The sequence below is a fragment of the Erithacus rubecula genome (assembly GCF_903797595.1).
Source record: "Erithacus rubecula genome assembly, chromosome: 14".
Classification (NCBI taxonomy): domain Eukaryota; kingdom Metazoa; phylum Chordata; class Aves; order Passeriformes; family Muscicapidae; genus Erithacus; species Erithacus rubecula.
Genome location: NC_136666.1, coordinates 5,231,964 through 5,520,321, shown reverse-complemented (window position 1 = coordinate 5,520,321; position 288,358 = coordinate 5,231,964). Strand labels below are relative to the sequence as shown.

Genomic DNA, 288,358 nt, shown 5'->3' with positions numbered 1-288,358 from the left:
AAAAAAAAAAAAAAAAAAAAAAAAAAAAAAAAAAAAAAAAAAAAAAAAAAAAAAAAGAAGAAAAAGGTAGAATTCTCTGCTAAACTTAAGATTTATACACAGAGTCAAAGCCAACAATCCCAGGGTAGTTCTGTGTACAAGAGTTCATGACCAAAATGGTGCATAACCTGCTACTGCTCATCACTGAGAGACTCCAGCCAGGTTATTCAAGGCTTCCTATGATAAGATTAATAACAGGGGACATACTGAGCCTGGAGCAAAACAGCATTTAGGTCAGGACAGGATAACTTCCAGTCCATCACAATGGCTTCACAATCTCTGAAAAACCTAAAGGAGATGCAGAGAGGTTCCAAATAACTCAAACCTGGCAACAGTTCCTCAACACAGCACATATATTCAAGTATTTAGGAATTCAAGAGGGCATTTTCACTATAGAACTCAGAGAAAATTACTTCACATCTAGTAGCTGCAAGAGAAACACTGTGCACTGATGATCCAAAGGTACCTTTTGGTCACAGAATTTATCAGTAACACAGAGAGGGGATGTTTAGTGTAGATCATGGAGTGGGGGAAACATTCTGGCATTAAAGAAACAGCAGGTTTTGGACAAGCACATCACATTCACTCCAGTTCTTGCTCTGGGAGGCATGAAGGCCATTGACCTGCCTGTCAGAGCAAGCTATGCCTGAAGTTTCTGAACAAAGTGAATTATTCTTAATGTATATCATGCTATACAATACAATAAAAAAAAAAAAATAAGGTAATAGTAGAACAGAAGTATTAGAGATACTTCTGTATGAGTAACTTTTTCCAAAGATCAGCAATCTCACTAAGCAGTTCAGGTCTTGATACCCATTCACAGTATTTGCTTCTGTAACCTCCTATGACAGCAAGTTCCTGTTCTGAGTGAGGAAACATTTCTTTTTTGCTGTCCCATATTCATTGTCATTGATTTCATTGACTGACCCTTTAAATCAGTCAGTGCAAAGATATAAAGGACATTTCATAGGGTTCCAGAGTGACCTAACTGGACATAAAACAGCCTCCTGTGACAAGCTGCTGAGGTCTGAAGGAGAAGATATTTCCAATTCCAGATAGGTATTGAGGGTGAACTGAGACAATCCCAGGTCCTTGTTTCAGACCAGTGTGACTGAGCATCACCTCATCATCAGCTCCTTTCCCACTGCAGCCCTTTGGTATCAGTAATTTCCTGGGGTAAGATGAAGCAGGGAGTTGATCACTTGAACATTTACCTTGATCCAGAAGGCTGTTGATGGTGCACACTCCTGAAAACCTGTGGGGAGGAAACTCCAACACTCCAAAGTCTCACCATGCCTGCAGTGAGGAGCTGGAGAATATCAAGTGAAGGGTGGCACTGCCATCGGAGTGGAGGTGTAGGGACAGCTGCTTTTTAAGCACAAGCACATGCTGCTCTAGGGATTTTCACAGCTCCTCCAGCATATGGAGCATGTGCTGCTCTCTCTGAGCTGTGACTGCTGACAGGAGCTGATGTTTTCACAGGTTGCTTTCTTCCTGGAACGAGGTCAAGACTTGAAGGGCTGCCAGGAAATAAGGAGTGTCCTGTCTTTCATGCATAACTCTTAAGACTGTTCTTAAATATCATGACATGCCTTACAGTTCAAGAGAGCTTGTGATTGCATGTGCAAAGGTGATTTCAGTATGTGACTCTGCCATATGGGCAGTGAGCAGACACTGTGAGATGATAACAACTTCAACATTTCATTGAAACTCCTAATTTTCTGCACAGGATCCTCCTTGTAATCAGATGAATGTTTCAGTCTCTTCAGACAGATGTGGATGGGCTAGGTACATCTGAATGCACACCACCTGAATTTGGCATGACTGTAGGTGTCTCACCTGGGAGATCATTACCTAGTGGTGGAAAGACACAGGCTTCTCCAAAGAGTGATTCACAACATGATATAAAAAACAAGTTCAGGTTTCTCCACTGGTTATATAGGAAACAAAGAGGAACTGGCCTTATGACCTAATCACTTACAGGCAATGTCAAAAGACTCAGTTTCACAGTTTTATAGTAGTGATTTGTATTTGTTTATAAGAGTGATTTCCTGCACAGAAAAGAAACAGGAAGGTGTAGAACTGTTCACATAACATTCAGAGATTGCAATGGATTTTCATTGGCTACATACACTCAGTGCTGTACAACAAAGTGAGGCCAAGAAAGCAGGTTTTATCACCTTGTCAAAAGTTTGCAAGAAAATTCTCTGTGTCAGGCAAAAGTGCACACTTAAAACTTATGTTGTAGCAACACTGAAGTCTGGAGACATGAAAGAAATAAATAGAAAGTGAGTTCAAGAACACACCAAGCTAGATGGCTTCTTTTATGTCATCTGTCTAGGTTGTCAAGGTTCTACAAAATCTCAATATGAAAACTCTTGAAGAAAGAAAAGACACAGCTAGGCAATCCTGATGCAGATGACAAAGTAGCTCAGTACTTCTGAAAGCAGCATTATCCATCACCTCTGGTTCAGTACATCAAAAGCCACAGACTGTCTCTAGAATTATAATCTTGCATATTAGAAACACTGGAATACGTATCTTGACCTTCAAAAAATGCTCTAGAAAATAAAATACTAGAGAACTATTTGTGATGGTTAGTCACAGTCCCTGCAGCATCTCTCTTTCCATCTCTCCTTGGCTTATGATTACCTAAACAATGGCATGACCAAAACCTGACAGTCACAATACCAGGCAGATATTTCCATAAATACCTCAGCACCTCAGTGTTGTTTTCATGGTTTAAAGGGACTTTAGAAGACCAAGAATTTGGTCCTGGCTGGCCATAGTATATTTTATTTATATTTAAATAGCAAAATTACTCTTCTTTTGCCATACACTTTTCATGTTTACAACTTCTGTGTTTTTTCACTTGCAACTTGAAGAGATATACATACTGAATTTATTTTAAATTATTTCCTAGTAACCCTTGAATCCACACTACCTAATACAGAGACTAAATTCTCCACTTCAGCACAAACAAGCCTTGAAGTTCTCATTTCTCTGTGACTTATCTCTCATCTGTTTTTAAAACCTGACCAGATCCTTCTTTTTGTCTCACAAAAATTCACACCAAAAGAAGTAACATCATCACAACCTGTCAACACTTAGAGGCTAAACAAAGAAAGAAACAGATCAAGAGAACAGAGATGAAAAGCTTTGGTGACCCTCATCCCAAATTAATATTCCCAAAACGTGTTTGGAGAGAGGGAGAAGGGCCCATTGTTTGAGCTACCACATCAGCCAATGTGATTATTTAACTAACTATCTCCATCCCCAGACATATCAAATGGAATGCAATGCCAGCTGAAAGTATTATGTAGCCTTCAGTGATGTGAAACATCTAAGCTCCAAGGCACACAGCTTGGCTGGAGACTCCAGCTGGCACTGGTAGTTTTATTGTACTGTGAAAAACATTAAAGTCCTCAGATGCCCTGCTGATCATGGGATCTGAGAAACTTTCCCTTAGCTGCCTGACATGTGCTCACACTGCAATTAACACACTCCTCCCTCCCTTCTCCCTGCCTGCAGATGTGCACACACACACACACACACACTTGTGCACACACATTCCCAACATTATTCTGTCCAGGACTTGTGTTGAGAGTCTCTGCTCTGTTGTGGCTGGGAGGAGGAGCCAGGCTTTTCTCCAAGTGCTAAAAAATCTGGTACCTCAACTTTCACTTGGAGGTGGCTGCAGCACATGTAGAGACTATTAAGGGTTGTGTTTTGCTTCCTAACTTTTCACACTTTTTCCTCCCTTTATGACATGTTTATTAGCCTTGAAGGGCAAGGAGGGATAACAGAGGAAACCAAAGCCTCCGTTCAGCTCTGACTCAACTATTGTACACCTCAGGCTCATTTAAGGGCAGGTTGCACTTGGCATGATGGCTTGGTAGGGGGAGCAACTGGAACCATTAATCCCTGTTCACATCTGATTTTCGGCAAAATCTAAGCCAGTGGGCCCAGAGTAGTTAAATGTGCAGCTTGGGCAATTAAAAAAAAAAAAAAAAGGTTACACATGAATATTACTTGCTCTGAAAACAAACCTGCAAGGGGTTTTGGAGACTAGTGCCTTGAGGATTAGAGCTTATTTGTGGAGCTTTAACAGGAAACTGCTAATTATGACACCTGCACAACTTTCCTTGAATTAGACCCTGGGGATGCACTGCCTTGCCTATAGATGTTAGCCAAAGCCTCAGGCTCTTAATCCACAGCCGTCACCTAAAGTGAGAACAGAACAGCCAGCCACAGGGCATTTGCAATCTTAGTTAAAAAAGGCTATTGCACCATTTTAACTGGATTTTTCCTACCAAGACAAACTACTTGAGTGCTGAACACTGCTCCAAGGAGTTTTACCCTTTAGGCCCTTGTGAAATCAGCAGGCTGATCCACTAAAATGGCTTCCACTCAAAGTGAATGTGTTACTGAGCACTACAGAATTGTTGGGAAAACTGATTCAAACTACAGCAGTCAAAGAAAATAGTAGAATGGATATGACTGTAAAACAAGGGAATTTTACACTGACTCTTTATTCCTCTTTAAAATGGGCATGTGTTTGTCAAGCCTTGACTTGGTCCTCTTGGTGAGATGCATACTAATTTCCAGACTTTGGCAAATACAATTAGAGAAGTAATTTCTAGAGCTACTCTGGTCACTCAGTCCACCCTCTTCAATTCACTTCCTAAAGGCAAAAGCCAGAATTTGTTCAAGAAAGACCACTGATATGCCCTCATCCTGGTAGCTGTAGCAGCCATTCATGAAGCCTCTCGCAAGGCAGGCTCTCATTTTACTGACAGAAAGATGCCCAGGGTAATAACAGATCCCCTGGTCTTACACAGCATTGCTAAAATGGAGACTGTGAGATTGTCTCCAAAAGTAACCTGTCAGTGCCATGCTCAGACAGCAAAGTCCAAGCCAGAACCAAACTTCTCCTCTCTCCTGACACTCCCCTGTAACATCACAGTGTGGCTTGCTCTCTGACTTGTGGATTTGCTGCAAGTGTGCTCTGACCTTACTCAAAGAGCAATATCCAAACACAATGACAAAGCACCACAACATTTTTACTTCTTGGGGCAGCCAGGGCTGACAACCAGGTTGGCAGGACAAGGTTAAGCAATGCATTCACAGAAGAAAGCACTCTTGGGCTTATTTCCTTCCCTCTACCAACGTTTTTCAAGTGTCTCAGCTCCTTTTTGTCTCAAACTGTTTAAAACATGGGAGCATTCCAAGTAATAATAAACTCCTTGTCTTTAATTTATAACTCCTAGAATTGACAGAAGCCCAAAACACTTTTTTAAGCCTGAAAAGGTGGCAGAGACGCATATTGTGTTCTCAGCACAAGAACTTGTGTGGCTGCAAGGAGAGAGAGCTGCCAATGCGCTTGCAGAAATAGCAGCAGTATTTTATTTATCCCTGCAAAGCTTGGCCAGTCTATTTGCATGAAGGAGCAGATTTACCATGAGGGAGGGAAGTGCTGCCTCCATCCCTCCAAACATTGCTCAGTGTGGAGCCCATCCCAGCCCTGGGCTGTGAGTCCTGCCCTGCCAGTGCCTGTCCAGCTCGTGGCCAGCACCTCCTGCAGGAGCACTGGGATGGATTTTACCTCAGATGCTGTGAACCCTCCTGCTTGAGCCTGCATCTCCTCTCCTCTCCTCCCCAGCTTTCCTATTGCAAAACCTGGCAACCAAACCCCAGGCAATCCCATTGTACCCTCTTGCTCCTCCAAAGTGTGCAGCCAAGGGGCTGCTGCACATCTGTGTTGTTACAGAGGCACAGGGAGCCAGGGGAAATGCAGACACCCAACCCTCCATCTGCAGCCCAAAGTAACAATGTTGGAGGGCAGGAAAGGGAGAGGGAATGTGGTGCACACAGCAATACAAAAAGTAGGTTTTGTGCCAGGCTCATCAGTGTGGCAGGGTAATAAGGTCAATGTGAAAACAACTGGAAGGCACATTCCCCAGTAAACATGTGCTGAGTGAAAACGGCCCGACCTTATGTTGTAGAATCCAAACCCATTGAGTCAATTGCCAGAAAACATGACATGACCTTTCAGATTCAGTGAGCATCAGTTCCAAGAGCAGGCTGCCGTGCTCTTTTCCATTTCACTGCTGCCCCCGGAGGGCTTCAAGTCACCTGAAATAATAGCTTGGGCTCAAAATCTGCACTCTTTTAATGAAAAAAAAAAATACACATGGCATCAAGTCTGACCCTGGTGGCAGATTTTTTATATGCTTAGCTCAATTTCTTTAAACTAAACAATTGTGCTTTGTTTTGCTTACTTTTTTTTTTTTTAATCTTCCCAGAACTCAGGTTTTCTCACAGATGACCCAATTTTGGCAACAGAGGAAACCTCTTGGTTTTGTGAATGAGGAAAATAATTAATAGCTAATGAACTGCTCATTCCAACCCACAGCCTTCCCTGCCCAAACAAGTAAAGAAAAAAACTGTTTCAGTTGGAACATATTCTCTTCACTTTCTAGCCTGAGAAACACATAAAGATGTATTTTCGCCCACAAACCTCCAGAATCTTATTTTAATCTTCAGAACTCAAGCTGCCCATGAGAGGAGTAAAGCTGTACAATGTTCCAAGCACCAGCAAGATGAGAGCTTGTGATATTAAGTGTAATCCAAACTGTACTTTCCCTCCCACTGAATTATTTTCCCTGCTAAATCCTGATTAAAATTTTTCCCCCTTTTACTGTCTTCCTAACAGACTGATGAGGCTGAGATCTGACATAAATTAAGCTTTTAGGTGAAATATTTATTTTGGGGGAAAAACAAGAGGGTTTTTTTTATACTATTCAGATTTTTCCTCTTCTCTGTCAAAAACAAACAAACAAAAAAAAAAAAAGGCAGAAAGGAGAGGCAGGGATCGGAACAGTCTGGAAATTGTATTTATTTTAACTTGAGTTGTGCCAACCTGCAGTATACAAATACTCAGTCAAAACTGCCTCCCATCTGTGTTTATTGTGGGGGAATAGCAACATCCAATGGCCAGTTCAATGCAGGTTAATTGCAGGCATGTATTGAATTCCCTGGAGAGCCAAGTACACAGTTAGCTCCCCTGGTGTAATCTCTTTCTGTTCCATGAAGGAAATCAAAAAGAGAAAGAACAACAATGCCAACCCACAGAAGAGCTTGATGCCTCCCTGCACAGAGGGGGGGAATCTGCAGGGAACAATAAGAGTCTATTAAATTCTTTCACTGGCACCAGAGAAGTAAAATGAACATAAATTAATCAGCTACAAAAGATGGGACAAGTGTTGGTGCAACTCTATTGAAGTCGGTGGAGTTGTGGAAAGGATAAATTTAACTCAGGATCTTGCACTGTCTGTATGCTTGAAAGTGGCTTGTTGAAAAAAACAGGCATTCTTAGAAAAGAAAAAAGGAGTAGGAGAAGCTCCCTGTGAAATGCCATCCTTCAGTATCCCTGAACACTCATTTTCACCATAGACATATTGACATTTACCATTTCATTCCCTTGCATTTATAAAGCCATTTAGCCAGGTTTTTCAAAGGCATTGACACACTGTGGGCCTCAAAGTTTTAAGCTTAAAAGACCCAGACTGACAACAGCTGCATTGAAAATTAGTGCCCTGCAGAGGTGCAGGTTGGACAGGGCCAGGTGTACATTGGAACGAGAAGAGAGGCAGCCTCTGGTCTATGTGAAACAGAGAAAACACACCAGATCTGGAAAAAGAGCAGGGAAAAGGGATCTGCAGCTTTGTTACAGTCACGCCCTGGGAAATCCACTGCAAAAAGGCACAAAAATTTCAGGGTCGTAAGGTCAACCTTGGTCACCTTCTCACAGCTGATGTTCTATTCTATGCACTGCATGTGGCCTAAGAAAAGCCATATAATGCTTAACATAAAAAAAAAAAAAAAAAAAAAAAAATACAGAGAGGGAAAATTCTGTTTGTGGTGTACCCAAAAGACAGAAACTCTGGTTGGTGCTAGAAGGGGAGCACTGTCCCCAGGGCTTGGCAGTGAATGTCCTTTTATGTGCACACTCAACACAGTGGGGATTCAAATCAGGTTTGGAGCTCTAAAACCAGGAGTGAAGAGAAAGGGAAGGAGACACTCAAGGTGTGCCAAGGCTTCCCCAGAGCTAGGTCCAGCCCTGGAAGGCAGTAGGCTGCTTCCACATGGAGCAGGGAGAGCCAGCCAGGCCAGAGAGAGCTCCAGGGAGAGCCTGGAGGAGATAAGGACAGTGCATGAGAACAACAGTCCAGCTGCAGAGTAAATTGCTATCACAGAGAGCCACATTAATTTTCCTGACCTCCCCTTTTGCTCTGGGAGAGAAAATCCATTTTAGCCTTAAAATACCTCCTTCCCACCTCCCTGGAGAGCTCTGTGGCTGGCACAGTGACCTGACACCAGTGTGACCCCCTGTCCCACTGAAGGAAAAGCTGCTCCCCACCCACACATTGCACCAGCTCCAGAGGGGCTTCATGGGGCAGCTCCCAAACTGCCCCCAAACTCCTCGTGTGTGCTCAGAATTTCAGTCTCTGAACTGTCAGCCTTGGGGTTTAATGCGTTTTCTCCTTCCTCTCCACATTGCCAGTGGCGATGTCCTTCTCTCACATCCAAATTCTTGGGGGCATTTTCAGCTCTTCCTCCCTCTTCTCCCAGATGTCAAAGCTGCCATTAAATCCTCCTGGCCAATTTACAATGCTGAAGCCTTTCAGCCAAGGCTTACTCATCTCACTCCTGTCTCACTGAAGCTTTCTCCCCTCCAGGCTTCTGCCCTCACACCCTTCAGTCCATTTATCCAGAGTCACCTACCTTCTCTGCCATCCTCAGATCCTTCTGCTTCCCAGCCAATGTTCATCACATCAAAGCTTATTGTTTTCACATTCAGCACCTTGCACAACTTCTTTTGACTCTTTCCATTCCCTCTCTTTTCCCTTTCATCCTAGCCCTCCTCAGCTCTCCCAGGAGACAATTTGTTCATCACTTTCTTCCAATCTCATACCAGAGTTTCTTGTATATGCAGAAACCTGATCAGGCTACAGTTCTCTACCAGGTCAGATCCATATCTCCTATGTCTATAAATTTAGTTTTTTCTCACTTTACAACATCATAATAAACACTACCACCATGAAAAATAAAATTAATGCCACACTTTCCTGTTTCCTCTAGTTACATCCCAGTCTCCTGCTCAAACTGGCCTCAGGTGACAAGTTGTTATTCTCACACCTTTTGGGCCTAACAGGGTTATACAAGTGCTAACAATTGAGCACCATCTCCCTAAAATCTCTTTCTTATATTTCACCTAAAAATATTCAAGATGCCTGTTTCAAAACAAAACCTTAAACCATTTTCCCATATTACAGCACTTAAAATGAAATATCTGTAAGCACAGTGGGGTTGGATCCTTAAAAAGCAATAGCTGATAAGATTTTGTTGACATCCATGAAGGGTTTATTAAAGTGTGTTGAGCAATATCAGCTGGAAAGTTGGCCCCACAACCAAACAGTTGAATAGATTTAACTCACTAATTCTGAGTTCAATTCCAAAGGCATCACTGCAGCCCTGGGATTTCACACTGCCAAATCTCTTTCAGAAACTCAAGAGTAAGAACATGTTTCTCTTCACTCTGAATTCTCAGTTGGTCTCTAGGCAGAGGCTCCGCATGGGCTGTTGCTCAAACTGCTGAGCCAGGGAGCTGAGCCTTTCAGCCTGGAGCTGACACCTATGGCCATGACCCACGGTGCCCTCATTTACCTCTTGAATTACAGCAGAGCACAGTGACACATTTCCTGTCTCGCTCCTTGGGTAGTCTCTCACACGAGGCTTCAGACTGCAGAGTTCATCATTAAACGCAGATTTCTCACCCCCAGCAAGTTCCAGAGGCCCAGAGAAAGATGCCACAAGCATGAGTTCCTACAGTGGTTCAATTACAGTGTGCAAGGGACATTTAAACAAGCTTCCCTGGGATAAATGAGAGAAAAGAGCCAGCACACTCAGCATGAGGAAAATAAAAAGCAATCTTCAGCTGGTGCCAGCCATGCATATTTTGAAAACCATCCCTTCAGCCATTACCAACAAAAAGTCAGCAAAAACTTATTTTAGAATCTGAAAAGACAGAAATTTAAAGCATTTGGCGGCACAATCTGTTACTTAGGGACAAGCTCATTAAAAATGCAGCACTATTTACTGAAGGCAAAATGCAGACATGCACTTTTGCATGTAAAACAAGCACTTATGGAGTGATAGGAACACCTTTCCTCCCGATTGCAATGGGAAGGAGAGCTGGTTAATTGTTCTGATGGATGGCCCTCTGAAAGAAGGTAATAATTGGAGAAGCCAGCCCCAAACCTCACACAAACCCATGAGGCCAATGAGAAAGAGATGGGATTCAACAAGAAAAGATGTACAGGGAGTTTAGAGGAGGAGCTATGGAATGGGCCCTGTCTGCAGGCACACTGAGGAATGGTAAGGGTGAGCTCAGTCAGGGAGCAGATCTGAGCAGCACAACTCCATGGCTTTGGGAGGAGATGAATTGAGAAGGGAGGAGAGGAATCAGGAAACTGAGTTGCAAAGGCAAATGTCAAAAAATGCAGAAATAGGAGCAGGGGAAAACAGAAATCAAGAGAAGTGACATGGTGGGAAGATGAGACTGAGGGAAGAACTCTGATTGTCACTCCAAATCAGAGGGGAAGGACCCAGAGTGGAGGAGGTTTATTATTCTCCTTTTCCCTGACCAGCAGCTGCAGACTGCAGCTAATGCTTGTTGAGGAACCTTATCTGCTTGAGCCAGAGACTGAGCACAGCATGGATTTAAAATGCCATGAATCTCGGGCTTAAATCAAGCAGTTACTCCTCATCCTGACTGATCAGGAGCAAGCCCTCAGGAGCAAGAGGTGCTATAAGACAATGAAGCATTTCCTTAAAACACGAAGACCCTAAGCATAAACAAACCATTCAAGCTCACAGCTACAAATTCCCTTGCTACATGAGGCTATCAGCCATTCCTATGATATATTCCTGATATATTCCTCAAGACAACATATTAGACATATTGTGTATGCTCTCTAAAACATCTGAAAGTAAACACAATTATCACTGAAATAATCATTACCAGGCTGATGTGCTCTGAACCTTTCTAGATCTCTTATATGGTGATTTTAATCTCTGGTCTTCAGAGGCCTGGGTATACATGGTTCCCTTGGAAATACCTCAATGTAATTTAACTAAAAAAAAAAAAAAAAAAAAAGCAAGAGAGTTGTCAAAAGGCTTAAACCCAAGAGCTCCTGTCCAAGAAGAAGAAAAGGGCAGATTGGCAAATTGAAAAGGGTTAAAACTTTAAGAGACTTCCAAAGTGAGTAGACCAGCCTGCTACAACTCCATGGCAACCGTGTATTTTCACATATGGAAAAGAAGGAACAGTGGAAGACAGCTTCCCAATCAAACAATATCTTTTCCTGGTCAAAGAATTTATTGTGGCATAGCTCCACAACCCCACATGATTCAAAAGACTAAACATCATTCCAAACTATTCTGGCTTCACCAAAAAATCTCCAGAAAAAGGAGATTTTCAACCCCAAGACCTAACTCTCTTGGCTACTTAACACTGCTCCAAGCATCCAATCTGGCAGGCAGAGAAGCATCTTCTCTATTGGATAACTGGAGACACAGCTAAGATCAATTCATTCAAAATAGCCTGATAATAAAGCAGAGGTTTATAAAGAAGACAGTCTTTTCCAAAACAATCTCTTGTTCTGCTACATTAATTTTTCCCACTCTAGCAAATATGAGGGAACATTAGGGGAAAATTTATAGAGGAAGCAGGAAAATGTTCCTTCTATACCAACATTTGTTGCAATAATTAATTAGAACAAATATTTTAAAAGACAATACAAAATGCCCTTATTTCTGTGGTTTTGTGTCTTACCCTCCACTTCCTGTTCTGCTCCCCTTATATAAAAAATAAAAAGAAAATAAAGAAAATTTTTTTTTTTAAACACAGACTGCATAGAAAATGAATGGAAAAGAAATAAAAGAATCAGTATTCCTGGTGAGTAATTTGGCTAGAGGAAAAAGACAGATACAGATCAGATTCTTTTGATATGTTAAAAGCATCCCAAAATGCCTACGCTTTGGATGCTTTTACACAAATTATCTTTCATCATAAAAGTACAAAATACATATAATGGACAGCTCATCTCTCTCCAATGAATATGTAGCCACTAGCTGATAAGATAATAGACTAAACACTGACCTGTCACAGACTTGACAATCATAAAAGTAGAGTTTAAAAAGTTGGTTCTCACGTCTCAGGCATTTAATGGGGAGGCACTAAGATCTGCTTCCAATTTCAAACTCTTTTCATACTGTTCTGCCTTAATAAGCACAGGCATAACCCTCAGACTGGTTGCATTTGAAGAAAGACACTGTTTGTACAAATAATTCTCCTACAACCTCAGTTGCCCGGAACTCCTTCCCACTTAACCTTAGAATGACTTCAGTGTCACACAGTTGCTCTGAAACAGATTGAAAATCTCTTCATTGAGGGCAGCAGCCCAGTTTGGTTTATATTCTGGTCTTGAGAGGCAGGTGAGGCATCAGCTGATGGATAAGCTCCTAATAAACAATAAATATTATCTTTACAATGTGCAAAGCAGCTGAACAGTTGAGAACAGAGCCTCAGAACTGGAAACTCTTTATTGGTGGCTTCTCCATCTCACCTTGGCACCCAGGCCCCCTCTCCACTGTGCCATGAGTGCCAAGCTGTTTTCCTACATCTCCTTCCTCTGCCTTTTCCAAGGCAGCACAGACAATGTATTTTTGGCCCTAGTAATTAACCTAACACCCACCTTTGTTCCTGCACATGCACTGCATGTATCTGCTCCTTTTCCCTCCTACCCTGCAGAAGAGCCTGTGTCTGACAGCCTTCCTTCCCTTTTCTCAGCATCTCCCTTTGGAATCTCACAGAGTTCATCTGTGGATAGAAAATCCTCCACAATGCAGCAGCTGAATTCATTTGAACTGGGCAGGACACATTACAGATTTTTATGTAGCTCCATGTCCTGCAAGATGCCCCATTAATATTTCCTGGTTATTGGTAAATACTGCATTTCAAATCAACAGCCAGCCTTCAAACAAACATCCCATGGTGCTCAGACTCAGAACTGATGGGTTCTAACAACAGTCCTACAACAATTCCACTGTGAGATCTTTGGAAAGTCACTGACCCTCACTGCCTTGTTTTAAATCCTGTCAAATAGGAAGATTAGCTTTAAAAATTGTAACGGATTAATGCCATTCTAGCAGCAGCCTTATACAGGTACCAGAATCTCTCTCAATTAAATTAATAGAAGTTCAGCTGTTCTAAAGAATTTAGGGGCTTATTTTGACTATAGAAGACAGAAGTACAGGAAAGTTTAAGTACACTTGGGCACATCCTAGGGGAACAGACCTGCATCTCTCAAGGTTTCTCTTTTCCTCCCCAGTTCACATCAATACTGCTTGTGTAGCACCTAACACTCATTTAAACCAATATTTATTGATTTATTTAGGCACTTTTACAGTCACAGAAGAGCTTTTCATTCTCCTTTAGTGCTATGTAGATGTAGTCACAGAACTCAGAGCAACAGCTTTTAGATGACAAAAATGCAAATGCTTGAAAGCATTCAGGGCAAAAGCACACAGGCATTACAGGTGTAAAGTGGTGAGTTCCTCCCTGAGGAACAGGTTCATCTATATGGCAGGTGGCTCACTTTTGTTTATCCTGAATGTAGATTTTCTTATTTTCCCTCACTTAGAGCAGGCCCAGGGCATCAACTTTTTTCATTCTGCAAAGTCACTTGAGCATTCATGGTTTTTCCCTTTAGGAGGCTGTGACAAGAAAGGGGCTTTATATTTTTCTATTTATTATACTCGAGTTATCACAGTGTAACTTCAAATCTATCCCATTTGATTCAAGAAAAACAGCATGTGATTTATTTAGGCAGTGTTAGGGACAAACACTCTGGGAGTGCAAAACCAATGCTTTAATTGTTTTGTGGCAAGTAATCAGAAAGCTCAATATGCCTGAAATCACCTTTCAGCAGTCATAAGAACCTGGTCAAGCTCAGGCTGACTGGGAGCCAGGTGAGAGCTTAGCCCATCACACCACTGGCTTGTTAAGACACTTTCACAAAGGCTTTTTGATTTCACTTGCACCAGCAGCCTCACGCTGAAAGGTTACACTCACAATCAAAGAGAATCTATGAGCTCAATGCACCATGAGCCATTTCTAAGTCACAGAAGGAAAAAGACAAAGATTTTCCCCCAGAAGCAGTGGGGTATCGTTCAGCACAGAATTGGAACCTGAATACAGCATTAATAAGAGTATCAGATACATTGATCTATAGTTGGGGGGTTTGTGCAGCTCTGTGAAGCCCAAACCCAAGAGGAATGAAAAGGCAGACAAAGGGATGAAGCTGTGGTCTTTCTGCAGCTGAATATACAGAGGTATATTCACCCTTGGGAACCAGTTTTTTGGAAGAACAGAGGATTTGCTCAATGTTGTGCCAGAAATTATGCTGAGGCAGGAGCTGGCTCTGTATTTCCAGGACTGTACCTGGTGTTGCTTGCTCCTATCACACAGCTCTAGCAGGGGCCAGTTCCCTGCTGTTTTCCATTTCAGGGGCATGATTCCAGCAAAACAATCTCTCTGCCTTAACTCAGTATCTACACATGAATTAATGCAACCCATAGATTTCTACAACTGGAAATTATGAAAGTCCAGCCTAGAAATGCAGCACCTTTCTTTATAATGGTGCTAGGCAGGCTGGACAGTCCCACCAGTGACTGCTAATCCTAAAGTGGTTTAAGAGGATGGAGGCAGCTACTCTGGAATTCACTCCCTCCCTTTTTCTGCCAGACCATCAATTGCATATCCTCCTGTAAGCACTGAACTGCTAATCTTTCCCATTCATCCGTGTGGGCAGGGATGCAGATGTGGAACCTGTGTGTTTTATCACAGGGTTCATTATGGTGGCTTTTGCACTGCTGTACTGTCACAGTAGCAGGCTGACACTTTATGCTTCAGACTGCACAATTCAGCTATTGCCAAAAATCAAGCATCCAAATTATAACACTGCCCTGAAAAGAGAGGGAATTAAACAATGTGATAGATTGAATGCCAGGAATGCCCAAGAAGGGACAATTTTCCATGGACGCTTGAAATTCAGACTAAGCAGTGGTTACTTAGAGAAAGACCAGAGAAACACATCAGGCCTAGAGTGATGCTTCTTCCACATTCCAGCTTCTGGCAATCTGCCATTTGGGGATTTCCTGAGCCAGAGGTTGCATCTGCATCAGCGTGTTTAATAGCCCCTGCTGGACCTATTTTCCATGAATTTGTCTAATTGCTTCTTGAATCTATATCTGTCAGCAGTAAATTCCACAACTGAATTATGCACTGTGTGAAAAAGCAGTTCTGTTTGTTCTGGTCTAAAGTAGCTGCCTTAAGATTCCCTTCATTGCCTCTTTAGTCTTACATTGTAACAGGGGATAGTAATTTCCAGTTCATTTTTCCCATTCCATTTATGACTTTACACACACCTGTACTAACTGTCTCTCTTCCCAACCTAACTGCCCTATTTTATTTAATCACTTCCAGGAAATCCATTTTAGAACTTTACACATCCTTGTTGCCCTCCTCTGTATCTTCTCTTTTTCTATCACATCCTTTTTGAGAGAGGATGATCAGGACTGTGTGCTTGTTCAGGACATGGCTGATAATAATTTTGCAAGCTTTATAAGGCCATTAATTATTTCGTTGTTGACTTAGAGAAAATAGTCACACTGGCCACATATCTGCAGGGTTAATCCCAGAACTGCATTCTACAAATGATGGGTAGGTAATACAAATGACAGAAACCATGCAGGCAATAGTAAACATTTCTGTTTTAGTAAAGTGCTAAAGTGCTCAGCAATTCATGGGAAAAATCCATTATGAGCAATTAATAATTGCTCTAAAACTCCATTTCTGACTCAGGAAATCTTGAACCCTTGCTAACTTCTGCAGGGGGAATGCACCAGGGATTAGTGCAGAGCTTTATCCTCCTCAGAAGCTCTGCAGTTGGCCACTGCTGCCAACAGATAAAGGAACAGACACATTTTTGGTTCTATTTACCACAATGTCTGTCTACATATTACAATTTCAGCTACCTTGACTGCAGTTTCATCCCAAAGAGCAAACCCAGGCATGGGGGCAGCTGCTCTCTGAGCACATTTCATTCTAACCAGGCACAAAAAGATCCAGGCTTTTGTGTAAATACATTTCTTGTTTGCTATGGAATTGCACTTATTGCACCCAAATGTCCTCAACCATGCCTTTCATACCTAGCATTGTCTGTCCCTCCCCACTCCTTATCTCCAGCACCCACAGGCTCTCTATCTGTACTTTGGAGAGTACTTGCAAACAGAACCTGAATTAATTTTTAGAACAGATTAGCTGAAGTGCATTGAATATCTGTGTGGACATACTCATTCAGAATTAAAGTAGGCCTAATTCAATTTAACTTACTCCACTTCCAAAGTGAATTAAGTAAATGTAATTGAAGCTACTTAAATTCTGATTAAGAGTCTTGACATCTGCTGCAAGTGAAGCTATATTATCCACAGGGAGTAAATTCACCACTATAAGTGTGGAAACACAACCAACTGCATAGCAGGAAATCTTGAGAAAAAGGAAATTGTTAGTCCCCAAATTGCAATAATCACCACAGTGTATTTATACTAAATGCCTATTTAATTTGGGAGGCAACATTCATACATGACAAGAGGGAAATAGACTTACCTGTTTAGAAGAACATTCCTATAGATTTTTTTGGTATTTTTTAAATTTTTGTAACAGAATTGTAATTGTGTCAGAATCCCAGAGAAGTTGGTTAAGGATAAAAAGAAATGAAACTGCATCACAAGAAGTGTAACTGCAATCAATTCTGCTTTGCTAACTCAGTGTAGTACAAGTATCCATCTTCATGTGGGGAAATAGAAGAAAATGGCTGAGAAAATTATCTCAGTTTGTAGGATACATCACAGAAAATTCCTGTGTGCCCTGCTGGGCTTGGTTTCTCACTCTCAATTTGCTGCTTAATGTGTTTGTTCTCACCTGATGGCAGAATACCAGAATCTCAACTTCTTGCTGCCTTAATGCTGTACTTGTTTCAGGCCATGACAATGGATAACTCTGCAGCTATTGACAGTGAGACAGAGGCCTGTGGGCGTCCTGTCTCTTCATGATCTGTTTTGTCTATAAATCAGAAGTATTTGGGGGGAAAAAAGTTTGTTACACTTCGTGAACATTCAGTTCATCCCATTCCATTATTATGCAACTTTTTGTATACAGCAGCACTTATTAATAACTGAACTTGAATCTAAAAAGCGGTTTTCCAGCTTATTCTTTACTTCCCTGCTGACAAATGCAGCAAAAATAGAGTTGCTGGGGTTATTGGCCCAACTTGGGCTTAGAAGGATTAGGAAGTGACTGAATAAAGAGTGCAGCAAAACATTGCTTGAAACCAAAGCAAGGCAGCATGACCAAAGGAAGAGGCACCTTCTAGACTTACTCAGCCTAGCAGCTGTCCCCATGCTCTCTCCATGTTTTTCCAGGTATCTGAAGTCCTTTGTTGTCCAAGCCTCAAATGCTGAACATAGACTGGAGGGACACACATGATTCTAGCGAGAAATAAGAAATAAAGTTGTGACCCTTCCCATGAGAAAAGTTTAAACACATTTTCTGGGCTACCCTCAAACCCAGTAATGAAGAACTAAAGTTCTCATTCTGCTATAAATATATATGCATTTTTCCTAACTTTATCTTCTAAAACTTTACAAGGTTTGACACTTGTTCCTTCCTGAACACCTCATCCCAACAGCTGCATTGCCAGTGGAAATTTCTCCAGTCTCTAATATTAACACTGTACATGCTGAGAATGTGGGCTTTGGCCAAGAAATTTCCCTCCTTTCACTTAATTCTGTTGGATTTCAGTCAGGTAGAATTATATTGTAGAATCAAGAGTAATTTCAGGGATTTTTAAATAAATTTTCAGTAGATGTCTGAAGCCTCCTCATCTCTACACCAGCTCTCCTTGTCTATCCAATAGTAGGAGAGCCAAGATGCCTCTGCCTGGATACTTCACTCCTCCACAAATTCTCCACATGGTTCAGCTGATTTCCAGGTCATACTGTAACCTTCAAACTTGTTGACTTGTTTCAACTACCTTTCATTAACAATTAAAATAGTTGTTCTATTTTAAAAAGTACTGCTTGAAATAGAAACACACAAAAAGTTTACTACAATGGTGGAGGAGAATAACTGATGCCCAAATCCAAAACATTTTGTGCTGAAAATTCCCTTAACAAAGTCCATTTTAATACCAAGTGAGAAGAGGGGAAAAGTGCTACAAAATATTTCTGAGAGATTTATTCCTCTAAGAAAATGTTTATTGACAAAGACAGGAGAGAAGAAAAACCAAGAAGAAAAAAACCACACAAAGAAACCCCAAAGCCCAGAGAGAAGTGGGGGAGAATATTTGAAGGCCATAAGTGATACAAGACCTTCCTACCTCATCTCCAGATCATTTCAGAGCAAGGCTAATAATACAATTTTAATGACACCCGTGTAGGAATCCATTTTTCTACCTGGAATTTCTTGCCTGACAAAATGATCAAGGCCTCGGCCTCAGGTAATTCATAGAGGAATAATATGTGAGAAAAATATAATTTTAATGTCTTCTACCAGAAACCATGACCAGCTCTGCCCTCTATACTGGCATTATTAGTTCACTGCTTTCACATAATGGGGAAGTAGCTTTGCTGTGTGGTCGTAAATGAAGTAGAGTGGAGGAGTTTAGTTCAAAAGTGCCAGAAAAAAGAATTCCAAGAACTCTACTGAGAAGCTTACTGGAAAAGTGGGGCTGAAGATCTAAATGCAGGAGGTGGATGATTCAGTAATGAATGGAAGGCTCATTTTGACAGCTTGGGCTGCCATCCAAGCTAATTTGTTTCCAAGCCTTCAGTTTGCCAACTGAAGTGGCTGAGGAATAATAGGCCCCCAAAAATATTTCTAAGGAAACACAATGCCCATTATCACTAAAGGAGAAAGAAACTGCACATTTCAAAGAGCAAAAAGAAATTTGAGATCTGCCAACTTTGGCCAGTTCCAAATGACACAGGAAGGAGTAGTTATAATGTACTGAAAGGAAAGAAGTAGAGTATTGTTAAATAAAATAAATTCAAAGTAAAACTCATCATAAAAAATAGACACAATAAATAGAAGGACGTTTCTTTCATAGGGAGATGGTTTTATGGCTGAGCCCATGCAAGCAGCCTATGATAAAGAAAGAGGCATAGGAAAAATTGAAAAAAAATTGGTAAAGAGAACTAGTATGTAATAACATGAAAAATAATGAACCAGTATCTGAATGTTTGACCCAACTCACCAGCAAGGCCACAGCTCAGGGTGTGCTGGTTTGACTCCTCCAGCCAGGAAATGGAAGAGCCACATTCTGTCCGTGGATCAGGCATGAGATGCAGAGACCAGACCTGCTGAACAGGAGCTGCCTGTCCTGCAGCACAGCTCAAACACAGCCACAGCCCCTCTGCATTCACATCCTCTTCCTTCAGGCTTACCAAGATTACAGCTCCCCTAGAAAACACAATAGGGAGATTTGAGAAATACCATCAAAAAATTGAACAAATTTTCCAGATTAGAAGAACCAAGTGATCCCCACTAGAAAAAGGAGTTAGGTTAATGTGCAGGTAAGCAGCATGTGAGATTTTTAAGTGCTCAGAAACTACTGCATGGCTACAAGAAATACCTATAGGGGTTGTATACTCTTTCAACATAGAATTTTCTGAAGAGGCTAGATGTGGCCAAGTGTAAATAAAAGGTGGGGGGGTTGTTTTGCTTTATGCAAACACATTAAAAAAGTTATTTGTAAAATTATTTCCTTAGGGTTTTTTTCTACCTAAGGGGAAAAAAATCCCATTTTCTGTTCTAAAATCTCTTCACCAAAATACCGAAGTTACCTGTTAGCCTTCAGCTTATATTCTCCTAACATTCAGCAGCTGCCAAACTCACCTTTCTCACATGATACATATTTGATGCTACAAACAGCCTCTTTTTGCCAAAAAGTAACATTTCAGTGAGAGACTTGCCAACCTTTTGAACTACAGCACCTCTGTGCTGCCCCAGCAGCACATGCCTACAGATACAGCTTTTTCAGCCTCCAAACATCTTCCTGATTTGAAACCTTTTCTTTTTCTCCTGCATTTTTAAAGGAATGTAGAAAGAATGTAACTACTGTAATTTTCCTGCACTAGACAGATTTCTAAGTCTCAAGTGGTTTTGGATGCACGTTTCATGGTATTGAGGACCTTTCCTAACAAGTATTCACTACCTGCATTCCCTGAGAAGAGAATCTAGCACTGAAGGTTATTTTTTCTATTTCTACCACAATTGTACTACAAAGCTACTTAATTAAATGGGCACTCAAAGCTAATGTGCTCCCTCAGGGTAGATCTAAATTGCAAGGGGAAGGTGTGACTGCCATTTCAGTGGGTGTATCAGGCCCAGCTTCCACCCCAGGAGCATCAGTAGCCACAAAGCCACACCTGAGCAGGTTCCTCTGCAGACTGAATCACTGCACACATTGACACAGCTCTATCATCTCTGTGGTTTTACAGAGATGTCTAAAAATAGCTATGGCAGCATCAGGGCCAGCACTGGACTCATGAAATATTTGAGAAGATAAGACATGCAATCTCTTTCCCTTCCAACCACACGGTGAATTTCTACCTAAATTAATTTCAGAGCCCTTGTAATTGTACTTACTGCTTATCTCCAAAGCCAACAGTGTTTCCATGTGCTCATTTCCAGCAAAGATACACTTTTAATAAGTATGCACTGCCATACCTTGAATTCTTTTCATGTCAGTTGTTTTCATGGGTGGTCACCTCTCCACAGTAGAGCCCAAGGACTTACTCAATATCTTGCAAATTGATTCTTCCTCATGAGAGGGCACTGGCTGGATGCCACTGAAACAGAAATAACCAAGTTTCCAGAGGTAAGGTTGTTTGTGTTTACTCAACAAGCTGCGTCTCCACAACATTCTGATGTTTGAAATCCAGGTATTTTAAGAAATTAACCTTTCAACAGAATTCTGACAAAGGAGGATGTTTTGCTGATAGATGAACAGTATCTTGCCACACTTAAAAAGATTAGTATTCATGACTTTTGACATAATTACTGATTTCCTCAACAGATTTAAAGTCTAAGTTTATCTTCATGTTAATCCAATTTCATGCCTAGAACAGAGCAAGCACAACAGAATGTCTTTCGTAACCTTCTGATATCATTAATTATTGCTACATTGGGAGTTACAGCATGGAACAAACAGGTTTTTAAATGGAAATCATTTGTCTCTCAGCAGGGAGACTCAACAGTTTTATTTCCTTCAACACCAAGCTGCATTCAAGTAATCTTGTTTCATGGTGATCCTCCCTCGACAACCTGCAAGTCAATGGTGAAATCCCATCTATTTTGTTCCTGGATTGGTCAAATATGCTGCCCATAAGGGGAGGTGTCTATTTCCTCTCCTAATTGTGGAGGAAGGGTTTGCTATATGTTAAGGCCATGCTTTCCCTAAGCTGTGGGCATTTGGTCAGGTTTCCTGGTGATTTTCCACAAAAGGAAATCCCCTAACTCATTAAAAAAAAAATAGATTAATTGACCGGTTCAGCAACAAGCTGCCCCAGGACCCAATAAACTTTACAAAGGGTACATTCCAATTATGACTGGGCTCAGCATGAACCTGATAAGTAAGCCAGCAGAATCATTCTCCAGCATTAAGAATTTTTTTTTTCTTTTTCCTCCATTAATTTAACTCTTTATTGGCACTTGTGGATTGACTAACTTCTTATTTTCCCTTTCCTTGTAAATGTTAACCCTGCTGATGAACTCCCAGCAATGTGATCTGCCAGGGTCAATAAACCAACCCCTGGTGTCCAGTCACTTTCCTGGCACTGTTGTGGCCTTGTAGGAAGGGTCAGAGACAGCACTGCCCTCTCCCACAGTATGCCTGGTGTTATAAAATGAATCCAGCTCCCTGACCAGGACAGGGGAGAGGGAAAGACATTTTCTCACAGCAGAAACATCTACTGCAAAAATTGGAAGCACCTGCTAGCAGAGCACAGCTACAAGTCTTTTGGTAACATAACTGCAGCAACAGGAGAAGGAAATGCAAGGCAGATATCAAGCTAGGAAAATGAAAAATGAAAAGTTACTGGCTACAAAAAATTAGTTCTTTTATATTGTCGTGTGTTAGTCCATTATGGCATTAGACAACACAGACACATGAGAAAGGGCACCTAAAACTTGAGTACTCCCAACCCTTTTGTGCTCAGCCCTGTCCTAAGGCACTGTCCAGAAAAGCCTGATCATGGTAACACTCACCTTCAGATGAGAGAAAGCCTGGCTAGCCAAAAAGAAGAGCTCCTAATTTTAGATTTTTGGAGGGTTCCCCACCCAAAGCACCAAACTGTGTGTGGATACAGAAATCCACACACAAAACTCCACCTCCCCTCTGCCTGTGAGGAGTGCTGTGGGAGCTCAGACTGAGCACAGGGCTGTCCTTGGGTACCAAATTTATCATTTGACCATTCTGGCAGCATCTGGATGTGGTTCAAACAATCATTAGGCATCTCCTCCAGAGACAGGCTACAAGGATCAGGTGGAAGTGCCCCATGAACTGCATTTGCTCTCCTGAACCCCCAACCTGATTCGGGTGGAAGACAGCCTTTACTCACAGAGGCTTCTTTAAGAAATATTCGGTGATTAGCTCACTATTCATTTTATACACCTGCCTGGTAACTACTGATGCTTTTAACACATAAAAATGCGCAGAAATTTGTACAGAAGACATTTAAACTGTTTGGACCTGCATCTACTTCTGCTCAGATTTTGAATATCATTTTCATACATTTATTATGCCTAGCCTGCACTGTATTTCTTAGAAGAACAAGAATAACTGTAATTATTGTTGTCAATCAAAGTTTCTCTGAAGTCCTCAGCTTTACTGTTTCAATAACTCATTTTAACCGGTGGCAAATGTCTCCAGCAAGCACTAGAGCCTAATTTGCAGTCTGGTTCCCTTGTCATTTTCTGAGTCATCTTGGTGGAATGCTGTGAGGCAAGAGATTAGTTTTAGGACTTTTTTTCATCTTCCTTTTCTTTACATCTGAGGGCTGTTAAGAAGTTTGGTTTCAATAGCTCAGACATATCCAAGGCATACTACAGGTACCGAAGGTGCAATGAAATATAAAGTTGATTCTACTTCACTACAAAGAAAACACCTGATAAACTGTTCCAAAGTCAGCCTTAGCACATGCAGGTGCAGATGTTATTGGTTTCACTGAAATTACAGTTGCTTACAACTGGTGTTGGATTTAGCTCCTTACAAGAAAACTCCTCAGCATCACATAGAGATTAACTGTGATTGCACAGCCATTGGTGTAAATCTGGAGTAATTCTACCAGTGATACACAGACCTCGAGGCAAACATCAAAATAGCTAAGATGCCAAAAGTAAACAGTATACAATGCTGATGGAGTTGTAGGGAACTGACAGTTTCCTCCTCAAATCCTTAATCAGGTGTCACTGAGAGGTGCTAATATAATTAGGGATGAGATATGGATTAATAGGAAGAAAATATCATAACCTCCCTCTTACAATAAAATGGTTCATAGACTATACTTACCCACAAACTGCACCATTCTTCTGGTAGCATGACATTTGCTAAAGCAAAAGCCTGTTGATAATTCTCTGTAGTCCTATATAGCACTCAGCCATGGCTGCTCTTCAAAAGGCCATATTTATCCCCTGGGAAATATAGCTGTATTAATATGACATTTTGTCACAAATTAATCTTAAACAGGGGTAATATTTTTGACAGTGAGTTGAAACTGGAACTAAAAGGCAGTTCAGGTGGTTAAAGCAGCAATATCCTGTCGCAGACTTATATTCCCTGAGACAATACTGTTATGGTGTAAGTACCAATGCACTGGGATGTACTAAGGGGGAAAACTGTGCAAGTCTTCCTTCATTTTAACAACATACAGGAAGGATCATTGGCCTTCTACTCGTTATTACAGCTGGCAGTAGAGTAATGCCCACTGATCCCAAGGACCGGAGCCTGTGGTGCCAGGTGCAGCACAGAATAACAAACCTTGTGCTCAGAAAAAGCTGCCAAGACAGATAATTAGCACCTCATCTCCCATCACGATGGGCTGCACCTTTAGAAGTAGACAGACAATTTTTAAAAGATTATTTTTTTTAAAAACCCAATTTCTCATTAAAGCGATTAAAAGTGGCCTGGTCTGGTTTTTAATTGAAGTCCCATGGCACAAGTCAGTTGTGACGAAAGGGATTCTCTGTGATGTGCTCTCTTCCCTGCTGTGGAAGTTCCCAGGCTTTGTACAGTTCATCAGTGCCAGGCTAATTAGCACACTGTAATCCTGCCACTTACACCCACTTCCCAACTCATTTGCACATAGCTCCCACTATTACAGAAATCAGGGTAAATTCATACTACTGATTTCCACAGGAGATGACCCTATTATACAAAGGATGCTGGAAACCTCTTTTTATTCCATTCCCCCAAACTCCATGGTGCTCATGGTCACTGAAGATGGCTGGTGATTTGATGTACCCAAAACTACCTTACAGGCACTTCAGGGAATATCTCAGCTGTTCCTCACCAATTGTATGTCATTGGCCCTTAAGGGGATCATTTTCATTAAGACTAATGTCTCCTCCCTGGCTCTTTAACTTAATTCCCTCCTCTACCTGAAGGCTGCAGCCACAGGCCATCCAGAAATATTTGTGTTACGTGACAGACTGGAATACCCACAATTGTTTAATATCAGTCTTGGAGATGTGATGTGAAGCCTGCTGTCCACTAACAGTTATTAAAGCTCCAATGACACTTTTTGCAATAGCAGAGGGTATTATTAACTCCAGGATCCTGGCCATGCTCCAATTTGGATAATTACATTCTAGCACACTAAATTTCCCCCTGCAGTTTCAGATGGGGAACTTCTGTTCTTCGCTTCCTCCTGTAACAAACAGAGCAAAGTGTCGCTGGCACCGAAATGCCACCATGTCCCAGCCAGGGAACAGGACTCAGCCCATGGGCTCACACTCTGCAAAATGCTCTGGGACTTGTTAGTAAGGAGGTGCACAAAGCATGACCTAGAAAACCATAAAACCACAGCTCTGACCTTGGTGGCTCGGCAGGTTGATCAAGCTCTCACATTGCTGGATTTTATTTCTGGCAGTGCAATCCACATAAAAGGCCTGAGTATCTTCCAGTGCTGCACCCAAAGTCCTCAGGATGGACCAAGATGTTTTGCTACTGTATGTTTTATCAACTGCTCGAGTAATTGTAATTAAGATCTAAAATTAAGGTTGTTCTATGCCTAAAAATCACTTCAGTGTACTCAGTATCCAAGAGTTTTTGGGTAACAATTGGATCTTCTGTAAAGAGATAGTAAATACAAGCAGCCATAACTTCTGCATTAGGGAACACCAGAAGGATTGAAATAAGGGCAAGATTTCTTGAACAGGAAACAATGTGTGTTTATCCAGCTGAGCTGCTTGCTCCTTCTAGGTACTATGAAATTACGAGGAAAATGCATCTCTAGTGAGGCAATGAGGGTCCATGGGGTACCTGTGCCATGACCTAGAGAGAGAGAGAACAGAAAGAGACACCATGGGGGAGGGAAACACTTCCTGCAACTTTGTTGGGAGAGGCAACTTACAACATATTTAGTTTAAAAAGCTCGTTTGATTGATTTTCGTATGAAAAACATTCTCAGAAATGCAAGTCTGGATTCAGAAATTAGGATGGCTGAAGGGACCAAATCACTGAAATATTAAAGAAACCTTGAAAATACTATTTCTGTGTTCATCTGAGAGCAAACAGACAGAATTCTCTTCTCCGAATTTCTCCAGTTTAGCATAAGAAAGATGATACGCTGTAGATTCTGTTGCTCCAGGCAACTGATGAGGAACATCTTTGATGTGCTTTGATTAATGCTGCCTTCTTTGATTCAATGATATTTGGTTCCAGCTCCACTTTAAAAATAAAAAAACCCTACTACCAGAGGGAAAATTATTAAGGACATTTGCTTGGAAAACACTTGGGTTTATGTTACAAGTTCTTATTCAAGATCAGAAAGTTTTCTTGCCTGTATTGTTCTGTCTCCTTTGAGCTGGTCACCTCTACTGCAAACCTGGACACCAGGTACCCTCTCCTGGGGTTGCTTTTTCCATCTTTTAGGAAAAGAGAAAAACAGGAATGAAAGATACTTCTGGGGATTCTGTCACTCTCTCTGCTTCCAAACTACCTAATTGTTTCTAGCAGAGACCTGTCTTTGTGATGGAGATTTCACATTCTCCTGGAAAGATCTATTTTGAGATTTGACTATCCTACCCACTCACACCTTCAGACAAAGAGATGCTGTCAGAAAACATCAGGACTCCAGAGAAATATAGCCATTTCTGTAGTAAACTGGGGAAGTTTATATAAAAATATAGAAAGCAAATCACTTCAGTGCTGTTTGATTAGAAAATGAAAATGGATTATGTATCCAGCCTAGGTGGAAAGGGATTCACTTAGAGCAGCTGGAATCTGCCAGGTTCCCTGACTATTCCACAGCTTTTGAACTTTACCATTGATAATTTTGCATCCAGCAGTTCTGGATTAATCAGGGCAGACCACTATACCCAGCCAGCTTGGTCTGACATCCAGTTAATAGAAGAAGGAGAAGAGCCAGGAACCAGAGGGAGGAAAAGAGGGACCACCATCGTGTTTCATTCATTGGGCAGACATCCTCAAACTCTCAGCCCAAGAAAACTCCCACCTGTTTCTGAACAAGCTGTTCAAAAGCAGCATTTTGCTGAATGGATCAGTACAGCTCAGTACTAAAGGCTCTTCTAGAATGAGCCAATGGCATTTTTAAACTGCTCTGAGTTAATATTAGTCTACACTGCAATGTGTACGCTGATAGTGGTTTAAGTTAAGATTTTTTTTTTTTTTAAGGAAATATGAATTCCCGTATGCCCTACTTTGGTAGCTTAAAGATTGTAGGAGGTCAAAAAAAAAATAGGTCAGTGAAAATAACATTGCAACAAGAAATTAATTGCAAAGAACGTTTAATATGACAGGGGACTACATAAAATCCTATTATATTTCTTCACTATCCTACTCAGTAGTCTGTACTATTGCTATACTCAAAGGCCAGGGCAGTCTCCCAGGGTAAATTGCTACATTAGTTTGACATTTCTGGCTCCAATTAACCTTATATTTGAGCTATTTTCTGAGGGTTTTTTTAAAAAAATCTGTGATAAGGTTATGTTTTTCTATTAGAGTTTCAATTGCTTAATGGCCTGTTCCTGGTGCCAATCCCTCTTTAAACACACCCTAGGTAAGTAAAATTAGGCCATAGTTTGACAATACATTGCTCTTGGCAGCAGAACCAGCCTAAGGTACTCCAAGCTCTCCTTCCTTGCCCCTGTCCACACACTGCACCACCATCCAGGAACCAACCTGGCTTCAAGAGCTTCCCAAAAGCCCTGTCTCATCCAGGGATTGTGAAGAAATCAGAACACAGAGGATCTCTGAATTCACAAGAGTGGTTCCAGATCCTGGGCTCTTTTCCTTGAAATTTTAGGTGCAACTGCACCACACTTGTGGCATGGTACCAAATCACCATGCAGGAGAAAAACTGCCATATTCCACTCATCCCATGGGCACCATGCAGGAAAACCTCAGGAAGAATTTCTTTAAGGAAAGGGTTGTTAAGCACTGGAACAGACTGCCCAGGGCAGTGCTGGAGTTCCCATCTCTGGAGGTGTTCAGGGGACACCTGGATGTGGCACTCTGCTCTGGGCTGGGTGACAGGGTGAGGATCAGCCACAGGCTGGATTCAATGGTCTTGGAGGTCTTTTCCAACCTCAGGAATCCTGTGAATGGGATAAATTGGATTAGAGAGGTCTTCTATGTGCAAAGCAACCTAGAGAAAGAAGAAACTAGATCTACCTCCCAGTCAACATATTATATCAAAGTATTATATCAAAATAACTACATATCATATCAAAATAACACAGAAACAATGCAATGAATTGTCTCCACAGGGACAGAGCAGGACTGAGGCCCTGCTGGCACCCCAAACACAGAGAAGCAGCACCTTCACTCCCACGCTCCTTGCAGCTCTTACTGGCCCTTTGAACAGGTAATTCCAAATCAGAAAACACTGCCAAGAACATGCAAAAATTTGTTGAGAACCAATGAACCCTTCCCACAGCTGCAGATCCAGCCAGATCAGTATCTTCCAGGGACAAGTCAAAGAGAACCCAGAAGAAATTCAAGAAAGCTTTTTCTGTGGCCTTTTGCCCAAATAATGTGCAGTGAAAGACACCAGTAGTGAAAGCAGCTTCCTCGTGTTCCACAGATACAAACATATATTTATTATTTGAGCTGCACCAAAAAGTAATTCTTGGAAGTAAGTCTTGGCCTGTAATTTGCTGGCAAGCAGCTTGCTCCAAGTATGAAATTTTCAAAACATGAAATTCAAGCTCTATGACCTACAGTCTGGCAGACAAGTCAATTTTAATGCTTTAATCATGATCCTGCTATAAATGCTTACATTTATGAATGCAAATTCATTAGCTACAAGTACTTGCCAAAAAAAATATGTATTTTTGAAACATTCCCAATGTCAAGTCTGCTTATTTTAATATTTCCGGAATAGAATTACTTGGGAAGTGAAAACATCTTAAATTTTATTTTTATTTTCATATCAATGTATTTCAAATGGAAAGAATAATAGCTAGATTTTGCAGCTCCATCCAGCTCCAGCATTAGGTGAGGGGTAATAATACTGCACAAAGCATCATAGAAACAACTACAGAAGTGGGAGAGCTGAGATATGGTTGGCAAGGAAACCACAACTGACAATAGCCTGGATTTTCACATGCAGAACCTCCAGCTCTGTGATGTTAATTATGTACAGCACAGCTCTGCTGCTGAACTCACCCCATTGCCTGCCACATGAGCCAAACTAAGCAAATACTTCATCACCTCACTGAATTTCTCTGATAGACCCAGTGGAAGTAAATGATAGAATTTTCCTTTACTTCAGTGCATAAAGACCAACACCTTGGGCCTTATTTTATTTATTTCAATCCATTCCTAACATCATTTGCATCCAAACTCAATGGTACGGTAAAATCCACATGATGCAATTCAGTACTCTACCTAAAAAAACAGAAAGATTTTTGGACACACAGAGTGAGCAAATAATCATGGCTAAGATTTTCAAGGCTGATACTTAAGTGAGGCAACTTAGTAAGTCATGGTATAATCTTTAATAGCACAGCAGCTCTGGAAATCATGTAACCAAAATGAGGACACTTATTTAGTTGTGTAAAAAAAGTTCAAGTTAGTGTACTTACAATCCAAAAAGTCCCAATGCTAAAATGATGATTCTGAACTCTAAAAGTCAATACAGAAAACATGGTCAATATTTTGTTAAAATAGGGCACTTACAGAAATTAATAAACCAGATGAAAGCTGCTATTGGAACATAAATCACAAGTGTGACTCACAGCCTATATGGAGCTGTGCAGGCATAGATCAAACTTTAGGCAAAATTCAGCTGTAATTGCCCAGGGCAATTGGCTGTTGCTCTCTTCCTTCATCTCAGGACCTCAGAGTCAAAGAATCACAGAATATTCTGAGTTGGAAAGGACCCACAAGGATCGAGGAGATCATTTATTCAGTGAACAGCCCCTGTGGGGATCAAACCCACAACCTTGGCATTATCAGCACCACGCTCCAACCAAGTGAGCTCATCTCAGAGCTCAACCCCAAAATAAATAAGTTCCAGTTTGGAGCAGCCCTTCCAGGATGTAACCCTACACTACATATTGATGGTGCATTTTGAACCCAGAGGTCTGAGACACAAATCCTGCTGCCAAACCTAAAGCCAGGAGAGGCTGTGACCCCCGTGCCAGCCTGTGTGCTCTGTTGCTAATCCCAATTCCTGCCAAGGTATGAGGAGTTTGCAGGGCTGAGAAGCCCCAAGACTGACCCAGAGCTCCCCTGTCCCCTCCCTGCCCCAAATCAGCAGAGACAACAATTATGTAATCCTGGCCAATTTGCATTGGAAATGCTGCGCGAGCATCGCTTCATCCGCCGGGAGATTCCCAGCAAATCATTTATTTATTGTGTTGTCTAAAAATTACCTTTAGAAATAGAAATGCTAATTTGACTGGGAAAAGATTGCATCCATGCAGAGATTCGGGCTGGGGGATGTTTTCTATGTTCATTAACACAAAATAAACTGCTCTGGTTTTCAAGAGGGAAGGATCAATGACTGTCTTTTACATCATTAAATATCTGAAATTTTCATATTATCTTCCCTGCACAACATTCCAAATTCAGGAAACACCTCTCTGAGTATTAATTGTGCAGAATAATATGGCTGACTGTCTGTATGATCTCTCCATCCTTTGATGTTTAAATTGATCCTGGTATTCTGGAGACAGCTTCTGCAGAACCGATTTCCTTGTCTTTATTTTAGCTAGGTTCATTCAAAGGGCAAAATATCTAAGCATTCAGCTTTTGACCCTACTAGCAAATATTTAATGTATGAATTAAACTGGACAGGGCTTTGCCAGAAGCTCTCTTCATGTTTTATTTCTGAAGCTATTTTTACCAACATTTAATCGCTTACATGTAAGCAGATAAAGACATCTCTGACAAACTGTGTTTATTGAGCTAAATGCCATCAAGGAAAGCCCTTTTATTTTTTTATAATGGGTTCAGTGCACTTTGTATCTCTGGCTTTATTCTGAAACACACTGTTACCATCCTGGAGGATGATACAGTGCCTAATATACTCCTAAATAAATGCACAAGTGGATGGACACAGGAGGCAGCTTGACAAAGAGACGGATGGATAAACTTGAAACCATCTTTAATAGGCTCCCAGGAAATAAAAGAGTGGTTACAATCTCCAGTTACTCTCCTGCCCTTTCTGTACATATTTACAAGGGACCATTCTGTAACAACCATCAGCAAGCAAACAACAGCCAGACACCTGATTAAAGGTCAAACCAGCAGTGACAAAACACAAATTAGAAGGGAAAACCCTGATTTTCACATCCCCTTCCCTATCAACCAAGAGGCATTAGAGACCAGACTGCTGGGTGTCAGCAAAATTTAAAGAAAAAGAAAGGGCGGGGGGGGGGGGAGGAATTGGGGTAGCAAAATAAACAAAAAATTTTGGATATTAATGATGACCCTTGGATGACCAGTAAGGGCAGGAAAGTAGTGAGGAGGGAAGCATTTTAAGAACAAATAGCCAAGAGGTGGAGAGGGCAACAGCAGAACTGGAGAATGACAAAACCAGGCCACTGCCAGGTGGAAAGGGCTTTGGGAGGGAACATGACCAAGTAATTAGCAGGTGGAAGGGGAAGTGAAGGGTCAGAATCAATCTGTCAGGGGCAGCAGGGAGGTATTACCACTGCAAAGGGCTCTCATCTGACCAGCACTGGGGGTCCACAGCCTCCTGGCAGGAAATTGCAGCCAAACCTTTTCCTCAAGCCTGCAATGGCTGCAGCACATTCCAGAACATCCCAAACTTGCACTGCACACTCACCATTGTGCTGCTCCAGCTCATCTTTGAGGAGAAACAATTTCACTTAGCTCCCAGGTAAACCACAAACAATCTGCTGTGACAACCAAAAATGCTTTGTTTATCTAAACAGGGTGACAGACATGGCCAAACTAATTCCAGTCTAGAAACTGTTTTAATGGGAGTAATGAAGCACAATGGTCCCCTCACTTCCCAGCCATCTTGGACCCCAACTTGTTTCTGTTGAATTGTTTTTATCAGGACTTTTCATGGCAAAAGGAGCAGCACAATACAAACAGCAAATCTGAGCTAGACCCATAGGGAAGGCTTTTCCCCCAAATTGATGGGGGTAATTTATACACTCTTCTGATTTCAAGAGCACAACTAGGTCTCTGTCTTTCTAACTACACATCCTTTGATATTCAAATCCATCCTCAAGGACTGGACAGAGGACTGCAGAACTGATTTCCTTGCCTCTTTATTTTGTAAGGTTCATTCAAGGGTCAAAAATCCAAGTATTCATCTTTTGACCACAGACAGGAAAACTGTCTGTAGTAAGAAGATGGAACATCAAGAGCTGAGCCAAATTTCCCCACCACACACCCCACAAACCAGACTGTTGACAAACCCCCATTTACTGCCAGGGAGAGAACAATGCTGTAGCAGGTGAAGCCCTCCACCACTGCCCAGTCACCCTTTGGTGCCCCTGCAGAGGCCAATAATTGTGCTGATTTTTGTCACGGGGCAGTGATCTGTAATTTAAGAGGAGACATTCATCATTCAGGAGTCACAGTCGAACAAGCTGCTCAATGATGACCTGAGGGCACTCCCAGCCATGAAACCAGACTCAAACAGCAAGTGAGGACATAAATGCTCATGTTTAGGGATGAGTTTTTACTCATCCTGTTTCTCTCACTATTTCTATTATTTAATAAATGGGTTCAGACCTCATGTGATACCGTTCAAGAGTCCATCAAGAACTACATAGTTCCAGCAATCAAAAGAAAAAGGATATTCTGTTAACAGTCCACACCAGTGATCCACCCACATTCATCATAAATGCAAAAAAAATCAAGTGCCCAAAATTCTGAAGACCAAATACACTGCTTTATTGCACCTAGGTGCATTAATCAACTGCTCTCCTGCTTCTTTAAAAGCCTGCTCACAAATACTGTTATTTCAACATCCACTGCAAAGTATGTTCAGGAGGGAAAAAAAACAGGGAAGGGGAAAGTGAAATCTTTTCCCCAAGACCCTCTAAATCCATTTCTCAGGCAGGACTCAGGAAGAATGTTGAGATTTTTCAAGGTGAAGGCCTTGAAATCAATAAAATTTGAAGAAAATATCATGGCCAGCACACCATACAAGGCATATTTGTGAGTAGATGATCAGGCATCTTTATGACTGTCTAGTTACCGTGCCCATCTAATTACCTTTTGGAAAAATTCTATCCATCATCCCCTGACATCCTTCTGTGAGAGCAGCCCACTGCCTGCTCCCTTTTCCCAGTCACAGCAGAGTGCCAGGAACAGCAGCAACAATGACATCTCCTCCTGTCCTCCCAGGAACTCAGCACAGAAATACAGCTGCTGGGATTCTTCTGCACACCCTTGGCAGCTCTCCTGCCAGGATCTAGCTGTAAGACAGACTGGATCCAGAGATGGTTCTGTAAGGTGAAAAACAAACAAATAAACAAACCCATAGCAAAAATCCCCATCAATCTGATGTGGCAGCTAATTGAGAAAAAAGTCCTTTCATCTCATACAGCTGCATGCAACTTGCAGCATCATGCAATAAACAGCTTTAGCTAAAATATACAACAGGACATCAGAACTCCTAGGATTTTGTTCCTGCTACTGATCCTTGATTCACTTCACTCATCTGTGCCTTGGTATCCCTTGTCTAAATGAGGATGACAGCACTTTCTCATGCCTTGGTGGGTTTTGTGAGGTTTTACCCTTATTAACATTTACAAAGCAGATTGGGACCATTGAATGGAAGGGCTGGATGGAATTTTCAAAGCTTTATTACTTGAGAAAAAAATATTGGGGGGAAAAAATATCCCTATTAGGAGCAGAAGACTCTTTCCCCCTTCTCAGTGTGGCAGCATTCCACTCTGTGTTCCCCGACTCCAAACAATCCTGCTCTGCAGCCACCTCTTTTCATCACCATTACAAAAGGTGAGCAATATTTATTGGTTCAAGCAGGGCCAAGGGCTGACATTAAGCAAATTTCAAGGGTTATTTGAAGTTAATTGAGTTTAATCATGTAATGATTTTATAATTAGTCATAGTTCCCAGTCTTGTACTGAAAAAGTCACACTTAAGAATTATTTAAAGGAAAATTAAAGCCAATTTAGAACAAGAAGGAGGAAGCTGCACCAATGACTGGTGGGGCTGGGTGAGGGGTCAGAAAGTGCTGGCTAAATGCATTTAAACTGCTTTTGTGCCCTGAACCTCTGCCTGTCAGTGCAGGGAATTGTCCCAGCTGGGAATGTGCACCAAGGACAGCAGCAAGTTCCCAATGCTGGTCATGCAGACTCGATGGCATTTCTCACTGGCAAAGAGCTGGGTGGATCCAGCCCCAGGGCAAAGGAAACTACAGTTTTTCCACCCCATTGCATCCAGGTCCACCAAGGTAATTCAAAAGCAGAGACCAGGAAATTGTGTTTATACACCCTTTAGATAGGACATGCTAGTGACAAACTATACTCCTCAGGGGAAGGTAAGTCTTTTCACCCTGCACAGAAACATAATTATTATTAAAATTATTCTTCTCATCACCCACTGATAATTCTTCCACAACTCTCTTGCTTTTTTTTACCAAATTACAGAACTGATGTGTTCCCAGCCACTTGAAAATGATGAGCCACGAAGAAGACTAGCTGGGACAATTTTTTTCTTTCAAATACTCAAATTGTGTGGAAAATTCAGCCAAGGAGAAATAAACAGATGAACAAAAAATCAGAGCAAAAGTAAAGTAGAACACTCTCCAACTACAATGTATTAAAACTTAATTGATTTTTCACTCCACATATAAGATTTTCAAGTGCACTTTGCTAACTTTGTTTGCATATTCTAAATACATACATATATAGATACACACACACACACACACACACACACACACACATATATATATATTCTAGTTTCAAATGACTGGTTCTGGTTTTACCAGGGAGGGTGAGAGGATCGAGACACACGATTTGGTGCCAATTCTTTCAGAGCAAATCATGGAATCACAGAATGGTTTGGGCTGGAAGGGTCCTTAAAGATAACCTAGTTCCAACCCTCTGCCATGGGCAGGGCTGCCACTCACTACACCAGGTTGCCCAGGGCCACATCCAACCCAGCCTTGAACACTTAAAGGGATGGAACCTCCAAATTCACCTCCCAGGATGATTTTTAAAAGCTGATGCCATAATTCCAAAACACAGTGTTTGAAATGAGCCTCACAAAGGCCCCTTTTCATTTTAAACACCATCTTATCATGGTATTCTTACCCTTTCCCTACAGCCATAAATAATACTAGTGTATTACTTAATGATGACTTATTTATTATTTAAATGATTTATGTAGAGCCTGTAACCTTAACAACTATAATGATAACGATTCAAAAACCAGAAGCAACATGAAAAGGAGATGCTTAAATAATTAAAAGCCTCCCTCCTTTCCCGAAACAGAGCTGAGGAGCTGTGTGGTTTTCTCTCTTTAGGCTTCTAGGTCTCCTGCATGTGAAGAGCAGAGTGCCATTGGCTAAATGCTGGCTTAGCAAAGGAAAAGCAATAAATCAGGATACCCAGGGCTGCTGTAACTCTTGTCCAACCCTTCTCATCCACACTCCTCAGAGGAAGGAAAGTACCACAGGACCCATTTTCCAGAGGGTGAAGCTGAGGACAAGGAGGTGACACAGATGGTCCACGGTCACCCAGAAGTTCATGTGCAAAGCTGGCCATAAATCTCCTCCTCCATCTGCTGGACCAGACCTCATCCACCAAGTCACATTGTTTTCATACTCCCTCTTCTTAATTTCTTTTTTCTGTCATGATTCTCCTTTTTTTCAGCATTTATCATGTTTCTTTTCTCTCCTCCAATGTTTCTCTTCTCAACTCCAAGAGGTCCCCCTCTCCTGGTAGTCTTTCCCTCCAGGTTTACCCCATTCTGGAATTCACTTTTTACCTATCTTTTCCAAATGACTTTTATCCTCTGCAAGTAGGCAAATACTTGGCAACTCACAGCCCAAGTGGGTAATTGAGCACAGTTGTAAGTGGATTATCATGGAAATGACTGATTATGCCCAATGCAGAAAGCTCAAGGCAGCAACAGGGTGCTTTGCAATTTAAACATTGTAAAGAGAAGGAAAATATTTTCAGGTTTCATTTTAAAACTTTCTAAATGCAAAAATGGAAGCTGATTCCCCAATGGCAAGGCATAAATACACATTGTAAACTCAAATCACCAAATGTTTGCCTAGTTCTATTAAGGGGAACAGATGAATTATCAGAATCAGATTTAACAGAGCAGCTGGAGCAATAAAAAATAAAATAAAATTTTAAAACATATTCTGGACTACTCTCCAAACAAGCCAAAAAGACAGAAGTTCCTTGACATCAATCTTGGGGTGCAATGAAAACATTACCAAAGTAGACAGCAAGCAATCTCCAAGAGAAAACCCCAAATAATTATTGAGACCTCAAAATTTACACCCATGTTGGGGGGGATTCACAAAAATAGCATTATGAACTCATAGTCTTGACTGGAAATTCCTAAAGCCAAACCAAGCAGCTCTCTGGTCTGGGGATCCTCTCTCTCAATTTGACATTAAGCAAACTCTTTAGCAAAGGGTTGTATTTTTTGTTTGTTTGGGGATTTTTTTGTTGTTTTGTTTTGTCTTTTTTTTTTTTTTTTTAATTGAGAGTAGAGAACAAAAAATGCTTATGGATATTTTAAAGGGGTTTTTTGTGTTGTTTTTTTTTTAAAGGAAAAAAAAGACGAATTCAATATCCAGCTCTATCATGGACATTGTGTGACCTTGGCAAAATCATTCAGGTCTGCACATCCACATTAGGCAGCTAATCCACCTAGACAATGCAGAGAGACAGAGACAGGCACCAAAAGAGTGGGGATGCAGACCACCTAAATAATAAATAAACATATTTTTTTCTTCTACTCTTCATCTGCTCTATTGAGTATTGCTCGTTCGATGCTGCATTATCTTTATGGCATAGACTCTTCTCCCACCCCCAAGGATTCCCATTTCATAAACCATCCTGGAAAATTGCATTAATACAAATAAAAGTAAGAATCTGAATTCAAAATTGTTGTATTTATCTCATCAGAGCTGCTTACATTTAAAAGATGTAACTGTCACAGTGAACAGCTCACAAGCAATCTGCAAACCAAAAAGGCAAATAAATGTTTTGTTAAAAGTTATTTGAGGAACGATTCTAAAAACCACAATCAACACAAGAAAACCACATTCTGCTCAGTGACCCATTGAGAACATACAGAGATATGAAGTTTGAATGAAAAAAAAAAATTCACAACTTAATCTGCCAAGCTACCTTCTTTATTGTCAGAAACAGCAAATAAAGGCAAGCATTTGTGAATAAGGACTATTCATGGCTGGAAGCAGGTACATGAGATATGGTGGCCTGAGAAAGCAGACTCAGGCTGCTGGAGACAGACAGTCGCAACAATTTCCAGTGTCAAAGAAAAATCTGGCACCTTGTTAAATATTAATAAGCTGTCAGGGTCAAAATGTTTAGGTCCTCCCGACTCAATCACTTTCATTTCTACTTCTCAGAAGCCATTCAATTGGAAATACCCTTTCCTGTCTTGCCCCTCCTCATCCTGCCTTCTCACCAAGAGCCATGCAGAACCAGATGAAAATGGACAGCAAATGAGTTGGCAGCCAAATGAGGTTTTTGTCTGCCCTGCCTTTGCTGCCATGAATTCCGTTATTGTCAGTGAGGCACAGAAAACTTAAACACAAGAAAAAGAACAATGTGAAGAGTTGGTTTAGCAAACCTCTGCTGCATTTTCTGCAGGTTAGTGTTATTGATTACTGACACCTAAGGGTCTGACATATAATCAATAGACCCCGTGACCCACATATGTGACATGGCCTGTGGGGGCTTTAGAAACAAGAATGAACATGGCAGCTCCATCCAAAGCTTTTCATATAATATTTATTTATTTATTTGCTGGCAAAGCTGTTTCCACTCAAATTACTGTCATGGTGAAAACTGGTGTCAGAGGGGTTTGTTCATATTTTTCTCTGGAACCTGAAGACTTGGAGCAAAAAAAAAAAAAAAAACCAACAAACCTTTAGTGAAACAAAAATCTAACTCCACGCCAACAATCTTAAGAACTGAACCTGCCCTTCCCTCATGAATTTAGTCCTCATAGTGAGAACTAGTCATCTGAAGGAGAAATATCTCCTAGAATAGGAGAAAGAGGCAGAAGGTGTCTCACTAGCTTACCTTTATTTTTCTGCAAGGTGCCAGGGATGCACAGAGCAGCATAGAAAGCACCAGCTTGCCTTCAGAAATTTGGGCTGGAGGGGCTTCTTCCTGCTGCACAGTCCTCAAAAGTAGGTGGTGAGAAAAGCTTTTGCACTGCAGTTTGCAGACCACAGTCTTTTCCAGGTGGAACTTTTTGTTTCATTGAGTCTTCTCCCAGCAGAAAATGGTCACTCAGGAACACTGCTGGGCCTCAAGGAGCCAGATGTGCTCACTTCCTTGATTGCAGTGCTGTTTTTAGCTGGGATTTTACACTCTCAGAGCTTTCCTTCTCACAGTTTGCTTTGCTCTTTCTGAATGTCTGCTGTCTCCACTAAGCATTGTTCACTTTTATTTGAGGAGTCTCAGTGCTGAATTCCTATCCACGTATTATTCAAATGAAGGCAACTATCTGAAATTCTTCATCTGAATTTTCAGGTATCACTGAAGATTTTTCCTCCAATTTCTCCACAGGATTTTATGAATTGCCAATTGCATCTCTAATTTTTCTATTTTGTTTGGCTTTTTAGCCATTAAATTGCTAATGCAGTATTTTAAAACCAATCCATACACACAGGCCACATGGAGGCTGCTTATGAAGAACCTGAGATAAATGCAGGCATGAGCCCAATGAACAGCTGGGACGACTCTACAGAGAGTTAGGAGATGGTGGCTGGAAGAAGGGAAACCAAGGAGAGTTAAGCATGATCAAGTGGTGTGAATCAGGCTCTGGGTGTGCATTCTCACCCACAAAAACTGATGCTGTCACACAGCAGGGTTGACAGTGAGGCTGAGGAGCAGCAGGTAAAGTCCTGCCCTAGCCTGATGTTCCTAGAGTGCTCTGCTGTACAAGGGTGATTCTTTGCTGCTTTGGAGACTTCAGTATCCAAACAGAATAACTGAGACTCCTCCACCAGCAGTGCCTTCTTACAGCAGCTACACAGCTTGCTTTCAAGCCAGGCCTCAGGACTCACTTGGTGGAGCTGAGGCCACAGAAGGCATCCTGCTGCTCTCTTCCCTGCAGACTTTTTGCCTTGCTTCTGTCACATTGATGCCTTCTTGGCATATCTTCAAGGAAAATACATTTCTGACCCAGAGCTATGTGGAATTTCAATGCTTCTCCCACATCACAAAGAACCAGACTGCTGGAACTAAGGAGTTCCCACCAATAGCAAATAACCAGGACAGAAGTTAAGACCTCAACAATCCTTTCTTACATTAAATGCCCTACAATAGCATCTAGTCTTGAAGTATCAGTCAGCAAAAGTCAATTGAGAGGCTGTTGACAAGTTCCTCCACAGGCCTGTTCTCTGTGCCAGCTTCTGTGCAATGCTGGAAAGATTTCAAGTTCTAATAAACTCTTTGTCAACATGAGCAAAGTTTTTATTAGGCCAGTGAAGTATGGATTTTGCAATGCATGCAGGGTACCACATTGTTGTTGAGGGGAAAATGCAGATTTAGACAGAGGTGGAAATTAAGAGAGTGGGGAACACACAACCCACACTCACCTGATGGCTTTATAGCCACTTGGTATTTCAACTGGCCATTGCTGAGCCTGGCAATTCCACCCTTTCCACTCAAACAATTTCCTGCCCTCCCTTAATAAAAACGTCAATTCCTGATGCTGGGCAGCTTTACCTCAGTGTTGTGCTTCACATCAAATACAGCTGGCTGAATTTAAGGGAGGGTGGCACAGAGCATTCTGGTCTGTAAAGGTTTCTGACTCCTTCAGGATAGAACACACTACACATTTTAAACACAAACACACACACTACACAAGTCAACTACTGACATTTTTCTGTAGTTTTCAATCTCTTGCAAGACACTGTTATTTTATGGAGAGCTGAAAAATACCCCTGAGTTGCAGACAAATAATAATACCCATTCAGTTGCACACTAGAAACCCTACGAAGATTTTCTCTTTCCAACAGACCCAGCAATATCCTGCAGGAGAGATGACCTGCTGCTATCATTTTAGAGGTGCAATCTCTTTTTTTTTTTTATCCTTCCTGCTGCAGAAAATTCTTCATCAGCTCCTGATAAACACTATTTCTGTTCTAGCCTGTTGTGCTGCATGGGGAAAAGCAGTGCTGGGTGCAGGAACTTCCTGGTATTTATTTTACGCCTCCGGGAGTTTTCCAGCAGCCAGCAATAATATAAAAGATCACCACGGGCTGTGATATGACCAATTAGAGCAGACAGCAGTTATTTATAGGCAAGTCAGCAGCACTGAGGCTTTAACACCAGCCAGCACACCCCTCTGCTTCCCATCACTCTGTGTGAGCACCAGCATTCTGCAACACCCTGCATGGGGAAGAGTTTTAAGGCAATTACCTTGGTACTTCCCAGGACTCTGGAGAAACATGGCATATGCCCACGGGACAGAGAAGGAGTAGCACTTTACACACACCACACCTTGGAGCTGTCACAGCAAATTTCATTTTCATAAATCCCTGACCCCAGATGTCTCCCACATTCCGAAATCCTTGTCCGCCTACTCAGCAGCACAGCACATTAGGGCACAGCACAGCCAGTGTAAGACCCTGTAACACACACATGCCCCAGTCCTGGCTGTTTGCTAAATTCTCCTCCTCTCCAGGTCCTGCTATAAGGTCTGGCCATGTATTACAGCTGAAAGGAAAACAACCTGTGAACTACAAACCTCTTTGACCTTCCCCAATTATGATACAGAATAAATGAGTTGATTCAGCTTTCATTCCCTTGATCCAAAAGCAAAAAATTCACTGAAAAGGTGCACAATTCATCAAAGAGAAGGATGAATCACACACACACACACAAAAAAAGAATAAAATAAAAAATAAATTAAAAAAAAAAAACAACCTAAAAGGTTGAAAATTTACCAAAAACCTAGACAAATGACAGTAGCCAAGTGGGAGGTGTTACTTTCAGGGGTCAGATGCTGCCTTGTTGAATCCCTGCCACAGGACAGACAGTGCTGATGGCCCCTAACATGCAAATACCCATTCTCAGAGCTGAAAAGCAGGATCAGGACTAGTTGGGTCCTGCAATTGGTAACTCAGGCACTTGACTCCAGTCACTAAAGAAATTTGGGTTCAAAATGGAATTTTGAATTATGTCCCTTCTGGAATACTTAATGCAGTCTGTAAGTGCAAACGTGCTCTTGGAAGCTGAGGGGAAAAGTTCATGGCCCCTTTCTGAGGTGAGCATTTCTCACAGAGCAGCTGCAGAATGAAATGCAATATTGCCATCTACTGCCCTGCTGTGCATCCAGCCCCACTCTGGCTGACACAGCCAGCTGGAGATGAGATCAATGTTTCAGGACAAGGAATCTTTTAATCATAATGAAAATGTGATCTTGACTGATCCGAGGTCACATTACATTAATACAGTCTTCAAAGCTTTTTTAATAATACAATTAACGATTTCTGCCATACCATTAAGAGAATTAAAGACCAAAAAGCTTAAGGGGTATTGACCTATTCAGTTTCAGTTTTTAAAATAACCTCAAAGCAACATGGACTTTTTTCCTTTTTTCACTCCCTCCTTTAAACTCCCACATACATAATTCTTGGATGCATTTTTCTATTTGTGTTCATGGATATCACACTTTTAGTAAAGATTTGGCTAAGCCAATAGAGGGGATCTCCATTCTGATGAGTTAACCCCTTTCATCTTGTGAACCAACAGGTCAGCCTGGGACTGCCTGCACTGCAGTAAGAAGAAAAACAACAACATTAATTAGGAAGGTCAAAAACTACAGTTTGATGCAGAAAGAGACTGAGTTACACAAAGGCACTGTAATTCCTCACCCCCTTTTCTCCAAGCCAACAATCTCATTCTCTTCCTTAACCTACCATCCCACTAAAGCTCTCACCCAGGCATTTGCAAATGACTTGGAAGCTTTAAAGGAATTTAATAAATACAATTAAAACACACCCTAGCTAATTTTCTCTCCCAATCAGTTCACTCCTCTGCACCAGAAGCCACAGATTCAACTGGCATTTCTCAACAAGTGGTGCCATTAGATGGCCACTCACTGTAGCCTGAGCATCCCTAGGTTCAAACTGCTCCCTTGGCAGCAGTGCATGGTGTGGGATGCTGGCTCCCAGGAATATCCACTGCCAGGATATGGTGGGGCTCAAACTACCCAGAGGCTGTGGTCAAGCAGCCAGGACTGATGTGTCCTGGAATGGCTGCTGAACAAGCAAGGTCAGCATCAGAACGCAGTGACACTGTGACTTTTACCCTGGATGAATTCCAGCACTCAGCAAAAGCCTTTAGCCAAACTGGCACTATATCGTGTGCCCCTGTATCTGGGTTCTTTTCTGTGCTTCTTGGTTTTCTTTCTTTTTTTCAGGCTTTATATAAAAAAGCTGTCAGTCCATGCTTAATTTTTAGGACAAGTGAATCCCGGGTAAGTAATTTTGAATCGATTGCAGACTCTGGCAGAGCTCTGTGAGGGAGAGCAGCCTGCTCTAAGGATCTGTGTAACTCCTGCTCTAAGGATCTGTGTAACTCCTGAGCAGGATACAAGAGGGGAGAGCAGAACTGTGCTTTAGCAGCAAAAACTGTAGACAAAACCAGGGGGCTGTGAAAAATCTGTAACTCAGCCCATGCCACCACCATATGAGCTCATTGTGCTGGGCAGGGGTTCAATCATGGGATTTGGCAGAGAGGATTCTTTCTGATCAGAGTTACACCAATCCACTGCCATAAGTCCAGGGAATAATCCAGCATCAAAGCTGCCAGGCTTGTATTTCCCTGCATTTCCAGGTCCTGAGCAATAGCATGCTGTCTGCCTCCTAGATCTCTAATACCAATGACCTTTTCCCTTGACTAGGACAGGCAATATTGGTTGTCCTGACCCTGCTATGTTGAGAGGTGAACTATCCATGTATGTGTTACCTCTCCTTCAGATCCCATTGCTGGGATCATCTCTGCCACTGTAATTACACTGCATCAAAGAGACTGACTGGTCTGAGACTAAGCCACTGCAAGGCTGCAACCAGGCAAAAATACAGAGGCAAATCAAAAATCAAGCACTTCTATTGCTGGGAACTGATGTCAGCTCTGTCTTTGGTAAAAATCTGCCTTCCCCTTCCTCTGTAGGCCCACAGCACCACTTCGTGAGCTTAGGCCTGTAAGTCAAAAGCCAGGCAAGGACAGAGCACAGCATGGAATATCCATCTGTGGAAGCAAAGGCTCTCTGAAGCTCTCAGTCTCGGTTACCTCAATGACTAGAAAGACATAAGGTCCCTCCCTCCCATGCCCAGCATGGCAGAGCAACGTGCTTTGCAATCTATTTGACAACTCATGAGGATATTACCTATCGAAGTGCTCGTGTCTTTGATGCCTTAACTGTTCAGGCAGGACATGCTAAATATCATCTTGCAGAAACTTCTGATGTCTACAGGGAGCAAGACCCCTTCTTGACCTTTTCTCTTGCTATTTTGCTGGTTTTGTTCTGTGCTTCTCAGAGCTGCTCCTCCATCCCAGATGCACAAAAGGGGTCAAACTAGCAGAGGTGGCTTGTGCCAAAGGCTTTGGCTTCTACCAAGAGACACTTTAAAAGGAAGATATTTGTGCTTGTGACATAGAGCAAAGAGGGACAATGTGTCTTTCACTCCAATTGATTTACCCATCAACCTTCTACGCAAACAAGGATAAAAGCAGCATTTCAGTCTGTATTACAGCAGATGGGCTCTGCATGCAGCACAAGAGAAATAGCTTTAAAAAAGATTGAACCAGCCCCAAGATCTGGAGAGGGTGGGGGAATCAGAAGGCTCTTTTATATCCTGAGACTTGAAGACAGCATTTACCAAAAGGCATCTTGGTTAAGATACTTATCAAAGAACTTGGATGAGAGGGGACATGCCAGGCAAGGAGAAACTCAGAAAATTAGTCAGTTCAACAAATCCTTTTAGGAAGGGTTTTTGTGTTCTCCCTCTGCACTCCTTGCAGAAAGCTGGGACAGGATTACTGGCTCCAGGTAGGAGGATTGAAGGTATGCTGCACATCTGTATCTTTTAAAAGCAGCATGAAATTAAAGCCATTAAGCCAAGGCCACTGTGCTGACCAGAGGGCACACACTGCTCTGAAGTGTTTCTCCTCTCATGGTCACTGACCTTTAACATACCACAGTCCAGAGAGGCTGAGCTATTAATTTACAAATCCAGTGTTGGTGAATGAATGCCGACATCCCCAAATGCTCTCATCATGGTGAATGCAACTTCTGATCTCCTCCCTGAGAAGGCAAAAAGCAAAAAGAGAAAAAGTTCAACTGCATCTAAGTGTCAGGTGGCTGGGAGAAAAGAATTCTTCCATATGGAGTTTATTGATTTTCCAAAAACGGAGCCTTCAGTCTAAATTAAAACCAAAAAGATTTCTTAAAAAAACACCACCAAAAGAAAAAAAGACCAACAACCTTCAACATAGAAAAAGTCAATAAAGCCTAATACAAACAGAGGAGATTAAACTGAGACTTCACCATCAACCTGGACTGCAAGAGGGAACAAACAGCAAAGCAGGCTAATTACAAAGTCTTAATTTTGTTTCCAATGTACTTTAATTTTATGGCATGCTCATCTGCAACAAGAAATACATAAAGGAAGGCCTAAGACAGTAACAAACAATGAACTACAGCTGGATGCATTCTTTGTTTATACAGTTGAGCAATAAAGCTGACAAAGCAGAAATTCAATTTGGACACATTACTTTCCTCTTTTTCTGCAACATCGTTAATGTGCAAATGTTAAGAAGTGTCCAGGTAGAGGAAGTTCACACTGTTCCCTTCCTCCTTCATCCACAGGAAAGGACACTAAAATGTCGATCTGAACATCCTTGATTCTTTTCTACTTTGGCACCTCTTGTTTGGTAGACTTTAGGATGGCTCACTTTTCAGAATCAAGTCATACAAGTCAAAAGTGGTAATTAAGTGGTAATTTCTATTCCCAAACATCTAAAAATTTTGCACAACATAACCAGAATCATCTGCTTGGAAACAATGAGATACAACATGGAAAGTCACACCCAGGGTTCCCGATGAAACAAGAGTACAAAGGAGGAAAATCTGGGTGCAATTTGCATTTTGGGCTAATCAGACCTCACCTTGACTGCACAAACATTTGGAAAAAAATCATCCTGGAGCCCACTGGAGACAAACTCCAAGACAAATGAGCCTGAATGACAAAGACAAGACAAGCTTTGCCACATCCCCACCCTCTTCCCGAGGAAGCCAAGCCAAGCCGGGATGCCTTTAAACCCCAGGCAAGGTCTGCAGCCCCGAGAGATGACGACAAAGTTACGCTGTGCAATGGTGCCATCTCGTGGCACTGAGACAGGGGACGCTGCAATGCTGCACTTGCACTGCAGACACCACAAACCTGCCATCTAAACAGACTGGTTTAAGTTTTACAGGGCACGGTCATCCAAGAGCACAAGAGAATTTGATGATTTACAACCACAGGTCACGGCAGCCCTGCACTGCTCAGCGTGACCCGGGACCAGGACGGGGGCTCTGATGATGTTTCAGCTTCTAAAAGGAATTTGAAAAATTGAAAATCTATCTGAAAGGACAAGAGGAATGCAGCAAGGTCAGCAAAAGCTGCCTCACAGAGGCAGATCCAAAAACCAGTCCTGTTCACTGATGTCATGATGGACCACAAGGTCTCCATCCCCACATCTGAAAGCATCTTGACAGTACAGAGCCACAGCTCAGTGTTAAACAGAAAACAAAAATCCATCACAGGAGGCTAAAGCAAAATTAATTCAGACTAAAGAAACTGGATGAACTTGCAAAGGCAAAACTTTAGAACAACTTGCCAACAAACATTGGGCAGTGGGAAATCTGCCACATCTGAAAATCAAAACTGCCATATCAAAACAATCCCTCTTAAAAAATGGCTTGCTTCAACCAAAACCAATGATTTTTTGACACAGCAACCATGCACGAAATTGTCTGGCTTACATTATGTGAAACATGACAGATTAACGTAATGAAATTTCTAGCCTTAAAATCCATATGTTTACTTGTCTTGAGAGCAAATGAAATCCTTTTTTCAGTTGGCACACACCCACCAGATGACTGCTAACATTAATTTTGATGTTTAACATCTTATTTTCAGGCCAGAGTTCAGTGTCTCTGCTTGTAAGAAGCATAGATACAAACTCCCCCTCAGCAGATCTGCCACCCCTCTCACCTCTTTGTCTCCTGAGCAGAACCATCACCGTGTCTCATCATGACCAAAGAGGAGATTTAGAAAGAGATTAAATCTGAGCTTTTGAAAACTTCCCTCCAAAAACTGGAATGTTCTTTCAAGCTTTTGCCAACTTTTTCAGCACCCTGAAACCATCCTATCCCTAAGTAAATGCAGATTTGTTTTAAATAAAAGATCTTCCACTGAGAGAAAAAAATGTGTTTGTGCTGTTAGGTGTGTTTTTTCGACTCTGTTCTATTAAGACAGTGAAAATATTGGATTTGTTTTCACTTCAGACCCTCTTAGGATTCTTCTGATCTCATACACCAGTGCTTCAGACTGCTAAGAATGAGTGCAGGTCCAAGCTTCTGCATTAATCAGATACCCTTAAAGCACTAATACAACCAAAAAAAAGAAAACAAAATCAATATTTAGACTAATTGTCCTGAAAATCAGCATTTCTGAAATAACATGGAACGAGCCTCTGCCCTCTTGGAAGCTGTAGCCCTGGAGTTTAGTACAGCTAACTAAGATCTCAGAATTCCTGTTTCTAATTGTCAAAAGTTTTGATGAGAAGAATGATCTCTGTGATTAGATAGAGAACCAAGCATCTGCCACAACCTCAGCAAATGCACCTTTACTTACTTCAGCTGTCACCATGAGAATTTTTGATACTTAGAATAGAAAGAGATAACTTAGAAAACAAAAACCTAAACAAAATCAAGGAAGGAGATTCATACACAGAGCAAAGAAGTAACTTTTCTGTGAGAACAGTCAGCAGTGGTGGTTAATGTAGCTGTGGATCTCTGGCTAATAGGTAAAACAGAAATTCATTTTGGGGACTTTGAAAAATTTATCCTCTAACTAAAAGTGTCTCCAGATATAGAATAAATTTAATCTAATTAGTCATCTGCTCATTCCAGACAGTACCTTATATTTCTCCTTTATCCTCATGTAAATTCATTTAGAGTTTCCTGGGGCCTTCTTAGATAAAATTTTGTTGAAATACTTAATTCAGATTAAAATTCTTAATGTTCTTCACTGGAACAACCCCAGTTTTCCTTACCCTGCCCTTATAATATAATGTGTAAACTGGACATGAGTTCAGTTTGCCACGCTCCTGCAAGTTCAGCTCAGCTTTCATGAGCAGAGACATAATAATTTTCTATTTTATTTCAAAGCAACTGGCATTGCAACTCTTCACAAATCTACTTTTTTTAAGTATGTATTTAACCATACCTTTAACAAGAATACAAGCTGTTCCACAGGAGGACATGGAGTTTCTAGCAGTCTTCTCAGCATGCTCTTGGTGACTTTTCAACAACCTTAAGATTAACTGACTTTAAAGTTAGTCCTAAATGCACTTTCTTTGCAACAAGAGAACCATAGCAACGTGATTAAGGCTGGCACACGATCCAGTGTTTTAATTCTCTTAGCAAAAACTTGTGAGTTCCAATTATAGCATTTCTTTTATTTTTTATTTTTTTAAGAGATGCTTAGGAAGGTCTGATTTCACTGTGTCTCAGGCATATGGTTTACAGAGCAGCTCAACAGGGAAGGAGTTACTTGGATACATGAATAAATGCTACATTAAATCACAACCTTAAACAAAACCAGGGTGATGGGGCTATGTGCTAGCAATTATGCTGCACAGGGAAAAAATACACATCTCTACAGTGCACATACAATGCTTGCCTACAGAACTGTCTCCCTGGAAATGCTCGATTAGTTTCTGGAGAGAAACAACTACCTCTCCTTGTTCCAAGGAAGCCACTTAAGAATTACAGGCGGCTGGATCTGTTCAGGATTATCAGGAACCTCCTGCTGTTCACCTCTTTGCAAAACCTTCTCTCTGCCACTGGACTAAAGATCTGATCCTTGGGAGTTTCACCTGTAATTCATTAACACAACATTCAGGCTTTTGAAATTCCCCACTTAAAAAAAAAAAAAAAAAAAAAAAAAAAAAAAAAAAATAAAAATAAAAAAATTAATATTCTAACACAGAACCAGCCTGTGGTAAAAGAGAACAATTTCTTTACCAAGCCCCAGCATGATAATCTAGTGAAGGATGTTATATTTCCAAGTTAATTGAAGGCAAAACATACAGAAAGAGAATACAGAAAATAAAATATGCAATAAGGAATCTCATGAAGTTCTACACCCTGAGCTTGCACACAGAATTATCACAGTGCCTGAACTGAAAGGCACTTTAATGCCTGTAGCTTGTTCACACTCTCTCTCTGCACCAAACTTTTTCTGCATGAATGGCCTTTGTGTGCCATCCTGTCCACCACAGGGTTTAAGGCAGATTTTTCTGCTAGAAAAGCTCAAATGAAAGCAATTCAAGATCAATTGTTCACTCTGAAAGGAAGGTTACAACTGTCATTCTGATACCAACGTGTGTTGTGGTATCTCTCTTCCATAATGCAGGATGTGGTTTCCATAGAAATATCTTCTTACATCAGTACCTACAAGCCCTCCAATTATTCCCCTTTGGACACCTCATGCAATCCAATAAAATCTTTTCAGAGCAGGGAAATAACCAGGCTCAGCTACTACTTAATTACTTGGTGAGAAGAAAAAGAAAAGGACACTCAGTAAGCAAAAGCTTTATTTAAAACAAAACATAAAATGAAGAACGTGTGCTGCAAAAAAATTTCATCATACCTGAAGAAATTTCTCCGCTGTTACAAATTAAGAACAGTCAATTATAATTTTTAAGATGATACTGAATTTTTCTGATTTCTGAAATAGCAATTATGGTGCAGTCTTAAATTGTTTGGTGGCCTTGTCTACAACTAAGTCCCCAGGACCTGCTCTTTTCCTGAGTCCTTTATGTTGCTGAGCATCACCTGCACCTTGTTTCAAGTCCTCCTCTTCAGGACCTTGTGAGTTTAGAGTCTCTGCTGCTGCTGTGTCATCTTTTTTCTCCGTGGCATTTCCTGCCACTTGCCCAACCCCAGGAAAGCAGTCAATACCCTGAAATTAGAGCCAAGACAGAAGGAACAGCAAATTATACACAAACAAAATTAACAGTGACTTGATCCCAGTATCAAACACCTCTGTCAGCCATGGCTGCCATAAACGTGCAAGGCAAACTCTGCTGCATGTTTTGTATAGAACAGCTTCATTCCTGCTGCTCTGCCTGCCTTCCCAGAAGTGCCAGCAGAAGGAAAACTGGGAGCACAGGGAGCCTTGGTCTGGCTGGGTGGGCTCTGGAGCTGTGGCCACAGAGTACAGCAAGAGTGTGCACTGCAGGGACCAGAGCCACCACAGCTACCCCAGCACCCAGGGCTGAAGGAAACAAACTGATTTAATTGTGTGGCAACCAAAATGTGCTGGGGAAACAACCCTTGCAGCTCTCTGTTTTGCTTCCACTCATCTCTCTTTTTTCTTTATTACTTGAAAAAGTTTCATTTCTCAGATACATGGCTCAGGCTTCATTTAAACCTCACTGCCTGTTTTAGGCCTCAGTGCCACTAAAAGCTAAACGTGACTAGATCTGCAGCTCAGCAGTGAGATAAAATAATTCGGACCATAAAGAGTTTGGTTTATTCATTCTAAAGGTACACTTAAGCTCCTGCACAGAAAATACCACCAGTGGGGTTCAGAAAGCTATTCCATGTGCAAACCTTGGAATTCACTGTACACCTGCTTGGTTACAGCTCCCTTGTCTCAGTAAGGATGCAACTAAAGCTTTTAGTGAAAACTATTCTGCTTTCTTTAGCTTCTCAAACTATTACAGCTAAATAAATTAGCTAAAAATATCATTTATATGTGTGCACATATATGTGTATATAATATAGCTGTGACTACCTACCTAGATATATGAATCAGTAGTAAAACATATCTGTGGAAATCTCTCATATTTAAACCTCTCTACTTCACTAAAAAGAAAAACAAAGTCATAATATGGCATATTAGTCACTATACCTTATTCATCTGGTCCACATCCGATTGTCTGGGTTTACTGGTTGAAGTCTTTTCCATACAAGAGCCCACTTCAGCCTCTAGAGAGATTGGTGGAATATTTTGCCCCAGAAAAAGATTAAAAAGAAAAAAAAATTATCGTATTTCCATGGCTACTTCTAGGGTTTTTTTTAAAAAAAGAAAGCCAACCAGAAAAAGCCACCTGATTGTTACCTTCAATCCATCTTGCCATGTTTTTGTTAATTAACCAAATCAGGATGCTCCAAAACACTACCACAAAAACCTAAGGGGAACAACTATAGTAGAAACAAAATCTCTGCTAAATAGATTTTTTTTTTTTTTGCTAAAACAAAAGCTCTGCTAAATAGATAATCTGTTCACCTCTTACACCTGGAAAATACATATATCCCTTTCTCCTTTTACTCCAGCCAATCCTGATGAAGGATTATATGCAATCACTTGAAATTTATTTTGATTCTCCTCAGCCTGCTTGATTTTGCATTAGCTTCACATTTACATGCTTTATGTATATTACTAAACTACTTCAAAACTAATCAGTTCACTGCGTGGTAGATTTAGCAACCACGACCAAACCATGTGAAATGATTTCTGTTCCTCCAATCAGCTCCAAAAAGAGAAACGTCACCATGTTCCTGTTGCTGAGACTATTTGCTGAAACTAAATCTCCTACATTTTTCAAACAATATGAATTAATTCAGAATGAATGACTGCAGCTATGTGTGACAACATGCTAAAAAGCCTGATTTTTATAGATATATGTGCATGTGCAGACAGAAATGTGTGTGTGTATACATACCTATGTGTCTGTGCACACACAAATTGAAGTAACAGTTGCAGCAGAGGGCTGCAGTTTATATGAACTGCCACTAGATGCAGCCACACAACCTTGCAAAATTGGAAACTCTGACCTCAGGATTACAGAAACCTGTTTTGGAATATCTATGACTGTAGAATCCTTACAAGAACGTTAATGATATTCAATCCTGTGTACTGGTGTGGGAAAAAAATACATAATATGAGCAAAATATTCAATTTTTCTTCTCAGTTATTTTGTTCCAAAACACGGCATTGCAAATGTCAACAGGAATTTAAGAAATCAGAGCAGAATAAGACTTTTCTATTTCACAGTTGTTGCCATAGATCCTGATTGGAGCTGACAATATTGAATTACATTGTGTTTTGCTTTCTGCATAACAGAGAAAGTAGGAATGAAGCCCTTGTTCCCACGAGATGCCCTAAAGACAGAATAATGGAATCACAGAATAGTTTGGATTGGAAGAGACCTTCAAAGGTCATCTAATCCAATCCCTAGCAACCAGCAGAGACATCTGCTACAGGACCAGGGTGCTCCAAGCCCAGTCCAACCTTAGACACTTCCAGGGATAGGGCTGCTATAGCCTCTATGGGCAGCCTGTACCAGGGCCTCAACACCCTCACAGTCAAAATTTTTTTTCTTATATCTAGCCTAAATCTATCCTCTTTTAGTTTAAAATCATTATCCCTTGTCCTTTTGCAACAGGTCCAGTTAAAATCTTTATCCCCATCTTCCTTACTGTCCCCCTTTAGGTAGTGGGAAGCTGCAGTCAAAGCAGTTTCCCAGGCTCTTGTGTATTTTTTACCAACAGCCATTCTAGTGGAATGATATTTCACCATTCTTTGGGTCATTCATCTGTTTGTTTTTCTAGAAGATGGCAAAAAGAAGAAAGAAAAAAGAAAGCCTCCTCTCCCTCAGGATCTGCTGAGTTTTGATCTGATCAGAGTTCTGCTCAGTTGCCATTAATAAACTTCACTTAGCAAGATTAAAGGAAAGAGCAACACCAGGTTTTGCTGGTTTAAAGCATGAGGAACACAGATATAATGGCTTCAGAGGAACCCAGCCTAGGGCTAAAGTCTGACTTAACTCTCCTGTGGGTGCTGCAGACAAGATGAAACGTGGTGTCTCAACTGAAGGTTCCTGAGCCAAAACAGAGCAGGATGGATGTGGGAAGGCATGGGAGCAATTTGCTCTGGAGCACTCCTTGCTGCACTTCCAGAAAGAGAATGTGTGCCCTTCTTTTGGAACCCAGTGCTTATCACAACTTGTATGCATGCAGCAGAGGGGCCTGTCTGGGTCCTCCAAGCAGGTGAACAGATTACATCAACAACATCCCCATATGAATTGTCAAAAGGTTTCCCTACTCTGTTACTTTTGTGAAGCGGCAGAAAATGCTCCCAGCAAAAAGGACATACCCTGTAGGGGAGTACTTGGAATCTTCCAAAAGCCATAATGAAAACCTTTGTGTTTCCATCCAAGAATGGTATTGGCAGCAATCGAAGGTAATTAAACACACTGCCCACTGGCCATACAAATTTCTTTTTTGTAACAATTTCAGAGAAACAAACCCCTGTCTATAACCCAGACAATGTGTTGTGCAACAGGCATTTTTTTGGGCTTACTTCTACCCTGCTCTAAGTGCACTGCAACAGGAGTTACAGCCACTTTATGCCAAGGCTGTCTTTGTTCAGGATCTCTCAGATGCTCTGTGGTGCCATTTCATTACCTCATAATTTCTAAGAATTGTCCTGTTTACTGTGGAAAGATGAGGGCACTGGACTGCACACCCAGTAGTTTCTCCATGTGCAAACAACAGAGACATCACCTCTCCGTGATCACTACCTAACCCTCAATTACATTTCTTATCTTTATAGAACTATAACACAGACAGGCTCACACTGCTTGTTATAACTCACTTCCTGAAGGGGATGACTCCATCTGAATTTTTAACCAGATATTCACTCGCTGGCTCCAATCTCCTGGTGCTTCCACTTCCCACAGTCGCTTCTGCTCCTCAGGATGAGCCTGCAGGAATTTCTGGCAAACTGAAGGGAGAAACCAAGGGGTGAAGTATGAATAAGTGAAAAGTACATTGGAAGAGGGAACGTGCTCTATCCCAGAAATTCTCTCAGACCTATTTCTTCAGAAATCTTTCTTCTCCCTTCTCATCTTTCTCCTCTTTGTTTTAGCTGGGACTTTTAGTCAAAGTCTACATGGAATGGCCTAAACAGTCACAAGTGAACCCTGCCATCTGCTTCAGTCTAGATTATTTCCTTGTGAGTGCAGAAAGAAAGGACTTAAAATGATTTGCTGAGCACCTTCTATTGGCACTGAAGCACAGAACCATGTCCAGATACTCAGTAGGTTTCAGACTAACAGCAGTGTGGGGATTTTTACAGTCACTATGAAAGGAAAGGTGTTCCTCTATCTTCCAGCTTTAACCATCCAGAATGCTACTTTAATTTCTATTTATAAAAAAACGCTCTGCTTCAGTTTGGTTTTGGGCCAAAATCACCCTCCTTTTCACTACTGCCACCCTATGCCCAATTGTTAGGTTAATTTTTTTTTTTTTTTAATGTGGAAAAAAAAATTGGAAGAACCAAGAGAAAAATTACAGGATACCTGTGACAGATGTATAATCACCTTCAAAAACCATATTGCCAGAGATTCCTATTACTGTGAGTACATACTGACCATCCAAAAATTTGGATAAACAATCAAATTTAGGTCTGCTTATGTTATCAAACTGAAATATGTTCTATTTAGTGTATCCTTAGGATGTGTGCAGTGCCAAGAGGAGGCACATGATGTAGAACAAACAGTTCAAAACATTAAGAGTTTTTTTAAACTTCCCATAACCACCATCCTATCAGTCACATCAATTGCACTAAGATAACAATCTGTAAACAACAAAATTACTGTCACACTCTGTCCACTGTAGATCATCCTACTACAGAATGGATAATTTATCTTCAACATTCAGTTGAGTTTAACAATGGGATGTCAAAACAAAAACCCTAATTCTGGTATGTAAACATTTGCCTTACAGTAATGAGCAGATTGCAGACATTAATTTTATCCAAGGATATCCAGACTAAATTAATCATTTCAATAAAAGCTACTAAAACTAAAATACATACTAGAATTCAGGTATCTGCTACACAACTTTTTCTTTCTTTTTAGGCCTCTACAGCAGCTTAAATACCATGTCCATGTTAAATAAACTGTCCACAGCTTCAGAAATTTCAGTACTGAAATTTAAAGGTTGCATTCATTTCTCAAAGTATGAAAATGTGGTTCCAATGAAATTAAAAACAGACAGTGACTTCAATACACTCAAAATTTAACTAACAGTATTGGTATTTTTATAAAAGAAAACCTAATTAAAACATGATGCAAGTCAAATTTATTCACTAATAGCTCTAAACTTAATTGAGAAAAAAGCACAGTCTTCCAATATATCGCTAGTGTTAACACATAAGAAATGCAGCTTTTTCATTCAAGGTTTCTAAAGCCCTGAGGTCTGCCAAAGGAAAAATGGATATTATTGGGAGAAGAGAAGGAATGCTGTCAATACTATTCTCTCTTGAATTTAGAAGTAGCAGCACCTGCTCAGGTGCTTTTGAATACATTCAAGAGTACATAATAACCAAGAGAAAGAACAGATGAGGCCAAAATTTTGCTGACATTTACTAGGAGATATTTGAAAAGCTGTAAGTCAATAAAAACATCTCCCCAAAAATGATGGTGAAGACTGCACCACACAGACAGCAACCTCAGAAAAAAGTACTTTTCTAAAGAAGACATTTTATAAATAATGTGAGCACAGATTTTTTCTGTGAATTGTACTAGCAAAACCAGAGTTTTGACCTGAAGACAGAGAAGATATATTACTATTTTGTGATCTTTTAAAAGTGACAAATGTTCAAAGACAGTGGATACAAAACAAGTATTGATGTAACTGGATGACTGAGTAAATCCTGGGTATTTGGCTTATTGTAAGTAATTTCTTAAAAATGCAAGATCTACCAGAGCATTATGTGCACAGTGTGGGCTTGACAAGATCTTATGAGTCTTCTCCTTAACACAAATAAAATGTTTAAGTCCCTGTCTAGGGCAATGACATAGTTCTAAAAGAGAACAGTTCTAGGAACACAAAATGTCAAAAAGGCACCATGAGTTTTGTGCTTCTTGTTGTCTTACATAAATATTGGCCTGCCTTTCCAGAGGAAATTCCAGATGGCTCTGGAAAAGGAAGCAGTTGCAGGCTAACAGTTCAGTTCAGACAAGGGCACTGAACTCTTACACAGTGAAGACAATCTTACTGAGACCATATTGAAAGTTATACATTATACATAACCCTTACCTAACGTGTCCACATCAAAGGATTTACCTTGATACATGGCAGCAGAAATAGGGCAGCTGATCCCCAAGGCATCCTCAGCCAGGAAAGACTGACAGAAATCATGCAACATTTTCATCCCTAGGCCACCTCTTCTGTACTTTCTCTGGACGAATATAGTATCCAAAACGGGCAGCAGGTAACACTGACTGGTTGTGCCATCACACAGGCTCCCTGAAAACAGACAGGGAAAAACACATCCATCTGCAAACAAAACTGGAATTGCTGCACTAAGTGCTGTGTGATTTCAGCCACACACACTGCCCTGGTACTTCTCCACAGGCTGTGAGGATGATCCCAGTTAAAGTCTATTTGCATAGGCAGTAAAACACTTTTCAGGAGGATGATTTGTGTCATGAAATGAAGAGGACCTGCCTAACATGTGGCTGAAATGTCCCACCAGAGTCTTTTCCAGACTCTGATTCTTCAGAATCACACTATCTTGGTACACAGGCAATGTACGTAAATGGTCTAAACACAAAGAAACCAATATTCTGAATGTAATGTCAGTATAACTCCTTTAAACAAACAACTGAGTGATGCATTTTAAGAAAGCACTGTAAGAGCTCCTTTGTAAGTCACTCCATTTCTACTGAGTGATAATTTATCACACATGTAGGTGCTTCTATTCCATCATTTGAAGTACCTCTATCATTGGGATTTCACTCAAGGACAGTCAGTCCTTGCTAACAAACACATTAAGTCAGTTAACTGAAATCACGGGGTCGTGACATAACGCTCTACATGTGGACAAAATACAGACTCAAGCATAAGCCTCCAAACTATTAAAACTAGTTCTCAGTGATAACTGTCCAAAAAAAACCCAAAACACAGAACCAAGGGATTTATTTTGCAATCACAAATGGTAAACTCAAACTGGAGTCAAGAGAGAATTAAGAACAGACATTCAGCATTTAAAATTTTGATGTTCACCCTAGCCAACCTGAGGTCCTACTGCTGCACTTCCATTCAGTGCAAAATACCATAAAATAGAACTTCAAACTACTTTTCAGCATAAGCACTCAGTACTGAAGTGAATTACCAACATCAGTTCAACAACCACCTACATTTAGGAGAAGGTCCCCACAGAAAAACCTTGCTGATTTATCGTAATTTTTAGAAAATACTTATGAAGATTTTATGCTGCTTTTGAGTATAAGGCAGGTAAAATACAAATGGATATCCAGACCTTTATAATAGAAAATGGTTACATTTTCATATTTTGTTGTTTAAGTCTCATCAAGACCTTCTTGGTTTATCTTTCTTACTACTTCCTACTGGTCCTGACTCAGTCTAGTTCCCAGTGTCTTGAGACATGAAACTTTCATCACTTCTCTAAGACCAATTTCACAGTTTTATCAACGTCCTGTTGAATGTTTGTTCCTAAATTTCAATAAAAGACTTTCATTTTACAGGTCCATTTTTCTTTTGTCACATTCCCACAGCTGTCTTAAACTGGGGTCTATTTCTGCTCCTTCAGTTGGTGTCCAGCACTTTTCACCAATACTGGACAGCCCTGAGTTTTATTCCTCTCTTTTCTAGGATGCCAATTCAGCACAGCATACATGACAATGTTTAATTCTAGACCCCAATTTGTCAAACTCATCATTTAGCAAGAATCCACATCTCACAGACAGAGCCATACAACAAGAGCATGTAGCTACATAACCATCCATTCACATCTTGATTAAGTTGGTTCACTCCTGCTTAATCAAAGTGCATGTTTAACTTTAAACACATGTTCCAACACATTGTTGTAAAAGGGTGGGTTGTGGTGGTGTTTATAACCTTTCAATACTTGTAACACATGATGGGTAGTTACTCTTTTTGTCATAAGCCAAAAAATTGAGTATATCCCCAGTCCCATTGTTAGCTGCCAACCCAACAGAGATGTCAAATTCCAGCAGAATTGCACCATATGTTCTAAGGGACAAAATTTTCCTCATGAAGTCTTTAAGAATTTCTGCATGTTGCAAGTGTTCTTTTAAGTTTATTATTATCTCATATAGTCTGTCTCCTATAAATCCTGGTGAGAATGCTGTGCAGCAATCCCAGGAGCTGAGTGATTTATGTCTGAGCTCCTAATTTTGTGTTGAGAAGATGACAAAAAATTGTCATGTCTAAAGGCACTGTAAATAAAGGAACCATGAAGCCATTCTTCACCTTGTCCCTGGGAAACACATTAGGAGAATCACAGCCCACAGGCATTTGGAATAAAATAAACAAACAAACCAACCTTTGGAACAAAGGCCACTTTGTCCCTGTTTCTCATCAAATAGCACAAGGTTACTGTAAGCTAATGGTGGCCCAGAGGTGGCCACTGAGCTCTCACACATTTGGTTGAGAGGTTTGTTTCACTGTTGGAGCACACAAAGTTTTGAGGTGAAGGAGGAGACAGGGAAAATAAGGGCACTGGTGATGGAGAGGGAAGCATTCATACAGTCTGCCCTTTGAAAGCCTTTGATCTGCTTGGTTAGGTCACGAGTGCCAAATGACCAACTTAGGAGCCAGCAAAATGGCAAACAGATATTACAAGGGCAGGAAAGCAGACAGCCATTAGCATTCCCAAAGAGCCACAAACCAGAAAAAAAAAAAACAATCCGGTCCCCACATCCAACAGACCCAAACAAAACAAGGTTGTGCACACTGACTATTTCCCTGCTGAACAACTTGGCTTGGCACACACATGTTTGGACAGGCCTGGAGCAGACTGAGCACTTGTGTAAAGGGTGGGGAATATTTCTGCAGAGCAGAACCCAAGGTCAACCTATTGTGTGAGTTTGTATGTGAGAAGGCGAACAAAGGTTCTGGCTTCAATAAAATTAAATGAATTCATGTCTGGACTGGTACGTAGTCATTTCATTTTCATTACAGCCAGAACCTTCAATCCGCCTCAGAAATGCACATTAAAAATATTATTGCTAGCAAACAGAGGGAGACAAAAGCAACTACTCAAGAAGATTTCAGCTAATTATCTGTCAGGTTAACTCCAATGCCAAATTATTTTTTTTTTTTTCTGAAAGAAATTTATGTAATCGATGAAAAAATAAATTCCTGTTATCTTCTTAAGGATCTCTTTCTACAGAATAGCACCTGGGCCACAAGTATCAAAAGTATTTCCAAAGGCTTGTATGAAGAGCTCAAGAAGCCATTTTCAAAGACCATCTCTAAGGCTCTGTTGTAGGAAAAAAGCAGAGATTGGGCCAGGGGTGCTTTTTTGCCTATGCCATGTCTGCTTAAGAGTTTTTGCAGTCAGGTGTTCCCAAATTGTGACTAGTGGAGCATTTCTAAAAAATGAATGAGAAGCCAACAATGCATTTACTCCTGATACACCTGTATGTTTTACAGCCTCCACAGAGGACTCAAGTTAAGGCTGGTTTGATTCACATCACTCCACACTTTTACTACTAAGATTTGTCAGGAGGGAAGGGACAAGCTTTGACAATCTGAGTTTTTTGTTTTTCACACCACAGACAGCTTGGTCTGCAGCTGGGCAGCTCATATGTGTTACAGAGACAGTAATATGTAACAGTAGGAGAAAAAAATGGTCTCTAAAAAAAGAGATTTTGTTCTGGTTTGTTCTTAAAAGCACTAAGACACTCCTGGTTCACTGCATCTTCCAACTTCCTTATTGATTTATTTGCATCATGAATCTTCTACATTCTCCTGGCATGTATGTGAAGGTGGTAAAGTGCATTTTCAGTAATTACTAGTCCTCAGTAAATAAGGAAGGAAAAACTTTCAGGGAACTACATGGTCTCACTGCACAAGAAACAAGTGTCAGTAACAGTGGTAATTAATCCTACATCACTACAGAGAACACATTCTTTCTGAGGTTTTCACACACAGAACAAAATAAATACTTTAAACAATACAAAACAGATCCCAAACCCCAAGCATCTCTAAGAAGGCTTTCTGCAAAATATTTCATTTTCAGGTTGCTGCCTGCAGAGAAAGGTACAGGAAGAGGGAACTGTTATTTCTTATTGTACCTTTAAGTAGCTCCATTTAGTGAGGTCTAACTGCTCAGCTGTCTGATATGGAAGCCGCTGACATAGATAAAATTGGAGACATTTATCTTGGCACGTGACAAAGTGTCTTATCAGCCTCATTAGTGGCTTAGTACATCTCATCAATCTTTAGTATACCCAGTGGTAAATGCTGCATGGCTGTCATTGGACAGGAATAGGCACATTCCAGAGAGGCCAAGTTGATGATCTGTGTAGTCATGAATAAATTTTGCTTTAATAAAGGTGTCTAATGCTCACGAAAAGTGATAGCCTTGAAGAATGAGACTTATGTTTATCTATACAACAGGTGCAGGGTGACCAGTGAAAGAAGTGGCCAAATTGTCTCAAAACCTTGACTTGCAGTTACTGCATCTGAGCAAGGCGGGTGCTCGAGACCATCTGTCCCTCCTTAACCAGACTATTAAAAGAGATCCAGTTAAGGATGGTCATAAGATGGATGGAGGCATGGAACTTGACCAAAATTACTGAGTTCACTTTGTACAGGCCACCTAGGAACTGGCAAATGGAAATGACATTACAATATTGCCAAGACAGTTAATTGGAATCACTGAAGTCCATTGAAAATTTAGTTTGCATAACAACACATTAAATCTGTAGCAAAGATAGAACAGACTCTCTGTTCCTTGGTCACCACTTCTGTGATTCACCCAGAAGACTTATGTTTGAAAGAGCCATGCTCCACAGACCTTTTCTGGCTTATTTGCCTCCACTGAAGCATGCTTTTTGTCATGCTGCAGATAATGGAAAATTCACAGATGAGAAATACAGTTAAATACAACATCAATATGAGAATCTCGATTACCCAGGGAAGAAAATCAAACTGGAAAGAATGGTCAGGTAATTGCAGACAATGGAAATAAAGGGAATCAGAATCACATGGTGGGCACAAAGGAAAACGTCCTAGGAAAATTTCCTAGGACCAGAAGCTGCAACAGAGGTCCAGCACAATATAAAGTCCTGTAGTTAAAGCTGCCTCTGCTAAATGTTCTGACCAGGACAGCAAAAGGAAAAAAGAACTTATGCTATGATTTTAAAAAATAAATTATGAAAATATGTAAAACAACCATGTGAAATACAGCTTCTAAGCAAAGATATTTATCTTAGTCTGTTTTGGGACTAATAAATCCAGGGCTCTTCTTAAAAGTAGAGTGAATAGAATCAGCCACAGCATGGCTGGTATGAAATTGAAATCACAGAACTTCAGAAAGAGGAATTAAATTCTAAATGCGTACATCAAATAGCAAAAAGCAGCAAAAACAATCAGTTTCAAGCTTCCCGAAAAGGCTTTGGCAAAAGACTGCAGTAATTTGTGACACAGGCCAAAAGCTAACAAATATAGCTGCCCAGAGAAAAAAACACTGGCAAGAAAAGGCAGATGCTGACAAAGCTGGACTTGAAGGATTTGTATTTTATGTGGACCTGGTTTAAAACCAAACTGTGACTCTCAACTTACTCAGAAACAGTTTCAACTTGGCTAATACTCCACCCATAACAGACTACTGTGCACATTTATTTTACTGAAGCATGAATCATTACAGCCCCTACAAGTGTTTCTTTCCAAAAGCATTGCTCAGGAATATTTATGGACTTAAAGGAAAATGCACTTGTGTTTGCCATTACAAACCAGCTCATCAGCACAATCAGAGATGCACACAAGGCTCCTTGATCATAGGCTGAGTCCTGATTCCTCAGTGATGGTGCAGCAGCACCAGCACGGTACTGTACAAGCCACACCTTTGTGTGTATCAGGATTTTTCCATTCCAAGGAGCAGAACATCTTATTGTTGCTGGCCTTTGGGACTGCAGCAGAGAAGGCACCTTCAGAGTGTCCTCTGGAATCCAAAACAACCCATCTTTCAAGCTGCTTCTTTTTCTCCCATTTTGGATGGATGGCTATCGAATCCTGACTTGGACAATATTTTTCTTCCAAAGATCCCACCCTCTCTGTTTAAGCTGCTGGTATCAAGGTGATTCCCATGAATCTTAAACACAGACTGGTAAACAGCTCCCATGTCAGGGTACAGGCTCGACTGCATACCTGGAGTTATTCCAATTAAGCCTCTTCCACTGGTTAACAGCAATTATTTGCATTAATAAAGACTCTGTGTTTAATAAAAGACCTTCTCTAAAGCTAATCAAGTATCCCTAAAGAATTAAAATACATTTTGTTTCTTTTCTATGTCACTTAATCAATTAATTATGAAATCAATTAATCATCATCCTTTAAACTAAGAGTACCACAACTGCACAAAGTACTCCAGGACTGATCTAGTGCACACACCTTCCTCTACACAAAACAGACACTGCTCCTCACACATCCAAGGATCCTTCTTCTTGCCACCACCAACTCCCAGTATGTTTTTCTGCTGAGAACTGCACTCCTTTTACAGGTATCATTCTTTCCAGGATGCAATCCTCCTTCCTGTGGATAGGCCCTACATTCTTTGTTCCTAGATGTTCCTCCTACTTGGCTGCATTAAAGCACATTTTATTGCAGTAAGCCAGTACCTCAGATCACAATAGGGTTTGGAACTATCACGTTTAAATGAATGTAACATGGATGGCTTCCAAATTCTGGGAAGGTTTGCTCCCCCGATTAATTCTAAGGGAGATTTCATATAAAAATGTAAATGAGAGCCAGGATTATTTCTACTGAAAGATAAACAAAAGGATTACATTTCCAGCTATTAGGAACCAGTGGAAATGTGTCTCTAAAATGACCTTACCTTTCATCTTGACCGAGTAAAAGGCAGCAGCCTCGCCGCTTCTCCAGAGTATCTTGGCACGCTCGGTGGCACAGTGAGGTAGAAAGAATGCATCATTAGCTGAACTCCCTTCCAGCATTCCAAAAATAATGCAGTTCAGAACAAAGAGGACAATCCTTTCTCCAAATGTCTGGACCTTAGAGAACAAATAAAAACAGACCAAAGAAAAATGAGGCAGAGAATAGTATTTTGCATCGCATAAAAGGTTTCAAAATCAAAAGAGGCTGGGAGGGAGGAGGTCAGGAAACATGTACACTTAATTTGGGGAAAATACCTCCTGAGTTGGTTCAGCTAAAATAACAAAAATAGTTTTTCCTAATGTTTCACCCTCTATCCAGAGGGCATAGAACAGTTTAGTAACTATTTATAAAGCCTGACATATCTCTTTTTGCCACAGAGAGGAATTGTAAAGCAGCAGAAGTATCTTGATTGCAGGCACAGTGAACTAGTCACAGATTTGGAACCAGGATCAAGGCAATCTAATCCTACTGAAAAATGGAAGAAAGATTGGATTCATTCTGTGGCCTGGTCACCTCTCCCCTATTAACTGTGTTGCCACAGCATCAAAGAATTTCATGGGCCAGGACCTTACTGAGATAGACACTATACAAAACAGAGAATAGTCTGTTCCAACCAGCTATAATCTAGGTGTAACATAAACAATTATTCTGTGCTGGGCTCCTTAGGAGACAACTGACAGGAGAGGGAGATGGAGGAATATAAAGGAGTAAGATTATATTGACCATCAAGGTAAAAACTGGTGCCAACAGCTTCACACAAATGTTGAAAATGCTGAAAAAGAAGTGAGAATTTCCACAAATCATGGCAATTTCTCTTTTAGCAATGAGCTAGAGGGGGTAAGATTTCTATTTTCATACATTATTTTCATTCTCTGTTGATAGAGAGATGCTTGAAAGCCTGTAGCGCTGTGTTCCTGAAGGTCTGTCTTGCAAGGATTGGTATCTCAAAATCCCTCCAGTTGAGTTATCTATAAAAAGCCTACTTAATTCTGCAAATAATTAAACTCTATGTGTCACACAAAAAGATGATAAAGGAATGGAATCATTAAGGACCAAAGATACTGAGGGCTGGGTAGGAAACAAAACTGACTTAATAACCCCACACCAACACCAAGCTCATATGCTTCAGGCATCTGACTTTTTTTGTTGCAAACAGACTACAGGCTACCCAAATCTTTCAAACTATGAAAAAGCAGTTCTATCTTACCAAAATAATTTATTTGGAAGAAAAATTATGGATATAGAAATTACTAAATAGCAACCACTTCATAAAATGAACCCAATATTAGTATTATCCAAATAAAAAAAAAACCTTAAATACATAAAAACCTTAGATACATAAGACATTGTTCCAAAGGGTAGTAACACCTCCCACCAGTCGGTTAATGTGAGAAATTATTGCTAATGTAGGAATTCAATTTATGATCATTCCTTTAGTAGGCAGTGAGGGTAAACTAAAAACCAAAAGAAAAAAATTCCACAGATGAATCATGAGCTGCATGCACAGAATTGTTTAGAGAGGGCTAATGTGCATGTCACTGTGTCCTGGAGACATGAAACACTTGGTGAGCCACAGAGCCCAGATCCCACAGGTTCAGAGCAGGAGCTGTAGGAAACCAGAGACAATTCTACATAATTGTTCTGGCTGGGAATCTCCAGGGTAAAAGCAACTGTTCAAAATAGCATCCTCACCCAAACAAGCCCATCTCTAGCAGGATCAGCCGTCTTCACAACATCTTCCACAGGCCACCAACGCTGGCTCAAATAAACTGCCAAAACTACAGAAACAAAAAACAGGGGAACACGTTACCTGCAAATGCAAAGTAGGTTCTGAATTTTTCCACAGGCAGCCTCAGATCTACTTCTCCCTCCAGCTGACTCCAGTCTGCTCTGCTATGAGACAGCAGAACAACAATTGTATTTCCATTTCACCTCCACGTCCCTTGATATCCAATTTTCAGTACTGCACGAGGCATCAAGTGAAGGTAATTTTTCTCAGGAATTGATGTGACTTTGGTGTGACAGCCTGCATTCCATATGAATAAAGCACTTCCTGCTTAATACTAAGTTCAGTAGCAGAGTAGGTTTGAGTGGCATTTGGGACAGTGGAGCTACCTGGATAAAGGTTACAGTTTTCAAGTTTCTTTCAAACTTTCCCCTGCCCACACACACATATTTGCATATATTTGAGTGCACATATTTGCACTCATGCAAGTCAAACACAAAAATTCTCATATCTGCTTTATCAAACAGCTTTTCAGCTCTCCCTGTGATTGAATTTCTATCTGTGGGAACTTTTAGACTACAGACTCCTAAATCCCTGCACGGACAGATCTTCCCTGAGGTTGAAATGCACACAGAGAGGTTTCTATCAACAAAAGACAGACATAGACACACATAATAAGATACACTTTTGCTTCAGGGCAAAGTGTATCAGCAACCCACGTAAGTCAAGTCCTCATGTAGGTGTGATGCAAAACTTGCACCCCACTTCTTCCCATCCCTCCTCAATTTTTCACATATGCAGGAACAAGTATTTAAACCCTACTCCTACATGTTCATCTACAGAATTCATTGCCTGCCAATAGATTTACAAGTAAAAGACTTGAAGCAGCAACAGTGACACTGAAATTACTTCCAAGCCTTGTTCAGAAAGAAAAGTTTTGACATGGGGTCATTTCAAAGGATAGAGAATAAATTTTAAGGCTTTAGATGAGGTTTTGGAATAAACACAGAAATATGATCACTTATGACCACAAGCATGTCAAACAGCAAATATTTCAACAAAAAGAACCTTCAATATCTGTACACTGGTGGCATTCACCTAAAGTACATGGCCACAACTTCAGGATTGCTCAAGAACACCAGTATCTTTAATATCTTCAAATAAGCCACCTACTATGTCCATTTTTATATAGAAATATAGAATATAATATATGAAAAATGTTGCAAAGAACAGCACAGAGTTCACATGTCTTGAGTCCTAAAAGAGTACTCCAACAATTGGCTCTAACCTACCCAGTTAGGGAAAAATATAAGAAAGTTCAAAAACATCTGTAAGTTAGAAACAAATTCACATACAAAGAAACGAAATTACTTCAAGGATAGGATTCATTATTTACCTGTTTTAGCCTCAGGTTATACAAATGTCACTGATACACACAAGTTAATTTTCCCTTTTGCTTCAGACTTTATCACTCCTGATAGCTTTAAGGCTGGAGATTCCTCTTAGCTAACTTATATTTCCAATAAATTATTAAAGCATGTGCCAGAAAGCATTACACTTGGTGTGCTGGGTTAACAAGGAAGAAGTATTGCACGCAAGGGCAGATGCCTGTTTATGGCAGCAGACTCAATTCATTAAATATTATGCACTTACTTGCATAGGATTTTCATACTCTTTCTGTGATGGATTCAATCTGTTCCCTCAAACCCTTCCCTCTGCTTTCAAATGCAGCAGCCACTGCTCCATTACACATCCATGAAACATGCAGCTACAAAGGGAGCTGAGTCACACAAAGGGGACATAATGGGCCAAATGCTGACTTTAATAAGAGCTGCAAAGAGGTTTGGCACACAGTTCAGACATACAAGACACATAGTAAAGGTCAGAAAAGTTTTTAAAAGCTTTGAGGAAAACAGAAAGATGCATAACCAAGTTGGAAGGAGTTGCTTTTATAGAACATTTACTGTGCTATTCAATAATTTAAATGTGTGGAAGGGAACACTAGTTGACATAGCAACTGTCACATCACATTACTTGAGCAACTTTATCTATATGGATGCCTTCCTTGAAGGAAAAAACATTTCTCCAGATTTCACACAAACATATGTACTTTGCTTTTTGTTATCATTTTTCAAGTCAACATCTGGTCTGCAGTTAAATCCATCCATGCTTCCCCATACTCTCATTTTCATTTTATAATCAACTTTGAAGAACACTGTTTCAAATGCAAACATGATTTGTGAGACCACATGTTCCCTCTCTCTCTCTCCCTCCCCAGTCTTGCTGTTCTTTCCAAGACATTCAGTTAAGTTCACCTGATCACAAGAGATGCAGTTATTGCCAACACACATCACCTGAACCCTGTGAATCATGATGTGTGTGATTATAATGACCTTGCAACTGCAAGACCTGATGTGCTGGATCTTGCAGTTGCAAGACCAGGTAAAATGCATTTCAGGTCAATTAATGGGGTTACACATGCTCAGGTGGGTGGCTTGCCCTGTAAGCAACAGCTTGCTAAACCTCTGCACTTTCATCACCTGCACTCAGACAAACAGTGTTGCAAGAAGCTGACAGGCAGTGGAGCACAGGATTCCACAGCACAGGGTGTTTGGAATCCAGGACTGAGCTGAATTAGGCACCAAGCATAATGCAATTGTGATTATGAAATGTCTACTTTTGCTGGGCAAACATGGATCCCTTCCCAACTCAGGCCTGGATTATATTTTTACTTCCTAGGCTATGCTGGCCAAATGTTCCCACACTGGTGTGCAACTATTTAAATGAAATGTGCACATCAGGATTCTACACACAGAGCAAAGAAGAAAAAATAAAGCAACATCCAGCTTGGCCTTTCTTTTTTTCCCTGCCTTATTTGAATTGCTGAAGCACATCCCTCAGTTACAAACTAAATACAGGTGATGTTACATATGAGAGATGTAATTAGAGTTTGTTTAATAAATATCTAAGATAAAGTAGTGGTACTTTCTGTAAAATCCTCTTTACCTAAATTCTGTCACTATTTCAGATTACTGACACACTTAAAGAGGCTGCTTTTGTAAGACTTCCACTCTGGAAATACTCTGAGACTGGAGGAAACTGAGAATTTCTGCTGCATTCTCCAGCATTGACACTGAACTAGCTGGGTCCCACAGTTACCTGTCTTTAAAATGGAATAAAAGCATTTCCCATTTTTTTCTAGGAATTTCATCAAAACAAATACATTAAAGCTTGGGAGGCAGGCAGATTCCTGCTGGAATAGCAGCCATTCAAGCATCTCAGATAGATCTTTCCTGCAACCAGTTACATTTTATTCTACAATTCAAGCTTCACTCAGTGATTTGTTGCAAATGTCTTGTGATAAATGTTCCAAGGCATCTCACAGTTATTGTGAATTATTACATGCAGCATACAGAAAATGCCACAATAAGATATGTTTATTTAGTGTTATAAAGATGTTAATCACCCATGTTATGCTCTGTAAGCCCTAACAATGCAATTTACATTCTCATAAAAATATCTGTACAGATATACTAACAGAACACACCACTCAGCCTATCAAAAATAAATTAAAAATGCTTCCAACCAAGACCAAGTCCAACAGAAAAGCTGCCATACCTATTTTCTCTTTGAAATATGCAGATCATTTCAAACCACAGGCTACACATCACTTCTGGACAGCCCATCTTATCAAGATGATCAGAAATAAATCTCAGTGGTGGAATCCACACCTCTTTAAAACAAATTTTCAAGAACTAAATACCATCAAACTGAAACACAGTATGTGGGGACAAACAGAACACTTGTTTCTAAGAGTGCTCCTGCTATGGAAGAAAACTAAAATGCAGATGAAGTGGACAGGTGGAGGAAGAGAAGAGATCAACTACAGCAAGACTGTTTCTCTCTTCCATCTGGATGAAACTTGTTTCACAAGAAAAGCATAAGGCTCAAGTAAAGAAAAGAAAATTACGTAACTTGTTAAATGTTTTTATTTTCTGCCCTTAAAACAAATGTCCTTAAAGTAACAAAGACTAAGTTGAAATACATTGCCTTTCTCTGAAGGAATTGGTCTTGAATTCATCTGTTCACTGGTCAGAACAAAAGGTCATGTAGGTGAGCAAATCCAGGTGGAGTTGACCCATTAGCACAGTCTTCCACCCTAAGAGTAAATTTCAAATCTGCTGAGCTGTAGGTAAATTTTAAGACAAAATACTTCAAACATATATGCCCACATGTATAGGTATGCACACACATCCCAGCAGGCTTTAAAGAACTAACGAAAAATTATTAAAACTCGCCTAAAGAAAAAACAAATCACATCAGTCAAATTTGTGCAGGAAGATCGGCCACATGTTTATAGTATATAAAATCCAGAAACAAAGAAATTCCATAAAATTATTTAAATCACATTTTTGGAAGGAAATATCAAAATCCAGGTGATGTAGGCCTTATTTAAATAACCAGACTTAGAGATCTCTCTGTTCCTCTGACTCTGGACTGGTAACTTGAGCTGAAATTTTGCAAGGGGGGGGGTCACAGCAGTCAGTCAGGCTGTTGTTTATAATATAATAAGGTGTTTATTCTGCTAGGTTTAAGCTTTTAATGAAGATAGCTATCATGTAATTTAGGCTCCAATTGGACTTGTTTGACTTGTTCCTGTGAGAAATCATTTTTCCTTGTGTGCTTGTATCTCATTAATACTTATTGTTCCTAATACTATGAGATCATTTAACTGAAGAGCTGTGCTAAATGCACTTTCACCTGCATTCATTTAATAATTCTTTATTTCTGCACTGTAGTTACAGATCCCAATTCCTCTTGTGCAGCCTAAATTAAATCAATGCTGCTTTTAGCTACGTTCCTTTGAACATGAGTCAGGCAAGCACAACTGCACTCTGAGCAAGTCTGGCCTCTGGTGCAGATGCTTCTCCCCTTTATCACACCAGCGAGCATCTCTCTTCAGGAAAACATTAGTGGAATATATAAATTAGTGTCAAAAGAGTAATTCTACATCAATAGTTCTAGAGAAGCCAGAAAGTCTTTTGACTCCACTTGGAACTTGGAAAGGTCTCCTACCTTCTCCTGTGGATCACAGCCCATTAGCAAAGGTCCAACTGAAATCCAGTGCAGAATGAGCTGGAAAACTGCAGAGTTCACCTCTAACCACAGGTGATTTTAATCTGCTTTTTGTTCTTCTGAAGAAATTTCCTGGTTACAGAGTAGGACTGAACAATGAACACTTACACTAACAGAACCTGTTCTAGAAGTGCAAGATCATTACCTGCCACACTTAGAAATGAACAGAGAATTTTGCTTTGCCTTGCAGTATTATTAAGAATATTGGCTACTAAAAACTTTCAGGCATAATTTATAGCTTATCCTTTAAAAAAATGTACACCTTTAATGACAGATGTTATTAGTTTGCTGTCACATTTGGAAGCTGGAAGTTTAAGAGGTTTCATGTGTTCTGTATTTCCTAAGTGACACAGTGAGTCAATGCAAAAGTTCATGTCCTCATGGCAGATATTCTAAAAATTCCACAGCCCATTGCTTCACAACAACACCAACACTCCCCACTTAAGCTACACACCAGATAGCCTTCAAACACCAGCATTGGAAATAAAAGGCAATTAAACCCAGGACTGAAAAAATATCATAAAGTTAAAAATAAAAAAAAAAAAGAATATGAGAAGAATCAGTAAGAAGCAATACAATTTCATACCTGTCTTTTACTGTTTAAGGATTTCAGGATTCTATCCAAACCATAATGTGTTAAATTTCACATCATTCTGAATTAGAAAAATATTATCCTGTTGAATAAAGTCAGAAAGAATAACAGGTTTACCCAGGTGATTTTTCAGCTACCAGCAAAGATTTTATGCATAGAATTTAAAAGCTCTGATTGTCAATTCTTCCAGCTAATCAGCAGCCCACTGACACAAATCCTTGACAGATAAACTGAAACCACTTCATATTCAAAACAAAACCCAGAATATTTAAATACATAAACAAGTAGACCGTCTTAAAGGTAAAGAAATTACAACTACTTAAATTTCAAAATATTTTGACCAATTCTAACCTGTCTCTTTATCCTTTGGATCAGTTAACAGCAACAGTTTGCAAGTAGGATTATTTCGGTAGAGAGGGACAAAATGCACACAGGAATCTTCAAGTTTAACCTAAAAAAACAAACAAACCCTGTAGCTCTTTGTACTGCAAAGCTTGCAAGTACTTCATGTATCAGATGCACTTATGGCATGTTTTATTGACATGTTTTGCTGGCACTCACAGTACAAGCACAACACCCTCTTAACTTCAAGGCACTGAAATACACATAATATTCTAATATTATCCATAAGGAAAGTTAATTTAAAAGAAATCAAGCACTGAAGTTAGTGAAGACCTTATTGCTGACTTGCCCTGGTTAGTACACAACCTGGCTTTGAACACTGTCACATGCAGACAAATGGTGTTATGAAAGACCAGACACATCAAATGAAAACAAACACAACTTGCACTTCTTACAGCATCCTCCAGCTGAGTACTTGTGGTGTTTTGCAAACAATGAATTAAGCCTCAGGGTACAGGGAGTATCAAAGCATTAGGGCAGTGCCTGGGCAGTTTATCTTCGAGGCACAGTGAGGGGAGATAATTGGCACAAGGTGGTTAAGTTGAAGGCAAAGCTAAAATCAAAATGCAGCTCTCAAGATTTTGCTCTTAGACTAAACTTCTAAATGATGTGACACATAAACACAAAATTACTGTGCTCAAACAGCTCTATATGCATAGAAATGACGATTTCCATATGAATATTGCAAATGCTGTCATGTAAGTTTAGGTACAGGCAAAGAGCGTGCATGACTTAGCACAGTATGTACTGTACTTTCCAAAATCTGGTCCATTGTGTATGTGTGGGTGTGCCTCTCTCTCTAATTGCACCCATTTGTCAGTTTGCTATGAAACTCAAATCAGTCACGTGTTACATTTAATATTTCTTGGTACATGGAAGAAATATGAATATGGATTATTCAGGATAACAACTCTAAGCTGAAACCAGTGTTCAGTAGTTGACAAGTGCCAGAATACGGGAAGCATCTATGCAAACACTGGACTCCAGGAAAAAAAATAACTTGAAAACTGCTTGAAATCTGTATTCATGAGCTTGCCTAAATCTGGAGATTCAGTTGCTCTTTGCATGCTTCAAACATAACAGCATCGATGTCATTATGGCACCTGGGTGCATTTCCATAATGAAAAGGCCAGGACTACTTCCAGTACTGCCACAATTGTTATTTTGTTTGATAAAGTAATGTGCACTTTCACAGGTGTTAACAAGAGCAGCACAAGCCAAACATAGCTTTGAGTGTGGCTGCTCTCCCATCCTCACTCACACTAATCCCTGCTATTTGTGTGCTGGATGCTTGACCAAGTCATACCAAAAAGAAGTTCTGTGACCCCAGCAAGTGGGCTGACAGCCACTTAACTCCTGCTAAGCAATTATTCACTGTTGCCAGTCCTGCCACTTGAAACCTGTTTTAATTCATATGCAGAAGGGGCAAAAAATGCTTGGTAATGCAGCCATTATTCAAACATCAAACCCCTTATCCTCCAGATTGTGGGTCTATAATAAAGATTGTTAATTAGGATGTTCACTGGGAACAGGAGTTTCACCTTATTACATTTAAATTATTTTAAATTCCAAAATTTGAGCTGTTTATTATAGACTATGACAAAAAAGACAGCAAGAGCACTACCATTACTTATGCCCCTGACTGCATATTAGATTAGACCAGAATTACATGAATGCAAAGAGAAATGTGTTGCTATGAGACTCAAATCAGTCATGTGATACATTTAAGGGCTGGTGACAAGCCACAAAATGAAGACAGTTGTGAATCAAAAACCAGAAGTCCACCTTTAACTGATCTCAGTGTGTGTAGCTATTGCAGGCAAACACAGAGCACTGCCTGGGATTTTAACCTCCCCTCCCTTCTACTGGAACAGCAAATGAATATCTGAAAGTACAAGCAGGCATGGATGATAAGGACTCAGAAGCCCTGAACTGGGGGATCTTTGCATGTTCAGTGTGTTTGTATTTAGCCCTACAGGCTCCACTAGAGGGCATTAGAAGAGTATTTAAACCCTCTTACATTCCTGGCTCAAAGCTGAAGCTGATCCCACCTGGAACAGCATTTTCTGGAAATTACTGCATATTATTTTCCTAAATTGCAGAAAAGCTACTGTATTCCAAATAGTCATTTTAACTAATCCAATTTCTGCTTTGATAGTACAATAACAGGTATCTCAGCACACCTTTTATGATCTACAAAATGCCAGAATTAAAGATTTCATAGGTTGACTACAGTAAAAATGTTTAATAGGCCTATTCAGTCATCTCTATTCCACTCAGGTGTCTTAGGAACACCATTTCTTTGGGAGAATCCACACTCAAAATTACCAACATAAGTATTGAAAAGAATAGAAACAAAAGATAGAGTGTATCACAATGCCTGTGTAAACTGCACAGTAGAGGCAGAATACAGAGCAGCACCATGGTATAAATGTCTGTAACATTTGCTTTTGATTCAGTCCTGTAAGGAGGCAAGTCAAGATGCAAAGTTCACCAAAGTACTTCAAACCCTCTTGCACACTCAGAGGGTTTTAGACTTGGAGTTTAAGCTTGTCTCTCATTTAGAGCATGCAAATGATTTGAAATAATGCTGGATTGATGATTTTAAGAGATCTGCAATCCAGTCACACCAGTTCACCCCTATTAGCAGATCATGAGCACAACCAAAAAACTAATCTGCAGGTATCTAACTTGCAGCATGAGAAACATCAGCCTACTACCTCTCCTCCTCCAGGGATGGAAAAAACATCAGGAGTGGATGACTTCTTCAGGAGTTTTTCATAGTATGTTTCAGCATCTGCTTGCAGAACCTCTGGATCTCCTGCTATTGCATCAACCAAGTAAAGTTGACCTGTGATTAAAATAGAACACAAGATAGTTTTACATTTTATATTAAATAAAAAACCCAAGCCTTAAAACCTCAGTTTCCCCAGCAGCTGCTTGGTGTGGCTGGGCCCTTAATGATCTCATTAGAGCCTTTTGTATAATCCTAACCTAAATAGTAAGGATGGTAAAAACCTGTCTGTATGTTATTTATCTATATGTTATTTACCTCTTGACATGCAATTTTACAAAGCAGAACCGTGACAGCATCAAATCACACTTGTCTTCTTTGAATTCAACAAGCACAGCCTCAAATTTCTATAGGTGTAAGTAAATTGCTTTAATGCTGGAAGAGCAAAAAAAATTCTTCAAAACACAGCCTGAGTTTAGCACTGTCCAAAAACATAACATGCCCCTTTTTGGGTGAGTCTATGATCTTTTGTTTTGTTAACTTTTTCCTTCTTTTTTTTTTGACTAACATCAGTTGGGCACTTCCACAACAATGAAATAATGTAAAAAAAATACCTACACAAGACTTTCCAAAATAGTAACATCATCTTTTATGCAACATAACTTTGAACTCATGTGACTCAGTGCTGACAGGTATTTGTTAATGGTATGCAAACAAAAATTACATATATCTGATGCCTGTAACCTAAATGTCACGTCCAACTTCCTGAAGAAGCACTAACCTTCTTCTGATAAATTAAACCAAACTTTCTGGTGGTTCATCATCAGCCCAAGAAAAACAAAACATGACAAGAAATGTGCTAGCAACCCAAATGGTGTCCAGCCACTCTTCCATCACAGGAATGAAATAGCTTCAATTTCAGGGGTTTTCAATCAATAGACTACACCTGCAACTCTTGTAAGCCCCAAAGTGAAGACCAAATCTTCTACCACACAGCTGTAGCTGGTATCTCAGTTCTGAATCCTCCCTTTCTAATGATGGCTTGGTCTTACATGGCAGCTCCCTTGGTAAGTTAAAGGTGAAATAACTACACTGATAGTAAACTAAATGGTGGAGACAAGGAAGAGTCTTAAAAGGACCAGTGCAAGACCTGGCTATACCAAGATTAACAAACCAGGAATCATATAGGTACTATATTGAAAATAATACCTTTCCATATAAAAGTAAGAGCATGGGATTTGTAGTACCAGGTCACACTATTCACCCGTGGTCCCACTACTCTCCCTCCAGCACTGATCAGTATCTGATTCCTCAGCAAAAGGATAAGAAAATTAAAATGCTTAAAATGCTTTAAACACTATTTTCCTGCCCTTTGCAGGCAACCAGCTTCCATCCCGAGGCTTGGCAGCAAAGCTGTGTACTCAGAATGCAGAAGAGAAGCTGTTCTGTAAATGGGTTTCATAGCATATTTGTATGTGACAAAATGGGAGAGAAAAAGAGCATTGCAGCATTGGCAAGTCAAGTCATTATAAAATCACAGGCAGAACTTAAACACCATCAAGCAAAGAAGTTATATCAGGAGAGAAATTAAAGATTATTATTCCAAACTTTGGTTATTCACAAAAGCAAATTTACTAGTAAATTAATCCTTTACAAAAGAGCAGCATGTAAAACTTGAGTTTAGCACAAAGAAAAATATTTGCCATGCTAATAAATATTGTTCATGAGGTGCTGCTTACAAGGCTCCCTCCTGCCAGGGTGCAGCCAATGCAACTTAACAGCACAGTCATGTTTTCTCCTCACTGAACAAAGCAACCAACTTTCTGCTATAAATATGCTTGTACTCTAAGGTAAAAAGGACCATTTGAAGGACAAAATAAGGTCATAGATTAAATAATGAGGCTTTAGAGGAAACTTTTGATCAACTTTCCATCAATACAGCTTTGCACAGAAGTAATCTTTCCCTTTAAAAATGCTTTTAGATTTCCAGTGAACTTGTCTTTCTTGTACAATATAGTGAAAAGGCCCAAGTGAGTTAAGGAGCATATGTTCCAATAAAAGCAGCAGCAAAAAAATGTATTGTGAAAAAAAAAATGTTGAGGGGGGAGAGAGAGTGAGGTTCTTTTAGGAATACCATGGAACAGAAGTGTCACTTTAGATACTCTGGAATCAAGAAGTCAGTGGTGCTAAGACTGGCCTTTGTGAAAATCCCCTCAAAATGTGCACACATGCACACAGCACTTACACTGCTCAGATGCCATGGGCAGGGAAAAAAACACTTGTCTGAACTGCTTTTTATGTCAACTAATGTGTTTCCCAGTTTTTCCCAGTATAAAGTGACAAAATAACATTTGTCCAGCTGTGTATGTTCCTTTTACACTTCTTTTGTCTACAGGCACAAGAAGAAAACCTCAAAGTCTATCCATAACTATTCTTACTAGGCATACAACTAAAATTGTAATTATTGCTGGCCTACAGGATGTTATATACACTGCTAAATCAAATGCAAAACAATCTTAACTTTGCTTTAGAATAAAAACAGTGCTGTTCTCACGGTGCACAGTCCAAGACCCAATCAGCATCTTGGGAGATCAAAATATCGATGTTCCAAGGACAGCCTTTGGACCTAATTGGAATGACAGGATTTTATTTGAATTTGATTTTACCTAGCAGCAACAAAAGAGCACATGATGGCAGCCAGTCTGCCAGGACCCTGCCAGCAGCTCCTGCAAGGGGCTCTCTGCACAAAGGGTTACCAGAGTCACAAAAGGGGCCTCCTGCTGCAGCCATAGAGAAGGCACCATAAACCAAGAGAATAAATTTAGAACGGGAGCCTCCTGCACCAGAGGGATTCCTGACATTGGGGCTGACATCCTGAACAGCCAAAGCTGCTAAACAAGGCCAAGGCATCCTCAAGTGGATGGTGCAGCAGCAGGGACAGGGAGGGGGTGACAGGCAGGTACCAGCCTGTCTTCCACAGGACACCGGCTTTCAGGGGAAAGGACATGAAAGCTTTGTAGTTCCACAGGGAAAAAATATCTAGAGACAAATAACTGAGGAATCCAACAAGCACATTTCCATTTCAGGCATGCAGAATAGATTTTAAAGCAAGAACTAGCAGCGCATCTGCTTCTCTCTTTTGTTTCCATGGAGCAGTCTGGGCCACATTCTCAAGCGAGGATGTGCAAGTACATCTCATCTCACTCTGGTGATCTGTCATCAATTTGCACTAAGAATCTGATTTTTTGAAGTGAAAAGCTACAGCTACAACCAGCTATAAATATCAGCAGACTCCTAAAGTCATCTTTAGGAGATTCTACCCTCCAAAACCACAGTCTGAAACACTGTCCAACTCTGCCAAAAAAGAATAAACCAAGGCTCCTGATTCAGTCCACCCCTTGTCTCCTCCAGAAGAGAGAACTGAATTTCATGGGGGTTTAATCAAGTGAACAAATATCCTCCTTGAAAGGTAACAGTCAGACAAATTTTACTTCATTTAGGACCCCAAAAGATCAATATGTGGGAATCCAGATATATCACATCAGCACACATATGTTCTGCATGAGATACATAAATGCAATCGCAAAATGGGAGACAATATTCTATCCTAAACTAAAATTAATTTTTATGAACTAGAGACAGACCTCCAACATTACAGATTCAGCAAGATTTCATTCTATCAGTTAAAGTAAGCAGGAAATATTTTTCCATGGGTAAAAGAATTTATTCTCAATACAACAGAAAACATATGGTGCATACAGTCGTATGTGAAATTCCAGAAGGGAAACTGCAGACTGTTGTAATGTCCAAAAGTAAAGGACATCCTTCCATCTAATCAGATACTCTGAAGCATCTTTGCAAAGTTATTTTTGATCATGAAGCCAATACACAATTTACTAAACAACAGGTATTTCCTGGAACCATGGAATGGTTTGGGTGGAAAGTGACTGTAAAGATCACCTCATTCCAACCCCCTTTCCATGGTCAGGGGCACCTTCCACTATCCCAGGTGCTCCAAACCCTGTCCAACCTGGCCTTGGACACTTCCAGGGATGGGGTATTTGCTTTCATTGTTAAGAATCTTCTATTCCTGTATTCACTTGTAGGTAATTAATACTGTTCCCTTAAGCCAACTAAGTTGGTGATGCGGTTTTTTTCCAGATTAGACACACCACTGGCTTGATTAAGATGCACTGAGGTATTGCTGGCCCTTCCAGGAAAGTCAGACTTGTTGAAATGCCCATTTCAGAGTAAGGGCATTTAGGATGCAGCCAGATTGTAAAGCAAAATACATCAACCTCACCGTAGATGAAGCATGAAAAGTGTTATGTCTGAAGTGAATTAATCATTTATCCTACAACTACTTTTTCATGTTCTACAAACACAGAGAAGGATACTACATGCATCCATTAAGAGCTTGTATGTTTACAGAAGACCCATCAGTCACCACAGGACTTGTTTCTGGATTTTGTACATTTGAGCAAATTTGTGCATAATTTTACATGTAAAAATATGAAAAATACCTCAGTCAGATTTCCAGTGGTGTAGGAACAAGAGAGATAAAAAGAACTTAACATTTCTAATTTTCAAGTTTCATTATTTTTTAATTCAGTTTTGCATTTCTAATGCTTGCAATAGCAGCAATGGCTTTGTTGATTGGCTTTATTTTCAGGCCAGTATATTTCACAATAACAAAAACAAAAATCAAACAAACAAACCACACCAAAAAACATCTTCAGTAGGTTTGAAGTGTTTCTGATGATATTCTGAGGGAGTCTGTCCAATAAGTATTTTCCTGTTTTTTCTTTTTAAATCAAAAACCACTTTGCAATATGAGACAAACACATACCAAAACAAAATGATAGTATATCATGTCAATATTTAGGAGGGAATGTTGTTGTAATCAAACCACACAACTGAGACTCGAACTCCTAAGATTTGTTCTTATCACAGGTGCAGTTTTGTGGTCCCCAGCAAATCACTGCATCTTCTGACTGGTTCCTTATCAGTTAAGTGTATGTCTTATCTACCACTTCAAAAGGGTGTGATGCTTTCCTTATCAGTGCCTCTGAAGCCACTACCTAAAAAGATCAAGAAGTCACATAACATAAATTGTTCTCAGTTCTCCATGGACTGTCACTGCCATACTACAGAAGCACACCCAGGACAGTGTCTAGGATTAAATAACTACTTTTTTTTTGCCCTTCTGAACCATATACACATGACTGAAGTGCTGTTCCTCACCCTCTCACGGGAGCAGGAGCTCTGTGATGAACAGCAGGGCTTCCCATCAACTCTTCTCCTTCCCTTCCCATGAGTCTGAACAACTGCAGGCATGTGGTTATCGTTACACAGCCACATTTGTTTAACCTTCCAAAGGAAGGAAGAGGTCTTTGGCACACTCCCGGGAGTACACGCAGAACCTGACTCTCACATCCTGAATTTAACTGAGCAAATACATGTCAAAAACCCAAATTCTGGTGTAAGTGAAACTGCAATATCATCACAGCGTGTGGTGGCAGCAGAGCCAGGATTGTAGGCTTCAGGTTTGTACGTTTCAACCCCAAAATTCCATTCATGTGTCACTTACTGTTCTATCACAACTCAAACAACCAGAAGGGCTTCAGGAGACAAACTAAATTAAAGTTTATGTTTGTAAGTAATCTTCAAGTGTGAAATCAATACCTGAAGGCAGAGGGCAAAAAATAATCCTAACCCCATTCCCAATCAAGAAACTTGTTTGATTAAATAGAAGAGTTTAGCTATGTATGTCATTACTACAAATTTTGTCACTCAAATGGAGGGCAAACCAAATCCTAGGAATGCCAAACACAGGCTGCTATCCCACTTGCCATGCTATTCCCACAAACACATCTTTACTACTGATTTCAGAAAAGAGAAGAAAAAAGCTTTAGGTATACACATATATTTAAGTGGACATAGATGAGAAAAAGGAAAATGCCTTCAATTTTCACATATTTCCATGAGCTCTGAAGGCATTCTGAACCCTCTATTACCAAGTCTATAAAACACATGCTTTTCATTTCCCAAAACTTAAGGTAATCCACAATTTTTGAAATGGAAAAAAATAGATGCGGAAATGAAATAATTGATTTAATTATTTAGCTTTGTTTAATAAAAATATTTTGCTGAAACCACATTAATTAAAATGTTCTGAAGGCTAGAAAAGCAAGTGCATATTGAGGGGAATTGTGTAATGGTGAGTGCATACTGAAAGGATATTTCCTCCACTCTAACCTGCACTATTCCCATTGTGAAAAGTTCCAGCAAATAGGTTCCAACCATATCTATTTCTCCTCAGATGGATCTTTAGCAGTGTTACACTCACAAATATAAAGCCACATCCAACTCATAGTACAAATAAACTAAAATACATCTGTGTAAACAGGCTACTCCTGTCCTATTACACACACAATGCACATCTGGACTGGCATGTTTAGCACAAAGTTTTAACTCAATGTAATTGAAAAAAGCTGAGGTATCACACTCCAGAAACAGACTTTAACAGACAAATAAAAACTGCAGCATACTGTTAAACCATGGAAGTGCTACCAGCTATAGCTATGACATATCAGAATTCATACTCCTGCACATTTAAGTTTGTTTTTCACAGAGCTTAGATGTAAAAAAGAAAGAGGCAGCTTACAGAATTATTCAGGGGAAAATGCAGTGCTGGAGAAAAGTGAGATTCAGGACTGTCATTAATTAAGGCTTTGAAGTTCATGTTCACATCAGGTTTTCCAAGGAAATTCTATCCATCTGGTGTGATTGCTGCTAACACCTCTGAACTTGTGAACATCAGCATCAAACTCTTAATAATACTGGTTTTTATACAATCAAAAAATGGGCAGAAGTGTTCCTGGAAAAGTCTGACTTTGACTACTGAAGGCAGAGGTATGGATTTTGGAATCATAAAATGATTCAGGTGGGAAGGGACATTAAAGAACATCAATTCCCTGGCATGGACAGGGACACCTCCCACTATCCCAGGCTGCTCCAAGCCCTGTCTGAACTGGCCTGGGACACTTCCAGGGATGGGGCAGCCACTGCTTCTCTGACATCAAACTTGTCCTTTCTTGCATATGGAAGCAAATATTCTAATATTTGCCTATACCCTAAACAAAATAAAATACACAGGTTTTCCAGAACAACTGGGAAGAGGCTGATTTGAAAGGCAAATGGCAGGAAAGATTTTGTGAACAGCAGGAGATCTTTTATGAAGCACAAATGCAAATGCAGATAGTAGCAATTCAATCCTCTCCAAAGATGGAAGGTAGAAAGCAGGATGCATTGGTCCAAAGTCATTCTGTAACTTGAGGGAAAGAAGGAAAACAATGACTCCCATTGTGATAAACAGAGAATAGTGAAAGAGCAGGAAATGACAACTGAGTTTGACAAATGGTCCAGCATGGAGATGAATTCATCCCACAGGGAGAAACCAGACAGACTGACAGGACACTTTCAGAAAATGGCTGTGTTTGAATAATTAAAAGTTATTACTGAAACACATACAGTTACAACCTGGCACCAGGGCTAGCATCTAAGTACCACATCAAATACATTTCCCCATTACTACCATCATCCAGAGGAAGTGTGAGAAAATCTAAAGTCACAACACACACAGCCCTTAACATCACCTCATACAAACTACAGCAGCGTGTGGCACACCAGGAGTACCTGAAAGTCCTGCTTTGCTATCAGAAAGGACAATATTCCCCAAACAAAGTAGTGATGACAATATGAGACTACTGTCTGGATTTTCAGAGATACCTGCTTCAAATACCACATACTTTGAGTTGCAAATGCTTTGTATGTGACAGGCCAACTGCTCCCACCAGCAGAGAGCATAAGTCTGCCTAAGAAAGCCCAGCAGCCTTTCTCCAAATTACTTGCAAGGATCAATTTGCACAGCCAGAATAATCTCAAAATAAAGCAATTAACTGGGGGGGAGGGAAGGAGGAAAGGGGGAAAAGGGGGGAAAAATTAAAGAAACAAAACCCAATATCCCTTCCCCCAGTAATTTCCACTTTGCTAAATTTATTACACAGCTGTAAATTAATACATCACCTGCACCAGCTATCACAAGGCTGTCTCAGAACTTGCTTTAATGAAGAGCTGCCAGTAGTGGAGGAAATATGTAAACACTGCTCTTGTTTCTCTGTGCCATTGTGTCAGCTATTCTACATGTCTTTGAAGGTGCTCCAAAATCAGCATGGCTCTGCTTTTCCCTTTTTCTCCTTTTAGGAGGAGGAAAAAGCAGAGAAGGAACGACAGGCTGGCAACAGAGGGCTAACTCTGTGCTTGCTGTGCTCTTTATAGTGAGGCTCAGTGTGTTCAAATTCAGTTTATACAGGCTCTTCTGTAAGGACAAAAGAAACCACTGCTGGTGGTTAAAAATGCAAAAGGTTTTGATTGCAATTGCTTGACAATCAGCCAAAGATATGACTAGGGGGAAAAACACAGCAAGGCAGCTATGACCAGAATGGAAGAAACAAGGAAAAACACATGGCTCAACTTCAGAGCAGAAAATTGACTTAGGCTTTGCATAAACGACAGCATACCTCCAAGCCTGCCTGATCCACAGTCTGCCTGGAATGGGAACATGTAGGCTAAAAGCAGAGCCTATTAAAAGGCATAATGTTTCTAAATGGCATCTGTTATGTACTAATAAGCATTACTTAAAGGACACAGGCCTTAAAATTGCTACCAAACGTGCACTTATCTGAAACTGCAGCAAGGCAATCGTTACCACAGTGTCACATGACACCACTGGAATCTGAATAATAGAAAATGTTTTTATTTAGTTTGGCTTGAAATCATTATGCAGGAAAAATATGGAGGCACTTTCTGAGATTTTGAAAGTGTGCGACTTCACAGGAATGAAACACCAGCAAGAATTACATCAGCAGAGCCATTTGCCATCTGTTGTCAGTAATACTGTAAAGCCCAGCCACCAGACAGCACTTTCAAAGGTTACAAACACAATGTTTTTAAGCATCCATAGACCTCTGGGTAACTGAGCAGGACACAGTTTCCTTCAGATATGTGCAACCTGAGGGTCTGCCAATCCTTCTGCAAAGACAACATGCCAGAGCTGGGAACTGCCAGGCGAGGAGTTTGGAAGTCTCTCAGTATGCAACCTTTACACAATGTGGCAAATACATACCAGCCTCATCACGTAGGTTCCTATAACACTCACAGCCATAATGCCTGCACACCTCCCACTTGCAAATTGGAAACAGCCAGACTTTCTCCTGTGCTGTTTGTTTTCCCAAACTTTCCCTCCAGGCAAGGAGTGTGTTCGCTGAAATGCTACTATGGAAAGGGACTCTGGTTTGTTTGCTGGAGTTTGGGCTGTAGTTTTCCTTTGAGGGAAGTGTTTAGGATTTTGTCTCCTGGTTTCTTTTCTTTCTAGACCGTAACTATGTATTTATGTTAAAGACAGCAGGGTTTCAACAACTTGCCTTAGCTGTGGCAATGTTATGGCAGCCCTTTCTTCTTACACATACACAATCTCAGTAAAATTCTACCTGTTCCACACATCAGATTTTAGTTCCACTACAGGAGTCTGGTTGTTAATCAGTCTCATCTTAGAGCTCTGAGAAACTTTTTAAGATGCAGAGGCCACATTCCTGATAGTGCTTGTATACCACCTGAATTTTGTGTTTCCACCTTCCAAGCTGTTGACCTCCTTCCTATAAACTGATTAACACGGATTTCATGAAGGGCAGGGAGATTTCCATCTTCCTAGAGAGACAGATGGAAATTTAAGGCTTCATTAATGCAATTGCCAAACTAGATATACAGGTTTCTCATCCACTAACTATTTCTCAGGCTCCAGAGCTGCATATACATGGTTTCTCACTGTTTCTCTTAGGTGGTTAACACATACAAGCCTGACTTCCAAGGTGTTCTATAATCAAAATGAATTTGCAAGAAGGCTGAATTTAAAATGAGAATCTCAAGTTCTAGGTCAACAGCTGGTCTGGTTTCCAACAGTGAGGTTTGCCTAGGAATTGCAAAGGGGCTTAGACACCTGGAAGTGTAAACAATCTTTCCCTGTGAAAAACAGTTACAGGAACAGCCATCAAGACTGAATTGCAGCATCTCACAACACAACACCAACTGAAAAGCAATATCTGCACAAGAGCTAATGGCTGACTCTATGTGCTCTCAAAGTGTACTGCATACTCAACTTGCCTATTGCCAACTGCACCATAATTATTTTAAACATGTATTTATGCAACTAAAAAACTATGCCAAAACTCAGACAACACCTAAAAACATCAGCTGTCCCAGATGAAGATAAAGGGGATGGAAGAACAACTACTCTAAACATTCAATCTGAGGGTGATGAAAAAGTCTGGGGAAAATGTAGGTATTAATTGAAACCATCAACACTACAGAGCTTCCTTGGACATGAAAATCCAAGTTCTAGTCATCTAGAGATATTTTATGTACGAACTCCAGTAGAACTAAGAGTCTTCCCCCCCACCAAAAAAAAAAAAAAAAAAAAAAAGCATTATTACAAATGTTTGACTGCTGTAAGTGGTTGATAGGAGGGGGAAAATAGAGCAATCTGACTGCAGTGCATTTAGCCATGAGCAGCTAGAGGAACTAATGAACAATATCATTATTTTACTGAAGGGGATGAAGTAGGTGCTTTAGATAAATGGCAGCAACTTAAAATGTGTTTCAGAAGATAAATTCACTTTCTCTCCATTTACCTGCTAGCGTGACAAATTAAGAAAGAAGAGTATAAAAACAGAGCAGGAGAGAAAGCAGTGCAGAAGCTAACTGAGGTGATGCAATGGGCCCTTATCCAAACAAGTGCGTGAACAGAGATTCCTGGAAGTCCTCCTAGTCAAACACAAACCCAGAACACTGCACATGCCAACTCCTCTGGAAATCCATGGTGGAGCATGTGCAGAACTGATCCACCTATGCTAAAATCATGTCCCTTACCAAACACTGGGAACTTGGCATTTGGGAACTGATACAATGTGCTGTGAAAGCTACATGAAAGTGCTTTTTAATTTCAAAGCACTGTAAGTTCACCAGGTCCTGAAGGGCTGAGATGTGCAGGTTAGAGCAGCTCTTCACCCACTGCCACAAACACCAGCAAACCAACTCCTGCTGAAAGGAGACAAGGGAAATTGGCTTTTTCACAAAGTTCATCCTCCATGGCCATGTGTCCTTGTTCTAGTCACCTCGTCAAGAGCACATAAAATCTTTAATGAATACTTTCTAAAGGAAGGGTACTATATATATAGTATACATATACAGTAATATATTCGTATGTTACACTTTTCTTTCTCATCTCAACACCAAAATAGTCCAACTATTTTTGTGTGGGTTAAACTCTGGTTTTTGCTCAGTTTGGTAAACAACTGTCCATGGTGCCTTTGAAAATGGGTACTTTTATGCAGTATTCCCAAAACTCCTTAAAGGCTGAATACTTGAGATCTACTGAAGTCTTGACTCATCCAGCTGAGACCCCAAACACACACTGCCAACAGGACTTCGGGGATCATCCTCTGCCCAGCATCACCTGCCGGGCAGGAACCACCAGGCCGGCTCTCTGTGGGCAGGCTCGGACTAGCCGAACACCTGCAAAAGCCACCTGCACGCTGGAAATGGGGAAATAAGCCCTGCAGCACCCGCTCCGGGTGACCTGCGCGCAGGGCTCGGGCTGTCCGCCTCCCTCCGGCACTGCCGGGAGCGCGGCCATGAGGGGCCGGGCCCGCCGGGCACAGGATCCCTGGAAAGCCCCGAGTGTTTCGCCCGAGGCCACCCCGAGCCGCCTCCTCCCTCTTACCCGCGGCAGCTCTTCCTCCTCCCTCGGCCGCCATCACTTCCTGCGGGGCGGCGCGGGCAGCCCTGAGGGCGGGCCGGGCCGGGATGGCGGCTGAGGGGAAAGGCGGGGAGCAGAGGGGCCGTGCCGGGCCGCGATGGCGGCTGAGGGGATAGAGGAAGATGGAAGGCGGGGAACAGAGGGGCCATGCCCGGAGGGGAGCTGGCGATGCCGGCTGCGGGCTCGGGCAATGCCCTCAGCTCGGGGATTGCCCTCAGGCCCCGCCATGGAGGCACGGCCCACGCTGCCTCTGAACTCACAAAACTCCGGCAAGAATCCCAAATTATTCACTTAAAGGGCACAGAATGACAAACGATAAACCTAGAGTCAGTTTGTGTTAACGCGTATGGCTTGAGGCAGAAGGTTTAAGAGGGGGAAATATGCACAAAAGTAATATTTTTATAGCGTTCTGCAGTGACCACTGTTAAACTGAAAGAGGTTTTTGGAAAACCTAGGCATGCCTGCCATTCATGACCACAAACCATGAAACTGATGTACAGGAGCTAAAAGCAATACACAGTTGTCAAAATTAAAAGTAGAATTCAGGAGGTGACTCAAGGAAGCCTTCATACATACATACATACTTTATAAACAAAAAATTGAATTAAAAAACCTGTCCATTACATACACAGCCATTAGTTTTGATAATGCTGCAAGAAGACCAGAACTGATATTGTAACAGCCACTGAGCAATTTGGCTACATTCAACTCATATTCAGTTGCAATTTTTTCCATCAGTGCTGAGCAATAGATTCAATGGATTCAGTTGCTAGAGCTAAAAGAAATCATCAAACAACATAAAATACGTGACAAATTCTGTCCAAAACCAGACATTGGCACAGCTTGCCCAGAGAATCTGTGACTGCCCCATCCCTGGAAATGTTCAGGGCCAGGTTGGATGGGGTTTGGAGCAACCTGGTCTAGTGAAGTGTGTCTCTGCCAAAAAAAACCCTGAGTGAAACTGCCATTATATTTTTCCATTTACCATTTCTATGGATTTTGTTGTAGAAAAGGCCTCATTCCACAAGGAACAGTGAGCTTTGCACTGAAATGTTTGTATCCCCTCTTTTGTGACATTGCTTTCTATCTACATAATGACCAGCTTCAGTCCTTCCTGAGGACCATTTATTTTTATTAGAATGGAAAAGAAATATGGAATGTTAGAGCCTGAAATTTCTATTTAAAGTCCCATTATAGTTTAGTGTTAAATAGCATAACAGCTTGATTTCTCCCTTCTCTCATTAAGTGTTGAACAGTTGAGATAAAAATTGGAATATATTAAACACTTCCATTTCACAGTTTAAAACACTGGTCAGTGCCTGCCAATAACAAGAAATAAAAAAAAATATATAAGTAATAATAAAAGAGATAAAAATTAAAGAGCTGTTTCTAAATGAAGGGCCATATTCTGTTCTTCTTGCCATCTACTAAAAAGCTACTCAAGCAGTGTGCTGCCGGCTCTGCAGTGTGGTCAGAATGCACTTGCAGAAAATATATTTTTTTCTCTTACTCAGCAATTCAAACAATTTTTGAAAGTATCAGACAACTGTGCAGAAAAACATTCAAGGTGATAACCAGGATTTTCATAGTTGAGTTGCTTCCATTTCTTCTCTACCTCAAGATGAGTTCCTTGCCAATCATATCCATGTGTGGCAAGAAGAAAAACAACCAGTGTTTAGCTGAGTCAGCTCTGTCTGTCACTTGCCTTCAGATAGCAAGGACTTGGATTCTTAATTATGGATGGGGAGATTAATTCACACAGACCTCAAATATCCAGTGACCTTCAATCCATTGTTTTGGGCACAGATACACATGGGAGTGCTAATATTAAAGCTACAATAATACTTTAATAAAAACTTCAAGAGTTGCTTCAACTTCAGCTGAAGAAATGTTAGAGGAAAGAAAAGATTTCATTTCTGAATAATTTCTGAGTCAGGCCTAATTCAAAAATTTCAATTCTTTTTTTTTTAACTGTGTGGCACATCTGTAATAAATGCATTAATCCTCCAAGTTTACTACCATGCACCCAAAGCTTGGGAAACACAGCAATCAATTAAATCACTGCAAAAACTAATTTCAGTGGTCTCTGTCAAATTCCTGGTTTATTTAAACCACTAGCATCCCTCCCACACTTGTACAAGCACTTACCAACACTGGAAAAGCCTCAGAATCTTTATTTCCAATTCAGCAAACATCTGCTTAGGAAAAGGGACTAACTTATCTATTGAAGACAATGCTTCTCCCCACCCTCCAAAATTCTATCAGCTTCTTCATAAAGGCTTAGTGAATTAATCTTTGCTACTCTATTTTTTTTCTACTCCCTTTTGCCAGCTGTGAAAACTTTAAAAACTAGTACTACATTCCAAACAGATTATATCAGTTGTTTCAGAGTGCATGGAAGTAACAGACTTTTATCTCTCCTCTGGAAGAATATCTAATGAAATACCTTATATTTTACAGCATTCAAGCAATACCCTTCATATATATATATATATGTATAAAGCAGCTCTCACATCCCAAAGAAAATAGAAATTCTCACTCTGGAAATTAATTAAGCAACTGTAGACTTTAAATATTGCCTTATTCCTTACAAATTCTTTGTTCATCAGACCACCCTGTACTTAGATTTTTCTAAAGGAAAAAAAACAGCACAAATCAAAAATATCTATAAGAAGACTGATAAGTCATTGCCCTGTTCAGAATCATAAGAAGTGTTTTAATGACTGGTCAAGCAGAAAAATTAATGGATCAAAATCTTAATTGACATAGGAGTATGAAGGACTGTAGGATTTTAAAAGTCATTCAGTGCTGCCAGTAGCAGATTTCACCTTACTTAAAGCTGCAGAAAGTGCTGTTTCCTGTATTAGAAGCTCCTTCAGCCCCATCAGCCAGCAAAATTTAAGTCTACAAGTTGTGCTAGTCGGGAAGAAGTGGATGGTGGAATCAGTCTTTTAAATAAAGAGAAGCCACACATTTCTTTGTGTCTCAGCACAGGACAATTTCAATGACAGACACAGGTCGTAGCTCCAAACCTCATTCAGCCACCACCCAACCCAAGGCATTTCTTCAGAGATTTTTCTTTTTTTCCCTAAGGTCTCACAATTATCAGCTCTCTTGAGATAATATAGTAGCTTTCTATTCTTAGCTTATTTCTCCCCTCCCTCTCTCTCTCTCACACACACACACACATACACTTCCTACTCAAAACAAGACCCAGTGAAACCCTCTGCCCACATAGTTATAATTCCCTAGAGAACTTGCATATGCTTTTGTTTTGGGCAGTGACAATGTGCATATGTTTTGATTTCAGGCCCCCCCCATTGGCTCTCAGGCTCCACTTTAATGAAGACAGACCAGCTATTAAACTCACCAGTTTCAGCAAGCTACAACCCAGCTTCTAGAGTTCCTCTGACCTTGCAAGTTGGAGTGAGATTTTCTAACATGTTGCCTGTTAAAGGATATGTTTTGGGTTAGCAAATACACACATTTTCCTGTTGGTGTTTGTTTGTTGGTGTTTGGTTTGAAAAGTGTACAATGCTTGGACTCTTTCATAACAAGCCTATGATAAAGATCAAGAGTAGTAAATCAGATTAAGTGCTGTGAAGAGGAACAGCAAAGTTACCCCTGAGCTTAAGTTAGTAAAAAACAGTCCAAGAACAGTGGAAATGAAGAGATAAGTTTTTGTAGTTGTCATTCTCCACCATTAAAGTGAGTTACAACTGCTAAAAACAGAATACCCAAAGAGATATTATCAAACTGATTCAATTAATTTTCTGTTTACTTGCATATAAACAAGCAATAAAAAATATTGGTGGATATTTTGAAAGAAATTTCTTTAAGCTTTTCCTCCTAAAATACTCCATGCCTGGGAAAGGAAAGAGTTTGGGGCAGTCCCAGTCAGCCAGTCAGTCAGACTTCTATCTTTAATAGAGACGTAATAATTTTTGCTTTAAAAGTTACATGAGTCACAATCATCCCTGTCATGTGAAGTCAGTCTCATCACAGATGGAAGAAAAAAGGTGCCCCAAATGAAGTTTGCCACAGATACCTGAATTATAATGCTGTTTGGAAGTGAAAGACAAGAAGATTCCACCTTCTGGAGCATAGATTTCATGGATTCAAATTCCAACACTGTGGTGGTGACTGGTGAGATCTTTATTTTATTCTTTGAGTCAGAGATGGTATGCACACATGCTTGATCTTTGTCATAAAGAGTTTCCTGGAGGGAAAAATAGTAGCAAATGGTCATACTAACATTTCTAAATGGAAAATAACTTGCTGTGCCTTCCTAAGAAAAATCAGATGCATGTCAGAGGAAACAGACTGCAGTCTGCCCTCTTTAGTGCCATCCAGTTTGGTTTGTTGTTCATTCTCTCCATGTTTTAATCTTTGTTGACATTCTCTCTGATCCAAACCACATAGCTCAAGGCAGTGTGGGCTACTATTAGATAAAGCTTACCCAAGGAAGCTCTGAAGCAAGAAAACCAGGTTGCATCACAATGTCATACAGTCAGTGTCCAGAATTAGAGCAGCGCATGGCAACTTTCAGGGGCTCAGTTTCATGGCAAGGTAAGGGACTTTTAAACAGGAGATGCTGCCTCATCACTGCTAAACTAAACCATTCCATTTAAATATACCAAAGGAACATGCCTGAACATGCAGCACAAGGGACCAAATTTGGAATTTCTCTTGCTGGCTTCAACTAATGCAGCATCACAGAGGCAGAACCACCAGCTCAGAGAGTGCTGAGCTTTAAAAGGTTAAAGCTCCTAAGGAATGCTGCTGCTCACTGTTCCTCTTGTTGCCACTGGCTCATCTGAGGGCAATCATTACACATATCTTGACATGTGAGTTGCTGGATAATTTTCCACTGCAGGTCATCTGAGGATATAGGAATGAGGGTGAAGCTACATCAAAGAGATTTGCATCTTGCTGTTTTCAATTAAACACTTTTTTTTTTTTTTTAATAGCTGCAAGATGGGCAGAACTAGTCTGGCTTGCTCCAGACGTAACTACAGATGAGCTGGATGGGAGTGCAGGAGAGGGCAAGAGGTTTTTGCTAACCTCCTAAAAGGCTGACAGTCTGGTTCTCTCCTATGATATTTATGGCACATACCCTTGGGAACACTTCTTAGCACCCTGTTAGTTTTTTCCTCCCTTTAGATCACCATTTATGTCCAGAAATCTCCTTGGTCAAAAAGCTTTAGACTAGTTAAGACACATGTGCATCTTCAATCTACTACAGAGATTATCACAGCATGTCTCTGTCACATTTTCACCTGCTCAGAATATAAACCTGCTGGCAGGGAGCCCAGTTTATTATATGGAGCCCAGAAACATTCAGCCAGTTAGCTCTCCACATTGCTGCAGGTATTGCAGTAGAACTCTCATACATTTAATCATTTTTCATAGCAATTTTAAGCAGTAGTTTCTTAGGGCCACCACTGACACAAGTGTTTCATTGTGAGCTACTTAATAACATTATTATAATTCTGCAGTTCTGCTCACACAGATACCAAAACTTGTACAACTACAGCTCCAAAACTGAGCAGGTGCCACCCGAAATTTGCTCTCAAAGCAGAATGGGACTAATGGGATTTTGTGTTTCCTGAAAATATGAAATGAGCACCATTTGTTCCCTCACCATAGGAGAAGCTCAAACCTGGGGAAAATATTGTCAAAAATATAAGCTTTTCATAACATTAAAGAGAAAAGATGGAGCAGTTATGAAATAAATATTAGCAAATTAAGAAATGCTTAAAGTCTAGCACTAATTAAGCTGTCACAAGTCTGCATTTAGGCTTAATTGTCTCTGCATACAAGTAGCTTTCACTGTGCAAAATGGCAATCATCTGCTGTCAAGTATTTACTTGTCCATTTAAGGATTTTAAATATTTAAGAGTTATAGCATTAAAACCATTTCACAAACTCATTTTCCTGACACCCAATATCTAGGACTTGGCAACACTTTGGATTGAGAACACTAATTGAGATTAATAAAGACAGTGGGAGTTTTCCAACAAACGTTTTAATGACAAAATGCCCATCTGCTCGAAATTAGGTCTTTTCCCTTTTTATTTAAAAAAAAAAAATCCTTTCACAAAAAAAAAAAAAAAAAAAAAAAAAAAAAAAAAAAAAAAAAGTATAAAATTGAATGCAATACTTTGGATTCAAAGTGTTCTTTCCCCTTTTCTCCTCTCTTTTCCTGGGGGAAAAAGTGAAGTAAGACATTTTTCCTAGAATCACAAAAAGCACATTTTCCCAGATAGACAACTGTAAATTTTCATTACTTGCAATTAAAATAAATCACAAATTAAATATTTTTTACTCTTTCAAACATTTTCATTAAATATGCATATCTTCATCTTCATGAGCTTTAACAATAAGAATGATACATTAACTGTGACCCAGGAGTATTTAATGCCTTTTAATACCATAGCTTTTAGTAGTGGCATTTCTATGGATGATGATCCTTCCCCAAAATCATCATTTATGTGATCTGTCCTATTGGTTCCACTAAATTTAACCAGCTCCAGTTAAGGCTCTCTCATAAGAAAGCCTTGACATGAATGAAGATTGCAGGATTAGTTCTTTTATCAGTGAATTTACAAATGGAAAATACTATTCCCTAAAGTGTTATAAAAGCTAAATCCTATCTAAAAAACTCAGCCTCCATAACCAAAAATAGGAAGATAAAGATCAAATATGTGTGTGCACACATCAGCACCTAATCTGCAATTGCAGAGTAAGCACAGGTTAAAACCAGCTTGCTTTCTTTCTTTTCAGGTTTTGGTCCCTTCAGACACTACCTCGTTAATTCTAGCTGGGAAGCAGTGAAGGTAGGTATAAAAAAAAGGAGGGAGGCATTTTATTTTTTAGACATCCCAACACAAACTGATTTTAGGCTTTCCATTCCCTTTTCATGACTCATTAAAGAGAGTTATGCCTCATGGAGCAGACACCCAACGTGGAACAAAGAGGATAATGAAGTCAATGATTATTTTACTTGCATTCTTTTTGGTGCTTTTAAGCACTTCAAAATATTATTCTTTATTTTAAAATTTATTTTTGCTCATGGTGTCTTCTCTGCAAGTATTGCATATGCCATAGGTTATGTCTGTCTTCAGTAAATTGACCATCTCTCCTACCACAGTTCATTTTATCCTGTGTGAGGTATTTGCTTCTCACAAGTGTAGCCTATTGAGTTCTCAGTGCCTGCTTCAGAAACACAGAACCTAAACTGTGCCAGTTCTAAGTGTGAGTTCACATTTCAGCTTTGGCTTTTTACAATGACAGTGAAGTCTACAGTTAAATTGAAAAAAAAAGATCATTCAGAGGGGTTTTTTCCTCCATACACTTTGACTGGCAGTAACAAGTATCAGATGCAGTCTTGAAAATTCCTGCCTGTTTCCTAAATCTGTGTATTAGAACAAATTTAGCTGGGGGATACAGAGACATGGTTTGGATACCTGGCTTTCAGCAACAGCTGATTCATTCTCCCTGTCACTGACAACAGCCTTTCCTGGAGTTCAGTTACTCTCATAATGTACCTAGGAAAAGAGTTATTGTGAGAGGGTCTTTCACATAAGATTTTAGCAATCCCAAGGTAGATAGAAGGTTACACAAGGAAATCTGAAACTAGTGGGGGAATAGTCAAAGTATTAAAATTAAATTGGAGCATAGGTCCAAAATGTACAAGAAATTAGAAATAATACTGGTGAAATAGAAAGCAGGACATGTAAAACAAACCAAGGAGACTGTGTTCTATTATGAAAACTGAAACATGTCCATACATTTTTTAATTATTTTGGACACTGAAATGAGAAAGTCAGCTATGGGAAAGTATGAGTAATGACAGAAAGGTGGTGGCTGTACAGGACTATAACCATTGTACAAATTTTGGTGACAGCTACTGAATATCTGTTTTGGAAATGAAGAGCAATCAAGACAAGATGATTGAAAAACAAGGATTGAAAAACAATATTTTTCCAAAGACCAAAACTATAGCAATTCCACCAAAACATACATCTTTTCTATTCTAGCTTTGTTGGGTGAAGAATGCTGAGTGCAGCTTGGTGTTTGGTAGAATAAATCTATTGCCCCTTCCAAGTCATGTGGGATGTTATCCCTGTAGGCTAACAAGAAACAAAAATCCTGTGATACCTTTCCACACCCCAGTCATGACAGGAGACCCATAAATTATCTAAACTCCAACTTGACATGTGCCCTAAACCACAAATATTTGTCAGTTGACAGTGTTCTTGCTCATTATTTCCTGATTCCTATTGGTTCTAATTTTGGGTGCAAGATCATCCTCTTCTGGCTGAAAATAGAGCATGTTCTTTATCTGCAAGCAAAACAGCCTCGGGCGAGAACGCACCGATGGATGGGATGAGTTTTCTGTAACAATGCCATGAGCTGGCTATGCCAGGGAGTTACATAAGGGCCACAGCATTCCATAACAAAACAGATGTCAGTCCTTGTGCATGGAGGAGAGCAAATCCATTTCTCTCTGATGTGGCACCCTCTATGTGGAATTAATTTGTATTCAGACTGGGGATGCAGCTTTGATTTCCTGCTCCCTGGTAAAGGTGGTTAATTCAGAGAAATTTGCTGCAAATCTGGAAGTACTTTGAATTTCGATAGGCTTCTCCACAGTGAATAGCAATCTCATAGTATTGTTCCATTGGCATCATTCATAGGAGTAGCCCTATGATCTTCAGGAAGCTTATGCACATATATTAAAGATAGCAAAATTTAATATTTGCATCTGGAAGTAATCCTGTCTTGGCTTGGGGCACCTGCATGGATCACTGGGGTGACATAAAACCCTCCTGCCAAGTCTCTTTGCTGTGAACCATGCGAGTGTGCACTCAAATTCATCCTCAGGAACGTGCTGAGAAGCCAGAACAGACCTACTAAATATGACTGGTCAGGCTTAATACCTTTGTAGCATTACCCAGAACTGTCCCAATTATTACCCCAAAATGAAGTAGGTGCTTATCAAAAGCCTGGATACCATGGCACCCTCAGTGATGATGTAATGCTGATACACAGAGTCTTAAAAGTTCACATCCCAGAAGGGTCCTCATACCAAAAGCATCTGAAATCCTGTAAAAATATATTTAACAGTCCCAGTGTCCTAATTCCAAAGCATAGCCTCACTCTCCATTCTTTTGAAATGGATCCTTTGCCAAAGAATTATGGCTGCCCTTCTGTGAGCAATACTTGCTCTTACTCACAACTGCTTCCTTAAGCTCCTCCACAAGATGCTGCTGATAGGATCAGCTCTGCTCCTGGACCTCTCTTCTTGCTGTAGGGAGGATCAGAGATTGATCCAGTGAGCACACAGCCCATTTCAATAGCCACATCCCTTCTATGTCTTCACTGGGCACACAGAAAAATATTATTTCTCTTACAAATTAACTACTTACTACTACAGCTTTTTTGGTGAATAAGCCAATTTCCCTTGAAGCCCTCAGGAATCTAATGATAACTGTGAGTAAAACTACAAAACTCCATATCAACTGGTTTAAAAAGATATTTGTTCTGAATTTCATCTTCAAGAATATGAAGATCCAATTTTCCAAGAGTGTGAGGAATACCCCATAGTTTTTGCAAGACCCAAGTTCTCATGACAGACTCTTACACAAGGCATTCATCAGCATTGCATTCTTCATCCATGGAGTTTTTGTTCCTCAGCAGGTACCCCTCAAGTGTTCAGGGAAAAGGGGATCAAATGGACCCAAAAGCACAGACAAACCTGGCAATTCAAGGTCATGGAGAAAAGCTTCAGGGCTCTTATAGACACCATCACCTGGCCCAGCATGGTCGTCTAGCACTAGAAAGACAGCTTATCTTTTAGAAACATGTCTCACTAAGTTTTTCATGGTTATCATAACTTCATTCACCTGAAATACCCTCATGAAATATGCACAAAAGCTCTGCCAGCAACACTTTTAACTCCAGAAGTGCAGGACATTCTCACTAAATGGAGAATGGTGTTTACATGTATTTACTCTGCATTTGCTGACAGATCACACTGAGTTACCATGATGTGTTAGTGCTGCAACACCACATGGGACCTTCAGAATCCCAGATCCCTTCATTTGTTTATTCCATTGATGATCCCACCTAATAACCCTTGATCCAACCCTGTTGCTGTGTCTCCTCCAGCAAGTCCTGTCTGCAGCTTGGCAGCAGAATAACCTATCAGGGCACTCCACCATCAAGGTCAAAGTCCCCAGTTAATAGGGCACAAATGTAAGTTGAGTGACAACATTCATAGTAATTAAACTGTTAGTGCAAGAACAGGTCACATTTCCAACTGCTTCTGGGAACTATGTTTGCTATCAGGAGATGAGGATCAGATCTCCCAGTGCAGTTTTTCATCCTGCCACTGACCATGTGGTCTTTGGAAATCTGTCATTTAATCTGTCTGTCTCCCTCTCTGCTTTAGTTTCATCATCTGTGAAACTAAGACATTGCTATTTAGTGCCTTCATATCTGCTTTGGAACTTTCTTACATCCCTGAAGTTTTAAGAAGGTTATCTACAGGATGAGAAAAAAAAAAAATCCAACAACTTAAAACAACCAAAATCCCAAACCAAACACATAAACAAAACCCCACTAACCAGCCACACAAAAACACCTTGGTTTGCAATGTATTTGAAGTCTGGCTGGGGCAACCGAAACCACCTGCTTTCCTTTCTGCACCAACACAAGCAGTTCACAAAATTAACACACTGCCACCTTCCCAGCAACACAAATCAGTGAGAACTCAGGCAAAATCAGTGATGTTTTCCAGAAGTTCAGGCTATTTCCAACACAGTGCTTCCTGCACCAGCCTGAGCACAGTGCTGTGCAAATCACTTCTCTTTCAGCCAGAACACCAGTGGACCAGGACTATGACCACAGCTCACAACAGCTCAAGGTCAGCAGCTGGTAATGCTGGATTTCTTCTCCCTTCTAGAAGAACTTCCCAAAAAGCGGCTCTTTCAAACCACTTTTCCTACAAAACAGTCCTCCAAAACTTTTCTCCTCCTTTGAAATTTCCTGTTTCAGCTACAAAAGACAGGCAGCTGTTTACTGAATTCACTCACCAGTGTGAGCTCTAGTTTCCAGGTGCAGTTACTCTCCTCTAACCATCTTCAGCCTCCCACCTTAAATGCAAAATTGGTTCTGGTTAAGGCTGAGACAAGGAACAACCTTTTTTTTTTGGCTCCATGTTTACACAACGTCTGGTCTAATGGGGTAAGCCCATGGCTGGGATTGTTAGACAACACAGTAATACATATTGTTGACAACACACTGAAATTACTTAGGACATAGAGAATCATCTTCCTTTGACACAAATTCTCAGCCATTTGCTATTGACCAGCTTCAGTTTAGTCCTGCACAAAAGTATTTCTGTGTGTTTCTGCCATGACAGCTGGTGACAACAGAATGTCTCAACCCAGAGAGCACGAGAGCAGAACAGCATTACAGCTGGCTTGGGGTCTCCACACTCTGCACCAAAGTCAGGGGTAGTTGAGTCCTCTAAGCCTTATCATTTAAAAGAAAGAATCTCATTAAATGTAAAAATTAAAAATGCTTTGGAAAAGAAAATGCTAATTGTGAACCAGCTGGGGTTTTCTTGTGTGGAGGCTGAGGCACAGTACAGCATTCTTCAGCGAGATGATGCAATGGGCTCTCAAAGACTGTCAGCGCCCACAGGAAAAAAGGCTGGCACTGTTCTCCAAATGTGTTTGCTTCCCTGCAGGCATTGTTTCCTTGCTTGTGTCAAATAGTTTATTGAGCACAGCTAATCAATGCTTCCGCTGACAAGAAAACTGGAACAGTTTATATAGGAAGCAAGTGTTGAGGGGCAAATTTCCCAGAACTGTGGGCCTCATCCTCATGGGAACTCTGAGAAACAAAAACCTGAGGAGACAATGACACTGAATACAGTTACAGGTCTCTCGGGCTAATCAGACACCTCCACTTTTGCCTGTGCCCTCTTAAAAACTTAACCTGTACCATCCTTTGGTAGTGGTTTACTCAAATGGGATTTTCAATCACCATGCTACTTTTCTGGAACAAAGCTTTCCACCTCAGATGAATTCCTTCTGCATTCTGCCACTGCAGCTGCTTACCTTCTGCCGAATCCTATGCCCTGTTTGTTCACCCTGTTCCACTGACAAGTCACTTCCATGTGGCATTTATTCTCCAAACCATCTTCCAACCACCTGACCTACATGTTGCTTTGAAGGGTGCCTTTACTCCATTCACTCAATACTGGGCATATTTTTTCTTTGGGAAAATTGGTCCTGTGTGGAAATCCAACTGTACATAATTGACAGAGAAGTAAACATCTCAGTGACATTTCCTTCTACTAGAGAAACATTCTAGATGAAAAAATAAATTAAACTCATTCTGAATATGACTTTCTCGTGTTGACAGTGACCTTCAGCACAGCTTACCTGGACCTGGTCAAGCCAGCAGATCTTGAGCACCTGGAGTGAAAAAGTCACATCTAAGGTGAATTCTCCTTGGTTTTGTCCCTTGGCAGTGCAGTTTTTCTACCAGATCTTTCACAGAAACAGCTCTTATCTACAGCAAAGCCTTTTCAGATGCTTTCAAGAGTGGAGCTTTTCTGTGAGATGCTGTCTCATGGTTCCCCAGGGACCACTTCCAAAGCAATAACCCCTCCCACCCACTGGAGACTGAACATCTCCTTGGAAAACACAACAATGGCTCCACACGCACAGACGTGACATTAGGAAACTGTTTAGCACATTTTAGTCTCTTCCTGTTAAAAGAGAGGGAGCAACCACAAAACAAATCTCACTGCAGACCAGTGTTCAGGAACCATGGGCTAAGGCATTGCTCTTTCAGGTGTTTTCTCAGTTGAATCAGCCCAGTTGCTTTATCACAGTCAGAAATCCAATATTCCTTCAAGTCCTCAGTGGCTTTTTTGTAAACACAGGAGCTGTCCAAGAGAGGCCTTGGTGAAAACATTGATCTCCGGATCTTGCAGCTGCCAGTGGTTTACCAAAAAGCAAAGGAGCAAGTCTGCAAGATATGGACAACCCTTCAGCCACTGGTGGGTAATGAAGTTACACAATTTCCTCCCCTCCCCTGAATACAATGAAAAAAATCTCCAAGAGAGTATTGCAAAACATCAAACAACTCCGGAAAGTGACTATTGAAACTGTGATCAAGGTTCCAAGCTGAAATTCAGAGCACACACTAATTAGCATGCTGGTTTAACCCTGTGCCAATTAAACACATAACTGATGCTGAACAAAGGAAAGGAAAATATCTACCATAAACTGCAAAAAAGGTACTGCAGCCCTGCAGTCCTGACATGACACAACAAAAACTATGGCCTAATCTGGTTCTCTTTATAATCCCTTATCACAGTTTTCTTTAGACACAAGCAAAACTTCCCCCCACCTTGAAGCCAGTAATTCACATAATGCTTGGCACTTTTGCATCACATGTTTTTAAAAAACAGGTCTCATTTATAATTTCCTGTTGTTCACTCTGGTGGGAAAAAGCAGCTTACAGTTCACGTTGGGCTGGCTTCATCTGCCACAGCGCTCATCATCCTGGAGCAGTGTGGGAAGAACAAAGGCTACCAGGAGAGGGATGCTTGTGGCTTTCACCCAGAAGGTGCCTGCTGTGTGCTACATGGCCCAGAAAAGATTGAATCTACAATTAATATGAAGACTCTCTGGAAAAACATCTCAGTGGAAGGGATTGATATCATCCTTTCCAGAGATGCAGGAAGGTAAACATCACCTATCAGGGAAACAACTCAACCAGTTCACTTATCCCTGGAGGATCTTTGCCATGACCTCTCCTCCAACCAAAATCACTCCAAAGCAAAGTCTTCAGAGGGGCATAAGTATGAAATTGGGATGAATTTAAATTTTATGTAAAGCAGCCTTCATGAAAAACTACAGCCGGTAGATATTTTTCCATAGATTTGTAAATTCCAAAAGAAACAAGTTCCAACATAGCACACCCTGTGATGAGCAACTCCAGTAAATCTCAGCTATTAAGACAGTCTGAAAGCAATACTGACTAGTAGCAGATTTAATCTGTTTTTTTCAACTGGAGGGATAAAAAATGTAAATAGATACAGTGCAGAACAACAATCACAGGTACTGTTAGAACCAGGCCTGTGATCTCATCATGTGTTCCAGTAGCACTGAAGCAATTTTCTACTATGCTAGTCATCACTGGAAAGGAAAACAAAACAGTAACTTTTATTTTATTTTAAATAAAACTCAGCTAATACTGGTCCTTAAATTCAAGATTTACACCTGAATTTTAAAAGGTGGAATGATAAGAAAAATCCCTTCAGACAGGGAGATTTTATGACTTAGACAAAAACTGTGTTACATGGTTGTATTTTTCAGCAGGGTGTGTTACCTTTCCCACCCCACAAGAATGTTTGTCTTGTGATTTTATTTTTTATTTAAAGTTCTTTGTGGGTGGGTGTCTGAGAAACCAAACCATCAGATAAGCAACATTTGTTTCTCAAACTTGGTTTATTTCAGTATTTCCTTTATTCACTAAGCAAATATATTCTTAATAATTCCATAAACCAGATCTGGTTTGGCTGCTTAGAATATTTAAATTTAATCAAGGTTTACTGAGCCTTACTTCAGGTTTCTGGTTTTGCTTTGCTCTTAATATTGCAGGTACATCTGTGATTACACCTACTACACTTCTCTGTATTACGGCAATGGAAGAGCTGCTTTCATCCACGTCCCTCCATTATCTGAGTCGGTAACAGCAGAATTTCTAGGAAAAGCATTACAGACCATTATCTTAGCAATGTTAGAACAGTGTGGGGAACAAAGAGAGATGCATCACAGAGGGAAAAAATGATGATTTCTTAGAATGTGATTCCTTACCTCTTAAATGAAGCAGATCTAAAGATTATTTAAAACCCCCACACAAAGGATTTTATAGCCCATGTTACTTTCAATGAAATTTCCTTGCAAAACCCAACCAACCGTTTGTATCTCTTAGAAATGGCTTGAGGGGAAAAAACCAAATGATTGGTGGTTCATATTACCAACAATAAAGTTGTTCAGATTTCAGAAAGTGTGAAACTGGATTGAAACATTTTAGTTGTTTAATCCTGGTTCTGTTGGTTACAAAGACATCAATAAAGACTTGCTGACCCCAGATGGATGCTCACAGCTGTAAGAACTCAGCACGGGATGGATGTAACAGAAATCCCCCTCAGTCCCTGAGTCCAGAGTTCAGCCCACAAAAAACGTGGTATGGGAGAAACCAGAAAACACTTGGGACTTCTGATTTGTGAAGTTTTGCAATTCTGTCTTACTGACCTGCTGTAGATGCTTCTTTCCACATCAGCAACAGGCTCTGACCCAGAGGGACTTCAGAGTACAGAGAAAACTGGAAACCAGCAGGATCTGTAATGTTCTTGTTGAGTTTCAACCCAAAACCACCATCCCCAAATTCTCAGTGCCTGTCCCAAGGGAAAACCCCATAGTCCTTCCATAGAGGACAGCCCAAAGGCAAATCCATCAGCTAATCTGTCCCAAGAGAGGCAATCCTGAATCCCTGTGCTGTGGGGAGAGTTAGGGCACATGAGGTTACCTACAGAACAGGCACCCAAGGAGATCCCAAACTGTAAAACACGGGCCCAGACTCGCCCACATCTCAGCTCTGTGCATAAGTGTTGGGTACCACAGAGGGTCACTGCCCCTCAGCACACAGGGAATATCCACGCTCTCCTCTGAAGTCCTGCTGCCAGGACACAAGGACAAGATGAAATCACTCAGTGGAACAGCACAGCAGCAGCTTAATCTGGACACCTGGGATTTCTTGAGGGAAACAAAAGCCTGTTCCTCAAGCACCATCAGTAAAAAGGACAAGAGGCAAACAGCACAGACAGCTGCTGGGGCTTCAGGCCACCACTGAGCCTTGTTTTAGTCAACACGCTGATGCCAAGAGTCTGAGAACTGGAAACACCAAGATAATGCTTGTTCTCTTGCCACTGCCTTTTCCAGTGTTACAGAGAGCTGAAAAACAGGTGCTGGCTGGCTGAATGTCACACATGGGGATTGCTCTGCAGGTAAAAAATAACTAACAATGCTCACCTTATTCACAGGACCTGCCTTGTGCAAAACCGCTCAAATCTCAGCCATGAAGGATCCAAAAGCTCAGTGTCTCTAGATGAAAATGCTTTTGATTTCAAAGCAATGGCAGTACTGACTCCTATTAAGAGTAGCTCGATTAGACACAGCCAGAAAGGGCAGAGGAAAACCAGAGCAGCTTTACTCTTGAATTTTCTAACCTGTACTTGCCTTGCATAAGGAGCAACAAAATCAGAAACAAGCAAATGCATACAGAATTCTTTTATTTAACTTAAATCATGTAGTACTGAAACTACTAGAAAAAAGCAGAGTAAGAGAAACTAAAGGAGCCTTAGCTTCAGCCATTCAAAATAGACAAAGTTTCTTCTTTTCATAATGTAAAGAATCCCGAGTATATCGCAATAACAGGAATAAATTCTTACAACAGAATATACAAAAACATTTTGAATTTTTTTTTTATCTACTGATTCATTTTAATATAAACACAGGAATTTCTTTAGGAATAATTTATACACAGCAAGTCTTTTTACGTAATAAATTGGCCACTTTATTGTTTAATTTTCTCTTAAAAAAATCTAAACAAGAAAAATTGGAAAATGTATTTGCAACTGCATCCATTCCTTAGCACTTTCTAGTTTTTTGTCCCAGAGGTAGACAAACTCTGGCCAATCCTTTCATCTCAAACCTCACTGGTTCAGAAAACAGAAGAAGAGAAAGGTGTCCCTGTCCACAGCAGAGAGGTTGGATCTTCAAGATTTTTAAATAACAATAAATAGGGATCCTGCCTTGCTCATTTCAACAAAGCTTCCAATGGTGCTCAACAGCTTTAGAGGCTGCACACAAGCATTTAAAGTGATAAGAAATTTGCAAAGAGTTCTTCAATAGCAATTACCAAAACCACCTTCCCTCTTTCCCTGACGCAGTCACATCCTTCCAAGCACGAGGCCCCAGAGCCGGGGGAGCAGCAAACCCCGCTCTGTTTCCGACCAGTGAGGTTCCTGTCATCCATGAAGGTAACTGCCCCAGACAGCAAAGTGAAATGACCAGGTAAGATGATCCCACCCCAACCAGAGGGCTCTGGAAGACCAGGATACTGAAGATACAGAACATTTTCCCATCATCTTTACTCACTCGCTGTATACTGGGTCACAAAGCTTGGGCGGGACAGGGGAGAGGGACAAGCCATGAATTGGACAAGTCAGCGATTCCTTTTTGGCATATTGTAAAGCTAACTAGTAACTGGTACCATGGAAAAACTGATCACAGACAGACACACCCACACTCAGAAAAGTGCCCTTAAATTACATTTTAGGCATTTATAAACTACAAACATTTTATAAAATTATTCTATGTACTTACAAAACGCAATGAAACATTTAATTAGTTCTTGTAAACCAGATCTTCGTCAACTGACTACCCGTAATCTACTGGACTTAAAGCCCTATTGAAAATGCTAATTAATGGTTACTAATCAACAGAACGCATACCCAAAAAAATATATATGAGCACACACACATATGCACGCACACAAACTAGTGAAGTCCTAAGGTACTTGCAGAACCGACTGTAGGCGAGACCGATCCGGACAGGCTGATGACCAACCACTGTCACGCTCCTGGCACGGAATTTACTGCTCCAGCTGCAACGTCCAGAGGTTCAGCTGCAAGTACCAGCAGTCACAATTGTGACACCTCAGCGCTGATGCTGTCCCACAGATTAAGCTCAGGGTACTACCTCAAACTTCTGCCAAGCCCTGTGTCTCTGTACGTCCCCACTGCTGTGTCCTCTGTTTCAGGTGACTCCCCACAAACTCTGTGCTGACTGACCCGGCTGCTCCATGACAGAGGCTGCTCCACCTCTAAGCAACCAGTCCTGAACTGAGGTGTCCTTCAAAGCTCTCCTGTCTACTTGAGTTCTGTATCTTCAGCACCCCTGGCCACTCGTGTTGTTTCTACACATCATTCTTCAATCCTTGTCTGCACATCTACTCATGGGTTAAGTTGCAATATGTGGCTTTATCACTGGTTAGTAAGGAGTGGATCCCTTGCACCTTCCTCCACTGTTGTTCAGCCCAGTGATTGAATACACGATTGACAAACAAAATAAGAATAACAGGAAACAAGTGTTACTCGTACTAATGGAATGAAAAGGGTTTAAATATAGATATATATCTATATTATAGATATACATATGCAGATATATATATATGTATATATAGATATATATGTATGGAGTTACACCAACAATAGGAGTGTTGTTCACTTAGACTCTGATTGCACCCAACACCCCTCAGCAGTTCCCAGAGGGCCTGGCAGCAGCTCCCTCTGGTCACCAGTCGTCCTGGGCAAACTGGGCTTTCTTTCCTTTGCTTTAAGAGACCAAGAGCAGCATCAGTGCGGCCGCAGCTGGAACCACACAGCCCTTGGCACCAGCTGGGAGGAGCAGGGGCATCCCTCAGGGTGGCTCCACACCTTGCACCGTGCTCTGGTTTCTCCTCCCCCACGCAGCACCTGATGGAGTGGCACGCTGTGTTTGCACAGCAGTCGTGTTCCTGCCACCAAACCCCTCCTCTGCCACGGGCACTCTGCAATGCCAGCCAGGACAGAGCCACAGCCCAGCCCTGCAGCCCCAGCCCCTGCTCCCCGCGGCGACGCCAGCTCCTCATCCCACTGCATCCAAACATCTCGCTGCCAGTCGTCAAAATGCTGGTTTTCAGGGCTGGGTGGGCTTTTGTGTTTAATTTATAAACAAACTGGATTACTTTAACTTTATTCAAACATAGCTGAAGTTCTAAATAAATTTTCCATACCAGACAAGCCAGTGGTCTCAGGGAAGAACAACATTACAAACCATATTATGACTCTATCAAGCCAACATTAATTCTCAGTTGTTCACATGCACAAACAACTCGATTTACTGTCCAAGGGAAGTCTGCATGAAAAACCCATGTGAATAAAGCTATTCAAAATGCACAAAACACAACAAAAAAAGCTATGGAAACAAACAGAACAAAACAGGAATTAAGCTTGAATTGCAAACACAGAATGCAATGGTATCATGAAGGTGGTTTGGTCCAGGAGAGCTGACTGCCATCACACACATGGACGTGAGGCCTCGTGGCTGTCTTCTACTGAAGTGCTTTTTGAAATGCTTCTCGTGATGCTACGTCACTAGTGTTTCTTCCTAATGCATTGTAAAACCACCTACACACAATTCTACAAACCAGTAACTTGGACAGTTTTAACAAAACCCTCCTAGCCAGCTGAAAGATCTGAGGATCTCCAGTTGTGATAATCAATATGTGCAAGGGAGAGGAACAGCCACTGCACCCAAAGGTCACTAGAACATCATCAAACATGGAAAACCAAACCAATCTAGTGAAAATTTCCAATTTTGCTGGTTTCTCAGGACTAGGGAGAAATGCTCCCTCCAAAGACAAACTGCAGTAATTAACCACAGCACTGTGTATCCAAGAGGCTGGGTACAACTCCAAGTAGCCAAGCACCACATTACTCAGATACCACAACCAACACCTGCATGAACAGCTGCCAGAGCTGGAAAAAAGGAAACCTTATACAGCAAGTTGATGGCAAGCTCGTGTTAGTCTTGTGTGCTTTTAAACCAGTTACACACTGTCAGAGGGCAGTTAAAATTTGATGGCTGGTCCATCAGAATCCACAGTTATAATGCATATAAACAGGGTAAGAAAAGGAAACTGACTTTTTACTGGCACATTAAAAGAAATCAATTAGTTTGGAAAAAAATAATTAAAAAAAAAAAAAAAATCAGTGCTCTCATCAAACAGAAGCAGTGAAGACCAAAGCTGCATAGTTGATGTAGTATTATCATCAGGCAGCCTGTGACAGGTTTTGGTCAGGAAAGCAATGCCATTCCATTTAAGCCAATTTATTTTGAGTTCTGATTCAGCCAAATATCTTTTTGATGCTTGTGACATCTGAGCAAGAACTGGCAGGAATGACTTAGTCCATTCTACAGGACAAAGAGAAAGACCATTCCCTTTAGTATTTCTTCTGGACCTTCAAACATTGTAAACATTTGATTTCTGTAACAGATTTCAGGAAATACTCATAATTTGAAGTTCCCATATCAGGTCAGCTGCATTTCCACTCTTCCTAACATTAGCTGCTGACTCAAGGGCTGCTGTGACAGCACATTAAAAAGCCTCTGTGTTTCCTTAAAGAACCCTAAGTCAGACAACTCTTGGATTTCTCCTCACAACAGATTTTTAAAAAATGGGAGAAACGCCTTGGAATTGAGGGAGATATTCTGAGGTGACTCTGTGACAGGCAGTGACTGTTCCCCTCCAGAACCTAGAGCATGTGGTATATGGAGTGAGAGGTTACCAGTATCAACGGCATTTATTGGCTGCTGAGAAATGTGAGATGTATTTTTTTTATATACACACATATAAAAAAATAAGAGTGAGGTAGATAAATGTTTGAAAAAAAAAATCAAAAACTGTCCCCCTGTCATACTCTAAAACCCTTATCTCAGTATTTAAATTCATTATGGGGCGTCTCTACAGTGATTTAAACTGATATCACAAAAATAAATAAAAAATCCTACATAGAATACCTTCTTAATTAACTTTTTTGTCTTTTTCATTTTCAAAAGGGAAAAATAACTATGGGACAGAGGCAAGAGAAGATAATGGGACCTAAACTACACAAGCAAAAAGCACTACAAACTTTTAAAAATCTCCAGTCAAAACTAGCAATCAGTATACTTTAACTCATTGTTCTTACTCGAAAGATTTGAACATTTCCATCCCAGAACCACCTCTTCCTGCCATCGTTTGGTGGGATCAGTGCTAAACAAAGGCCTAGACTGGAACTAAGGTAAGATGAGCAACTGGTACCACTCCTTGGGTGTCGACTTCCTGACAGCCCCTCCTTCCCCTCTCACCAAGGCTTCTGCAACTGAACAAACAAGCTCACTCGTCTTCTTTTGTTCTGAGGTTTGGTCTGTGATTTAAGCCACAAGCTTGGACTTGTACAGATTTCCATAGCTGCCAACACTTCACTGTTTGCCAGCCAAGCTGCCAGCCCTGAGCTCCCCCCAGCCCCAAGGGAGCTTCCCTTTACCTGGGGGTGGTTTTCTTCACCAGGGCAGGGAAGTGCAGCCCAGGTGCCCCCACAAAGGCTTCCCCATCAGGAAGGTGAAGAGCTGGGGCTGGCTGGAGCCACCCTAGGAATGCCTGGCATTGCCAGCTGCACCTGGCACTTGTTCACAGGGTAGAAGGGTTAAAAGAATCTTTTTAAGGATCAGTGACCCAAAAGCCTGGTGTCTGCTGTTGTACCCAACTAATAATTTAAAAAGAATATGTGTGTGTGTGTGTGTCTGTGTGGGGATGGGCAGGTGGATGTGTGCCACGACCAGAACAAGCAGGGAGGGCAGGAGGGGCAGGACCCTTGTACAACAATGAATATAAACACTGAACAAGAATGTACTAAATAGTTAATTAACCTTTTGTTTCTGACCTGAGTTTGTATCACGCCTCGCACTGTAAGAGACTCACATGCTGTCTGGGCAGAGGTGAGTGGGAAGGAAGGAAAACTGGGGCTTAAAAACACCACACCACAGCACTGCCAGAGTGTTCCTGTGCAGGGTGTCCCTTCTTTCTCCTTGTCCCCCTCCAAAGCCCTGTAGCCCACACAGCCAGGATGTTGTAAAACAACTAATGGGAAAAAAAAATTAAAAAAAAAATTAAAAAAAAGGAGGAAATGTATTTATAAAAAGGCATTAAACAGTTCATGGCAAATCATATGAAAGGTATCAGTTACTGGGAAGGAGGAAGTAAAAGTTACACACTATAGTACAAAGCATAAGAAAATTTGTTGAAGTGGAAGGGAAGGGAAGGAGGGCAGACCTGAAGGTTTTCATAGATTAAATCCACAAAGATAAAGAACAAAAAAAATAGCAGCTTTTTTCTGTACAGACATATAGATGAGTATCTGAACCGTAAGAAAGTTATAAAAGTGACACAAAAGACAATGTGTATGCAAATGATCCATGGTCTAACATAGAACTGCAAGACCCTTCGAGAAGTCTTAATAATAAAGAGAAAAGGTCAACAAAGCATCATATACTTGAATCCGGTTACTGCTTTTTTTTGTCTTCTCCAATTTAAGTTTCTAGGTGTTTTTTCCTGGCAAGCCTGTGAAGGAAGGCAGGCTGCAACGATGGAGATCTCGGCCGCTTATTGTCAGGTTTTTCATAACTCATTTTTGGCAGGCGGTTGACTTTTTTTGTACAAAATGCACATGTTTGTTTAGCTCACCACTGCCAGTTTTGTCCAGAAATCACTGGGGTGGGGACAGGGGTGGAGGGAGGGCTGGTTCTTTATCCCATCCCTTTTATCTTCTCCATCACAAGAAAAAAAAATAAATCACATTTTGTCCAGTTTTAAAAAAAAAGATCTAGACAATTTGACTTTATAATTTTTCTTTTAAATACCAGTGCATGACTGAGTAGAACATATTGGTCAGGATCTGTTTTGAACAGAGCAGTTGATTACTGTGCTCCTTCCATGACTACAAAAGAAAAAAAAAAACAAAACAAAACAAAAAAAACCAAACGAAAACAACAAACAAAGAGTTCATTTTTTTTGGCAAAATTTGGCAGCGTTGAAAATGGTAACAGCCTTGGACGAATGATGGCCCTTTTTTTATTCTTTTACATGTTCCTAAAAAGATTAAAGAGCAACATTAAAAATCCAGTCTTTTTTAGTTTAGGGTTTTTTTATGTGTGGTTTTTTTGTTGTTTTTTTTTGTTTGTGTTTTTTTGTTTATTTGTGGTTTTTTTTATAAAGACCTACAGTGTTAGGCAGGTGCTTGCAGGGGTACCGGGAACCACCTGGCCTGCAGTATCTTTGATCTGATAAAAGTGCTGTACGGTTGAACTTGCACGCAGATATGTTTCCCATTATGAAGCAAAAAGAGACAGAAAGAGAAAGAAGAGAGAGGAGAGAGGAGAGAGAGACATCAGATCTCAAGTTTTCTGTTGCTATTAAGTGTTAACATTAAGAGTTTTAAAAGGCCAACTGTGTGCCCCATGACTGGAGTCCTTGACTGAAACAAACATCTGCTTGCATATTGAAAAAAAAAAAAAAAGAAAAAGACGGTAACTTGTTTACTGAAAAAAGGGTTCTCCCAAGTGCAGCTATGGCAGTTCTGAAGATCCACTGAGGTACAGTAGGCTTTTGAATATATTGTGATTTCCTTTCCTCTTCCCCCAAAGCCGTGTTGGCGTGCCGCTGCGGGATCAGCAGGCCGAGGACTGGGGCAGCGGCAGCGCCCGCTCGTTCTTGCGGCCGCCGTTCATGTGCGCGTACGGCTGCCGCTCCTCGAAGCTGGCCCGCAGCACCACCACGCCCGGGCCGTTCTCCGCCTTGTGTCCTGAGTGCTTCTCGCTGGGTTGCAGGGTGGAGGAGGGGTCTAAAGGAATGCTCTCCATGTTTTCAGTCTCCAGGTCAAGCTCCTCTGTGTCCGGGGGCTTGTTCTCTTCACTGTAGAAGAAGGAGACCTCTTTGAAGGCTGGGTCCAGCTCGTCTTTGATGCTGCCGATGATTTCCAGGAAGGAGGGTCTCATCTTCGGGTTGTACTGCCAGCACATGCGCATCAGCTCGAACCTGGGCAGGGAACACGGAACACACCTTTACTGAGGGGTTTCACAGCCACCACTGCGTCAGACCACACATTTTAGAGAATCCTTCCACTCCAAGGCAAGCCAAAGTGACAGAACCTTCACAGGCCGAGATCCCCCAGGGCTGTGGGTCCAGCCATTTACTCAAGAGTTGGACTTGATGATCCTGCTGGGTCCCCTCCAACTCACAATATGCTGTTAATCTGTGTCACATTTCCATCTTCCTCCTCATCACCCATTTACTCCCATACCTCACCTTTTCTGCTCCCTCCCACACCTCATGTCTCAAGGGTACCTGATATCCAGAACCATTTCATACTTTTATTCTGACTTGGTATTTCTCTTTTTCCTCTAAATTACTCTGTGCTTACTCAGCCATAAGTTACATGATTGCACCTCTTGGAGTATCTTTTTCAAACAACTCATCCCATCCCATCAATACTGATTTGGAAAAAAATTTGAATAGGAAATACACGCAAGGTAAAGCACTGTCTTTTTCCCCTCAAAGAAGAAAATCACATTAAAATTAATTGTAATCCCCAGCAGACTTTTGCCAATCTCAAAGCCATTCTCTAATCTTTTTATTTTAAAATTAGATTGTTTTCATTTACGGCCAGGGATGCATTAATATTTTACAGAGTGTGAGATCATCTGTTTAAGCACATCCATGATTAGATCTGTACAATGTCCCATGCTGGCAAAACAAAACCACAAAATGAAACAGTAATACAGACATAATGAAAACAGCATTTTCATGACACAGCAAAATTGGATATTCCCAGGAGATCGCCCTGAGCTTTAAACATAACACAAGAAAGGATTTCACCGTCTGTGAAGGTGGAATAGGGATGTCTTCTGTTAACACAGCGCAGTAATAGGACAAATTTAAATAAGAAAAGGAAGATTAGCATTAATTCTTCAAGCCAATCCTCTGTGTACACATTGCTCAGAGGAACATGCTGTGTGGAGGAAGTCACTGCTGGCCAAAACTACTACTCTGTGCTAGAGTAAGAATGGAACTAAAAATAAAATAAGGCCAAGAGAGATCTCTCAGTTAAGGTAATGCATGGTCTCTGCCTCACCTGCCAGCACTGGCACCTGCAGCCCCAGTCAGACCCCCTTGGCTTGCTGGGGGCTATTTCCCACCTCTGCCTTCCCCTAAGCCAGGTCACCTGAAGTTTTACCTTCAATTCTAGAGAACACCACAGTATTCCCAACTTCCACAGATTTTTCATCTTTTCATTAGCTCTCACTGCCTTGTGCCCTCAGTTTACCAGATCTCTGCATCAGTGTGGAAAGATTTTATTTTTGAATTAAATAGACAAAGTCAAAACGAACAAACAAATTCACTCTCTTTTTGTATCAAACCTAAGTTCATCCCAGACTAATGTCCCTGCTCTGGAATAACCTTTCCACAGAAAGGTTATTCAGACTGACACTGGGCTGGAGAACCCTGGGCTCTGCAGCCCATGGTGGGTCTGGAGAGAGCTCAGGAGCCCTGGCCTGAAACAAACCCCAGCAAAGCAAGCCCCTGCCCAGAAACTCGGGAAATTGGGAAATACTGCTGCACCTCCAGTGTGTTCTCAGCTGCCAGGAACCAGCAGACAGGGCAAGTGTTTGGCTGTGTTTGGGCTGCAAACACTGCTGAGTGCTTCAACCAAACCCAAAGCAATCTTCACTCAAGTGCATCTGAAGTGCCCAACATCCCTGCCAGAGCTCCACTGGCAGCGCTCCGCCTGAACAAACGTCAGCCACCTGAGAATGGCCTTGTGACACCCAACAAGAGCTGGCAAAACCAGTCTGTGCTGGGAGAACTCCCCGGGTACTCAATGCTGCATTGTAACCGCACGTAGACACGTAAACACTGCCCAGCTCCTGCTTGTTTTTGAGTCTGAAAAGCCTTTCAGAGCAAAAGCGAAGCCAGACTATAAAACTGCACCGTACCCTCACCCACAAGGGGGGAGGAAAGCTTGAGACATAAATATATAAAATCCATTTCTGTTACTTCATTGCTGTTTCCCTTCCAGCTGACTGCTGTGTCCCTGAATAGAAGCTTGGCTGGAGCCAGGAACTCTGGATATTCGCTGGCGCTGCGCCCCGAGGCCTAAGGGCAATGCTAAGGAGATACCACAAGCAGCGGAGTAATGCATGTGACATCAGCACAAACAAGGACATGTGATGTTTCTTTTAAGCCATTCCAGATTTAAAAACCCTACAGAGTTCCCATAAAAGGATTTTTTTTTTCCTTTTTAACTGTGTGTGTTCGCAGGCCTTGTTTACATTATCTTAAACAAAATAAAAACCTTTCCAATAGACAATGGAGGAATTTACAGGCTGTTAATACAACCTGAGCAGATTTATAAAGTACGTTCCTGACTGGTGGCAAGTGAGCTCCAGGGAGCTGGAGGCACCACCATGGGTTAGGGGAATGGCCAGCATCCCCTCTGTGCATCTTTTGCTCAGGGAGCTGAGCAGAAACTGAGTTCTGTTTTGCACCAAGACAATAAAAACAAAACAAGCAGAAAATGGAAAGTTCCTATAGAAGCTGCATTCCATCTGTGCTTTGCAATACACTTGATTTGGTGGGGAAAACCTCCCCTGCTGGTGCTGTGTGCTGCCAGTGCCTCTGCAGAGCAGACCCTGGGTTCTAAGCAGGAACAAAGGGAAATCAGCACTGCGTAAATAGTCTACAATGCATGTGGGGGAAGCAATTCTGCTTCAAAAACAGAGTGGAATTCCAGCCTCCACAACTTTTAAAAGCCCCATGGGAACACACTGTCTGAGAGCTTCAGCTGTACCAAAGCTCGGTGCCATGCAGCCGTCACCTGATGAGCAGTGCCACAACAATGGGAGGACATAAAAACATCACTGAGTGCACAGGAAGAGCAGAAAAACAGCAAAGCTTCTCCTGGCACCGTTGTACTGAACCATCTGTCTTATTGCATGGTTCTGTCTGCACAGCCACACGAGCTATGCCAAGAGGGTGTAGCATAAACACAACTGAGGCTTGTTTCACCCTGTACAAGAGTAAAGAGCCTCCAGAAATACCCTCCCCTTTGCTTTGCCCTTTTCACATGGATTCACCACCTCCCAGCCACAGGACAACCCCCTGTAAAACCCCCCTTTGCCCAAGCATCCTTTGCCCTGCACAGCCACACTGCAGAACCAGCTCCACCTAAAAGCTCCTGACCCACTGCTGCCAGGTCAGGGGAGCACAGGCACAACCAGCACGGCAGGGATGCAGACTGGAGGCTCTGGGACTGGAGGGTGCAGGGTTGTGTCAGCATCACATCACCTGCACAGCTAAAAATAGCAGATTTGGTGACAGCAAATCTCTCTGTTCTCATCTACACTTCCCCACAGCAGTTACCTCCTCCACCTGTTCTGGAGGTTTCTCTGTCAGCACACTCTCCTCTCTCCACAGACAGATCCACTGATGTTCTGACCAGAATTCCAGTTGCTTCCAAGTCAAACTAACTTAAAGAACAAAGTCTCTGTGCTTTTGTAGCTACCTTAAGACACAGGAGCATAGAGCTCCCCTTTTCACCTCCTTCCAGGCAGCACCAAGCCCAAGTGACCTCCCTGCAGCCAGGCTTTGCTTTTGGGACATCTTGAGTTAATATCAGGACAAAAAGAATAAAAAATAACTCCTACTAGCACAGACATGCCAAGAAACCTGCCTTTAAACACAATCTTTTAGCAGTCTCCAAAAAAAAAAAAAAAAAAAAAAAAAAAAGAGGACCCCTTGGTTTACAAAAGGTTTCATAAAGCACTGGAGAAAGCAGTGGCCTGGAACATGCTGGGATGCAGGGTAAGATGCCTGTGCAGTTTCAGGGCTCTTAGACACTGTTAGAAACTGTTCTGCCCATGTCCTAATTTTCCTGTAGGTCCCAGCTGAGAAGGAGGTTACTGGGCTCTGGGGAGGACCTCTGCCTACAGACCAGATCTGCCCTGCCAGCAGAGTGTGGGTCACTGAGGATGGCACAGCACTGCCACAGCATCCCAGGCAGGGAAAGAAGTGAAAATATGCAAAGAATAAAGCACCACAGGAACCTAAGAGGTTTTCTGATTGCCAATGTGCAGGGAACAAAGGTGAAGGTCACTCCTGGAGCTCCCTACTGCTATTTCTACAACTGCCTATTTGAATTTCAGCAGATTTGGGTGTCTGTACTAAAAGACAAAACAAGCTGAAAGAGAGCAAAAGCAAGTCACAATAAGGTCATACTTTTTTTTTTTTTTTTTTTCCTTTCTACATTTGGGATAAAGCCAAGATGTTTTATACTCAACTTTATCACTAAAAAAAAGCAAACCAAAAAAAATCACCACTAATGTGGATGTGCCTTAGGTCTGAGTTCAGCCCCGCTCCTTTTTCTGACAGAGCAAAGCAGCACAATTCAAAGGCAGATATTTTTTTATTCTGCACCTCTGCACTGTCAGGCTGAATCCTGCTGGGCAGAACCAACGTGTGAACAGCTTCTCCACGAGGAGCAGCACAAAGAAACCTTGGCTGTTACACACCAGTGTAAAGATTTGCTCTGCCAGATTTTAACCAAGTTCTCCCAGCTCACAAGCCAGGACCTTGAAAGTGGACTCATCCAGCAGCAACAGACCTGGAGCAGAGGAGATTCCCTGAGGAGGGGGAGGAAGGAGAACTGGGTGGGCTGCAGCAGAGAGCTGCTGGCCTGACTCCCCTCCCAGCCCTGCTCATACCACACACACCCCAGCTTAGCAGGGAATTTCTAGTGCTGGATCTCTCCCCAGAGAGTGTTCTCACTGCAGAGGTGCTTTCTCCTGTGAACCCAGGGAGCTGAACCCATCACCATCCTCATTCTTCCCCATCTGTGCCCACCCCACTACAGAGCTCTGACCCTGTTAAACAATGTCCAGTCAATCGACTGCCAGGAATTCTCCACAGCATCGGAAAGGGAAGGAATGTGAAACCAAGGAATCACATGGCAGCTACACCTCCCCCTGCATATACCACCCACCCCCTCAAACAACAAAACAACACTGCCTGTCATCTGAAACCACAGCCAGGCCCCAGCCAAAAAAGCTATTTTCCTAAGAATCCCAAGCAGCTGAGGCCCTTAAGTGATTGTATCCCTTCTGTGGGCCTCCAACAAATTTCAATAACTGCAAGACACAGTATTTCCTTCCCAAAAGTCAGTTTGGGAAATATATCAAAGCAATAAAGTCTGAACAACTGAAACTGCTGTACACAAAGGCCAGCAGAAGTATTTCAGCAATGTAAAGCTAAAAACTGGAACTGCTGCTCTGCATACCCTCTGCTGCTGTGAGGCTTTGGGTCGATCCTGGGGCAGGGAGAGGTTTTTCTGTGGAAAATCTCATCCTGTGCTTGCAGGGAAGGAAACTGTTAGCAGGGGGGATTTATCTCAATAGGACAAGTACTGTGACTGAAACAGCAGATCCAACCCAGCTTTGGATACACTGATTTATCTGTTTACTGAACTAAAAAGTTGAAATCCAGTGCTTAGACACCTTTCAGCATTGCTCTTTTCTCTCTTTATGCTCAACAGAATTACTTTAAGCAGAAGAGATATGATTTAGGCACAGAGCCTCCTGATGTAGCCAATTTCACTTATGAAGTGACATTTTTATTAAGCCTAATTTTATTCAGTAACACAAAGCTTGGATTTTGTTTGCTTATTAGAGGAGATGGCCCAAGGTGAGATTCTGGCCACAAGCAAAGCTGTTTACTGGAATGTCGGACAGCCATAAAATACTGGATTGAGCAGCCCCTCTCACTCTCTAACAGCCCCTCCAGTGGTAGCTGGCAGGAGCAGAGGCTGCAGGGGTGAGGAGGCACAGGCTGTGCCTGCAGGGCAGGGGTGGCACTTACAGCATGTCAGGACAATTGTCAGGCTTCTCCAGCAGCCCCCCTTCCATGACGAAGCGCAGCACCTGCTCGTTGGTCATGCCCTGGTACGGCTGCTCCGCCAGCGTCGCGATCTCCCACAGCACCACCCCGAAGGACCTGCAGGGAAAGCACAGTCAGGCCTCCAGACACCTCACAGGGCTGCAGTTCTGGCAAGATGCTGAGTGCTGGGTGTCTGTAGGGATTTTCTTTTACCAAAGTAGTCCAGCTGCTCAAAAACCACGTGCCTGTGGTGACAGTCCCTCCCTCAAGAGGCTGCTGACTTCCAACACCTCTGCTCTAGTGAGAAAAACTCAGTTACCCCTTTGTGACATGCATGTAACTATGTTCTTGAAACAGTGCTTCCAGCTCCTTCCAGATAACTACAAAGAACAGCAGAAGTGAAAAAAGCAGTTTGTCTAATAATAGGAATTGATTACTGGCAATGGAAGATAAGCGTAGTTATGTAATTGGGTAGTTTGGACGTAAGTATTGACACTTTCTAAAAATATCTCCATTTAAAATTAGATTATTGAGCAGACACAGCTCAAATTGTCTGCCCTGCACTGAAGAGTCATCTACTTTTAGAGCTGCTGGGCAAAGAAGGAAAATCTCGATGCTGTCTGTCTTGTGTGGTAAATGCTGAGTCAAGCTGAGTGAAAAACACACAGTTCCACTGGGGGGTGTTATGAAAACAGGAGACCAGAGTCATTAGCTAGTTATGGCCCAGTGGTTTTATCTTTCAGCCATCCCTGGGATCTAAACTGGTTTGCATCTGGAGCCAGAAGCCACAAACTGCCTTGCAATTGTTTTCTTTTCAGGGGAGGGAGGGACAGGGGGTCAACTCAACATTTGGGTGCCTTTGAAGCTTCTTTGATCACAGCAGGGATAACGAGGACAAGTCTTGCACACCTACTTGTCAGATTATCCTAACAAATAAACTCAGGTTGCTCCTTCCAGGCAACTACCAGCCCTGAAAGAATGCAAGATGCTGAGGATTTATTTATAGAAATCCATCCTCACTCTGAACAGTATTACATTAATTTTAAAATGTCCTCCTTCCCTAACTACAACAAAAACAGCCCTGTCTAATTACCTCATTCTTCAGCCTGAAAAGCAATAAAAGAATGAGCTGCTAACATAAAGCTCCACCCTTCAAACCTCCAGACACTCTTCCTTCCTGCAGTTGCCATTTCACCTTACAGCTTATAAATCCTGGCCTCCAACCACTCAACAGGGTTTTGTCTTTTTGACATCTTGGCTTCTAAAACTGATCTCGAAGAACATGGAGCTACATGTCACAATATCTGCCCAGAAAGGCAGGAAAAACAATCTCAACCTTTTGTTTACTGTTTGATGCAAATAAATGGTCCCCAAAACAGCCAAGCTCCACAGTTTACACAGAGCAACTTCAAATCTGAATCAACAGAAGGATTCAGGGAATTTTTCCTGGCATAAAGAGACTTCCAACGTCTAGTGCTGATGTAAAAGTCACTGAGAAGGAATGATCCTTTTAGCCATAAGCAGATCAACTAAATGGACAGTATTTCATGACAGTGTTAAGTCAAGTTCCACTACATTTGGAATTTAGATTGAAATTTCTCTGTAGCTGTGGATACATGTTCTAAACAAACAGCAAATTTCTTGTGTTGAGCCCATTTTTTTGTGTCTCCAGAAAAGTACACCCTTGTGAACCAAATTTCAGAGTAAATCACTTCCAACAATTAAGATGCCAAACCCTCCCAAGGAGAAACTCTGAAATACCCATGAGTACTGTCAGCCTCCTCTCCATAAATAAAACAACTTTTTTTCCTCTCTATGCTTACAAGTAAAAATCTGTCAAGATTTTACTGCTCCTCCTCTTCAGCTTTCCAATCCTGTAATCAGTAAACTACTTTCCAGGCCAGGATATTCACTCAGATTGTCCCTCTGATGAACTGCAATACTGTTTGCACAATCCTGCTTTGCACTGAGCAACCAACAAATGCCAAATCATGGAATCCCAGGATGGTTTGGGCTGGAAGGGGCCTTAAAGCTCATCTTGTTTCACACCTTGGACAGGGACACTTCCCACTAATCTTGGCTGCTCCAAGCCCTGTCTAACCTGGCCTTGGACACTTCCAGGGATGGAGCAGCCACAGCTTCTCTGGGCAACCTGTGCCAGGGCCTCACCACCCTGAAGAAATTCCTTCCAATATTCTAAATAATAAATAATCTAAATCTCCTCTCTTCCTTGTTAGGGAAACACTCACGTACTTCCTGTAACAACTACAGCACTCATTTACATCTGACACCTCATTTGGTGTCACACCTAGGGGTTTTCTGTTTGGAATTGGAGTTATATTTAAAGAATAACATCACTTAAGAGTCCCAGGCTAAAAGAAAGCACGTGTGGGACACACATGGAACACCCCCACTGCTCACCCTTCAGAGGCAATGGCTGGACCTGAAAATTCCTGTTGTGTGGTAAGAACAGGCAACTCTGCCAGCTCCTCACTCCAGGCTTGGTCAGTTCTGCATCTGGGGATCTTCTAGTGATATAGGCCAAATTTCTGTCTGCTTTGTGAAGCCATTACAAGTCCCAAAATTCTTTTACTGAGGGACTGCCAAAAGCATGCCTGCACTGTTCCATCAGATAAATGGTTGATACAGGGCTTCCCTTCAACTCAATGTGGTTGTTTTCATCTGCTTCCAAGTCTGAGGGTTACTGGATTCAAAAGTAAGTTACTAGCCATATGTAAAATAAAATTTAAGCATCATTCTGGTGCTTTGCTTTTTCACTTAAATTCCTCTTAGGAACTTTTTGTTCAGAGCTGGTGCTGTGAACTACAGACCACTGACTTCAAACTCCTCAAGCTGCTCAAGGAAAATGCAGTTTACTCCTGAAACACCATTCCTACTGACTTCTAGACATTTGGAGGCAATCAGCTGCCAATTCTGTAACAGATCAGCAGTAAAAACATCTTGTTAGGAAGGCAGAGAAACCATAAAAGACAGAGGAGAGGTTTTGCCAGTACACAACCATCTTCTGCCAAGTCCTCCCTACCTATCTCCAAAAGCTGGGGGGTGTGTGGGGAGTTGTTCCAGGGGATTACTTCTCCTAAGTACACGCCTCTATTAATAACTGCACAGATACAGCAAGCATGCAGTGTGCTTTGAAAGAAAACCCTATTTCTCCATCTTGCAGGACATAAAACAAGCAAACAAAGCTCCAAATGGAGAGGGATATGCACAAGGGAGAACTCCCCAAAAAAGCCTGCCAGTGTATACAGCCCATCTGGGGGAAAGTGATGCTATTTACACAGAAGGTTTTGATGGAAAAGCAGGTCAGCACTAGGAACCTTTCTATATTCTTGGCAACTTTTGATGCTTTTCTTGAAGGAGGACAATTTAAAAAATGACAACTTGCTCTTCCAGGTGAAGGTAATGTTTTTCCCTGCACAACTGATTTTACAACTAACATCAGGAAGCATGCCGCCACCTCCAGTTTTGGAAATCCATTTAATTCTGCTTTCCCTGAGAGCAAAATTTAACCTCAGGAGTTCCTGCTGAAACATGAACTCATAGAACAAGAGAGTTGAATGGACAGGAGAAGCAGCACAGTTAGTTAAGCCTACTAAAACAAGAAGAGAGGCTAGAAAGGAGGAGTTGAAGCAGTTTTTCAGAGCCCTGTTTTGTTACCAGACGTCGGAGTGGGTTGTGAAGACTCCATCCTTGAGCGATTCCGGGGACATCCAGCGCACAGGCAGCAAACCCTTCCCTCCCTTCCGGTAATAATCCGTCTCGTAGATATCTCTCGTCATGCCAAAATCTACAAGGTACAAACACTCTGAGTCTGTGTGAGAGAATGATGAACACTTCCCCTTCCCACAAGGCAGAGAATCACACTTGGGTGTGATGATCTGTGCTGTGCTCCCACGACACTTGGCTTTGCAGACACTTCAGCTGCTGCCTCGGGGCTGGTGACCTTCCCTCCCAACACCAACAGACTGCAGGGGTGACATGAATGCTTTAAATATAGGAATGTGAAAAGTTCCAACATTTTTGCTCAAGCTTTACAGTAAGATGAGTCTTCTGAAGGTCATATACTTCACTAATTGATCCCCAAATTCAGCAATTTTCATTTTTTTTAAGGAGCTCCTTTAGAACTTATAACTATTGTGTTTAGTCGAACAATCTCACATGCTGAAGGAATTCTCTTGTTTTTCTTTTTCTTATTTCCAAAGATAGTTCCCAGTTTCTGTACAATATTTCAAGTGCTACAGAGGATTATGCTGTTCATTTGTGATTAACACACACTCAAATATTAAAAACATACTACCAGTTTATACCCATGCTTAGCTGTAAATTCACAAGCACTTGCAAGACTTGGATCTAAAAATGTTCATTCCCCTGACTGTAAGTCAAATTTAGTTCAAATTTTTCTCTACAATCAGCCTGAGACAGAACTGCTGGGTCTCACACTTACCTATTGAAACCAGTTACTGCTTTTTCAGACACCAACCAAAACATTAACAAATTAGAGGTCACCAGCTGACCTCTATATTTAATATCAGTTGACTGATATTAAATGCTGTCTGATGACACACAGGGCAAAATCCATTTTACCAACACAGACCTGTGACTGCCCCCATTTTTTCCCCAGGAACTGTGTACAGAAGTCCCCTAGCTCTCTCAGCTGTCACCAGGCTGTGGTGAGTGACCAAGCAGGGGTACCAGGGACAGCAGTACCCTCAGTGATTGTGACTAAAACCCATCTGTGCAGCTCTTCCATCACTCCCACACAGCAGAGTGACTTTATCCTGGCTGAAGATTCTTTCAAAATGTAATGCAAATAAGAAACAGACACACAGTGAGCACAGAGTAGTGTGGCATAAAGCTCTTCCTCTGAGATCTGAACACTCTGAGTTGGTGTGTTCCAGCCAAGATGCTTCTCAACTGTTTCTGCATGAGGGGATTTTCAATGGTGCTACATAAACAAGAGCAGTGCAGCACATTTACAAAATGCTTTTGGAGTAACCATGAACATGTTAAAGGGAAGAAATGCACCATATCTTCTGTTTACAGAATTGCAAAACAAGCTGGTGGGGGCAGGAGGAGAAAACTGGAATGGGAAGGATTTAGGCTGACTTCCCACAAACCTGCAGAAAATACACAAAATCCCCAAAAGATCTTATTTCCTAATTAACTGACTCAAAATGAAATCATTTTTGCTTTCTCCCAAATGACAGGATTACTTACACAAATTATCAAAATAGCTGAGTTAAGCTCAGAGAAAAAGAATTAGTTTCCTACAGCAGAAGGCTGTTGCTATACATGTTATTTTAATATGCACAACTCAAAAACAGCCAACAGCTTAAAATCACTCTCTCTGGAGAGAAGACTGAAAAAACTCATCTGACACTATTTTGGAGGGATGGTGAAAGGAAAAAAAAAATTGGTGATCTAACAGCAGATCAGAAGAAAAGCCATTCAGCTGTCTGGGAAGCAGAACTCCAGTTTAGACTGGAAAGCACCCAGCTGAAGTCATTCCACTTCCAACTCAGATATGATTTAAAATAATCCTAAAATTCCAATTCTTGAATCAATAAACAGGAGGTAGAATTATTTCTGTGCAGTAACAGAGACATGAATGACACACCAGTGGTAACTACACCACCCACCCAGATGTCTGCAGCACCTGAACCTAAATCACTGCCTCACCAGCCCTTTTTAAACCCACATGCTGTTCTGTTGCCTCACTGGAACAACAGCAAGCAGAGGTATTCCAGAGGTTTCAACTCAGTGTTAACTGCTCACAGGTCTTAAATCACAGCAAGTCTTCACAGGGAACATATTTCATTCCGCAGACATTCAGACTAGAGCTCAGCCACAAATAAATAAATAAAGAAAAAGCCTTCTAAGACACTGATGTTCCAGGATGGCTCTATGAGCTGTGTAAGAGTCAGGACAGCCCACCTCCAATTTTGACAGTGAAGTCCTCGGCCACCATGCAGTTCCTGGCGGCAAGGTCCCTGTGCACGAACTTGTTGGCGTTGAGATAGGCCATGCCGTCCGCGATCTCCCCTGCCATCTGGATCATCTTCTTCAGCGTCGGGGGCGCCTGCCCGGGGTTGTTCTGGGCAACAGCAAGAGCAAGCAATCAACAACCCCATCCATCCTCTTGGGTACACGCTGCCCTCGTGGTCTGTTCCTTTAATTTATCCACATTGGAATTTCCAGATTGAGGGCAAAAGCTGCTGAGCTCATTTTCTACATAGGCTGCTATGATTTCAGTGGCAAGTGACCTGTGTGTCATCTTTATCCTTCAGAGCCTGTATCACATGTTAGATTTTAGCTGTTAGACTGATGGCCTATGCATGAGAGTTTGCACAGGAGCTAAGATAACAGATATTTACTTTTCAGCAGGGGCAATGGGCAGGCCACACAACACGAAACAATTATCCTAACACAAGTTCTTAAACCAGCCAATTTCTGTAACATTTTGATGAGGATGGTAAGAAATCTAATGCAAATCTAGAGAAGGGGACTTGGTGACACAAGAAGAGATCTATTCCATGTGGCACCCTGGGCTGCCTCATGAAAGAGCTGCTGGAGATCACACAACAGCTCATGTTTTGCCCTTAGACTGAAGGAGAAGGGCAGGAAAGGCTAATTGCCTGCTGCTTCCAACGTGAGGCTGTCTTGTTCAAGATGATTCAAACCGAAGAAATAAACATCCAGCAACTCATGACTCACCTCTGTGTCTGGCCTCAATGATCTCAGGTAACTTTTGAGGTCCCCACGTGTCATCAGCTCCATGATAACCAGTGTAGGCTGGCCCTGAGAAACAACACCAAGCAGCCGAACCTGGCAGAGGAAAAAAAAATGTTCAGTACAAGTATACAAGTGCAGCTAATTATCATTTATTCACATTGATATGCAGTCTTGTGGGACCCTGTGGGAAAGGTCTGAATGTAGATTTGGTTCCATTTTCTGACTGGGGTTTCAGGATAATATTACAACACCGTGCAGAGTCAAAGCTAAAACCCCAAATTCCCAGTTCAGTCAGGACAGACGTGCCCAGAACAGCCTGGTGTCAATGAGCACCAGGGCTGGGTGAGTCACAGCCTGGTCACACCTTCAGCACTCACCACATGGTGACAGTTGAACTCCTTCATCACCGAGGCCTCGTTCAGGAACTCGATCCTCTCGCGCATGCTCGCCGACTCATTGACCGTCTTGATGGCCACCCTGGTCTCTGGCTCGTCCTTCACCACTCCCTTGGCAATCCCCTCGTACACCATTCCAAAGGAGCCCTGCCCCAGCTCCCGGCACATGGTGATCTTCTCCCGGGGCACCTCCCACTCGTCTGGGACATACACTGAGGGAGAGAACAGCCTGTGATGCTCCACTGCCTGTGCTGGATCACTCCCTGCCCCACTGCCCCTGCTGGGATCACTCCCTGCCCCATTGCCCCTGCTGGGATCACTCCCTGCCCCACTGCCCCTGCTGGGATCACTCCCTGCCCCATTGCCCCTGCTGGGATCACTCCCTGCCCCACTGCCCCTGCTGGGATCACTCCCTGCCCCATTGCCCCTGCTGGGATCACTCCCTGCCCCACTGCCCCTGCTGGGATCACTCCCTGCCCCACTGCCCCTGCTGGGATCACTCCCTGCCCCACTGCCCCTGCTGGGATCACTCCCTGCACCACTGCCCCTGCTGGGATCACTCCCTGCCCCACTGCCCCTGCTGGGATCACTCCCTGCCCCACTGCCCCTGCTGGGATCACTCCCTGCTCCACAACAGCAACAGCCCCAACAGCTCTGGTGTTCAAACCCCACACAGAATGCTGAGACCTTGCAGCATGTGTGCAAACAGGTCTGTCCCATACAGAGGCAGGGGGATCATGGCATACAAATAAATCTGAAAGAAAGGTGGATTTGAAGCAGCCTCACTATGGTACTGACATACTGGCATAGAAATAAGGAACCTCAAAGCACAAAATCAGGGTGGGAAGAGGCTCAAATCAATGCTTTAGGTTATATCTTTTCTTGGAATCCTTGCTCTGCTAATTCTCCCAGACAGCATCAAACATACTTGATCATCTGTATCAGTTCAGTGTCTGCTGTATTCTTTATTAACACTGATTTTATGGCTAGAGGGAAGCAGACTCTGATCCAGCAGCTCTTTGCATGGCTCTATTCTGATCCCTTGCACACACACCATTGCACCAGCAAAGGCAGAACTTGCTGCTGCTGCTGCAGGTCTTTGATCTGAGGCAGAAGAGAGCTCTCAGAAGGTGACTGCCAGGAGGCAGGACTGCCTCAGGCAAGAAGACATCCAAGTACTCACTGATGCTTCTGCCTATCAGTCACCAAAGGAGGGGACAGTTGTGTCACATGCTCTGCATGGGTGAAATGACAGAATGGAAACAGAGGACTGTAGCATGAACAGTGACAGACCTTTAACCCCAATGGTGTTACTACAAAAAATAACAGTAAAATAGTCTCCTGCCACTCTGGGTAAACCCATTCATCTTATGGGGACTTTTGGAAATACTATTTCAGCAAGAATTCTACAACAGCAGCACCAAACCATAAACAGAAAAACTGAGGCCTCAAGGACATTTGTCTGACGTTGTGATTTCTTTAAATAGCGGGTTTGTTTCAATAGGGCAAAACAGAGCTTAAAAGGGCAAACATGAATGACCACAAATTCATTCATCCTTCCTTCATTCCAGTGAAAACATCACTGGAAGAGTAGATGATAACCTGAAAGTGAAACTAGTGAATCTGAATTTGCCTCAGGTGAATAAAACTATAGGAAAAAAACAATTCAAAATTCAATAGGCAAGTGGCATTTACATATTAGCAACTGTGGATACCAGGGCTGTCCTAATAAAATAGGGCAAGTGGCTGTACAGAACATCTTTCAGAGTTCCATACTAAAAGTTTCATACCTTTCCCAGTCAGACACCAAGAGAACACAGGACAGTAAAAGCATCACAAGTTCAGGTCACACTCACCGTCTGAGGCACTGAAGTACTCGGGGTTCACAGAAGCATAAAGTACCCCATTGCCCAGTCTGTCACTGTTCCTGTAGAAATATTGGAGTTTATTTCTTTGATCTTTAAATCTGAGTATATTTCAGACCATCTCTCCTACAGCTTTTGCACTGCTTGCTCCATCACAGAATATTATTTACTGCATGTGGAGTTTTTCAGACAAAGGGGACAAACTGAGATCTTATCTACCTCACACAATCAATGGGAACACAGGCCAGAACAGCTTCCCAGGAATTCTGGAGTCTTTTCTACATCAAATCAGCACCAGGAAAATGTAAACACAACATTATTTTAGCTGCTGGGTAAACTTCTTTTAGAAAAAGTAGTTATATTTTTATACAACCAGTTGACCTGTGGCTCAGAATGCACTTTACCATCATCAGCTCTGCTGTGGGAGTGAAGCTTTCTAGCAGAAGACAAGGCTCTTTTTAGTGGGGGATTCCATTCAACTATTTCCTAAGTGTTTCTAATATTTTATTTTAAAACCACACAATGCCATACCTCCCAATTTTACTGAGCTGACTTTCAGAATAAGACATGCAGTAAGTGCACTTTGAGAGCTTTTGAAAGAGACAGGCTCACAGAGAAAATATTCTTCTGTTAGAACAACAGTTTAAACAAGGAAAAATAATTAGGAATTTCACCTAGGAGAGCCTAAGGAAGGCAAAGCAGATATTGTAACCACCAGAGAGAAAGCCCTTTCTGGAGAGTTTGAACAGAACTGGCACCACTGTCTGCAGAACTACCAGTGAATTAGAGCTGGAAATCATGGGATATTCAATGAGCATAATTAATGTGAGAGCAATAAAAAAACCTCCATAGCCAGAAAGCTGCAAGATTGAACATTTGTACCGCTATTAAGTTCTCATTATGTGTTTCAATGAGATTTAAAAAAAATAAATCACTAGTTACAAAAAACAAAACTGAGGAAAACAAATTAACAGAGTCCTAATGACTGCTCTTGCCCAGGATGTAATTTTTTAAGTGGATGTAAAAACTTCAAAAAATTTTACATAATTTGAAAAAAATCAGATTAACCTCAATGGGACTAACTTTTTGTGATTTCTATTGACCAACATTTCAGTCAAATCTTCTGATTATGCATGTCCAGTGTGTGCTATCACTGCCCCACTGGCATGCCCCTCACAAGCCTTCCTCTTCCCACTCAAACATGATACTGCAATAAAAACCCTCCTCATATCAGCAGCAGCAGCCAGATGCTGGTAACTTTAAACCACCTCCTTTTCATACCAATGAGGCAGAATCTACCTCAGCCTCTCAACTCCTCTGAATGTCATTTCTCTTTTTAATTTCTAACTCACTCCATGGGCACAGATTTGAAAATAAACAATTCCCCTCCTGCAGATTTAAGCACCAGCACATGGAACTCACCTCTTTTTGTTAAAGACATAGAGCATTATCACCAATCCCCCAAGGATGAGCAGCAGAGCAATTGGGAGCACAATTACCAAGTGCAGGAAGTTTCCATAGTTTGCTGCTGCAACCAACAAGAAAACAACTGTATCAGGGTTTCTATAAAACCTCTGTTAACAAAGAAACATTCAAAACCCCCTCAGTGTATTTCCATACAGGGAAGAAATCAAAGTTCTCATTTTCTTGTCTGATGTGGAAAAAACGTACTCGGAAACCCTCCCTGACTGCAGATGAGTGAAACAAGAAAGCAGACACTGAAAGGCATTAATTTTTTACAGAACAGTGTCTGTCTGGGCTTTGTTTTCACAAGCTATACTTAAAGGACTTGCATTCCTCAGTGAACAATATCCAATTGTTCACTTGCACAGTCACCTTTTTTCCCACCTTTTGTTCACCTTGCAGCTGCTTATATTCAGAATACACATGCATGCACTTTACTACCAATTGTTCAAAGTTCAATAACCAAAAAACCAAATGGGATAAAAGATGGAGTTGCAGTTTTCTGGGGATATACTTGCTCTGCAACTAAACACAGAATATCTTAAAGAGGGTCTCTGTGGTTATGTTCTTCCAAAATATGACTGCCATTGCCAGGACCACCATTAACCTTTCATCAGGACACTTTTTTTTATCAAATGCCACTCAGAACAGGACAATTCACCAGCCAAAAATCTACACAAATGATTTATTTCTCCAATTATTTTGCAGTTTTAAGCAGGTTAGCCTTGTTGCCTGTACAAGTTTTGAACATGGCAAAATGTTGTTGTAGCTAACATCGCATTCCCAACATAGCTGCACATCCAGGAAGCCACAGCAGGGTGTTCTCCACACCCACACCTGGCTGCACCTCTCACTGACACCCAAAGCTGCAAGGGAAGGACCACACCTCACATACCCCTCCTGGCTGTCAACACTTCCCAAAAAAATGAACCAGAGAAGAGCTTGCAAAGAGCCATCAGAAATTAAGAGGAGTGTTCAGAGGCAAGAGGCTCAGATACCCAATCACACAAACATCAGGAATTATTAAAAAGACAATAAACCCCCAATTAAACAGACTATAAACACTTGTCTTACATTTGGGCTGCACATAGAAAGAGATGGGCTCAGTCCAGGACCCATTCCCAGCTAAGGAAGTGGCCTGAACTCTGGCTGAATAGTTTCCAGGGTTCAGGTGAGTTAGTTTAGCTCCTCCAAGCTTCTTGTATTCCTGTCTGGAAACACATTCCCGCTTCTCCTAGAAGAAAAAACCAATTTACACATGTTATTATCTTCACATTCTGGAGAAAGCAATATAGCTGCAGGATAAGCTCATTTTTATAAATAAAAGCCCCACCTGACCAGTTTTACTTCAACCACCATAAGGAATTTAAGAATTCAAAGGAAATGAAGGAAAGATGCTGGCAGGTGCTGGGTGTCTGAAACCACAATTTCTGCCTGTGCAGCACTACACAGAAGCATGTTAAGATCCTTTATTGTGTATAAATTAAGAGTTATGAGCAGTAATGTCAAATCCTCACCTCGCCGTGCTGCCCATATTTGATTTCATACATCAGGATCAGCCCATTTGGATTTGCAGGCTCCAACCACTTCAGGTAGACAGTATTTTCCTCTTTTGCTTCCCATGATACTGTTCCTGGAATGTTATCTGCTCCCTCTGTAAAATATTTACAGGTATTGTGAGAGGAACACCTATGACTGAAACAGGAACTTCAGCAACAGTTGAGGAAAATGGAAGGTTCATGATATTCTTCAGGTGCAGAAGCTGAGAGCAGCAAGAGCCATTCAAATCCAGGGAACAAACTCCACTGGCCAAAGGCCTGATGGAGATTAGCTCAGTCTGAACTACTGGTTCCCAGAAAATCAGTGCAGAGCACACAGCTCCACCAGGCATGGGCTCTGTGTGACAAAACACCCTGGTTATCAGCACATGATTCTTCCTTCCCAACTCTCCCCAACACCAAAACAGCAAAGGGAGCTATTCCCACCAAATGGCTGCAAAGAGCTGTAAACACACAATATCTGCCTCACTGACAGACTTTCTCAAACAGACATAGGAAATTCATCCCCATTTAAAATAGCCTCAGTAGCAAGTCAGGAACTGCTTTATCCCTATTTGGCTCCTAATAATTTTATGTGACTTATTCAAAATTTAACAGGAATGTGAGTGTGTTTCAGTCTGGAATGAAAAAATACCACCTTCTCAAAGATCTCAAACATAACAGAAGAAAACAGGATTGTTTAGCCTTTAGTTTTCAGAGGAATGTGCTAAAGTCTGGGAAGAGTTCTTTCCTTTTCCCTGATCTCAAAATTTCCTTATTTCCTTGAAATAAGCAATACTTTTTACTCTTTTTACTGACACAGCTGGATCTGGATTATGATAGCCTTTCCTTCCAGAAACAAAACAAAATTGCTACCATTCTGCATCCAATATCCCCAGACATCTGCTGGAGTCAGAAGCTCATTGCATATGAGCTTACACTAAAATCATCTCTATTCTTCTCAGAAGTACAATCTGCAAAAGTCCCAAAGACGAGCACAGCATTCAATGCTCCCTATTTGAAGTAGTCTAGAGGCCAGGGATTGGGCACAAAGAAACACAGTATTCCTCCTGTTCCCAGGCTGGACAAATGCATGGTCGTTCTGTGACAGAAGAAACATTTGGCAAACATTCCCACCAGCAAAACTCCAACATCTGCAAACAGTTCCAAGTGAACACAGCAAAACCAAACATTAGCAGAGAAACGTTGCTGTGGCTCTATTCAGCACACTGGGAGCTGAGGAACAAAACCCTTCATCCCACCATGTCTGGGGGTCTCACTTCTATTGCTGGGAAACAGTCTCTCCTAATTATCCTGGCAGTCAACTTCTCCCTTTCTCCAGCCCCCAGCACAGACTCAAACACATCACTCAGTACACACATCACACCAGTCAAGGACATGAAACAAAAAAATCTACGCAGCTCCAATTTATCCTACACTGCAGGTTTTTTTACTACACCCCATTGTTAATTCTAGCTGGTTTGAGAGAGCTTGTCCCCCTGAGCTGATCCCTGCCCCACGTGAGCATACCTGAGGGCATCGTTCTGGCAAACACGAAGTTGGAGGCGCTGCAGCCGAGCGTGTCGGCCTCGTGGTTGCAGCTGTGAATATCGATGCGGTAAAGAGTGAAAGGCTGCAGGTGGGAGATCACGGTTCTCTCCTTGCCATCCACCTTGGTCTCAAAGAAGGGATATTCCACCTCGCTCTCCTCCGTGTCGGAGGCGTTGCTGAAGTGGTCGGTGCCGGTGGCGTTCCTGCTCCGGGTGGCCAAGGTGGCGTTGGCGATCCGGAACACGTCCCTCCGCTTCCGGTCAGGCCTGAGGAGCACACGGGCACAGGAAAGGGCTCTTGAGAGAAAACCCACTGCTCCACAGGGAAATGTGCCCAACACCCCAGCAAAACAGGCATAAAAAAGCTAAATAAAGGAAACTGCAAAACAAGAGGAAAACGTTCTCTCAACCTGAACCTTCCATGTGTCAGCACATCTCATTTCTCTCTCTTTTGGTCAGGAACCAACCAAAACTCCGAAGCTCACGCTGCACCCCAAGATGAATGTGCAAACTTCTGACCTCACACAAACCAATCAGCAAAGAACAGCTTCACCTTTACTCAACAAGAATTCTGGATTTGAGTCTCATGACAGTGATGCTGAAGCTTAAAATAAAAATCAGATGCTGAAGGCTGAAAAGGTTAGGGGGGAAAAACTGTTTTGAAGTTTGCTGGATTAGCAAAGGAAGCTGAGCCTACTGAGAGTTAGCTTTGCAGTTGTGATGAAATTAGAATGTATTGCACTGAGAGGAGAAACCTTGGAAGGCAGCTGAAGGCCATGAAGGTTCACCACCACTCGGGTGGTCATCTGTGTATCTCTGCTTCTCTCACCCAAACAAAAGCTCTGCAAAGGAACAAGCCCCACATATAAGAAAACTCAGCACTAATATTGTGCAGAGGCAAAAGTTCAATGAGGAGCTTTGCCTTACAGGCACCTGGGTGAAATTCAAGCAGGGTTAAAAAGTTGAGGATTTACAGCCACACCATTGCTTTCTCAAGCCCATGGAATTGCTGTAGTGGACAGCCTCAAGTGACAGGACAAGGATCAAGATACTCTTAGAACCACATGGAATGCTCACACACAGAAAGCAAAGCCCTAGGGGAGGTGAAGGAGAAAGTAAGAAGAGACACAGTACAAAACCAATTTGGGCTTGAATCCTGCCCCTGAAATCACTTCACCAGTGCCCATGGAACACCTGGCCAGTGCAACAGGTACCAAGGGCATGAGGTCCAACAGCTCCACCAGAGAGCAAGTTACAAACCAGGCAAACAAGGCCTCCCTCAAACACACAACAGGAGGAAAGATGACTCAACAGGAGAGCTGAATTCACTGTCAAATATATCATCTGAGTACAGGCAGCCACAGAGCAGCACGCTGCAGAGAGAGCCAAGAACAGGCTCACTCAGTTTTGAAACCTTCTGGCAGAGGTTGGATGAGTTTTTTCTTTAGGAGTTGACTACAAAAATTTCCAAAATCCCTTTACTACATCGTGAGTAGTCGTTTTGACACTCTAACCACCATGTAAACCACGTCACAGAAATCAACCCAGACAAGAAAGAATTTCCTAAGTTAGCAACAAATTGTTTTAAGCAACACACAAGTGTCTTGTCAGTTAAGGCAATTTCATAGGATATAAGCATTTGTGCCTCATCTACACTGGTATCTATGAAGTTACTAAACCTATTCACCCTGCTTACAATGTGTATTGATTTACTGCTTTAGCTCAGTGCAAAGAACAAACCTATCACTAAGAAGCTGGATGCCTAGCCCTGAACTGATGAACATTTGTGCAAACTCTGTGGTTAAAGCAGTGAAAATAACAAGTTCATTTCCAATCAACCACAAAAGCATGTGCCAGTGCAACAACCCAAAAGGCCTGACTTTATCACTACTTTTATGGGATGCAGGGAGCTTCAACTCTTTGGTGGCATCTGGAAGTGGAGGGGAGTACAGCCCTGCCCTGCCTTTGGAGAAAAAGATAAAGGAACACAAAACTTGGTGGTGAAAACTACAGTTGTGTCAGGAAGAGAAAAGAACTGCAGGATAACCACAAGGCAAACGTAATTAAAACATCATGAGATTTGACATCAGTGCTTTTCAGTCAAGCAGCTTCCTGCAGTCATGAAATGGAGAGATAAAGGCAAAAAACAAGCATCCAAGGAAGTAAGGAAAAGTCAAGAGATAAAAACTTGAAATATCATTTATTCCATTAAGGGAGAGGAAGGAAAAGAAATGCAAGAGAAAAATAAAAAATAACACTATAAAAATTAAAATAAAAAATATTTTTTAATAAACTGAGCTATTTAACATCAAAACTCACTCTTTTTCTACTTCATGGTAATTTTAATATTAACTTCTCAAACTAGACACAGAGCCTGTCCCATCCTGCTCATCAGAGAAACAAAAACCTTGGAGAAGAATTTCATTCTTCTCTGATAGTGAGTGTCTCTCCAAGACTATGCAGAGTCCTGTCTGAAATCCACCATGGCACTAATACACATGGGGTCATCCAGAAGTTGCACAAGAGATTAGATCAACAGACTTCTTAAACAATCTTAAAATCACCCAGCCAAATACTTTCATGCTGTATTACATGCTGCAACTCTTTCATAATAACCTGGAGACAGGTAGAACACTGGAAACAAATACTACTATTGAGGCTTGCATTAACACATTAATTAACTTCTCCCCTGGGAAAGAGAGAAAAAAAAACTGACATCGAGTAACAAGCTGCTTAGATTTGTCCCATGGAGATGTCTCACCAGCTCATAAACTTTAATTTCCCTGACATACAGTCTCTTAAAAGTTGCCTGGCTATGCAGCTATTGCTGAGCATTGTCCCTTATCTGCCCCTGCTGTTACAAAACACCCTAATGGCAGTAATTTAAGAGAAAAGGACAAGCTTTCAGGAAATTCTCTGTGAACTGAGCAGTTTATTTGTTACTGAGTTCAAGGTTCTATGAGTTTTCTTGGAGGGGGGCAGGACTGCAAGAAAGTTTGAGAGAGGACAACACATTTTGAATTACAAATGTTTGGAGAAATAGAAAAACCTTCTCTGCAACAGACTTCCAAGTAGTTTAGGCTTGACACATGGCTTTCAACCCTGCTGTGCTATTTCATGGAGTCCAAAATCAGATCTTGCCATTTCCCATGGCTCAGGATTTACATCATGATCAGACACAGAGGCTGTAACTTCCCTGTACCTGATCTTGGCTGCTGCTTCTCATTATCACTGGGGAAACACTGCTCAAATGCTCAGTGTGACCCAAACAGCTCAGATAAAATACTTCACACCTCCCAAGAGGGGCAGTATTTAGTTCCTCATTTTTTTGGATAAAGCTAAGAAGCACTACAAATATCAAAGTCTCAATCCCAACAAGTCAATCCAACACATCCTTTAATAAAGGTCCAAAAAAAGCACAATGGGGAATTATATGAACCGGTATCAATGAGCAGGAATGGCAGACTTTAGAGTTGTCAAACATAGGATTTGACCATGGGCATCCTCTGCCAGTGGGGAGAATGAGACAAGGTGCACCACTGAGATCTAACAGTGCATTAAAGACTATAACACAACAGCTGCACACTGTGTGCCCTGCCCCAGCATCCACTCACCCAAACTAACAACAGCTGACCTAAAAGATAAATTGGAAACTCAAGGACCAAAATCATCAATTAATTCAATGGGATCTACTCTGTGTTGCAGCACAGAATCATTACACTTTCACTTAACATGCAAGCAGGTGTTTATCGTGGGAGAGTAGAAATATTTAATATTTCTCTGCAGAGCTGACCCAGGAAATACACAAGCCCTTTGCAATTAGTGCATTGAGTCAAGAAAACCAGTTTCAATTCTGTGAGGCAATTGTGCCTTTAATTTCAAAGATAAATCTTCAGATTAGGAGCACAAGCACTTCAATGGTTATTTAGAGAAAAATCACATCTGAAACCCTCAGTCTGCCTCAGGTTGCTCATCTCTGAAACCCTTACAGACAATGAGCTCCTCAAGTATCTCTTGAGTCTGAAAAGAAGCCATCACTGAAATCTTGATCAATACAGCTAAGGACCCTTACTATGGGCTACAATTGAAAGAAAGAAATGAAAATAGACAAATAAGAGAAACTTCCAAGTAAAGCAAGGCTGTGGATCGTCTCACATGAAAAGAAAGGCAATGTTTAGTGTTTCAGGTGTTTCTGTGTGCTTTCATGTCCAGGAAACCTCAGTTCTAGGAAATGGTAAAAGATGAAGTTATCAGCACTACTTCCAAAGAAGTGTCCAAAACCCATTACCTGGGTACAAAGATGGAGTTATGAAGGAAGTTCTCAAAGACTTTCCTGTACTCTGCTTCCTCCTTCTCCGCTTGCTTTTCTGCCTCTGTCTTGGGACAAGCACAGCAAGGTCCTTTTTCTCCCCCACAGCCCTCTGGCTTGGTGGGCTCAGTGGCTTCTTCTGTATCAATGGTCCCATCAGCATATCTTCGAATTGGGACTTTATCTTGAAAGGAAAGAACAGAGCTGGTTCATTTCTCTCCAGATCACAGACACAGCAACAATTTGTATTTATCCATTCCCTCTACTTGCTGTTATTTAGCTCTTGCCAGTGAAGAGCCCTGGCAGGCAGAGTCCCAGGCATTTCAACACAAGGGCATTTAGTTCTCCTACCTTTGGAGCAGTAGTTGTGTCTGTACAGGTAACTGTCCTGAGGCTGCTGCTGCCAGCGCACGATGTAGTAGGACAGGTTCCCATTGGGAAGAGAGGGAGGATTCCATTTCACAATCAGCTGGGATGAGGAGTTGGATGCTGAAATAACATCCAAGGGAATGGATGGCACTAGAGAAGGAAAAAAGGAAGAAAAAAGAAAGGTGTCTAAATCTAGAGCACTCCACAATGCATTTCCATGCAAGCTTTTATGCATTTCTATACTGCAAGGAAAAGCACCACCTTATTTCAAAGAAAAGATTTTCTACTTATGCCAACAGTTAAGGCTTCAACTGAAACCAAGTCTCAACCTAAAGTTGTACTTAAATTAGTCTTTATAATGGAACAAAGTCTGAAATTCTAAGTCCAAGAAGCTCCTACAGTTTCTAATGAAAGTAATATCTGAAAAATCAGAGTTTGAATTCAAAGTTTAATACTACTTTTATAATTAGTGAAACTGGTAGCACTATGCACGTCATCTGCACATACATTCTCTTTCTGTATCAACAACAGATCTTGCACAATAATGCAGTAATCACACCTACAGCATCATCAACCTCTCACCCCAGAGCCCAGCATCTCACCTGCAGCATTGGTTCGAATATAGATAATTTCACTTTTTGCTCCATGAATATGATGATTTTCCATCATTGTGAGGGTAACAGCCTTGACATAAATGGCATATTGAGTCCAAGGTTTCAATCCCTGCAGCAGAATTCCAGGATTGTTCTCTTTGTTTGGTGGCAGGTCAACATCAACCATGTTCCAGCTATTGGAGCCACATGCATCTTGCCCGTCATACTCTGTCACATTTTTGAATGGTCTAAAATATTCAAAGAAAAAAGTAGCACAAATACTTATTTTCACCCAAAGATTGTCATATATGTATGAGAGTGCCTCACTTCAAAGCTGTTTAGTGAAACAAATAAAGCCTACTTGCTTTCCACAGCAGAATATACCAGAAAAAAAAAAATAGTATTTCCAAGCAGTACAAAATTCAGAGTTCAGTTTTAGTAATGAGCAATAAAACAACACTCTCCAAGAAAACACTATATTTATCTATTTTTTTACTCATACAGGCAGTGAAATGCTTCAGGCGAATTTAGATTTTAAATAAACATACATCAAACAGAAGCAACTCAAAACAGTTATTGATAGTGGCCAAGCTTTTTACATGGAGAACCCAAAGTTTCAACACTGGCCTTCACCAGTCCAATGGGCTTTTTACCCTTTTATTTCCACACTTACATAGTTCTACTTTTCAGAAGTTGTAACACTGGTGCAAGGGCATACAAACCCTTGTTATTAATATCTGTACACTTGCCAGCACTGGCTTCATTGTAGAACACCACAAGGATCTTTCTCAAGTGATGCTGGCCATGAACCATTTGTGCTTCCATGTCTCATTACCAGCATTCCAAACCTCCCTTTCACACCTCCAGACTGCTTGGAGAGTTATTGTTATGCTAGTTTGGGCTTATTATTTTAAATTGAGCCATTACAAGGATTTGCTAAGGCAGAGGCATCTCCCAAGTAATTCGGATTTCTCCAGTAATTGCCCCACATCTTCATTATCGACAGATACTAATGAAGGAAATGACCAAAGCTGGATAGTCTAAATAACCCCAAATCCTGAGCAAGTAGGTATACAGGTGGCAGGGCAAACTCCTGACTTGGGATGCTCTCTAGTCAGTACTTTGACTGGAAAAAAAAAAATATCTCAGCAAACATGACTTAGGAGGAGCTCAAAATCAGACTCCCGAGGAGAGCCATCCACCTTTCTCTTTTTTCAAATTTCAAACTTCCTGATGGATTTGGCAATCCATTTGTAGGACTCATTCAAACCCATCCACTTTTTAAATGAGGCTTGCGCTCCACCAAGAAAAGAATCAGAGCTAAAGCAGGACTTGAGGATGAAATACAGAAACTGGATGAGGCATCCCACAGTAGGAACAGAATCATCTGCTCTCCCTTGGGCTGCCCTGGCTCATCTCTGACGACATCTACTTACGCCTCTTTGTAGTAAACAGTGAAGCTGATGAGGTCTCTGTAATCTGGAGGGCGATACCGCTCCCACGTCAGCTTAATCCGATTCTTCAGCGTCGTGTTGGAAACAAAATGCAGAATTTTGCTTTCACCTGCAATACAAAAGGACAGGACATGCCAGAGTTGGCATCACATTACCTGTCAGAGTTTTTTGTTTCTTAGATATCAGTTTTAGCTAATGAGCCTTTCCAGGAGCTCATGGCACCACAGGATACCAACAGCCTTTGTCTCTGTAGAGCTTCCTCCTTCCTCCTACTACATTTGAGTGCTTAAGCAATGACCTTGGCAATCAGTTTAAAACACGTCTGAGCCACTTGTTATTAATTTTTTTGAAGCGGATTTTCCTTTAATGCATCATCAGAAAGCTCTTGAAAACTACTTCAGACTCTCCCTGAGCGAGGAATGGAAGCACTGTTTATCCACAGGACTGGGTTTGGAAGCACTAAATTCATCATCCGGCTCCAAAGCACGCGCAGAGCAGCCACCGGCCTCTGTGTGCTCACTCTCCAGGACAACTTTTGACAACTACCATTTGTTTTTCTGGAGACTGAACAACATGGAAAAGACAAAGGAGTTTACATTCCTATTCATCAGAGGCTGGACCAAGAACTCCAAAACTCAGTTCATATACGGCACAACCATTTGATGGCAGCAGCTTCCAGCTACTCTTCTGAACAGACCTGGATGGAAGCCCACAGCTTTGAAATGAATGGCTTCCCACTACCAACTGACTGAGCTTTCCAACCCTAAACAAAATAGCATTTTAAAAACTTAATTCTTGGATGAAGAAATTGTGTTCTGTCAACTGTGAGCTAGTTTCTAATGTTCCATAGAAGCTCTGAAAATAAAGAGGTTTTCACCCTCGTGTACACTGGCACTGTTGGTGCTATCTTTGCAAAGGCAGTTGAGCTTTTGTTGATTCTTTTGCCCTTCTCAGAGTCAGAAAGCTTTCTGTACTGGTTTCTTAAAAAAGCAGGCAGCGGCTGGCACTGGCCTCAGTGGTAGTAAGGCCTGGCTGTGTGTCTGTAACTCCTCCAGGGCTGCAAGGCTTTGCTCTATTCAGTGTGCAAAGAATGGAGGGTGCTTACAAGGATCTGGGCCATCTGCGCGTCTGCATCGCGCCCAAAGACACATTCAGCAGACTACGTGTCCTACTTTGTAAGCACCATCCACAACAAGGGGACTTGACTTATACACAAGATCCATTTGAGTTTACTCAGCTCCAAAAACACCACAAACTGACCAAAGGAAAAATGCGTTGTCAGTTTTAGGGGTTTGAGGTGAAACCTGTAGGCATTCTTAATTTCTAGAAGAGAGATTGCTTTTAAACGTGCTCTTACACCTGGAGACCTGATGTGCACACCACCAAAGACAGGAGAGGACTTTCCAGTAACTCTGACCATTGCAGAACCCAGAATTAAACACAGATATGCTCAGGCTTAGAAATATTGCAGAACATTAAAACGTGTTCTCAATTCAAAAGCAAGTGATTTGAAAATGAAGCAGAGCCAACTAAGTTTGAAACAACAGGTGTAGTGTTTACCAGAAGCTTAAATTAAGCTGAATGTAACAGAAACAGTTTGTTTTGGTGTCTGTGGAATTGTTCTTTATTCAGCAACTTCCTTAGTATCTAGAAAGGGTAACAGAGAGAGGAAAACACCTATAAGGACGCACAGTTACAAAGGAGACTGAGAAATTGCTCTTTGTTGGACACACTAAACTACTGGATTTCATTTCTCATTTCCCAGGTATGCTCCTATTGTCATCTGCTGCTGCTGTCACAAAACAGGGGATTTGGGAAGAAGTCATCTCCTACAAGTGGGTTTTACAGATGAGATAGGGACTGTGCAACCACATCATTTTCCACTCATGCAAAAATGCTACAGTTTAAAGCCTGAGCAAGCAGAAGGGCTGAAAGCCTCCTGCAAATATCCTAAACTCTAAATATTGCAATGGTCAGCAGCATGTCAGCATGTTGGGTTTATTCTTGTGACACCCTCCTGTGCAGTTGGCACAGATTTTTTTTTTTTTTTTTTTTGTTTGTGTACTTACAAGAGGCTCTCTCCCCATTGTTCCTTGGATTTATATCTCCTTTGCTCTGTCGTCCCTTGGTTCCTGAAACTTCCTCCATACGGTAAATCTCGGAAACACACAGTTTAGGATTAAATGCAAAGTACATCTTCCCCTCACTGATTGTCAAGTTATGATGGTTCCAGTCCCACAGCTGCTGAAGATTGTGGTTGTCAAGCACGTAGAAGGAATAATTCCTAGAAGGAAGTTTTTGAAGAAAAAGTAGTCATTTTAATCCACAGTCCATTCCAACAAAGAATACCTTAATATAAGAAAACATTTCTCCCCTTACTTGAAATTGGTGTTCAGCAAAGGGCTTTCTTTTCTCCCATGAAGCAGTTAACCCTGAATGTTTAAGGGGCTGGGAAGCGACTCCAAAGGTGACACATCATCTAAACCCAACCCAAAATGTGTTTTAAGAGTTGTATAGGAGTTGTTATGGGGAACATATAAATTCATGTCCTCTGAACAGCAGGTCTCTACACTGGATTTTCCATTTGGTGGCAAATGGGAAGCAGTAACCTTAGATATTTTATGGAAGGAAATGCCTTCTGGAGTTCTGACAATAAAACAGTCATTAACACAGCTCTTGCTTATGTTTACACAAGCAGCTCTAACAGTTTGCATAGTGAGGTTTCCTTGCCTCTCTGTTCTACCTCTTGGCCCAATGAAGATTTCCTACATTGTGCCAAGTACAGTTGCACCTGTACATGGAAACAGTTCTGACTGCACAGGATCCACACCTGAGAGCACAGAATTAAACACAGGCAGCTGTGCTGAGCCCCCTCCCTAAGCACAGCCCTGGAACAACATACACATCCTTTATTTCCACAGATACTGTATACAAAGTTGTGTGCAAAAGACCTGTTAAATATTATGAAAACCCTATTAAATATTATGAAGAAATTCCTGGTACTACTCAATTGGGCTGAACTGGAAAAAAACATATATGCAACAGAAGCAAGACTGTAGGCTCTACATCAGCTGCAAGACAACACCTGCAAGGACACTGATATTTTGGGATGACAGGGACAGGAATGCACCACTGGGAAATGAGATAAAGGTCTGTGCAGCTGATGAACCAAAATCAAGATAACCACCATGGAATCATTTATTTCACTCTGGTGGGAAGTTCCCCCATCCTTAACTACAGCAAGACAAAATCCACTACTAACACAATGAAGCTCATACACTGCTCAGCCCTTGTCAACACAGCTACACTGGGCTTTCTACAAACCCTTCTAACTACAGAATTTCTGCAGGAAATGTGGCAAACAAACCATAGGGCTCATAAAAAGCTGCCATATTATTCATTTATGGTTTTCCATCAATTATTTTGTTTAGAATTTAGCATTAATTCCTCCCTCACCCAATCCAAAACAAAAACTGTGCATTCTGGCTCCAATCTGCACAGATTTGTCATTTCTTGTACTGCATAATGTATTTTCAGAATAATGTGGAAGAGATGTTGTTTCTCCTATTTCCACCTGTCCCTAATTACCCAGGACTTGATTTCTAATGAAGTTGATTTACCTGGTACCACTTCACACAGATGCTGAGAAGCATGTGCTCAGTTAACAAGGGAGCAGAGAGAGAACAAGGATGTTGAACCACCTGTGGGATCTGACACACATCACAAAATCTTATGTTGATTGGAAACTACTGCACCTTATTAAAGTTCAGTGTTCTCTTGTCTTGTTTGAAAAGCTAAACTTATGAGCTTTTGAAACCCTCACACAAACCCAGCCTCACACCTCAGTGTACAAATCCCTTTTTCAAACTCCACTCACACAGGCAGTTGAGAAACCCTTCCAAAATCAGGACTGAGCTGAGGAGCATCCCCATGGGAGCCTGCAATGCAGCCAGGTGTCACCTGGCTAGATGTGTGGCTAGATCAGGCCTTGCTGCTCTCCTGAAGTCTGAATTCACCACACCCTGACAATAATGATCCCAGGAAAACAAGCCATAAATTCCTCTGTGAGGAGCCACACAACAGCTAGAGATCCTGTTCACACCTTCCAACAGGCCTGACAGTTGATGTCTCTGCCTCAAAACGGTGTAGAAAACAGGGGGGAGGTTGTTTTGATTTTACAGGCTGTCCCCCAGTTTGCTGCAGAGGTTGAAACACAACATCAGAGCAGGTCAGTGCCACAAATGAAACTCCTCCTCAGTCACCATCTCCTCACTTGCTCCTGAAGGCCACAAACTGCTCATTTTCCAGTACCAGCCTGGGATGCTCAGGGATGTGCTGCCTACACACATCCCTGCACTCAGCAGTGAACACACAGACCCCAGCAGAGGATGGAGGGGCCTGGCAGAGTCAGCACCAGGTGAGGGAACAAAACCCTGCAACAGACACCAAGACCCTGTGGCAGCACATCTCCATCTCAGTTTCCCTATTTGAAAGGGGAAATTATTTTCTTGCTGTGGGAGCACATTCACTGCAGACATGGCTTTCAAAAGAGACAATGAAAACTCCACAGACAAAGTAGATTCTCTCTAAACTTTCCACTTTCTGTGATAACCAAGATAAGCAACAGGAACTGAATAAAGAACAAAGAACATCTGAAGTGCTGTTCTGTCAGTCCAGTTCAATAAATAAAAGGACAGTGGCTCTGGGGTCAGTTGTGTAATGAACAGCAATCATAATGAGCCTTAAGTTACCCTGTGCCCAAGGCACTGCTGGCCCAAACAGCTCTTGTTCCAGCAAGCACTGCTTTCCAGGTTAAGATCCCACTCCCTGCTCCCAGTTCTGCCCAACTAACTGTTCAGGCTCAGTCCTTTCTTGTCAGGTGCCTACTTCCTAATCATTCTTGGAAATGTTATTTAGACTGTGGCAATGTCTGAATTATGCCAGGTGTTTTCCAAGCCTCTGCCCCTTAGTATGTAACTGCAGTCATTCCCTAAAACAGGGCAATTTTAGCACAAGCAGCTCTACTATAGATCTGTTTCACCTCCCCACTCAGGCCTGTTTTCCTTTTCAAAGCTGCACCTTTTTACTACTCTGTTTGGGAATTTGACTGATAAACCTCCTGCTCCCCCTCAGCTCAGCTCTGTTTGGTGTCAGACAAGGTACCACAAACATAATTAGCACCTGAGACACAAAGCTAAACTCAAATCCAAAGAGGCTGAGAGAGAGAAGCAAAGACAAGTGGATAACTGGAGTATCTGTGCCCAGCTTGGCACTGGCAATCCCATGGGATTTGCAGTTGGAACTGAGCTCCTCCACAGAGCCAGGGCTCTTCCTGAGCACACACAGTGCAGCAGGGAGAGCTGCCCTTGCACTCACTCTGTCAGATGCTGGAATTTGAAGAATTTAAGGCTGACCAAAGACTAGCCTGAGAGAAGGAGGGAGGCTGTGAAGAATCCCTGGCGCTTTAACTTTATACACTCAGGGCAGATGTCAGACATAGGCAACCTTTTCAATGACCCTCACACTACCTTTTCTTCTACAACTTCCCTCAATTCTTCATTTAATAGTTCTGTCACATTATGGAGGGGACTGATTTATTCCACAGAACACTGTAAACTTGGGATGGCTACTCAATTTGGAATGAGAAAGAGCAAGACAGCTTGCTGAAGGACTCTCACTGGACCTCAGCATCACACACTTTTGCCTTGACAAACTTTTACCATCATAGGAAAACAGGAGGTATGCACAGCAGTATGTATCACATGGTGAGTAATTATAGAAGCAATATAATCCACAGCAAACATTTCAAGGGATCAACTTTTCCTTGTTGACCAGTCTTTTGCATGCTCAGTAGATAATCCATGTAATGCTAACATTTCTGGGAGCTGCAAACAACTGGAACTTGCACTGTATTTCACTTCCAGTTGCACTCCCTGGCCTGTAAAATTTGTATTTCTTTTCAGCTGACTTCTCCATAAAACTCTTATAAAACCCAACAGTAACTACAAAGAAATCCAGTTGTTTCTGAAGATGCTTTTTTTTCAAAGAGAGCAAAAAGAACAAACAAAAACACTTTATTGATGTAAAGAATGTACTTAGAAAAAGCTAAAGTGAAAAGCAACAGCAAAGGTACCATAAAGTACTTGCAATATACTCAATTTAACATGCTGATTTGGACAGTCATGCAAACGAGCAATGCTGTGCAGAAGTGATCATGAGGAGAAAACCCTGTATATTAGTGGAAGAGAAGATCCTGTAAGTGAAAGTGAATGGTTTTTAGAAGATTTATTCTCTACAGTTTTCTATTACAGTGAAATGACATCCACAAATTTCTGGACACTTACCCATCCACCTGCTCCTCTCCCAGAATGTACCTCAGGTTCTTCAGGAAAGACAGGGATACCAAGGCGTGGGAATGACGAATCTTCACGTACCCCGTTACTGTCTCAATCAGACCCATAAAATTCTCCAGTTCTGAGGCAATGTTATCTGCAGGGAGAAAAAGAATTCACAGCTTTGCCTGATATTTCTGCTTTGTGCAGTATTAGCTCTGTAAAAGATAATGTTTGTACTTGTTGCTTTTGAAAATGAGAGACACTGGTTCTCCTCCCCAAGAACAGTTGCCTGTGCCAGATGGTTGAAGGGCAAAATAAAGCCAGAGAGTAACAGTGGGAAATCAGTCTTGCTTTTCCACACTGGAACACCTGGTATTTCCATAGGCACTGCCCTCTGAAGGCAGCACCAAATGGTGAGCCAGCATTCTGGCAGGGATGAAAAGACCCTTGGGTAAAAGTACACACCATGAGAAGGAATTGCTCTTTGGGTATGGAGCAAGGCTCAGGCAGAAAGCTCCACTTCAGAAAAAAGAGAATGAGACTGCAGATAGTGAGGAGAGGGTATGTTCCTGTTCTGCTCTGGGCCACAGAGCATTGCTTTCCAAGACCTGAAAAGCTACAGAACTGAACCAGTTGATGAAGCAGCAAAAATAAAACCATCAGGAAGTCCTCCTGCCATGAAGCATATTCCAGACAACTCACTGAAGTTGACTTTCTATGAGGAATTATTAAAATTACTGCAGAGGAAGCTCCACTCTTCAGAACTGCCTCCTCTCTATGGACTGTCCCTGCCCACAGCTGCAACACTCCATCCTTCACAAGCTCAAGATTTGCTGTCCTGACCTCCAGCAACCCCTGGCCCAACCCCGCTGGGGTTGTCACCACCTCATCAAATTATGCTGCTGTTCCAAGGAGAAGTTTTTAAGGATTTGGGAGAAGCTGCTTTGGGGTGTGTTTGCTGCCATGAACACACCAAAGCCCTAACAGATAGCTGGGAAGACCAATTACCAAATATCAATGTTTGCTTCTCATACCAAGCAATCAGATGCTCTTTGGCACTCTAAAATAATGCTTAAATAAAAATTAAAAATTCCCACACGCTTGACCCAGGTAGCTGGAACATCTCCCATAAGGGAACCTTGTACCTGTAGCAGTAATACCACAAATTAAAAAATCCACATGCTGATGCAACTAAACCCTAGAACTTTCATTCAGCATGAGGTAGGGAATCAAACAGATCCCAGTCTTTCAACCTTATTCATGAAACCAAAAGAGACCTTCCATAGGGACGTACAAGTCCAATAAAAACTAACAGCAATTTTTACTCGGCTTTTAAGAGCTCATCAACTGTCAACACCTCCCTGGCTGATGAATCACTGCTCTGACAAATTTAATCCAGAGCTTGTTCAAGACATGTGACAGAGATGGCCAGCTCACTACTGCTGACCATCCAGCAGCACAGTGTTAGGCTTCATAAGAGCTCTCAGCACTCTGGATTCCATGTTCTAGCAAAACAACACACCTTGTCTTAAAAAGTGAGGATCTGCAGTCTTACAGTGCCATATGACAAGTTATTTACCCACCAAGATGCAAGGATTTTCAACTTTTCCACCTTCTTGGGCCTTCATTGCTCCTTTGGGACCACTGCTTGTCTAACTGCCTAACCCTGGTTCCTTGTCCTGCCAAAAAACCTAAAAAGAGTACCAGCTGCTTTCCCTGGGAGCTGAATACCTACTGCACCCGCCTGGGGCAGGATGGTGCTGCAGTGGGCCAAATCAAACAGAGCACTGCTCTGGGCCTGGAAAGCAAACAGCTTGCTGAGTTTTTAATGTTCTTATCATTATGCTGACGACAGAAGGAAAAATGTGAAAAGCAGCCTTATCAGGGGTTCAGGAGGAGAGGCCATCACTTACTTCCACGGCGGATGTTGATCAGCAGATTTCCCTTGAGAATTGTGCATCCCTGCAACATTTGTGCTGACGTGACTGAGTCAATGGTCTTTGTTTTCCCATCCTCGCAGATTTTGGGGCAGGGCCCCTCACAAGGGCTGCAGAACATGCTGTGAGGAAAGAGGGGGACATAGAAAATAAACAGTGATATGTGATTCTGAGTCTTTGAGTGGAATTTTGGAAGGTATTTCCCTCTAAAGCTTAGGCAAATCCTCCATGCCAGAAGGAAAGCTGCCATGCTTGTTCAGGATACACTTCCCTGCTGCACTCCAGAGAAGCTGGAGCGTTGTACCTCCTGCAGTGGCTGAATGGACCCACAGCCATGGTCTGCCAGCTTCTGGATGGCTTTGTGGTCCTTCCAAAGTCAAAGGCACTTCAGGTAAACCCAGTGCTCTTACAACTGTGCATTTACTCCAACTGAATTGTTCCCAGGAACCCCTCCCCTCCCATTTATGAAGGCAGCCTCAGAGTGCAGGGAAGTTTCGTGCTAATCCAGGCCCAACCTCACAAAAGAGGCCAGCCAAGAACTGGAGATGGGAAAATACTGCTCACATTCTTATAAAGTCTGTGTCCATGTCCATAAACCAACATTTAAAGCTCAGCACTAGGGAATTTCATGCTCCTGGTCATTTAACACAGAAAGACAACTGTGGGGGCACACAGTCAGGAGGGATGTGGAGAAAGTGAGCAGTCAGTTAGTCACTACTTGTTACAGCTTAAGAGGCATTAAAGCAGCAAGTTTAAGGAAACAGAAGATGTGTCTTGATGCAAGGGCAACTAACTGGCAACAGGAATTGGAAGAGGAAGGCCAGAAGTCTAAGCAAGTCCAAAATGGGTGATACAGATGGAAACATCAAGAAAGACACAGCCCCAAAGTCAGAGAAACCAGATTGCCAGAAGCTGGGAGGCAACACTGAAACACAGGCTCATTTCTGCTTCTCATACTCACAGGCACTAAGAAGCATTTTTAGCAGCCAAACTCAGGCAAGAGCTCAAGGCAGACCAGCCTTTGGCTGCAGGAGCTTTTTTAAGGCTCCATGTTACATTCCCTACATATTCATCTCAAAGCTGGACACTTCATGTGTGCACAACACCCCCTGATCACTCCTCCTGGTAAATGTCTTTCCTGATTCAAGGTAATTTTTATTTTCCAATTTATTCTAGCATTTCACTTGGTATTTCATGATTACTTAGTATCACTTTAGAGAGGAAAAACAAAAATCAAAAGAACCCAAACCCAGCTCCAAAGACAAAGGCTTCTGCTGACAAAACTGATGGACAGGGGCTTATTTATTTTTTTTTAAAGAAAGTGAACCCACTTTCCTCTGAGGCTTAAAGAAACATGTAAATTGATAACAGTTTTCCATGCATAAACCATAACTGAAAGAAGCTCCTCTCCTAAGCAGTAAGCTCCTATTTCAAAATCCTGCTCTATAACCTGCCACAAACCACTAAAAGCTGCAGACTCAAGAAAGAGGCTTCGACTAAATGTACAAAGAATGCTGGAAATGCTTTCCATTTGCAACTATTTGTTAACAGCACCTCTGGGGAACAGAACATTCACTAGCCTTGAGTTACAGCTCCTTTCAATCTCTGCAGAGAGCACAACACTGAGATAAGACAGGACGGCCGCGCACTCCAGCGTAAGCGGCTCAAACAGCTGCTACTACAAGCTCCAGGAGATAACAAAAGCTGCATTTCTCAGGTGAATATCTGGATTTGGGCAAAGGCTGTGTTAAGTTGCTTGTATCCAAATGCCAACTGGAGACTGCCTGGAACGGATGGATGACATGCACACAGACACACAACTGCTGCATCACCACCATCACCTTTCCAGAAAACACAGCAGCCTACAAAGATATCTTTTTAGTATAACCCTGAGGCACTGATTATCCTTTACTGAAAGTCCATGACTTCCAAGGGACAGTAGGCAATGAAGGCTGCATGCTTAAGCCACTGGAAATTACAAAAATCACAAGCAAACGTTGTTCCAACTGTCAGAATTAAATAACAGGAGGAGAGTGACACTCTTACAAGAAACTATTCTGTGTAATACTGTTGGCTGCTGCATTATTTTTGTCACCATCTATATGATTGCTTCCTTCTAAAACACCATTGTTATCTCCTGGAAATAGTGAAAAAAGGGAAATGAAATGAAATTAAATACACTGAAGAATGTGTGTGTCTAAAATGCAGGCATGCATAAAGTAATATGCAAGGCAAGGTAACTCCTACGGTTTGTTCTGCATGATAATGGTCATCAGCCAGCTCCAACCACAGGCTTCACTTTGCTCTTGGGCCTCACTTTTGTTTTGTTACTCTCTATTTGAAGACCTGGTTCTGCACTGTGTGACCTCCTCCAGCCCTTCTGAAGACCCAGAGCCCACTGACGCTGCCCAGGAGCACACACACCCATCAGGTGGGTTCATCACAGAAAGGTCAAGCCAGGTTCCACCAGGAAGCCACGCAATCCCCCACTGCCATCCCCCTCTATCCCAATAACCTGCTGCCCAAGCTGGCCCTGAAGAGGGAGAGGCAAAGGCACAGAGGACAGGCAGAGCCGCGTTACCTTTGGCTGCCGTTGCGGATGAAGCCCGAGGGACACTCGGCCATGCACTCGTCGTTGTGAATCACAAACTTCTCGTACTCGCTGGCGTCGGTGGCGGGGACCTTGGAGCAGAACTCCCTGGTGACACAGCGCCAGCCCTCGAACTTGTAGGTGTTGGGGGGGCAGGTGGGCAGGCACACGCCCTCGTAGTAGTAGTTGCGGCAGGCCACGCACGCCGTGTTGTTGTCGGGCGCCGTGCAGCTCCCCAGGCACTCGGGGTGGCAACACTCGTTTTGGTCAGTGCAGGCTCGCTTCCCACACGAGCTGGGGCACACTGCAGGACACAAAGCAAGGCAGCGTGAGCAACACCTGCCGTGGGGAGTGGCAATAAAGGACAGGCTCTGTTCTCTGCAACTCTGCAGCAATTCATTCCCTGCGCTCTAGAGCATCCCTGGGAAAAAAACCAAACCCACTACTGTAAAAATTTCTGGTTTTCTCAGCTTTAGTTGCCTGAAAGTATCTTTTTCTCAGATCAAATTTATGGCATGAACCAAGTAAGTAATAAAGAAAACTGCTGAAAGCAAGATCAACATAAGGATAATGGAAACAGGCAGTACTGGAACCTATTCCATAGCCCCAGTATTACCGACTTTTTTTTTTGGCATGCTGACTTATTGTCTTTCTAAGCATTTCTTGCCTTTCCTATTTGTACTTCAAATTGGTCTTTTATTGGCAAGAAAACAAGCTTCCTTCAAAACAACTTAATTACACTTGTAGAAGGAAGCACTGCTCTAGTGCAGCACACATGGCTGGGCTGACCCCAGTGTAGCATCCCAATGTTGCTTATGTGAGCAAAATGCGGTTTAATAAAGTATCAAATCATCATCCACATCAAATACCAAAGAATTACGGAGCTACTATTTTCCCCTGAAGAGCATAACAGAATTCTGCCTTATCCTCAAATTCTGGGTTCAGAGAACAAAATATGAAAGGGAGGAAAAAAAAAAACAGGGTGCAAATTTATGGAGACATTCGTTTTATGTGAAAGCATTTCAGCTTGGAAGACATGAACAAAGAGCAGAATCCTCAGCAGCAGAGCTCACCACTGCTAGATCAAAAGAAGTGGCAGTATTATATTTATGTAACAACAGCATTTTGATTACAGCATTCTATGGCCTTTTAGCCACACGAGCCCTGTGCCAGAGGCTCTGGAAACACACAGATTGCAAATCTGGTTTGCATTAAGTAGCTGTTTGCCACTTTCTAACTTAGCTAAAACACTGTATCAGTAACAACAGCAGAAAAGATTTCAGTGGTGCCACTACAGAGAGATCCAAGTGAAGCACCACAGACAGTTAAACTGAAAGATTTCAGCAGAAAGGAGAGAATCAGGAGACAAGTTAACATCCCAAAATCTCCATGGAAGCAGCTGATGAAATTCTATGCAAGTTCTTCACTGTGATTTATCTCTCAGTTTGCAGCTACTGTTGTTTGTAGTGTTGTTTTAATGCGGGACTAAATACCCTAAAGTTTTAATGTCCCCCTCTTCCCATAAATACCAGGCTTTCCAGTTTTTACAATCCCATACCACAGAACTCCACCATCCTGACACAGGACAAAATGCTCAAGACTGCTATTAAGCAATAACAATAACAGTAATAACAACAACAACAACAATAATTCCCCCACGAAAACAAACCAAAAACCACAAAAAACCCCACTGCTCATAGCTCTGCATCCAGGATGTTGACATCTTACATTGACTTTTGATTATAAAGAGATGTTTTCTAACAGCTTTAAGCAGTGCCCACCTTGAAAAGGACTTGCCAAAATGCCACTGAAGAATTTTGCATTTCTTGTCAAAAGAATTCTGTATTGACTCTGACTAATTTTCATCACCTTATTTTGAAATAGATGGAGGAGGGAGACCAGGACAACAAAGAGGTGGGACCATGAGCATTGCTGGTGCCTGCCCAGGTACCACAAGTATCACAATTATCACATGAAAATCAAATAAAGAAAATTTTTGCAGAGCCTGTAAGACTACAGAGAGCAGGAATGCAGAGGCAATCACTGCTAAATAATTCATTGTCTGAAGATGCTGGATGGTTTTTTTTCTTGAAAAGGAAATAAGGCATATACACCAAACCCACATACCAAAATACAGCATGCATGCAGGTGTGTATTCTCTTTTGGACAGTAATCTGCACCAGTGCAAAAGAAGTCTGCCCAGATGCCACCTTAGTAAGGCATCACAAATTGCCTTTCCCCTTAAGGCACACAGGACTTGCATCTGGCACTACTGAGGGCTTAAAAAAAAAAAAAGAAAAATCAGTGTGTCTTGCTAGCAGATGGACTGCTGTGCTGAGTGGGTGCCAGAACTCAGATTTCATGTGGTAGCTACATTTCCAGTTCAAAGCCCTACTAAAAAAAAACACACACACCCCACCCCATGCCTCCACAAAGTTCATTACTGGATGTAATGATTAAATACACAATATTTTTGTTTTCATCTGAAAAAATTGCTGGAAAACAAACACTGCTGTACTAAGTATTGGGATAAACATAGATTGAGTTTATTTCATTCCTGGGAAAGACTCCTGTATTCCCTTAATGCCTCTGCCATTCATGAGCAGTCTGCTATAAAAATAGGATTCCCTGTATCTCCTGGTAAATCTGCTGACTCTGGTCTACAGAAATATAAATTGGAGCACAGAAGGATACACAAGTTCACATGAAAAAAGCCATCAGTGAAACACATTTTCAAAACTATAGCAATATTTTAATCACAACCATTTTAACATGAACTCTTGAAAACTTTATAAAGATAATTTTTTAAAAGCTCAGCAACCTCGCTTTTTCCTCAGTCCTATTTTCTGCTTGTTCTGCTAACGTTGGCAGAGTTTTCAGCCTGGAGACAATACGGGTATCCTGTTTCTTTGAAGAGGAAGAACAAGAACTTCTGTGTGTGTGTGTGTAGGACATATTATCAACAACAAAAAAGCCTTATCTGCCTTACACGCCAGCTCCCTCAGATATCCCTGTTCTAAAAACCTCACTGAACAACACTGACTGACCTCACAGCCCAGACCCATCCATCCTCCCCCACCCAACCAAACTGTGCTTTTGGGCTCCTAGATTTGTACCAAAACATGTAAAACTCAGGCTCCAAAACACTTTGGCCAAAAAAAGCACCCTGCAATACACTCAGTAACTTGTTGACTTAATTCTGCAAGAACATTAGAGACACAAGCAGGAGCAAACAGCAGGCTGACATTTGGGGACAGAATTTATCAGCCAGGTACAACAGTGCCTTGGAATATGAAGGCTGATGACGATATATACAGAAAAAAACAACCCCCTGAACAAATCCTTGCTGACAAGCCCAAGGGCAAAAAATGCTTAATTGTCATCACATGGAGATACCAAAATAATGGAAAATTTCAGAGACCTTGGAGGGCAGCCATGGGAGACGGAAGTCAAAGCAAGACGTGGAGAAGGACAGAGCCTTAAGCACTTTAATAAAGAGATGATGGAGGCCTGCCTAGACCAGTATCCCTTAACATTTAAGGAGTGAAAGCAGTGTCAGGTCTTCAGAGAAAGACACTACAAGAATTTCAGTAGCCACAAACACAATTTACTGGCACAAAACCAACAACAGAACTTTCATTGTCCATCCATACTTCACCTCCTCTCTGGTTTCTTCAAATGAGTTTTTCCTGTCAACAAAAAATTAAGATTTCCCAAATACTATTAAGATACTATGATCATGATAAAAAAGAAATAAAAAAGGCAACATTTTTCATTCCAAGATGCCTGTTTACTAAGCAAATCAGATTCAGACTTGACATATAGCAAGGAGACACCTTAAAACTAAATGCAAGAAACATCTTAGAAACAGGAGAAGCCCCAAGAGAATCTGACTCAGAGACTCATTATCCTCAATTAAAACCCCCAAGATTCTAAACCAGAACTGCAAACACAAAGCAAGGTTTGGAAATCCTCAAACACAGCTCTGGGGGGGGGGAAAAAAAAATAAAAATTTTAAAAAGCAAGCAACAAATCATGTGTATTTATGACAGCTCCCTTTTGGCCAGGCTCAGGCTGAGGAGGTGGCAGTAAGTTTGTGTGACATCTAAACCCTCCCTGCTATGCGGAGCGTGCACACGCCAGCGCTCGCTGCGGACGCGCCGCGCCGACTTCATGGCTATCGCAGGGTTTGGGCAGACAAAGTGCTCTTATCAGCTCCAAGACACCATGACTTCAGCCATGCTGGAGCACAAAAATCAGGTGAATAAACAATCAGTCACAGGGAGTGAAAATGCAGCCAGAGGAGGAAGACTCCTGGCAAGCAGAGGCGCCGGCCTCGGCCAAGGATGGCACCGCGCCAGTCACATGCGGGCAAGCAAAAGGTTGCCAAGTGTGGGATAAATATTTTTTAAAGATTCTTTCTCTGCTTGTAAAAAGATATTTGATCTTTCTTTGGTTTGGTGGTTTGTTGTTTTGGGGATTTTTTTTTTATTTTTTTGTATACTCTTTCGGCTTTTTTAGAGCATCCTTCGGATAAAATAATATTTCAGAAAAAAAATGGGGGGTAAAAAAGTGCCTCGTTTTGAGCAGCAACCAGAGGAGGAAGGGAGTGCTTTCTCCTAGCCAACTACTGAAAAAAATTAGCTGTCTAAATTTATCCACAAAGACAGAAAAATACAGTCACTTTTGGAATGTTAATCCTTCTACATGACAGAATTTTAAAAATATTGCATTTTAATGGGCTAAACTTTGGTACGGCCTTTCAAACAGCTGACTTCAAATGCTCAAACAGCCTATACAAGACCCGATTTCTTCTGCCCAAAATTCTGTGAGAATAGAGACTGGAGAGACATTACTCAGAAAATCCAGTTCCAGTGATTCATGGTCAGGGCTGGAATCAAAAAGTACAGAATAAAAGGAAATACACATATTAAATACATGCAGTAGCATGTTCTGATCACAGAAATATGGGTAAAAGTCATCTCCAAGGCACTGAAGAGGCCACTCAGAGCAGTTGTGTAAATCTTTATATTACCACACAAATAGCTATTAGCAGCTTATCAACAATGGTGTATTTTTTTTTCTTTTCTGTTCCCCTGTTTCCAAAACTCATAATGTCATATTCAGTGAAAATGCTACCATGTCAAACCACTTTCTAATAGTTAGGGCACAAAGTCTGCCAGACCTCAAAACTTCAGTTCAACCCATCACTGATCTAGGACCTGAAAGATCTTCTGTTACACCTCGATGTAGAATCATGTTCACCAGCAAAATACTTGGATAGGTTTATCCAAACTTACACCAAGAGGGCACTAAGTCTGCAGCCCACAAGCTATATCTGACTCAAGATCAGTCATGCATTTCCATCTTTAAATCCTAGTCACTACCAGCCCATTTTTATCCCTAAGACCTTTCCAAGGATCCTGAAATTATTCTGAAGTGGCTCAGGGAATTATTTTCTTCCCACTACACCTGGTCAGCCTCCACACAAAGCTTTTTGGTCTCTCGCTTCTTGGTATTTCTGTTTGTCACAGATGCTGTATATGCCTTTATCCCTGCGTGAAGGAGTGGGTGTGATGAAGCATCCAGAACCTCAAAATAACCTCAGTGGATTTGCCCAGCCTGACATCAGCCCGTAACTGCCCAGTTTTTAATCATATGAAAGACTGATCAAGGAATCCATTCTTGCAGTCCCCTCCTCAAGATTTTACAGGTGAAAAACAATACACAGCCAGTTGTGCAGCAGTTGCAACCAACTGCTCAGATGGAAGCACCTGTAGATGATTCTGGAGCAAAGTGGAAGAAAAGAGTGGGAGACCAGTTAAGAGAGCAAGGTCCAGCACCATCCAGCACCTGGAGATTCTCAGATTCCACCAGATGCAGTGAGGTCTATAAAGCAGAGAGGAAACGTTCATCACTCAATGAGCACATTCCAGTTGGATACACTGGAGTTGGATGACCTTGCACATCCCTCTTTGGTCACCTCTCATTCACTCCTTACCCTAGGAATTATACTGAAACAGCTTCCTGCTTCCCAGCTGTGAGACAAATAAAGTCATGTGTGCCTGATCAGTTTTATTCAGAGCAGAGGACTTGGGGACACTCGCTGTCACTGCAAAACTCCCATCCCTTCAGGTTTCTGCCAATGAAGCAATTCAACCCTGCTCTAAATGCTCCACCAGCACTACAGGAACTCCCATCCCACTGAAAAGAGGGCAAATGGAAACCTGAGTGAAGAAAACAACCACCTTATCCCACAGTCAACAGGAACCCCTGGATAGCACAGGTAGTGTGCATCTGCTCCCAAGTGTGTAACACCACGGCCCAGGAAGGTGCAAGCAAACACGAGCTATTGACAAACCCAGGCAGTACAAATTGCATTCTCTTCCAAAACAGTTTATGTTGCCCAGCACAGCCCAGACTGGCACTGTTGCAGCTGGCACTGGGGAGAATGAGGAAAAAAACAAGTCCATTTAGTCCCTTCCACGCCAGTATGAATTCAGCACATAAACAAACCCCACAGAGGCAGATACACAACCATCTCTGGGGATTTGGGGCCAGTTGCCCTCTATCTTCCACACTGGGTAAACAAACTGGTCAGGAATGTTTTACCAGCAGCACTGCACTGATCCAGAAAGATTTCCTCTATACATGAGGAAATTTCCCATGGAAGATGCAAATCAGAACAGTATCAAAGTGAGGATGAAGGCAGGAACATGAGGGTCCCCCCATGGTGGTAAAAGCTGCTCCCCCATGCACTGCCATCCCCCAGCATTCACTGTCACAGACTTGACCACATTCCTAAAGGGACAACTGAAGTTCCTGAACTTTGCAGTAACAGATAAGGAAAGCAAAGTGCTGCTGAAGAATGGCTCTGAGGCAAATTATTTTTCTTTTTGGCTGCAGATTACAAGCGATATATTCGGGTTTTGCTTGTTCTTCCTTAAAGCTTGATTTAATCTGCCTGTCTTCCAAATGCTGCAAGTGTAAGGCAATAAGCTTTACAGGATTTAATTAATATACTGCAAGCAAGGAGTGCTGGTCAGCCATCTCCTGGCAAAAGCCCAGCTGGAGGAGGACTACTATTCACATTCCAGATTTATTCTAAAGGAGGAAGACAGGCTGATAACATTATCACACTGGCCTAAATTATGTAGTTCTCTTAATGCCGAAGGATCACGGCCGTTTAATCCAGGGCAAACAAGAGTCACTAGTTCGGAGGGATTCAGCTCCTGCTTCATTTCAGGAATGCCCTCTGTGTTCATGCCTCACACCCATCAACAGCTTAACCATTCTGGCACTAGCAGTGAAACAGAATGTTCATCTTGGAGGCTGAATCAACAGTGCTCCAGCCGAGGGCTAATTACACTAAAATTAAAGGGGAAAAAAAAAAAGCTTCAGGAAAACTGTTCATAATACACATAGTGGGGCAAACTTAGGAAGTTTTTGCTCATCTGTATCTCACACGACAACGACAAATGACAAAACCTGTCAAGTTCTAAATATTAGAAAGATGAAAATAAAAGGAAATAGCCAGAAAGACCAAGAACATTCAAACTGTTTTACTACAGAGCAAAGATTTTTCAAGTATTCACCTGTTACTGAAATAGCCACTAAAGCCAGGATTAAGATCCAGATGTTCAGGAGCCCGAGAAAAGAGCAGGATGATAATGGAAGGGAAGAACAAGTTGCAAGAATGCTGATGGCTTGCAAAATTATCAGAGACACCTGGTGCATTTGTTTTAAATTAAAAACTACTAAATCTGGGATTATTACATCATTTATGATATTTGTACATTGCAAGTGAAAGGCACCCTGCTAACAACAGCAGCAATGATGCTCCAAACAATATTAAGGCAATTATGCTAAAACGATCAAATAAAGTATTTCCTTCAGGACTTCCAGAAATACAAGACTGTAAGCAAATCTGACAGCAACTGAAGATTGTGCTCTAGAGATCCACAACAATCAAAGGGTGAGCTCTTTCCTTGGTTTTAATAATCACAGAATGTATTTTTCATTCTAAATCTTCCTCTATTTTAAACGCAGAGGGAATACAGAAAGTTCCTGAATTTCTAAGACCTAAAAGCAGACAAGAAGACTGTGCATTAATCCTTTCTTAATGTATTTTAACAAATTTACAGGCAACACTGATAGTGGGGAGAATACAGCTGACTTTAAAGCTGTATTAGAATTATTTTCTTCTCATATACCACAACCATGGATGGACGTGTCCATGGGAAAATGGGAAATGTTCAGTTATCTTTCTAGACTTGATGCAAAAATTGCTTTAATAATCTGTAAATCACCCTGAACTATCTGGACCTAAACTTTTAACTCCATCCTCCATGGTCTGATCTGCAAACAACAGAACTGCTGCAAGTCATCTGTTTGCTTAGGGGTTCCAGGTTGGTCTGTAGAACGTGCTTTGAGATGTGCAAGGATGCTCCCAGTCCACTGTGGCACTGGACATGACCACAAACCCAAAGCAGGCCCCTAGTGAACCACTCACTGCAAGTTCAGCAGCTCTGAATCCCCAGACAGCCCAAGCCAAGCAAAGGACTCCAACACCTGAGTCAGAAGGCACTGGGAAAAAGCACCGTGGGTCAGCAAGGAGCAGAGATGGAACAGCAGCAGCTGGGAGCACTCAATGCCTCCTGCTAACCCAAGTGAGGGATGACAGTGTCATCCTGCCTGTGCTCAGCTCACTATCTTTAAAAACCTCCTCCGTTGTGAGACAGAACTATTTCGGTTCTTCCAACAGTTTGATAAATAAACTGTTTGACTGTGACATCCCCCAGAAACTGCAAACACACAGAATATACTAACGGGACAAATGGCACACACGGCGCTGCCGGCCATGCACTCACACACTGCTACGGCTGGGATGCTCGAGCTGTCTCTGTGATACACTTCCACACGCTTTTCAGGAATTCCTGCTAGCATGACTGGGAAAAAATAATAATGACATTGCTTCGGACTTGCTAAATCCCTCCCTGTAGTAAGGATTTGTGATCAGATTAGGGAGTACCAGAGGTTTATTTATTTATTTGCAGGAAGGACAGCCAAGGTGAGCTGTATCCCTGGATCTGACAGGGGCTCCAGGCTGCAGCAAAGCCAGCTCAGACACTGCCTGGCTGCTCTGAAGCTGGAGACAGCACAGACAGCACTTATTAAAGAGAAAGAGGGGATTCATGTTTTTGATATTGGCACAAAGTGGGAAGCACGCTGCTTCCCACTCTGTTTTTGCTCGAGTTTGGCACGTTTGAGCTACGCTTTTCTTCTCCAGTACCTTTTTTTGTCATCTCAAGTCACATTCACATGAACATATAAATACGCAGATCCTTACGCTCTGTGTATAGCAGATACTTACAAGGATGGTCTCAAAAAAGAATATTCTTTTCACACACTAAAAAAATTATACAGAGTTATTTTAAATTCAGAACTGTTTGTATATTCCTTATAAGTTTATAAAACTCTCACTGTCCTCCCATGACTAACGAAACTGGAATTGAGAGAGTATTCTATATTTATAACTCGTCTGGTTGCTCATGCCTATGGCCCTATTTCCACCCTCCATTACTGTACACAGAGCTATGTGAGGTATTGTGGGTTCCCAAACTTCACCGATTTCCTAACAAGGCAGGCCTGTGTCCCGGAGGAACAAGCTGGGGGCTGTTTCGTTCGAGCATTGGCCGAACTCGGAGGGAGAGGCCTTGAGCACTGTGGTTTTGGCAGCTCATGCTGAAGCTGGTATTAGAGGCCATGTCTGGGCAGTGACAGGCCGAGCTGGCAGCGGGCTGGGGATCGATGCTGTGTCTGCACACAAACCCTGGGGATTCCTCACACTCACCCAGGGATCCCAGCGCTGCACGAGCGGCTCCGCTCACCCCCAGCACGGGCACTCCACAGCCAAACCAGACACATCCACCGGCCTCTCAAACCCAAAGGAGACAAAACCCTCCAATGTGATCCAAAACCCCCCCAGAGCATGGTGTGCTCACTGATGCTGGCCCACTACAGACCTCCAGTGGCTGGCAGAGAAAGAGACTAACAGGTATCTAAATGCAGCAAAATAAGGAAAAAACTGGATTACATATAAATGATGGCTGGGTGACATTCCTTATCCATATGAGCACCATGCAATCATATCCCATCTTCTGAACAAAAATACTTAGCTAGTTCAACAATGCCAGCAAGAAATCTGAGGTTTTGTCATTGCAGAGGTGCTTCAATCAATGCATTTTTAACTCATGCTAGGCACTTGTGAGGCACAAACCTTTTTTTAATTCACAGCTCCTATATATGTTCAATATAAATAAGTATTTATCCAAAAAGCAGATGGAAAACAGGCACAGACATTTTTTTAAATTCAATATGTTGCTGGTGGCTGGGATTAGGGTCTAACACTCATGGAGGTGGATTCATTACAAGGCCAGGATGGATAAAAGCCTTGAGTAAACTGGTCTAGTAGGAATTGCCCCTGCTCAGAAAGTTTAAGATTCAAAAAAACCATTACCAGGAAAGCAACAGGTGAACATGGACAACTCTGTGTAACTGAATTGAGAATGTTTTCCCCTAGGAAAATAAATGTTCCCTTAGAATACTGCAGCTGAGAGAGTGACACCTCCTGAATTCTTCTATAAGGCAAACCAAGAACACCTGCCTCTCCTTCCCTTTAATCCCAGGGTCACTGGCTCTGCTGTGGGGAGGCACAACTGCAACTTCTTTTCCCCCTGAATTTATTCAGCCACTTTCTTTGCTTTGCAATAAAGCTGTCAGGATTAACAGGCAGCTCTGGTGAGTCAGATGTTCAGAGAGAAAACATGATCTGTACCTCTCCCCATCTCTACAGCAATGCTACTGGTGGAATTGTTTTCCATCACTTGCCACACAAGACAAACTTTTAAGAGCTATTAAACACTCCTCCAGCTTAGCAAGAAGAAAAATTATCTAAATTTATCAAAGGAGCTAAAGTTCACTACACTTTGAGGAAAGGATTTAAAATGGGATTATGTTTTCATCCATCTAGAGCACTGAGTAAAATCATAAAAAGGCTTTTGAAGAACTAAATAGAGCAAAACTTAGTATTACCATTTAAAATTAAGTTTCATATTATTTACATCATCTAAAAAATGTTTATGCTGAAGAACAGCAGTGATGTTTTTCCACAGTGTGTGATAATTTGACAGACCCTTTTCTACAGTTTTTAGGAATTCTCTTTTAGTGTTAAAATTCCACTAAGTATTTCATTAATTCTACAGAGGGCTAGTATTAGTTACAGGAGAAAACCCAGATTCCCAAAACAAACAAGCTCTACAATTCAGTAGTATCAGTATTTACAGGTTCTTCATGCAGAACGTGCAGACTTCAGACAGACCATGAAACTTTCCACAACCTCGTTTACTCCAGAAATTATTGGATTTATAGGACACCAACAAACACCTACAAATGGAAAATTTATTGAATTCTAAGCTTTATTTCTCAATAATACTGTAGTAACAAGACTGCAATTACCTTTTGCTCCAGTTATGGGTCTCCCTGAGCCAATAACTGCAGATATCTTTGGTTATAGAGGTCAAAGGGGTGAAAGCATCACCACACTTCCCATTTTCCACCTCCTCATGATGCTCCACCGTGTTTTTACTATTCAGAGGTACATCCCCCTTGTACTGATCTATTCTGAACACACCAGCCATGCCATTCCCTACATTCTCCAGCTGTGTATTTACAGAACACAAAGCAGACCAAGAACAAAATATTTCTGGCCATGCTGCAAATATCAATACCACATCACCCCCACAAACATTTAATGCTGATGCTGAGAAATGCTGTGACAGTTATGTACCACCTCTGGTCCAGCTGCTCCTCACTATGAAGGGGGTCCAGTGGCTGGTTTTGGCCAGCTGGAGGGGGACAGAAGTGTATTGCCATCACTTCATTTGAGAACCACTTTTCTATTCCACCATTAGAAATGGTATTTCTCTTCCAATGTTTACAACTGCAACATGAAACAACAAATGGATCTGTCTCTATTTCAAGAAGTGCCTGCTTTCTCTGAGTTACATGAACTTCAACTTCCATACCCATTAAGTGAAGTTTTCTGTAAATTATGCAAACACTAGCCAGAACACACTGTTTAAAACTCACACTGGTTAAAAACAAACAAAACCCAGACAAAACCAAATTTGCAGACAGAAGCTTCACTGAAAAACAATGAAAGAGAACTACCAAAAACAGTAGATCCTGCTTGTTGATGGCTCTGAAACAAGAAACAGGGAGGGGAAAAAATAATTAGTATTCCAGGATGTCCCACGCACACACCCAAAACTAAAAGCATTAAATTGGATGGGAATAGAATAGATGATCTTGCCTGCAGTCAAATACAGAGAAGTACCATTTAAATTGCAAATTACAGAGCAGCAGATTTTTGCACAAAGTTCAGGGCTGTTCTATGGTTTGTTTTTATGAATTAGGAATGACGCAGGGAAAAATTAAGGGGCGGAGCCAGCTACTACCCTTAATACATATTTCAGCTTAAATATTTCTCAGATTCCTTTGATGCACTTTATCCAGGCACCATGGCTCCTTAAAGTGATGACAGAAAGTAAAGCAGCTTCCCAGAGATCATCCCCAAGGATGCAGCATCCGCTGGTGGCCAGGCTGCTGCTGGAGGATTAATTGCTACACAAGGATCTCCAAACTGACTAATTACTCCCTCCTCCCCACATCATCTCCTTCCCCACATGGGAAACTTTTAATCCATTTATACCTTTCCTGTGCAGTGCTTTTCCACCAACAGTTCATCAGACAAAACTTCTGCCTCCCTTTCCCAGGTTTTAAAGAGCTTGCTCCTACCAACATCAGCTTCTTGGCCTTGGTTCCCACAAATTAAGCTTGATGAGTGCTTAGTAGCAGAAAAATACATACTTCACATTCATACAGTGCTTTTTAATCAGCAGTTCTCAAAATGCTTTACCAAGTATGAAATCTAATCAAGTGGCTGGTTTTCATACAGGGTTTGGGGGGATAAATGCAATTAAAAAAAAAAAAAAAAAAAAGTTACTCCATGTTACAGCAAAAGGCAGAAGATTAGGAACAGAGGAAGCTGTTTGCCTTGATATGCAAAAGCTTCTGATACTACAGGACCATAATAACTTTCTTTTAAAAAGCAGCCAGTCCTGAATTACAGACTTCAGGACACGATTACAGAACACTATTCAGAGGACCTGGGGCTCAAGTATTTTCTTGTCAGGTTGTTAGCACATAATAGAGAAAAGACCAAGCAGAAGCCAGATGATCTTTTAAAAATTATTTTCAAAATCAGCTTGCTTTGGGAGTATTTGTAAAAATTCTACTAGTGAATATGTCAGTAGCCACAAAAAAACGGGTATTTCACTCTAACAGTGGAACCCAGCTTAGTCTAAAATGTAAAATGCCTTTGCAATATCAGACTTAGGTCTTTTGGGACAAACACAAAGAGTCTGGTGAAGATTCTGCAGGCTTTAAAGGATGACAACAAATGTCAACATCTTCAGAACAGAAAGAAGTGGGGCTTGTCTGACCAAAGACTATTGAGCCAAAGGCTTTACAGTGATACATGACAGATAACAGTATCATAAAAAATAAAGGTTGGAAAGGACCTCCAAGATCATCAAATCCAACCTTTGACCAATTACCACCTTGTCCACTAAACCAGAGCACTGAGTGCCATGTCCAGTCATTTCTGGAACACCACCAGGCACAGGGACTCCACCACCTCCTTGGGCAGCCCCTTCCAATCCTGACCATTCTCCCAGAGAAGAAATTCTTTCAGATGTCCAACCTGAACTTCTCCTGGCACAGCTTGATGCCATTTCTCTTTTCTGCTGAGACAAGAGCCCAACTCCCTCGTGCCAGGGGGGTGTAGAGGCCACTCCTGAGCCTCCTTTTATCCAGGCTGAACACCCCCAGCTCTCTGAGCTGCTCCTCACAGGACTTATTTGATCCAGACAAGTCAGCACCACGTCACTCAACAGTAAAATTCAGCTGAAAGGCTCATTATAAACTACAGGAGGGTAAAGAATGTAAAGCAGAATCTTGGGATTCTTTTAAGAAATGTGTGCAAGGTATCTTCTCCAAAGGTTTCTAGCTTAGATATATTTTAACTCAAGGACTTTTTTGATTTTTGAAGGTTTGCTAATTAATAAGCCAAATGGCTTTACAAATTAATTTCACTTTTTAAAACACATTGTTTTCTTTGTTTTGTCGTTCTGGGTTTTTTAATGGCATATGCAGATGGTGCCACCTGGGAAAGTTTACACGCTTACATCATTAAGTGTCTTTGAATTAACTTCATGCCAATATTTTTTTTTAAAACATAACACTGCCAAATTTGTCACTAGATAAAAGTTAATCTAACTCTTTTCTTGCTAACTGGAAAGAGATGGTGACTTCTCCCATTGAGGGACACACACGGACAGAGCTCAGCCACTTCCAGCCACATAAAACTCCCATATTTTTATTATCTCTGGTCCTCACTTGACTGCCTGTCTGATGGAACCTCTACTGCACAACCAATGTCAATCACAACTGGATTTTCTCAGCCACCACCAGCCCCAGTACCCTGCAGTCACAGCTGGATTTAACAGGGGGATGGGACAGCATTTCACTCAGAGCACAAAGATGGGACCTGGAGTCTCCATGAGCTGCCCACAGCTGCACAGCTTGGGACACAGTCCAAACCATCTGCATCTGAACCTGGGAGATTGCTCCAAACTGCCTTTTTAAAGATTAACAAATGTGCCTTCCTCAAAAATTATCATTTAGAAAATGACATTACCAGGTCAATGTGTTCCTGAATGCTGTCTTTGAGAAAAGACAATTTAAAGAGCATTTTGTGGCTGTTGGTGCAATGGGTAACAAAAACCAAGTAGGCTCAGAACAAATAACTTAATAGCAATGTCTGTGGAAACCAAAATCTTTTTAAATGCAGTTTGAAATCTGCCAAGTTACACTTAAAGGAAACTCTACAAGGCCACAAGCCCCTTTGGCCAGCTTCTCATTCCCTCAGATCTCACCTCACCTGCATGGCAGTGCACAGCTTGGCTCCCATCTTTCCTGTCCCTGGACAGATGAACACAGCATCCTGTTCACTCTGCTATCTCCCACCCTACATCAGCTTTTCCCCTGCTCCCCTGTTGGCCTAAATTATCCTTCAGGAGCTTGCACACTCTGCAGGCTCTTCCTTGAGCTCTTAAATTACTCCTCAAGCCTCGCTCTTATCCAGACTACTAAAAATGCAACCTCAGGAGCTATTACCTATAAAGCATTAAAAACATGATCCTCATGAACCTGGTACACCCCAAACATCCCTACAGCCTACTGAGAACCCCATCAAAAACCAGAAGCTACAAAGTTGATGCACGTGTGAATCTAGTTTTTATTGATTTAAACCAGCTTGATAAAGCAACAGTCTTGACATGCATCCAACAAATTGCAGCTGAGCCCCTATATCTAAGGATGAAGGTCACAATTAAAAAATGTTCAGCAGCTCTAAGTCTAATCGCATGATCCAAGTTATTTTCTTAGCAAAGTTCTGCAGCCTATATTGTTTCATGGACAGCATCCTACTCATTTATAACATGCACACTGTCAATCAAAAGACTCAATAATTGAGCTACAATCACATTTAGAGCTAAATGCTTTTGAAGTCTAATCATTCCAAATCAAGGCTCAGCAGACCAGTCCAAAGAATAATGTCACATTCCAGAGCACTGTGGCTTCCACCGAGTACACGGTGTGTCTAAGTAATTACATGCCAGAGAAATCCATTTTTAATAAAATTATACTTAAATAGGAAAAAAATGCATAGAACAAAATTTTTAAATCCTCAAGTATAATCATTATTTTATCTGCACCTCTACAGCCTCTCACATGACAGTAAGTGGTGTTGGTGTATTTCTGTCTACAAAGAAGATGAGGCTGCACTGCAAACACCTGCATTAGAGAGGCTGCTTACAGGTTCAATGACTCTTTGTGCATCCTAAATGCCACAACTGAAAAGAGACCAAAGAAAAAACATAAAGAGGAAAAGAAGGAATGAGGAAAAATAATAATAAAAAAAAAGCTTTGTGCTGTTTCATTCACCACTGATTCTGAAACATTCAAGGCAGCTGCAGCTCGGCGGGGAAACGCAGCCGGGATAACGGGCTTGGGATGTTTCTGATGGTTTGGGATGTTTGTGAGGCTGGAGCAGCATCATGAGCCACTGCCCACAGGGCTGCTCCACGGGCAGTGACAGCAGAAATATCCCCTCCAACCCTGCACATGCACCCAGCTCCACTGAAACATGCCCTCCCAGTCCAGCTCCACTGAAACATCCCCTCCCAACCCGGCTCCACTGAAACATCCCCTCCCAACCCAGCTCCACTGAAACATCCCTTCCCAGCCCGGCACACGCATCCCGTGCCTGCAGCTCTTGACTCCAGGCTTCAAACTCAAAGGGAAGCAGGAGCAGCAGCCATTCAAAGAGCAGGGGGAAAAGCTCTTTTAAAAGCTCACATCACAAAACAAAGGAAAATTTAAAGGCAGAGCTTATCATAACCTCAGTCTGATTCTGCAGGTATAGATTGCTCTTCATAAAAATCAATAGAAGATGATTTTAAGCCGTTTGATTTCATTATTGTGTATCAAATCTCTGCTCTGAATGGAACATCTGAATCAATGCAAAGCTGCTACAGGCTACACTGTCACAGGCTTTCACGTGCCTTTTCTCTACCACTCTCACCACAAAGACAGCGAGATAAGAACCCCACACTGGAGGTTATTTGATATTTCTAAACAAGTACCAGCAGCAGATAGGTTTTTTCCCTTTAGCCCTCTGATTTTTCACACTGATGTTTCAGATGGAAAAGAAAAACCAAGCATGAACTGCACACAATGCACTGGTTTGCTGCAGTGGTGACTGAAGAACTAAAATGTCCTATTTCCAGTACTGAGAGATGAAAACATGTTGAATTAAACAAATACACATGTACGTTCTTCATGCTGAGGCTGTGGGGTTTCACCACAAAAGAAACACATTATAGATCACTGAATGCATTAAAAAAAGATGGCACAGTGGATTTCTATGCTGTGCTCTGAATCATAACGAGGGGCTTGTTAAAACCTGAGCAGACACACAAAAACAAATGTCGTGGCAACGGGATTATTTTTTATATCTGTTTCAGTCAATATATCACGATATAAAAATCTGGAGTTTCAATCTTTGGGCTTCTCTGAGCCTCCGCCCCTAAATGATGTCCCTTTAGTTAAACTGCTGCCTTGATAATGCAGTCAGCACATCCCAAGCTCCATGTTCAGAAAGGTTAGGATCCCATTTGTTTCCACTCGTAAGACTGGCAGCGAGAGGCACGGCACAGCCTCCCACTCGTATCCTGAACGCCCCCAGTCCATATGGGAGTCACTCCAACACCCAGCTCTGCACCTCAAGAGCTGCACTGCTCACAACTTCAAATAAATATCTCCTTTCATCATTGTCAATTTTCTTCTTTTGAGCACACACTACTCCTGACAGGATCAGTATGAACAACTTGGAATTTCGAGAAAAAAAGAAAATAATTCAGAAAAAGTAATGTGAATAAAGTATCAGGCTTCAAATCTGTTAAATAACTGCTATGAAATCTATTACTGATATTTTTTATGCCTTTTTGTTTTTAATATGGCTATTCTGGATTACTGTAAGACTTCTTTGTTCACTGAATACAGACACTCCTATTACCTGCCTGGTAAACCAGTGGATGGTACCACACCCCCTCTAAATCCCCCAAATCATGTATCTGCAGATGTATTTACAATTTAGGGGAGGAAGGACTCAGTAGGACCGGGGTGGGGGGGGTATTTGTTTTCTGTATTGAGAATAAGAAAGTGAAAATGAATGCAAATACCTCCTTTCTTGGCAGCAGGCAGCGCATTGTGAGCATCTCCCAGTCTGAGCACTGCAGCTGCCGAGCGGAAGAAATAAATAAATAAGAGCCCAACCCTAACAGCAAAGTATTTCAAAGGACAAAGGATATAAAAAGAAGAGCTGCAATAGAGATTTCAGCACAGCCACAAGTGAGACATCCCGAATTCCTGCGTGTTGTAGCTGCTCTCGGATTATTCCCTTATTTTTAAGCTCCTTACAATAAATCCTACTTATCAGTCATTCACATCCACCCCTCATTTCCCACCCTATTGTGATTTGCTGCGAAGGCCATCCCCCATCCATCACCCCTTGGTGGTTGTTTCTTTCACTGAACCGACATCCCATCAATCTGAAGATCCAGGTAGCAAATCCCATGGGATCTAGATGCACTCTTATTCTAAATGCACTGAATAATAATTTATCTGAACACCTTTCAGAGCTGATCTTGAGGTGATGGACTTCAAGTGCTTGGCTTTGTTTTTGAAATCACCTAGGCAGCCCAGGTCCCTGTGAGTGATGCAGCAGCATCAGGTCCTGTGACCTCCTGCTCGGGGCCACAAAACCCAAAGAGACACACGAAGCAGCTACTCCAGTACTCTCAAAGTTTGCATTTGCTTCACTTGGGCTGTCTCAGCAGCTAGGAGCAAACCTCAGCTGGGGCATGATGTGGCTTTTCCCCTTCCTGGCACAGTGAAGAAACAACAAACCCGAAGATGCAGGTCACAGCCTGGAGCCTGCACAGGTAAAGGGACTCGTTCCCAAGCTCACACAAAAACCCAGGGCTGCTGAGCTCTCAAGGGAACAGGAAGCTCATCAGCCCACATGGTTCAATAAGACAAAGAAGAAAACATATTTAAACTTTCATTTAAACTTTTTTTCAAAGCAGCACTCCATTGTGACTTCTCAAAAGTAAAAATTTTGGTTTAGAAGCCATGGTAATTAGGATGGTTACCTGAAGTGGAAATGCTCTATTTCTGCACAACAGATAATTGGACAAATTATTTTCTGCAAAATTTTTGCTGATGATTTTGAAAGCCAGAAGTATGACCACAGAATAACACTGTGCCTCTTCACAATCACTGCAGAAATGTGATACTTTACATACAGGCACCATACAGCACAAGAAAAACATTTTTCTGATGAAATAAGAAATTACATGCCTGTATTCTTTAATCAGAAGAGAGCTTGGGAAGTCAGCAGATTAACCTCAGTGATATAATACTGCTAGCAAAATTCACTCTATAGAAATATTAATTGCTACGCTTAACTTGTTACAAATTGGGCCTAATTCCTTAGCAGGATTTTATCAGATCCCCAGTACTCCACATATTTGAAGAGATCTGCTACCAAATACACCAGAGGACAAGTCAAAGGGATAAACACTAACGTAATTCTTCATCTTCTATCTAAGGACCTGTCAGGTTTGCTCCTCAACAAACACGTGAAGAAACTCTTCATACCCTTCTTGCTGCTCTAAGCCACACATTTCACTCCTCACAGAAAAACATATTTCAAAAGCCACTGGTAAATTGCCACCTTGCACTGCCCATTATATGAATTTAATTTAAAAATATAGTTAAGTACAGTTGTCCCAGAAAGGAGAGCTATCACAACAAAGCAAGATGTCTCTATACACACGTTGCCTCTGGTATCTGCTGCTTCCCCTGGAGCATGTGTATCATTTCTGCAACATGATGAAATTCAGAACGAACAAATAATTCCAGCAGGAACTCCATACAAGTTTCACAAAAGGCAAACATTGTTTTTTGAAAACCAAAACGCAGTTGTGAAGTTAATCTTCACTACAGAAGACTAGTAGAAGCGTGAAGCACAGAAAAAAAGCCTTTACTTGAGTAAATACGTATAGAAAGGTGGTTAACTGTGGGGTTTGGAAACTGGAATCATCTAAGGATATGGGCAAGGGATTTTTGCAGCAGAAAAATCTTTTAATAGATACTCTTGGAGAAGGAGCAGGGGGGAGAAGTAAATTTTGGAGCATACATGAAATTTTTCAGGTCAGATGCATCTGCTCCATTAAGGGATTTCACTAGCATTGGTTTTCAACGCAGTTTTTCTCTAGCCAGAAGTTAATGCTTGTTCCATTTGACCCTGGAATGGAGCAGACAGTAAAATATTTAGAAGGCTTGACGAAGCTGGTAACAAGAATAAAGTGCTCAAAATGAGAGAGTGGAATTAAACCACCAATAAACTAGGTCAAATTATTGGAGTGCAGAGTACCCTGAAATACAGCAAAAAGTAACTATTATAATTGTAATTTCCATCCCAGGTCATTTAAATGATTAATAGCAGGAGTTAGAAAAAACGAATTAATTTCTGCAACTAATTCAATTTTGTTGTATTTCCTTGGGTTGTCTGGACTTTTAAGCTTAGTACCCGAAGTCCTTTATGCTTTTATTGCAACAACCTGATGGACTTGTACTTTTACGCATTTTGTGGGGGCCCAAATCTCTTTCCTTTGTATTTATAAACACGTGCTCTGAAACTTTACTTCACCAGGACCTGCACAGAGGTACCTAAAGAGTTATGTTGGAAAAGATATCTAAGAGTCCAAGTGTTAATACAGCAATGCTAAGGCCATCAGTAAGTGATGTCCCTAAGTAAGGGCAGGATGCAGGCACTCTTGGGGATGCTGCCACGCCTGGAATTAGCGAGGATCATCAAGCACACGGGTGGGGAGGCTCTGCCGGTCACTGCAAACCAGTGCTGGATGTGAGCAGCAGCCGGGGCCAGCAGAGCAAACCCCCGACAGGCAGACCCACAGCCAAACGGGACCCGCTGCTGTGCACATCCCTCTAACACAGCTCACACACAGCTGGGTCACAAACACCTCCAGCACCCCAGGGAAGGTCTGCCAGGGCCAGCAGCAGGCCATGTGACAGCACAGAGTGACACACGGAGTGACACACACAGCGACAGCCCGGCTGCCTCGGCCGCCCCTTCCCACGCACGGCTCCACTCCACGCCCGCCAGCAGCCCCGCCACGAGCAATTCCCGTCCCCTGCTCCTGCATCACGCCCACTGCCAGCTCTTCGTGCTGCCGCAATGGGGGAAACCTGCCTCGGGTCACGGCAAAAGCTACAAATCCGCTTATTTTAACGCGACGCTGCCACGCTTCCTTCTCCACGCTCCCCCGAGACGGGGACGGCACCTCCCTCCCGGCAGAACGCTGCCTGTGCCTGGGAAAGGGAGATGGAAAGGCCATCAGCCGGTGGCAGAGCCAGCCTGGCCCTGTCCCCGCAGTGTCCCCATCAGCAGGATAACGAGGAGGGGCTGCCCCAGCGCTGCCCCCTCCCCAGCCGGCGGGCGCCGAGCGCGGTGCTGGCACACAAAGGAGCTCAGAGCAGCGGACCCTCCCCTCCGCCCCTTCCTCCACCTTCCCTCGCCTCCAGCCCTCCACACAGACCTCGGCCTTTCATCAAGGGTGGAAAAAAACCCCCAGAATAACCCACCCTGCAGCAACCCCATGTTTTTCCCTACAGGGCGATTAAACAGCTCCTGTATTAATGAGGAGAAACCCAAATTTAGAAGAGGCGCAGCATCCAAATATAGGCTGCAACACACCTCGCTCTTGAAAAGGGTCTCACTGTTTCCCTCCCGGCCTGAGAGGAGCCACGGGCTGAGCTCACAGCGCCGGGGGCTGTGTCTGCCCCGCAGCCCTGCAGCATCCTGCATCCCACCGCAGCATCCCACGGGAGCGCAGCATCCCGCCGCCCGGCCCAGCACAGAGGTGGTATTTTGGCAGATGCCAATAATCCTGCTCTCCAGGGAGGATCCCTGGGACTGGCCTGTTATTCCAGGCTGAAAGTAGTAAACAACCTCCCAGGGGCTGGAGACAGAGGTAAACCCCAAAGATGCCATGTCCTTTGCTGGAGCGAGTGCTATTATAGGACAAAAACAACATGGAGCTTCTCAGGCTGTGCTAAAAAAAAAAAAACAAAATGTAAGGCAAAAGTTAAGAATGCTGTTCCTATAAGAAAAAAAAAAAAAGAAAATTTAAATCAAAGTCATATGTTTCTCCAGAGTATTTTATGAGTTTGTTTACGAGAAACTGTGTTCACTTATGCTCTGAAATTCAGAAAATAATTTGACTTTTCTATCCAGGTAGATTTTATAAAGATATTTCTCCCCCTTTTACAAACATTTACTTTTTTTCACCAAGAGAGAAAACAACATGGGGAGGGAAATATCAATGCACTCAAATCAGACATGGGTTTCTCTATACATACAGAAACATTCCAGCAAAACCAAGGCTTGGTATTTAGCTTGATAACATACAGATGAAGGAAGAACATTCCCAATAAATCCACCCCACAGGGGAGGATTTTAAAATTTGTTAAAAATGCTATTTGACCACATTCTGTTGCTATAGTCGAGTGATGTCACGCTTGTTGCAAGACAGAAAATGTGCCGCTCAGAGTAACATCTAAGACAGCTCCAACCAGGACAGGGGGATTAGTTTGGCCTCTTTCAAGAGAATAAATTATTGCTGAAGATGTTTACACAATGCAGCTCCATGAGCTGAAAGGTTGCTTTCAGAAGAGGCCCAGGCCCTGCTGGAGGAATGCGAGCACAGCCCAGGGCAGGCTGAGGCTCAGCAGCTCCGTTTCAGCCTCTGTCTTTCCCTTCAGGTGACTATTTTTGGGAGGCACAGAGTTGTGTGTGTTGGGGTTGGAACCAGCCTGCTCTGAAAACATTTGGAGTATTTTAGACAGGACGGTCTCGGCATCGTGTTCTAAAAGCAACCTGCATTGTAGGAAACGTTGGGGGAAAAAAGGAAAGTGCAACAGCAGTAAATAAAAACTGAAGTAAATCTAAAAAACAGCTCACAGTGAAAAGTTGTCTTTCTTGTTATCACTGTACAACTACACTAATCAGAAAACTCACAGACAATGGCAACACAGAGCACAAATCTGGCCTCAATTTACTCTTCTAGAACATAGCAATCCCTAGTTTTTACACAGCTGTATGCAGACATCCCTACTACCACTGCCTAGATATCACACATCAATAAACACTAAAACACAAATTTACATGAAACATCATTGACATTTTGTTTCCATCTTTTCAAAACAGAGAATATCCAGACTGAACCCTTTGACAACACTCAAAATCTGTGCATTAAAAAAAAAAAAAAAAAAACCAAAACGAGGGAGTGGTGCAGGGAGGGAGAAAACGCTCTCAGATGTGTACCCAGCTCCTCACTACTGATTCTTTTGTCCAAATACACAGCAGAAAATAGAGACATGGGGATTGTCAGGGTGCTGAGATTCAAAACAGAAGGGCTTAAGAGGAGGGACAAAAGACCTGCTGTAAAAGCATCTGCAAAGTAAGCAGCAGCCACAATCCACCCAGTACCCACTTTCATGTCTCCCATTAAATTCCTGATGTAGTGATGACAAGAAAACCCTGGACTGACTTGAAGACTATGAAGAACCTACATTAAATCTCATTGTTTTACCCATGCTTTAAATCAGGAAGCAACTTCAGGACCTTGACCAACAAAGCCCAAGGCTCCCACACTGACCACAGTGGATGCCCCAAACCCCCCAGAGCAGGGAATCTGAGCCTGCAATGCAGAGGCTCCAGTGAAAAGCACTCTTAATAACACAACAGCAGCTAGCTTACTGTCGGTAGGCTTAGCAGAGTTTGCACTTCCTCTGTGTTGTGGGGGTTTTTGTGTGTGCTTGATTTGATTTTTAAGAAGGACAGTGCCACCAGGAAGGCTGAAGCTATTCCACAGACACTACACAGCAACAGCTGCACTGGGAAAGAAAAACAGATGTCAGCACACCTTGTTTCTATACCTAATAATAAAATATTTATGGATCATTCTCCTTTCTTCCCTCTCCCAGTTTCCTCTGCTCTGCTGGACACACATTCTGTGAAAACTCACTTTCAGCTGCTTAAGCCTGACTTTTGCTCGACTTGGCAGTTTTCTGTGTATGGTTGGATTCAACAACCTTCCAGCTCTTTTCCAGCCTAAATGACTCCATGATTCAGGTATCTCCTGTTTCCCAGAGACACTCTCCTGAGTCCCCACAGCACGTTCTCCATGAGCTCTCACCTCCCATTCCCAAAAGCCAAAGCCACTGTCCTAACAGGTTCCTCCACTAGGAGCCTTGGGAGAGCAGGATGACAATTCCTGGGGATCAGGCAAGGTGAGACATGCCGAGTCACTCAGGAGGAGTGACATTATAGCAAGTAACAAAATACCTGCAAAGCAGTGTTTCCTGCATCCACCTGGTTGCCAGCAACACCCAGCACCTGATTGAGGTGTAACCTTTCATTATGCACCCCACACCAAACAGTGCAGCTCCCTCCCTCATCCCCACACCTCCTGTCTCCTCTTTTAAAGGGGGAGAAAGCCTCCCTTTGCAAGAGAAAAACGTCTTTTAAAAATTAAAATCATCATTTAGGCAAGAGAATATTCAGAATTTATGGCTTAGATTTGCATGCCTGCAGGCAAATCAGAGGCAAGACATCTCTGATCAACTTCAGCAGCCCTTATCTCCCGTAGACAAAGCAACACCTCCATCAAGCATATGGATCATCAACGTGCCTCTTGGAAGGGACAAGGGAGATTAGGTATCACCAGTTATACAAGCTGCACTTTACAAATCCCGTGTCAATTAAAAGATGCTGTGTATTCTGAAACTCCCACACTCTCCATGCCTACACATCTTCTGTAGGCTGCATTGGCAGCAAAAGTAGTGGCATTTGGCCCAATAACTGAGAGGATGCTGAAGCTTAATTCAATCTTCTTCCCTGCACTCTGGGTGCAAACAAAACTAACAAACAGAACATGTCAAAGCTGGCCAAAAAGTTTTTCCAACTACTACATCATTCATGCACAACAAATGCTCCATCCAGCATTCTCTGTCGCATAACAGGAAGCTGCAGCGCCGAGGCCCCCCAGAACACCTCTCCTCATCCTTCCCACAGTTGCATCCTCCCTTTGGGACCCAGAGGGGTGATCTCACCAAAATCCACCCCAGGGAGGACTTTGAATTGCAGATACTTTGTTGAAATACTTAAAAAAAAAAAAAAATAATTCTAACATTGTAAAAGTGCAGGTTGCTCACATCTCAAATAGAGACTGCAACTCTGAAACATCAGACTGCAACATCAGGAAGGAGGGAAGAAAACTAGAGAAGGGAAGAAAACTAGAAAAGGCACAAAGCAGCATGACAAAGACCCAGAACTATTCACACATGCATGAAAACAAAGACTTGTCTTCAGTATTTCAGCCTGAAGAAAAAAAACAGAATTAAAAACCAGTTACTGTCAGAGTAATTGCAAGTAAAATGCTTAAACCCACATTTAATTCCTACTAATAACTGGACTGCTCCTCCACATTCCTTCTGCTACCCAGAGATTCTGTTAATGTACAGAAATTAATTCTGCTTTTGAAGCAGAAATCAGAGTGCACAGACCCCAAAATTTTAGGGGTTGCCCAAACTGTCCAATACCCTTAAGGTTACACCTCACCTCCTCTTTATCTGTAAGAATACCTTTTTCTACTGAAAGTTCTCCCAAATCCTATTTTCATGTTCTTTTGCAAAACATTCAGATGTTTAGTTCAATTATGTTTTTTTACCCTGCTACAGTTAAACTAAATGTTCTCATTAAAAAAGAACACATTCAATTATGAAATCTGCAATTTTAATTACAATTTTCTATCCCCATCTACTTTGAAACTCAGACCAAACCAGGACTGTTGTTTGCTCATGTCTGAACAATGTTTCTATTTACTGTGGATAAACGGAGACTTATCTAATACCACTTACATGGAGTCATAAATTGATTTTTGATTAATGTTTAATCAAAAACAAAGACCCCATCTGTCCAAAAAAAGTAGGAAGCAGAAAGCCCCGTCCATGGGAATTTTTTCTGTGTCAGCTCTGTGTATCAACATGAGATCCTTCCTCTTGTGCTGATATGAGGATGCAGCTCTGTTGACAGAGCACTTTACAATAGCCAGATAGCTTCCTCCAGGAAACACTAATTTAAAACAAGATTATTTATTTTAAATACAAAGGCTCTACAACCGACAACATGGAGTAAACATTTTAAATCTCAAACGCTCATAAAAATTAAGAGCATTAATGACAACCTTCCCTGCTTGTGGCAGGCAGCCAGCTGTCAAAGCTGACTGTGAACAAAGCTCAGGTACCTGCAGGTCCCTCCCTGCCCAGCACTGTCAGCTGGCAGGGCCACAGGTGAAAACAGCATCAAAATCCCATGTCTCACTGAGGATGAAATCACTTTTAATGAAAACTGAATATACAAGTCTTCATTAGAGCACATGAGATTTTGCCATCAAGGGATCCAAGTCCAGGGGAGCAGCAGAAGCAGGCAGCACTCCAGATCAATACAGTGTAATAAAATTTAAAAAAAACAAGAAGGATGAACGTTTCTAGCTGTAATCAAAATAATAAAAGGTTATCTAATCTCAGAAGGAGCCTCTCTCTTTCAAAACAGAAGTCCATATTCCAGTTTGGTGGTGTAAATGCTTTGAGAGTACATCCTTGGGAAGGATGGAGTGGGGGGAGTGATGCCAAAGCCATCCCAGGATATTTGGGGAGATCAGAAACATCAGGAAGGCAGTAAGTCTTTAAAAGCCAGGGTGAAGTGGCTGCTTCCTCTTCTGAATGGAGCCTGAGCAACACCTGAGTTAATCCCCAGGATCTTTTCATTCCTTTCTCAGTGTCTCTCTCTGGTATTCATGGTAAGAGCCAGAAAAGCAAACAGTGCTGCTCTAAAACATTTGGTCCCCAAATCTCTTTTTGACAAATGTAAATACACACTAATTTTTTTCAACAATTAAGAACTCCCAAAGGAAGATGGAATATTAAAAAAAGTGACAAGAACAATCTTAATTATAGCTCTGTTAACACATTATGATAATAAGTACTTGTTCTTTATCAGACATTTTAAAAAAATTATTATTGTTCTTAACTATACAAAGGCTGGTCTAAAGAACAAGGATCTTTGTCTCTGGCTGCCAGAAGAAACAGCATTTCCTGAGGCCTGTTTCTGCCTTCAACTAACAGTTTTGATTTGGGCTTTAGAAAAATAACTGCATGTCCTCAGCTGGAGGGGAAAAAAGTTCCTTTCTTCCCCCTCTCCCAGATGCTCACAGGAGAGCAGCATCACCAGTGGTAATAACACTATGTTTCATCAGCCTTCAGGAAAAACAAAACCCAACCTCTGGCTGTCCTGGCTCAGGTAAACAACAGGAGTTCATTACAGAGTTAATACTGGTGTTTGTGCATATTCCTCTTGCTCCTTGCACCTCCCCTCGGAGCCCCCGGACTAGAATTACAGCCCAACAATGGCCCAATTGTCGCCCCCGGCTGCAGCTTCCAGCCCAACAATAGATCTGTCCCTTTTCTCTCCACCCAAAGCAAAATTAATAAGGAAAAATTTCTCTGATTACAGGGTAAAGAAAAACATTTTTAAGGGGGAAGACAGAGAGACCTATGTATATACCATGAGGTTCTGAGCTTCCTTTGTACAGAAGAATGTGCATTCCCTTTCCCAGGCTGCTTTGTATCCCACAACCCCTCCTATGCAGGGGAAGAGATGGGGAGGAAGGTTATGTGCTCTGGCACGAATGGCATTTCCTAAGAAGGTCACTTTAACCACCACTTTAAAGGGTCCTTCCTTTAGGGAGTCTCACCTATTCCCACAGACGTGCAGGGGAGAGCTGTGAGCCCCCTTTATTTCAGTGATAACCTGGAAGAGCATGTGCCTGCTCTCCAAAACAGAGCACACAGGAATTCACACTCAGAGGGGAGAAGCAGGCTGGATTTACAAAGCAAACATTGTTTTTTGTGGGGAAAGAGTATTTACACATAGGAACAAATATGTTTTATTTCCCACTTTTCAGATGAAAAAATACATGTTACTGCACTGCAAATATTTTGGTAATGTGTGCCAAAAGCCAAAAACAAAGAGAGAAACCCTTGCTTTGGAGAGGGAAAAGAATCCCCACCTACTACAGCCATGGCTGCACAAAGTCCAGCATTAGGCTCATGATTTGTTTCTGCCTGCTAAGGAGCCTAACATTTATTTCAGCAACAAAGCAATAACAAAGATTCAAAGCTGCTTTCCAAAAAAGTTCTCAAGTATTTAAAGAATTTGCTTGTGCTCTACCCAATATCCCTCTGTTCCTCACAGGACTCTACCCCTGCAACCAGGGCAACATCTGTTGGTTTGGGATGACAAGAGAAGAAACAGGATATTTTGTGATTCTGCACTGCAGAAGATGCCTAACATGTAATTCACATTGATATTAATTTCACTTCTGCCTACACAGTATTTACTCATGCAACAGCTAGTTAAAAGCTCTGTCCAAGTGCCTTTAAGTATTTGAGATGTATCTCCACTAATCAAGGTTTATTCTCCTTCAGTTATAAGTACTTTACTAAATCACTGTTTTCCAGAGTTCTGACATTCGACTTCTCCTCACTGAAACTATTAAAAAAGGTTCCATCACTTGGCTATTGCAACAGGGAACATTTACAAAAGCAGATTTGAGTTCTTATTGGTTTCAATAAGAAAAATCTTGCTGATGTTTGGTAAGAATATGCACACAGAAAAACCCAACACTAGAAGTGTGTGAGCAGAGTTCCCACCTTAGCTCAAGTCTCAGTCCAAGGCTCCAGGTTCTAATGAGTAAATTCAAGGTTTGAGTTTTAACACAGCTCACCAGGACCATGCCCACCTCCAGTTCAGGGAACCTCTAGGATCAGGCCAGAATTCCTTAGTCTTGCTCAGCAGGAGCCAGGCATTGGCAGTGTGCAGCTCTTGGCCAGCACTGCTCAAATCCTGTTTAAGATTGTCCCTGTTCCACCATCCCAGAGTCCTCTACCTGCTCTCTTCAAGCAATTTCTCCAGTGACATGTAGCTCCTGAAGCTGTGACTTAGCTCCTAAATTTGAGGAAACATTAAAAATGCAAGAGCCGTGCTATTCTAACAACCAGCAAGTATCTCTGTAGGAGACAGGAATTCTCTTGCCTTTGAAAAAACTCTGCATTCACCAGCAAAGCATTTTAACAGGCAGAGATGATTTTTTTTTTCAAAGAATTAATACTGACATCGTTACTTACAGTCCTTAAGGAGGATTACTAACATCTCTTTGCTTCATTTCCTTTCTGGTTTATGCTTAAGGACAAATATTTTGTTTATAGTGAACTGAGCACACATCCAGCTGATCTCTCTCTCAGTACTTCCTGCAAGTTCACTTGGGAAAAATCTCCAGGCTGCCAAAGGCTGCCCCACAGTCCCTCAGATAACCAGGGTATGGCTGTGGAGTTGGACTAGAAAATGAGACACCCCAGCTATTCTTTCTCCATGAAGGCATTTATGAGGTGAGGATGTCATGCAGAAGTCCAGTATCTACAACAGCTCGTAAATAATGCACGTTTGACACTCCTATCACAGCCACAGTTAAAAGGAGGAACAAAAATGTACCACCTGTGGTTTGTTTATGTAGGTAAATTTAAAATGAACTTCAAACTCCATTTCATTTTATGGTTTTGAATAATCCTCACCTCTGCCTGTCCTTTCCACAGTTGTGATTATAAAGGAACATATGAGAAGACTGCATTCTTAGAGCTTTCTAGAGCTTAACCCTCCCTGCCAGCTTCTCTTAACCTGCCAGGGAGGGAACACACAGGTGAAGTGAAATGCTGCCACTACACAGTGCCTCCCAAAATAGAATATTTGTCCACGAGAAAGTGATCTTGCTTATAATTCAGCCCTCTGCTTTCCGGAATAGATTCCCAAGCAGAAAAGTTCAAAAAACAGATTACATTAAATTGCTATGATGGTTAACAATGGTATCTCTCCAGAAATGCCAGTTTTTTTGGACAGCTGAGACCATTTGGAGTCCATCTCTCAACCAGTATCTGCAATTCTACAGTCAAGTAGAATACAAGGATTTCTGCAGATCTTTATAAAGGCAGTTTAAAAAAGAAAAACAAAGCACAAGTATAGACAGCCTTGCCCAAGATCACCATAGATGCCAGAGCCTTCCCAATGCTCTGCACCCATTCCACAAAATCCGTAATAGTAATAATAATAATATTCTGGAAGGTGGTATGGGAGGGTTGCTTTTAAAACTGCTGAAAATAACATGTTGTGATTGCTTCTTGCAGCCACTGTGTGCCCAGAGTGAAGACACATCCAGCTCCTCCTGCCTGTCCTGCTGCCCCTGCACATGCACAAGTTCCCTCAGCCCCTCAGATCCATCCCAGCAGAGCTGCTCAGCTCCAAAAGCCGTGGGAAGGGGGGAATTTCCCAGCAAAGCCCAGTGGGTGCCAGCCCAGCCAGGCAGAGGCTGAGCTGACACAGGTACTGTGCTATGTAAATGAAACCTTCAGCAGGAGATGCTGCAGGAGGCAAAAAGGAGAGACAGCAAGGATAATAACAAAAATACTCAGCACAGGAGTACCTTTGACTGACTTGCCCCACAATCTGTCCTGGCCTTGCTCTTCTGTTAAGTTAAAGCCACCTTGGTTTCCAGGCTAGGGCACAACCAGCTCCATTCCTCACTCACATCTTTCCTGTACATCTCCAAGAAAAGCAGCACCAAGGAAGAAGTGACCAGGAAACCCAGCCCTTGCCCTGCTCCTGACTGCCCTCCCTGACTCACATGCAGCCACACTTTACAATTTTCAGCAGTCTACTAGGGCAGCTATGATTCCTCACTTCGGTTCATTTAAGGACCTTAATTGTTTGTTTTGGCTCCAACCAGCAACCGTGTTTATGAAAAACAGGTTAAGCTTTTGGCACCAAATTGTTTTCAAAAACCCTCAGCCTTTGAAATAGTGCCTTCTTTAAAAAAAATGTTTTTCTACCTTGAGATGCTGCATTTCTCTCCAGAGAGACATTCCACCTCCACTGCTCACTACACTAGTGTTACCTTTTTGTGTTCCCATTAATAACTTGTTTTCCTCAACAGTTCACAATTAGATCTAAAAGATTCTGTTTAAGCTAAGGCACAGCATGTGACATCTCAGGGAAATCTGAAGTTATTATTTCCAAATAAAAAAACTCCTGCACCATGTGACCACTAGAGAATTTAAAATTTTCATGGTAGATTTGCATAAACAAGGTGGACTCATGAGTGGACATTGTGAGCACCTCTAACATGGAAGCCAGATTCTACAATTTATCTCTAATTCAAGAAACTCTCCTGATGCCCCACTGCATCCTGTGTACTGCTACTAAAAGCTGTACAACAGGACAGTTCTGCAAAACAACAAATCTCTCCAATCCACAACTAGCCATAAGATTCTACACCCTCATTTGAGTTTATAAAAGCATATTTTACTCCACAATCAACAGGCTCCAATGCCAAAAAGTAACCAGAATTCACATCCCAGAGTGAGAATCCATCATTGCAGGGCAGATCATGCTGATGAAGGCCCATGTATAAAGGCATTAGGAAATCCTGAGTACAGATCACTCACTGGCTTTTTTAGTTCATTAAAAAGCTGCTTCCATAAACTTTTACTCTAGCTAAATGGTTTTCTACAGTACTTTGTTAGTCTTAGTGATTCGAAGATTCATTCATTGAAGATTCGAGGTGGAAGAAGGGTATCAGATGTAACTGTTTTCCCCTGAAAGTGCAGTCAGAAATGAAATAGCTAAAAGTCTCAACAGTGCAAAATCACCAAAAGCTTCTATGAAAACAGGAGACACCTATTTTTCCACCAAAAAGGGTGGTGAAAACAGAGTATCAACACTGAGCTTCATCAAGCCATGCTAACATCGTAAATGGCCTGATGTCATTTCTTGTCCATTTGAAATGGTTTTGGTCTCCAGCTTGATCATATCCAGGAAAAAATTTCCAATAGACTAATGCCAATACAGCCACCCCCTTTTTGGGTTATAACTGGTACATGTTACAAGGTTTAAAAGCCACAGAATGTTCCAAAACAGCCTGGAGTAAACTAGGACAATGCTCTCTTGGGACAAAATCACTCCAATATTCTTCAGTCTACTTCCTAGAGAAACCAAGTGAATTACAGCAGCCATCATCCCTCTACAGGCACAAATCCCAAAGTGCAACAGGATCTTGCTCACTATTCTTTCCAAATGTTTGGAATCCAAGGAGACTGAGCCATCCTGCAGCACTCAGGTAAAATAGCTTGGGTGGAGCAGCTCCATGGAGATATCTCCAGGGATGCCACTTCAGCCACCAACAACAGGGAGGCAGGAAAGAGGAAGGAGTGAACAAAAAGCACAAACAGATCCAAGCCCTCTGGGTAGCTCTGTCTATCAATTTAAACTTGGTATCAGCTTACTCAAAGTGAGTCCAACCTCAGCACGCAGCTTTGGTCAGATAACTGACGTAAAATTAAAGCTCATGCAATAGAAGGCTCTGATGGAAAGGAAAGCTGTATGATTTAACTCCTCCATTAGTGCCAGCCAGCATTTCTAGCCAACTGCCTACAGTTCAACTCCCAGCTCCTTTATTCAGCCTCTTAAATGCCAGTCTGGGTCTTAAGAGGAGAAAAATCTCACCACTACCTCAGTTCTGTCAAAGCACCCTCCTGGCAAAGAAGGGGCTGCTCTTGGGGAAGTGTAGAGGGTGGAGAGGGAAGAATGTCCCAAGCCATCTGACAGAACTGGAGTCATCACCACTACAAGCTGAGTTATCACAACACCCCTCAGCCCTGGTGCTACAGTGGGAAATCTTCACAAATCACTGCATTGAACTACTAGAGAAGAACCAGGCCATCAAGCAAGTACAAATCCAACACATCAGCAACAGTTCAGAAATTCCTGACATGGAACCCAAAAGGCCAACCTAGAACTTAATGCAGATTTAGAGCACTGCTGATGCACTTCCTAATTCACACAGCTCAAATCCACCTTAGAAAAGTAAAACTGTATTAAAGCACCTCAATAGGTTTGGTAAAGGTTCAGCATTCTACCAGGTTTACTTCAGAGAAAAGGTTGTTATTCCTATTACCATAAACAATCCCAACTGTGCCCTGTTTACTGCTGCAGAGGGAGCAAGGATACACCCACACTTACTGATTGTGCTTGGGCCACACAGGCTGCTGCAGTTTTACACCACACTTTACCAAATAACCTATTCTATGGTCATTCTGCTGGCAAACTCAGCCCCACAAACATCTTCAGCTTTTGTTACAATGCAAAATTTACCATTTTAATGCATCAGGAAATAATGTGAGTGCCAGCTGCAGCTAGGAAAAGGATCCTTATGTCTAGTCATCAGTTTTCAACTCAGCTAGGTAAGACTTTTCCAGAATTAAACAGGCTATTAATGGAAGCACTTAAGTTTTACTGGTTTTGCTTTCAACTAACAAATGCTCCTCTAGGAAACCACTTATGAAAGATGTCCTATAAATTGTGATTGAAAAAAAGAATTAGTTTCTGGTTTTCAACAATGCCCTATAACAAGTGGCTGTCCAGTACAGAAAGCTGTAACTTCCCTGTTTAAAGGGGACAAGGATCAGTTTGGGCTTCACCTCCCCTGTGACAGAAGCCCTGAAGCACCAATCCAAGTTTTCCACGAGCACAGGAAATGTGTGAACAGCACAGTGGTGATGGCTCCTCTCAGAGCATCTTCCTTTGCTGATCTCATGTGAAACTCTGCACGTGCCCTTGGCTCATTCCTTTCTCATGGAATCCACACCCTGTTATCTCTGTGCACGTACAAGAACCCACACCAACAGGCATCCATCAGCTGGAATATTTTACAGTCCCTTCTGCTGTTTTGGAACACATTGATAGGCTGTAAAATATGGGAAACATCTTCCTAAGCTCAACATCAATGCTGCTAAACCACCCAAGATGAACTTAAATGCGTCATGTAATTTTAATTATTTTCTAAAGCATCTTTTTTTTATGTCAATGCTTGTCATTACAGCAAGAATCTTTACAAGAAAAGAATAAAACTGTGAGAAGAACTGAAATCTTAAATCTTTTCTCCTGTTGGCCTAATGGTACAGCTCTCCATACACCTGGCAATGAAGAAAATAAATTCAGAGATGCCTTTTGATTTATAGCTCCAGTGTGGTTTCTCAATAATACAGCTATCTTAGACTGCTGCATGCATTTAAAAAGTATTTGAGCTCCTTCAGAGATGAATTACAGTAGCTACATCTTTAACTGAAGCTCACATAAATTTCATTTTTTTCCCTCCAAGAAAACAATTACAAAACATTAAATCACTTTTATAACTCACTGTGAAAACAAAAACCTTTAATTTGGGTTATGATCTGAACAGTTTGTACAGGACACTCAGGCTGCTCCTCTGCTTCACTCCCTGCCTGCAGCAGCTCCAACTGAGGAGCCCCAGGTCAGGAGGAATCACCTGCTTTAATCTGACCATTCTCAATTTATAGAGATCACAGCTCTTTCTATCCTCTCCTGCCCCACAGAAGGGATCCCAAACACACTCAACAGCACCTTGCCCAAGCCCCCTGCTTGGCTCTTTTTCCAGCAATAGTTTCAGGCATCCCAAATTGAGTCAATGGCTGTCCTTGAAGTTGATCAAACATCTCTTGTACATGTCATGGGAAATCTAGTGTAGGCTACAACGGGGAAGAAATTCCAGTACCTGGAATGGAAAAGATTATCTATCCATGAAAAGACAAAACCATCAGTGCCCTCTGACACTACTTCTTATCCCAAATACAGATAAAACTATGTAAAAAACTTATAAATTTCCTTGCTTCTTTACCATTATGCTTCTGGACAAAAATATAAAAATAAAATAAAAAGAGGAAATACTACAAATCATAATAGAGGACTTTGTCTATCCTCCAAAACTAGTTTTTTGTTCTAGATCTGTTTGCTCATATCTTTCTTTCCTGGCATCAACAATGACCTCAGAGTAAAATAATTTATTTATTTTACATCTACCTCAAACTGTAGATACAGTCATTGTTTTGAAATCAGAAAGGGTGCCTCAGCTCTCTGGTTTGAAAACCTATTAAATTTCGCTCAGAAATAATAAACAACTCTTACAGCCTCCAACAGCTTGAGCCACCAAGATGCTCAACACAGCCTCTGCTGAGTGGATAGGAGGAAACAGAAACATGAGTAATTTACAGCTTTTCTGTGGGATTTGCTAATATAAAATGTATAACACCAAATAAATATGGAAGTAAGAATGGTGTACAATACACATCCAAAGTAGCAAACACACGAAACCTACCCAGCACACAGAGGGCAGAACAGCAAGTGCTGTAAAGAAAAAAACCCAAAGAAAATCGCTTTTCCTGCTTGTCACGTGTTACATGGAAGACCTGTAAGAGTCCCACCCAGCTGTACAGTCTTTGGAAACTTGGGAATCACGAAGTGCAGGAGTGATGGATTGTTTTATGTGCACTTAACTCTGAAATAATGAGCTTGAGCATTCCCGGTGGTGAGGAAGGGACAAGTGGCGAGAGGGGGCTGCCAGGCGTGTGAGTGACATCAGCCCTCGGGATTGGCTGCCAGTGACATCATTTTATTATTCAGCCTCATGTTTGCATTTCAGCTTCCCCCTTTGAGGACCTCCGGACCGCACACAGCTCCTGGAGCCGCAGGGCCCGGCTCGGGGCACCGCAGGAACAGCCCCTCTGGAGCTGCCAAAGGAGCCCAGGCAGGGTCACGGCCTGCAGCAAAGTTAAAGCAAAACCCTGCAGAAATCTGCTGCAGAAAAAGACCTGAAGAGCGGCAAATGGAAACCACATGCAAGGCAACAGCGGAGTTAGCAACACCCATGCACACAGGCGGAATTGCACATGGATACGGCAGTGTGTATGGAAACAGTGCAGAGACTGCTCACCACCAGCATCCATCCCTATGTTAACACCCACAAGGGATCCACCACAAAGCAGTACCAGCCCTCTTTACCCCCCCAAACACGAGGCTGCCTTTGTTCCAAGCTCACATCCTGCTTCCCCTTGCACGCTCGCCCCTCCTGAACTCGGACGCCTGTAACCTGATACACAAGAATGTTAATTTCTCAAGTGATTTTTGTAAAAGCACAGAATGGAAGTAACTTGATATTTTCCCCATCTTGAAAAATATTATTTTATAGCATGTACAAGAGTAGGAAAATATATCTGGTCTACAACAACGCTTTGGGAAAATAAACTGAATAAAGGACTGCTCTGCCTCTGGGTACCTACTGGCCAGTATGTTTTCTGTTCAGCACACACCAGGATGTGTGTGTGTACATCCAAACGCATATATCTCTATGAATTATTCATGTGCACACAAACACAGATCAATCAGGCAAAAGATCAGTTTCCAGCAAGTACAAAAACACCTAAGTTGATGCTGAGCTTGAGTGACTGCTCTCAGGCACAGTGTGCTGCACCCGCCTGCTCATGGATCCAAAAGTACCTACAGAGCCTGCATCTTAAAAACAAGTTATGAGCAATGTACACAAAATCAATTAAACAAACACAATCACGCTCTCAAAACTGGTTAAACTACAAACTGCATTTTCTGCTCACTCCCAGCAGCGTGCATGTGAAGTGTGTATCCCACAACCCACTCCATCCCCAGGGATAACAAACCTGAAGGACAGCTGTCCTACAAATCCTGAGCCTCTGACCCATCCCCAGGGATAAGGAGAGGCACCTTGCCATGCAGGAGTGCAGCTCAGACAGGCTGCACTGCTGTCCCAACTCAGCCTACCAAGAAAAGCTTCTTCTGCATGACAGGCACTACCACAAACCACTGTGTAAATTCAAGCCAACGTAACATCAAGTTCTACCTTAATTCACATACAGCATCACTACCCTACATCAATTTTACACTTTATGATGCTGCTATTTCTCCTGTATTAAGGGAACATCAGTGTTTCAGGACGGCAAATCAATATGTTTGGTTTTATTTTAAAAAGTATCCTCCAAACTCCAGAACTACTTTTAAGACTGCATTTTGATTTAAATTTAATATATACTGCATCCTTGTGGTGGTGCATTCCCCATTCCACCCCACAGAAACCTTAAGACACTCACTTATGACATTCCTACCTTGGCATGTTTTACCAGGACAATAACTCAGCCCTCTTTAGACACAAGGAAACTGAATGCTTTTATGTGCAAATGAAATAAAAATGCTATAAAACTCTTCTGGCTTCAATTCCCAGACAAGATGAGAGAAAACCACTGGTGAAATTAGGGAAATACAGAGAGAGATTTTCTTTTGTTTACCATGTGTGGTTTGGAATACGGGATTTCACAGGGGTATTTTCCACCAACCATGATGTCAGTGATCAAAGTTTTCTTCCTGCCATGTGAGAGGAGACTTGAAAATGCAGAATTTGTTCTCCTCAACACGTGTGGTTAACAGGGTAAAGTCCCTATGGATCATGGACAGCACAGGTAGAGTTCAGTCTGCTCTGCAGCAGGCACAGAGAGCTGCTGGAGGACAGATCTGCTTTCTGCTACCATCACAAGGGAGCAGGTCATGCTTGGAGCACCACTCTGAGCCCTCTGGCTCAGAAAGCTTTCCCTGACTGCAGCAAAACAGGCTGCAGTAAGCAGGACATGTACCAACCTCTTCATTTATCACAGGCTTTCCAGAATGCTCTAAAACTCCAAGCAATCTGTTTTGCACAAAGCAGTGCATTCTCATCACTCTCAAGAGCACACATTCTTCCTCCACACAGCTCAGCCAGAGCACCCAACACTGCACCTGAGTACACCTTGGGGCAGGGATGGCTCTAGGGAACTGTCCTAGTTTTCAGGGAAATGGCACTTCTTCGGCAAAAGGAAAATGTTTACTGGCTGGTCTGATTTAGTTTGAACAAAGAATTATGAAGTTGAACTCTCCTCACTTTGATTTTGGCTATGGGACTGCAAAAGTTTCCAGACTTTTCCCCCTAACCACCACAGACTTCAATGAGCCTTCCTAATACTCCTTCAACAAACCAACCAGAAATATCAGCCCAAAAACGATCCAAAGAGGAGAACTGGAAGAGTCACCACTGCAAGGTTATTCCATTACAAACCAGTGGCAAGAACATGCAAGACAAGGCATCAAGAGACAGTTCCTACAGATGAATCAAAAGTCAGTAAGCAGGGAAGTTCTTAAATCCAGTGAAATATCTCTCTACATACAAGAAGAAAGCAAGATGAAGTAAGACAGATGAGCATCAGTCTCAGGTGGATTTCTTTCAGAAATCATGTTACAGCAACCACTGGTCACCTAAAACAGAGTTTCTCAAGCTCAATTTAAATAAACATGGGACAACCTGGCCTTTAAGAAAATGGTTCTGATATTTATTCTGCACAATACTGGGAAACTGCAAGGTATTACACCTGTTGGGCATTTATTCATTGCTTTTAGTAATTTCTAGTTCAGTTCTCCTCTGAAAATGTGGGAAGGCTTGTATTTATTAGCAAGAAACTACACTTCCAGTGACTTCTATGTCACCTCCAGAGAGGACTCAAACTGAGAAAAATGGGTTCAAGTGATGCCATTTATTTAGAGTCTCTCCATCAGGATCAGCTTCTGGATCCTCCCCAGCTCCTGCCTTCTCTCACTACGCCTACACTTCAGGGAAAACTAAGGAAAATCTAACACCTCCAAGTGCTGCCACATATAAAAAACATACTAGACAAAACGTGAAGGACATGAACCAAATCCCAAGAAGGAGCTTGTGGGTATCTTTTATTTATAACACTGAATGAAATTCTGTAGAATTGGAGGTGGGGGGAAGGCTGTTTTCACAGCAGGACTTTCCCTGCAGCACAGACTGCAGCATGGGCACTCTCTGCTGCTCAGAAAAAATTTGGAACAACTGGACAGGAAGAACAAAAGCAAGAAATACTAAGCTCCAAACAAGAAGAGAGGTAAACTCAGCTTCCCCCACCCACCTTCCACAAAAACATCAAATATTTCCTTTCATAAATAATTGCAATAGGATGCCGTAGACTTTTCCAAGCAGACAATAGCTGGATTGTGAAATGTTTTGCCCCAGGCAGGGCCCGGGGGGAGGGGGACACAAAGGCTGGCTTTCAGGGCTTGGGGCCTCTCACTGCTGCTCCACAGCCTTGCTCCTTCCTACTCCTTTCCTACTCCCTTCTTACTCTCTTCCTACTCCTTCCCTTCCTGTGCTGGCCATCAGAGCCTCCTGCTACACACACACAGCAACAGGCAGCAAAAGCAAACAAACACAAGTTATGAGGCCCCTCTATAGACCTCGCACAGAACAACACCTCTTTTTTCCCCAGGAGGGGACACTGCAGGAGGGATTTGGGGTGCCAGTGAGGAGAGCCATGGGTGGGCAGTGAGGAGAGCCATGGGTGGGCAGTGAGGAGAGCCACGGGCTGCACCCTCTGGTCACGCTGCTCCCCTGGCCATCAGTGCCCCCAAAGTTGCCCAGCCTCTCACTGGGTCTCAGGTCAAGCTGCCTGAGGGCAGAGCTGAGCTGGGGATATCAACAGAAAAGAATCAAAGACCTTTCCTGCCTGTAAGGTGTTTTGAAAGAGGCGCCCATTCCCATTGGGAAAGCTGAGCGCTGTAATTCCAGGACTGATCCACCTTCCTCCTTCACGTTCAGAGCTGGAAAACCACCCAACCCTGGGTACATGGAAGGAGCCCCAGTGCTCCCCAGACCCCAGGTAGCCATGGAAAGCACTCCTCCCCTGCCATGTGCCAGCCCAGAATCCAAACCAGCCACAGCTTTGCCTGTCCCAGGCTCTGTGCAAAACATTTCTGCCAAACAGATGATTCAAGCTGCCTGCCCCACCTCAGAGATAAGCACGCTCAAAAAAAAATTTTATATATATTTATTTTTATCACCTGCATGAGGAAGTTCTCAGGCTGGGAAAAGCCAGAGTAACAGGAGTGCCCAACCCTGCCTGCCCAAAATATGCATTAATTCTCCTTAGTAGAGCAGCCTGTACTTGTACCACCTCAGCACTGTCATCTCCCCAAAGCCACATGTTTACTGTAATACACTGTTTATATATAACCTGGTATATTATTCTGTGTAAACCAACTATAAAAGCATGAAGTCAACTGTGAGACCAAATAGACTCTTCTTTAAAACAGAAACAAGCAGAGGACACTTGGCCAGTTGCAAGAGCGTGAGTAATTGTGCCAAGTTTGCAATAAATCAGGTTGTTTTGTTTGGGTTTTGAAGTGCTGCAAAAAGACGTCAATAAATGCATCAGTGCAGGTAAAATGATCTGAACCACACTTCAAAACACCCACCACATCAGGTGCACAGAAAACAAGGGACAGGTGCTGGCCGCAGAAAGTAAACCAAATTTATGACAAATTTATGCAAAACACCTGCGGCAGAACTGGCAGGGAAAAAAACCAAAACCTAATATAGAAGAAAAATATATGGTCAAAAGACTTTCCAAGGTGCATCTAGAGATGGAGGCACTGCCTGTTTTTCCATAGGCTAAGGCATAAAGAGGAACACAGAAAATGGGAGAAAGCTAATGGAGCAAAATCATCTTATCATTGACCTTACCTGGTCATGCTTTTAAAAATGTGCTTTGAGACATGAGAGTGCATTTGAATGACAGCCATTTTCTATAAAAGAAGAAATTCTCTAAGTCACTTGATAGCCAAAGAACACATCCAAAGGCTGAAGTGTCCCTCCGTGCCCCAAAACAGAGCTGTTGATTTCACCTCTGCCAGCCCCAGCCTGACAGGGCAGCACTGGCTCCTCTGCACTTTGGAGCCCCTTCAACCTCTGCCTGTCCACCTGAGGGCATCAGCACTTGCCAAATAAATTAACAGAGACTCAAATCAAACTTCACTAAGGCATGTAAAAAAGAATAAAATTAATCAAGCACCTTTATTTTTTTTTCTCTCAGAAGTATTTGCCCCACCTCTTTACACATAGGTACCTATTTTTACCTACAGACTCATTGTTGATAATTTGCAGAGAGATGTAAGCCACCACCCATCAACCAAAATTTCCACAATACATATCTATAAGAGCTTAATCTGGGGTTACAGTGGTTCTGTGTTTTCCTCTTCTCAGGTAAAAGAAGGTTTTGACTGAAGTTAGAACATGTGGAAATGTATTTGAGAGACACAGTAACATCAGGTATACACTAGAAAGTGAAAATCCTGAGTACAAATCGAATTAGTCCAAAAGTGCTTTAGAAGCTCATTCCACGACCTACTTCAACAAACCTCTGTCATGACAATTTCCAGCCTGGGCTCAGTAAATCCCTCAGTTCAGACCATGGATGATTTTGGGAGAATGGTGAATCACAGGTACAGCCATATTTTGCTTTACTGAGGGCCTGGGAGATCAGGCCAGACCTTGTGTGAATCACCAGAGCCAAGCACCAGAAAAGGATATTTACACCTATTCCTACTGCTTTTTTACACATGTATTACATTTTGAAATACATGGATGAAAAACGTGAGAACTTTAAGAAAAGCAGTTAGCTAACAAAAAATTTGTTTCCAACACAAAATTTCATACTTCCAAAAAACTTTTATTCTGAGAGACAAACTGTATTTAGATGTGAGACATCTTACATCATCTTGGTTCAAGACCAGGATTCAGTCCTTTAAATTAAAGGCTAAACCTGTGCTATTCTTCACTAGTGGGAGCCTGGGCTTTACAAGGCACCTTTATCGTGAGAACAGGCTCTCTCAAGATTCCCAAACCCAATTTCTAAACCAAAAAGATTCAGATAAGTATCTGAGCATTTGCAATGCTTATCTGCTAGCTGTTCTTCTCATTTCTGCCTTGAAGTTTTGTAGGGTTCCACAATGAATGTTTGCCTAAATTCTAAAGATAATTTCATGGCTATGCAAGTTAAAATTCCTCCACACATAGAGATAATTTAGAGGGAAATCTCCCGTGTTTTTCTGGAGAATGCAGAAATTACATTTGCCTTCTTTATATGTGGTGGTTTTGACAACACTGACAAGAGTCTCCTATATACCCACATGACCAGTGTTGGGGTCTCCATGAAGTTTGCCCTTAAGTCATATGCATGAATTGACAGAAAAAGAGGTGTTTTGTCTCTAACTTCTTTTTTCAGTTCAACTTTCAAAAAGCTTATTTGTTGGCATAGTTTGTTTCTGTGACCTTCTAGGATGAGCTATTTACTTAACAAAGCTAGGAGTTTCTCACCATCCTCAGGAAAGCACAGCCCCTTATGCAGCTCTGCTTGACCTGGGGTGCTTCACCTTTCCCTCATGGTCCTCATTGTTTTTTTCCCAGTCAATCACATTCTGCTTTAAAACACCTTCCACAATAAGACACAGTATTATCCTAGGTTAGGATCATGTGTTTGGCCACATCTGAATGTGGCTTTGCAATGCAAGGTAGTATTCCATAATTACACAGTGAGGCAGGTACTTGCTAGTACAAATACATGGGGTACAAAAGCAGAAAGGCAGCGCAGCAGCTCCCACCCGATCTGCAACACGAGCTCTGTTCTGTGCAAGCCTGGCAACCCAAGGATTGCAAAACCACTTCAGACCCACCAATTCAGTGCCAGCTGGGAGAGGGCAGATCGCATGTTGAAGCTTTATAACGAAGTGAGAAGGTAAGATACAGCAACTTCTGCAAAACACCTCCTAATGACAGCCCACACAGCCATTACAGAGGCCAAACATATCAGCTTCCCACTCAGCAAAGCTGCCAGAACTCAACTCAAAGCAAAATTTATATAAACGGAACAAACAGTATCATATTCAGCTATCGCTTGTGACTGCCTTCATTTGGAGAGCAAGAAACCAAAGGATTCTGAGTTACCAAGAGAAGGGGGGAAAGGCCCTTCCCACCCTCACAAACAGAACAATCCTTCTGTTACCCTGTTTTGGAACTTATCAATACTCCAAAGCAGCTCTGCAGCCATAAGGACTTGCAGCATTTCAAGATAGTAGTTTTCTTATCCTAAAAAAAAATCCAAGCACATAACCAAAAGCTTTTCACATACAGTCTCCTTGCTTTCACACCCCAAACACCATAAACATCATTAGCATCTTACTGCCCATTTTCCTTTTATTCATTAGATTAGAAGACTTTAGTGTGAGAATATAAAAACACTGAGGAACATCAGTATCACACTGAGAGAATCCTTGGGAACCCACACTGACCTTCCAAATATGAACTAAATCCCTGCAACAACACCAAACATAAGGTATTACGTGTAGCAGGAGCTCACTCTCAGGGCTTCTACAACTTGAGATTGGGAAGGAAAAGCTTCTGAGAGTATGAAAATAAATTACTTATACACTAGGTGCTTGTCAGATTGAAAAGGCAACTAATAATATTTAGTTTTTACTTTGAGGGACAAGCTTACAGAATTTAGGATTTCCAGTGCTTCCTTCTTAAATTACATGACATGATACTACGGGAATCAACAAGTTAGATCACTAGTCTTGCACATCAAAATGCATAAAAAGATATCAGGATGAAATAAAGAGGGTGGTGCAAACAAAAACAAATACTCTGTGAATAAAAGCATTACCTAAGAGCCAGCTTCCCCCCTCAGTATTTTCAAGAAAATTCTAAGAGGATTTGCAGAGTTAAAGATAAGGACCAGAAGAGAGATAACAGATGGCAATGGAAAGAAAGCAGCATGTAATAACTTGATAGGGTACATTCAGTACTCCAGTACGTTAGAAGAAACCCAGAGACAACTTCCACGTGCATGTTACTTGGTTCCCTATTTATGAACAGCAGCATCATCAAGGGCTCAACATATAATATTTAGTTTTATATTTACTGGTCTCTGTTTCAGCAGGCCAGCCCAGTAAGGAGAGACTTTGAACATGACCTGGCCACCAGCCTGGGCTCCTCACCCTGCACAGAATCCATGGGAGCGAGCCTGCAGCAGTAACACAGCACCTGCAAACACCCAAGGCTGAACAAAGGTTGCTTCTGTGGTGGGGCTGCTTGGCTGGGGGATTTTGCTGGGTTTTTTGTTGTTTTCCAAGGCTGCTCTGTGTTCTGTGAGAAGCAGCAGACAGTGTCTCCCAGCTCTGCCAAGCAACCAAAATACGACTGGTCAATAACCTTCTCTGCTATCACCACCATCGCTGCTTTTTTGTTTTGCTTAATTTTCCCAGGCTACAAGCCAAGCCTTACAGAGGCAATGCACTGCCTTTAAGGTAAAGGCTGGTGATCCTGCATTTTTCTTTACATTCCCAGCCTCACAGCCCTGGTAAAAGCACTGCTGACAAACACTGTCTAACCTGTTTGTCCCATTCCACCCAGGGAGGAGGTCAGGCACCCACAGCTTCTATGCCTGGGCCCCCATGGCTGTCAGTTCCAGAGGTGGAGGTACATCAGCAGCTACCTGAAAAATGGCAGTGAGCAAAAGCAAGAGAAAAAAGCACATGTTGATCCACAGGTCAGAGAAAATTTAATAGATCTGAATCTATACCTGGAGAACTGAAATGTGAAGGTGTTTTGCATCCCCATGGTAGGGATAGAACACACACAGAGGCAAAGCTGCCCAGCTGTGAGCTGCATGTGCTTAGACTGTGGAGGAAGGAGACAAGGGACACAAAACTGCCATGAACTGCTGAAAAAAAAAATCTATTCATTTCTGAAGAGACTCCTTCAAAACCACCTTACAGGAGCAAACACCAAAAACTGAACTGAAAAACTATGTAAACTGTACAACCCAAGGCTGCCAAGGCACTTTGTACTACCCTTCCCCTGAGGGTGCTTTGTGGAGTTTAGTCTTTCAATGAAGCCAGGGTGCTCAAATTATGATAAAAGACTTTCATCTCTGGCCATGAGATGTCAAGTCCCCAGTACACAGCTATGATTTGAGAAGGACAAACTGCAAGGTTATCACAGATGGGGCCAGTTTCAAAGCAAGCCACCCCCAATGGTAAGGAATTACAGTTCTGACCTACATCCAAGCCCATCTTTTTATTTGTTGGAGAGACAGGGGCATGGAGTCAAGCTACAGTAGTCTGAAAAACAGAAACAAAAAGAACTAAATATAAATAAATAAAAGCACACAAGCAAATAATAACCCATCCAACTGCACCTCCCTTGGCAAGTACAACATGGTCTGTACTCCTGCATGGCCAGAGGACAGTGATGTACCAGCAAAACCTGCACCCCGTAACTGCACCTGCCCTTCCCAAGGTCACTTCAAAAACCTCTCCAGGCTACTCCATATAACTCAAGCTGCTCTGCAGGATCTGCTCTTGAATAAATACATAACACACACATGTATTTAAAAACCTAAGTACAACACCAGCCCATTTCTCATGTTTGTTGTGCTTCTCTTCAACCAGCTGCACACAGACTTGCTTGGTAAAAAATACAGCTGTGTGGAAATCCCGTTAAGGAGAACAGCTATATTTTTAATTACCTCCAAGGCAGATTCCAGCACACAAAAACACAGAAGGGCAATGTTTTGCTTTGGTGATGGGGTTGGGGTTTGTTTTTTAATTTGTTTAAAAAGTTCTCAAGTCAGTGGCAATTAAAAAATTCCTGCAGTAGCTTAGAATCAACTAAAGCCCAGAACAATCTGTAATAACATCACACAGTATCACCTTATTTATCAGCCCATTGCTCATGAACCACAGATAAAAAGTTTCTGCCCCAGACATAAATAAGCAAAGGCAAATTTACGTCATGCAAGAAAAGCTCTGCAAGGAAAGAAATCAGTGAGACAGGCAGAGATAGAGATAACATGTTCTTTGGGTTCAAAACACCCAACTGGTCTGGAAGCACAGCACTAAGGGTGTATCCTACAGGAAAAAAGAATTCCCATGGAGATCACAGGGATATTTTAAAACCAGATGCAGCCAAGATGCAGGAGGACAGAGTTTCTCTCAAATGTGTGAGCTGAAAAGTCTATCCAGGCCTGCAGTTTGTGCAGGATTTTAACCTGCAGCAAGGTCACAGCTCCATGGACCTACACAGAATTCTGCACACAGCAGAACTGGCTCTCTCCACATGGTTTCTCTTGGAAGAGTGGGAATAGTCCATCAATTTACCCCACGGGCTCACGTTAAATCTTTAATTTTGTTATGTTCAAGCTCTTCAAATGGAAATCACCTAACAAGCACAGAACAGAGGCTTAGCTCATGCTAGATATAAAGATTAAAAAATTCGGGATTTCCCCATCTACTTTCAGCCTAACATTGGCAACAAATGAATTTATTTTAAAGAAAAGATAACCACAAAATAAAATAATATCTATTTTCCACACACTAAAAATAACTGACAATTGTTATGGGTTTGTTTGTTTAATAATATATTAATATGAGGAAACTAAGAGGTATTTTCCTTCTTTGTTACAGCTCAGTTTCACTAAACAGCTTCTAAAACCCCCAAAGAACATGTCTGAAGCTGCAAAGCCACAAACACATCCCTCCCCACTTCCCAAGTCCTAGTCCCTAATGTGCAGCTAGGTAAAGCTCAGGGAAGGAGCAAGGAGTTTTATGAGCAGAGGGCTCAGAATTGGAGGGCAACCACTGAACGTTGCCTGGAGCTAAACCTCTGAAGTTGCTCGCTGGCGAAGCGCGCCCGCCTTTGATCCGCCGAGTTCAGAGTCCGCTTGCTTAACCTCCACAGGAAGAGCTCACTTATGTGGTGCAAGATGAGCTTTCCTACACTTTCTTCCACAGTTCTAGAAAACTGGCACACTGACAGGCTTTGCACATTTCCAAATATTAAAAAAAAAAAAAGGCTCGGCAAGAATTTACAAGTAGTGATATCACTGACGACAACCCACAAACCATCTACCTCCAAAAATACGACTTTTTTTCTTTTTATGAGCCAGGTCCACAAGAGATCACAAGTTCCAGCGTCAAGGATATCTCCTGAACTAAACACGATAAGCAACAATCTCACAAAATATTTTAGTGTGTACTTTGTTGAGCATCCTATCAAAATAATGGATACAGAATTGCAGAAAGAGACTGACAAGGTCCTCCCAGAAAAGATACCCGAAGTATTCCAATATCTTCCTTGTTTATAGAAAACTTAAAACTGTCCCAAACACATTTCCCAACACATTTAGAGCAGGATTTTGCAGATGCCTCTGCATCACTTTGGTGGGGTCATACTAAACATGTCTGCAGCCTACACTCACACAGAAACAACACGTTGCTTTGATTGACTCTCAGGAAAAACAAATGGAAATAAGACTGTGCAGACTGGGTGGAAGAACAGCCAAGTCTGCCTGGTTCTACTGCTTGAGAGCTTTCTGCCAGCTGGGTTTGGAAAGTGCAACTCCTATGCCCAAACTATGCCCCAAGTACTCAACTCTTCACATGAAAACTTATTTCTACACTATAGTCCATTATCTGTGTATTGCTCATCATCAGAAAACCAACATCATCCACAGACATCTTTTGTAGCATCCTGAAGCCTTGTTCCAGTCACTGTGAGGCAGCCTTTTGTGGCCCACAAACCTCTAAAGTCATCTCAGTTTACTCATCCCTCAAGGCTTTTCTTCAGAGAGGAGTCTGCACTAATGGATAGAGTCACAAAGTGGCCCTTAACGCCAACACTAAAAAGGAGATGGATCAGAGGGAACCAGATTTTGTACCATTAGAAGTTTATCACTGCTTACTTTGATATCACCAGAATGCAAACTAGTCTGGCTAGAATTTGCTTTGAGGAGGTGAGCAAAGCTCTGTTCAACTCTGCCTGCCCACACACATGGGGAGTGGAATGTAAATGCAAAAGTAAAGTGCCCACCCAGTTAAATTATTTCAGAATCCTAATATTAACAGGAAACAAGCAGGATGAACCCGCTTCCCCCACCCCAAGACAATGCTCCTACATCCAAGTAATGATCTGCAGTGGAAGTGACTTGCAATGCTTCCCATCTAGGCTAGGAAAATTAATTTACAAATAAGGTATTTCTGAGAGTTCTGATGAGACTGATTACAGAAAAATGATACATTTATATGAATAAAGTGGGAAATGGGTAATTATAATGGAGTTCCAGAATAGTTTGAAGGAAATAATTGGAAGGGACCTTGAAGCTCGTCTTATTCTAACATCCCTGCCCTGAGAAGGGACACTTTCCACCATCCCAGGTTGCTCCAACCCCCATCCAACCTGGTCTCAAGCACTTCCAGAGATGGGGCAGCCACAGCTTCTCTGAGCAATTATTTCTGAGACTTCCCAGGACAGGATGAACAAGTATTAACACCAGAACTTCACTAGGACAAGTGAAAACTGCAAGAGAATATCAACTCAACCCAGCACATCCTGCTTAAATATTTTTTGAAACTTCTGGCTTAGCTGAGAACATATTCTTGATGCTGGAGCTTGTGAACTCTCGTGGACCTGGTCTGGGATACAAAAAAAACCAAAACAAATTTGGGAAGCAGGTGTTTTGTGAGATTCATCAGCAATATGACAACTTGTAAATTACAGCCAATATCTTAAAAAGAGACATTAACTTACACACCTGAAATTCCAAACCAATGCTGCCCTGGATTTAGAAAGGCTCCTGCTAGGAATTAAGTTGCTAGTCCTAAAACTGCCTTCACTGTTACAGCTCAAACCAGCAGCTTTAACTGAGTTGCCCGACTCCTTGTGGGTTTGTTTTGAAAGAAGCTCAATTATGCTCAGGACAATGGCCTGTCTCTTCATTTTGGGTGAATAGGAAGCAGGGGTGCTATTGTCACCCCACCTCAACGCAGTCACAACAACGGGCTCTGAAGTGCCGGAAATAATGGGCTACCTACAGTACCCGGGAGGAAGGAGAGGGAGCCGTGCACTAGCCACAGCACCCCTTCTGCTGGCCCTCCAACAGGGCTGTGCCAGGGACTGGGAGAAGGCACAGGGAGCTGCCACCGAGCCGGGGACACGGAGGGGACACAGCTCTGCCCATGGGGTGGGCTGGTTCGGAGAAAAGGCAAAACCAGGAGACACAAGCTATAGGGTATAGATGGGCTTCGGGGGGAAAGGGGAGGAGGAGCATGGAAGATTCAGTGAGAAAAAAAAAGGATGTAATTTGTTTTTTAAAAAAATAGGACGTAGTATTGGTGAAAGGCAGCGGGTGAATGAAAGGCAGCGCAGGCTGCTCGTGTAGCTGCAGTCCCTCCTCCCCTTCTGGTGCCTCATTCATAAATGGCTGCTGGGGCTGGCGGCACAGCCGGGCACGGCCGCGCACCGGCCTGCCAGCGCCTGGCTGCTCCTGCACACACACACACACACACAGAGCGCTGTGCCTGCAGCAAACAGTGCTGTGCCTGCTCCACACACAGTGCTGCCTGCAGCAAACAGCGCTCTGCCTGCTCCACACAGCGCTCTGCCCGATCCACACAGTGCTGCCTGCAACAAACAGCGCTCTGCCCGATCCACACACAGTGCTGCCTGCAGCAAACAGCACTCTGCCTGCTCCACACACAGTGCTGCCTGCAACAAACAGCGCTCTGCCCGATCCACACACAGTGCTGCCTGCAGCAAACAGCACTCTGCCTGCTCCACACACAGTGCTGCCTGCAACAAACAGCGCTCTGCCCGATCCACACACAGTGCTGCCTGCAGCAAACAGCACTCTGCCTGCTCCACACACAGTGCTGCCTGCAGCAAACAGCGCTCTGCCTGCTCCACACAGCGCTCTGCCCGATCCACACAGTGCTGCCTGCAACAAACAGCGCCCTGCGTGATCCACACAGTGCTGCCTGCAACAAACAGCGCCCTGCGTGATCCACACAGTGCTGCCTGCAACAAACAGCGCTCTGCCTGATCCACACACAGTGCTGCCTGCAACAAACAGCGCTCTGCCCGATCCACACACAGTGCTGCCTGCAACAAACAGCGCCCTGCGTGATCCACACAGTGCTGCCTGCAACAAACAGCGCCCTGCGTGATCCACACAGTGCTGCCTGCTCCCGACAGCGCCCTGCCCCGCTCCCAAACGCCGCTTTCAGCCCGCAATCGGGCAAAGGATGTTTTGGGGAGCCTTGCTCGGCAGCACTGCCTCCCCAGGCCTCAGAGCAGAGCGGTTCCAGAGTCTCGGCACCTCTCCTGCCAGCCGGGCTCCTCCAAGCTCGCCTTTGTCCTCCCTCAGTGCAGGAAAGAATCCCTGCACCATAAAATCAGAGTGTGCCGAGCTGCGAGGGACCCCTCGGGACCATCGTGCCCAAATAGGTGTTTGCATACAGAGAAACAAACAAGGCGCGACTTCAAGAAGAAATCATCACCCCAGTCTTGTTAAACACAATGAAACCGCTTTCCTTTGCATGCCCAGCTTAGGTGAACGTAGGTAACTCTGGTTGCCTGTATTTGCAGCTAAGAATTCCTTCAGAACATTTTAATTAGGAAGAACAAGACTCAAACGTGCCATAACAATATCAGTACTAATAAATCATGGGCTATACAGTATCCTACTGTTTGCAGCTACAAAGGGGAATTTCCAAAATGCTTTTTTCAAAGAGGAAAAATAGGAAGAAAAATGAAAGAAAATGTGCACAGAAGTGAGGCAGATGCATAAAAGAAGTTAAAGAACCCACCTGTTATGCTCAGGTCTTGCACAGATGCAGGAATATTAAGAAAAATGTTTCTAGGCATTGCCTGAAAACTGAATAATTAATGATAGATGGTGAAGGAAGCCAAGACCTGACCAAGGACCTTATTTCATTATCAGAAAATAAATTAACTTACTGAAATTGTCACCATCAGTCCGAGTTACTTATTTCTGATTCTCCTGGTAAACAAACAAATTCCTACTGAAAAATGAGCAATTCTCCTGCTAAACAATAAATCAGGAGTTTAATCCACTTCTTACAAATCCATTTAATAACAGACTTACTTTTACAGCCAACTTTCCAAGAAGATAAGTAATTCCCTTAAGAAAGCAGTTTCTTATTCCAAAATTAGAATAATTTGACAATGTAAAAGATGACAAATAACATCTCTCTTCCGTTCTGCTAACCCTCCAGAGGGGCCCCAGCCCAAACAGCAGGCAAGTGGGAGCAGGCATCTGCCCAGCTCACCAGCAGGAAAAGGCAGCCAGCCCTCCTCCTTTTCATTTTACACTGGGCAGGAAGAAAGGAAGGATCACATTTACACTAGTGAAAAAAAAGTCTTGCAGAACTAACTCAACATCCCAACTACATCTTTTATCACCAGAACAGTTTTCTCTCTAGATCAGGAAAAAAAAAATAAAAGCCTTGGATTAACACAAGCTCAAACTTGAATCAAACAGATTAAAGATGCAGATACTTCCATGTCAACGTTTCATTAAAAGTGCCCACAGAACACTGTGAGATGGTGCAAGATCCTCAGCACTGATCCATCATCTCACAGGCATTTCAAAAGAGAATTTCCAAACTCCCAACCAGGTAACCATTACCACACCTGACTCACTGGATGTCTGTTACCAAAAGGAGTTTACTCCACACATTCATCAATCATCTAAGATTCAGAAAACATTTAAAAAATGCAGGCAGTGTCCACCCTGCTCCCATCCCATATCACCCCTCAGGTTCCATCTCCTCTTGTTGCACATCTGTGAAATCTGCAAGTCCATTTTTTAATCCAAAGTGTGGCTTCTGAAGAACAGGTACTGTTACCAGAGCCAAAGGTAAACCACAACTGGCACCTCTCCCCTAAAAAACTATTTGTGAAATATTTTGCAAGTTGTCCAAGTCTAAAGCATACTTCTGGAGAGAAATTCCCACTGGCATTTGATGAATATGTTGCTCCCCACAGGTGTGATCACCAGAGATTTTCTACTCCCAAAAAAGAGTTGAACCCACAAGCCTGCAGGAGCCTATGATCACATCACACTGATTTTCCATGGGTGGAACCATTTTCACTAAAACAGCACTAGCAAGGACAGAAAACTTTTATAGCACATCTGTGACACCAAACTCTTGTTTTCATCATCTGGGCCACCTGCAGGACAGGTAAATCAAGGGGCAACACCCATTCAGCTGCTTGTTTGGCCCAAATCATCTAGAAGGAAATTTTTGTTTGGCCAAGACACACACTGAACAGTTCCATATTCCCAATGCATATGCCCTGAGCCACTGTACACTGACCACATTTCAAAAGTATCAACTACCATTTTCATATTTATGTATGTACATATACATATAAAATACATACACAGACATCATATATTTATCTTAGCCTGCTTCATAGCACAGCATCCCAGTAAACAACCTAGGGGAAGAAAGTTCCTCAATTTCCCTTAAATTTTGTGGCTATACCCTTAAAGTACGTGTTTTGCAGAGGAATTATGTGATGATAGAAAGTCCCTGGACAGCTTCACAAGGAAAACAGCCCCTTCAGGTACCCCAAAGAAAAAGTAAAAGCCTACAACCCAATCCAAACTTTGGATTATGATATCCTTTAAAGATATGCAGCACCCTGCTGTTTTGTACCAAAAGCAGATCAAGTTTTGCAGATAAACAAGACATTTGGCTGTTTTTGCAGCCTGTAAACCACAGCTCTTCCTCCTGTTTGTGAATTAGATCTTCTCGTATAGCGAACATGACAAGCTAAACGAGGTGTTCTCTGTCCTAACCTCGATCCTCCATGACCTCAAGCAGCAAAGAGATGCTTTTTGTCCACAAATATCCATGTCACCTGTATCCAAACACCATGAGCCACAAGACACGCCCCAACACTCTGCAGTTAAAGTAGAGTTTCTGGGACAAAACCAGAAGCCACAAACTGCAAGTGCCAGTGATCATATCTTGCAGGAGGAAACCTAGTCTCAGATCTCAACAATCTACCAAGATTTAAAACAACACTGGGTGACAGAAATAACTTATTCACCTTAAATGAGAAACTCTAGAGGAGACAGCTTAGTACTTAATATACATTAAAACCATTATTTTTGCAGTCAGCCAGAAAGCCCACATATTTTTCTATTTTTTTCCTGGGGGTGTCAGCTCAAAGTCTCTTACATAGGCTGAACACCGGCTTATGACTAGTAAAACAGCTTTTATACATTCCTCTTCCACTTAAACATTATTATGTACTTTCCTGCAACTTCACCATGATCAAAGTCCTAACAAAACAGCAAAACAAAGTGACAAACAGGATGTATACTTAGAACTTCAGTTGTGCTGGCAAAAGACACAGTATCATTTACGTTCCATTTCTGATCAGTTTGTCCAAAAAAATAACCAGTACAAATCATGTTATGTTCATAGCAGCAGGAAAAAAAAAAAGATAAGATACACAAAAACAAGCAGAGCAAATGAGTTTCCATCTCCGTCACCAAACAAGAACAGACTATTTCTGTTAGCAAAGATAAAGCAATTGGAGACAAAAGTAAGGAATTAAACATTTCCTCTACACTAGCAACCACCATCAGGAGGTGTATGGCTTGGAGCCAGCCTGTCCTGCAAAACACTGGAGAGATCACATGCAAGAGTCAAGCCAGTATCAACAATTCCCTGTGTCCCAACCCCAGAGCACAGTCCTTGAGTCACCACTGGAACAGGATCTTCACTTATCTCCATTTTATTGCTGTGTGGACACATATTCTTTTACTTCCCATTTTTTCACTCACCTGTCAGTCTACTCCTCATCACCTCTAGCCCATATTTCAGCACTGTAATTGGGTCTGCAGGTGTCACCACTTGATCTCAAAGCATCTCTGTGTGGCTCAGAAATTCAAGAGTGTCCCAGTACTTTCCACAGTTGATACTGGAGAGAGAAGCAGGACACCTTACAGAGGACACATTTATTCTCATATGGAAAGAGCTGGTGCCGACTTGAGTTAGTTCTCACTTCCCTGGAGTGCTCAACCAGTATCAACAGGACTATTCAAAAGTTTGAAGCACAGTATAGTCTTAAAGCATTTGCTGAAGACAAACATTCATCAGTTATTTTGTTTCTTAATTGAGGTTCTCCACAAATGGTTTTGCTGTGTATGACACTGAGAGGCCAGAATAACAGCAGGGGTTCCTCTCTCTGTGTAGTTTTCCAATACTGTCCAAAAGCTGCTTTGTGGCATGATTACATTTACCTATCAACTTCCATATTACTTTTTTTGTGCTGTCAGATTCCTGCAGGAACTCCTTGGACATCCTTTCATCTGCTCTTCCACCAGATGGAAGATGCTCACTTCTGCTTCCCAGTTGCCTTCTAATTTTACCAAGTCCTCTTCCAGACCCTCTTTGCCCACAAGCCACCCAACGTGATGCACACAGTATGTGTGCAGACAGTTCACCTCTGATGTTCTACCCCAATCTGAATGCACCTACAGGAGGGAGATCATCATCTGGTGTCGTATTTACTCCTAATGTGGATTTGTATCTCAGTGTGCTGTGGTAACAACAGACACCAAAATGAAAACCTCACCAGGGCATGAAACCTATTTTCCTGTTTAGCACAAGAATTACCCAATGCACACCATAGTTTTAATAATTATCATAAACCAGTTTTACTCTAAGCTGTCAGCTTTAGCAAGAGGCTGTCCAAGGAGGGGGAACCTCCCCAAACTTATTTGGGTACGGTATTTAGCTGACTTAATTTGAAGCTACTTTTCCCTTCCAAACACGCACGCCTACTCAGCAAACGGTAACCACAGCTGACTCAGAGGAGGAGGACAGGCTCCTCAGCTTTTTTCTTCCTGTACAAGAGAAAAACAAGAGGACACAACACTCACTGCCTCCCTCCTTCCTCCCAATCACAGCCAGCTCAAACAGCACTGCCTCTAAATAGAGCCAGGAGAAAACCTCTTTCTGGGATACAAGCAACAATAAAACCTCTGGTCTGAAGGCAAACAAGCATCCTCAGCCGAAGCTGGGGAGGCTCTGGGTTTAAAGTGCTGTGTGGAAAGCCAAACTCCGTATCATTCCTCTTCCCACACACGCAGACTCAAAGGGCAGAACCAGGCCACCCTCTCCTCTCCCCTTTCCAGGCGCCTCACGCTCCCTTCAGACGAGGCTGCAGTGCCTGGAGCAGCTTAAAACAGACACGGGGCCTCAAAAGACAGGAGGAGGAGGCAGCGAGCCACCCTCCCTCATCCGGCACTTCTGCTCAGCCCTTCCTCTGCTTCACCCCTCCTGCTGCTGCTTGTTTTCCTGACTCGGGAGTGCAGAAAGCGCCAGCCTGCTACAACCGCACCCTGGAATAAAAAAATCATAAACACGAGGCTGATTTACATGCATGCATTACTTGGATAAACACATCCCTGGCACTGAAAAATCCTCTGGTACGGCAAAGCAGCACCTCTGCCCAGAGAGCTGCTGCACAGACAGCAAAACATCTCAGGCGTGTGGAGCAGAAAAGGCACTTCCAGATTCCCAGGAACAAGGAGCAGGAATCTGCCCCGTGTACACATCAAAGTGGCAACTCTGGAGAGGCATTACAAACCTTTTGGAGGCAACACTCATCAATCTTTGTGCAAGAGAAATGTTGGTGTCTTCCAAAAGAAGAAGAAAATATCGTACAAACCCCACAACCACAGAAACCTGCTGTCCAAAGCACTAAAGACTTTCAGTCAACATCTTCTCCTTCCTTTCTAAGGAATTGAGACTGCAAATGAAGCACAGACCACAGCTTTTTCTGAGAACTTTTAAGTGTTTTCTGTGTGTAAGATTTCAAAACACTCCTGAGATGGCCAATTTCATTTCATAAAGGGAAAAGGGAAAAGACAGATTTCCAGGTGTTTGTTTAATTATTGATTAGACTGAGGAAAAGCACCTTCCAAAGCTTTGAGCCTGTCACACCAGCCTCATTCCTCAGAGCAGCTGCTCACTCCCTGCAATGCTGCATGCAGAACACACAAGCTTCAGAACTGAGCCTCTCATGACAGGACACATTTTCAAAACAGAGTTATTCAAACTTTCATACATTCAATACTTCTGTATTTTGTAAAGTCACTAGAAACTTATTTTTCTGAGCGTTTTCCCTTTGCAGTGCTTTAAAATCCACACAGCAAATACAACAGAAGCACAGCATTCCTGTATGGGGTGCAAATCCATTTCAACCCCACTTGGCTACTCTTCTAAAGGATTCTTGGATTTTAATATCCACTGAGAAATGTACAGCTACTCCTCAGAGCTACACTTAGGTCCCTGTACAGAGAAGGGTAAGCAGCAGAGCCCTCTGCTCAGGGCTACACGAGGAGGATGTTCATAGAGGAACTCATCATTTGCCCTTGCAGCACAACAAGACACTGCCAGGCTGTGACAAACCATCCCCTGGGACCATCTCTTGGTCATCCTGATCTCCAAGTATTGCTCACTCACTGACTGTTCCCACCAGAGCACAGACTAAATGACAGCCAGTACACCACCTTCCTCCAGCTTTGGAATCAACAAAACCTTTCCAACTACTCCCAGGAATCCTCCAGCAGAGCTCAGAGTGGTGCATGCCAGGGATGGAATGCTGAGGAAGGATCTGCAGCAATGTGACGTCGAAACTGTCCCTGAAACTGTAGGATGTTTGTATCAAACATTCCTCTACAATGAATTTTGATATCTCTGAACTTCCTTTTGTTTTCCAACACATGGATGTAGAGCTGCCTCTACCCAACAGGACCCACTCCTGACTGCTCTCCTGCATGACAGGCTTTCTGGATTTTTGTGTTCAAGGTAGGAGATGTTTGAGTTAATGTGACCTTAATTACACCGTGAGCTGCTCATCATTATCAGCTCAGTTTCTGGCAGCAGCAGGTCCCCACTGAGCAGACGCTCCCAGCTGTTGGCTTTGCTGCTCCTCACCACGCCGAGATTATGAAAAACAGTTTCAGTCCCCCCCCCAAAATGAATACAATACTACTAGGGAAAAAAACCTAATTTAACTGACAAGCTGTCATTACAGCACTCATTTTCCCCTTTTCTTCTGCCACAAGTTCGTACCAGTAAGGACTTGTTTGAACTAAAGAAAGTCAGAGAAAATGGTGTCATCACCAGATAATATAAACTATCAGACTACCTGTTCATTGCAGCTACAGAAAGAACTTGTTCATGGGCAAGGGAACTAATACAGAGCAATACAAGTTTACAGCAATCTGTGGCTCTAAGATGCAGAGCCACGTGTTCAAGCTTTTCAAAAGCCAAAACCATCCTGAGCTGAGGTCTCAGCCTTTCAAAGGCACTTCTGTGTACGATAAGAGATGGGAATCAGTAACTTGCCTAACAGGTAGGAAACACATTGATCCCATATCCAAGGTACCAGCACTGCTGGCTCATCACACACTGCCTGTTTGTGGTTTCACACACAGTGAAACACAGGTTGCCTCTGTACCATCAATGATCCCTAAGCTAAATTTGAAGAGTTTATTAGCCCACTGCCAGCTCTGCAAGGAAGGCATTCCTAACACAGGCTCATGCAAGGGTGGGCATGAAAAAGGAACTGCTCTTGGTAAGTGGAAACAAAGCAGCTTGACAATCAGAGCTTCCAGTTCTGCACTGCAAATCAAGTCCAAGACAGCTAAAATTAAAGGTTATTTCCTGCAGCCAATTAGGCTAAAGATGCAGTTAAAGGTCTGCTTTTCCTAAAGTGCAAAGTGTGATAGTTCATTCTTGAACTAACATCTAGACTGCTGTAAACTGTGACACTCTTTTTAAGATTTATTCACAAATCAGAGATTTGACTGCCCTGAAGATATTTTCCACATGTTACACTTTATTATTCTTCACTTCAAAGCTCTGGAAATTCAGAAGCCTGAAATACATTGCAGTTAATAGCACTTCCAGTTTCTTAGATCTAATTACAACCTGAGCTACCACTGCAAGTTAACTTCTAGTCAGTTCCGGCTCTTCTCCGACCCAAAACAAAGTTTACATTTGCATTCTTAGTTCCCTGACTACATTTGCCTATTTTAAAGTAGCAGAAATTATTTTTATTGTTAAAAATAGCAACCATAAAGCAGTTGGGAGTTGCAGTTAAAATACTTGACTGTATGATAACTAGACAATAAGAAAGTGATGACAGACTGCAACTAGACCCAGCAGAAAAAACTTGTATCTATCCACTTTTTTCTCTTTTTTTACCTCCTTTCTAAAGGAGCCAGAAACAAACTACTTAGAGAGAACAAATGCGTTATTCATTTATATGTAACACTGCACATACACACAGAATATACTGTACACATCCATATATGATCACAGTATATTTCATCTGCAAATTAAATTAATGCAACAACTTGCATTTTGAACTGTTCAGCAACACACAAAGTGCAGCAATGAGACCACCAAAGGTGAGGTTATTTTCACTCAGCTGAGGGGAAAGCTCTGATCACAAATTATCAGAGAAATGCAACAGAAAATGTATAAATTTTAACAGTCAGAAAAGCACTGAGGTTAAAGGCTGAGGAGTGCAAATGCCATCTACTCTTTTAGCAGTTACAGGGATTCCAGAGAGATATCTGCTCTCAAGGAGGAAAAGACCTAAACAAAAAAAAAACCCTTCCCTGGATGGTAGAAGTTGAAATGGTTCCTACAAAATAGCTTACCAAATGGATTTAAAGTCAGCAAAAATTTCTCATGTGCAGTATTGATTTGCAATGGCAGGAAAGGACTCACCAGTTTTGTGTTTGACCCCAGTTTGCAGTGTATGCAGGCAATCCTATGGCCATTAGAGGTTTGGCAAAATTCAAACAGTTAATTTTAAACTGTCTGGATGAGGAAAAAACAGTAAAACTAACACAAGAAAGGTAAAAGAGTTACAGCCTAAGGATGGACAAACCAACATCCTGTAACTGTGACTGGCCAGTCAGGTGGGTGGGGAAGAAAAACTTCCCCCCACCTTAGAAACAGGAAAAATTGTACTGCAGACCAGTCATCAGGAAACCCTAGAGGAAACGAGCAGGTTTATCTCACTGAGCCCCTGCAGACTTGTCAGGAAGTACTCCAGGAAGCAATGAAAGGCTTCCCTGGCCAGCCGTGGCTGCCAGCAGAGATCCAGCAGCCAAGTGAGGTCTCAGCAGCAAGGGGCAGGGGTCCAGGTGGTAGATCTGAAGCCTTCTTCCCTCCAGGGAGCAATAAAGAGGCTTCATCATGTGGGATGCACTCCATCCCCTCTCAACAGGCTGATTTGGCCAAGGGCAAAAACCTGCCACTGATTACAGCAACAATCTTAGCCAACATACAAAGGAATTAAACTTGAGGGGGGAAATACCACATTTACAGTCTATTTCCATCTCTTTTGGTAACATGAGATGCAGTCTATTCCAACAGCAAGCAAAAGCTTTCAGTAGAATGCACAAAACATTAATATTTTCTGTTGTGTGGGTTTCACAAGTCTGCTTAAGGAAAACTCAAAACCACTGCTCAGGTACTGCACAGCATCTGAGCCATCCAAACCCAGCACTGAACAAAAACACAGCGTTGGGATGACTAAAGCCATCAGGTGATGCTTCCAAGCACTGCCAACTGTTGCTCCAGCTGCTGCTCTGGCAAAGGGTTGGGATGGCATCTGACACATTCAGAGACATTTACCAGGCTCTGGGAATAAAATAAAACTGACCTTGCTACTCTACAAACAGAGAGCTGAATTTTACGCACACACTAGTTTTGGATGGAATCAAGACATCAGTGAACAAAGCACAAAGGCAAGTGAAGTGTCTCAGCAGCCTTTTGCAGGCAACACCACATTTATTTTTAAAACATTCAAGCCAATTTTCAGAATTATTTGCTACTGATGTGTATATATACATCACTGATTCATTACAAAATTTAGAACAACCAAAATGTGTAGGTACATGTTAAAACCCTATCTTGGGCTGATTGAACAAGGGGATTTTCATCCTCTTCTCTGGTGAGACCCCACCTGCTGTGCTGCCTCCAGCTCTGGGGTCCCCAGCATAAGGAAGATGTGGAGCTGCTGGCACAAGTCCAGAGGAGGCCACAAAGATGCTCCAAGAGAAAGAGAAGCTCTGCTATGGATACAGGCCGAAAGCTGAGTGTACTTTTGAAGAAAGCACCCATTTTTGGTCTACCATGCAATGAATCAGTATCACAATACACTATGTTGGTGCTTGTTGTGTTGGGATTTGAAGAAATTCGAAGGAGAGTCTATCAAAATTAGTGTAACTCAGAAATGCAAGCCTGGAAGGCAAGTACTGAGATCATTACGTAGCTCAATAAATGTGACAAAGGATCTGCTGCTACTACAGCTACAGAGCAAACCCCATTTCTTGTGGAAAACTCCAGATGCAAAAGCTACCCACCTGCTGCAGCATGCACACATGCCAGCCCCTGAATCATGGCTCCTTACAGAACTCCACGGGGTTACTGAGCTGCCTAGAGTACCAGCATTTCTGTGAACCTCTCTGAAATCAGAGCTGAATCCCTCCCACTCTGCTCCTCTCGCTTTTCCCAAAATGAACTGCAGATCTTCTGCACACTCAGTGAGGGGGGGGGGAAATGAAGAAAAGAGGTTTATATTCATCTCATGCCTTAGTTTTTCATGAGCTCTGTTACAAGCTGTCCATAAAGCAACGAAAATTTACTCTTTAACCTCAACTCCTAGCAACATTTTCAAATTCTGGTAGCAGCATCTTTGATGCCTGAAGACTAGGCTGACTTTCTGAGTCAGTGGAAAACACATCCATGCATTGCAAATAAATGCTTTTCCATTTCTTCTATTCACATGGTGCAAATTATTTCTGAAGTTGCAGATTTTAGTTTTGGGCAAGCAAAGAGGAAAAAAAAAAAGGTTTGCAACACCATAATGAGAAAAACCAGTAGACAGACTACCAGACACCAGAATAAATCCTTGATGAAGTCTATGTTTGCTCAAGTAATTCATCAAGAACTGAAGGAATTTGAGGAATACCTGCCTGATAGATCAAAAAGTCAAGAAAGATGATAACAGAAATATTTAATTGTTTACATTCACTTTTTCAGCCTCTTTTTAAGGAAAACCCTGCTGCAATGCATGGAGCAAACTGACTTTTTTAATGTCATCTATGTTCTCTGCAGATATCCTGCAATTCCTGTGCCTTCAGCTGCTCCCAGGCTGCCTCCCTGCACTCAGACCATACTCTGTGTGCAGCAAGGGCTGTGAGAGCTCAGCTGTTCTCCTGCAGAGCTCTCTGGTGCTCTCAGCTTGGAGCAGCCACAGCTCCAGGATGCACTTGGGGAGAGTGTGTCTGCTGGTTATGTCAGAGGACAGCAAGTCTGGCATGGCACTTCTATTTCAAGCCATGCCAGGGACTGTGACCTTGAACAAGTCACTTCACCAGCTGTTAAGGTACAGACTTCACTGTGCAAGGAGGAGCTGTGATGCTTTAATCCTTTCAGAAGCAAGGGGTTATTCAGCAGAAAGACATGTTTTCAAGTACTGGATTTATCATCTTCTAGATTATTATTTTTTTCTTATCTCAAATGGATGCTTTATCCTAGGACAATGAAAACTCACAAGACTCACTTCTATAAAATACTGCATTCATAAATGCTAGTGTTAAAAACTCTTGTGTGTAATTATTTACGTGTTTTTAATCAATCACCACAACTGACATCAAGTCAAAAATGCATTTTGTGTGGCTTTGCTTCATGACTACTTTTTCCTCCTGCCTTTCAGTGAAGTGAAACTTTTCCCCATCCCAAAAAAAAAAAAAAAAAAAAAAAAATCACACTTCTCAGTTTGCCCTTTCAGATGCAAAAACATCCAAGAGCAGTGCTCTGGGCTGGGGCTGATCCTTCTAGGGATGAAGAGATAAACCAACCATTTTTGATTAAAATAGAAAACATTCTTATTTATATCAGGCCATTCAACTGTCTTGTTTCTTTTCTTAAAATTAAGTAAACAAGACTTAAATTTAGAGCTAAAATGAAGTTGACAGTGACCCTGTTATAACAACAGTACTTCAAGTGCTTTACAGTCCAGTGCCAGTTCAAAGTTTAGATTCTGGCCAACTGACCGTTGGAGAAATAAATTAATATTTCATTACAAAAATAAATTTTAATAAACTGTTCTGGTTTGAACTCCACATCTTTATCAGGAACACGAGGTAAAGCAAACACTCTTTTTCCAGAAAAAGAACGTCCATAAATTCAAAAGGAAACAGTAGGTTTCAATGACGGAAAAATATTATTTCAGCATCTCAGTTAACCAGGGAATGTCACTGCTGATCTGCTGGCAGCACACTGGCAGACAGGTACTTTAGTTCTTAAGAGGGGTTTGTCTCAGCCCCTTTACACCATGTACACTGGAGCTGTCACATCATTAGAAACAAGTTTAAAGATCGTTTATCCAACATGCAATTTTATTTGATCCCCCCAATCAATCCACAATTTTAATTTCATTTTAACCACAAAAGCACAGAGAACACTCGTCTTAACAACAGGACTGTGCTCACACACCTCTGACAGCACACAGACTGGGGTGGGTTCACCTGTCATTCCAGACAAGGCTCCTTTCTTTATTTACCAAATTTGCATGGCGGGACACAGCTTCCCTCCAGGATTATTTTCTATTTCCAGGTAGCAAAGCTGTCCCCGAACAAACTGCACTGTTTCACAGCTATCTATAGCACATACCAGGCAGCAAGTAATTTTAATCCCAAATCCTCTTCCCCCTTCATGACACCAACAGCTTTCAGATACAGCATCTCTGGCTGAGAAACTCTGATGAAACAGCATCTTTGGATAAAAACCACTGGATTATTCCCTGCAGTAGAACATTAACTGTCTCAGCTTTGTCGGGCTCTCACAGTTACAGTGAGGAAGGGCTCACCTCCAAAAGCAGCACCTTTTGTCTGCAGCTGGAAAACCTGAATCACTGAGCCCAGAACCCCAGCTTTGCATAAATGTATCCCAGCCAGTGACACATCCTGAAACCCAGCCTGAAATCCAGCTCTGCCTGTTCCCTGAAACCCCCAGCACAGCCCAGTCGCCCCTTTGAGGTTCCAGGTTTCACACAGCACTGCAGGGAACAAGTGCCAGCAGCAGCTCAGTCTCTGTTTTGGTGGGTGATCTGACAATGTCTGACTTCCCCACAAGTTCCACATCTTCCCCTTCTTGCTTTCATACCACCTCTCTCCCAGCAAATCTCCCAGAAGGAAAATAAGGTGTGGACAGATTTATTTGCCAAGTTAAGTATCCATAACTTGTTCCACACTCCTAATCCCTGCTCAGAAAACATAACCTTAGTAAGTGAGAGTGAAATATATGCAAGAACATGAACCAATGCAAAACACCTCTAATTTTAGATGCTCAGCTCACATTAAACTAATCAAGCTTATTAATCTTTTTAAATTATTTCAGTCATTTCATTTTAAAAGGGCTTTTTGCTATAAGTCTAGTTAAGTTTTGTTAAAGTTCTACCCTACTTAGTCAAAGCTTAATAAAGAATATTTTCAATTTTTACATTTAGTAAGATCTACAGAGCTGAGAGGGATGCCCCAAGAATGTGATTGACAGAATGAAGAGTGATGTCATTTATAGATTTTTTTATTTTGAGGAGTTCTGTAACTACATTTATTGACTAGCCAGTGAGAGCAGTTCTGCAGTGGTCTATTCTACTGTACCAATTACTAAGAAATTTGAAAGTGAGAACTGAGCTTTACATCACAAGTTCTCACACTCCCACTGAGCAACTACTACAACTGAAAAAAAGAATCCCAGTATTCAGAACAAGCAAAGGAAGAGGGGAGAGAAGAAAATGTGAAGACAGACCACACACAACAAGCTCCACTGTCCACAGAGTGGCAGAAGCTACATTGAAATCAGTGCCATGAGTCTTAACCTGTATTACTAAAATTACAACTGATTGAGGAGAAAGATTTGTTTGGAGAGAGGAAAAGTATTAAAAATTTAAATTTTTCCTCAAGTTTTCCTCCAGTACTCAGAAAAATATTCAGCATTCCAAGAGACTTCTGACTAATACTTCTAGCTTTATGCCTCCTCTCATCCCAGCAGAACCTGTAGTATTTCATGACTGATACAGAGGGATGGATAGAGAGATGCTCCAAGGATGTCTCCTTTCAGTAACAAAAGCACAAATTTGGATCACTTTCTCAATTTAAAACTATTTCCAGGCTTCCAGGTTACAATCAGGACAAGTCTGTTCCATGTTCCCTTATCACCCAGCCAACACTAACTGAATGCAGACTTAGAGACTTCACTCCAGGCAAAAAAGTCACATACAAAGAGCTTAAGACCTCCAAACATTCAGAGCTGCAGACCAGGTTTCAGCCCTGCCTCTCATTTCCCTGTGTTTCAAGTGAATCATAACATAATCCTCTAAATACTTAAGAGTTTCCCAAGGCTGTGTTTGTTAAAAATCAGAGCACTGAAAGAACTTTCTAGGGATTTTCTAGTGTACTTTGACTACCTCCAAGTTAATAAAAACATTGTGTCTTAAAAAAAGACTCCACTAGAAGATTTTTACTGAATCAGAGGCACAGAATGACTGAAAAGGGAAAATTGGCTTTTCAGCCCATGACAAAATAATTTGAGGGAAAAGTAGATCACCTTTTTCCTTGTTTGAAAAAGAAGCCTGGATACATTCTGTGTCATACCAATCCTATAGGACTGAGTTGAATACAGAAATCATCACAGAGATTACAGACTGATGTCTACAATGCTCCAATCATCCTCCTCTATAGATAGGTTGGGACAGAAAAATTTAACCTGGATGGTACAGGCAGCATAAAAAAGGAGATCAGAAACCCCAACTATCCTTCCTCTTTTCTGGAAATTCGCACCCTCTAGGAAAAACACATGTTTAATCTCCTACTCTTTTACTATCAGCAGTCTTCCTACGAGTACATGCATAGGCCCTGTTTCACATAGATTTAAACATTACCACGGCATTCTTGTCCCTTACTGCCTCCAGGAAATCTGAGCAATTTGTAGAAAGCATTCCTACAGCTTTCCTCCTCCTCCTCTACTCCAACAAGCTGCTGCAGCACTAGAACCAGTGCAACTCAGCGTATACAAAAGCTAAGTGCTCCCAAGGATACCAAAATCACTTCTCCAAACAGAGTTAAAGGCAAAGGCAGAAGCCACCGCCACCCCAAGTGCACAGATGAAGGAGGAGCTGCAGGAGCACTCCCAATCCACTAACGAAGCCTGAGCCAGCCCCACTCTTCCCATCACTTGGGAGGTTTAGGCAAACTTGACAGACTTTGCCTGGAGGAAGTTAGCACTCCAATTATTCCACCAGCTCTTGAGAGGAGGTGGAGCAACTGCTGGCACAGGAGCAATAGAAAACAGCTGGGAATCAGCAAAGTCTCAACAAGCACAGGATGTAGATGGACAACAGCTAAATTCATTTAGTGAAATGACTTAAGCTCTTTTGTAAGCTTTAGCCCTGGCTTCAGATATGCCAGACGATACCCTGGTTACTCAATCTCAAGCATTCCAGCCAAGGGAGAAGCAAAACATCCAATACCCTCCCCTTCTGCAGCTCCTCCCACCCAACCCCCCAAAATCCCCTCTTACAGACTCGAGCCAGGTTTAGGGTTTCTCCAAGGGGGGGGTGAGAGGAATAAAATAAATAAATAGAGTTGGCAATTCCCTTCATAGTACTTCCTAAGAAGGACTTATTTAAAAGCCTTTAAAAACCCCATAAGCTAATAAATTATTACATCGGGGAGCAGTAACTCATTATCTTGCTTAGCCAAGTCAGAAGTAGCCAATTTAGGCAGCCGAAATTTCCATTGATAGTTAACCCTCGCTTCCACAGCCTTTGGAGGGAAACAATATCTGTGCCAGACAGCAGGAGCTGCAGAGGTAATCCAAGCTGGGCGTGCAGTCCATCTCAGTGAGAACAAACTGAGACAACTTGAATTTCCTCCAGCTCAGCTGCAACCTGTCATCCTTTTCACCAACACACCTACTTGACCCCCACAATACAGCCATCTTTTTAACATGCTGCAGGAAGACTTAAAGTGACAGCTTCATTTGCTGTATGTAACTGATTTTTTATGTGAACAAAACGGTTTGCTGGTTATAAGAGACAACATGACAATAATAATCCCACCTCAGGATGATTTAGAAGCTTCCAGTATTGGAGTATTGTTCTGCCTTCCACTGGTCAGACTCTGAAATGTCCAAGGCAGACTTGTGCTTGGGAAGTGTTACAAGAAGATTACTCCTAGATGGTATTTCAGTAACAGCAGCATTATTGCTACACTTATGCCCTACTTTTGCTTGATATGTCTTAACTAAATTTAACCCACTAATCCCAGCACACCTGAGACAGACAGCAGCCACTAACACTATCACTCCTACCTTAAACAGGAACACAAACCACAAAGTAAGATTATTGAGATTAAGTGATTGACTCGAGGTCAGAGGAAGTATATTGTCTGTCCTGAATGCGAGCTCTGGACGGGGTAACCTCCAGCCCTGAGCCTGAGCCAGCAGACCCCTCTGGCTTTCTGCATGCTGCTGCACAAAGCACATCTCCCTCCCCATTTCCTTTCCCAGCACTGCCAGTCACTGTGCATACTTGCTCCTGCATTTCAGCAGGGCAGATTTAGGGGCTGTGGCTGCCTCTGCTCCTATTCCTTGGGCCAACACGAGCTCTGAGGAAGCATCTCACAGCTGCACATTTGCCCTCAACACTCACCACAGAGCCAAGGTTAGCTCTAACACTGCACAGCCTCACAGTAATTGACTTTCCACAGCCAGGGAGACTTCGTGTCTCCTTCTCAAAGCACATCTTTTAGCCATTCACCAGCCTGAGGCACCAAACCCTCCCTGCCAGGCTCCCTGTTCCAACCAGCAGCCACCCAGGACACAAGGAGAGAAACGAGGGAAAGCTTAACGTGGTATGAAGGAGCTCACTGGCAATTCCACCAAGCAAGCAGATTTAATGAGCTTTTTAAACCATTAGGAAAAACAGGTATTGGCAACATCTTCCAGCACATCAGCTTGCTGTCCAGAAGGGCAGAGCAAACCCATTTATTTCCAGTGGCACAGAGGAGGAAAGAGCTCACAGTCTGGAGCAGCAGTCGGCGTCAAGCAATTGAATCCACAACCAGCACTTCCAGTCAGCTTGGAAAAGACAAGAGACCTCACATCCACCACAGTATTTCAACATATTGACCACTGCAAATGAACAGCATTGTGGGCTGCCCTGAGAAGTCTCTGGTTAAGACAGAAATGAAGTATAAGCAACAATTCAAACAGAATAACATCATACAACACTGATGACTACTGGACTGGAATTGCTCAGCCCTCTAAATTGGTAGTCTTTAGGGTGAGAGAGGGTAATTAAAATATAAAAGATTCACTAGATTAATCACCTTGCACACAGTACAAAAAATATTTGTGTACATATAATATGTCTATTTCTTTTTGAATATGCAAAAATCCCTTCATACATTATCCCCTCCAAACAAACCCCCCTACACAGAGCTTGGGACATCCAAGAACACAAATGTAAGTCTGTGGAGTGCTCTTCAGGATATGTAAAAGTTCTTCATACTTAGAAGGTTGTACTACAAAAAAGAAAAGCTGTGTCCTAGAACACATGTCAGGTGAGCCCCATTCCTCAGCTACAGGTGCAACTGGGGACATACCCTGAAGCCCCTGCTCAAAGGCAGTACTGGAATATGACAACCACACTGCAAATGAAGCACTTGGATATGCAGGAAAGGCCCTGCTGGACAAGATTCATAATGAAAACAGAATTTTAAAAGACCCTTCTTACTACTGCTTGAACTCACTGGAATGAGAACTTTAAAAAAACTTCTACTCAGAGACAGACCATGTATGTTGTACTCCTAAAATAAAAGGTTATTCACTACCCACCCTTTTTGTCTCATCTTTTTCATTCTATTTCCTGCCAAAGCATCAAAACCACAGGAAAGAGGTCCCTAGTACTGAGTTCATCAAGTATCTGCACACCACCATTATGCCAGATGTTTTTGATACTGTGCTCTCTACAAGCAATAACTGAAATTATCAAGACTGGTCAAAGTAATAAACTACAGCTCTAAAAGTCACCAGAGATATAAATATTTTCTCATCTTATTAGTTGTTCCCATCTTGCTTTTCACAGAACACTACAATTATGGCATTTTTTAAAAATCACTGATTTTAGTACTGTCTCATTTGTAGTTGCCATGGATGCAGTATTTTGTTCTATTCTGCATTAATAGTTTGACTGTTAACTCCCAACTCACGCATCCTAAAAACGTGGAGCTGCTGGAAACACTGGTCCTTAGGCATAAGGGAAGGTGGGGCCATACAGGATTCAGCATTAATTCTGAAAATTCATGGTTCATCTTCAACAGATTATTGTAGTGCAGACATTCTTAGCACAGAATTTTAAATATGAGGAAGGAATAGGCTTCAGTATTAAAAATCCAAGGGCCTAACCCTTTTGCACACACTTTTTATTCAAATCTGCCGGAAGAACCAAAGAACAAAAGCACAAACAGCTTTTCTCTGGCCTGATGCATTTTGGTCCAACAGCTTCCTACTGATTTCTGTAGTTAAACGGTTGACCCTTGCCAGGAATGGGACCCAAAGTGAAAAGAGTCATAGTTTGCCAAGCAGAATCCACAAACAAGCATCTCACACTGGCTACAGACTGCTTCCTTCGAGAGATCTAAGAGGGAGAAGGGAAGGAGGGCATCTTGAGGTAGGGTCTGGGTGTTCTCTGAAATGCATCATTTACAAATCAGAAATTAATGCACAAAAATGTTTTAGTGAAGAGAGGGAGACACAGAACTTACTCTTCAAAGCCTGGTATATTTTTCCATTTCATCTCCCCCTAGTATCACAAACACACATTGGCCTAATGAAATAAGTTTGCTTAACTTGTGCATTTCTAGTACTAGCAGAACACTGTCTAACCAGAGAAAGTTGCCACAGAAATAATGAAACTTCAAGATTAAGTCTTTTCTGTGTGTACACACTGTCTAGCTGTACAAGTTCACCAGAAAATAATGTGCATTATTTATTATATGCACCACTAGGAAATCTGTAACACTTACAAAGACCATTATGATGCCATTAAAAAGATTTCATGTTCAGCTTTCTAGGCATCTTGGGCACACAGCCACTGCTACAATAATTATTATATTTATCACTATGTAAACTAACTGTAATGCTTCATTAAGATGGAGAAAAATGGTATCACTGGGGTCCCTGCAAGAGCCAGTAATACTCTCCTCAGTGAGATGGAGGTTTCCTGTCTGCAACTGCTTACTGGGATGCTCCAGGAGATTTTATTCTGGTAGGACAACACAGCAATACGTGTTAAGGAGGGTCCTGAGCTACCACATACAGCCTGCAAAGGCATTTTGGAGGAACTGCACATGCTGGACTCTACTGAAGACCACAATGGAGGGGTTTTAGCTTGCATGGTGAACTGCTCATACAAAGCTACATGTCATTCAAAACCAAAATCCTTGAGAGATGCCTTTTAGGGTCATCCAGGAAGCAAGGGAAGTCTCTATCCTCTGAAGACATGCTGGATGGGAAGGAAAGACAACGGGTCTGGACCCCAATGGGTTAAAAATTAAACCAATGGGCATGGAAAGCCAGAGTTCCCTGCTATCTGTTTGACCAAACAGCCTGGCAGGCACAGGCAGCTTTTGTCCTCACACATGCATCTCGCTGGAATCAGAGGGATCCTTCTAACATGGAAAAATACTGACGTGACTGCGACGTAAGCTATAAGCCTTGGAGAGATTTCAAACACGTTTGACACTGATACGGGACTAATTGTACAAAACTCCAAAGATCCACGGGGACAAAGAGCTGCTGGCAAAGCCCTTTTGAGTCTGTGCAACCAGAGCCTTCAAACACAGACATTTTCCAACAAAAGAAGCCCCACCAACACCACACTGGTGCGTTCTCCGTTTTCCCTCTGTCTCCCCAGAAGACTCTGGTCTAAGTTAGAGAGCAGACTGAGCTCGTTGCTGCCGGATTTTCAAAACCACTTAACACTGGGTCTCTTTCATTCTAAGTGATGGGGACAGTCACCCAACCCAGCTGCAGGACACCACAGCCTCAGTGGCTGACCTTACAGGATGGACACTGTCCACACTGGTTCTACCTGTTCTATTAAATCAATCAACTGGAAAAAAACAATAAATGTGTTGCCTTTGGAATTTTGTGTGATTAAAAAGAAGTGGTGAACAAAGCTACCAGAGGCAGCTGCCTGAATGATACCAGCATCAGTTGACTGTGCCCTCTGCACTGACTAATACAATTTAAGTCGGTGCAGCCACCAGAGGATACTGGATATGCAGGAATTTACATTGCTGGTAATGGCAGAACTGTTTACCAGTCCCACATTCAACCATCAGAAAGGCACAGTCTCAAAAGCCTAAATCATTTTTATACTTTTCTACTTTTTTTAAAGGTTCTTATCTAAAAACTCTTATCCAGCTTCTAAAGCAGGATTCAAACTGCCAGAGAGTCAGCAAGAACTGCAGTAATTTCCATTTACGACCGGCAGAATTTGCTCTCAAAATAAAGTCAATGTGGCAAGATAAGACAGAGTGGCCACCCAGATCCAGATCGACTGGTCACTAAAGCCCTGTCACTACAGATAAGGGTCATTTAGGAAGCACAAGCACACCAGAGAAATGGGGATTTGCAGCATGAGGAATTCCTGAGGAGTGACAGTTTTAAGCTCCTAGAGACAGGAAAAACAGGAGGGGTGATAAGTGCTGCAGTTCTTCTCTGCCACACACAGTAAACACTGCAAACTGGCCTGCATTGATTAAGCTTTTCCAAGCTGCCTAGATTATCAGAGAAGGATGGGAAGATGCTTCCTGCCTCAAGGCAACCCCCCTCATTACTGTCAGATGGGAGAAAGGATCAACCTCAGTGCATTTCTTACAGACAGCATTACACTGCAAAACACCAAGCCTCCACCTCAGTGGATAAAAATCCCAAATTTACCTCCTTTAATTCTGCATGAAAAGAGTAAGGACAGAGGGGTGTTTCTTCTCCAGAGGAAAGACTATAAATCTGAAGCACTTTAGCAAAGGGCTAAGGTACAGCCTCACAAACTGACTCCACAGTCAGTTCTCCCTGCTCAGAAGGCACAGACAGAGCATCCCGACTGCATTTGGGCCTCACATGCATTTCCTTACTCAAACCCCAAATGGCATTTTACAGTCAAATCCTGTTATTTGCTGAGGAATGCAAGACCTAAAGAACACGACCAAGATTCCATCCACATTCCTGCTTTCAAGGGCAGGATTAGAGCAGCAGCAACATTATGGGTATTTTCTACAGCCTCTCCATCAACACTTGGGCACTTGCACAGTGCCTGACCTGCATCCCCACACAGCACACACCACATGCTGAGTGCACTTCCCTACAGGAGAGAAAAGAGCCACAGCAATGTCAACTACAGGAGTGCCAGTCCTGTAAGAAAGCAGTGCTCAGTTCTTATAAATGAGGGGGGGAATAAAACAAACCACAGGTCACAGGTAAAATGGTAATGTTTCACCTGAGAGCAGCACACACAAGCTCATGATCCACTCCAAGACAGAAAATATCAAATGTCCCTGCTCAAAATACAGCTGTCTAGGGAAACTGCAACACCCTATTTTCTAAGCAAAGTACTTGATGCCAATACCATATGACAGGGTTTTTCCATCCTATTATAAGTAAAAATAAAAAAAAAAATAATTACTGAAAGCTTTAGAAAACTTCTCTTAAGACACAGGGATGGGGGCATGAGAACACATGCACACATTACAGCTCTCCAACCATGCTGCTTTCTTCAAGGTAAAAGAATATCACAGTGACCTGTGCTACTGCAGATCTGCTAATAACCACAGACACATTTCTTGTTAGAGGTGATTATCAGGGCTAAAGTATCCCTGTGTCTCACAGGCTCCTGCTATCTCACTGTTAGTTCACTCTAACACTGAGCTCAATGGAGTCCCCTCTTCACCACCAGATCTCAGTGATGCTGCAGAGCAGGGACATCTCTACCTATGCAGCAGCACAATGAGACTGAAAGGAAGCCCAGAGTAATCAATAATTAATGGAATTTTAAGAAAAACTACTCCTCTATCTGTAAAAATGCATGAGTGAGAAAGCAATTTGCTTCAATTCTTCATAAAATAACACCAGAGGATTAATTGGTGAGCAGTGTAACACTATAAACCCAGGCTGGGGAAGGAAAGGCAGCACTGGAGCAGGCAGGACAAGCAGCCCTGGAGGCTCCTTCCCTGGCTGGCATGGGGCAGGGGGCACTGGGCACTGCAGGAGAGCAGGCAAAGCCTGCAGAGCCATCCACCTTCCCTGCCTGGCACACAGGGAGCTCTGTCTGCCCCTGAGAGAAACACCCCAGGTCCCCCGTGACTGGAAGAGGGAGTTGGGTGCTCAGCACCTTGGGTTGTGGGTGTCTGCCTTGACAACATTCACAGGAGCTTCTCTGGCCTGGGTAACTCCAGGGGAGATGACAAGGTTCATGCACAGCAGGGAAAGGCAATGATCAGTAGCTGAAGCCAATGAAGGGGAAGGAGATGCTGCACAAAACCAAGTCACACATTTCTGAAGATGCTATGCCCTCAAAACATCCCCAGAGTTCACAGATTCTGGCTTTACTTATAAGCTAAAATAAGCACTTATCTGAGTGCTCTACCTTCCATCTGCAATGCCAATTCCACTGAATTCCTGACAAAGTATGCTTCTCCTAACATGAAATACCTGTGATAACTGAGAAGGTCCGGGATTAGTCCCATTTCTCTGATGCTGGCCCAGAATGCAGGACAAAGGAATGGAACTCATAACTCGAGCTTGCATCTACTGCTTTTCTCTTTTCATGGCAGACATAGTACCAGAAAACACTAAACCTGGGATAATTCCCACCCACTGGAACAGAATGATTAAGAAGAAATTTTCTCCTTTGTTACTGGTAACCAAAGTTACAGCCATCAGTTGTAGAGAAAGAAAGAAAAAAAAAAGCCTACTTAGAACAAAATACAAAAAAAATTTCTTACACATCCTTATCATAAACCCACACAGGTCAATCTCCAGCAGTCCCAAAGGAATCACGCTAATTAAAAAGACACAAACAAAACTACACCAAAGGAGGACTTTATTTACTCTGATACTATCATAATAAATTTCTTCTCCAGGGTGCACTGATCTTCAAACAAACAGTACTCTCCCCACCTCCTCCACTCCTGCCACTCTGAAGACTCTAAAGTCTTTTGTCAAACATGTTCGTGTCCAATAGCCAACACATTTTCATTCAGCAGCACACATCCACAAATAGTTTGGATTTTTATACATGAGAATTTTCAGGACTGGAGTTATTTCTTCTCGCCAGAAAAGTCTAAAGGGAGTGTGAAATAGGGATATCTCTGAAAATCACATACACCTCCCAAGCTAGACGATTAAGTCAGCATTTCTCACAAGCAATTCTTTAAACTTATGCTCATGACACAGGCAAAAAAAAAAAAAAAAAAAAAAAAAAAAAAAAAAAAGGTTATTTTTTATTATAGCAAAATAGAAGATATTTCTTCACAAGATAAAGAAAAAAAATCAGACATAAAAAAACATAGTAAGGTAATTATGTAACAAAAAATTAAAACCCTGAAGAATTTCAGGCATGATCCTGAAGCACTGGCACAGAGAAACTCTCTTACAAGGTCCCACACTCGGAGCACTCTCATGGCTACCACCACAGATAAACCTGCTGTAAAACCCATCTTCTCACATCTCACCTTATACCAGTGAATTCCAGGCTCAGGCTGGTATCACACACAAGAGTTCCAAGCTAAATGCAGCCAGGAAAGCTGCTCATGGCCCCAGATAGCATCACTTTAAACCCTGTCCACTTGGAGCCCCTGATTACTGCATTATTCCAGACCACAGACTGAAAAGGCCTCAAAAATAACCAGGGCCAGTTCCACAAGGGCTTTGCAGATTACAGCCCAGGCCTAAAAACACGTCTGATAACACACAGGAAGCAGATGTAGTATCTGCCATATTAGGAACCAAGCCATCCCATTGCTACATCCCTCAAAGTAGATGGAGCATGCTAGAGTTTTCCGAAGTCAAAGGGGGGGGACAAAACAAAGGTGGTGTCACTCCATTTCCCAACACTTCTAAATTACATTCCAAATAAAACTGAAACCACAACAACCCACATACCAACTTTCCCCCCAGCCCCACACCACACATGGATGCATTGTTCCCAAAACACTGATGGCTCAGCTGTGATCCTCCCTCTCCACACTCCACCATGATACTCAGGCAGAAGCAAAGTCCCAAGAGGGCTGAAGACCAACCCAAGGCACTCTCAGCTATCTCAACCAGATGCACAGTCAAGATCAAAATCCCCAGGCCCATGGGGTGCACTCCACCTTCCTCCCCACACCCAATTTTTTGCTGTCCTGAAGAGAAGCCTGAAATTAAGACCCACATTCAGAAGGAGACTGAGCCTTCTGGCAAACTTCACACATGGAAAGCAGGATGTGCTCACTCCTTAGCAACTGCATGTTCATTTCTATCCATGTGGAAGGTACACAGGGCTTTAGTTCTCACTGGAATTGAAACACTCAATGGTTTTGCTTCAGAAATATTCAAATTTTACCTGCTAAAAGCAAGTCTCAAAGACCTGGGATGTTTCTATGAAACTGCTGGGACTAGAAGATAGCTCAGTATGTGTTTTGCTAGGCAGTGGAAGACATGTGAGAAAGAGGCCACTGAGAGAGGGTGACAAGAAACAATAGACAGACAACTCGTGAACTGGCACATCCCACCAAGTGGATGACACACACTTGTACCAAAGGTGTCCCTGAGTGCCACACCGATCCCTGGCAGCCCCTGGATGTCTCTAAAAGGGATGGGTGACATTCTGTCCCCACGTGACAAGCCTCCAATGCCATCCTACCTTCGCAGCTGAGCCCCACCAAGCACCCAGGAGGACAGAACCTGCAGGAGCACACTCTGTGAGCCTCCAGAATTCACCATTTCTCCCTTCTGTCACATGTCAGATGCTCCCCAAGCCATCCCACTAAGATACCTCAGTAGTAAATGGATGGATTTTTTTTTTTAGCTATTATTACTGTCAAAAAATTATGCTTGGTTGGTTACTTCAGAAAAAAAACCCACAAAAAAAAAATTAAAAAAAGGCAGCTGTTTTGTTAGCACAACACTCAGAACTCAAAAAGGTCCCAAACACCCACAAAACACATTCCAGAGTTTAGGATACAGCTGAAAATGGTTCCCATGTCTCTGCAAAACTTATTGCAACTGGGATATAACACAAAACCTGGCTCAGAGTGCCTCAGTTGCCCCAAACACGAGGGCAGCACCTTCCTTGTGTCACTGCAAGTGTTTGCAGGGCTGTAGAGTGTTCTGGACCAGGAAACTTGATCCAAGTTAAAAATACAGTTTATTTTCTAGGACCAAGTTATTTTTAACCCAGATGGAGTTCTCTGCTCCCAGTCTCTGCTCGAGTCCATAAACAATTGTACCAGCACACAGATTGGTACAGGGCAAGGAGGCATTTAAGCCAGCCATGCTGCTAGGAGGGGAAAAATAAAAAATAAATAAAACAGGAAAAGAAAAGCACAGCTGTGCTTGGGATTGATGACTGGCATCTTTAAGGCATTTCTCCTTTAATACCTATGAAATGCCAATTTCATTGCAATCCACAAAAAATCCTTCCATTCCCAGATCCTTCTAAAGAGCCATCTGGGGTTTCCCCCAACCCTACACCCTCCGAACATCCACTGCTCTCCCATCATCAGTGGGACCTGTGGCTCTATTTAAGGTGAGATTCCTAGAATTCAAACTAGGACCTAAGGAGGAAAAAAAATACAACCAAAAAACTCCCCCAAAACTTGAACACAGAGAGAAAAAATCCCCACCCACTCATCAAGACTTATTTCTGACTCCGCAGGTTTTCATTTCCCCACCACCTGAAGGTTTTCTTCACAGTGGTAACAGCTGAAGGATTTTTTGTGTGTCAGCCTGACTCTGCACAACAGATGGGAAACCCATCCCAGCCCCATGCTGGGAATCACCAGCTCATATCCTCCTGCCCAGCTACAGAGAAGAAAATCAGCTCCAGCAAGGAGAGACTGATGCCAGTATGGCCTTGACTTGATACCAAAGTAATCAGCCATGGCCCTAAAGTATTTTCAGTTTCAAATCTAGACCTAGCAGAGAAATGTCAGCAAGAATATAAATCACCACTGAGTGCCTCCAATAAGCCTTTTTCATGGAGATTATTTTGTTTTAAAGGAAAATAAGGGCCATCTTTTGCATGTGCTGATGTTGAACACACAAGGAAAGTGTATTTTCCTTCATTTTATTCTCATAAGATTAGATCATGGTTCTCCAAATAGAGACATAACACTACACATCTTCATTCTTACAAACTCCAAATGCTTTGTCTTACTTTTTTAATATTTCTCATCTTGTGTCTCACTGCACTGGTACTTAGAGAGTAGATAGATCTGTGTGTAGCAAGAGAGGCTTGCAGCTTTCAGCAATTCAGCACATTACAGCTAAAGATAATTCCCAGATGAAGTTTTCCTACTTCCAACTCAATCCCAAAAATCCACATTCAACGCTGACTTACGTAGGTGTGGTCACAAACAGCAGCTGAACACACGCAGCTGCTGGAGCACCATTCCCTGTGATTACCCTGCAACCCAGCACAAAATTAAGGAATTTATCTTGTGGTGGGTGTGGCAAAATTGAAAAAACAATGGTGAGGGCTTTTAAAATTTTTTTAAATAAAATTGCTCCCAAGTACAAGGATGAAACTTATTTGTGCATTTCAAAGAACAAGAAATTTTAAAGGCAATGATGGGTAGATGAATTAGAAAAATTAATGTGGATTAGAGCTGAAGCAACAAAAGACTTTTTTAGCTCAGTAAATGCTTTTATGGTTACTTCAAAAAATTGCCAGTTTAAGTGTGACTAATTTGCAAAATATTTAATTGTCTGAAAAAATGTATTGGTTTTGTGCAAATATGAAATCCAAATACTTCACACGTCTACTTAAATGCATGTAAGCATGGCTAGTTTTCTTCCTTTTACTTGCTTGATTTGCAATGACTTTTTTAAATAAAAAAACCCAACTTCACAGATTTAACATCAAGCATTTCAGGGTTTCAGATCAGGCAAAATGCAAAGGTAATCTCTTGCAGAATTTTAACAAGATCCTAACATAAAAGCACACTCCAACATTAAATCATTGAGTATTATGTGATGTGGATAATACTTTTTTTAATACAAAACTGTCTTGTCTCAGAGCATCATCCTGTAGCACAGGGCTCAAATACTTAATAAAAAGATTGTCTGATCTAAATAATGTTGATTAAGTACTTTTTATTTCAAAACATCCCACCATGCTTTGCAATCTGTATCCTGTTTTCACTCACTCCTTGGGAGCAGCTGCTCTGAAAGTGATTAATAGTGCATCACACTTAAGTCCACAAAGCCACAATGATGACAATATCAAACTGAAAAGCAAGGAAAACACCAAATAGTTGTGTGCTCTGAACTACTAACCCAGCTCCTGCAGTTCTGGAGAAAAAGCACCTTTGCTAAGTGCTGGTTCAAGCAGTGAAGATCTGCACTGAACTCTGTGAAACCACTGCTTGGAACACACCACCACCTCCAGTACTAAACTGCAGCATCAGTAATTAAAAATAGGATTCTAATGCAAATCAGTCAAGCTCTTCCAAGGTTTAAGTTTTCTTTGAAAAACCCTTCCAGGACTGAGTATTCTTCACCCTCCTGTGTATACCAGACCTGACAAGGGCAGCCTGCAGGACAACACAAAAATGTTTACAGTGCATCTAAAACGGGACTCCAAACATGCAGAAACTCTGCAGTTCAGCACACTGGTACTTACAAGCTTTGGAATGCTTTGCATATTTTTCAAGGTTTACTATTTTTGACAGGGAAATGAGGGGCATTTAATAGTCTTACATGTAATTCTGCAAATGTTGCCTAAAGAAGTTTGCCACTTGCACCTTGGTGATGCATGAAAATGGTAACACCACCTGACCTGCTTTAGAACAAGGAGGAACAACTGAAACAGTAATTTCTTCCTCATTATCTGAAGTCTTCCTTTCATCTAAGTATCATCCAAAAAGCAAAACAAGCCGAATATAATGAATAAATTCACATAACTGTGCCAGTAACTCTCAAACTGGCCCAGTTTTACTACAACTTGACTGCTTTCAACAACCAGCCATCTGCAACCCCTCTTTTTTCCCCTGGGCATTTCCAGGAGAATCTTCAATGTAAAACAGGGACATGGAACATTACTAAGTAAACTTTTGCAGGTCACAGTTCAATACTGTCCAGCCCTAGACTCTGGCAGAGCAGACCTCAGTCCATGTGTGTGAGCCAAGAAGAAAACACCAAGCTACAGCCCAGGAACAGCGATGCCGACTCCTCATCCACACAAACAAAGCTGTTTGCCACCTATGAGCTACAAAACATCCCATTGTTGCTCTGCCTGTTTGGGTTCACTGGGTAAGAGCTCATGGATAAAAATGCTGCTGGCTGAACTCCTCTGCCGCAGCTTCCGCCGGCACTCTCTGCGCTGAGCTGGAGGAGAATGCTCAGACAGAGGATTAGGAGCCACACAAAAGCCATGTGCTCTCCATACATCCCAGTTACAGGGAATCCAAACAGAGCACAGAGAGCACTGACAGCCCCCAGCCAGCTCCCAGGGACTCTAAAAACAACCACCCCGAATTGGAACGAGGGGCTTGGGAAAACATGTTTGTTTCTACAAATGTAACCTGACCAAGTCAATGCTTCTCAGTCAATGCAGTTCACAGGGATGACTCCCGGGAGGGTTTCTTTGAAAAGCTTGAGCTTCTTCAGAATTAAAGTTTGCTGCATCTTTCTTCTAGCTGCAACAAATTAAATGCTCACTATCCATCCACACTCCAGTAAATCCCCAACTCCAACAGGTAGATAAGAGTGAGAAAAACAAACTCATGCCACCGCCTCATGTTAGTCCTTGGACATGATTACACATAAAAAGGATGCACAAAGGGAGTTTTTACAGTTTAAAAATCCAGAGGCACAGTAAGTTCATGGAGGGAACTCTCACTGAACGTCATGTCCTTGCCATTGCCACTAAGCTGGCAAGGCACCACCTCTGAGCTGCATTACCAGACCAGCAGCACGTGATGCTCCTTCTGCTCCCACCCTCCTGGGCACGTGCATCTGAGCAAGCCCTTTAATGTCCTGCATCTCATTTTCCCCATATATGAGCATCATGTGTGTCCTGTCCCTCCATCAGCATTATCCCACAGCCAAAGCTGCTGAGGACTGGGATGTTCTCCCTCATGAGCACACCTAAGTCTCTCTGGCTTGACTTGACCTTTACTTACCTTTCCAAGCCATGCCTTACCTTCTGAGAAGGGATCCTCCAGGAAGAGCTTTTGGTTCACTCACAGAAATGGACATAAACTTCTGTCTTTCCAACATTCTCCTACCACAACATTCAAACTTCTGTATTTGTTACCCACAAACCAGTTATTCCTGAGGGAAATTGTTCCATTTGAAACAAACAAAATCTCCTCTTCGTAAAATTTCTGCTTGCTAAGTATTTATTTTATTACATGAAAACCTTTCCAATTTGTTTTATGTCTCATAGAACAGTCATGCTCCTGGAAGGCTCAGAAGAACACACCTAAATACCCAGGATTGACTATAAAACAGTTCAGTGTTGGTTTACTCCTTGAAAATGAACATGCAACAATATACAGAATACATTGCTGACTGATACCTGGACCAACTAATCTGACCAGAGTTGCCATTTCATGTGCAGTGACGCTTTTTTTGTGCTGTCTGGAGTGGCCTCAAGAGAGGGCAGATCAGGCAGCCAGGCAGGGCTGTGCCATGGCTGACATGCTTACCAACCAACAAAACAAAGTCACTCTCCCTTTCTGCAGGCTACCCACTAACTACCACTTACACACTAAAGTACAGAACTGACCTATTTTCCTGGGCCAAATTTACATTATTCCTTCGTAACTGAACTTGGCTGCAGAAGGATGCTAAAAGGAGATGAACAGTTTTTACACCACTGTAAACAGAAGCTAAAAAAACCCCACGAGATATTTCAACTACAAATTCAAAAAAAGAGGCTTCATTTACATGGATTTTCAGGCTGTCATGGCAGATGTTATTTTTGAAATGACTATCCTCCCTCACAAGGAGGAACAGCAGTGTCAGGATGCACACACACTGCAGGCTTCTCAGCAAGTATCAGCACAGCAGTTCATGTTCCCAGAGACATACCTGCACCAGCATTTCAGCAGATAATGGATTTCACCTTCCCATTCACCTTGACTGCACAATTCCACATTCACAGTGCTTACACCCCTTTTATGCCTAACTAAACTGGGCTTGGAGATGAGAAAAGGGTCTGAAATTTGTCCTGTTCCTAATGCAGATACAATTAAGTAAAACAGCCAAGTTGCTAATAGAACTGAACCATGAACAAATTATAAAATAAAGTGCTGCATTTATTTTCAATCTTTTAGAAGAGCTAGAGTTTGAGTGTTTCATTCAAGCTGCTAACAGGTAACATTGGCTTCTCTCACTGAGATACATTTTAAAACACTTGTAAAAATCAGGCCTTCCATAGCTCATACAATTAATTCTCATTAGCTACTTCTCCATCAGTAGCGACAGAACAATATGATAACCAAGACAAGCAGAATATTATCTAGACAGGCCATTTGTTCCCTAACTTAAGAAAAAACTTAATGCATTTTGTTCTTGCCTTACATATATGAGTAGAGACATAAAAGAGGGTGTTAAAGATGAACAGAGAAGTGGATATTCCTTCTTGTGTGTGTTTCCTTCCTCTACAAAACCTCAGCTCCCTAGGCAGCAAGCTGGAAGAAAAATCTATAAACTCTCCTGTTGGATATTTATACTCAAGTGATGAATTTAGATCTGTTTTGTTTAATGTGCTTTACATGTGCTTCCAAAACCACTCCAGCATACCCACCCAGATTCCTTTTCCAGAAGCAGTAAGCTGAAATATGTAATATACAGTCATATACATCACTGGTCCAGGGAAATACAATGAAGAGGGTTAAAAAGTAACAAAAAATGCCTGTAACAACAAGACTTCCAAGCAAGATGATCATTAATTCTTATGTTGCAGGTAAAAGGTACTTGCAGCCACTCACAAACACTGGTGCACCACAATACTCATGTTAAATAAGATTATGCTCCTTATAGGACACTGCAACTTAAGTGGCTGTCCCATAAACCAAGCCCAATCTCACACCTTAAAATGCAAAACCCATTTTAAAGAGCTGCCCACACAGAGACATAACACAGGGACACACAGACACAAAGCATCAGGTAAAGTCCTTCAAAATTCAGACATGTGAGAGATTATAAAGATACTAAAATACTGGAAAAGAGAACAAAAAAAACAGTTTAAGGATTTTTCAGTGTATTTTACTAAGACAGCAACAGTAATAAATTGCCTTACTTCCCTTACTAGGGGTAATCAGGACAATTTTAAACTCATAACCACAAACTTCTGTATACAGGAAACATTCAACTGACATGTTTCCCATGATTATCAACATGTTTAGCATGCAAATTGACAAAGACACAAAGTGTCTACAAACATTTATTTTTAAACTGTTTGGAAAGCAGTAAATAATTGAATGTTCTTTCTCTTTGCCCACAGGGAAAGGAGAATACAGAGCATAAGAAGCCCTGCTCAGCATCTTCCTAAAACTAACACATTTAATACATGTCAAACATGTTGGGAGAAATGGCTTCATCTTGCAGGAAAGTATCTTAAAAGAAAGAAATAACCCAACAAAAATACAGCAAAGCAAGACAAGACATTCATCATTTGTCTGTTGATATTTTAATGATACCAATGATCTAATGATTAAGCTTTTGAAAGATACAAGATAAAACTAAGTTAATCTTTGAAAAAAGACATGTAAGACTTCTTTCACAAGCTTCAAAATCAACCTCTCCAGCTTTCTACACTTTTGTTTCAGTTACTAAAAACAGGCAACATTATTTTCCCCCTTCTGAAATCCAACTTTGCAAATGGAGCATGACAAAAGCTGAAGTCCTGAGTTAACTTCCACAGCAAGCTAGAGGCATGCAGCAGAATCTGGTGTGCCAGAGCAGTTCCCAACAACATTGTTATCAGAGAAATGCTGACATCCAGCATTTAATCTACCAGCAAAACTGGAGTCTGCATTCTCTCTCACCAGAACCTCCAAAGCTCATTTGCAGCACAGACTGATCCATGCTTTAACAAGACATATTAGAAAGTAATTAAATTTATTTTCTGGTTGATTTTTGGATTCAAATAAAACATGTCCTTAGGCTATAACCAGCAAGAAATTCTTCACTTACAATTAAATTACTGGTTACTTTTCTGCACTCCTTGTTGGGGTTAAATAAAAAATAAAAAAACCCAAAGTGCCTGAGGTTCCACAAGGCCTTTCTCCTACCATAAAACAATCAAAGCTCCATGGCCATTTTCCCATCCAAACAATGAAAGTAATAAACACTATTCAGACATTCCCAAAACTGATGGATTAACAAAAGAGGACGAAGGGTGTGGGGGGTAAAATGAGGTCTGACAACAACAAACCCTGGGGAACACACAGGACTGTGGAGATTCCACCAGCCCAATTAGAGCCACGTGACCCACACAGGGTGGAATTGCTCTGGATCCCACAAAATCCAAGGGGATTCACACAGAGGGAGAGACCCAGCAGCAGCCTGGCATTTCCACCTCCTCTTTGTGAATGGAGCACGGGACAGGCACAGGCAGGTGCTGCTCTGTGCCCAGCCAGGCTGGGCTGAGGTGAAGGACAGACACTGCCCCGTGCTGGGACAGCACCCTGCCCATCCCAGGGCAGCTCACTGACACGCACATGGTGGGTTTGGAGCTTCTGCATGAAGCACAATGAAATCACCAGGGGTGCCACCACTGGCTCCAGCAGGAGTGCCATGGAACCCAACCCCAGAGCTAAGCTGGGCATTTTTTTTTTTTTTAAACTACCTACAGAAATAGCTGCAATAATCAAAGGCTCTCTGACTTCCAGGCTTAAAAAAAGGGAAAAAAGCAATGGAAAGACCCAGTGAAACTGCTGTCAAAGCCAACTAGAAGATTAATTATAAGGTGCCTGCTTAAATAAATAAATCCAGTGTAATTGCAGAATCTAGCAATTACTACTATGGATTATAAAAGCCACTTCTGGTTGGCCTGTTCTAAACCAACCAATTTAAAAACCCATCAGATATATGAATGGCATAAAAGCCTGGGTATAAACAGCCATGTCAAGTGCATTGTCTGTCTTCAAGTAAATTATATTAATGAACCAAAATTGTTTGGTTGTTTTTCACACCATGAGACAATGTTTACACTTGGCAAAATCCTCTGGCCTAGATTTTCAACTAGGACTACTGGTTTCAGGCTCCTTACATTTGATCTGTCAGACCACCCACCAGAAAGCTGTGGAGCACAGCACTTCTTAAGAGAAATAAAATCTATTAATCAATCAGGGTATCTCATTGACAACATCAAATTTCACCATTTTTTCTTTTTCATTCACAGAAAATGTTGATAACACGTCAATCGTTAAAATGAGAATCCAAATATTATGTTAGAGTAAGATGCCACTGCGTCATAGAAAAAAACACACTGATGGCATAAGGAGTAGGGAACAAGATAAGAAATCAGTGGCAAGACTGCAGCAGTTCTGTCAGAGACAGGAAGCTGATATATACAAAAATCCTTCCTATAAATTGGAGGATGCTTTATTTTTATCGATATTGCCTTAGGATGGAGAGTGATTCAGAGAAATACCCAGCATTAATTCAGAAGCCCTGGTTTGCAAACCCATTTTGGCAGAATGTCCAGAGAGTAAGAACATGAGATGATTCCTTAATTAAAGTTCACTTGATGAGAACTGGCCTCTAAAACACACCCCAGTCTAGTACCTGAAGCTGCTAATACCTGCACCACTCTGTCTCAAGCTAGCAAAGTTTCTCCACCCAAGGCACAGCCCAGAGTAGCAGAAATAAAAGATGTAAGAAATCAAGTAGCACTCCATGCTCCAAAGCAAACCATCTGGCCTCAAATATTTTTCTCTACAATTACTATTTTCTTGTCTAGTCCTACACAATAGGTAGTGAGGAAATAGAGTAAAGCACGTCAATAGAAGCCTTCCAAAGGAAATGCACTCAGAGCAGACCCTCAGGAATACTTTCCTCACCTGGAGACAAGACTGCTACAGATGTAAGAGTCATTCAAGTACAGATAATGATTTATCTGGAAGTCGTTGTGAGAAGCAATTCCCTAGGATAATTAAGGCAGCTTGGCTCAGGGAGAGCAGAGGCAAAGTCAAACAAACAAGTTTGCAATCAGAGTAACTTGTATCCATGTTTGTGCTCAGAAGAGAAGGGCTTGCTAAACCAGAGTTCCTGGTCCCTGTTTAACTGGTTCATCACTTGCCCCTGGCTGTCCCATTAGCTTTCACATCTGCAGCAGCACAAACACCGTGTTTTTATTATTTCTGCTAATCTTATTTTCCATGTATTACACACAACACTAAGTGTTTATTACTCCAGCATGTGGGCAGGTTAAACCACACCTGCTTCACAAGAATGGAAAAAAAATTACTAGTCAACAAAGCACTTAACGAGAAAATTAAAAAAAGAGTTGAATACCTCCTTCACCTAATTCTCAAGAACATATTACTATAATAACATTTCTAGACTCTTCCTCTGTTGGTATTGCAGTTATTACACTTCAGCTATCATATCCTAGAAAGTTCCATTTCCAGACTGTCTTTCCAACTGTACAATGATAGAATCAGCCTTCTGTACCTGCAGCTCCAGGTAATACAGTTCAAAGATATTTCATATGCTCCAGGGAAATGGCACAAGCTACCCAACAGATCACCTCACTGCTGGGAGTGCAGCCTCCCACAGCAGCAGCATTTCACTGGATGGTCACTGAGAACCAAAAAAACCTCACCAAAATAAACTTAAAAGCATAGAAAGTCAAACCTTCATGTAAACTGACTCCAGAAAGCAAAATGACCAAAGACCTTGCAGCTTCCAAACTAAGGTACAAACATAGTCCCAAACATATTCCAGCTCTCTCACAATTAATTTTTCATCCACAAGACACACCCACTCACCCACACAAAGCAAAACAAGCCCAGCACAAACCCTATAAATTTAATCAAGGAAGGAAGAGCAAGCATGAGATGTTTATTTCTATTTTTAAATACTTGGGAGGTGCCCCAATACTCCCTGCCTAGATAGATAACTAAGTAGGTGCTCCAGAACTGTGAGATCCAGTGCACGATCTGGCACGAGCAGGCACATCCAAGCAGCAAAACATGAGAGAAGCTCAAAAGGTGATTAAGAAAGCTATTAAGAAAGGCTTTTGAAATAATTGTTTCCTCTAAGCCAGGATAGACACTAACTCAGGGTGTTGCTGCAGAGAAGAAAAAAATACATATATATATACATATATATGTCTGTATTTAAGCACACCAAAATGCTCTAAGCAGACTATGGTTTATAAAGAACAAGACAGTCTCCTCCTTGTTCCCACAGTTCGTTTCTGCCTCAAGCAAAGTTGGTTGCCACTCTGGTTGCTCTCTCCCTCACTCAAATGGTTTGCATAGCAGATATGCTGAACAATCAAGTTTGAACCAGGCCCTAATCCTGCTGACTTTTCTCGCAAAACTGCTGGAAAGGAATTCCTCCTGGCAGCTGCAGTGCCTCTGCTCATTAGTTTACCAAGCAGCAGCAGAATGAACTGGACAGGCACATCATTTCTGTGCTGCTCCTGCTGCAGAGGACAGCGATAAGGGCCAGGCAGGCAAAGGGAAGGCTCCAGTTTCCCAAACACAAACTAGGAAAGAGAACAGAAAAGCGAAGGTTAGAGAAAAGACAGCTTGCCAGAAGCCAGGCAAGTAACTGCCACACTTGCTGCTGCTGTGGGAACACAAGCTGGGAGGAAACTCCCTTCCCTTTGCTGTAAGATTTGGGGGTGGGAATGTCATCCTTTTAGGGTTTTTTTAACTCCTTCTTTAGGGCATTGTGTTTAAGCAGGCATGACACAGTTATTCACACCAATTCCGGTGTCTCCTGGATACTAGAAGAATGAGTAGGATAACATTGCAAAATAGCTGTCCACTTGCTCATGACATTCTTTGTCCAGACAGCACCCTCACATACAGGTCAGATCATGCAGCCCACTCAGCACACACAGAAAAGCAAATGTTTTTGCTTATTGCTATGCAATTTCCTTGAAGTAACCCCATTACAGCACACTTAATGTAAACAAAGCTTTGCACCATTTATGGGGACGGGTGAGCCCTGTGTTGCTGAACAACACTTCCTCCTCCTCCTCCTCCCAGGCCAGCTATCATTTCAATAAATATTTAATAAGTAGATGAGAAAACCAAGAAAGCTTCACAGCTTGAAGTTTTCAGGTACTACACGCATGATGTTGAATTTATCTACTGGAAAGCATATGGACACTGTCCAGAATCCAGAGCATGAACAGCACAGGACAGGTAGAGCAACACTGATCTGAGTACCACTAAAACAGTGCCATGATTAAAACAGCGATGCTGCTTCACAGAGCAAAATGTTCCTTTTAGACCAGGCAAGAAGCTGGAACTGAGACCTGTGATCACCACAGACTTCAGAGGCCTCCCATTGTCACCAGAGACATGCTGGAAGATTCTCCACTGCAGAAATGTCCTCTCACTCCCTCACACCTTTTCTCCTAAAGAGATCATCTGACAGGTGCAGATAACTCACCATTCAAAGAAGCATCCTAAGGGTAGAAAAATAATAAAACTTTTGCCTAGGAAGACTATGATTTTTTTCATCTGTAAGATGAATTTCCAACTACTTATATTTTCCTGTAAACCACTTGATCCTAAAGCAGCCCTTGAATTTAAAATCTCTCTACAGCTGGTTTGCTGGAAGCAGTATTTGTTTTCCCTGCCACCACTCTTCATCTCCTGGGCAAGGTATTACTGATTATTTTAATTTCTTTTCTACAGAAGTGAAATGGATGCACACAGACAAACAACTGCAGAGAGCATAAGAGGAAGAAGGCTTCATCTCTGAATTAGGGATTTGCATAGTGGTTTTATCTGTAACACCCACTGCAGCACTTTATCCCAGACTCTCAGATCACAAAAGACAGAGCAGACAGTGACTCACAGCAATTTCGGTTCTGCATGTAGTGCTTCACGTGGACCAGCCAATTCTGATTCTGCCAAACAGCCTTCACAGGCACTCAAAGTAAACCAGCTTCTCTAAGAAAGAGTTCCTATTCATGTGCTGCCTTCATGAGGAAAGCTCCAGAGATGGAAGGGAATTTAGTCAATGTTTCCCCTTTGTGCTGTAATGATTTAAGATTCAATTAATACAACACAGGGAGGCATTAATTCCAAAACACCTGCCTTCATGATAACTGGATTAAGACCTCCAAACTTGCTGCACTCCTATCAGTGCCAGCCTGCCAAATGACAGCAGTTGTCAATATCGACCAACTGGAGGCTGGGTTTCTGCTAAATCCTCCAGCACTCTTTAAAGAGGATTCCCCACAAAACAGGAAGGGAAAAAAATAGAAAAAAAACACCCCACTTGACAGCTCTGAATTTGTTTAGCCAGAAGTCACAGCTCCTCCCCTGCACACTTTGAAGGCTGAAGACTGGAAACGCTCCTATCAGATCCTTTCAAATCCCTCACAGGGAAGAGATAAAACCAAATAAAGGGCTAGGGCATCCTCAGAGACAGAGCTACTCCCTCACTGATCAATACACACTGGGCTCTAGAGAGAATGGCTTCAAGAAACCATTTGGGGCAAAAGGCTGGCAGAGTGGGGAAGAGCAGAGCAACTGGTTGCATTGAGGGAAGAGCCAACAGGTTGGGGGCTTAGTGCAGGGCTTTTCTCCTCTCCTTGATCCCCTTAAAACAGGAGTTTCTTTGGATTAGTTTGGGTAGCATAAAAAAAAAAAAGTGCCTCAATTAAGACCATGTTGGTCTGAAATCAAGGGAGAAACTTCAGAGGCCCGTGTGCCAACCTAATAACCAACAAAGTGAAACACTTTCTTACCTTTTCAACACCACAGAAACTATTTCAACCACACAAGGAGTAGTTGCATTTCATTAATTTTTTCCTTTACACCCCTTCATCACCCTGACCTATTGGAACCACACTTGAAAGCTGGATTGGAGCGCTCAGTGATACATAACTTCCATTTTAGTGAAACAATCCATCTGCTCCATGTGACTCAGAGGCTGCTTTAAGAATGCAATACTGTTTAGGCCAACGGTTGCACCGCACAAAGTGTTTTGTTCACATGCATTCCTTTGGGATGACAGAGCCTATCCACGGCCGTAACGGTTGGGGCCTGTGGTTTTTTTCCCTCATCCGCTGAATGCTGCAGTGACTAAGCTGACAAAAATTCCTAGCCAATTATAAACCCACTTAAAGAGACAGGCAACCCCCCTGCAACCTTCCCTTGCTATCCTATACGGGAAGTTTCTATACATAGAAAAACATCTCCTCCTCCTCCCAAGGCCTGCGTTGATATAAAAGACTTGCCCTGCGCGCCCAACACTTCAAACATGCTTCCTAAATGGCATCATTTCCCAAAACTACAACCTTTAATCATCCATCTATACCCCTCACACATCAACTGAAGAAATAAAAAAATTAAGGCACATTGAGCCCATAATTGACTGAAAAGTTAGAGAAGCCATTAATGGTGGAAGATGGGCACACTGGAGAGGGATGAGCCTGGGCAGCTATGGAGCAGTGTTCATTAAGAAGGGAACAGCCTATAAACCAAATATATTGCAACCAGGAAGGAACACATCAGGAGAGTCACACGTGGTATACACAGCAGAAGTTTGATCCACCAAAGAGCACAAACTGAACTTTAACTAGCAACAACTGAGAACTTCTGAGTTGCCCCTGAAATCCCTCTCAGCGACCAAATTCCAAAGAAAACACCAGCCTTTCCCAAGAGTCATGTGCTGAATTCACTCTCGCCTACACTGTCAAGGGCTACACAAATACATTTAATAATTAGCCCAGGCATATAGAACTGTGCTTTGGGCAGGTAACTACACGTTCCCTTCGCCCAGCAAGAAACAGTAAACAAAAAAATGGAGAGAATGGCACATGGTTTCCAGCTTTTAAAAGCCAGGCTCAGGGGCACCTCAGACTCCCCCCATTTTATGGTGGGCAAACTCGTTGCTAAATCATTTTTAGCGCTCGGCTGATAGCACATGCACATTCCATTCCCGACGCCCAAAGGAGGGGGAGGAAGAGACAGTCGACAACTGAACCAGGCTGAGTTCACCTCAGAAGAAAAAGGCAATTCAACAATATGTATTAACATATTATTATCCAAGCATCTTTTGATTAAAGTTAATTCTCAGAGTCATAGACTGAATTGAGAAGGAAATCCCACTATTAGTGGGAAAGAAAGCTAAACAAAGGCTGCTTCAGGACTGTTAAACACTGAAAAACTTGTTTGCCACTTAAAAATGACTTATGAAAATGCTGCAGGACAATTAATTCCCACATTCACATGTAGGAAAAATAGGAAAATAGTTCCTCCCATTCAAAATTTTTAAAGAACATGATTTCTATCCAGGATTGAGCCCAAGTTTCCCTTTCCTTCAGCCCATTTCAAATTTAATTGCAGATCAGTCATCACAAAAGATGTATTTCTACACATTCCATGAAAATGGGACAACTGGACAGGTGGAGGACAGATCAATTTAGGGCCTCCCACCAAGATAAGAAGACAGCAGTTCAAGTTCACCCCTTGTCTGACATCCATACAAGCATTACCTGCCAAAACTGAAATCCCTAGGAAAACTCACAACCCACTCCAAGCTGGACTCATTGCATGGATAAAGCCACAGAGAACTGCAGAAAATGTTAAGCCAGGCTGTCCCTGTGACATCTGCAAGAACACAGCAAAAACACAGCTTTCTTTTAGTTCTACACTTGACATTTCCCTGACATTTTCCCTATAACTCTGCTAGCTATTCCCAGCTCCCAGTTGTTTTGCAAATTCATCATAAAATTAAAGCCTTACATTACATCTAATTAACTATCCAATACAATTGTCTATTCTATTAACAAACATTTGTCTAATATATATCAATGGGGCCTGGAAATCCATATTAAGCCTGTTAATGAAAGACTTGATTCAAGTTGAGATTTGTATTTAATTGCATAGATTTAACATAGCACTTGCTGCACAGGAAAGTAAACCAAAAAATCTCTAAATAGGACATCACCCTCAGTGTGCTCAGGATGAAAACAAGTTGTTAAGAACAGCAAAGTGTTGCAAGTAAAACCAAAAGCATTCTGTTTCTAACCCTAGCTAGCACCAGATTATCAAATTTCAAAACATCACTAACATAGTACCTCTAAAAGTAAATTCAGGATGCGATTGAAGTTTTAAAATAAGAAAAATAAAAGGAAGTGCTTTAAGTTCAAAATAAATAAACATCATCTTAGAAATCCTCACTGAATGTGATGAAGCCATCATTTCCCTCTCCCCCTCTGCTCCACAGCCCCAGGTCCCTTGGGCTGCAGTCATTCCCCTCTCCCATGAGCTTCCACATAATGCAGGGTTAGACCAGGACTTCTTTTCAAGTACTCCCTGTTAGAAGGTTGTCAGGCACACAGTGTGCAATCTGGGGATGCTTTTGTATCCTCCTGTAAGGAAGAACTTTTCTTTCCTTCCCCAGCCTTTACCACACAGCACCAGAGAAAATGAACTGAGGAATGAACACACAATTACTATTTCCTATCAATGACCTCCCAACTGCATTTCTACAGGGTTTTTTCCTGACCGTGAAACAGATTCTTAGCACAAGACAAGTCAAATAAATCCATTAGAATGGTCTCTATGTAAAACAGAATTTGTATTACTCAGAGTAACTGAGCACATACATTTGATCACCCCACTACCTATAAGGAATTGCAGTATCACTGAAACGGCCTCATTTACTGTCTCATTCCACAACACATGGATTACCCCTTCCCGTCATTTCAAACAACACCAAGAAAAATAAATTCTTCCAGTAGCATGAATGGCAACCAAAATGTGGCTACACATCACCTGGTGACCATAAATACACTTCTGGACTGACAAAGATAAAGCAAGTTGGAGCAAACACAAAATGCGACATCTTCAGAAGATGAAAGTGTGTGTGTAAACTTGAGTAGAAAATACACAGGGTACTTTCAAAAACTTCAAACTTTTCTCATTCTTTATTCCAAAATAAGGGGAAAAGTTCTAAATATTTTCAAAGTACTTTTTAAAGTTCACTGCTTTTTTTTTTTTTTTTGGAACACGGAGCAAAGTGGTGGACTGAGCTCACTGCATCATCTTTTCATACTGGAAAATGAAACTCCCAAATTTAAAGACCTCTCAAAACAAGCAGTCCTCTGCAAATCTTTGTGCCAAAAGAAACTAGGAAGCCATGATGAGTACTTAACATTATCACATAGTTTTTGGTGGCTAGTGCAGACTGTAAGATTCTTCCCAGGTTATGCCATTTTATAACAGAACAAAGAAAAATGGCAAATATACATTTGTTTAATTTTAGCCCTTTTCTCAGAATGTAAACCACTGCTACAGTAATTAACTGCAGATTGGCCTAAACTGCTCTGTGGCTATCCCAGCTTACTAATTAAATATGCTCTCACAGCCATAATAAAAATTCTGGGAAACCTCTGGCTGAAGAGCAAACTTCTCAGGAGGGGAGCGAAAGTCAGCAAAAAACTTCATTCAGAAAGAAAACACTAACAATTTTTTTTAACGTACTCCAGATTTTTCAAACTCAGAGACACCAACTGTGTCTTTTACAATTATTATCTTTTTATCTGTTTATTCCTTTCAGAAGATGTTTATTTGCTGGAGAGTTTGCATACCAACCAACTACAACCAACAAACAACCTGTCCATTTCAAAACATGGTCAGGTTTATATGATACTTAATTTTTTTAAACCAACAAAGCCAGGATTAGTTACATAGACAAGCTTCACTTAACATTATACCACACCTAATTTGCTTGCTGAAAGAGTAAAACTTAAAGCATGTTGTCCTCTGCTGACATATATATATCTACTATATTTCAGTGCTTTAAAAAAAGTACCAGCAAACAGGGAAAAAAAAAATAAAGCATGCAAACAATTTTAAGCAAAATAAGAATACTTTGATTCATCATCTCTGGCTCCCAACTTCTTCCCCTCTCTTGCTGCCTACACAGTTCACGTATGTTCACTATTTCTAAAGGACAGAAGAATACACTGAATTCTCCTCAGAGAGGGAAAGACAAGGAGAGAAAAGGGGGGGGGGGGGAAAAGTGCAGCACATGGCTTTCAGCACTACTCTGCTGAATCAACAGGGAGCAGATTCCCAGCTGGTGCACACTGTAAGCACTGCACAAGTCAATGGAGCCATGTCAAATGACACCACTCAACTGCATTATCTTCTGAGCTCCGTGTAAACAAACAGGAGCAGATTCCGAATATTTGTGAGAATACATCATGTTACTGTCTCCATATGTTTAAACATTTTAGTAGAAGGCACATATGGACCACTCTTCCCACTCACTGTCATTCTCTCCCTCCCGCTCCTCATACACCGCATCTTCTCGGGCCATTGTCAAACCAATTCAAAAATGAATAAGGATACATTTTCATTAAAAACATTTTGTGCTTAGCTGCCATCTGCTTCATCGGCCTCCAAATCCTCACATGCCTTTTCCATGGTCCTCAGTTTCACACATTCAGAAGCTCAAAGTTTTCTCCTGTTGTATTGTGCAGTGAGGTCTACGTGAGCTATTGTTTCGTATCAAATTCACCTCTTTTGAACCAAGTGCTTAATGCTTACAGCCCTAATCCATGTTCTCTCTACAATGCCAGCTTACACATCCTTTTTTTTTTTTTTAATTCCTAAACTCTAATCTTAAAGCTGCCTCACACACTTCAGATCCTCTCTGTCATTGTTTTTATGGGAAGCATGGCTATTCCACCCCTTTTGGGAAATATGGGAGCTCTAATTTGCTCTCTCACAAGGCAGGGGGACTCAGACTCTGCTCTCATCCTGTCCCACAAAAGCAGCAGTTGAGGCCAACACCCATTACCCACATACATAACAGCTTGCCTCCCCCATAACCAGAGCCCTTGTCTGTAGGGAAAGTTTCAGCAAGTATTTGAGCATCTCCAGCTTAACTGGGGGAAAGAAGACAAATAATTAAGATGGGGGTAAAAAAACCAACAGGGCACCATAGGTCTCATATACAGATCACTGCTAGTTTTGTTATTACTTCCCCAAATAGTTTGCCCACCCCATTTCTTATGGCCCTAGCAATAGCAAAAGCATCTTAGGAAGCATTAGCTGGACTTGCTTGAAAAAGAACACAAAGGTTATGGTAGACAAGGGATCTTGAACTTCCAGGCAGGCTTTCAAGGGTGTAATTTAAATTTGGTTTCTGCAGGCTTGGAAAGGCCTAGTGACTAAGGCAGCAGACCTCAAAAGTTAATCATCAGCAAGAGGAATACAGAAAACAACCAGAGTTTTCTTTACAGCAGACCACTGGACAGGCAGAGCCAGTGTGCCATCAGACACAAGTCCTGCATGGGGTACAGCAGAACAGTTTTTCTGGTTCTCACATCAGTTGCTGTGCAAGATGCAGGCAACTTCCATAAAACCTTTCCAGCAGTCAAAACTGCCAGAAAAAAAAAAGTAAACATAAAAGGCCATAGTCTCATTTGTATGTCTGGATGCTCAGTTTTTATCTTTTCCATCTCTACCTGTGCCCAAAGCACTGATGCAAACAAACAACTTCAGTACTCTTCTTTTATCTCGAGGGATTCTTCTGTGTGGACCTGCAACCCCAGCAAGGCCCAGCTGGCATTTAACACACCAACATAAAAGTAGGTGCAAGTCGGAGAGAAGAGAGCATGCCAAGCCCAACACAACATGCTGCAGCTCCAAAGAGAGCAAACTAGTATTGCTGCTGCCTTGGGGCACTCGAAGGTAAAGGAATGTACACTACACAGAAACCAGGGCAACCAAACTGGCAGGAGAGCTGCTGACGCCTTATGCTGAACCTTAAAAATACCCAGAAAAATTTCTAAGTTACAGTTTCTTTGTAGCTTGCTCTTCTACAGAAATGTTCATGGATTATTCTAAGTCAGACACAGCATATCCTTCCCTCCCTCCTCCCTCAGCATTGTTCCTGCACAAGTTATATTGAAGGAAGCACAAGCTTCTTCCTTTGTTTGTGAGCAAGAAAAAGAAGGAAAAAAAACAACTTCCACTCAACAGCAAAACTACAGAAGCCAGGCTACTTAAAGTACCAAGTGTTCCCACACAACATTTACCCACCAACTTCAGATCTTCCAGTGTAAAACCTAAACAAGGACAAGAGAGATTTAATACACACTCCTCCACAGAGCCAGAGCAAAGAAAAATAAAAAGGCACAAAGGAGCACTGAATGATAGAGAGCATTTTCAGCTTGACATTACTGTGACGCACAAGGAGAATGTCAGGGTTAAATTAGATACTGCACTAGAAAAATATTCCCTGGAAAATAACATAGGTGTCAGATCTTGACCGGTAGGAAAATGCCAACTGAAACACTCACTAACTGAAAAGTCCTTCCTTCTATTCCTTTTCATGTCTTGTGTGATTTGTACTGCAAGAGTCCTCTCCTGATCAGGAGTTCATTGCCAAAGTGCCCAAGCAATCTAGCAGGGGAGACAAAAAGCTTCCTTTGGAACAACTGCACTTTTATACCTCCCTTGTTTTTCTTCAGAGCAGGAGTACTTTGGGATTGTTTTCTTTCTACATGAATGGCCTGAAAATTTAAAGTCATCTTCCTCAAAGTCTGTGGCTTATCACAACAAACAGATTAGAACAGGTCCAAATTTCTGACTCTTTTTATTCATTAGAACTTGATCATTTCTTTATATGCTGTACATCCTAAGATACTCTAAACCAAATTGTTTTTCAACACTGTAATGCTCCTAACAAGCCTTTCAAGGCTCTCTTCCAATACTTGCTTTCTTCTTCACAATCTCCCATGAAAGGAGATGAAAGCATATATATGGAAAAAAAAAACATTACCTGCACTCTTGCTTCAAAGTCCTATCACAGTCTAACTATGACCTCATTTTATTTAAACAAATTTCTTATGCGTATTTGGGATCCAAATTCTTTTAACAGTTCCTTAAATGCCAAAAAAGTTCTTTTGCACATTATTTTTGTCTACTCCAAATAGGCAAAGCATACAACAGAAAGCAAGTAAGTTGTTATATCTCATTAAATACACTCTTTTTACATCCATTCAAACCACTGAGGGCAATGAGGTTGCACAGGAGTCACCTCTGTAGACAACAGTTATACTCTGTTAATGAAGACATAAATTTGGCCTGCAGGACTCATAGCAACACTCCCCTTGCCCTGGGCAAAGCACAAAGTCTCCCAGTAACAGGCTGAGGGGGTTCCTTTGCTTTGTTTAAAAAACGAACTTTATTTCCTGTAAGTATTGATAAAAGCACATACTCTAAATGCCTTTTTGCAGAGGTATTTTTGGCATGTGTTGACTGAAACTGCCCTACAAGCTACTTTAATTGCAGTTCTAATTGAATAGGAGGACTCCACAAGCAACTGACAAGCCACTTAAGAAAAACACAACATGCCCAGATGAAGGTAACCTGAATACAGTCCCGATTTCTCTCACACTGGGGTGTTTTCTATCATTATGATAGCTTTGGTCAAGACTGCATGTGGAATTTAGGGATTGTTCCTCCCAGTGACAACTTTTTGTAATTAAGCCCTTCTGATACTGCAGGGCTCAGCTTCTGTAAAGTTACAGGATGAACTCAAAAAACCTGCCATGTAATCATGTTACCTGAGTAAACTATGTGTTTGTTTACTCTATTTTTAAAAAGTGGGACGAGATCAGGTTTTGTTTTTGCTAATACTTGCCTCAGAAAGACATAAACCTGCCAAATAGGAACAAAATAGGCAAAGGTAACTTCACTGGAAGTCAAGATATTCATGGACTCTTTGACTCTACTGTGAAAATTAATGTCAGTAAACAAGTCCTTACGTACAGGATTTACCATTACAGGAATGCCTGGAGGTGCATGCCAAGAGAAGCAAAAAACAAAGTCCAGTTAACAGCTTCAGCACAGCAACAGCTCTGGCACACATGGAATGTCACTTCAGCAGGAGGAGATGGCACTCGGTGGCCACCTCCTGCCAAAGTCCTCAAGGGAGGTAAAGCTGCCTCCAGCTTTGCTACAGTGCCATTGGTTCCACACTTACACTTCTCACCTTTTTCACAAGGAAGTAACTCGGGGAGTTGGTTGGGGTTTGTTTTATAGTTGCTCATTTGCTGTTTTCTTGTTTTTAATTAGAGTGAGACAAACCTTTACTGATTGGGGAAGAATCTATTTGTGCAGCAACTGGGTAAATCATGTAAACTATACACAACCAGAATAAAAGTTCCAGTTGCTGAAGAGCCTTAAAATAAAACCACAAAACTAAATGTTTACTTCCAAAAGAGGCAACAAAAACAGGATATCTACTCAAATCTTACTTTTCTGGCAGTGGTTGGTGGTCCAGCAGCGGTAGTTGTACTCATTGTTAATAGATGTCTTCTCACACAATGGCTTCTCCTCCATTGTTCCAGGACACAAGTCCCCACATTCCTTTGGAGGTTTATTCCCAACAATGTAGTTATTGGACACAGCATCGAGGATGAGAGACCAGTCCACCGTGGAGAGGTAACACAGGTCAGAGTTCTTCTCGATGCGGATGGCCCCGCGCGTGATGTTCCTCAAGTTGTGCAGCCCAATCTCTTTAAGATTTGTCATTTCAAAGATAACCAAGGCATAGTTGTAGAAGAGGTTCCTGCCACGAATGACGGTGAGGTTGGGGAAGAGATCACTGAGGCTTTCCAAGCCTGCCACACGGAACAGCAGCAAGTAGTCAGTGATGACAGTGAGCTTGGGGAAGCGGAAGTTGCGGTAATCCTCGGCTTTGGAGATGAGCAGGATCTGCAGGAAGCCCTCGATCACCGTGCAGTTCTCCAGGCGCTTCAGCTCGTGGATATCGTTGCGAATGTCGACATTTGGCCCGCAAACTGAAATGGAAAAGAAGGCAAGTCAGTAAATAAGGCACTCCTCAGCCTTCTGAAACTGGAACACAAGAAGGAGATCCTGACGGACATAAAATTTTTAATTAGGTTGCAGTGTTAAAATAGAAAATGAGTGCTTGATTTACACCTACACAGAATCTTCATTTCATTTAACCTATCACACTAAAGCACTACCAGGAGCAGAACGAGGATGGCAGCTCTCCCTATAATCTGCATTACACAGAGAAATGTTGGTTTATTACTGATGATGACAAGAGTGACATTACACTGAGGATACAAAGACAAATCAAATGCATTTGCACACCCAGCTTCAAATTGGATGGTGAATGTTTGCCCAGAGCAGAGCTTCAGCCACATCACTTCAAACCAGTCAGGTAAAACAAAGTGATCCACTGGTGACTCCTTTACTAATTCACCCCCCCCCCCACTCCAGTTAAGACACATGCACACAAAGAGGGCATTTCCCAGAAAATTACAACTGTGGCCTCAAATCACTCTTTCTTTCCAGGGTCACACGCCAAACAAGACCTAATTCTTGGAATACTAGTCTTGCAGTAGGTCAATAACAACACTAAATCCACAGAAAGCTGGTCAGCACTTCCTGCTCTGTGACTGGGAAGAAAACAAAGTGCTTGGACTTATAGCACTGAATTCATGTTTGCATGTTCCAGTAAACCAAGTTTCACTAATTTTGGCACCAAGATATAAAAAAGTCTCTTGAGTTCTAAGAAACACAGGATAAATTTATTTACAAGAACATGCAGCATCACAGTGAAGAATCTTTCCTTGAAAACAGCAGACTGAACTCTATGAACTTTCAAGAAAACAATGACCAAAAGGATTATTCCCTAATAAATCTATGTATTAAGTCTTTCCATATTAAAGACATATCACAATAACAATGTTAAACGGGCTGGAAGACATGTGTGTTAATAATGTAATATTTAGACACATACAATCCACTTGGATGTAAAACAAAAGAACCACAGAATGTAGAGAGCTGTTGTTCCTCAAAACTCTCAGAGCTGGTATTCTTTGGAAAACATGGAAAAAAGACTCCCCATTAGAGATACTAAGTTGCTTGTAAGCAAACAAAGCAAAATTCCTATTTATTTAAGCAACCCAAAACTCAAATAAACACCAAGTAATTCAATTTTGTGGAAAGGTTCTCTTTTAATGCATGCTAGGCTTAATTATTTTAACAACATCTTTTCCTCAGACAAGGGAAAGGTCTAAACAAGCACTGGAGCCAAAAACTTAAATTCTAACCCAGACAAATTGTCCAGAGATTCAGAAATTGCGCTGACAATAGAAAGCAGCCCTTCCATCCCACAACACTTATCTAAGGCTAATAACTTAAGCTAACAAAGGATCCAGAGCATGAGCATGCTAAAACCACAGCAACTCTAATACCCAACAAGGACTTAAAGACTTCTAAGTCTTTAAAAGACTAAAGGACTTTTTGGTTAGTGGGACAGAATAAAAAAATAAAATAGGGAGAGATCTTTGTTAGGAAACAGATGTTTCTACACAAACTATTACCTAATCTTCCTTCTGTAAAGATTCAAGCTGAAAGCAAAGGCTATTAAATGCAACTTGCTACAGTGAAGTAGCTATGTGCAAGAAAGTTCATACCCTAGACCTTAAAAGAAAATATAAACATTAAGACTAATGTACCACCAGGAACACTTGGTCCTCATGAGCTCTGAGACAGGAAATCACCATTTTCGTACATAGTGATTTCAGAAAAATTGGACTCTACTGCTGTGTCAAGGCAGAAATACGTGTCAAGGCTTGAACTTAAGGAAAGCACTAAAAAGGTTGAATGGGCTGGCACTACCCAGCTTTAGAAGCCAGATGGAAGAGGCAGAATGTTAACAGAACTCCAAGATAGTAGATCCAGTAAGAGATGCACTGGTTAGTGCAGAAGAAGTGAGGGATTCTCCCTTTTCTGTAGGAAAAATAACCTCAAGCCTTATTATATTCCTTTTAATACCCACATCTTGCTTTCAGCTTATGAAATCACCTTCTAAAGCCACAGACTCTCCACCCACTCTACAGATAGTGCCCTCTGTCCAAAGGGGATTTACACTCTGACACTGGGCTTCTCTTGTTTTGAAAAGGTGGATTAAAACACACAGTGTCCCCCATCAAACCCTTTTGTTTTCCATCTCTGCCTGCTGCCAGGCCAAGGTGAACAATATGGCTCCTGCTATGGCAAAGCAAAAGTAGCTGAATTTATTCTCCTGCCATAAAAGTTTAGAAAGCCTAACTGCTTCAAGCCCTTTATTTTGTTAAAGAAACAAAATTTGCACTTGTGCTGACATTTTGCAGGCAAGGTTCCAGAGTGATGGGTTTAAAAACAGCTGAGTTACAATACCCTAAAGAACAATTTGTAAGAAAAATGGCAGCAACCCTTAACTAAAGCATTATATATCTGTTCATGTCTCTGTTTGAGGCTGGGCTTTCAAAGTCATTGCTTTTAGCTTTATGTTTGTTTCAGCTCAAAAGTTACTTAATTTTAGATATTTAATGCTTTTATAAATCAATGAATTTTCTAGAGCTTTATGGCAAAAGTATGCACTCACTTGCCTCAGCTTTGAAACATCATCCCCTTAGCATGGAGAAGGATGAAGTTCAGTGGGGTCCCACATTAGAAAATGATCACAGATGAGTGGCTGTTGACATTTTTGATTTAAGAACTTGTTAGTTCATCTAGTGAGTTGCGTTTTGCAGAACTTTACAAATATAATGAGAAGGGCAGACACAAATGTGAAGTAGGACAAGCATCATGGGCCATCCTGACGCTTGGAAAAATCAGTTCCCATTAAAGCAGATATTTTTTTAAAAGAAATTTCTTTTAAGTTCACATTGTTCAACAGAGTTAATTATACCACAATGCATCATCTTTTTCTCACGTTTTTCTTGCTGCCCTGAAAAGGATTATATGAAAAACAAATTAATCAGAGCTCAAAGTCAACTCCAATTTCCATCTGGCTGTGCTCTGTTTTCTTTGGATGCCATTTGAGAGAAAGCATATATAGACTCACAATATAAACTGGTCTGTCAGACACAATGAAGTGCACAGAAAATGCTCTTTAGAGCATTTATACTCCATTTAACACTTTTGGATATTCCAGTTAAGAGAACTTTTTTAATATGACTAGGATAACTTGCCTTTGTTTTACGTTCAATTCAGAATTGGAAATTAACTATTATGTATTTATTTCGCTCACTAACAGAACATAAAAATGCAACAGCTGTTTATTACCCTGCCCCACTAGTTCTGGGTAGATTATAAACACCCAGGATAATTACCAATAGCCAGATTCATGCTGTTTTCATTCAGCTGCCTACAGATTTCCAAGCCTTTCCTTAAACTGCCTATCATTTATCAGACTTGGCCTAAACCAAGTACCTAATTCAGAGTCAGAAATTTGTTCTTTAAAAACAATGTATTTATTTGTTTAAAAGACAACTCCTCAGTATAGTACAATACTGAAGAGAAGCAACATACTCTTTACCCAAACACAAATGCCTCTCTGGAAACAGCTCTTTAGTCCACAAGTCCTGAGTTCTGCACCTGGTATCCAATAAAAAGCCCATTTGAGCCCTCTTTTCCTGGGAGCATCCCACAGGCAAACTGCAACAGAAACACCCACTGCACATCCCAGTCATCCAGATGACCTGCAGCCCATTCCTAGTCAGAGGATAGATCCAAGCCTGCTCATGTAACTGAGATGGGGTCAATGAACTACCAGGAAAAGTGATTGCACATAACAGGTTCATACGACAGGAGTAATTAATGCTCCTTGATCTGGCAGAGCCTCCTGGCAAGTCTCTGTGTAAGTGGTGCCCTGGCTGGGAGCAGAGCTGGGGCTGTGAACACACACACACAGCACCACTGCTGAGGACAGGCTGGGCAGGCTCCAAACAAGCTGTGTCACAGAGTGCAGTGATCCAGCAGATTCCTCTCGACCTTAACTATGATTTGCCAAAGCTTACTTGGATCATTAAAACCATTTTGACATGCACAACTGCCTTGTCACCTTGAGAAACACCTGCTATCTCACCATCATCTATTTACAAACAGTCATTTACTCCACACAGCAGCTCTTCACTCTTTTCCCATACCCACCAGTTCGTTCAGCTCACTGGTGACTCCTGAAAGAACTTGGCTGTTGCCTTTCAGTGTTTGGAAGGAACCCCTCCCTTCTTTCTGCAAAATCTAACGCTAGCACAGACAAAGCAGCAGAATGCTTTCTGCTCAACATTCACCCTACACTACAACTTTTGCTGGCTACACCACATCCCAGCTGGACATAAATTCATCACAGCTAATTCACTATCAATACCAAGGTGCTCGTGGGCAGCATTGACAGCTCACACGTTCACTGGTGTTAAAAGAGGATTCACTTCCTACATGAAGCAATTTCGTCACGATGCAGTTACAAGTTTTGTATTCCTCCAGGTTGCTCCAATGGGAAGTTCTACAGAAACACAAGTACATATGGTTTTTCTTGAAAAAAAAACCACATTCCTCGACATTTTAAGCCTTGCCTTTGACCCTTCACTTTTTTGGATGACATTAAAAGTTGTACTGCACTGTACAGTCTCAACATCTTCTCAACTAGCCAGAAGTTAAAGATGCAGCAACCACCCCTATCTGGCTGTCTCAACACCAAAAGGACTCAGGCAAAGCAGCTCTGAGTCACTGAGTCAAACCAGTACATCCCTTTCACAATCCCAAAGCCTTTTCAACACGTCTACTCCAGCTAGGTCAGGCTTTCCCTAGCAACAGAGACTTGTTCAGCCTGAGCAGTCCTTTACATCCCTGAAACGAAAATGGGGATAGACAGCCTGCCATGAGCATCTCACCAGCAGCCTCAACACCAACTCACACTCACCTTGCTCCTGATTTCCCTTTGTTTTCCCCCTTCTGACTTTGCTTCTGTGAGCACCGTTTCCTTTACTTCACAGAGATGCAAAGTTAATCCTAAATAAGGATACCTTGAGTGTTTCAGTTTCACAAACAGCATCCCTTTACACTGGCTGCTGAAAAAGAGCACTAAAGGTACAGAAATTGTTTTAATTCCATCTCGTTTTCCTGTCCAGGGATTGTAACACCCTTTCTGAGGCCAATTCTGTGATCCTCAAGGTTCCAAACAGTTCTTTTTTAAGGGAGGGCATGAGGTTGCTCAACTTCTCATCTACACTGAAATTCTGCACAGTTGGTAACAAGCACAGTGTGTTACCATCAGTGCTGGATGAATTCCCACACAAAGAAAGAACTACAAGGCTTAATACAAGAACACAATTGTGGCTGGTTCTACTTTTAGAGAGTAGCTTGCTCACACCACCACAGCTAACTTTGCCAATAATGGTTTTTCTGAGCACACTCCACTCCAAGGAGAGGTTGGCTTTCTCAGACAGTGACTGCAGCTCTCTGGTCAGCAGAGAGCTGATGTTACTGAGTGCAGAACATTGCTCTCTCTCCCAAACTGCTCTAATGAAAGAGACCTGACCACATCACCCCTCAGTAATGTCAGCTCAGTGCTGTGGGTCTTTCTGGGAGATCAGCACATCTTCTGAACAGTGTTGTTATTTATTCCCAACAGAGCCACTTCCTTTTCATCATGTGTTTTTTAGTTTTAATCTATGGCAGGTCCTTATAAAAAAAAGAGTCCAAAACAGCTACTGAATGTGGCTGCAGTCCAGCTGCCCTCATCCCAGATTCCCAGCATGCTGCATCTCTTTTCAGGCAAGCATCTCCAGAGTTCCCATCCCTCTCTCACAACAAAACATGTTTATTGCACTGAGTGGATTTAGATCAGCATAATGTATCATGGGCTGCATATTGACATGTTTACTATCTACTGGATCAACTCAATGGAGGGGTTGTCTGCCACACTGGAAAAAAAAAACCTTAGGGCTGTAAAAAAAAATTCCTAGAAGACACCAAGAGATTGAATCATGTTAGAGAAATGTCGTCAGATACTGCTGGGAACCAGGGAAGTAGCTTGGATTTCTGACACTGCTCAATGAAAACATAAGAGAAAAGAATTATAACAATGATTATGCACCTACAGGGTGTGTGAGAGACATGACCAGGGGTGTCACCTCTCTTGCACCAATGGAATTATTCCTTGCTACCACGAACTATTCTATATAAGTGTAGTGTTTCCTTAAATAAAGGACTTTTTGCTTCTCCATGGCAAGAAGGAACTTTGTTGCTATATTCTCTTCACCAGTCCCATAGCCCAAATGCAACAGGAAAAAAGAACTGAAGTTAGGATAAAGCCAATCATCAGGTTTGTAAGGAGCTATCCTACATGACTATAATGGCTCAGAAGAGAAGCAGAATGACACTTGAGTGAAAACATAAGCAATAGTCTGAAAATGTGATGCCCATCCAGATGATAAACAGGGGAAAGTATAATTTGACCTTAATATCTCTCTTCATTCTTACTCCTAAGAACTATACATGTTTTAAGGAAGCCATCATGTAGCCCGAAAAAAAAAAAAAAATAACCAAAAATAAAACCAACACCTTTTAGGTGTTAGTCATCACTGAACAGAGAGCCACTGCAACCCATGGCCTGGGCCTAAGCCTTCTTTGTTCCCATAGTTTCAATGGCAAAGCTAGAAAGTCTGAGAAGGAACAGCTTAGCAACCACAATTTCCCTTCAAGCCCATGAAAAGTTTCAGTACAGTTGCACCATTTGCAGACGTAAGGAAAAAAAAATTACTACTGAAGTCTCAGGATTCTTTAATTGCATACTCTGCAAAGAAGAAATTAAATGTGGAGTTCACAGAAATCAGTGGTTGGAGAGATTGCTTATGACACTTTACATTAACACAGGATTCCACCACCCACTGAGCTCTTGGTTTTGCCTCCGTAGTGACACTATGAATGAGATATATATTTTAGTGTCTTTAATGTACTTACACAACCTCCCACAAAATTTCTGTACTCTCTAAGCTCACCTATCCTGTATGTGTCACATCAATCACTAGATCTCTTCCCAGGGAAGCCAGCTTCTGTGTTACCTCTTGGGATGTCAGAACCAGTAACAAGGAGGGAACTAAATCTACATCACGATTCAAGCTGCTTCCCTACCCACTGAACTATTTCTCTTCACTGAATATGCTACATAAACCTCTTTACATTTACCAAGATTTTATGAAGCTACATCTCTCAGTGTGGGGAGGGGATAGATAAAAGGCACCTCATAACCCAGAAAACGTCAATCATTTTAGATTTTGCTAAGCAAGACCATAATTGAATTTCAACTTCTGTATTTCCAGCACTAGCACAACGCTGCCATCTTTGGCTTTCAAAACATGAAAGGGAATACTCAAACTCAAACAAAACCCCACTGTTTCCATTTGAATATAAGTCCTGAGAACATTCTTCATAACATATCTAAGGCCAGGAAGGAAGGTTTGGGTTGTTTGTTTTTTTTCATTTAATTACAAGTTAAACTTTGGAGGACAAAGCCAGACCACTATGATCTTCAAAACACTCACAGGACTGAAGATTATATTGCAATGTAGCTTGTAATTTCTGAGAAACACAGTATATTATCATTAATTCACCTCATGCTACTCATCACTCCTATCAACCCTTTACAGAATTGTTTTCACCCAGATTTGGAAGGAAAAAGTGGTGTCACAAGAGGCCAATTAAATCTGGTGCAAATACTTTAAAAGGCAACTAGATTTCCCTTCTCCACACACATTCTCCTTGTCTCCCACCGCCCTTAGAAAAATGCACACATCCTACTTTAATTTTCTCTTCTGCCACTCTACTAACTATATATTCTAAATCCAAGGGCCACTATGTTACCACGCTGACCAGAACAAAACATTCACAAAAATAACACACAAAAGGGCTACAACCCACATCACAAACTCAAACTGTCTCTGCCTTTTTGCTCTTGCAATTTTCAGCTGTTAGTGGCTAAAGATATCTCTGGCACTGTTGCTTGCCATGAACTTCCTCCAACTTCCCCATAAGTTTACACAAATAAAATTTCAGAATAAATCACGTTTTTGTCCCTCATCTCGCTTGCTTTCTCTCTGCCAACATTTTACTTTGAATATCAACAGGAACAGCAGCTTAGCAAAAATGGAGCCAACAAAACAAACTGAATCCCTTTAATAACACTGATTGATGCCTTCTCTACACAGCTCACCAGAGCAAGGAGGTCTAGAATTAGCCCAGCTCACGTGAAAGCATCCTCATGACAAGTCATCCCCAAATTAATCCTCTCTGACCGACTGCTCTGATACACCACATCCCCCAGGGGTTCCTGTGAAGCCACATCCATTACCTCCTGCTGCTGAAATAGCACATCAGTGCCTGGGTTGGCATGGATTCCTGCTCATCCTCCTGGGTGCACAGGGCAGGAACGGAGGGAGGATAACAGCCAGCCCAGAACTCCCAGCTACCAAAACCAGGAAAAGATGCACTAAACTTTTAACCCTGATCTGCAGTGCTCAAAGCCTGCAAGACTGCCAAAGAGGAGCTAACTCAAAGATGAGCCTCACCAGCAAATTCCTGACCCATTAACACCCATAGGTGTCAAATACTGAAAGCCATTGTTCGAACCTCACTGTTGAGCCGACCTGAGCACTCTAACCTCTGGCAAGCTGCTCCTGGGCATTTATAGGCAAGGGAAAGCTGTTAGAAGCACCAGCTGAATGCAATTCCAGGATAACTCCCTGCAATACTGCAGGTCGAGTTTGTGAGAAAATTGTCACACAACAACAAAAACACAAAAAAAACCCCAACCCTGCAGAAGAAAGCAGGTAATGCCTAAATCACTGAAGATGAGCCCTCTTCTCACAGGAGATGCACTTCAAACCCCTGCACTTTTTCTTATCCTGTGCTCTAACTTCCCTGACAGCACCGCAAAACGAGCACGTGCCATTCTACACAAAATATGTCACATACAAGTGAGTAGGTGGCACGTTATGATCAATAACTATGAGAGTAAAACTTTTTTTAATGGTGCTAATAATGTTTAAACCCAACACCAGCAGCTTCAGTCTAATTCCTGCGAAAGTAAAAATGGAAAACTGAAATTACAAGCTGTTTATAACACTGAATTTATGTTTCACAATCTGTGATGACAATAGAGCTTTGCAAAAATTGTCTCTCCTGGGGACTGTTCTTTCCACCTTTAAAAAAAAAAAACCAGTTGCGCGCATGATTTTATTTATTTGTTTTTAAAACAGCTGTCTGCACATCCAAGTGACTCAGCAACTGGCTGGCAGAAACCTATGGGATATACACTTAGGTAGCTGGGATAAGCAGCCAAATCCTTCCAGAATGAAAATTCATCATGTGGCTGGGCTCAGCAACTCACATTTAGGAAGACTTTACCATGTTCTTAGGCGCCTGCTGGGTTGCCACCCTGCAGTAATCTAGGAAAGCTACCGCTCTTTAAAAGCTTCTGGGGAATTTTTTTAGTATTATTATTTTCCAAAAATGGCTGGCTAATCAGGCCAGATCATTCAGGCTTCATTAGAAGCCAACTGACAAAACAGTATCATAACATACAATTGCATCCATAATGGTCAGCAAAGGATTTAATAGTGAGTCATAGATCCACAGAAAAATTACAAGTCTGATGCAATTACTCTTAACAATACGCAACACAGGGCCCTACTATGCTGTGCTAACCAGCTCTTAAGCAATCAAACACAGAAATCCCACATTCTCCGGCCTTCCACAGCAATGTTTCTGTTTTAACAAACTGAACTAAGACTTCCATTAATCCCGTATTTCCACCAAAAGAGAAACTGAACATGGTGCTAAAAAAAAAAAAAATTATCTAACCGAAGAAAAAGTTAATGCTATCAAACTTCATTTAACAGAACATGGAGCTCTCCCACCCCTCCCTTCACATGGCAGCTCCACAGCTTAAAAATCACATAGGTCATGCTGTAACCTGCTTTCTCAAAGCAGTTAAAATATGACCAACTTGAAATCCCCAAAAAGGGCTTTAAAGGTATTAAATTACATATATGCAGGTGCTGTGGGGCTTTCCAGCCATGAGCTAACTAGATTGAAAAAAGAACCTTCCTCTCCAAATACAAGGTAAAACATGTGGGCTGGCGCCAGGGACAAGGTAACGTAGTTCAGGTTTATCAACCAAAAACACTTGCACCACAACACAATTTAAGGCAAATGTAAACCAAAGCAGCTACACCAGGAGTTCTCAAGTGAGCTCACTCTTCTGGTGAATTGGATGCTTCTGACTCGCTTTTAGTATCACAAACACATCCCAAACAAGGGAAGTGTCCTTTGTACCACAAGGGCTGCATTCACACGTTATTTACTGACTCAGAGGCATCACAGCACAATAACCACGGAAAAAGAGAACCAAACACCTCTGTGATACCACTCCAGGTGAGCATCTCCTCAAACAAAACATCCTTAATGCACACAGAGGAGAAGCTACCAGACAAACAGGGTTAACTATGGGAAACCAAAGCCCTTTAGGCACAGTCAACCACTGGAACTCCAGGAGTTTCATTTCTCTGAAAATACAAGGAAAGCTTGAGTACAGGATTTTCAACGTATCTATGCAGATGTTCTCATTAGCACCTGATTGAACCTTACTGTAAAACACTAAAATTTTTTTTTAAAAAAGCTAAATAAATATAACTTGCTAAGAAGACAAGAGCCAACAGTGGTTTACTTCCAGCCACCTTCCACACTTACATTCAAGGTGGCATTTCAGCCCATACTGCCTATTTCACATTTGCATTTGCCCAAGACATTGGATTTCCAACCCCATACACAGTTTTTAGACGCTGCTGAGAAGCGCCGTGGGTGATGCACGATGCTGCAATTCTGGTGAGCAGAACAGTTCGGGTATTTAAGCAACCAGGCTCTGCTGAGTTCTATTGCTTGGCAACTGCAATTCCTGTCACCATATCCACTCTGATCTGAGGAGCACTGGAATGGCAGAGCACGCAGGAGAATTACTGCTCACCCTCTGGAAGGTGCTTCTGGAGAACCTGGGGTGCAACAGGTTACCCCGATGCATTTCTAAAAAACTCCCCCATGAGACAGCAGTGGGTCCAACAGGGTGACACAAATAAATCCATGGCACCTTTCATTCAGCAGCTCCTCATCAGGGATTACCTGCTCCACCCAACTCTCAACTAAAACTGGGGGAAGAGTGTTGCAAGAAGGGTGTTACAACACTCTGGGGGGAAGAGGATGCAGAAGTTACAGGAGACCAAACCAGGACAAACCAAGCAGCAGTATCAAACCTGGACACTGCTCTAAACACTCCCAACCTCCCCTCACTGGGACCTGCAGCAGCACAGATTTATTCCAGAAGGTGAATCAAGGCAAGACCAAGATGGAGAGCTCAGTCTCCATCACTGTTTTCACCCTTTACCTTGTATACACACCCCTCTCCTACCCAAAGGCAGAGATGAAGAACAAACCCTTAAACCTGACTGTAGGCAGCTCCCTGGTACTATTTCACTGTTTGTTCTGGTCATGAAGAAGGTAACTCAAGAAATTAGATGAAATTTGAGTCAAAAAATATGGATATCATCAAGGAGAGAAAAGCAACCGAGTGAAAGTTTTGTTTTTATAGTGGGTATATACAGAGGGATGTACACAGAACGAGATTTTAAGTCAGTCACACGACTTCAAAGTCATCTATAAAATTAGCTTGCTGCTAATTTTCACCAGGAAAAAGTGGATCTAAACATGGTTTACTAGGTTTAACCTGAACTGATTCTTGAAGTGCACAAATTTTTGAAAGATCACTATCTTAAAAGATCTCATCCTCTCAAAAATCAATGTTCATCTTAGGCAGGGGGACATGACACACTAGCAGTTTTTAGACTCAACTTTTTTTAACTAGAAAAAAGTTAAAATTTAAAAGTTAGAACGCAATAGAACTTAACTGTAATGACCTGGTTGATGGAATTAAAATAAAAATATCCTCCCTGGAGGAACTGTGGAATGGGCAACTGCTGTCTAAAGGTGGTTTAGCACTAGAACACCTGGAACCTCAGCCTGTGAGCAGGTGTGTTTCTTCAGCAAAGTATTAACATTTGTTAATGTACTACTTAATATTTAAATTATTATAGAAAATAAATTTATAATTAACCTATGATAAGAAATCTTTCCTTAGAGAACACAGATTAAAAATTAAACAGTGAACTTTATCCACTGCAAGAAATAAAAGGAGGAACTAGACAAAGGGAAGCAGGAGAAACCACATGGAGCCTGTAATACACTCCTAAATATATAAACCTAAGTGCCATATTCTTTAGTTTCATTGCATTCAGAAACCCTTTTATCATGATAAACAATACACTTTGCATTCTGCAAGATAGACAAGAAAAATATTAGCTGATCTTAATAGCTGCTATCTTTCAAACAGAACATCCAAAAGAATAATCCTGAACATCCCCTGATGAGATGAAAACTGACACATGGGCAGAAGCTGCTCACAAGACTTTAGAATTAGGCTACATGATTGCATCAAAGCAAACCTCTCTCTGGACCCAGACTACACTCAAAAAAGTTTGGTGAGACTGTTTCCTTCAGACACAAGGACACAAGGAAGGTTTCTCCAAGCTCTGAAATCCCACAACTAATTATAGCACCTCACATCCTTCCCCCACTATCATCAACAGCAAAACCAGTTGCCAATCTGGGAGGTAGAGTAAGAATCTGATCTCCACTGTGCCACTACAGCCACCCCAAGAAAGGCATTCTTCTGCCTGTAGTTATGATTTGCCTGCCCAAACAACATGAAGTCCCATCAGCCCAACAGCTCCTGCCAACCAACACAAGCTGTGCTGGTGTTCGGTTCGCTGGGTAACTGTGCCACATCCACAGCCAAACACAAAGCTTAAACCAAGCCAGAGAAAGAAAAACAGAAAGTAACAGAAGGGGAAAGAGCACAGGTAGGAAGGATTCGGACAGGAACACCCTCCCTTCCAGCTGCCAGCCCGGAGGTGAAGTGGTGCAGGAGCAGAGGTGATGGACAGCCCTCGGCCTCGCCTCACCATCTGACAGCCCTGCCGGCCTCGCTGGCTGCTGTGAAAGAAAACCACGGTATTTGTGCAGGGCTAGCTGGGTCCGTGTTAAGAAAACACATCTGAGCCGACAGTGCTTGGCTTTACCACATGCCAGCTTCATTCAGCTCCAGAGTGAGAAACCAGGGCTCGGTCTCCTCATTGCCTCCACAGTTAACCAGAAATTCAGGACACAGACAAAGTCCTGAGCTCGGAACCACCCCCAGATCTGTGAAAGGGCCACGCTGCATTTAACACAAAACTTCCTAATCCACTTTGGAAAACATGAGTGCCTAAAGAAGGAGGTCCCCAAGTGACAGGAATGACTGTGCTGGATAAAGACTTGTACAATGGAACAGATAAAAACAAAGAAATTCAAAGAAAGGTACTGGGAAGCAATCTTTGTTTTGGAGTGAATTGGTGCACTGGGAGAGGTGAGACACAGAAATGGGTCTTCATGGAGACCGTTCATTTATTAAAATGTCACAACAAAAAGAGAGTAGCTGTGACTACCAGACCCAGTGAGCTGCAGGCAGCTAAACCAATCCAAAGGATGATGGTTTATCAGAAAGAAAGACTGGTCAAAAGGAAGTAATGAAGCAGATACCCATCAAAGAACAAAAAGCAGGTCCGAGCACAGAGCCAGAAGGCTGCACCAGAACTTCCAAATGAAGTGTAAAACATCAGACTTGGCAATCCTGCTGCCAAGGAATTATTTACCACACGACGATCAATATTACAATACACACTCACAGACGAGTATTTTTATCTCAACCTCCATTTGACCCGGTGGGAGCTACAGATACTTTCTCACACTAATTCACATATTTCAAGGAGAGTCAAGATGGGAAAAAACGAGTTGGAAGCATTTCAGGTTCTGTCTCCTTTCAGCCCATTTTCACTGAATCATACCAAAACTATCTGAGGGAACAGTTCAGACTCGAACTATCTGAGAGAACAGCTCAGAATTGATTTGTGCTACCCAAGACCTGATCAGTAAAGCAAAATATTCAAGGATCACAGGAAGAGGTTTCACTTATGCACTGAGCCAAATCCTAGTTGTGCTGTCAGTTCTTTCAAGTCTTTGCCCTTCCTTCACTGCATCAAAAGCATCTCTTAAAAATTCCTCTGAAAAGCTTGGACAGATGCCTGAACTTCCAAGATCTATTATCTATAGCCTTGAGCAAGAGTGATGGGAAATTAACTTTCTTTCTCAATGGCTACTTTTAAGTTAAAAAAAAAAAAAAAATAGGGCAACCACAACTAGACCTATTACAAATATGGAAACTGCAGCTCAGAAAATAGGGAAGGAGGGGAAGGCAATGTAGGGAAGTAGACGAGGTCTGATTTTCAGACAATCAGCTTCAAAAATCCTTACTTCAGTGAACTGGCAAATAATGTGTTAGACATCCTGCTTCTGAAACACAACCATGCTAAAGGGAAAAGGGTTAATTATATCCCTTATGCTCCAGAGTATTTCAACAGGCTACACATTATGTTCTTCTGAAGGGCAAGTTGTTCTTTTATTTATTGTTTGAAGCACAAACATAAACATGAAGTGTCCAACCCTAAGGTGGTGATTACCACTTTTGCTTAAACAGAAATGCAGGACTGCAGGCTTTCTCTGCCATAAAGCTTTTAAACCTGTTCTGTTCCTCTGACACTTTCCCCCCTCACTCTTCTCTGATAGAGATCACAAAAACAACTAAGACATCTGACATACAGGAGAACATCCTGCTGATTAAGAGAAAACAAGAGCACATTACTCTTGAGAGGATACAAAGTACCACTTCCTAATGCGTTCTACTCTGTCAGCACAACAGGCTTCTTGTCATTTCAAAGGGAAACTGGTCATATTGATTTTTCCAAAACACGACTATTATAAAAATATTATACATTTAATTGGCCTTAACAAAGTGCTCTTGTAGTGGGGCACATCAACAGATCCTACAAGACAAGATATAATGTATCAAGGTATGGGTGCAAGTATTTGAAGCTTCTCTGCAAGCGACAGCATTGAGAACTGCCAGGATCGCTCCTGGTAAAGCTTTTTGCTCCTTTAAACCTCAGCACGACTGAGACATGTCTTTAAAGTGTGGCAACTCTTACTCCTGAATTCACAACACCCTGAACAAACATCATACTTTGCTGAAAATCAGTGTCCTTTCCACGCCTCACCAAATTTCAACCATGCAACTCAGGGCTTCATGTTTGCTCAACTTTTTCTAGAGGAAAGGAAAGTTCTTTACACCCTCTCAGAGCAATTTATTCCTCTAGTTGCTCCCTTGCAAAAGCCAGACCAACTGAATCAGTTCCTCTGACTGAAAACCACACACCCTGCCTGTCAGGAAGCCGGCAGGATTTTTTTTTTTTTCTTGTTTTGTTTACAAATTTGAAAACTGAGCTGTTCTCAGCAGGATCAGCCATCTCTTTTTCCCCTATTCCCAGTTTTCTACAATCCTAATGATGGCAACATTGGGGAAAACTTGTATATGCTTTCCAAGGAGGAAGTGAATCTCTTCTTTTCTTGGTTCTTTATTTCTGTTTTAACACAGTATATCAGAATGTACAGCCAGGACAAGTTTCAATGGTCCAAAGATCATCTGAAAAGTCGTGAGGCAGAACACAGGTTGTTACCTCCCCTTTGAGAATACTTCTTCAGAAAAATCCTTTAAAATCAGAGTTTTGTGAGAGATGCAGCAGAGGAGCATCCTCCCACCTGCTCTTAGTCCTCCAGGGAACTAAACTAAGTTCTATCTTCCTGAAGTGATACTTCAAGGCATCTTTATAGCTTGCTTCCAGTGTAACTCAGAACAGTGTACATCCTCTCTTTCAGCAGAATTTACAGCAGAATTTACTCTCACATATGCACCGTGGGCAGAGTCTAGTAATATGACTTAATAGTTCCTAACCAAAAAAAAAAAAAAAAAAAAAAAAGCTTTGCTAACACTAAGTTCTAGGAAGGAAAAACAAGAAATTTTTAATCTTACCTGCATGTTACCACAGTGCTTTCAATTAGTATCTGTCAAAAGAGCATTTCCATCACAAGAAAAGAACAAAGCTGCAGAATGACAGACAATTTGCCATTCATCAAAAGGTAATTGCAAACAATAACAACAGACACACAAAATGTTCTGTGTGCCACCCCACTGCTGCCCTTGCATCCTCCCCTCTGCCACAGCAAACAGCAGTGAGAGCATGGGGATTTCAGGGGAGAATGGTCTGAGCCAAGCAACGGGAATACAGGTCAGTTAGAAAGAACTCCAGGATGAGGAGACTAATGAAAACTTTAATTTCAGCTTCTGTCCTTAGACACTGAAGACACCTCCTACCCTCACCTTGCTGCAGGGTGAGCATGTCTTAGTGTTTGGATTATCATTCCTTGGAGGTAACTCAGCCGGCCAGACCATCATACACACACACACACACCTGCTGTCACTGCACACATCCCTGTCCTGACACCCAGGGCAGCGTTGAGTTACTTCAGAGAGAGTCACTTCCACATTCCACCCTCAAACTCCCCTCCAAGAAGTGATCAGTCACTCTCAGCTTTCACACTTCAGTAATTTTGGAATCAACAGGAAATGGAGATCAATTGTGATTTTACTAACTCAATAGTGACTCATCATTCAACTCCCTGTAGCCCTCAAATTCATCTGTGAAGAGACATGATAGCGAGGCCAAATTAAAAATAGCAAATCTGGCTCACTCACAATTAACACTCACTTGTCCATCAGATTGCGACATTTTTGGGATTGCGACATTCTGCCCGCTTTGCGTCAGATCCCAAACTCACTCACAATTTGTCTTTCTCAACTCAAGCAGTAAAAATCATCAATAGGAAAATTTATTATATAAACCAACTGTACCACACCCTCTAACATCCACCCATCGCTCAATCTGAACATGTCTAAATAAGAGTTAACTCTGCCTATCAATGTCCCCAGCTACTGACAAGTTTTCTCTGTATTATGAAAATACTCTCAAATCATTAATTTCCTTCTGCTTACACAACCTTCAAGTCAAAAAAAAAAAAAAAGAAAAAAAACCCCACATTTGCATAAAATCGAAAGTCAATAAAAACCAATTATTTCATTTACAAAAATAGAAAATCATTTTATATAAACCACTTAAATGCATTCTTCTAAAAATAAACTTAATTACAAATCTAACATGAAATTGTAACAGCATATATTAGGGCAAATGCCTACTGTAATTTAAATAAAATAAAAATAGTAAGCATATAATTTACACCAAAAAAAAAGTTGGGACTGGTGAATTTGCTGTTCAGCACTCTCTTGGAGCCACCCTTTAATGAAATGCTCGGAGAGCTTTTACCTTCAACAGCTACTTCTGCAGTGCCTCATTTCAGTTTACTCTAATGCTGCAGTTCAACGAGCTCTTAATCCCAAATTAAAAAGGACTCCTGCATAGAAACCTGTGAAACAGTCAGTGGGCAAGATCTATGAACTCTGAACTTTTGAGAAACAATGACAAACTATTTTTTCTGCTTATTTTTTTTAAATCACGCCTCTCCTTCACACTTGGAGTTTTAATTAAGTCTCAAAACCCAGATCTTCTGCATTTCAATTAAAATTCCATTTTCCATCCAAATAAAAAAATAACACAAATGAGAAGTAATCTACCAGAAAATACATCATTTGCCATTTTGTCACTTAAAAATGTGAAAATTAAGGATCTGAGCCAATGCATCCAAGGCATCTAATTATTTACATGAATTTGTAGAAACACATTGCTATTCACTAGCAAAAAGGTCTGTACTTTCAAAAATGGTTGTTTGTGAATCAGAGTTCTAACAGCTGTCAGTCATTAAAAAAATCCAACTAAAAATAAGCAAAATGAGATTAAAACTGGGTATTCAGAGCAAGCTCTTCCTGCTCGCTCTTATAAGCCACTATGAAAACCATTTACTTCATCTGAAAAAACAGAAAATATATACTACTAGTGCTCTGAGGCCTTCATACTGAGGAAGAAATAAACTTTGAAGAACAAATTGGACCAAAATTCTTAACGTTTTCACCAGAAGGTTGCAATGCCACACGATCCCATCCCCTTGGTCTCTCACAGTGTGCTTTCATGAGAACAGAGGGGAATGCACAAAACCAGTGTGCAGACATCCTAAACAGAGCATCCCTCTCTCCCTCTGCAAAAATCAGTACCTATGACATGACAATTACATCCTCAGCCCCTCCACTCTCCCCTTCTCCCCATTAACCAGGATTCAGCTCTCCCCATGTCAGCAGCTCTGGGAGAAGCTGCAATGGCATTAAGCACAAACCCAAGGCTCGAGACACTGGGAGCAGGGACATCATGCTGAGCTCACAGCAGGGTTTTGATGCTGCAGTGGACAAGGGCTGTGGCCACACGTGCAACAAGCAAGGAACACTTCTGTGAGCTCCTGAAGAAGGAAGAGAAATCCCATGGAATGAACAGAGAGCATCCCAGCACATCCTCGCAGTGAGGCCAAGCTACGCTCAACCCGCCTCAACTTTTGTTTCATTCTCACTGCACATGACAGCAGGTAATGCTCACAGTTGCCTGTGAAGATCTGGGTGTATTTTTAGTGTAATCTACTATCTCCTTATCAGTCAGCTGATGCCAACACCCCCATCCTCACACTTCTGTTCGGAGTACAGTCATCAAATGCTTGGCAAGGAGCAGCTTCCCAGTGAAAGTGCTGTCACCTGGATGACAGAGCCACACGAGCATCCCAAGTCACGTCCCTGCTGCAAAAACTAAGCCTTTAACCACCCCCCAAGGACTGCACTTTCTGTATTTTACAAATGGGGAGGGAAATACAGACACCCGGAGGAGGAATACAATTTCTTCCCAACCCTTCAATACTGGCAGCTCCTGAAGCACGAGATGTGATCACTCCCTATTTTAGCATGCATGACTACCAATGCTCACACAAATTATCTGGTTCCTTTTAAAACCCAGTATTTAAAATTACAGTATTTTACTTGAGGCTTTTCTATCCAGCTAGCGGATGGATAAAGGTGAATGCACTGGTAACAACATCTTGCTATGCTCTATTTGCTCTCCATTAAAAGGAAGACCCTTGCTCTGGATTTATACTTTTCAAATCAGTATTTAAGCAAAATCAAATCTGGAAAGAAAAACAAATGTGAACACAACTCAGCATTACAATACAGCATCTAATTCCCACATTCCAACTCTCTTCCCTTCCTCACTGCAATGTATTACAGACAAATTTAAAAATAAAGTCACTGATATCAACTACAAAGACACCAAGAAAATCCTCAGACAGTGTTGGCTTAGCCAGTGGAATGTGTAATTCTTGTCTACATACTATCACTTTCTTTCATGAAAAATACTGGAAATATCTTTTTGCCAGGTTAACCAACTCTGACTTCAATCTCACTGACATTTCCTAAGTAGAGCTGAATAATTCCATTCATATGCAAATGGTACAATAAGTCGTGAGTAGCAGCATTTGCAGCTCCCTCAAAGAGATGAGCGTTTACTCTCCCCAAGTCTCATCTGCAGTGATGTACCCAAAATGATACTGGGCTCAAAAGGTATAGCCCCAGCAATTTACAGAAGGAGTATTTTCAGCCTTGATGTTGGTTGTTTTTTTTTACTTTGTGGGGTATTTTTAAATATTAAAGAGATGAAAGAATCGAGAACTGAGATTGCATCTGTTGCCATCACAATTTAACCACAGTCCATGTATTTATACAGTGGAATCTCCAAAATAACACTGCATCTGTTAAGATGACAGTGTTTTTCCATGGGCTGCGCTGTGTTGTAGCAGAGTTACTCTAAAGCTGCTGCTTTTGAAGTGCTGATTGCAATCCACCCCAAATTCTTTTTGTAATCTTCCTCAAACATGTAGAATTATAAAGCTGTTGTGCTCCTCAGTGTGGCTTGGGAACAACAAAACCCTCATACATCTCATCAGTGGGCATTTGGCACTGAAGCCTCACAGCTAATGCAACATGTTTATTTAAACAATGAACTACCCAAAGAGCTGCACAGCCCGTGTACAAACAGATGTGTGTTTCATGTGTGCCCTGCTGCAGCCCAGAACCTCCACCACACACACTCCACTGCACTTCTCTGTGCCTGATTTCTGCAGGACAACAACTGCACTGACTTGGAAGGGCCTTTGCTCCTTCACTGGCCATTTCAGAACCACAACCCACCTAAGAATATCTAAGCTTGAATCTTAGAAGAGACTTTCACACCAGAATTTGAATATTCAATATGTATATCATGCCTCTTGTTGAGACACAGTATCAATGAAAATATTTGTCCACGTAGTCAGCCTACACCAATGTGACAAAAATATAAGCATTTGATTAGGAGTCACACAAAAAAAAGAAACAAACAAACCTTCAGTCACTCCCAGGCAGGACCCTGGCAGGCTCAAGTCAGTCTCTTACCAAGCCAAGTCTCAAGTTTGAAACAACAAACTTGCTTTTCTTACACCCCATTGCCACTCTTTTCTACAGGGACCACTGCAGAGACTTCAGCTCCACCAAGGGCGTAGCTGCAGGAACACCAGTATCATTTAATAACCCAAAATCTCCACATCCAAGGTGCACAATCAACACGACTAACAACAGACACTTTGACTCTTTGCATCCTTCTCCACATACAAGTGATCATCCTGCTAGTCTTCAACTTCTCAGGTCTGAGGAAGAGAAGCAAAGTGCACAGAGTAGCAGTAACTTACATGTATCTGAACACAGGTGGATATTCACTCATTCCATACATCACAGGAGACACAGTGTTTGCAAGGGACCCATAAATTAACATCCATCTCACAAACAAGCAACAAGATAAAAGCTTCAGCCACAATGAAATGAGGGATGATGTTAACTGCAACCAGTACAGCATCACAAGCTGCTTCCTCCTGCTGGGGTTCAGAACAACCAGAGAGAAGCAACAGCAAATCCAGTAGTGGAAGTCAGGCTCTATCACAGTTCCAGTGGGCTCCCCCTTCTATCCAGTGGAACTGAACTCTTAAAGTTTGTGTCATCACCCTGCTGAGTCTCTCTAAAGTTTGTTCTCAGGTGAAAAAAGTTAGAACCACCTGAAAGCTTAAAAAAAACCCAATACATGCTATGTAAGCCCAGCAGCATTTTGGAGAACAAACCAAATCCCCAGTGGACATGTGGAATTTCACTAAGGAAGACAACAACTTAACTACACATCAAAAATCTCAGAAAATAGGAAAAAAAAGAACACAATAAAACTATTTTCTGCCCTGGCAGAGCATGGGGACAGGGCAAACAAGGAATTTCCACTGCCATTTCAAATCTTCACACTTCAGCCAAGTGTTACTCTGAGGTCAGCTGAGCTGAGCAAACACGTGTCTGCTCCTACCGTGCAGGGCTGGCTCCTCACTGCCTGCCCAACATGAACAGAGTGCACTCTTCAGACCTTTCAAGGCTACTCTCACACAGACAGACCCAAGGGGATGTGAGAAGAGCAGCAGGGAAGTAAAAAGTACTACTTGCAGAAGGTCAAAATGTGGAGACGACTCTAAACTGAAGCCAATGGAAATAATAAGGAAACCAGCCCAGCGAGATCCAGGGATAAAGCCCTTCCCTGCAAGCACTGCCAATTCTCTTGTAGAAAGTTGGTTATAGACAGTTTCCAGGGGCAGCTGTCACCAGACCTTTCTCCAAAATGCTGTATCCCTTTGACTAAGGCTTAAGATTTGAACTATTCCTGTCTACAAGAAGACCTTCCACTTTCTGAAAAGCCTTTGATAATTTTTATGGCTACTCTATCACACATCATTATGGGGGCTTTTTCCCCTATCCCATAAATTCCTTCGGGAGCTTGCTTCTCAAATATAATGAGCTGCCTGTCTACAGAATCAGAAAAATCAGCACTGAGACAATTTATGTTTGAGGAAGCCATTTCTGCATCCAAGAGATCTGGAATTCTCTTTTCCCACCAGTAATTCTCTCTAAACACAATGGCTCAGCTCATGCAAACCTTTCCTGTGCACACATTCCAGAAAGACTTCTCAAGCTGAGTACCACGACCCATCTACAAATCAGACACTGAGCACAAGCACCTTGCTAGAACACCTCTTACAAACCCACAGCAATGCCAACAGAGAAGAGTAAATAAAGCAAAGCGATGCCACCCTAACCTCAGCAACACACAGCAACCAGCAGACCTTTCAACTGCTGTGCTTACAACTTTTCATCCCACAAATGCTCTCCCTGTTTCAGCAGAAATGTGTCTATAACTAAAAACAAAGAGAGCACCTTGGTGCTCCCTATCTCATCTGTCTTACATAAGAAATGCCACTACACCACAGTTTGAAGATGATGATGTACTCTCGAGAATCACACACTCAGCTGCAGCTACCTACTGTATTCCAGTAGTAACAAATAGGAGAGATACTTCAAAGAGCACATTATCCCAGCTCTAATTTATGCATGCTCCCTCTTACCATCAAGCCATTTATTTTAAACCTGTCAGATATACTTGTAACGTAGCATCATGAATAATTTAAAAAGTAATCCGTATAAACCAAGTTTATAAACTTAACAGCAGGTACAGTACCTTTCATTCAAGCAGACTGCTCTCTGATAAAATACAAGGGATCTCTGACTACTTTAGCATGTATTCATTTTATGCATTCTGAACTTCAAAAAATTCTTCTTTCCTGCCCCAAATCAAACCTTCTGCTATTTGAATAGTATTGCAAAAGCTCACTTAAATGAGCAGTGTAGTAATTTGCAAATTGTTAATATTAAAAAAAAAAAAAAAAACTACAAAGCTGCTGGAAACAGCCAATAAAAATGACCCATCACCAATTCAACAGCAGGGGAAAACCACTCATGTAAAGTTTGACTCTGTCATTAAAAACTCTTATTATTTCTTGCATCTGCCTGATGCTGTCACTTTCTGACAATGCTCCCAGCACATGCAGAAGGGATGTTCGGCAAGGAACTCCAAAAAAAGCCCACCTGTTAGGAGAAAGTGTTTTGATCAGTTGATGCTCACACTTCCAAGTAAACAGAGCTATCTTTACAGCATGTAATGGCACCAATAAGGGGTTGAAGATAACAGTCCCTGACCTGTCTCAGAGCTATTGCAGCAACACTGGCAACACAGGCAAACAAACTCATTCAGCCAGGGAGCTGCCCCAAACACACACCTTCACAAACCAAGTGTTCACCAAAGCAGGACACACACTGAATTTATAGACTGTGATGGCAAAGCACACACACCTGCAGTACAATTATTTCCTGCTTTAAACAATTTCTTTGTATCATGTACACTTTTTTGAAGTGAGCAAGGAAACAAAGTCTTAAAACTCAACGTGGTCAGCACTTCATTGACAATGGGAATTACTGCTCTAAATCATTATTGAAATGACTTTGTGTTGCTGCGAAAGTGTACGTTTGATTATCTACCCCATTATTTACTAGTGGATTTGGTCCTCTAAAGGAATAATCTTAGTACTTTAATGAAGTGTGAGATCCTTTCTCCTCAGATTGTCCTCTTTGACCTATCTCATTGAAAAAATTATCTGAGAAGAGACTGAAATACACAGATGTTTGTTTCTGCTCATACCATCAAGTTTACCAAGAAAGACACTGACTAACCAGAAATTTACAGGTCTGAATATTACAAAATAAATAAATAAATGAAATTCTGTTACACTAAAGCTTAGGAGCCATATGCAAATCAATCTGTAAATAACGAAACAACAATTTTGCATTTCAGCACATTTTAAACAATCTTGTGCCACAACAGCAGCTTCCTGAGGATATCAACACTGAAGAAGTTAATTGGTGTCTTGCAAGATATCCTAAGGGAATGGCTCATGTTTTGCATTTGCAAAGTTAGAAAGCAAAACTTTCAGTGATAAGGGCGAGTTAAATCTTCACAACACACTCTGGTTTGCCAGAATGCATCTCCTTAATTAATTAATAAGTCAAACTGTTATCAAACTTACTGAGCAAAACCAACAAGTCCTGTCTAAAGGAATCAGAGTCTATCTTTGAGGACTCAGTGCAGCTCTGTTTGCAGAGCACAGAAACATATGAATGAACACTGTCTGCTGCTGATCGTATGCCGGTCCTCAAAGTTTCTATCAGACAGTTCTGGACACAAAAAAAGACAAATATAGTACTGCAGAAATCAGTCCAGATTGTACCTGTCATGACTTGGCTAAGAGGGAAAAAAAAGCAGCCCAAAAAAAACCACACACAAGACAGGCTGGCTAACAACCACCAATGTGTCTTCATCAACTGCTGTTTGTTGAGTTCTGCTTTTGTACAATAAAAAAAAATGTGAAACTATTCTTTTTAAAGTGGCTTTCATAAATCATAAAAACCAATCCAACTAACCTACACAAAGAAGCTGTCTATACAATTTACAGTGATAGAAAAATTATACATGTCAAATAGATCAAAATACTAAAACAGTATTTCTACCTTTCAAACACATCACTGCATTCCCCAAGTCTTTCTGCACACAAACTCTTAAAAGCAGCACGTTCCATTAGCACCAAAGCCCAGAAACCTTAAAAGCTCAGCTCTGTCAGGAAGATCTGAATTAAACTGCAACTACAAATCTGCAACAACTTTAATTATGAGACTCCTGAGACAATTACTTAAACTGCAGCTTTTTGTAAAATTTAGCATCCACAATAGTTTTCAATAATAAACTGCAGTTTACCCATTCCTATGTACACACTCACACATAAATAGAAACCAGCTGCTACTTGATAACATCCGAAAGCATTTCCAAATGGGAAAGCTTTACACTAAAATCCAAGTAAGAATGCATTTAATTTCAGAAACCAAAGTTTCAGGAACTTTTTCAGCAAGTTGCCATCAGCTTTTCAAGTACAATAATGCTCATGAAGTTCATTAATTTAACTACAGATAATTCAGATAAATACACTAGCTTCTTTAAAATAATTTAATTCAGCACATTTTGTAAGTTCCAAACTTTAGAGCCATTACAGATGATGAGCTAGATAAGTTGTTTGCTGTGTGGGATCACAAAGTTAACACCCAGTGTGAGAAAAACAGGTTTCCTGCATGTATTATTGCCTCTCTCTCTCTCTCTCTCTCTCTCTCAAAGTTCAGGACCATAAACAAACTTCTCTACAATGAAGTTTGCGGTAGCTCACAATTCACACAGATGGAATACACACACAATATAATTAATCATTTAACAAAACTGCCTCTTCTACTCTCACTCAGATTATTGTTCCAGTGATCACTGGTAAAATCTACCTCAGAGTAAAAAGAAAACAAAAATTACTGGGGAAGAGAAAAAGCATTAGTTAAACATGAACTGAAATTATCCTTTAAAGCTAATAGTTGCAGCCCTGAAATGGATTTTAATTTTAAATGTTAGATGCTTAAAAAAAATTCTCCTCCAAGATCTCCCTAGTAAATGCCAGTTTAGCAGAAAATTAAACAAGATTTGAAACAACTTTTCCCATGGTAACACATACTGATAGAAATTAATTATTTACCAATGAAGACAGATTCAAAAATCAACATGTGGATGCTCTTTAACACTAGATTTTGTGTGTATCTTTCAAGATGAAAACAATTTCAGCATCACTGGTGTGTGCTTTAACTGTACCCTAGAATTAGTTTGGAGGAACAACACATCAGGGAAAAGCTGACACAAAAATTAACACAGTAGTTGATCAAATCTGAGCAATTTCCCTATTAAACCAAATAAATCATGTCTTCTGTTGTGCTCAAGTCAAACTAATTGATCTGTCTTCTTGCTCTCTGCAGCCTCTTCCTTCCCTCATTTTTCAGAACATAAGAACTAAGTTAAATTTCCTTCACTTCACATGCACAAAATCCCCCAGTGTTTCTCCCTCAAATGCAGGTTCAACACTGAAACTTCCAACACACCTTTTTTCCACACCCATCCCTCTGCTTCCTCACGTTCAACACATTTTGCCTGGTATTAGCTAAGTCACTTCCATTTCCTAACCCTCTCAGTTTCTGACTCACACTTTGCTCCAGTTCTGGTTTGCAAACCAGAAGTCCAACTCAATACAATACAAAAAAAGTCCAAGTACTGCCTGGCTCACTCTCCTTGCCCCAGACTCCAGGCACCAACACTCCCTGCGCACTCCCCTCCTCTCCCTTTCTGCTGACCCCCCCCTGACACCAGCTCCTTACAGGCTCTGGCATTTTCTATTCACAACCTCAATTACAGCAGGAATTACCCAACTCCCAGTTACCAACATTCCCTAACCACTGGGCGTACAGGAAAACGCTGATGCAAAAGCGAGGTGTGTGTAACGCCGACACTCAGCAGGTCATGAGGGCTTTTACTAAGCAACCTGGGAGAGAGATTAAGCATCAGCATGAGCTACTGTTCATTATCAGGAACACAACATCCAGCCTGGATAGACAAACAAAAGCTCAGCGCTAACATGAGCAGACCCATCAAGATATCCATCAATCTGAAGTATTATCACACCTAAAACTATTACTTTCCTTCTAAGTGTTTAACCCGTTCCCTCCTAGACATTCCCTCTGTAAATACACAGAAGGCTGAAAATCAAAACCCTATCGTGCTCAAGGGAGAAAAGGAAGAAAACACCGTGTTTATGCCTCATCTTAAACCCACCCCCAGCATCAAACAGCCTCCAACAGTTGTAGCTTTACACATCAAACGCACGGGTACAGCACCACAAACTCTGGCTTAATGAAAGGTCTTCTCATTTCCATTTTTGTGCCGTTCTAACGCAATCCCAGGGAATTCTCAGCATTTTTAAGTGACTTTTTCTAAATCAGAAGCTTTCCACTGAAGCTACCTGCATTTTAAAGAGGTTTCTGTCACATAACTACAAATACATTCTATATAATTTAGTACTAAAGGGATGGGTCTCTCCCCTCCAGTTGTAACTCCTTTGTATTCCTATTTAGGAATGCCTTGCTTGTTTGACCGAAAATGGAAGTGCCTTTTAGCTATGACACAGTATATATGAAAAACAAATAAAAATTAAGATTAATCTTCCTTCCACTATTGTGGGGAGAGAGAAGAATATGAAGAGATGTAAAACATCTGCTCTGGAGATCATTTTTCCCCCTAACAGCAAAATTCTTTCAGCAATAACTCGTGAAAACAAAGGCTATTAAACTGTAAACTACAAAGACAATCGATTAGAGGCAGTATTCAGCTAAGACAAGTTTTTCAGCATATCTTCTCATGTTTAAATGCCTGGATCTTCTTCAGAAGATATTTCATTTGGGATGTTCATTTTAGGTAAGTGGTAACCACAAACACTTCAGAGGACTAGAACCTAAAACCTTAACATACTCTTCCTGCATTACTTCACTGCCAGACTTAGGTGAGTATTTTTATTTCCAGGTACTTTGTACCAGGTAAGACAAGGAAAACAATTCTAAGTGTGTATCCTAGCAGCTTAAGAACGCGGATCTCCTCCTCCTCCCGTTCTGTTTCTCCACGCTACTGGATCCTTTGTAAGCCCTCCCCTGAAGAAGGGCACGGGGCTTTTGTTTTTAAACTTACGAGATTAATCTTCCCTCTTGAAAACAGCACTAGCCAAAAAGTTCTACTCATGGAAGTGAGACTGCAGCTCTCCAGCCCTAGCTGGCCCAAAAGCCTAAACTGGGCCTCAATTTGCAAGGATTTAACAGGCATTTACTGCCTAACAAAACATAATTATTACTCAACATGCATTACAGGCTCCGTCTATGTGCTTCTTGCTCACTTATCTTTTTTTGTGTACTTAGCCTCACTGTCAGAGCATCCAAAGAACTTCCCTTTCTTTTCTATCTGAAACCACTACTTTTAGAAAAGCCCTCCTGCCTCCTAAATTCTTTCCCTTTGCATTTAAAATGGAGAAATTTGATCTCCTCGTTCCTTCCCTCCAACAGCTCCTATCTTTCTGAAAGGGAGAGGCACACAACAACAGTTTTTCAGTGTACTAAAAAACACATTGCAGAAGAAATTAAAGCATCAGGATGCAGTACAGGAACATCCCTGTCTCTGCAGACACTGAAGGAGAGGGAGCACAGTTTAAAATGGTTGGGCTCCAAAGCACATTTACCATCTCTCCGTCTACAGAGATACTCCAGGAAACGAGGAAAGGGATCTCTTTCATGCAAGAGATCCTCAATCCAGCGTGAGCCCGACATACCAAGAGAAAACCGATCAGCCCCGGGATTAATCCGGCGATGATTGCAGTGTAATCAATGGCAGCGCAGCCCTCCCTGCCCCCTCGATTCCCCCTGCGCCCGAGAGGGGCGGGCACTGCAACACAATCACAGGTTGGAAACGCACGAAAACAAAGTCGGGGCTCCGGCGGCTCCCGAGCGCGGCGCGGCCGCGGATGGGCTGAGGAGCCGGGCAGGATCCGGGCAGGAGGAGCCGGGCAGGATCCGGGCAGGAGGAGCCGGAGCCGGGCCCGCTCCGCGAGCCGCGTTCTGCCGCTGCTGCCGGGGAAGCGGCTCGCACGCCGCTCGGCGCTGCGTGCAACACGGCCGCTTAGAAAAATGCATCGCCCCTACGATCGCAGCCCGTTCGGCCATCAAACCTTTCTATTTACGCACAAACGTAAAGCGTTAATGTGCGAATTAATTTTTTTTTTTTTTTTTAATGAACAGCAGCCCGTGACCTTTAGATTGCGGGATGCCGCCGTAATTCCGCACCCCGCGCACAGCTAGTGAAACCCCTCCTCGGCGGTAAAGCGGCAATAAAAGGCAAGGCGTTCATTTCCAGGAATTCCTCACTCACTACGACAGGTTACTGCATACAGCCTCTAAATATTGACAGAGATCAAGCTCCTTCCATGCGGGGAAAGCGAGCCGAGTCCTTCCCAGGCTGCGAGTGTTTACTACGCAGCTCGCAGCCCTGGCTGCGGCGCCTGAGCGCTGCTCCGCGCTCGGGGGGGACACAAAGGAGGGGCTCGGGGCTGCGGCGGTGCCGACCCGTGTGTACAACCAGGCAGCCGCCTCCGGGGAAGGAAGGCGGGCATGGCAGCGAGGGAGACGCGCAGCCCCGGGTTGTTAAACGTGCTCGAGGAGCAGACGCGTAACAGGAGGAAAACACGCAGTGCCCCGCGGGCAGGGGCGAGACCCGCTCGGCGCCGCGGCGGGAAACGGCGCGAGCCCTGGGAGCCCCCCTCAATCACAGCCCCGGGCGGGGAGACCCGCACAGGGACCCCGGGACGAACAGGGACCCCCCACATCCCCCCAAGGACAGGGAGCCCCTCGCACACAGCCCAGACACGCAGGGAAGCCCCTCACACACACACACGGCGAGGGAGCCCCTCGCACAGGGAACCCCCTCACTCACACAGGGAGCCCCTCACACACACACCCAAGCACGGGGAGCCCCTCACGCATCCACACACACGCAGGGAGCCCCTCCATCAGCAGCCCACTCACACATTCACACAGGGACCCCCCCTCAAACACACGCACAACACCCACATAAACACACAGGGAGCCACACATACACACACAAACACAGGGACCCCCTCACGCCCCCCCAGACACACACAAGCAGCCGCCGCCCTCGCCCCCTCCCCGGCAGCCCCTCACTCGGGGGCTCCCTTACCGCGGGGTCCCTCGCCGCACCCCCCCGGCACGCACTGTACTCACTTTCCCCATTTGTTGGCCACAGACAAAGTGCGGCGAAGACGAGCAGGAACCCCCAGACGACGGCGAGGGACCCTCCTCCAGCGCCAGACTTCATTCCTCTTTCTTTAATTGGACAAAAACCCCCTTTCCGAAAACAAAACAAAGCAAAAAGAAGTCCAAAATTGTTCGCTTTCTTCCCTCTCCCCGTCCTCTAAAAATAACGAGCGGCGGAGGAGAAGCGGGGCAGGGTAAATAAATCCACGTTGCCTCAAGAAATGAAGGGAAGGAAAAAAAAAAACCTCAAGACCCTTCGGAGCAGCAAACCGGAGGGTTGTTGAGGTCCCTGGGTGTTGATCTTCCGGAGCAAGCACACCAAAAATACACAAATATTCACGATGTATTAACGGCAATAACAGCAAGGCATGGAAGCCCCGGGGCGACGCTGTCTCCGGGGCGGCGGGGCGGGCTCGGGGCGGCGGGCGGGGGGCGCCGCCGTCTCCCCTCAGCGCTGGCTGCGGTGGTACATCGTGCACAGGAACCGCAAACACGAGGCACATCGGGGCTGGCAGTCGGCATCTTCAACCTCCATTTTCAAACACCGCACACACGCACACACACACAGACACAAAAACTGGGAGGGCCGCGGAGGGAGGGGAAGGGGGGGGGCGCGACCCAGACAATCCTATTACAAAACAACAACAGCTCCGCCGTCCCCCCGCGCGGAGACGGGGCTGCCCCGGCGGGATCCCCGCGGCTCCGCTCCCCGCTCCGCCGGGGAGGGTGGGGGGGACACCCCACGCACAACCACCACCCACAACAACACCGCCGCCGCCACCACGAGTCCGGCTGCCTGCAGAGGCTCGAAATGCAGAATTGGGGTCGAAAATGAATTAAAAAGGCTTCCCCCCTACTCCTCCTCTTCCTCTCCTCGGCGCGGCTGCCACAAGCACCCTCTCAAAAAAAGAAAAAAAAAAAAAAAAAAAAGAAGGCCGAATCCAGGACACACACACAAAGCAGCAGCAGCAGCGGCAGCAGCAGCAGCAGCGGGGCGAGCGGAGCGCTCAGCACTCCGCCTCCTCCCCCCGCAGCTCTCCTCTTCGCATCCCTCCGAGCCGCCTTGCCATCGCGGCGGGGGCGGGGGAGAGGAGGAGGACGACGACAACAACAACAACAACAACAAAAACCACCCAGCGAATTTGTAAATCCTTTTCCTTCTTTTTTTTTTTTTTTTTTTTTCTTTCCTCCCTTTCCTCCTCTTTTCCCTCCTCCTCTGGGTGCGCGCGCGCTGCGAACCTTCCCCCGGCGCTGCCCAGCCCAAGGCAGGGGGAGGGGGATCCGGGAGAGGTGTGCGAGTGTGTGAGTGTGTGTGTGAGCAGGGGGGGCTGCGGGGGGCGAGCAAGGCGATCCGGTTTGCTGAAGGTCAAACCCCAGGAGCTTGTTGCGAAGGGTCTGTAATTCCTCCGGGGAGGGAACGGGGCGGGGAGGGAGACGGGGGGGAAGGGTCTGCAGCTCTGCTGTTCCTCCCGATTAATTCGCCGCTCGCTTGCAGCAGGGTTCGCAGCGCTCTGCTGCCGCGTCTGCCTTTCCCCCCCCCCTCTCCTCCTCCTCCTCCGCGCTGGCTCCCTGTGCACGACGGAGAGTGAGCGCTGGTAAACAAGAGCCCGGCGTCGCTCCGCCGCTCTGCGGCCGCGCGGGGACGGGGCTCGCGCCCGGCCTCTCCTCTCCTCCCCTTCCCTCTCCTTCCTTTTTCCTTTCCTCTTTCCTTTCCTTTCCTTTCCTTTCCTTTCCTTTCCTTTCCTTTCCTTTCCTTTCCTTTCCTTTCCTTTCCTTTCCTTTCCTTTCCTTTCCTTTCCTTTCCTTTCCTTTCCTTTCCTTTCCTTTCCTTTCCTTTCCTTTCCTTTCCTTTCCTTTCCTTTCCTTTCCTTTTTCCTTTCCTTTCCTTTTTCCTTTCCTTTCCCTCGCGCGCGCTCCCGCTCCCCCTCACGGGCTCCCCTCGCCCAGGCGGCGGCGCCGGCGGCGCGCGCGGAGGCGGCGGCGGCGCGAGCGAGCGCCGGGAAAAACCCGGAGCGGAGCGAGAGCGGGAGGATGCTGCACCTCGGGATGCTGCGGGGCCGCCGCCGCTCCTGCCTCTGCCCCGGCCTTCCCTGCCGGGGAAACGGGAGAAGAAAGCCTGGTGGATATGCAGGAGATCCTGCGGGAGAGCCCACGAGCGAGCCCTGCCAGTGGAAACGCCGCTATGTTCCTGACAAATAAAAAAATAAAATAAAATGAAATAAAATAAAATAAAACATAGTAGAAAGGCAGGAATGGGGTTAGGAGGTAGCTGCGATTTTTACATGGCGTTTTTATTGATTTACAGCATTAGTGGAAGTTTCACACTGGGAACAGGGCCAAGGGCTGACCCTGGAGCGCTGCTCCCAGGGATGCGGGACAGGAACGGGAGGCAGGGATGCGGGGCAGGGATGCCAAGGCTTGGCCCAGCACAGGGGACAAACCATGGGAACGTGTGCCCGTCCACACTCACCATCCTCCCCTGCACGCTCCCATCCAGTGGCGGAACTGTCCCCATCCAGCACTCCAACAGTGTCACTCCATTCCTCAGCTGTTCTCGTGTCCCTCAGTGACTCCGGGCGCCTGGGCCCCACATGGTGGGGACATGGGATGAGTTGAAGCAGGAAAGGTTTGGGCTCTTCGGGATCGGAAGACGTGGGCCGTGTTCCCGCTGTTTCGCCAGAGCTCGTAGTAGCCATGCTGTGCAGCATATGGGTGTCCTGAGTAATCACAGATTTGTTGCAATACTTTGGCATGGGGAGATAGCAAAATGCTGCTGAAGTATAAGAAAGCAGACATCTGCAAGCATTAGCTATATTCTAGGCTATTGGTTTATTTAAAAAAAAAAAAAAAGTACAGTAAGAAATTTGCAAATGGCACATTATTAATGCAAATGTCAAAATTAAGTTTTTGCATTTAAACCTGAATTCTTCTTGAGCATCTTCTATTACAATATCCTTCAGTGATGCTACCCCATCACTTCCAACAACCTTGTACTGTTCAAATTTTTCTTCTTGTAGTTTCTCCATCCATTCTTCTGCTGTTTGCCTTGTGAGAATGGTGCAGTTGTCTGAGTTGTTCATTAGCCCTCATATGTCTTAGGAAAGATGGAAAGGTTCAATTCTGTGTCACAGAAATTGAAGGGAAGATCACCACAACAACAGGGTCAGGATTGCCACACAAGCACACCTATGCAGGACTCTGTCAATAATTCAAGAATAACTCAAAACTTTGTGCATTTGGGTGGTAGCACAACTCTCCTGAGGTTCCCTGCAGGAAAATCAAGCATTTACACCTGAAACCATCCTGGACTGCCACATGTGTGTGTCTGCCGTAGATTTTACTGACGACACACAGGCTTTCATGTCCTCAAATTGAACCAGAGAAATCTTCATGTCCCATAAATTTTTACTGTTGCTGGGTACAGCTGTGGCTGCTATGGGTGCTGGTTCTGAGCAGAACAAGTGTCCTTTCTGTGCCTGTCATAGCATTGATGCAACATAAATTGTAATGTCTCATTTACCAATTAATGTATTGTTGTGTAAAGGCAGAGCTGAAGTGGGAACTGCATGTCTATCATTTATCCTTCTGCTGTCATCAAGAACTTTTATTTTTGTCAAATAGCCTTTCTTTCATTACTTTGACAAATAGGGAAAGTCATGGACAAGCCCATTGTACTGAGTGACGCACAGGCAGAGAGCAGAAGGATGTGCTGTGCCTCCAAAGAGCTTCCAGTCTCACATAAACACTGTCCTATAGGTGTTGTAACGTAGTTTGTTTCTGAAATCTGACAGATTATTCCAAAAAGTTAAAAAAATTATATTAATTGCAGCACATTGTTGAATGGGAGATATTCAGAGTGCTCTCCATCCTCCTGAGCTGCTGATCTGAAATTCATAATTTGTGATTATCTGGCTGCATTCTGCCCAGATGTCTTTACCTTTTATTCTGTGGAGGTATGAGGGAGGAATCCCTTTTTTTTGTGAATGCCCAGGTGCCCATAGCTTTGTTCTCTTAACCTCTTAAGAGGAGAGCTATGCACAGTGTTCAGCTTTCCTCATGCTTTCTCATTTCAGTAGCTTCAGTGCCAGCCATGCACGTGCACATGCTCAGCTTTAGTGCACCCTTTTAATCAGATCTGGCTCCTGTATGTTGGTGTCTTTCTCCAGGAGGAATCCTGTTATTTTCAGTGGAGATATTTAAATCAGGATTTTTCAACATGTACAACCACACCCTGGTCATATCCTCGACAATGAAAACCTCAAGCACACCGTACCTGTACCATGTGCAAAATTAAAGTTATAATTTGGACCAATTAATGTTAGTTTTCATAACAATGTTCTTCATTATGAAATCATAAAATGATGACTCTTCTTCTCTGTCCTGTTGGTTCTAGAATCATTCCTCCTCTCCATCTGCACTAGACTTTGTGCTCTCCCTTTGTCCACTGCTGGTTTGTGGTCCTTGAAATAGATGGACAGAAAGAAACACCTGGTTAGACACACAACATTTTACCCTCTAGAGTGCCATGCTGAATGCCACCAGCATACCTGTGTCCTGTTGAAAATCCCACTTAAGTGGAAAACTCAGGAAGTGTGGCAGTGGGGATGAAACAACGCGGTTAAAACAGCCACTGACCCCGGTCTCTCAAAACATATAGCTGCCCAAGGCAAATATCCTCTTACTCAGCCATACTTCAGTTTTAACAGCAGCCTCACCACTGCTTTCTGGGGCCACCACTGGGGAGGAGGAGGCCTCACTCACTCCCCTGCCTCAGTGCTCGGACTCCTTATAGGCCTGACTAGACTTTATTTTGGCTCCTGCAGCACATTCAGGGCAGCCTGACCTCTTTACCAGACGCTTGCTTGTCATAACCTTTATGCATCTGAACATTTTGTATTACCGGCAGAAGGGAGCTGCTGAAATTTATTCTCCTGCCTTCTCCAGCCGTGTCAGCTCCCTGGGATGAAGGTCAGCCATGGCAGAGCACTGCCTGTGCCTGCTGCAGGAGCTGCTTTGTGGAAGGTCTCTGCAGCTCCTGGCGTGGCCCTTGCCATGGGCCAGCAGCTGAGAGCACTCACTGCAGCCCCCTCCCGTGCTCCAGGAGCTCTGGTGCTGCCAGCTCACCTTGTTCAGCCTCTGCTTCAGGCTGAGCATCCTCATTTAGGGGAGGTGTGGGCAGGTAAGAGTTCCAGGTGGGAATTGTGCCTGGGTGAGTGATACATCTTTCACACAGCCTGGGTGAGTGGGTTTTGTACACCTGAAAGACAAACAGAAATCCTTGGAATTCACTCTTTCCCCCCCACCCCCTCCAAATCTCCCCTTATAAGCTGCTTTTTATGGACTCATAACAAACCAGGCAAAATGTGAGTGCCCCTTCTTACCACACTTTTCACTTTTTGCCAGTTTTTGCTGCACTGAATCACACCCCGGACCAATGACCTTCACAGGCTCCAGACTGCAGGAGGATGCTCATCTCCTCTCAGCAAGGGGACAGAAGCACAGCACACCTCAGATGGACACTGGGTGGGCACCTTGGCATTAACTCCTCTGTCTGTAGAGCCTCTCTGACCATCTTCTCTTTCCCAGATCTGCAGGATTAGGCTAGAAGTGGCCATCTCACTGTAACATTGAGAGGGCTGTGCAGAATCCTGCACTGCAGGAGAACAGCCTCTTAGGACAAGGAAAAGGGGAAAAAAACCCCAACAATTGGATACGTTTGATGTGTGCAAGATTTAACCACCAGAGAGCTAATCAGATAGACTCAAATGAAGGACATTTCTTTGGTTCTGAGTGATTACCATTTCTTCTGACCCTAAAACTACTGCAAGCAGAAGCTGAAGATTGTTCCCTTCTGGAGCAAAGAAAAAGCAGAAAAAACAAAGAGTACTGTTTATTACCACTTTCCCATACACATCCCTCCTTCAAATAAGGAATATGCAGTTACATGGATGATTTAAGGGCAGCAGCTGAGCAGGAATAACTATAAAATTCATGTTTTAATAACAACAACAATAATAAGCACACAACAGCATTTATAACCCTAGTTACAGGCCTGAGATATCATATCCATAGCAACTGCAGCAAGCGGTGAATGCCATATATTTAGAGTTCCCGTGCACCTGCCTAAAATAGCCACCGATAAATTATGCTGATATTTGTGCCTTTTTGACAGGGTTTTAAAGGGCTGTCGATGCACTCTGCAATCATGCCAAGCCTGTGTGGTGAGGCACAGCAGCAGCCAAACCCCTTGCCTACCAAACCTCCTGCCTGTGTCCCCTCTCGTGCTTCTGAGTGTGAGCAATCAGTGAGAAAAGGCACCTCGAAGGTGAGCAGGGTGAGCCAGAGGTGCAGGGGAACAGCTGCTTCCAGAGCCTGCTGGTTCCCCACTCCGGCTGTCAGAACCTGCCTCCCCTTAATGGATTGAATTAATAAACTGTTGCAAGTAATTAGGGCTCCATCCTGCTCCTGTTGCAGGCAGGGGCGAGGTGATCACGCTGCATATTAATGGTGTGTGTGTAAATAGTTTACAAAGAGTTAATGAGTGGCTGGGAGGTGTTGGAAGCCGTGGCCAGTCAGTTGTGGAGATTGGAGCAGAGTCCAACAGGTCAATTGCGTGCTTGTAACCGTGGCTTATGAGCATCCACCAGGCCATCTGTTGATGTGCTTATTACATTTTATAGCACACACTCCTGATGTCTGCAACGTGCTTATAACAGCTATTAATCTTGTATTATTAACTCTTTCAAAGCAGCATGCGTTTGAACTTTAACACCACCAGCAAGGATTTCTCCAAGGAGAGGGATCTGATTTTTACCCCATGTGCTGTGCAGAAAGGGTCTGTCCCTACTGTATTATGTGATATTTGTAGTGAGCACTTCGGGTTTTCACACCTTAAACTTAAATATGGATGTACATGAGTCCTATGGAACACGAAGCAATCTGGTCTAGTGGCAGGTGTCACAGCCCATGGCAAAGGGGTTGGAAAGAGATGATGTTTAAAGCCCCTTGCAACCCAAACCCTTCCAGGATTCTGTGGCCCAGGCCCAGGGATGATGTGATGCTGACCCACAGCACTGAGAGGGATGTGCTCGCATCAATACCTGGAAGAAACTTGCTGCATTTTCCAATTGATTAGTAACATCATCACTAGATCTTAAAATGTGTTTATAGGCAATTAAATGTCACAGTTCACTCGTAAGGAGAATAATTATTGCTGCTGTGAAGAAAGAAACACAGGTGCAGATTGACTTTATGCTCACTTCTGTTACCTGCAGGAGAATTAAAAGGGCCCAACCTGCTTCTGTTTTTGGGGGGTTGTTTTTTTAAAAAAAACTTAGGTATGCAATCATTTATTTATGACAGATTTCAAAATAAAATTCTTGTTTGTCTCTGCATTTGCAGTTGATTCAAGATGGAGCTGAATATATGAAAGTTGAGATTATTTGTTCTAGTTGGGCAGAACATATCAATGGAACCCAAAATAAAGTAAATAGAGGATTAAATAGGATGTAACAATGGAATTATAGGCTGTAGGTATTTATATCAAATATTTGATAGAGTTCTATACAGAATAAAAGGACATAAGCATTATATAAGCACAATATATACAAAACCACATATTTTTATTTATCCACATTTCCATCCCTTCAATTACATGCTATCATCAAAACTCCTTTGAATCTAAGGAACTCCAAATTATCTCACACTTACAAGAAGAAAGAAAAAGTTTATTCAAAAAGATTATGGAAAAGCACAGCCTTAAGACTAATATAAAGCATAAACAAACATAAGAAACAAAAAAAAAAATCTTGTTTCTGAAAATTGTTGAAGAAGAAAACCATGACTCCTTCTGTGCTAAAATAAGATTTTTGACTTCATATAAAATCCAGGGCTGGGCAGGTATTTTTTCAAAGACATCAAATTATGGATTGGATCAAATTGGATTTTAGGGTAAATTAATGTGCAATCCTGAATGGCTGCATATACATCTAAATCATATTGCAAATGCTTTAAAGCTGTTGGAACATATTTCCAGGTGGTTTGGGAATGTGTAAATATTAGCACATTCTGAAGGTTGGTTTTAAAAGGCCCTTCATACTCGATAGGTCTTGACATCAATTTTCCCCTAATTTGCTCTGTGTGTGTGTGAGAGTGCTCTGTGTGACCACCACGGATTTTAAAAGGGATGACTCATATGGGTTTAGTGGTAGAAGAAGGAATATTGGGCTAAAGATGGAGGACATGGAAAGAAGGTTGTTAATCATAAGCAGCTTGGAAAAGAAATCTTAAAACTACTTTTTTCCAGGACATGCCAAATACAAGATGTTACAATATTCCTTTGAAAGATGGGTTTCCATCAGATCAGCACCTGGGCACTCACTGCCTTTAACCCCTTCCTCTGCCCTTGCCCTTTTTCCACATGTGGGTGTTCAGTGGGTACAATGCCCTTGAAAATAAGTGTCTCCTTCTCCATACCATGTTTAGAAAACTACTGCATTTAAATACATTAGTCAAGTATAGAAGGTTCTTGATTTGTGTATCAAGGAAATGAACTAGAAATACCAACTTTAAATACTTTCAAACTTTAGGTTAAATCAGAATACAGACTGTGGATCTAATGCTGGTTTTATTTAGAATTTTGAAAGAATTAGAACTGACAAGTTTTGTAGTGCAGGGGCTCCACGATTATTTCTTGTGTTGTGCTTTTAACTTTCTCTTCCTGTGCTTCCACTACCTACAAATCACTTGCCAAGAGCACATGTGCTTTCTGAGGAGACTGGTTCCATTATGCAGCAATTACTCAAAAAATGGACTTTGAATCTCACTTGTTTAAATCCCAGTTACCAGCCAATTATAACCCCAACAGAGACAAACTGGCTCCTTTACATAATGCCTTTGTTAACTCCTCTGTATTCAATGCCACGTGGATACATTCAGGCTACTGCTTTTTTTTCTGGATGGACTCCTCTAGTCTGTCTGGACTTTTATTCTGCCCCTGGAGACAGTCACAGCTTAAATTCCATCCAAATTGGGAAGATGTAGAATAGCAGCTCTTGAGACCAGCCATCAAATAGTTTGTATAAATATAATATACCCTCCTTAGTGACTTAGGACCACTTTCCCTACAAGTTAACAAACATTTGGGGTAATTTAAATATTTATCCAAATAATTTGGACAAACCAATCAAAGCATTTCCCCTGGTATCTCTCCCAGCCACACACTCTCATTTTCTTCTCTCACAGCATTTCTGGAACTGGTATTCATGCAAATGAACTGGGGGAACACTGACAATTTGTCCTTCAGCATCGTGTGAGCTTCTGGATTTGTTTTGTGCAGGAGAGCTGTCATTTGCCTGGAAGTTCCCATAGTGAATTTATTGGTCTTCTGACGTTCCTGGCGCCAGGTCTGCATTCCCACAAAACAAGCCAGAAGAAACTTTGGAAACAGAACCTTTATAGTATCCACATATTGGGCCATATTCAACTCCAAAGTCAGCAGGTGCAACTCCCATTGATTTCAGTGGGAATTCTGTCTGCTTAGGCTGGAGCTGAACTTGGTCCATAGTATCTGGCACTTTTCCCAAAAATTCTCTTCACTGAATGCTGGGAATGAACCAAAGCTTAATACACTTCTCTGCTGTCCCTAGGAATGGAATCAGTCTGTCTTTTCAGCATATTGTAGAGAAAAAAGTACCTGCCAGTCTTGCAGAGCTGCTTTTGCCATTGTGGCCCAGTGTGAATATCTGACACGTTCTCATGAACTCACACTTCCCCTTGTCAAAAGATGCTCTGTCCAAAATATCCCTTTTCTTTTTTAATTGAGGCTTAAAAGGCAGAATTCATTTTGTCTTTTTTTTTTTATTCATGACACAGTATTTCTTATGCAACGATTTTTAAACATCACTGTAAAAACCTTCTAATGCAAATAATTTCAGAAAGAATCTCTCCTGAAAAGAAGCATGATTTTGTCTGAAGAAATGTTCTTTCTGCTAAGTCATCCTCCAGAGGAAAATAGCATCAGATAGCATTTTATTTAAATCCCTGAGAGGGGAGGGAAAACTCTCAGGTGCATTTTTAAGACCCTCACATTCTGGGATGTGTCGCTGAAACTGAACATATGCTTAACTACATTCTTAAATAAGACCCTTTGAATGAGGTCTTACATAACTGTATCTTCATACCAGAGGATTTGCATTTTGTAGTATTTGCAACAGCAAGTGTAGAAAAATTAAAATAGCATTATAATCTCCAGGCAAAATTCTGTGTGGGTTAAGGCATGAGATTCCGATTCGTCAGCGAAATCTGGTGAGAGCAAATTTTTCAGGGGGATGTCCATCATCATAGGGGCAGGATCTTATCAGGCAGGGCTGTTCTCACAGGAGTTTGGCATAGATTAGTTTATGTAAATTCCAGATAAACTGCTGAGTGAGATAGGAAGATGCCTGGCTACTTTCTCCACTTCTCAATCCAGATAGAAATAACCGAGACGAGGCCACGTCCTCACCTGCTCGAGTGGAGTTGTCAGAATGTTCTTCCCATCATTGAGTCCCACCACACTCACTGTCAAACATGCCTTTGAAAAACCCTCTCGTAGGCTTCTAGCTGGCAGAAATCTGCCCGTGGATGTTTATGAAATGTTATTTTCACTTTCCAACAAGCAAAACTGCAGGAATTTTCCTGAGGGGGCAGCAGGGCAGTTCCAGCAGAGAGAGATGTGTGGCAGGGATGCTAGGGAGATTCAAGGTATTTTCTCCCCGTTTTTTCTTTCTAGCTGGTGGCTTTTTCTTCACTCCAAATACTCACAGTAGCAACTATTGCTCACAAATCAAACAAAACCCCACCATAATTGTGGGATCCTCTAAACTGCTTTTAATCCAGATTATTGTCATTTATAGGTAGACCACTCAGAGCAGATTTCTGGTGTGACACATTAGCTCTGTAGTCTCAAGGGCCATGAACAAATGCATAGAAGTTGCACCCCTGCCCAGTGTGTTGAGGGGAAATCAAGGCAAAGGTTTGGAGAGCAGGAGAAAGGAACCTGGAGCAGGAGAAATTATTTCTACAAAGCACCTTCCTGCCAGGATCCAAAAGGCAGGACATTCAGCAGTGCCACTTGGTGCATCATGCACCTCAAACACACCATTTAACTGATAAAATATATTAAAGAAATATCAGCTTCTTCAACAAACCCAGAGGAACCATAAACAAAATGCCTAGGGAGGAAAAAAGAAGCGGATTTTCTGAGTTAGAAGACCAAGCAGGCAATGCTAGAAGATGTGGTCTGTAAAGGAGCCTTACAAACTTTCTGCTCATGGTCCTAAGCAACCCTCCTGCATCAGCTGAAACTAGAGATTTTCCTTACTAGAAATATTTGTGCAGAGCCTGAAATGGGGAAAAAAGTATTTCATAAATTACTGTGAAAAGCATCTTCTGATTTTACCAAGTCTGAAACACATCAGGAAAAGGCTTTGAAGAATATCAGCTTTTGGGGGAGAGGGGTGTCATTGCTCTTGAAGAACAAGAACAGGGCTATAGAGTCACTTTTTTTTCCTCCTGGATGCCAGGTATTAATCCTGGCATCAAACACTGAAACCTGATTTCTCCACATCCCCACAGAGCACAGCAAGAGCTACTCTGGCTGCAGTGATGACACAGGAGCTTTATCCCATGTGCTGTAACATTGCCCCTTGTAAAGCCCAGCACTGTGGGGCAGGCACAGTAAACTGAAGACAATCAAGGTCTTAGAGGGTAATAGGATGTTTTTATGTGTTTAGCAGCTTATGGTGCTGTATAACTACAGAGCACAAACGCAGCAGTGGCCTCTTCAGATCACACCATTAATATCAGATAATGAGCAGTGCTGCTACTCCTGAATTCTGGCACTCCAGGGGGTGATTTGCAGCACTGCCAGTCCCCAGGATCAGTGTCATCCTCCCAGTGGGAGCTGGGCAGTGCTGCTCAGGATTGCAGTGGTGTCAGGGAGGCTGAGGGGGAGCTTTCTGCAGTGGTGCAGGTGTAGCCAAAGATGGCAATTTGGCTTTTTTGCTGCTAGGGATGACCTATATTGCAGTAGCAGAGACATTTTCAAAGGGAGAATAAGTTTTCTTTGCTCATGGCATGCATCCAGGTTTTTTTTCTCCAAGAACAAGCTCTCCTCCACACTTTAACCCCAAGTCAGGACTCAAGGCCACCTCCATAGTGGCACATCCCACAGTGTGTCCCCAACACCCCAGATCAAATCAGCATTTTGAGAACTTATTTTCCATCTGCCCCAATGAGACCACTCCTCAAAATCAGCTTGTCCTTGTTCCTGCAAGGTAATAATCAAGATTTGAACTATATTACAATCCCCTCCCCACTCAACTTAACATGGATGATGCTCTTCTCAGCTCTGGCATTTGGCACTTCTGCAGCCTCCAGATCCTTGTGAGGGTCCAGAGAGCAGAACTTGTCTCCATCTTCCCATCTGCTCTCTGAAAATAACTGGAAATTAAGGTTAAAAACTGCCTTGCCTTTGGGCTTTACTTTCCTCTGCCTCTCTATAGGAGTCACAGGAGCATCATGCCTAGAGCAGCCTCCTGGCACTACACAAGCCTTAGCAGCTGATCACAGGCTGGTGTGCCTGAAATATTTTCCTGACATTCCATTCCTGCGGAAGGACTCACCAAAAAAAAAGAAAAAAAAACCCCAAAAACCAAAACTCTAAACCAATCTAGAAACACCCAAAACCAAACTATCTCCCCAAAAATCAGCTGGAGAAGGTTTCTAGGGTCACTGCTGGTGGGTAGGATCAAGCTCAGCTTGCATTGCTTGTGTGGTTTCATGGGATAATTCTGCACTTAGGAAAAGTAGGGGTTAAATTACTCTTTTTCCCAGATTTTTTTTTTTTTTTTTTTTTTTTTGGAAGGATGACTGAGCAAGAAGCAGCACTGTGACTGCAATGCATCCCTTATTTGCCATCAGTAAGAGGTGTGTGAACAGCAGTGGAAAATGACAGGAACAGTGTTTGTACAATGCATTGCCACTTTGGAAAATTTGGGTGCTGGTAATAAACTGTCACATATGCAGGGCTAACACAAATTAAGTCTGTGATACATCAAATGTCATCATATTTTCAAATTGAGAGCATCTTGCTCAGAAAATCTTTTTCATTTTGAGTTCCCAGTGCCTTGAAACAAGTCCCCAGCAGCAGAACATGTCCCAGCACCTGAGCAATGAGCACAGGACAGAAGGGAATAGTAGAGACCAGGTTTTTTCCCCATTAGTGGTATTTTGCTCCTTCCCACACTAATTGGAATTCAGATACTGTTAACGTTTCCATTCTTATGCTAAAATTAATAGTAGACTGCTGGTATTTCAGCTAGACATTAATTGTATAATATTCATACGACAAATGCTATTAGTTTTAGAAATCTTCTAGATAAACTTATATAAATTTGTCACCACAAACCCATGAAAAAACTTTCATGCATATTAATTAGGGCTTTTCTATAGTAATGCCAGAATCCTGAATAGTCCAATGTTAGCTGCCTACTTCTAAATAAGAGGGGGAATATCCAGCTGTGTTACTCCATTCTTTCAGTCTTTTTTTCCTCCTAATTGTAAGCCTGGCATTTCTCACCAGTGTGCAACACTGAAGAAATTCCCTTCATACCAGGACTGTCTGCCACAGAGCGTTGTATAACAGGTTAATATTTTACAGCTATTATCTGACTGCTATTTGAATTTGAGTGATTAGGAAAGGAGAAGAAAACACACACAAGTCTTCTGTAGAGATTGAGTGAACAGCTGGGATACACCTTCCCAAATCCACAGGAGGTAGCAGCAGCCTTTGAGGCTGTTTCAGTCACAGGAAACTCCATGAGCCCAGTTCCTCCCAGTGAAACCTCACTGGTAGCAGCCTAACAGCAGTTTGCAGGGGCCAGACCCTGAGCTGAGCTCAGGGGCCTCGTGTGGGAAGGAAAACAAAATAATTGCAGACATGCTGGGGGGAAAGTGCAGCTTTATGTTACCGGCCAGCCCTGCCCCACCATGGCATCCTACCCCATCACAGTCAACTTCTGGGCTCTCAGCTGCCAGTCACACTCACTCTGAGCCAAGAATTGCCCACTTTAGATGGCCTCTCTGCTCCTGGAGAGAAGCACCCCCTGCTCCCTTCCTTTCCCATATTCAAGAGGTAAACTCTGGCTGGGATCGCTGCACACCCTCCACACCAGCACATTCTCTTGACAAACCCCTCCCTGTGCTGCCACTGACAGGAGCTCCCCAGCTGGCATCACCCACCAGAGACCCACTGAAATCACCTGTCTGATGATCTTCCTGGATATTCCATTATGAAAATTCAATGGCAGGTTTTATTGTCATGCTATTTGCACTAGAGTGCCAAACCAGATGTTAGGATCATTATTCGATTGTTCCTTGAAGATTCTACCAACCAGGCTTTTCTTCCAGCCCTCCATCACCTCCTCAGCTATTCCATGCCTTACCCAAACAAGTGTTTGAAGGTCAACTTATTTTCAAGGCGAGCCTGCAGTTCTAATCCAGCCCTCTTCTCTAAAAGAATGCACCAGCCTGACTATGAAGCACAAGCTGGTTCAGCAGGAAACACACTTAAGAAAGCTCCTCTAAAAAAAAAAAAAAAAAAAAATCCCCAAACTTGAGAGGTGAAACTACTTATTTAATAATAAAATGTCACATATTAAGGTAAACAAGTACTTAGCAGTACTCAAAATGCCAGAAACTCATAGACATCCACTCTTTACTCATGACTGTTAGAAAATGACTTTCACAAATGTGCTGCAGCGCTTTGTGTAACCTGAGTTTCCCCATTTCCCTTCATTGTATCCCTTTGTGCGATTCAGATTTGTAAATCATTCCAGGAAACTTTATATTAACTCACAAGAGCCCTCCAAGACAATATCCTGTAATTTCCACTGGTCTGAGTCAGACCTAGTCATATCAGCTCAGAAATATCCGTGACCTTTTAGTGTCATTTTCCTCCTGGTGATCACAGAAAATCAAAGTAACTTCTGGATAAAGTTTTGCTTTTCTGATTTGGAAGGGGAAGGTTTTGCCCATACTTGCAGCCCAGCTGAATTCACACTGAATATTTTCATTATGCCTGTGTAAATTCCCCTTGCAGCTTAAAAGGCACCGGGTATTTTTCTTCCATTGATTACAGCTGAGTAGTCTAACGCAGCTGCATTTCGATGGAAGTGAAGTGATTCCTTTATATCACAGCTATTTTGCCAAGAGCATATGGTGTGAGGTGGATGAAAAGGAGAGTATTGCAGGCAACCACAGCAGAGCCTCATCCATCACACCCTGAGCCTCCCAGAGCAGCATTTTCCTGTCTCCTCATCCCTCACCAACTCCTCCTTGCCGGGATGTGCAGTGGCAGGAGCATTCCCAGTGTCCCTCAAGCAGCCCAAACATCCCATCTTCTGCTTTGTTTCAGCCCCAGCTCAGCAGAACCCACTTCCAATAGCAAGAAAAGCCTGGTTATAGAGGAAACATTAGTGAGGGTGGCTGTGCTTCCCCATCCTCCTTTATGCAATGTTACAACCATCCAGCCAAGGTAGGAAGGGACTGGTGGCACAGGGATGCAAAAACTTCTGTCCAACCAGTGAATATTGACTGGGAATATGGTCTGGGTAACGAATTCAGACTTCAGGGCAGCTTTTCCCACAATGGGATCATTTTATTTCTGACAGCCTCTGCTAGAGAATGTTCACTGACGGATCCAAAACCTTCTCCCAACAAACCTGCTGCTTCCCAAGGAAGGCAGAAACTCATCCTTTTGTTTTCATCCGTTTTCACAGTGTGCTTGTGCTGAGCTGACTGACATGTGAATAAGCCCCAGGAGAGTTATACCTAGGATGCTTCTACTAAATATTGCTGGTGTGGTAGGAGGGTGCAAACGCA

At 42.1% G+C, this 288,358-nt stretch overlaps 3 protein-coding genes across 7 annotated transcripts; 1 reads left to right on the top strand and 2 right to left on the bottom strand.

Moving 5' to 3' along the window:
- Positions 1-49,015: 49,015 nt before the first annotated feature.
- Positions 49,016-84,957, bottom strand: LOC306808062 (protein FAM169B-like). 2 transcript variants are annotated; one of them, XM_079318211.1, is made up of 9 exons: positions 84,835-84,957; positions 72,982-73,112; positions 70,211-70,310; positions 64,098-64,183; positions 62,347-62,521; positions 55,581-55,763; positions 53,104-53,232; positions 50,356-50,432; positions 49,016-49,401 (listed from the first exon to the last, which is right to left on the bottom strand). In XM_079318211.1, the coding sequence occupies exons 1-9, from the start codon at positions 84,866-84,868 to the stop codon at positions 49,180-49,182; spliced, it is 1,137 nt and encodes a 378-aa protein (XP_079174337.1). In that variant the 5' UTR covers positions 84,869-84,957; the 3' UTR covers positions 49,016-49,179. The 2 variants fall into 2 exon arrangements, with proteins under 2 accessions (XP_079174337.1, XP_079174338.1); XM_079318212.1 differs by lacking the exon at positions 55,581-55,763.
- A 3,324-nt stretch (positions 84,958-88,281) lies between these two features.
- On the top strand, positions 88,282-99,935 carry PGPEP1L (pyroglutamyl-peptidase I like). Its single transcript, XM_079318213.1, has 6 exons — positions 88,282-88,339; positions 88,827-89,016; positions 91,657-91,709; positions 97,838-97,954; positions 98,415-98,644; positions 99,564-99,935. Exons 2-6 carry the CDS (start codon positions 88,929-88,931, stop codon positions 99,751-99,753), a joined length of 678 nt encoding a protein of 225 aa, XP_079174339.1. The 5' UTR covers positions 88,282-88,339; positions 88,827-88,928; the 3' UTR covers positions 99,754-99,935.
- Positions 99,936-101,240: 1,305 nt separating this feature from the next.
- On the bottom strand, positions 101,241-273,578 carry IGF1R (insulin like growth factor 1 receptor). 4 transcript variants are annotated; one of them, XM_079318207.1, is made up of 22 exons: positions 272,775-273,578; positions 272,402-272,524; positions 242,136-242,681; positions 145,681-145,993; positions 143,076-143,221; positions 141,172-141,316; positions 136,897-137,111; positions 134,810-134,936; positions 133,383-133,621; positions 132,763-132,930; positions 132,391-132,595; positions 128,083-128,369; positions 126,532-126,668; positions 126,089-126,248; positions 124,973-125,078; positions 123,542-123,612; positions 121,668-121,897; positions 121,273-121,383; positions 120,493-120,652; positions 118,216-118,345; positions 114,520-114,654; positions 101,241-108,645 (listed from the first exon to the last, which is right to left on the bottom strand). In XM_079318207.1, the coding sequence occupies exons 1-22, from the start codon at positions 272,935-272,937 to the stop codon at positions 108,279-108,281; spliced, it is 4,284 nt and encodes a 1,427-aa protein (XP_079174333.1). In that variant the 5' UTR covers positions 272,938-273,578; the 3' UTR covers positions 101,241-108,278. The 4 variants fall into 4 exon arrangements, with proteins under 4 accessions (XP_079174333.1, XP_079174334.1, XP_079174335.1 ...); XM_079318208.1 differs by having other exon boundaries at positions 124,973-125,075; XM_079318209.1 differs by lacking the exons at positions 272,402-272,524; positions 272,775-273,578 and adding exons at positions 247,604-247,668; positions 251,033-251,205.
- Between the last annotated feature and the right edge of the window lie 14,780 nt (positions 273,579-288,358).

Excerpts from the sequence above, each read along its gene's own strand:
- LOC306808062 (XM_079318211.1), bottom strand. The coding sequence starts at position 84,868 with ATGGCGGCCGAGGGAGGAGGAAGAGCTGCCGCGG. Across the intron at positions 73,113-84,834 it reads AGGAGGAAGAGCTGCCGCGG|GTCAACTTTACTTGGTTGAT; the intron begins GTAAGAGGGAGG and ends TTTTAATCACAG. Across the intron at positions 49,402-50,355 it reads ATGTGGACCAGATGAATAAG|GGTATTGACTGCTTTCCTGG; the intron begins GTATAGTGACTA and ends CTCTAATTTCAG.
- PGPEP1L (XM_079318213.1), top strand. The coding sequence starts at position 88,929 with ATGCTGTTTGGAAGTGAAAGACAAGAAGATTCCACCTTCTGGAGCATA. Across the intron at positions 91,710-97,837 it reads CTAGCTGGGAAGCAGTGAAG|GAGCTGTCCAAGAGAGGCCT; the intron begins GTAGGTATAAAA and ends TTGTAAACACAG. Across the intron at positions 97,955-98,414 it reads GGACAACCCTTCAGCCACTG|CTTACAGTTCACGTTGGGCT; the intron begins GTGGGTAATGAA and ends GGGAAAAAGCAG.
- IGF1R (XM_079318207.1), bottom strand. The coding sequence starts at position 272,937 with ATGTGCCTCGTGTTTGCGGTTCCTGTGCACGATGTACCACCGCAGCCA. Across the intron at positions 132,931-133,382 it reads TATTCGAACCAATGCTGCAG|TGCCATCCATTCCCTTGGAT; the intron begins GTGAGATGCTGG and ends TTCCTTCTCTAG. Across the intron at positions 121,898-123,541 it reads GTACTTCAGTGCCTCAGACG|TGTATGTCCCAGACGAGTGG; the intron begins GTGAGTGTGACC and ends TCTCTCCCTCAG.